The sequence below is a fragment of the Vipera ursinii genome (genome assembly GCF_947247035.1).
Source record: "Vipera ursinii genome assembly, chromosome: 7".
Taxonomy (NCBI): domain Eukaryota; kingdom Metazoa; phylum Chordata; class Lepidosauria; order Squamata; family Viperidae; genus Vipera; species Vipera ursinii.
Window position 1 is genome coordinate 41,182,319 of NC_139521.1, and position 288,358 is coordinate 41,470,676.

The 288,358-nt window shown below is 37.2% G+C and overlaps 1 protein-coding gene across 1 annotated transcript; it reads left to right on the plus strand.

Annotated features, from left to right (window-relative positions):
• Positions 1 to 12,519: 12,519 nt before the first annotated feature.
• On the plus strand, positions 12,520 to 143,684 carry FAT4 (FAT atypical cadherin 4; the record flags this gene model as incomplete). Its single annotated transcript, XM_083368009.1, has 17 exons — positions 12,520 to 17,814; positions 70,651 to 70,782; positions 72,423 to 72,684; positions 73,774 to 74,124; positions 78,406 to 79,328; positions 80,828 to 81,002; positions 96,302 to 96,482; positions 102,053 to 102,303; positions 103,454 to 107,803; positions 110,380 to 110,484; positions 117,026 to 117,333; positions 124,953 to 125,038; positions 127,799 to 127,978; positions 129,908 to 130,032; positions 130,471 to 130,688; positions 132,290 to 132,551; positions 141,823 to 143,684. The coding sequence occupies 17 exons, from the start codon at positions 12,520 to 12,522 to the stop codon at positions 143,682 to 143,684; spliced, it is 15,066 nt and encodes a 5,021-aa protein (XP_083224135.1).
• Positions 143,685 to 288,358: the final 144,674 nt, after the last annotated feature.

Genomic DNA, 288,358 nt, shown 5'->3' on the forward strand with positions numbered 1-288,358 from the left:
CCTCTCTTTCTCTTTTCCCTATCTTTGGGTTTATTCCTACTGATGTAAATTCAAATCAATAGATCTTTTCATCAGCATCTGATAATCAACCAACCACAAGGGGGAAGTAGACAAGAGTTAGAAGGCTTATACTTCCTGCATCTATCTAATACTCTGCCTGCTCTTTGTTTACAATGTTGCTAAATGTAGGTCACTTTCTTCTGCCATTCTTCCCAGACACTTTTGCGTGCAACACATGATCACTGACTGTCCTCTTGAGATGCTTTCTTTGCCCATCCTTATATTTCATGAAAATAAATCTTTTTTTCTGTTATAGTAATAAAATTTGCTTCATTAATTCTTAGCTATCACAGATTTCCTTTCCCAGGAACACTCATACACAGAGCGCATAAATGTCTAACAGAGTTGTAGGTTTTGAAGTAAAGGTGCAAAGAGGTTCCTTAAAGAAGAGAGAAAGGGCAAGTTTCACAAACAGCTAAAGGAAATATTCAAAAAGAAAGTGGGAAGCATTCAACACGAAGTCTAAAATTTCACCCAGTAGAAAGAGTAGAAAGACCAGAATTCTCTCTCTAGTGAGTCATGATAAAAACAAAGAAGAAAGTATCATTTTTATGCTCCACAAGGGGAGTCCAGTAGAAACATAGAAAGAAAGGATAACTTGGGATATTGCAAGGAACAGAACAGCTGGGATTATCTGCCTTGTGACAGTGAGTCTGTTAGTGTGTTTCCATTATTCTCAAATTAAATTCCCATACTTGAGAATGTCCACATGCACACAAGGAACACTTCACCAACACCTATTTGGATGAGTCTTCGCTCTCTGGTCTCCTGTCTGCCATTAGCCCTTCCTCAGTCTTAACGAGCCAACAAGTCTTGGTGAGCATACACAAGTCTAACACAGTGATTTCAGCCTAATTGGCTCCATATGTCTTTGGCAGTATTCCTTCTGTTCTACCTGTTGTCTGAACTTTCAAAATATTTCATTTGTCAACTAAAGGCTAAATTTTCTCTCTCTGCAATATACATCCCTGCAGCCAAGTTTCAGAAGGCCAAGGCTGCAAATTCTTTCAGCGTCTCAGGGAAGATGAGCTATCTTTGTTGGCTCAGTGTTTGGCCTTTTTGTCCACCCCAAGTATTACATCTTTGAAGAACTAAGTGCTAGACATACAGCTGTGATTAAAAAAGTATAAGTTGTTCAAAATCATAAAGCACTTCATACACTATCTTCTCATTTCACTAGACTATTTTATTTTTATAAGACTGAATAATTTCTTTGATCTGCTTGCTTCCCAAGCTCTTCTTCCTTATATAAGCTATTTTTTCCTAATCTATCCTATTTAGTTGACACCCACCAATTTATGATAGATAATGAAATTCAGAAGCATTGAATGTGGTAGTTTGGACATATCAGTCACGTGGCACAATGCCAATTTCCTTATTGATAGTTCTGGAAATCACATCCTGTGGACTCGAAAGTGTAGTAGTCAGCTCCACTTGGCTGAAGAATGTGAAAAAATAACTAGTTAAAGTGACTCAACTATATATAAGGAAAACAACAGATCTGCAACAATGGAAAAACATGCCATGGATCGTCAGAATACCTATTGTGCCTACAACTGCATATGAGTTTTGCTGTGGGTAATTACCAGATGTGAGTTAAGAAATTCAGGTTCAAGTTATGTGCTACAGCCCAACCTACTGTCAATGCTACTAACATCAGATGTTCTTTCTTTGACAAGAAAATGCAGCCATTTTCTCTATGCTTTTAGAATCAGTTGGTGCTGGTAGGGGGGATTGGGATGAGAGTTCAGTTAGCCATAATAATAACAACTCTGCTGTGGGAATCCAAGGACAAACTGGGTCCAGAGCTGATAATGTTTGGCAGGCTGGAGAGCTGGGGAGAAAGCCTGTGCTTCAAGCTAATTGGGGAATGTGATTTATGACTGTTTATTGGGGGTGGGAATTGTAACTTTGTTACTTTGTATCCAGGGGAGGGGAATTTAGTTTTTGGGTTCAACTATGTAGTACTAATACATTGTTTCCCAAATAAAAGATTCTTAAAGGAAAACAGTGCCACAAAGTTCTTTTGAAGGGTTTCATCTGTCGGAACCATGACACCTACATCACAGAGCTGTTTTTTTTAAAAAAAATCTATTTTTATTTTATTAAAAAAAAGTTAAAATACAAAACACCAAAAAATAAACAAAAAACCACAGAGCAATCATGACGTTAAAAATGTGCATTGAAAAGAAAAGAAAACCAACACATATACACATATTATCCCACCTAGTTGAATACTGATTAATACATTGCAACAATATTGTTTCCCACCCCTTGCAAAATAGCCCCCCCCAAAAAAAATTAAACTAGTAAATGTATTTGCAAATTATTGACCTTTTCTTCTATATACTATATCAATGTCAAATAGTCAGCAAGAAAAACAAAAATAATAAAAAAGACAAGGTTAAATTTTCAAACCCCTCTGTTAACAAACTCTTATTATAATCAACTCATAAAAAATTTAGCAGAGCATCTTATCTATCCCAAATTGTCCCAAGAATTAAGAGTAATTCATCCTGGATGAAATATCCACATTTGTTTTTTAATGCTATCTCTTATTAATTGTTGTCTAATTAAATATAATAAATTCAGTCTGTCTACCACACTTGGTCTATCTTTCCAACAAAGTCCCAGTAGAAGTGGTTTCCAATTAATCATAATAAAGCCATTGTCCAATCTCCCTCAGTTCTCTTAGGAAAAAACTATTTGTTATTTCTCCATTCAGGCAGGCTTCTAGAATGCAGGCTTGAACTTCAAAGTGACATATGTGATCAGCTCAGTTAGTTCTCCATCTGTAGAGTCCATATCTTTTTGGTCTGCAACTTTAAAATCAGATTCCTTTTGTGAATGTGACTTGTCAGAAGTTATATATCTCTGAATATTTTCCATAGCCATTATCATGTCATCAAACTTTGTTTTAAAAAAATTCACCTAAAGATTGCATGTTACCAAAATGTCTTTTCTCAGATTTCAGTCACCATTGCTTGTCTGTAATCTGATACATCATTAATGTCAACACCCAGCTCGAGAATCCAAATGAAACTTGGATTTTCTGAAAATCTTACAGTTTATTGAATACACTGCTTGATTATGTCAAAATAAAACTAACTATGAGGTTTCCGCACCAATTCAAACTTAAACAATAGTTTCCCCATAGTTTTCCTAAGTAATCCACATCAACAAGTCCACTTTGTTATGGGAACCACTTGCTTCAAATCCACACCTGTTCTGGTCTCCTTGACAAGGCTTCAGGCTTCCACAGTCTGTAGCTGAATTGAAGAAGTTTCATGTCTCCATTTACCCACTTGAGAGTAACACCGCCCCGCTTTATCTAAAGGCAAGTTGAAACTCAGAGGTACGTAGTTGCCAATGTTTCATGCTTGACAGTTCTGTGTAACTTAATTAGAAAACAAAGAATGCTGAAGCAAAAGAAAGAGGAAAGATATTTTCTGGATATTTCAATCCAAGATTAAAATAAAAATAAAATAAAAATAAACTCTAAATATTTTGCAAATGCAAAAAATGCAAAAATCCTGCGGGGAGAGTCCAATATTAATGTAAATCAGATGAAAGTACTTTACCATCCAAAACCACACTGTGTTTCCTTATGGAGAAAATTAAAGTTATTCAAAACAACAATATAAACCAAGGGAAAAAGAAAAAAAAAGAAAAACAGCTAGAGTCCAGCAGGGAGTTAAAATAAATCAGCATTCAACCAGACAGTCAACTTTTAAAGATAAAAAGCTAAGTGGAACAGAAAAATTAAAAAGTGAAGTTAAAACCAAGGTATGTTTAGAAAATGGCCTGCTAATAGGAAGATGGACTTGCCCAGTGACTTTCCAACTTCTCCCAAAGGGAACTGGAATCTACAAAACTCCCCTTCCCAGATGGGTTTACAGCTATCCAAAAGTGATCTTGGATCTTTTTGAAGTGCTCCCATTCAAATCCAGGGAGAAGCACTGCCAGACAACTATCTTTGGCAGCAAGATCAGCAGATCATTGGCAAGAGAAAAAAGAGCAGCCATCTTGGGAGGAGTCACTAACAGAGGTGTTGTTGTGGGGAAAATAGGACTAGGAGTATTAGGTATGTTTACCACTTTCAGTTATATTTTTTTAAAAGGCAGGAATATAAAACAGCTTACATCTTACAATGATACCTTTAATATTATTAAACAACATCTGCCTATACCAAGGCTTTTGTTAAAAATTGATAGGTGGACCAAAATGCCAAATCCAATCTAAACATCTGGCTGATTCTGTGACCAATCATAATAACAAGGTAATCTACAAAAACATAGAACAGGGCTTTTCAACTTTTTCACCTATTGTACCATTTTTAGGATATGGCAACATCCGAGTACCACTAGTCGCCTAGCAAGGTGTCAAAAACTTGATGACCAAAAAAAAAAGGAAAAAAAAATGATGAAGTACAGGTAGTCCTCGACTTACAACAGTTTGCTTAGTGACTGTTCGAATGGCACTGAAAAAAGTGCCCGCCAAGCCACAGCCAAGCACCTGCCTGCCCGCCCGGCGGCGCTCTTCCTCCTGTCCGAGGTTTTCATTGTTGTGAGCATTTCTGTTGAGGATTGGCAGTGAGGGTGAGGTGGGGGGTGTTTGGTTTTTATTCCTCCTGTCTGCTGGGTGGTTGCAGCAGGTTTGATCACTTCACATGACCCTGGTACACTGTGACCATGATAAATATGAATCAGTTGCCAAGCATCTGAATGTAAATCACAAGACCCTGGAGATGCTGCAACATTCCAACTGATCGGCGCTTCTTCTGGGCTCAGCAGAAGTGCCAGGATCAGTGCCGAGCTCCAGCTGGGGCCTGGCGCTGATCCTGGCGCTTCCGCTGAGCCCTGACAGCCCTGCAACTCCAGCCATCTCTCGCTCAGGCTTGTGCGGTGTTACCACCAGTTAAGCTCATTCCCCTCCCCCACTACCACTTTTCTAGGATGGCCGCGTACCACCTGCTAGGTGCCAATGTACCACAGGTGGTACCCATACCACTGATTGAAAAGCCCTGGCATAGAATATTTTGACTATTTAGATACATTTCTATTGATTAACAGTCATTTCTGTTCTCCACTCGCCCTTTTCTCAGGATGGCTTCCATCGTCTGTCCATCTTATCTTTGCCCTCTTCTCCAATGTGTAAACAGATATCAATCCAAAGCTCTGGGTTTCACCTACCCAATATTTTTACTGTTTGAGAATGCCAGTAGGTCTATGTATGGATATATTCAGATATAATGCTAGATACATTTTGGGGCCTGAGACAAAGCTACTCATGGTACATTACATGTCAAGTCAAGGTGAATAGGGTTCAAAGGCAATCAAGTTATTCTGCCATATAAAGTAAAATATACCACCTCTTTGTATCTCTGCCAATGAATATACCAGATAAATATACCAAATATTCAGTATAGTTAATATTCTGCCATGTTTTTTAATTGCTGTTATCTAAGATAACCACTTATAACCACTTTTTCTCCTGGTAGGTTTTCAGAAACATTCCTAGAAATAAGTATGAAAGTAGCATCTGGTGCCTTGGTGATTAAAATCCACGTATCTGGTCTGCAGCACTTGAATATTTTCTTGAAGAACAGTTAGATATCACTCAGTCTGTCCTGAAAATACTGCCATCTGATATATAAAAGTAAGTCTCTTTGGATTCAATAGAACTGAGTTTGCAGGGGATAACAATCTAAAACACCCTTTTTGCATGACCATCATCTTTCAATATATTCTTTTCTTTTTTTTATTGTACTGAAGAAATACTGTTTTCCTTATGAAAAGACAAGGATGGTAAAAGTGTGAATTATTTCTATGAAGGAAGGAGAGCTAAAGAAATAATAATAGCCGGGTTCTATGAGATGAGGTGGCAACATAATAAAATTGACTTTTTTCACTTTTACAGTAAATATTTCTTTCTTTCTGATTCTGAAAGTCTAATCTTTAAAGTTCTGCTGCTGCCTTATATTTATGCCAGATGCCAAATAAAAGAAAAGAGGCTTGCAAGGATTAATGACCTGTGATATCTCTTTGTTTTCCAGAAAAAACTCATCCAAAACATTTTCAGTCAAGACTCCTAGTAATGTTTATATTTGATCTCCTGCTTTCATTGCAGCCTTGGGAAAACACCACAAGTAAGAAATTGGGGGAGGGGGGAGATTAGACATTTTGTACTCATATGGCAGAACCAGTCAGTGGGTTTTTTTGGATTTGCTTTTATATTTTTTCTCTTGCCATTATTTAGAAATGTTCCTTTATGTTTTGCCTACACATTATAAAATGTTGGAGCCAAAGAAGAAGCAACATGAATTTATTAGTGGTTAATTCTGTTGTTCTTAGGGGTGAAAGGGCCTGTTGAATAGCTTTAATTCACAAAATTATATTCTGTTTTTCTGTAGTTATAAAACTGGATGTAGTATGAAGGCAATTTAAGACATCATTTTTTTATTTATTTTTTATTTCCAAAATTAAAATACAAAACAAAGGGGAAAAAAGAAGGACTTCCAACAACTGCTGGAAAGGCAATAACATTCCTGGTATATGTTAGTAAGTATGCTAAATCATATTATATAAATATAATAATGACAATGCAGAAAATATTTAAAATACAATATTAATAAAATCTTCTAGATATTATAGACAAATTGATTGAAAAACACTTTGGGATATTATTTTCTCTACATGGTAACTCTAAATTGTGAGGATTGTTTAGGGTTAGGGTTATGGCTCTAGATTTACTTATTCAGTGGCAGTTTCCTTTATTCACGTCTCTGTGGATAGAAAATCTTATTTCAAGGGCCTTTTCAACTGCCGCTTTTGGGAGATCCACCACTTGTAACCTTTTGCTTTCATGAACAAAGTTTGGTCTTAACTAGTTCAGAGCCCTCCTATCTTAGAACAGTACTATCTTTTTTTTTTGCTTATAGAGGCTGATCACCTCTTAAGGAACACCAAATACGCTTATAAAAGTACTATACTACAATGAAATAAACTTAATTTTGATGTACAATCTATATAAGAAATAATAATAAATCGTATCAAACTTGGTGATTCATATTTGTTCAACAATTTTACAAGAAACAAAACAGGAGATATGAATTAGAAGTCAATTAGAAGTCAACCTCCCCACTATTTTGACAACAAAATAGTGATATTGACTTGGGTGGCCATTCTCCCATAAATACAGACAGTGCTTATCAGGTGTGCCATTTTAATTTAGTTCCAGAATTTATTTTTTTATAAATGTCCATGTTCTTTTGACATATATCAATAACTGGAAAACTAGCAGGAAGATAACAGCAAAGAGCAAAATTCCCTTTTGTACTTTTTAATAAAATAAAAAAATAAAACCAAACAGTGTCCTAAATATGGAGAGAGTTATACTTAATGATTAAATATTTAGCCAATTCTGTCTCATAGAATTTCAGAATACCAAACCATTTTTAAAATGTTTAAATATTTAATCACTGCATACACTCCCCCATCCAAATAAATCCTACTACTATGGAAATATCACTTTATATTTAGGATTTTCTGAGATCAAATTCTGTACATGAGTCTAAAGAAGAATGTTATGCTCCAAACTGGAATGTTTTTAAATTCCTTTGGACAATGAAAGGCAGGAAACGCTTATCACATTTGTAGATAACAAAATCCTGAACAGGATAGCTAAGATTAGAGGACAGAAACAGAAAATGTAGGGGAGAGATTTAACAAAATTTCAAAATGACAAAACAACAAATACATTGGATTGACACAAATAAGAGGATCAGGTTCTCATCTCTGTTATCCAGTTTTCAGAGGTGGAATCATCAATACCCAAACAGAAGCCATATATAAGTCTAAGTGCTATTATTATTGCTATTATAAAAAGAGGAATTTGACAAATATAACTAACTACTTATGTGGTGGTAGAGTTATTGGATACATTTAAGTAGACATAGCCATTTACTTAAATGGCTAATATAAGATTTAATTTCATGTGCATTCCTGTTTGTATGGCTCCTTTCAAATATATGATGAGAAGGTGAATGAAGAATTATACTGAAGTTAATGCTATTTATTTTTATTGATATGGATTTGATAAAGTTAAAGATAAAAACTGGAGTTAATTTGGCTGACGTTTTTTTCCTTCGGTTCCTAAATAATCTATCTAGACTTTACGATCCCACATCTTTATTATTATACATGTGAAAAAGCCAAATGCTGCACAAATATTTCTTTTACTAGTATTTGCATTTAATTAGATATCTAATTTGCTGCTGTTTCCTGATTTTATTTATTTATTTAGCTTGCACTTTCAGAGTCAGAAGTTGAAAGTTTCTTCGGGAACCAGGGGCCACAGGTGTCAACTACAGAGAAGAAAACAATGAATCTGGTATCACACTATTATAATAGATGTCTTGGCTTTTCATACTTTTGCCATGATATCAGTCCAAATATGTAAGTCACAAGATTTGGGTCATGATGTTACTATAATTTGGTCAATTATTCCATGGATGCCTATGCCACTGACTGTATACAGTTTGAAATTTTTCTAGAAGATATACCTTCTCTAAATTATCTATCACTCCAACTAATTTTGTCCCAAGGCAACTACAAATAAATTTCATTATTAATACACAGAGAGAAAGAGAAAGAGAAAGAGAAAGAGAAAGAGAAAGAGAAAGAGAAAGAGAAAGAGAGAGAGAAATGGGACAGTTGAAAACAAACAAAAAAGAAATTCTAGGTTTTAATGGTATAAGAACACCAGAGGGCGCTCTTTGCCTGCTGTTGAGTTGCATAGAAATCTGCAAAGATTGAAAACCAATGAAATCAATGAAACTTTATTTCCAGTTTACAATTGCTGAATTGAGTAAAGGAAAAGGCCCATTCCATACAAAAGCAACCAGAGAATTTTGCAAAAGTAGAATAATTGTTCTCATTCTATTGTTGTCCCACTTGTTCCAGAAAAAGTCCCAATAAACTGGAAGGAAGAAGAAGGAAACTGCAGGGAGGGGAAAAAACAACAATTTTCAAGTGGGGAATTACTAAGGTGAATCATTTATCAGAAGATACTGGGCCAGTTCTGTCTGTCATCATCTCCTGTGATGTATGTTGTGGCTGCTGATTATACTCCTAACATTTAGTTTTTAGACTATGATGCCAATTCTCTCTCTTCTTCAATTCAAGTTAGGCTTCCTTTGAAAATTTACTCTACTGCATTTCTGTTTAATAAGGTTAGTATTCTTATTCTTGTAAATATAAACTACAGTACATTTTCTTTTTTGTTTTTTATATATAATATGTCCTTTACACACACACACAGAGAGAGAGAGAGAGCTTATTTTAATTATAATTGTAAATATACTTGTAGCTGTGAAAATGGTGGGGATGTATGTACACTCACACAATAATATTAGCCACTGACTTCAATAAACAATAATCAACACATCTGGAAATTTTTACATGATTTCTTAATTCTCTTCCATATCTACGTTTGGTTAAAATTGAGTCTTTGAGCTCATTTGCAGTATCTGCTTTCAGTTGGGCTTAACTTCATAAATCACACAATAATAAGAAAGAGAAAATATATGAACCAGCCAAAGGAGAATTTTCAGTCAGATTAGTTGGTTGGGAGAGTTCAACAAGATATGCTTAAATCTTTCTCCTTGAAATAAAGGGATGTAAATGTGCCGATTTGAAGCAATAGTAGTCACATGGGGGTTGGGGGAACAACAATACTGACCCCATGCTTTCCCTTCCCTACTAAAGGAGCAATCAAGGCTGCTCTTTACCTGCTATCTTCCTATAGAACTTGGTGGAAACTCCCCGCCAGCCGTTCGTTAAAGCTAGCCCTGTCCATAGGGCTCAAATGACAATCAAAAGAGCAGGTGCATTTTTAAACATTTATTTATTCCACTCTCCCACTGAGTGGCACTGTGGGAAAGAGGGAGTGCTCAAATGCCACCAGCAGCTGTTGGGCCACCCACTTGAAGGCACAGCAGCCAAGGCATCATCCATCCTCTCTCTTCACTTGCTGCAGATCCTAATCCTTGCTTTGGCCTCCCGACTCTCATTTCACCTTTGGAAGAGAATGGTGTGGAAGAATAAACTATGAAGAATCTCAGTGACTGAACAAGCCTTTGAAGATTGCCCGATGTCTTTCTCTCCTCCCCTTATTTGGAGAAACCAAACTGCAGCCCCTCTTAAGAAAAAGAGTCTTCACTAGTGACAAATCCTTGCCCAGGCTTTAGAAGTATGTATGTATGTATGTATGTATGTATGTATGTATGTATGTATGTATGTATTTATTTACTGGACCGGTTGGGAGCTGTGAAAAAGACCACTGGAGACTCCTCCATCAAAGGCAGGATTCACCCCCTTTCCTCCCTTAAGCACTGATCTTTGTCTGGAGGAAAAATGGACAAATGTAAGCCTGTACAGTTTGCGCGGGATGGATAACGGGAACGTGAACTTCCTATAACATCTGAAAGTTAAGAGTTTAGGTAAAACTTGTACTGCCGCGCAGGAACGCAACTGCGGCCGAACTTTTTTCATGATTATTTTCGCGCGGGTCCCGTGAGATAATTTGAAACAATCCACCGTCCCTTCCAACGGAGATGAAATAGTTAAAATTAAATCCGCGTCGCGCCTTCCCAGACATGCTTGCTTAATAATCCCTTTCGGACTTATTGTTGATTGTGGCCATTCAATGTGGATTTAGCCCACACCTCCTCCTTCCTTTCCTTTCTCTCTCTCTCTCTCTCTCTCTCTGCGCAAAGCTGACATCTAAGCAGGGGCGCGGACAGACTCCCCAGCTTCCCGACCCCGCTTCTGCCAAAAGAAGAAGAAGGAGAAAAAAAAAAAGCCTAGTTACTAGTAGAACAGATCTCCTCGTCTCCGCCTCGTGCCTTCTTCCCCCCCCCCGCTGCCAATTTATTTGATTGACACCCTGTAGAGCCACTGGGGCTCAGGTCAAAAGAGGGGAGAGCTTCTCGAAGGCAGGCGATGAAGAGGCGGAGACTCGATTTACTCCGACTCAATGGAAAGAAAGGTGGGCGGGGTGAGAGATGACAGACCAATTGGAGGAGGAGATGAAGATAGCGCGGACCCGCAGCGGGAGGGGAGGGGAGGGGGGGGCAGTCGCCTCGGAAAGTAAAGAGGGAAGAGCTCAATGAGTACCACCGTACAAAGTTTCTGCCTGGCTCGCTGCTGTGCGGGGTGTGCGGGCAGGCGGCGTCCCTGCCTTCCTTTTTCCTTCCGCGGAATCAAGCAGCTCCTCTGAGGGTCCACGGGGGGCTCGCGACGCCGAGGCGAGAAGGTCTTCCACGGCAACCTTTGGGAATTACAAAAGTGGGCAACTGAGTTCCACAGAGTTAAAGGACCGCTGCTTTCCTTCACCGCTTCATGCTTCTTTTCTGTCTGGCTCTCGCGCATCCACGGCGGGATTCCTTCCTTCCTTCCTTCCTTCCTTCCTTCCTTCCTTCCTTCCTTCCTTCCTTCCTTCCTTCCTTCCTTCCTTCCTTCCTTCCTTCCTTCCTTCCTTCCTTCCTTCCTCTTCTTTCTTTCTTTCTTTCTTTCTTTCTTTCTTTCTTTCTTTCTTTCTTTCTTTCTTTCTTTCTTTCTTTCTTTCTTTTCTTATGCTCTTCTCTTCTTCCCCCCCCCCCCCGAGAGAAAACGCTGAGCTAAGCGAATTTGCAAAAGCGGCTCGCTGTCAGAGCCCAGCCTGGAACGGAGCTGGTGCGCCGAAGGAAGTACGGAGGAGCGGCTCGCTTTAGCCGATGGGGGAACTTTTGTTAACAATGCCCGGCAGCAGCCTGGACTGCGCGTCCCTCCCAAAAGGGTTCGACCGGCGGCGGCAGCTCAAGCTTCGGCCAGACTGGGAAGAGACAAAAGTCTAAGCTACGGAGCAGCAGCAGCAGCCGCAGCCCGTAAGTGAAGGAGGGACTGCTGGCACTTTTTTTCCCACTTTGGAAGGCGTTTTCGGTTGCCTGCCAGCAAAGCCGGGAGTCTGGAGGGAACTCGGCTCTAATACACTCCCACACACCGGGCATTTTGCGGAAGGGACCGGCTGCCCGTCCTTTTGCGCCGCACTCGGGGCTGTGGAGTGTGCTTGGGCATCCAAACGCTCCCCGCCCGCACAAGTAGCTTGAGGAGGGGGTCAGCCTGCCTCTCGTGGGCAGGCAGCGGCAGCAGCAGCTCCTAGACCCTTCGCCGCCTCTTCCCACTGTCCGGGCCTTCGTTTGCGGCGGCGAAAGGGCGAGAGATGCCCGCGGTGGCGGAGGCGTTGACAGCCCTTCTCTTCCACCTGAGCGCTCCTGGTAATGTGGATTGACGTTGCTTGCCTGTCGCTCGCTGGACTTTCCGCCTTGCTGGCTTGGTTTGTCTTGGTTTGCGAGCTGACCTGGATTGTGGCTGTTAGGTGGGTTTGCTTCAGTTTTCCACCTTGTTCCTCCTCTGCATCATGGGCTGCTGGGGGTTGGGCAGCACCTCTTCCATTTTGCTTCCCTGCCTTGTGGTCTTCCTGCTGCTGCCGCTTCCTGCCTCCACTGAGCCCAGACAGCTTTTCAAGGTGTTGGAAGAGCAGCCACCGGGCACCTGGATAGGTACCATTGCTACCCGCCCAGGCTTCACCTACCGTTTAAGTGAGCATCATGCTCTTTTCTCCATAAATGCTACATCCGGAGCTCTGCACACACTTGCCACTATTGACCGTGAGAGCCTGACCAGTGATGTGATGGACCTTGTTGTGCTTTCCAGCCAGCCGACGTACCCGAGCGAAGTGCGCATCGTGGTGCTTGACCTCAACGACAATGCACCTATCTTTCCAGATCCTTCGATTGTGGTGACTTTCAAGGAGGACACAGGTAGCGGCCGACAACTTATTTTGGACACAGCTACTGATGCAGACAGTGGGACCAATGGTGTGGACCACAGCTCTTACCGCATTGTGGGAGGCAATGAAGAGGGCCGATTCCGACTTAACATCACTCTTAATCCTAGTGGAGAAGGGGCCTTCCTGCACTTGGTCTCTCGTGGTGGGCTGGATAGGGAAGCTACCTCTGCGTATCAGCTGCTGGTGCAGGTAGACGACAAAGGAGAACCTCAGAGACATGGATTCCTACAAGTCAATGTCACTGTTCAGGATATCAATGACAACCCACCTGTTTTTAGCCAGACTCTCTACCAAGTTCGAGTGCCTGAGGATGCACCAGTTGGGGCCAGTGTACTTCAGGTGACGGCTGCAGATGCTGATGAGGGCACCAATGCTGACATCCAGTATCGTCTGGAGAGGGCAGAGAGTACTGGAGGAGATGGAAGCGGGATACTTCCTTTTGAGGTGGACCCTGAAAGTGGGGTCATCCGTATCCGGGAGGTTCTGGACTATGAATCTCAACGGCAGTACTCACTAACAGTTCAGGCTATTGACCGTGGAGTACCAGCTTTGAGTGGCCGTGCTGAGGCTCTAATCCACCTGCTTGATGTGAACGATAATGAGCCAAGGGTCAAATTTCGCTATTTCCCAGCCACCTCCCGTTTTGCCTCTGTAGATGAGAATGCAGCACCTGGCACAGTTGTGGCATTGCTGACTGTGAGTGATGCTGATTCACCAGCAGCCAATGGGAATATTTCAGTATCCATCTTGGGTGGGAATGAACAGCGCCATTTTGAGGTCCAGAGCAGCAAAGTACCCAACCTCAGTCTTATCAAAGTGGCAGCTGCTCTTGACCGTGAACGCATTCCCACCTATAATCTCACCGTGGCTGTGACTGACAACTTTGGAAGTTCTCCTCCATCACCTGATTCAGTCCCTTCTTCTCTGAGTCCAGATGGAGCCTCTCCTGCTCCAGTGAGCCGCTCTTCTGTGGCCAGCCTTGTCATCTTTGTAAATGATATCAATGATCATCCACCTGTTTTTGGGCAGTCAGTATATCAAGTCAGTATTAGCGAGGAAGTACCACCAGGCAGCTACGTACAGGGCTTAAGTGCTACAGATCATGATTCTGGTCTTAATGCCAACCTAAAGTACAGCATAGTTTCTGGAAATGAGTTGGGTTGGTTTTGTATTAGTGAACACAGTGGCCTAGTTACTACTAAGAGTGCTGATACTGTCATGGCTACATCTCTCCTAGGTATTTCTGGTCAAGGCATGGCGGCATCTGGTGGGCTGGACCGGGAAATAGTTTCACAAGTGGTGCTGAACATCAGTGCCCGTGATCAGGGTGTGCAACCTAAAATTTCCTTTGCAAAACTGGTAGTGAATATCCTGGATGTTAATGATGAAAAGCCCCAATTTAGTAAGCCAGATGGGTATCATGTGTCAATAGCAGAGAATGCTCCTCCAGGAACTGATTTGCTCGTCCTCACTGCTGTGGATGGTGACTTGGGTGATAATGGGACTGTGAGATTCATCTTGCAAGAAAGTGGGGAAATTGGGGGAAATTCAGGTGGTTTTCCATTAGTTAGTTGGGGAGCTTTTCGCTTGGATCCTGTTTCAGGTAGACTTAGCACAGCCTCACAGTTAGACAGGGAAGAACAGGAACACTATTCACTGCATGTCATGGCCACCGATCAGGGCAATCCTGCCCTCTTTTCGGTGGCTCTGGTCAATGTGAGCTTGCTTGATGTGAATGATAACAGCCCCTTATTCTACCCGGTCCAGTATTTTGCTCACATCCAAGAAAATGAACCTGCAGATAGCTACATTGTCACTGTGTCTGCTAGTGATCCAGATCTTGGACTCAATGGCAGAGTTAGATATAGTATCTCGGCAGGAGACACTTCCAGGTTTCAAATTCATAGTCAGACAGGGGTCATCACAACGAAAACCACCCTAGACAGAGAAGAAAAGACTGCTTACCAGTTACAAGTAATAGCCAGTGATGGTGGCAATTTGCAGTCTCAAAACCAGGCCATAGTTACAGTCACTGTTTTGGACACTCAGGATAACCCCCCAGTATTCACCCAGGAAATCTACAGCTTTGTGGTGTTTGAAAATGTTGCCCTAGGTTATCATGTAGGCAGTATTTCTGCCCACACTATGGATCTTAACATCAACATCACATATCTTATCACTTCAGGTGACCAAAAGGGCATGTTTGAAATTAACAAAATAACTGGCTTGATTGCCACTGCTAGTATTATTGATAGGGAAGAGCAAGCATTTTACCAGCTGAAAGTAGTGGCCAGTGGTGGAACAATAACTGGAGATGCTCTGGTCAATATAACAATTAGAGATTTAAATGACAATTCACCCCATTTTCTTCATGCAGTGGAAAGTGTGAATGTGGTTGAAAATTGGAATACAGGACATACCATTTTCCAAGCCAAAGCTGTTGATCCTGATGAAGGTGCAAATGGCATGGTTGCTTACAGCCTAAAGCAAAATCCTAAAAATCTATTTAGTATTGATGAACAAAATGGTGCTATCAGTTTGACAGGGCTTCTTGATGTAAACGATGGGTCTTATCAAGTGGAGATTATGGCCTCTGATTTGGGAGTTCCAGAACGTTCCTCTAGTTTCATTTTAACTGTCTCTGTTCATGATGTAAATGATAACCCACCAGTATTTGACCAGCTTTCTTATGAAGTCATTATTTCTGAACTGGAGCCTGTGAATTCCCGATTTTTTAGCGTACATGCTTCTGACAAGGATTCAGGTGCAAATGGTGAAATAGCTTATAACATAATTGAAGGAAATACAGGAGATGCCTTTGGCATATTTCCAGATGGCCAGCTGTACATAAAAAGTGAACTAGACCGTGAAGTTCAGGACAGATATACGCTACTGGTTGAGGCTTCTGACAGAGCAGTAGAACCACTCAGTGCCATAGTAAATGTTACTGTTATTCTGCAAGATGTAAATGACAATAGACCACTGTTTAACAGCACCAATTATGTTTTTTATTATGAAGAGGAACAGAAAGGTGGATCCTTCGTAGGTAAAATAAGTGCTGTTGACAAAGATTGTGGATCTAATGGGGAAGTCAGATATTTGTTTGCACACATGCAGCCTGATTTTGAATTGAATGCTCTAGGTGGGGAAATAACAAGCACTCATCAGTTGGACAGAGAATCCCTGATGAGACAAAGGGGAGCTGCTGTATTTACACTTACAGTTATCGCAGTAGATCAAGGATTGCCAAAGCCTTTAAGAGATCAGGCAACAGTGCAAGTGTACTTGAAGGATATAAATGATAATGCGCCAAAATTTTTAAAAGAACTCTACCAAGCAACAATATCAGAATTAGCCCCAAACCTAACACAGGTTTTAAGAGTTTCTGCTTCCGATGTTGATGAAGGTAATAATGGACTAATCCACTATTCTATAATTGAAGGAAATGAAGAAAACCAGTTTGCAATAGACAGTGGCACTGGTCAGGTGACTTTAATTGGGAAACTGGACCATGAAGCTAATGCATTTTATTCACTTACTATCCAAGCAGTGGATTCTGGGACAGATCCCCTAAGTTCCCTTTCTATGCTGAATATCAATGTGTTGGATGAAAATGACAATAGTCCTTCATTCCCTAAAACTATTCTATTTGTTGATATCTTGGAGAACATGAGAATTGGTGAACTTGTAACGTCAGCCACTGCTTCAGACTCAGATTCAGGTGACAATGCAGACCTTCATTATAGTATTACAGGAACGAATAATCATGGAACATTTAGCATCAGTCCTAATACCGGCAGTATTTTCCTTTCAAAAAAGTTGGATTTTGAAACACAGTCATTGTATAAACTAAACATAACAGCAAAAGACAAAGGGAGGCCTCCTCGGTCTTCTACCATGTCAGTTGTAATATATGTCAGGGATTATAATGACAACCCACCCATGTTTCCAGCTGGAGACATTTTTAAGTCTATTGTTGAAAACATTCCTGTTGGGACTTCGGTCATTTCCGTAGTGGCTCATGATCCTGATGCAGATATTAATGGGAAGTTGGCATATACAATCATCCAGCAGATGCCAAGGGGAAACCATTTCCATATAGATGAAGTCAAAGGGACAATATATACAAGTGCTGAAATAGACCGTGAATTTGCTAATCTCTTTGAATTAACAGTGAAAGCCATGGATCAGGCTGTGCCTATCGAATCTAGAAGATTTGCTCTGAAGAATGTGACCGTCCTTATAACTGACCAAAATGACAATGTTCCAACTTTTGTATCCCCAAATGCTCTGGCTGTAGAACCTTCTGTTTTAATAGGTACAGTCCTAACTACAATTGTGGCTGCTGATCCTGATGAAGGAGCAAATGGGGAGGTTGAATATGAAATAATTAATGGGGTCACAGACATATTTATTCTGGATCGCTACAGTGGAGAACTGAGAGTATCATCAGCTTTAATGCCATCCCAGCTTATGTACAGCTTCATCATTTCAGCCACAGACCTTGGTCCTGAGAGAAGAAAATCAACCACTGAGATGACTGTAATTCTACAAGGACTTGATGGCCCTATTTTCACTCAACCAAAATATATTACCATTTTAAAAGAAGGCGAACCTATTGGGACAAATGTGATATCTATTGAAGCAGCTAGTCCTCGAGGGCCAGAAACTCTACTGGAGTATTTCATTGTATCAGTACGTTGTGAAGACAAAAAGTTTGGCCGTCTCTTTACTATTGGCCGGCACACTGGGGTGATTCAGACTGCTGCTGTTTTGGACAGGGAGCAAGGAGCAGGCCTGTACCTGGTGGATGTTTATGCCATTGAAAAATCTGCAGCTTCTCCTCGGACCCAGAAAGCTGAGGTAAAAAGCTTTTGCTTATTTCATTATCTTCCTTTCCTGTCCTTGTCCTCTCTCGCCATATAGCTTTCAATCTCCAAAATACAACACTGATATTTGTTTTTTTTCTTATCAACTTAAACTGTCATTGTGTGCAGTATTTATTAGTACCAATTCTCTCTGAATTCATTGTGACTTCTGAACAAACACTTTTAATCTTGCAAGTGTTACTTTCTTTAGAATTAACAAGATATTGTCACACTTTAGAAGTAATTTGTGTGATTGCATATGAACAAAGATTTTTCTGCATAATTAGTACTTGCCCCAAATATTTTGCTAGTTTTGAACTAAAGTATAGGGTTTGGATATTTTTACATTTGACTGTAATAAGCATAAGAGTTTTTTTTTTTTTAAAAAAATCAATCTCTATTGGCCTGCAATTTGCATTACCTGTTTTATACTTGACATTTTTAAATGTAGGCAAAGTGCAATTAGAGGAAAGAAATGTTGCTTTAGGTTTGATTCAGCTTAAACTGTTATATATGATTTTTTTCTATCTTGCTGTACCACACTCTGACTTTTTATTTCTAATCATTATACAATAATACAGTGTTGGATGAGACCCAGGAAAACTTAGCTGGTTCTTCCAAATGAGTTTCCCTTCACCATTCTTTCCAGTTTCTGTTTCTCTAGCCTTGCCAATATTCAGCTTATAAAAACATACAGAGAGGGTGAGAGTTATAGAAGCCAAATGCTGAATATCAGAATGATATTTTTTTTATTAGAGTAGTTCAGACTACATGGATACCAAAACATTACAAGGATGTTGTTGTTGTTGTTGTTGTTGTTGTTGTTTCTGAATGTTGTACTAAGTTCCTAATGGACAATTTGTATCATGGATGTTTTATTTCTTCATAGAACGTTCTTAAGTTAGAGCTTGCTTTGTCTGTTGGGGATATAAAGAAAATACAATGCCAGCTAAGGTGGGGGCTTTCTTTTTCCGTTTGGCATTGTTTGAGCCCTCATTTCTGCATGGTATTCTGACTTGTGTTTTTGCTCACAAAAACTTGGAACACTCAGTCAGCAGGGGATGCCGGAAGTGGAGAGTGATTCATAAGCTTCTGTTATGGTCTAAGAACTTGAGCTCTGAACTCAAACAGAATCGGACAGTATAAACATTGCAGCCGAGGAATAATACCTTAAGCCTATAGTCTCAATTAAGTGATCATGTGAAAGACATCTCATAAACATACTTAAGTTTTGATTGTAAAAATGCTGTTTTAAATTGAAGTAAACATGGTACATAGTTATTATATGCATTGATTTGATACCAGTTATGACATTATTCAGTGGTGGGATTCAAATATGTGAACAACTGATTCTCTGTGGGATGCCACTTCCAGAAGTCCATTCTGGGTGTGGGCAACAAAAAATTAACTACTGGTTCTCCCAAAGTGGTGTGAACCTCCTGAATCTCCCCACTGACATTATTCTTGATTAAGTATTTGAAGCTACAGAATTCTGAAATCTTGGTGTATGTTGCTTGATTAAACATATAACAGAATTATTATGGTAGTCCCTGAACTATATTTTTCTTTTGCCTAGTATGTGTTTGTTTTTTCTCCAGATGTGTCCATGAACTCACCAGAAATCAACTCTGATTCTAAGGAGAGTTGACATAGTTCATGTAGAAGTAGAGCAACTTAATTTGTCATTAAAGGAATATTTATTTATTTATTTACCGTATTTATTTATTTATGAGAGAAATTATGCAAGTCTAATCATACAATGTCTTACATCATTTTATAATTTCATTAAAAATCAATATATTTTTAACTAAAGAATCATTTAACTATTGTTATTGGAAGGAATCTTACTATGTTTTACATATTCAGTGAATACTACTGTATAGTATGACCAACTGATTTCTTTATCTACAAGTTCGATCCAGTTCAACCAAGCCAGCTAAAGGAAAATAAACTTTAAATTTTAGCATGGGCTGTGATTTTACAAGCATTCATATTAGCTTGGTCCCACTGAACTTAATGGGATTTAACATTTCATAGAACTGTATGTAATTAATTTGTTTTGCTGTTTGAATCCTAATGAAATTATATATAATTGTATAGCAAATAGTTCATTAAGTGAAGCATCAGAATTATTTGAGTAATGAAGTTTGTGGGAAAACAGCACAATATTGCGAAGAAGAAAGGTCTGAGCAAAATAATTACATTATTTGTACAGTATTTTATATTGTAACAGTAAAATACAGTTTTATATGAAAAATGAATTTATTGTACAGTACCCAAATCTAGTATTTGTTGTTAGTACTAGACTGTGATTTTATATTGGCAGTGATGCTTTTTTAGAACAAAGTCCTATTGAGTTGAGTAAGACTTGCATACTTGCATAAATTTGCTAGCATAGCATTCCAAACCCCAATAATATATTAAATGTATCCAGGTGCAACCTGATTCTCAAAAATAATTTCATTAATTTGAGCTCACTACTGACATATAACAGAAGGGAGCTCATATAGGTTTTTATTTCATTTTTTATGTTCTGTGACTTTTTCTAATATGCTGATTCTATAAAGAGTTTCACAAATTACAAAGGAATGGCATTTTCCTAAGGCTGTCTCCAAGACTGTCACCTAACTCCTCTGCCCCTTTGCAGGAGTTATATACTTAATAATTGCTTCATTGTCCTCAATTTCATACTCTTTATATCAACAAAAAAACTTTATAGCACTTGATATTTTGTCAATAAAAAGGCCAGCAGCTCTTAACTCCAAAAGGTAACAGCCTGATCTTTGTTTGATTTTTCATGTTTTGAAACCAGAGTACAGCTTAGAAAGCTATTTAACTTTCAAAAAGCTTCTCTAGGTATTATGATAGAAGAGCGTATTGAAATTGCCTTATACTAATTTTAGGAAAATGGCAGTATCAGCAGCTTTATTGAAAAGCTTTACAGTAAGGTGGTACACGACAAACAACAACACCCTCTCTTTGTCTTCCTGGATTACACATAAGCATTGACATTTTGTTGATGCACCTGTACAGGATGAAAAAAGAATGTTGATTGCTGCACTCTCTCTATTTTAACAAGAGACATTTTTGATCATGTCTTAAACACTTGGCCATAATATTAAGTTGCAGAAACATTTTGGTTAAACTTATCTGAAGAAAACTAATCTCATTTAGGAATTTCAAATGCTATCTTCAGCTGCTAACACAGTAGAAGTGTTAGGTTTGTTTAGCAGGGTGTATTGGAGCATCCTCCTTTTTCCACATAATTGAATGTTCTGTTAATCTTTGACATATTTTTCTTTCAATTATATATAGACAAAGATAAATATAAAACCATTATTTAAGTGATATGTGCTTTCATTGATTTTGAAGTATAAGTAACAGCATACCACTTCAACTGTATGCAGTAATTGAAAGAAGACAATTCCAAAGAAGATTCCTCTCTCTCCTACTCTCTCCCTCTCCCTCTCTTTCCCTCCCTGCCTCTCTTCTCCTCTGCCCAGATCTTCACTATATGGAATAGAAAATGTTACTCCATTGAGCAGAGGTCATGGAATCTATTCATGAGTAACTGAATAAAATTTAATTGTGTAAAACTGAGTATACTATGTAGTGTTACCATAGTTGGGTTGCAAAAATCTGAATGACCACTATTTATTGCGTGAAGTTCTGCACTCTGTCTTTAGTAATTTTGGTAACTTTAGTCTTCAGATATGCCCCTGTAAATGCACGTGTAATTTAGTTGTATACAACTTATTGGTGTAACTTTACCGTGTGTAAGATCAAAAAATTCTTATGATGATCTAAAATTAAAATGACTAAATTAAAAAAAGTCCTCTGCAGTGATTAACACATGTTTTTCTTGGAATTTTCATATAACAATTTACATCCCCGTTGATCTTTCTGTTTCTCCATTTTATTTCCTCCAATGGTGTTTCTGTAATCCATCATGAAGCCTCATGCTGTGTGAATGATAGAAGAAATATTTCCACCACAGGTGGTCAATATTGCCTTTACTTCTGAATTGTTTATTGGCTTTCTCCCTTCGGCTTATATCTGGATTGGTTTTTACTGGATGCTAGATTTAAGTCTTTCCTTGCAAGGTCAACAAAAACAGTTGATGTCTAGTAGCATTATTTCTAGTTGATACTTTAGAACTTTTTAAAATTAATTTCAGTAAAGGGAAGAAAAGTACGGTAATATATCAAAGACTGGCATTTTGGGGAATATTATTAGCAGTTCAGTCAGATACAAGCACGAGTCCTTTACTTACCTCAGTGGGATTTAATCTGACATAATATAGGCTCAGTTCACCTGTAAATTGCAACGTATGTGTTCATTTTTTCATGAAATTGTCAGATTCCCCTTAGCTGAATTAAGGTTTGAATATAGAAGACTAAACTTTTCTCTCAGATTATGGAGGCTTGTGTTTAGGGTATGTTCCCCAACCCATAGTTCAAAGTGAAAACTTATTCACATTCCTGATTAGTGAGAAGCAACAAATTAACTCATTTGCATACTTTCTGAGTGTTTCAGTTTCCCTCTGTTTTTCCTTTCATACTGCTGAGATGCCTGCAATCCTTTAATAGCAATATTCTAGAAGATATTACTTAGACATTGTTATTTGGGACTACCATATTTAATGAACTGGTTTACTTTCTCCAGTTATATGATAAAAATTAATCCATAAAATAAAAAATGGGTCAGGTAAAACTATTGCAGGTTTTTTTCATTAGACAGTTTTGATTGAAATTTTTGAAAGTTTTATACCATTCTTAAGAGTGTTTTGCCACACATGAGGTAAATGAGAATGACTGAGATTTTTCCTTCCTTTTTTTTGTTGGGGGGGGATGTTTCCATTATCTTATTTGGAGCTAGTTAGTGTCCACCTAAGGTTTTCTGATCTGTGCTGCAAAATCCAATATTCCAATAGATGGCAGCAAAGTGGTACAGAACCTCCAAAGTCTGCTGCCATCTAGTATTTGTTTTTTTTTGTTTTTTTAAAAGTATAGATATATTAGTTCTACTCCATCTTTCATCCCTAGATGGCAAAAAGGCTAAGGATGATAACATTAATAAAATGGGATCATTTTCAATTAAATAGAAATCCATATATACGTTCTTTTTCTTGCATTCCCCCCCATGTGTTTGCGTGTGTTTGTATTTGTATGGGTAATGTGATTGAAATCTTTATAAATATATTTGCGTGTATGTTTAAATAAATAATCAGAAAGAATGTCAGTTTATAGGAGAGAAGAAGCAAGATAATTAATGGATGATATTTATATCAAGGAAATAGGTTATATCAACTAATGTTCAACAGAAAAATGTTAAGTTTTCAATAACATGTTTTATGGGAGAAAAAAGAGCATTTTGAAATGTCAGAAGTCTTTTTTTAAAATTACAGACTGTTTTCATTTTTATAAAAAAGTTGGGAAAAATAACTATACAATTATGTGTAAAATGTAGTTTGGCACAAGTTCCTTTATCTGTCAAAAAAAAAGTTTCAGTTACCAGCTCATAATGCATAATTAAATATAATTAAACAAGAGTCAATAAAACCAAGCTATTTTAATTATATCCTTGACAGGGTTAATTATAGTAATAAATTGTCTAATGAATTTATAGTAAAGAATAAGATAAAAGCTACAGTTTGTGGGGAAGAGAGAGAGAGAGAAATATATCTGCCTCCCAAAATACTCAAACAAAATGAACAAGGGACAGTAACTGATAAATATGCATTACTATTACTGTTACTATTATTTTTCTTTGGTAAGTTCTCTGCATGTGACTCCTGTATATAGTATATATGCAGCAGAACAACTATAAAATAATAAAAAAGCAATTATAAACTATATAAGGATAAACACATTCCAGAACCCATTGTTCTGCTGTGACTTCATTTAACAAGGGGCACAACAACCCTGCTTTAACAAACAAAGCAGGGCAAACCTTTTTTTTAATTGAAAAGTTTTATAAAGGTTACAATATTATCCCATCCCCAAACCCCCCAAACCCCCCTCCCCCACTTCCCAAAGCTGGTTACAGGGTTACAAATATATAGTAATCATAATCTAACATTAATCAACTATATAAATAACCAAATACATAATACACTTTAACCCGCCTATAACATAATTACAAACACTCTAAAATATCCAACTTACAAAAAATAAATAAATTATAACAAACTAAAATTTACTCATAAGCTAAATGGAACTTATTAGTCCCATATTTTTTCTAAAGCAGGGCAAACTTTGTTTTCTTGAAATTAAGATTCCATGTTAATAACATGTATAAATAAGGTTGAATTTGTAGCAAAGTAATATTAATGTTTTTTGTATTACAATTAAATAAGAAACCATATGATACAAAACAGATCACTGCCTCCAATGCTAAGACTCAGGGGCTTTTTATAGAAATAAAAATAGTGAATTGCTGCAACCTAGCACTTTGCTTGGAAATAAGCTCAGTTCTTTAAAACGAAACAAAATGTAATTTGAATTTGTAGTATGGAAGCATATAGGAGGGCTAGAGAGAACATCTCATCCATTTGTTTACAATTGAATGGATGCATAATTATGGTCTTCTATGTTAATATTCTTAAGAAGTTTCCAAATGGGCTCATTTGTTTGGAAAGATCCATTTAGCTTCCCCTCCCCCCCATGTTCATTATATTTTGTAAATAATAAGCATCTCATGAAAACTCAATTCTTTGTTTTCAAACATCTGACTAATATGAGCCCATTGAGGCTCGGTATATTTTCCATAATAGGAATTTCCTCATCAGAAAGAGCTATTACCATCATAAATCAATGTTCAATGTGAGAAATAAATTATGTTTTTGCTATTAATTTTATTTAACAACAAAATGCCATTGTTGTGCAACCAGTGAATACATATTGTCTTTACCTTTCAAAGTTTAAGTTTTAAGATTAAAATCTTAACCTTGCAATATCTTCACAGTAATCTTGAAAGCAATCATGAGAAAAATAAATAAAATGGCGCTTCATGTGTCTTATTAAAATCTGATGAAAATACATATTTTGTCTTGATTGCTTATGAACACCCATACTTCAAATTTCATGTACCACATTTCTCTAAATTATTTGACTTTTAAAATTTTATTTTGTTTTACTGAATTGTAATATACACAAGAGCATTTTTCTAAATCATTTCATAAAGATACCAATATTTGGATAAGAAAAAACTAAGCTGTCACTTCCTGAACATGGCAAATGTTTTTTTACTACAATTCAATTTATATATGTTTGTAAAGCTGTTAGAAAACACACATTACCTATTTTGTCTTGAAATTATGCATTGATGAATTACTTCTAGCTGCTATAAAAGTATAAGGAATCTGAAAATTGTACTATTGCTATACACCATAAAAGGGTTTATTGGAGAAGAGTGTATTTGCCAGACTGTATTAAATGGAAGCCTTCATGTTGATTTTTGTTGATTTGGTTTATGTATGAAATATATCAAAATGCAAATATTTTTCCTTTCTATTTTCTAACATTTTCTTAATTTTTTTCAGAAATCATAGAGCCCTGGGTAAAAATCCTTCATTAAAATATGAGTTCCAGAACTATATATACATCTTGTAGTAAAAGCATGTTGCAATGGGCAATTGGTTTTTTCCATTGTAGAAACACCTCCTTCCCCTCATCCCCCCAAATTAATTTGCCTTCCTGAAAATACTTGGAAGCTTGTTTTGCCAGTTGAACCACTGGATTCTTCTTATTTTAGTTTAAAGATCACCATCCATTTCATCAAACTCAACAGATTAAATTATGGGGAAAACTTTACCTAAATATAGCATTTGAATTTATCATAAGATCATATGTATGTACAGGGCTTATTGATTTCTTATATTAAAAATAACCATGTTTTTGGGAATCTAAAACAATGTATAAAGTTCTATTTGCTGTGCTTGTTTATACATATAGCATTAGCATGTTTGTAATTCTAAGCATACAGCTTTCAAATATCCGTATATGTGTGTGTACGTGCTCATGCACATCCACGTGTGCATGCACACACACACACACACACACAATATAGTATATACTCAGAACAATCTTTACTGTGTATAATATGAACAACCCTTGAGAACCTGATCACTCTTAATAGAGCTATCATGTAATAATTTATTTTTTATGATCTTTGGCTTAAAATATTCATTACTGAGTCCACCGATTTTTCAGCCAAGTATAAAAGAACTTTGGCTGTTCAGTTCTTTCTTTCCTCTCAAAGAAAGAATTTGCAGAAGATTGACTGATGTTCTGTTTGGTTTGAATGTTGCCACATAGCCCAGGGAATAGTGATGGTTTTAATTTACATTTTTTTAGTTGGATCATACTTCAGAGTCATTGTGAGATGCCTTGTGTGTTACCTATCATTGGTTTTCAGTTCAAGGATCTGATGCTTTATTGAAAAAAATGATAACTTTTTCTTTTAAAAAAAAATAGCATCTAGTAATATAAGAAAGAACAATAACATAAAACCATACGTATTTGCTGGAGATAGAAAGCGGGGAGAATGTGCAAACTTGTGGAGTGCTACAGATGGTTTTAAACAATGATTAGCAAATTCCATAGTAATATGTCTTTAGCACCAGTCTTTAGTAAAGTAGTCTTTAGTCTTTTGGTGAATATCAAGACTCATAGGGATGAGATTGCATCAAATAAATGAATAATACCATTTTGGTGGGGTGATGTGGAAAGGAAGATAAAAGAAAAAGTACCGGTATTTGGTTTAAAAAAACTGAGCTAAATCAACTTTTAAAGTTTATAATGTTTGGGAGGGGTATTACCTACTTCACATTGACAGAGACCACAAGTAGCCCATTGGTTTTAATAAGTAATGTAATTTTACTTGTAATACTGTACAATACAATATGTAGTAAATATAAATGAAATGGGACTGAAATTGAATGTTAGCATAAATATGTTTTGTTCAGAACCATATGTAATGAGAAATCCGTAGAGCATCAAAATCTCTTGGACATTGCTACAGCTTCTAGGTTCTGAAGTCTATTCTTTCCAAGTCTAAGAGCATCACAGTCTCAAAGAGATGCACATGTTTTGCCTGCAATGTAATGGTTTGTATTGGCTGCTCTGAGTTACCTTAAATCCGTGGTGGCGAACCTATGGCATAGGTGCCAGAGGTGGCACGCAGAGCCCTCCCTGTGGGAATGTGCACCATCGCCCCAGTCCTAGGCCTTCAGCTGGGTTTTATAAAACCTTTTTGCTTTAGGCCTCTGCCACTGTGTGCAAAAAAAGGTTCAAACAATTTCAACTTTTCATGGGGAAAAAAGGATCTTGCAAAGTTGGAATTTATTGATTGAACTTTTTACTCCCACCCAGTCTGCCGTTACCACCACAGTCATGCCCACCCAATGGGCCATGCCCACCCAATGGGCCACACCCACCCAATGGGCCATGCCCACCTGGCATCCGATGATACATAAGTGGGTTTTGGGTTGCAGTTTGGGCACTCGGTCTCTAAAAGGTTTGCCATCACTGCCTTAAATCATATTGTCCAAGGATTTTGATGCAGACTCACAAGGTTAACGTAAAATAAGACTATCTGTAATCAATACTAGATCAGTGGTTCTTAATCTTTTTAAAATCTGTGGCACAGAGCTCAATATAGTAGTGGTTCAATCACTCACCATACAATTATTAATCATATGTACACATTTTAATCATATGTACACATTTTAAATGCATAATTCATAGTTCAAGGGAAAGTTACATAGTTTTAAGTTATCATTTAGGACATAGAAAAGAAGATAAAAATCTTGTGGCACATTAGAAATAAGTCGCTCGCACAAGTGTGCCAGAACATGCCTGTTGAGAACTATTGTATGAGATAGATGAGTTTCTGATAGTGGAGCCACCTTAAAAGGGCATAACCTGATGATCCAAGTAAATCAAGGATGTTTATAGCAGAAGAAAACATCCCGCAGATAATCAAGCCCAAATTTGAGATAGTCCATTTTATTAAGAAAATATGCATTCATACAGTTGAATACAGTTGAAGCTCACATTTTTAGTTTCAAACATTATTTAGCAAATTAATTTTTATTATATCAATTTTAAAAGGGAAAACTAAGCAGCAGCTTAGCTTTCCCCAATTAAAATCAGCGGAGCCAAAGAGCACTCCACTTTCATTGGATTGTTCTATTGTGTTCAGGTTTTATAGCACTGGAGATCATGAAATGGGTAATTTAGTTAATAGATTGGGTTGTTAAATCTTTATTCTCTCCACCCCCTCTTTCATTATCTCCTCCTTCCCTCTTGCGCACTATAGAATATTAGGAACAAAAAAGATTATAGTTTATTTGGATACATATGATCTAATAATTGTTAATATCTATAAACCGATGATGTGATGTTATAACATTAATCTTTAATTAACCTTCTGCAAAAAGTATGTATTGTATCTTAAAGAAATGTTCTTAAAAAGTCATTAGACTTTGGAGTACTATTCTCTTCTTTGGCGTTAACACTCAAACTCTAAATGCCGATTAGTAATGCTTTAATAAAGTCGTTTGAAGTTCTGTGGACTGCTCCTTCCATCATTTATAAAGTTTCTCTGGTCACAAAGAAGAAACCCTTATTCAAACCTCTTTACAAACTTTTTTAGTGCAAACTTTTGGAAAGTTAAAAGGCTGTTCAGTATAGATGGACTTCAATTGTCTGAATTTTCAAACTACTACAGCAGTTGATTTCTCTTTCTTTTTAATTGTTTTCTTTTTATCTTTTTTTATTTTAAATCAGAAAGCAGTTGACTAACATTGCTCTCTTGGGGTAACAAAAGTGTTGGAAAATCTTTAGACATTTTATTGCTGCACTTTTTCACAATAGAAAATGGCAAATAAAGGCCCTTTCCACTTGATTAGATAGTAAGACGAACATCGTCTGAGTGAAGAAATACCTTAACATTCCCTGATTTTCCTTTCTTTATATTATTGTCTCTCTCTATTTAATTTGACAAAATAAGAAAACTGTGCCTAATCAGCCACAATGCAGTCATTCAGAAAGAACTTAACTTTGCAGGAATTGATGCATTTTTATATTGCCTAATGACTGGAGTGAACGATTGCAACATGTGAAAGCTGGAGGTTGGGGGGGGGAGAAAAAGAAAAATTATAGCCATCTTTTGGTTCACAGGAGCAAGAGATGCAGGTCATTGACTTGATTTTCATGGGAAGACGGACCCTGGCTTGCTCGCAGACTTGTTGACTAAACAACCTGATACTGACAGTCCTGGTTTGGGTGGGTGACTTGCAGTATTATGCAGTGGTTCGTTGAAAGAAAGATTTAAAGAAAGATCTGAATGGAGAACAATAGTTCAAGTATCCAGAACTGGACTTTTGCTTTCTTAGTGAAAATGTTACTTAGCATACTGATGAAAGAAATATTAATAATTAAAATGAGATATTCTAATTAATTAATGAATTAAAAAGAAATATTAAATAAATTGAAATCTACCCGATTTTTAAAAAGTGGTGTTAACAGTTGCATTAATTTATTCATCAACAAATCTGATTTCCTTTACATACATTCTTCACTTTAATGTTTCTAAGTATAATTCATTTTCACATTCACACATATAAACTATATGAATTAATCATTAGTTTTATCTATGGCTATGAATTCTTACCCCTCAGCATTTGGTGTCAGTTTGGACATTCCTTATTTTTCATACAATAAATCTATCTCCCTACTATATATGAAAAATGACTGCATCAAAAGCATCTCAGTATTTCACTTTTCACACTTCATATCTCTATGTATAAAGAACTAAGCAAGTATTTTTATTTCCATCTATTGTGTTCACAAAGCTATGGAACTTCCCAGGATAAAAGTGACTTCTAAATCAATTTCTAGGAACAAAAATAAAATCTTATTTTATTTGTATTTTTTTTGCTGCCTGAATTAATGTCCTGTTCATACATCATTGATGATACCAGTTAGTATATGTTATATGACTACAGTAGTTTATATGAAGCCAGACATTGTTCTTCTATTAGTTCTAAAATACCTGTTGCAAAAAAATATTGAAAAATTAGAATTGGTTTGATCAATAATCTTGAGAAATTGTCTCTGTTTATTGATATACACAATGGCATATTAAAAACATGAGTTAAGTAATTATAAATATAAATAAATATAAAAGATAACAGATGGAGATTTTGATAATTTCTGAAAGGAATCAGTCAACCTTCAAGTGATCTTCTAATTAAAAAATAATATAGAGAAAATGTACACAATGCTGTAACCACAGAGTAAGAGATTAACTTATATTTATACTTATAAGTGCTATAAAAAATTGGAAGTAACTTCTTTACCATCCTTTTTCTTGTCTTTGATTTTAGCACTTCCGTCATTGGTATTCTCTTCTTTTTCATTCTAAATATTAGTTCGTGTTAATTTTTGTTCTGCATTCCAAACTCTAACAAAATTTTATTTATAAAGAGATCTTGCTAATTAAACACCGTGATAATGAAGATTATGTCACTATGTAAAAATTCATATTTCAGAGAAGACATTTACAGTATGTCACAATATTGTGGAGGAAGAATACACAGTTATTAGTTATTTTTGGTGCATTCAAAGAAATTTGTATGATTACAGTTCTTCATTTGGAGTGAAAGAGGTTTGTCTTTATAGAGAAAATATTTCCTGAAAACCTAAGAAATGTTATTTTTTTTTAATACTAGAGCACACTTTAGCTAAAGATAAATCTAGCAGGGCCTGACATTCTTAAGTAGTTATATGTACTACAGCTGTGTATCCTGATTGACACAGTAATTCCCTAAAAGAGTGGTCCTGCTGATTTAACTGTGTGTGTATGTGGGTGTCGGCAGTATATCTACAACACTTTCTTCCAGGAGACACAAAAATGTTGCTGATAAAGGCTGCTTTGTCACTGTAACTCTTTGAATTTTTCAAAGGCCAAGGTGACAGCTGCCTTATTGCTTACAGGGACATCAAGGGTGGTCTCATTTTTGCACAAGCATATAATTTGTCTTAAGTAAAGTGGTTTCTGCCATTATTTACTTCAACCACAGTGCCTTTTTTATCTGGTAATAGTTGCAGATAAAGAATTGTTGAATGTGTTAACAATTCTTTATAAACATTTTTATGATATTAAATTATTTAAAGGTGGCAAACTATTTATACTGTATACCACTCAGAAACCGTCTGTGATGGAAAGGAATAGGCTGTTAAGAAATAGGAAATATGAATGAATGCATGCATGAATGGATGAAAAACAAACAAATACATAAATATTTGGACTTCATGAGTTGAATCATATTTAAATGTCTTATGAACAATGATACCATTCAGTTCTATTTAGAGCAGTGGTAATCAGCCAGACACAATCACTGTTGAATTTCAGTTCTAATGTTAATCTTTTTACAAAATACACCATTTCATGATTCAAATTTCCTCAGGTATTGTAGAACCTTATAATTCACAAGCAATTATTAGTAATACCAGATAGAAGAATAAGATGCTATTCCATTCAGGTATCCCCTTCTCTATCTTCCTGATACTCCATTTTCCATTTCTGAAACCTTCCTTCGTCTTTGTTGATCTAAGAAAGAGTGACTGGCCCAAGGTCAGCCAGCTAAGTTTGCAATGGGATATAAGTCCTGCTAAGGCAGGACTTGAACTCACAGTCTCTTGCTTCCCTCCTTGTGCCTTAAACGCTAGACCACACTGGCTCTGATGGGACTATCCTTAAGTAATGAATTTAGCAATACTCTCAAAATACTTGAAAAACACAACAACAATTATTAATTTCATACAGTGATCAGCACTTTATACTAAAAAAATAATTAAAAAGGAAAACAGCTTTGCACCAGCTTGCTTCTTTACACTGTGAGAACACAAAATTTAACTACCATGTAGAAGTTATATAGATACTGTAATGGTTCCTTTTAGCTAAGAATAGTTAGAATATTCACAGAAAGAGAGCACAAATAAAACATTTCTTGAAAGATTACATAAAACTTTATTTTATTCCCCAGCATATCTCCTGCATTCAATCTTAAAACTGGCAACTTACAGGAACAAATTATAGGTATTCATTGTGGGTTTTTTAACTTATGAGTCACTTTAATTATACTATCAAATATAATCCTTAATCCATATGGAATTTAGTTACATTAAAATAATAAATTTTAATACATTTTTACAATTAGAATGACTATCTTGATATACAATATTGGTTGAATTATATTTCAAGGTAATAATGAAATTATTTCTTCATATGAATTTAAGAGCAAAATTAGAATAAAAAAAGTCATTGTTCTATTGATGTTACTTTTTGTCTGTGTTGAAGATAATATACTTCTGTGATTATCATTACAAACTATGGACTATCTATTGATGCTGTCTTTTCATTGGTCATAGAATCCTTCCTTTCTGCCTGCCTTCCTGTCTTTGCCCCTTCGTCCTTTCCTTCTCTAAAAGCCAAAACTAAACTTATTTTTCAATTGATTATATTTCTATGTTGAGCAACTTGACTTTTTTGTGTAATGGAGGTTTTGTTGTTGTTGTTGCTCCTGCTACTTGCCTCACACACTGATCATTTGTAAAATTATATTCTTAATTCATTTGAACTGAAGTATTTGCAAATAATGTGGGTGATGCCTCCAGTTGTCAAGTTACACATCCTCTTTTGTCAAATTGGAACAGCCTTGCATGAGTAATGACCTGAGCAAAGTTTGAAATATAGACCTGAAGGTGAAAAGCCTTATATCCCATTACAAACTTTACAACACTAACATCTTCCTACATTTTTTCTTCAGAAAAGAAAAATATGATTAACTTTGTAAAAATACGATATTGTAGTCCTGTACATGTCTTCTCCGAATTAAAAGAAACTTTGTGAAGCCTATTCCCAGTGTATTTATTCCAAATAAATTTAACACAGAGATGTAAATTAAGCTATAGAATCTAAAAAGTGTCAATATACTGAAGAAATTAATTTCTTAACAGTTAATAGGGTTAGGCATTTGGGGATGAAATTTCTATGCACAGTGGGATAATTGGTCTGGATCAGACATGTCAAACACAAGGCCTGGGGGCCAGATCCAGCCCGCAAAGTTGTTTCATGTTGCCCGTGAAGCCATCCTGGAAACAGTGAGGGAAAGGCCCCTGTTGCCTTGGCCCCGGCCCAGGCCGGCCAGGAGCCAATGTACAATTTCATGATGGCCATCTATGCTGAAACACATTCAGTCTTAGCTCTACAAGGCCGTCTGAAAACAGTGAGGGACTGGCCCCTGCCGCATCGGTCCCACTCCCTGGGTGAGCGCTGGAGAGGTATCACCCTTTGTGAGGAATGAAGAAATGCACCATCGCCTGGAAGTGGCCAGCACATGGCCCTGCCTACTTCGGGCAGGCTAGGGGCTGGGCAGCGTTGTGCAGGTAACATCGACTCATGCTGCTCATGGCATCCCCTCCCCCAGAGCCCACCAAGCCAGATATGTGAAGTAGACGAGGGCCATGTGCTGGCCACTTCCAGGCAATGGTGCATTTCTTCATTCTTCATGAAGGATGACACTTCCCCAGCTGTGTTTCTTGCCTCTTTTTCTCCCTCCTTCATCTCAAATATTTTCCCACCACTCGAAGGAAGGAAGGAAGGAAGGAAGGAAGGAAGGAAGGAAGGTCTGAGGGAAGTCCTTTCTTAGTCCTTCCCTGGTGCCCTTTCACCATCCCCTTTCCCCCTGCTCTTGGCCTATCCTGGGGGGGTCTCCCATCCTATTGCTAAGGAAGCTTTGGAAACAAAGCCAGGTTTCCTCACACGGAGAGGGAGTGGGCCTTCCTCTGACTTTGCCCTCATACCAATCATGGGCAACCTGGCTAAGGAGAGCAAGCACAGCAGCAGCCTTGATGAGGAGGTAAGTGCATCTGGGCACCCCCTTGGGGAAGTGGGGCTGGGCTTAGTGCCATGGGTGCTTGAGGGCCAGGTGAGGTGTTTGACTTCCATGTCACCATCCAGCTCCCCCCCCCCGCATGGACTGAGAGGAACAGTGAGGCTCCTACAGTGGACCATGCCTTAGCACTTACCATGGTCCCACCCCCTTCTGCCAGAGACCCTCATATCTGTCCCATTCCTGCACCCTTAATGTGAACATTAATGTAAAGGTGGCCATGCCCACCCAGTAGGCCACACCCACTCCAGCCACACCCACCCAGTAGGCTACACCCACCCTGGCCACATACACCCGCCCCCCCCCCGAGGGCAACCGCAATGCTGATGCAGCCCTCAATGAAATTGAGTTTGACACCACTGGTCTGGATTATCATTTAAAATAGGCTGGAGAAATCAGGAAAAGCAGTAGTTTTTTGTCCCACAGCAAAAAGCACACAAATAACTGACCACAAGCATAAAGGATACTTGGCAATTTCCTATTCCACTGGCATATGGATATTTGTTCAGTGCAGTCCTATGTTCTGACAACAACATTTTTCCAAATAGCTAATCAGTACACTGTTGAGATCTATGTCACCAGTGATCCCTTGAGATTTGTTTGGCCCCAACTCTGCTAGCCTTTTCGAAATCTCTTAGATACGGTTACGTTCCCAGGCATGGTGTTTGGAGTATTAGTGGAGCCTATAGTATACAATGTTGTTTAGATTTATTTGGTCTCTTCGTTGCTGCATGTGTTGCTGTTTTATAGCTTAACGCCTAAATTTTAATGACAGTGTAAAATCCATGATCATCCTGACACAAATCCCAGTGCAAAAGAATGTAAGCTAAAGTAAGTAAAAATGGACTATGTAAAAAAAAATCCTTCAAATCAGGCTCAACTTCTGGTAATTTAGTCAATAGTTCATATATTTTTCTTGGCAACAAGTGGCTTTTCATGCCTTATTCCCAGATTTTTTTTCTACTTTCCTGTCTATTTTACATCCTTAAGGCCTATCAGGGCATTCCATCCAAGTGCTAGTCATGTCCAAGCCTGTTTGAATTACAATGAACATAAGAGTGGCACCTTAGGTAACACAGATCACAGAGATAAAGCCATTTTTAAGTGGTTATATAGTGTATGGAGCTCTAAAAGCAAATATTTTTAGTAACAATTGATGTTGATAGAGAATGAGAAGATAAATTAAGTCATAACCTCAAAGCAAAGAAAATAATAATCCTGATAGTGCTGTAGTGTCTTCCAAAAACTAGACTAGAATTCTAACACCATTGTTTATATTGGTTGATGTTGATGGAAGACGTACAGAATGAAGTGCATCCGTTTGGAGAAAGCTGATGTTCTGTATGCTACAAATTGTACATTATGTTGAAAAAATAATCTAAACCCCATAACTAATCATTACTTATTCTGCAGTAAGTAGGTAGCATTTATGTCTTCATTCTTTGTTTTACACCGAACTGTTTTTATAAATGCTTTCACATTTGAATGTTTTAATCGTGTTTACTCCATAAGGGAAACTTAATGATTTTCCATAATAGTCTTCATGCCTTTGCTTATGATGCAGGTGTTCTATGGCTTGGATTAGAAGAATGACAAAGTAATTCAAGAAACAGAAGAAAAACATGAATGTGAACCTATTAGGAAATTGCATACATCCATGTGTGAAATTTCCTTGGGTTGACATGTGAAAAAAATATTTGTGACATCCTTGTTTTTAACAGATTTAGTTTTCATTTAGATTCCTTGTCTTTACAGTTAAATGCTTTTTATAAATAGCCAGTAAAATAAGGAAAAACTAAAGAAGCAAAGAAAACTATGAAAAAATGTTTAATTTCAATTATATAATGCTGAGCTGCATGGAAAACTACTTTTTGCTTCTTGCAGAAATGATTTCTGAATTGGAATCTCTTGAATAGCTTCTATGAAGAAATCCCACACCCAGGTTTTGTATATGTTGTTTACTATAACAAATGATAGACTTCCTTCCTTCCATTGAGTATTAGATGCTTTATGAATAAAACATATTACAAAGACAGGGTGTGCATATGCATGAAATTACTACAATATTTTTAAAGGTCAATTAAAATTGGACAGTAAGATTAGCCTTAGTCCTATTTTCTCCTTTGGGAAAAATTCTTTCGTTCAGTTGTGAAACAATATCTTGCCTTCCTTAAAATCCCCAGCTCTGACCAGAAGTGCTGTAATAAATATAGCTTGTAGCCATTAAGAGCAACCCAAATATGCTTCCTCATATTTCCCAATAATAATAAATTAATCTTTATCTTTTGGATACTTGCAGGTTGGTTTTTTTTAATCCTCCTGCCACAGTTGGAGGAATGTCATTATCAGTAATCTTGCAATAAATTATCATAAATTGGCAACAAAAGTATGACATGGAGGAATCAATACAAGAAACAAGCTATCTACAGAAGATTGTAGAACACAATGTTGAGGATGTATCTTTTACTGCTTTACGTATATATGTGTGTGAAGGTTTGTGTGTGTGTGTAGTTTTATTGTATTGTACGCAGGCATATAGATTTGATAGATAAATAAATAGTAGTTAATTAACTGCTGGCACTAATTATGTTATATACAAAAATCACTAACCAAAAATTAAGAGAGAGTTTACTTTTTTATTGTCTCTGTTGAATGGTTAGTAGACATCGTTTATCTCTACATGCCTGTTGATGGCTTATTTGTCTGATTGTCTACACTCTAGGAATCCCCTAGTATTTTGGATTTACAGTAGTTTGCTCAGTTTCCCAGTTGAAACTATAATTAAATATGTCCATGTGTTGTGCAATTAAGGAGTTTTGTGACTGAGCGTGTTTTCTGACTTCTACATGGTGTTCATAATGTCCTCTGCTAATCTTCTGCCTTTTTGGAAGATGCTGTATAAGCAGTCTGTTTCCTATTACTGCTGTTCTGGGTTGCTGCAGTGTGTTTGTGTTTGATGAATACATTTTTACATAGATATAAACCACACATGCCATTGTGCTCATCGGAATAATGGTTTTATAAAGCTCCTCTTGTTGGAGCTAGAGCTAGGGTTATTACTTGGATAATGGAATAATTGGTTGGTGTGTGTGGTTTTACCATAGAGTTGTGTTTCTATTTTGCTGTTATTGTGATAAGGATATACAGGACAGATAAAGTGTTGTTTTTTTCTTCCTGTCCTCGTGCAGATTGCTACTTGTGCTATGTGTCTTCTCTAGTAGTTCTTTTTTTATTACAATAAACGTGCCATCTACATACCAGATCTGTACTTTTGATTGTATGTGTGGGAGTACTATACAATCAAAGACTGCATTACAGCCTATATTGTGAATCCTGAGGGTGATGATCCTTTGGGTGTTGCTGTGATTTGTTGGTATATTTGTCTAATTGAGAGGTTGGGAGTGGCAGAGGTTGATAAGGTTCGTGATTCTGAGTATTTTGATCTCAGTGTATTTGGCTAGATTGAATATGTTGTATAGTATTGTGCCATGGATTATTTTATTAGTTCTGTATCTATGAATGTAATATCAAATGAAACTATAATCTCATCTTCTTCTCTTATTAGTTTTTATTTTTATTTTCTGGAAGTATAGTGGGGAGTACATACATGTTCACTCCCTTTTGCAGATGTACAAAGGGTGTTTTTTTTGTAAGTTCTTTAGTTACAGTATGTTGTGTTTTGGAGTCTCTGGTAACAACACATTTTAATGTCTCAAAGGTGCTTTTTTTCTTCAAAAGACAACTGTACTGTTTTTACTTTGAGGAAGAAGAAGAAAATGTTTTGCTTCCAATCCAAGAAGCTTGTTTGTGGAATCTTCCTGGAACTGCTGCAAGGGCTGTCTTGTAAACTGTAGATAGGTGGAGAACAAGCCTGGAGAACAAACCATAGCCAAAATCTAAAACCCAAACTACAAATATTGCCTATTATTTCAAAGTTATAAAGGCATAAACTTTTTGAGACCTGTTTTTTCCACCAGATCTTTTGAAGTGCCAATCAACAAGAGAACCAATCAGTTGCTCGAAATTAAAACACAGCTCCAAACAACTGACCACACTGGCACACAAGATGCTTATAAGCTAAAGAGAATAGGACAAGAAAATCCTGCTGCTGATCTTACCTAGTATGGTAACAAAACATTCAGGAATTAAAACAAGCCTGGAGAACAAAAGGAGACAGGTGATGTCTTATTCTTTACCTCTGTTGAGGAAGGTGTGTTCAATTCTAACACAGATGGATTATTTTATCCCTCTTTCAAACCAATGGTCCTCTCTATCCAAAATCCACAAACAATTGCACCCTGATTCAGGTGACCCTGAGGGCACAGATCAGCTCCCAAGTGGCCTCAACAGCTGTCAGAAAGGGCTACAATCAGATGACTGCAAAGAAATACCATCCTTCCATTCCCCTCCCCCTCCACCATACAGTGTCAGCTGCCAGTACTGATGAAGCTTGTTGGATGAGAAACAAAATGTTTTTTTCTTCTTCCTCAATGAAAAAACAAAAACAAAAACAGTTGAGTTGCCTTTTGAAGAAAAAAAAACACCTTTGAGACAACTATGATGTGAATGAGAATCTCCACAGACAAATACCTTTGATATGTCAGGTTGTATGTTTTTGATCCCATAGAAGTGTGAGATAATAGGTCCACTTTGTTCACTCAACATTGTTCTTCTTTTGTGATTTGCTCTTTTATGGTTAGGTCATTAAGGGTTCTCTTCATCAGGTAGTCTAGTTTCTATATTGAGTTGATGTTTACTGGAATGTAGGTTTCTTGGTCTTCCAGTAATCCTTTGGATTTTTATACATATTGTGTTCTGTACATGAAGGTTATGGCACAGTCTTTGTCTGCTGGAAGGATGATCACGGTTTGGTCCTTCTTTAGGATTTAAAGGCTTTTCTATCATCTGTTTTGAGTTGGTTCTGATTCTGGGTTCTTCTGGTACATGGTATAATTATCTACCTAGTGTTTTCTTGAATCTCTATGACAAAATCTTGTGGTTTTAGATGCTGATTCTAAGACTGCAAAGAATTCAAATGATTAGCAGTATTTATGTTACAGCTGAGGCCTTTTTGTAGGATTTTGTGTTCTGTAGTGGATAGTGGGTGCCTAGACATATGACAACCTATTCTGGTTCTTCTTTGCTTCTGGGCTCTAGCCTGAGCAAGTTTGGTTTGGAGTTTGGTTTTCCTTTTTCCAGGTTGTTTTAGGGATGTATTCTTGATGTTGGTTGTCAGCATTTTTTGTGTTTTGGTGACATGATTTGTTCTTGTTGTACATGTTTAATCTAAGGTGAGCGTCTATGAACATCCATGAATTGCCATATCAATTTTCCCCCAGTTATTATTTTATTGTAGATTTAATTCCAAAACTGCACTTTTATGTATTCTACCACTACTTTGAACTCCAGCAAATTACAATAAGATCTAACTAGAAGTTACTACATTGCCCAATTTAAGTGTTAGTTATAATTTTTTATGTTCTGTATAGCATAGCACTGAGATATATCAGACAATACCTTGCCAGAAACAAATTTACACATAGTGTGAGAATGGGCCTACTTACAGGTCTGCCATCTTCATAAGATGCAAGGGTTGTGAACCAGGCATGTGGCTTTCTTGCTAACATTTTATGGCATTTGCTGTTCTAGAGGCATACTGTAGATGGGACCAATCCTTATGATCTTTCTTGCCTGCCCTCAAGAAATGGTGGGACTCAAAGCAAAGCACACAATTTGGAGAGGAGGTTTTTCTTACATTAATTTAGTGACATCTATGCAGATTTTGTATTCCAGTAGAGACAGCCAGGAATGAGCTGGGCTATAAATACAGGAAAAGGTTAGCATTTTGCTGTTTGATTTGATGATCACAGAGTTTCAGAATTTTCACATTGTGCAAATTATATACTTTAAACAGTAGAAATCCAGAATTGTGAGTGCTGAAGAATTGTTTGCTTTATAGCAGACTGGTGTCTGAAAGAAAGAACTCTAGGTTGCATATCCAAACTCCAAAATATTTGGGATTTAAAATAAAAGAAATCTAAATCTCATATACTCAATCCACTTCTTGCCTGTTTGCTTCATCTTTAATTTTGATAGCTAGGTCGTAATGCTGTTTAATAGTATGCATTCTGTGATCAATTTCTTCAATTGTTGTTTTTTTTTTAGTTTGATCCAGAACTGTTATCAGTATTCAGACTATGTATAGATTCAGACATTCAGGAGTCTAGGAAATAGTGGTTTTATGAAAACAGAAACATTGTGTCTTAAATCATATGTGAATGATGAATGGAGAGAAAAAAAGTGTATTGACAAAAATAATTTGGTTTCCTAACTGTTTAATAAATGAGTAGTGATAGTTATTTATTCAGTGACTGACCTGAAAATAGAAAAATTGTAATATATCTCTGTTTTAAAACAAAATGCATTATTTTACATTAATTCAAAGAAATCAATTTGATTATTTTTCATTTGTTATTCATTTTTGGATTATCAGTATTATGGCACCTCTTTTTCAATGTTTTAATTATTTGCAATTATTACAACTGTATTTTCAAAAATATTAAGCCATTCAACCATACCTTAAACTTTTTTAAGGATGAAATAGAAAGTTATAATAGCAATTAACATTCATACTAGAAATGTAAAACAAATCTGTCTGGTTCTTTTTTTAAAGCCAAAAAATATGGATGCCAAAAGTAGAACATGTTACAGTATAAGTGGATGTGCAATTTAGAGTTTGCTAGAGATTCTAACAAAATGTCCAGGATCTTAATTAAATTCAAACAATGTTGCAGAGTGAATATGTATTTCATAAAGTTATATTAAAATGTATATTATGGGGAGTGTTATATTCACATTTTGTATACTAATTAAAAAATTACAGAATATATGGTAGGGAGAATGGAAAGCAACAATAATTATGGAAATATTTTTATTGGTTTCATTTGTCTATTTGCCTAATTTGCAGAAAAAATGATATAATTAATGTTACTGACTGATTTGCATATTCCTAACTTTGAGAGTCCAGATTTTTGTAAGAAAGGCTAGCATCCTCTTTACCAATGTATAATTATAATAGGATTTCTAATTAGGTATTTATAGAATTACATTGTGATTTTTTTTTAAAAAAATTGAAAATTAGTGTGGAATTCTTACAATAAAGCTTACTCTTTGCTTTTAGTTCTCTACTTCTTTGCCATCCTCATCCTAGAATGACATGCATTTATCATTAATGTAAATATGTAGTAAGGATAAAACTACAATAAAACAAATGCATAATTGTTATTTGGTTTGTTTGGCTGTTAATCTTGGGACATTGTTTATTTTCATAGTTTTTTTTCACAATGTTCTAGGATTAATTTATGGCCTCCATAGCATAGCCCAAATAGATTACAGATGTGTTTGCTGAAGGCCCATCGTATGCCAAAAGGAAAGCTGTAGGAATGTTGAGCAGGCACTATATGAATAAAAAGATATTGAACTTGCAAAGTTATATTTATGTAAACCAGATAGCCATATATAAAGAATTTTTTTAGCATTAAAATAGTACTGTGTATGTGGAACTGCTTTTCAAATAGAACATTAGCCTACTACTTAAGTTTATGGCTAAATTCCTTTCTATCTTTCTACCTTTCAATTTCTAGATAATAGTTTTTATATTGTCTTAGCCTGTTCAGAATATTTCTAATGTGATTACAGAAGATAGCTAAATTAGTATAAGGGATGTTTTTATAATTAAAATGATAATTACCGGTATGTCCTTTATTGTCAGTCTTCATTCTAGCCATAACTAAAACTTTCAGCTCTTCAGGTAACAACCTGCATTTGGTAGCTAACTAGAGAAGGTTTAATGGATTTGTCACTGCATAACTTCATGAAGTTATTCTATAGTCCAAAATAAAGAAGTCATATATATTGAAAAGATCTGCCACTCCAGGGTACAAATGTCACTGTATATAATTATAAATATTACCCCCAGTTTAAATCCTAAGCATCTTCCTCCTGTCCATTTGAATCAGGAGTCTTTTAAACATTATATTCCTAGCTTTGAAATTTGTGGGGACCTTTTCAGTGTTTAAACAATGCTTCTTTCTGGTCTGAGTGCCTTTACTTTCCATGTTAGCCACTTCAAGCCTTACATTTATTTACATTTTTAAATACATATAGCTGTAATAAGCAACCTGGTGTCCTTTGCTTATTTTGGATTCGATAGCTCTAGGAAGTACAGGACGTCCTTGATTTCCAGTAAAAATTGGGCCCAGAATTCTGTTGCTAAGCTATGCACTTTTAAGGCATAATATCAAATGATTGCACCAACTTATGAGGGCAGTTCCAGCAGTCCCAATTGTCATTGTTAGGCAGATCTTGAAGGTTGCAGCATCCCATGGGCACCTGATTGCCATTTCCAATGTCCTGTCCCCATTAATTTTGCTGGTTGGAAACCAGCAGCGAATGGTGCAAATGTTGATCATGTGGGATGTTGCAATGTTGTAAATGTGAGCTGGTTGTCAAGCATCCAAATATCAGTCATATAACTACAGGGATGCTATGTTGACCATAAATAAAAGGATCTATCAAAGGCACATCTGTTCAACAGCACTATAATTTCAAATATTTGCCAAAACAATAATATTAAGAAAGCACTACCTGCACTAATAATGGGAAATGATTCTGTGCATCATAGGCCAAAAGATGTAAATAGCACATATCTTTAAAACAGTTTAACTTCCATGAATAATTTAAAAAATGCAGGGCTTTTTTTCTCATAGACATTCTCAGAACATTCTATGCAAAAAAAAAAAAAGCTCCCTCTGAAAGCCTATTGCAGGGCTAGGCAATCTTTGCCCTTTTTATGACTCGTGGACTTCAACTACCAGAAATCCTGAGCAGCCATGCTGAAGGGAAAGGGAGAGGTTTCCAAGCTGAGCCATGCTGGCTCAGGAATTCTGGGAGTTGAAGTCCTTGAGTCATAAAAGAGCCTGCACTAGAGGACGACATTAACATTATTTACAGGGTTACCTCTTTAGGAACTAAATGTTTAGAATCTAAAACAGCTAATTAAAAAAAGCCAACAGGAAAGAACCTCACATTTTTCAGCTGCTCCTGTTTTTTGGAAGGTAAAATTAGATAACAAAATAATCTTATTTCCTATGTTAACATCTCTGCAATGAAATCAATAAAGGTAACAGGAAAGAAATGAGAAACATTATTCTCAATTTAATATGTCTAATTTAGCTGATGCTAGAAAAAATAGTATCTTTTGAAAACTATTTTGAATATAACCATCTATTACAACTAAACCACTTTAAATTAAACAATTTTTAAGAATGAAATATTCTTAATTTGGACTTTACTTTTACTGTTTGGACTGTTGTGTGTTTTGAAAAATAGATTATTTAGAATCTACTTATGTTGCACTTCAGTCTTTAAATAATTAACCTAGTTGTATACATAACAATATATGATGTTTTCCATGGTGAGCTTAACATCAATAACAACATTTATTAAAAAGGCTAAAATAATTTCTGGTGGTATTATCTGTACATTAAAATTTTGTTTAGTCACAATCTTTCAGTTTTCACATTCTGGAAAAGCAGTGGTCATGTATCCTAGCAAAAGATGTTACATATGTGCATAAGCGTAGTCAGTAGCATATGCCTTTTTAAAAATATCAAACATGCAAAGAAACAAAAATAAGACCAAAATATCTGTATTACATCCAGAAATGCCAACTTTGCAACCAATATTTCTCATCCATAACTATGGCACCCTAAGTATACCTGCATACATGCAAATGCTTCTCTGGGATCAGTAACGCAGCAGGGATTGCTTTTTCCTTCTAGTAACAGATTGCTGGGAAATACCAAACATGGCCTTAAGAATTCCAATGTTTGTTACAAATTTTTCTGGATGTGGTTGGAAACAGGCTTAGAAATGCCAGCACAAATACATCACATTTGCTGAACATGCACATGCAACTAATTACAATCTTCAATTATATATGATATATCCAGGGCTTTTTTCCACATAGAACGTTCAGAACAGCATTCCGGCACCTTTTTTTGCACAAAAAAAGCTGAAGGAAACTGTTCCAGAGAGCCAAATTCTCCTCAGGCAGCCAGGTTGCAGAGCAACAGAATGCATCGCAGCGACAGGGCTTCAGACGGCTCAAATCGAAGGAAATGAGATCCGTACAGGCTAATTTAAAATGGGAGGGTAAGGTGGGCTGAGTGTGAACAGGTTGCCTAGCAATCTGCTTAAACAGTCTCTGTAACTTTCAGCTCCCGGTGCCTTGCCTTTTTTAAGCTGGGAAGTTGAAAAAAAGGCTAAAAAGAAGGCAATAGAGTGCTATCAAGGAAAATGTATAGATATAGCCAGCAGACGTTTAGGGAACCTTTATTTTTCATACACTGTTCAAATTTTGTTTTAATGCCATGGATATACACAATCAAATATAGTCAGTCTTTTTTTTTTAATCCCAAACCATCTGTTCATTAAATACAGTATAACAAAGTTTTGGATGATGGAATTATTTTTTATCAAAGGATAACTAATGATAACAGCTCTTAAATCTGTTATTTTCTTTTATTTTTGCACAAAGAATTGTATAATTTGCATTTGCATTCATTTACAAATAGAATATGTTGTTAAAATGTATTGGTGTTGAAATAATTAGTGCACACATATACCTAAAACCAGTTTATTGCATTTGGCAATTGTACTAAAAAAAATCTCATTGTCAACCAATATAATTCATTTAATTTGAAATCAAGTGAAAAATTGATTTAAATTATTCTATTAAAACAAATTAAAGGCAATTCTTTTATAAGTAGTTGCCTCAAAGAAAATGAGTTTGACATGCCTGCTCTAGATAGTTGAATGCTCCAAAATAAATTCTAGACCAGGCCTGTACATGCAGCCTACCAAGCACCCTTGGACAGAGCACAGATTTTTTTTTAAAAGTAATAAAATCACCACCACTGCCCTGAAAGTCATGTTGCCTAGTGCCTCCATGGCTTACCATGACCACAAACTCCAACACTGTAGATGCTCCTCTAGTCACCAAATCATTGATTAGCCCACCAGCATTCCTTTGCAGACCACAAATATTTTTAATTTATCAGTGTGGGTCTTTCCCTTCTACAAGTTGCACAGATCTCTTCTAGATTTTCCTCTTGCCTTTCCGAGTTAACTCCTTGGTCTGTCATTGAGCAAGAATTGACTTTGTAGGGAAGCATATTATCATTTGATGTATATTTAACATATGTTCTGCTTTTATTTGCCCATTATATAATATTTGTATGCAATCCACATGGTGAGATTTGGGGCAACTTATAATATTTTTAAAATAAGATTAAAACATAAAAGCAGGGCTTTTTTCTCATAGAACGCTCAGAATGGCGTTCTGGCACCCTTTTTTGCACAAAAAAAAGCTTTTGCACAAGCTATGCTACTCCCTCTATTGGCTTTCGAAAGCCTATTGGCTTTTGAAAGCCAATAGGAATTGCTGCTGAGCATGCCAAAAGACCTGGCCGGCAAACATTGCACCAGCAAGTTGTCTGCAGCGAAGGTGAGTTGGCAGGATCTTTGCATCCCTCCCTGCTGCCCAACTACACCATCTCAACTAGGTAAGTAAGAGAGGACAAGGAGTGGGAGGTGGGTTCTGCAGAGTCCATGTGCACTCCTTCCTTGTGCTCACCCGTGTCAGCCAGGTTGGTGGCCTACTTGGTGCTGGACCTGTGCCACCGTCGCCTCGCCCTGCGTGCCTAAGTGGCTACCCTGCATCGCCTGGCCTGCACCACCTCCGCCACCCGCCCCACGCAGCCTCGCCATATAGAGCGGGCCCTGCTGCTCCCACAGCACCAGCCGCATCAGCTCCGGCCCTGGAGGGCAGCCCTCCACCAACACCCCTCACACCCATGACCACAGCAGTGTTGCCACCCCCCTGTCCCCCGCCTCCTGCGCCCACCAAGATGAGAGTTCCAGCACCTTTTTTTTTTTTTAGGAAAAAAGCACTGCAAAAATGTATGTATGTACTTATGTCATTTACTTATATAATGCCATTTCCCAATAATCATGTCTGTGTACAATGTAAAAAATATAATAATGAAGAAACAGACATATATCCAACAGCACTCCACTTACCAAGACAGCCACTGTCCATACCATTCTTCAAAGAACAGATCATCCCTGCTTTTGTATTTGGCCAAATAAATGTATGTTCGGGTATCCTGTTTGGATACTTCATTCAATCCCTAATGTAAACAATTTTTGTAAAAAAAGTGCACAGTGTCTTTTGGCTATCTCTTTGGGCATTGAAGACAAAGTATATTCTTATAATGAGGTTACAATAATAGTGAAGAAATAAAAATGTGCCTTCTGCACATGTGCAACATTTGAACTGATGTTTTTCTCTTTCTGAAATGTTGGCAGGTACATACAGAGGTATATGTACCATTTGTACAATAGTTTGTTCCCAGTTAGAACTTTTTCCTAGGTGCATATAATTAGTGAAATTTTATCTGTTCATTCATTCATCACATTTATATGTGGCCTATTATGAATTGTGGCATTGCTGGTTTCTAATGTGGCTTTAGAAACAAAAAGAAAGCATTCTGATTTCCCAATATTTATTTTCCTGTAAGATTTTATTCCAGCTGTTCTATCTAATGATTATGTACTTTGTTCATTGCAAATTTAATTGATAAATTATTTACAGATCAATCTTAGTGTTTGATTTCTGCTAACCAAGAATCTAACACTTTTCTTGGAAAATTATATGGATTAAGTTAAATTTTCAAAATATAATTCCAATAATTAAAAGAATTCAAAAGAGTGAAATGAGATTTTGTGGAAAAACAAAATCAAACAGTTGATATACCAAAGATATACCAAAGGAAAACATTTTTATCCATTTTAGTAAGTGAGGAAGATGGTATCACACCTACACTCTCTGAAGATTGATACTAATTAAAAATAGACCAATCTTTTAATTACAGAGATTCACTAAGGTTGAGAAGGGGGTCAGAAAATACCTGTGTACAGTTATATGTACAGATAGTCCTAGACTTACAGCAGTTTGTTTAGTCACCATTCGAAGTTACAGTGGCACTGGAAAAAAGTGACTTATGACCATTTTTCACACTAATGCCTGTTGCAGGATCACTATGATTATGTGATTTACAACTGGATGTTTGACAACTGGTTCCTATTTATGACAATTGCAGTATTCTGGGTTCATGTGATCAGCTTTGCAACCTTCTGACAAAAAGTGTCAAATGGGAAGCCAGATTCACTTAGCAACCATGTTACAAACTTCACAACTGCAATGATATTTAACTGAACTGAGACTTAACAAATGTGGCAAGAAAATTCATAAAATGGAACAAAACTCACTTAACAAATTTCTCTCTTAGCAACTTAAATTTTGGCTCAGTTGTGGTCATAGTTGGAGGACTACCTGTATTTATTTCAGCAAACTACCAGTAATAAGTGCAGTAAAAAATTAAAATAGGTCTAGTCTAAATAAACTAATGTAAACGATATTACTGGTTTATCTTCTGCTCCAAAGATAATACCCAGAGCTTTTTTGTTGTATACTGTAAATTAAATGTAAATGATTAAATAATACTTCCTTGAAATTGACTCACTGAATGGCTACACTCTTAGAAACCCTCTAGAAGTGGTGGTGCAGTGGTTAGGATGCAGTAGTACTTCAGGCTAACTCACTGCTCACTCCAGGAATTTGATTCTGAACAGCTCAAGGTTGACTCAGCCTTCCATCCTTCTGAGGTCAGTAAAATAAGGACCCAGATTGTTGGGGGAAATATGCTGACTCTGTAAAACAGCTTAGTGAAGGCTATAAAGCACTATGAAGCAGCATATAGTCTAAGTGCTATTGCTACTGCTATTGCTTTATTCTGAATATTATCTCTTGTGATGTACATCTGAAATGAGTTATAAACATTGTTGCTTTCATCTATCTGCAGTTTCTCTCCATGAATATTGCTAATCAATGTGGTGAAAAGTAACAAATATATGTTTTAACAGAAGACAATATATGTAACTCAGGGTTGGGAAGCCTTTGGTGCTCTCTAAATCCTGTTTGCTTGCAAAACCGATCTTCTGACCGTCACAAATAATGGCTTAGACTATATAAGGTAGATGACTCCTGTTTTTTCTTCTTGGACCACTGGATCTTTTGGTATACTTGATATTTTGGAGGGGTTTAGTTGGTTTGTGTGCTACAGGAACTCCATGGCATTGTAGATGTACGTCAGTATTACATTTTTAATGCCTGTCTTGATTGTGCTATAGTGGGTTAGTTGTCAGGCACATTTTGATAAATTGTGTGGGTATCTGTTTTGTTGGGAGATGTTACATACACAATTTTTTTCCTCTTTCTGATGTTCTGGGTTGCTGCAGTGTGTTTGTGTTCAACCATTGCAACATTTATACATAGAGATAAACCACATTTACATACTGTTCTTCAATGAAAAAGCTAAGAAGGAAACAAAAAGAACAGAAGATATTCTGTCCAGCAACCAAAACCCAGCTAAGTATGGATTAATATATCAAGCAGAAAACAGTAGCCTAATGAAGAAACCACCAAGGAGAAAACCACATTCCCACCAAGGGCAAGCTACTGTATATAAACAGGGAATAAACTCCAAACTCACTATCACTGATGATATTACTCAGTTGGGCAATGACATGGCAGCAGGCAACAAGCAAATGCAGAGAGAACCAAGTACTCCACTGAAAAATGTCTTACCCATTGTCCTGTCTCCACTATTGAAAATTAATTGAAAATTCTATTACATAGTATTAAGAATATATATTTTGGTTATTCTAAAACAAATATCAATACCATTTACAGCATTACATTTTAGTAGTTAAATCTAACTACTAAATCATGGTATTTCTAATCACATTTTTCTACAGAGCTGAACTCAGTATAAATTCTAAAACTGTTCTGATTAAAGCAAGATGCACAGTAGTGTAGAAAAGCAACCTAAGTCTTATACCTAATATAAAAGCCACTAAATACATATCAGGTACCAAGATAGCAAAGACTGCTAAAATATTCATGTAACACATAATGTACTCTACAGGGATGCAGGTATATCGTTTACAGATTTTGAGTAAATAAATAATATTGATAGCTTCTGGATGTATATTGAGAATCAGATCACTGAGGTTTAAGTATATCGGTCCATTTTTAGGCTTCAAGTACAACCTGTGATTCAACAATACTTAGTTAAACATGATACGTAAAGCTGCTTTTTCCATCTTAGTCTGAGCCCAGTCAGATGCATGTTGAATGTCAAATTTAGAACATCGTGACTGGAAATATGTCAAAATTTAATCATTTGTATAATTATTGATTAGATATTGAAATTATAAACCTAACATTTTATTTTATAATAATTACATGGGAATAATATAAAAATTGATTATGTACCATGAAGTTGGTGTCAAATCTTAGCATAATTTATAAGCATAAATATTGTGAATGTTGCTTTTAAAATGGTCTTAATTCAGACAAACAAACCTTTAACCAAAGTTGTTTGTACCAAATGTAGGTTATTCTTCGACTTACACCCAGAGTTGAGCCCAAATTTCTGTGCTAAGCAAAGACAGTTGCTAAGTGAGTTACACTTGATTTTATGACTTTTTTACCTCAGTTGTTAAGTGAATCACTGCAGTTGTTAAGTAAATCATATGCTGTACATCTGGCTTTTCCCATTGACATTATCATTTCCAGAATGATATAGGAAGATTACAAATGATGATTGCATGACTCCAGGACGGTGCAGTCCATGCCAGTTGCCCAGCACCTGAATTTTGATCACATGACCATGGCAATGCTGCAGTGGTCAAAAGTAGGAAAACCAGTCATAAGCAGTGGTGGGATTCAGCCAGTTCAACCACTTTGGCAGAACCGGTAGCTATTTTTTTTTTGTTTCCCAGGCCCAGAATGGACTTCCAAAAGTGGCATCCACACAAAGAACCGGTTATTCACATATTTGAATCCCATCACTGGTCATAAGTCACTTTTTTCAGTGATCTTGTAACTTTGAATAGTTAGTAAACAAATGGTTGTAAGTCAAGGATTACCTGTACAAAGTCCAGCCTTTATCATCTATGTTTTATAATTAGACAATCTTAGGTGAAAAGAAAATATAGATCTCAGACAGAAAAATGAGAATTCAGTGCAAAGCAATATGAATACATATTAAAGAAAAGAATATTTTAAAGAAAAATATCAATTTTTGTTTAATTGTTTTGATTCAAATTGTGAATAAGAAAACCATTGTTAGTCAGATTTAAATAAAAATAAAATTATGTACAAGGGACGCGGTGGCTCAGTGGGTTAGGACGCTGAGCTTGTCGATCAGAAGGTCGGCAGTTTGGCAGGTCGAATCCCAAGTGCCGCATAACAGAGTGAGCGCCTGTTACTCGTCCCAGCTTCTGCCAACCTAGCAGTTCGAAAGCACATAAAAATGCAAGTAGAAAAATAGGGACCACTATGGTGGGAAGGTAACAGTGTTCCGTGCGCCTTTGGTGTCTAGTCATGCCAGCCACATGACCACGGAGATGTCCTCGGACAAGCGCTGGCTCTTCGGCTTTGAAACAGAGATGAGCACCGGCCCCTAGAGTCGGAAACGACTAGCACGCATGTGCGGGGGAACCTTTACCTTTACCTAAAATTATGTATGATGCCTGTTAGTCTACAAAACATATTCTTCCATACAATAATGAAACTTGAACTCATAGTGACTGATCAGGACAGTAAATATTTTATACATCTAATGTATAATGGTGGGTTAAAAAAAGCAAATTCTGTAATTAGAAGAATCATAAACAAATTTTAAAATAAAACTACTAATAAAACAATGCATATAATAATCTAATTATCAATAACTTGTGGTAAGACCATATTTGAAGTGTTGTTTATAGCTTTGGTCATTACTTCTTAAAAACAATACTAGAACTAGACAAGGTGTAAAAAAGGCAGGGGTGGTGGTGTTTACTAACCCCTGTCCCCCCCCACTGCCACCACCATCACTCCACAAAGCTGGAAAGATTGTGGACCGCTGGCATGTGTGACATGGTCAGAAAAAAGTTTTCTTATCTCACTATATTCAGTTTCAAAGTTTCACTAGAACTAAGTTCAGGGAGAAAATAGTTCTTTATATACAGTACACAGCTAAAGGGTATTGATCTATTAATTTGTTCCAGTAATTGTAACAGCAGCCAGGTAGGGTGTTTTGAAAAGATTATACAGTTTCATGATCAGGTTATCTATGGTTCTCAATACTAATGGATATTTATTTCTTCCTTATTTGCATGCTTTTAATGTGTTTGCTGGGAAATGACCATATTGTCTTCCAATTCAAGCTTGTGGACTTCCCAAATACATCTAGTGGCTCCTGAATTAGATAAGCCTATGGATTGATCCAGCAGGCTCTTATATTGTTAACATAAGGAAACATAATCTCATTTATAGTGAACCTATAATTAAAATTGTAGTGATTTCAGTGTCTCATCTCCAGTTTAATAAGGTTTATTTTATTTGCTTTATTATTTATCAATTCCTTTGTAGTGGATGTTAGCCACCGAATGTAATGTATTGGGCTTTGTTTTACTGAGTGTATCACGTGGGTTTGATTGCTGGTAGGCTGCTTAAGCAGGGACCTGGCTAACGGCTCCCAGCTCCTCAGACAACCCATCTCCAGTGCTGCCATTGGCTGCTTCTAGGGCAGCAGTAGGTTGCTTTAAACCTATTGGCCACCACCTAAAGACCAGGGTATAAATAGCTGCATTCGCAGCCCTGTTCCCCAGTTCGGTTCCTGCAAGCAAATAAAGAATGTTCCTGACTGAACTCACTCGCCTCGTCTCTTCTCTCAGTACACAACACCTTTCAAGTCATATAAATGATCAAATAAACAACTGAAGAACTAAATAAATAGGAGCAGTGTTGGAACAGTGGTTACAATGCAGTATTGCAGGCTAAGTTTTTCTACAGCTAGGAGTTAGATCCTGACCAGCTCAAGGTTGGCTCAGCCTTCCATCTGTCCAAGGTTGGTAAAATGAGGACCCAGATTGTTGGAGGCAATATGCTCACATTATAAACCACCCAGAAGTGTTATAAAGCACTCTGGAGTGGCATATAAGTTGATGTAGTATTGCTATGTCAAGGACGTGGTGGCTCAGTGGGTTAGGATGCTGAGCTTGTCGATCAGAAGGTTGAATCCTGAGTGCTGCGTAACAGAGTGAGCGCCTGTTACTCGTCCCAGCTTCTGCCAACCTAGCAGTTCTAAAGCACATAAAAATGCAAGTAGAAAAATAGGGACCACTACGGTGGGAAGGTAACAGCATTCCGTGCGCCTTCGGCGTCTAGTCATGCCGGCCACATGACCACGGAGATGTCCTCAGACAAGCGCTGGCTCTTCGGCTTTGAAACGGAGATGAGCACCCGCCCCTAGAGTTGGAAACGACTAGCACACATGTGCGGGGGAACCTTTACCTTTACCTTAGTATTGCTATTGTGTCAAGGAATTGTGTAGCATCTGTCCAGATGAAGTCAGAGACACTAACGCAAACTTGTAGCCAAATTAAACAGTACACAGAACACACAGAAGAAAAAGGAGGGGAGAAAAAGGGAAACTCCCCCTTTATATTTGGGGCAATCAATCATAGAGTACTCTCTAACTAATCAACTACAACTGTGTGTTCTGGTCTATTGCACACTTTACTTTCCAGCTACCAAATTCAATATCCTAACAAATTGCTATAATTCCATTGTGTGGTTCACTTTTGAATGTCTCTTCCTGGAATGCTATGGTCCCTGGGTTATCAATCTGTTTATCACCATAATTCTGCCTTTAATGCAACAATATTAGGTACTTTAAATACTTAACAATTTGTATTTTGGAAGTAGAGTAAAAAATCACTTTTCTATAGGAAACAAAATACTATTGTTGAAAGAAAAATCTTCATCAGGGTCCAGTCCAAGCCAGGAACAAACAAAATGGAGACTGCTTTAGAAAGAAAGTTGTAGTTTATTGAAGAGGAGAGCCAGACAGAAAGATGGTTCTGGGAAAACTGACCACATATAGCTGGGAGTGGTGGGTTTTTATACTTTCTTGAGCTTTTGCTTGAAGTTCTTCCTGTTTGAGGCTTTGTATTTCCTGTGTCATGTATTTTAACTTGAATCTGAGTGTGACTTTCTGGTATTCTGATGGTGGTGGGTTAATCCTATTATGTCCCAAAGGTCATATTTTGCTTCCCTGGAGATGTGGCTGATGAGTGTTGGATTTTTTTTGGAGTGAGGGATTGTTGATTCTAGGGGTCTTTATCTTTCTAATTTCAGCTTCCTAGCTCCAGTCCTTCTGACAAGATTATCACATTTGCATTTCTGCATACCTGGTTTCTGTTTGGGGCAGAGAGATTTGGGGGGAGGGGGTTCTGCCTTTAAGATCCTTTGGAGAAGTATAATCTGCCTTTAATATTCCCCAAAATATTTCTTTCTTGGGAGGGCTGACTTCCCACACTATTAACAGAAAAATGCTTTTCCTCTTCTGCCTACCCATTTGAAAATGATATTAGATTGTTAAAGTTAATCTGCCACAATAGTGACTAATGTCCCCTTTCCCCTGGAGACAGGATTAAAATGGGTTTGCCCTAAAGGCAGAATTGTATTTTTCTGGGAAATGTTTGTTATTACTTGTAAGAAATTAGATATAGTAATTTGTGTTTTTCTCTATATATTTCTTTTTTTTTTCTGTATCTCTTTTGATATTACCTGGTTTATATAATTATATCAAGTGAATTATATAGCTATATAATTATTATATAATAGTTGAATTTTATAATTATTATATAATAGTTTTAACTAATGATTGTCTTACTTATCTTACTGGACTGCTGTATGCTGTGAGAGTCACTCTCTGTGAAATGGGTGGCTATATACATTTGATTAATAAATAAACAGTTCTACTGTAATTTCTGAGGCAATATACCAACAGATTATTGGTTAGTTACAAAAATCCTTGGTATTTGTTAAAAAAAAGGTGTTTGATATACTGATATATTGGGAAAAAAATGATAACCACAAATGTTTGATGTATTTATTATTTGCATTTGCACAGATTAGTATAATCTTTACAATTTTTGAAATCAAACTAAAAACATATTAGTTTAGGAATCCCATGTTAGCCCCAGTCAAATGCATTCTTTAATTATTTTAAGTATATTATTGTTGAATGCTCACATTTGTAATGATAACATTAAATAAAGGAAATTAATCTAAAAACAATTCCAGGAAATGCAGGCAATATTTAGTTCCAAATGGAATCTTCCTGAACAGAGCTCGGTACTCTTTGGCTGTTAACTTTTTTATAAGTGTCTTAAGTTTGGATATTATCTTGTCATAAGGATTATCAGTGAAGTGTAATATATAATAAAAGGATATGTGTCCAACTAAATTTGTAGGGATATGATTGTGATGGTGGTATATTCAACTGTAAAAAGAATAAATAAAATGCAGATGTTTCTTCATGAAGATTTGGTGCTAAAGGTGACTTTGCAATGTGAAAATGGAATAAAGAAACACGTATATTATAAGCTGTTTATATGTAGTCTCATTAGACATCTGGTAGCTGCTAAATATGGAGCTTTTGATTTACTAGTGGTTTTTACTAGTAGAAACTCATGCTTATGAATAATTTTTCATTGATCCAGTTTCATATATAATAAACATCTGGATAGAAAACTACTTAAGGTCATATTGATCTTTATAGTTAATATGGAACACATACCGGTAATAGTCAATATTATCAGATTGTTGTGTGGCTTTATACATTTATATTAAAAAAGCAACCTACACTCTTTCCCAAGAAGGGCTTTGGTTAACTTAGAACACAGATAAAAGAAATTAAGCCTACATTTAACTAGCATAGAGATTATGGAAATATAAAATGGAAAAAAATAGCACACTGAAGATGGCTCTGTGAAAAGCGAAGATGACAGCTGCAGCTAAGAAAAAGTAGAAAATGAGTAGATTGGCTGCTTCAACCCTCTCTGAAGAAAGAGAGAACATGAGATTGTCCATGTGGTATTCCATATGATTGTTCCTCATGAAGACACTGCAAGATAGCAGTCTCCAAAAGTGGGAGGATTGCAGGAAGAGGGAACAAGAATTACCATTCTTGTTTCATCTATAGTCAAGGGTTACGGCAAAGAGTTAAAATATGGAAATTTCTTATTAGTTAACTAAATAGTGTTATTATTTAGAGCTTTGTTTGGACAGAGGAAGTAAAAAGACAGTAAAACTGTCTGTACTTGTGATAAGTCTAGGAAGTTGCTTAGTTTGTATTACATTTTACTGTTGTAGTTAAAACTGGAATAAAAACATTATTTAAAAAAGAGAATATGGAAACATATTCATAGATAATAAGATATTCATAGATAAGCTGGTTCTTACAACTGTAAATAAAATTGGACCCGACAAATTAAATGAAGGGAAGTGATTATTCATGCCTGTAGTTGTGGACTGAGGGGAGCAACAACAAGGCATTAAGAAAAATAATCTGTATCATGTACCGTAAACTGGTACAAATTCAATGGTAAAAAAATTGAGAGGTTGACAAGATTGCCTCATTATTATTACTATCAAAAACAATTTTGACATTTTAGTTGAAATGAATCCAATAATTTACATGTTATACTTTTAACATAATTTATAAATATAATTTATGTATTAAATTAATCTTTCTTCATCAGAACATCAGTGGTTTCCCAAGAAGAGCCATTTATCAGAAATCACACATTGAAAAAAAAATCATTTTTGCAGCTAAATGAAATATAATGGCAATTACACAGTTATCCTTGGATAACTCATTAATAGTGAATACAAAATTATTATTGCTATTTTTTAATTGACAATTCATGGAAATAGACAAGTATAAGGACAAAAAGCAAAAGTTTCACTAATTCGGGTACATTGAATTTGTCATTAATTCAAGTATAATATCATAACATTACAAATGGTTTTCAGAACAACTATTACCAACAAAAGTTGTTTGTATGCTGGATTAGGACCTGCAAATTACAAGTTCATTTCCCCACAAGGCATAATGTTCACTGAGAGAATCTGCCTCAATTCACAATTCTTAAGGAGGAGAGAAAAACCCTATACTGTGTAGAAGAACAATGAACTATGAAACAAGATTCATTTCTGCAACATCTAATGACATAGTAGAAGAATTATAGACTCTTATTTTAAGGTGCTGCTGATTTTGAAAATGTCCCATCTTTATTTTTTTTTAAATTTTGGTAAACAATATTTTTTGCCTTTCCTGATTTATTTAGTTTGATCCTGATGTATGGAGTGGCCATGATGAATAACATGTAGTCTGTTGTTACAGGCATCTGTAACCAGGTAGGTCCTTAGAGGGTCACGATGAATCAGAAGATGTACAAAAGTGACTGTAACCTAATAGCTTTATTTCTTATAAAACTCAGGAGGAACATTTGGCAGAATTCCTGTGTAAACACAATTCCTGTCCTCTTGATGTTAAATAGCTATGGAGCTTTTTGTCTGACACTTTGTCTTTGAGAGTTCTCCAGCAAAGAACAATGTGGCTGTTGGGGGGAGGGGGAAAAGAACCCACTCCAGAATGCAGTGAAATCTAACATTCAAAAAGGAGGAAAGAATCAATCACAAGCAGGTTTGAAGGTGCAAATGTAAGCCAGATTGAGTGGTGATGTTATAATGATTACATTTCAGATGCACAAAGCTTTCCTTAGTTCGTTGCCCAACTGTTTTTCCATAAGGCTCAATCTCTATTTTGGATTAGTTTACCTATGGTTAGTTTGTTTATATATGGTCTTTTACATGTATAAACATCCTTTTTTCCCCTCCAAGTCCAATACCCATGCAGGTTTCCCATTGCTGCTAGGTGCTTGCAAACGAAGTAAATACTTTTGATGAAAGTTTTTATCTTCAGGGTTTAGTTTGTTAACGTGTTGCAGATGGGCTAAGTGTTTGTAATTTGAATACGAGCTGTGCTTAAGCTGACCTTGCGTTGTTTTCTTCTTTTTTCCCCCTCATAAAGATTTGTTAAACAAATCAGATTTCATTTCTTGCAGTTTATACAAAGTGTACATGAATTTATAAAACAAGCAAATTAAAATTTTTTGAAAGATATCTTAGTTAGATTTAAATTCTATCAATCAAATACGTATTACTGCTAGGTCCTACAATGGTAAAGGGGAATGATATTTCATGTTACTTTTTAAAAAAATTACACTAGTAATGTAATGTAATGTTGCATTCATAATGCATTAACACTGACTGAAAACTTGTTTGGAAAACAGTTGGGAACAGGGGGTGCAACTATCCTGATATTAGAGACAGTCTTCAAATTCTCCTTTAAACAGATTCAAGATATTCCAAGAAGAGGAAAGAACTGGCAATATATTTAATAAACATACCTTCTAATATGAGCAGTATGGTGGCCTAATAGTGAAGACTCTCACTCTTATTCGGAAGGTTGAGAATTCAATCCTAGACAGTGTCAGATGTTTCTCTCCCAGGCGCAAAGAAAAAATATCTGTTGTGAACTTTGCGTGGCATCTGGAAGGGCCAGTAAACTGTCAGTTGCATCCAACTGTCCTGATTATAGCTTGAATTAAGGGATTATATCGGGGCTTTTCAACTGGTGGTACATGTACCACTGGTGGTACTTTGGCACCTGGGAGATGATACGTGACCTCCTAGACAAGTGTAGCAGGGCAGGGGAATGAGCTGAAGCAGCAACAGAACCACACAAACCTGAGGGAGGGTCAGCTGGTGCTGCAAGGCTGTCAGGGCTCGGCAGAAGCCTCAGGATCGGTGCACACAACTACATGCTGATCGGCACTTCTGCAGGCTGCAAGGGTGAGACAGAGTTTCCAGGATCGTCTCATGTAGTTACATGCTGATCGTTGCACCCAGAAGAGAAAAGGAGGAGGGTGGAGAAAGGAGAGGATATAAAAGGAGGAGGTTTTGGTGGGAATGGGAGAAAAAAAAAGATGACAGGGAAAGAGAAGGGGATGCAGAAAAAGAGATGGAGGAGAGGCTTCTTTGAGACAAGCAGAGGGAGAGAAAGGGATAGAACAGAGCAAAGATTAATGTCACAGAAACAGGCACAAGTTTCCCAGTAAAAGGGTGGTAAGTAGGTGTACGGATAGTCCTCAACCTATGACCACACTTGAGCCCAAAATTTATGTTGCTAGGTGAGAAATTTGTTAAATGAGTTTTGTCCCATTTTAAAACCTTTTCTTGCCCCATTTATTAATTATTGCAGTTGTTAAATTAGTAACATGGTTGTTAAGTGAATCTGGTTTCTCCATTGACTTTGCTTGTCAGAAAGTTGCAAAAGGGGATCACATGTCCCTGAAACATCATAATTATGAATCAGTTGTCAAGCATCTGAATGTAAATCACATGACCCTGAGGATGCTGCAACAGTCATAAATGTGAAAAATGGTCATAAGTCACTTTTTTCAGTGGCATTTTCTTTTTTTTTTCTTTTTTTGGTCATCAAGTTTTTGACATCTTGCTAGGCAACTGGTGGTACTTGAATATTGCCATAATCCTAAAATTGGTACAATCTGTGAAAAGGTTGAAAAGCCCTGGATTATAGGGTCGTAAAAAGGGAGTTTTTTACTTCCTTATTAATATGATGTGGACAAAAATACATGGTCTTGAAAAGTAGTGGCTATATTAGAGCCATAGGAGCATAGAAAGTAAGAACAGCTTTGGGATTAAACTTGAGGAGGAGTTTCTGAGAGGAAACAAAGAGAAAACGATAAGAAATTAATATACAATATACAATTTGAAGGCATTAAAGTTTAAAATTTTCAATATGTTGCTGTTGCTGGTAGATCTTAATGATTTTTTTTTAATAATGATGAGACATGGTGGACGTGTGATAAAGCAAGCAAATATTGGAGTTGGATTCAGATGTTAATATAGACAATTTTTAAAGTGAATATAGAAAGAACACCAGAGACTTTTCTTTTGGGGCTAATGGACAAAGACCTGGAAAAAATTATGGAACTTTGATGTTATATACAGTATGTTGACAGCAGCAAGATTACTCTGTGCTCAGAAATGGAAGACTACATCGATTCCCACAACAGAGGAATGGTTACAAAACCTGATGGAGCTAGCAGAGATGGCTAAACTGACTGTACTGATTAAAGAAAAGAATACAAATATTTTGATTGCCACGTGGAAACCGTTTTTAGATTTTGTGCTTGAGGTGGAAAAAAATGAAATTTTGATTTTGGGTTTTACCGAGTAGATAGACTTGATGTTGTTGAAATGGTTAGTTTGTATTTATAAAAGTAAAAAAGTCAAGATTTGAAGTTGACACTCGAATTTACTGCACCAAAGGAAGCCGGAAGTCAATACCTTTTTTTCCTATTTTTCTCCCTTACCTCACTTCTCTACTCCCTTTCCCCTTCCCCATCTTTTCTGCCATTTACTTTAGTATTTTCGTTGTATCGTATATTATAAACTAATAAAACTTAAAAAAAACAAAATCCACTTAAAAACAAGCTTTGTAGGAATAGTTAAAAGAACATTTTATCAGTTCTAAATCATAAATTTGCAAACTCAAAGTAGTCATTGCTTTTTACAGTAATTTTCAAGCCAGTTTCAGCTGAAAAACTAAAAATAGTTTTTTCACTAGAAAAAAATATAATTTAGGTTTTAGTCAAACTACAGTTGTTTTGCTGAGACAAATAGTTTTCTGAAAAAAGGTTTCCTAAATAAAATAAATCAGAAAAGCAAGCATTTTGATTTCATATCAGTTGTAATTTATTAAAAAGTTTGAACATATTTAAATGTTAAATATGCACTTTAAAATGTTCCATATAGTTTCAGTATCATAACTAAGTATACAGTTGCAAGAAAAAGTATGTGAACCCTTTGGGATTATGTGGTTTTTTGCATGAATTGGCCATAAAATGCGCTCTAAACGTCATGTAAGTCACAACAATAGAAAAACACAGTCTGCTTAAAATAATACTACACAAACATTAGCTGTTGTCATGTTTTAATTGAAGATAAGATGGAAACATTCACAGTGCAGGATGGAAAAAGTATGTGAACCTTTGGACTTAATAACTGGTTGATCCTCCTTTGGCAGCAATAACCTCAACCAAACGTTTCCTGTAGTTGCAGATCAGACCTGCACAACGATCTGGAGTAATTTTGGACCACTCCTCTGCACAAAACTGTTTCAGTGTAGCAATATTCTTGGGATGTCTGGTGTGAATCGCTCTCTTAAGGTCATGCCACAGCATTTCAATCGGGTTGAGGTCAGGACTCTGACTGGGCCACTCCAGAACGTGTATTCTGTTCTGTTGAAGCCATTGTTTTGTTGAATTACTTGTATGCTTTGGGTCATTGTCCTGTTGCATCACCCATCCTCTGCGGAGCTCCAGTGGCGGACAGATGGTCGTACGTTTTCCTGCAAAATGTCCTGATAAACTCTGGAATACATTTTCCCATCAATGACAACAATTCGTCCAGGCCCTGAGGCAGCAAAGCAGCCCCAAACCATGATGCTCCCTCCGCCATGTTTTACTTTGGGGATGAGGTTTTGATGTTGCTGTGCTGTGCCATTTTTTCTCCACACATAGTGTTGTGTGTTTTTCCCAGACAACTCAATTTTGGTTTCATCTGTCCATGTTTGAAGTTTGCAAAAGAGCACCTGGATGTTCCACAGCATTACTGGCAAACTATACTGTGGACAGATGAAACCAAAATTGAGTTGTCTGGGAAAAACACACAACACTATGTGTGGAGAAAAAATGGCACAGCACAGCAACATCAAAACCTCATCCCCAAAGTAAAACATGGCGGAGGGAGCATCATGGTTTGGGGCTGCTTTGCTGCCTCAGGGCCTGGACGAATTATTGTCATTGATGGGAAAATGTATTCCAGAGTTTATCAGGACATTTTGCAGGAAAACGTACGACCATCTGTCCGCCACTGGAGCTCCGCAGAGGATGGGTGATGCAACAGGACAATGACCCAAAGCATACAAGTAATTCAACAAAACAATGGCTTCAACAGAACAGAATACACGTTCTGGAGTGGCCCAGTCAGAGTCCTGACCTCAACCCGATTGAAATGCTGTGGCATGACCTTAAGAGAGCGATTCACACCAGACATCCCAAGAATATTGCTACACTGAAACAGTTTTGTGCAGAGGAGTGGTCCAAAATTACTCCAGATCGTTGTGCAGGTCTGATCTGCAACTACAGGAAACGTTTGGTTGAGGTTATTGCTGCCAAAGGAGGGTCAACCAGTTATTAAGTCCAAAGGTTCACATACTTTTTCCATCCTGCACTGTGAATGTTTCCATTTTATCTTCAATTATTTTAAGCAGACTGTGTTTTTCTATTGTTGTGACTTACATGACGTTTAGAGCGCATTTTATGGCCAATTCATGCAAAAAACCACATAATCCCAAAGGGTTCACATACTTTTTCTTGCAACTGGTATTAAAACCATTTATCTGTGTACATTTATGTATGTGTGCTACATCTAGGTTTGTTCCTGAAAGCCAAAACGTCTGCAGAATGCATCCACAATATAAATTCAATAAAGACTTTCAAGTGCCTTTTTAATACATTCTTTGAAATGGTTGTAGAGCTGAGATATGGTTTGTAACTTGCAGTTTATTATTCCAAATACCAATTTACTCATAACTCTTCCTCTATTTAGAAAATGTATAGCTCAGCTGGATAGAAGTCTAATTAGTATTCAAACTTTCTCACCATTGCTATGTGTACTGACTTTTTATGCTATTTCAGTATTAATAATTTATCACTTTATAGAGTAACTTAAAAATAGAGTTATCTGAAAGGGCAGGAATTATGCCAAATGTGTCCTTCATTCACATAATTAATTTCACAGCCTTTTTATTCAACAATAATCTTGGTTTTCTTTCAGAGGTTAACACTGATAAAATCTGTTACTGATCAACTAAGATCTCTGGAAAAATCATTAGTACCTATTACATTTCACCGCTAGGATATCTTTTTTTACAAAATAAATTTGCTCTGGGAATGAATGGAGACTAAGCAGTTTGATTGTTATACTATGTCTCTAGGATGATTAAGAATGATTAAGATTGAAGAATTGGATGGGAATCTTTTAAAAAATATGTAAGTTATTATTTCTTTTTATAACATTAATTGTTCATTATTCCATATTTTCCACCTTAATTAAAAAATTAGTACTGCTTTGTATTGCTCTGCTTTATCTATTTTTATATGAACTGTCATCATATTTTTGCTAAAGCCTATGAATTATGGATATAGTAATATTGTTTTTTAAAAAAACATCCCTTTTGGAAACTTATGTTTTTTAAAAAAAATATCAAAGATGTTTTCAAAAGCCTATTGTGGAGAATTAAAATGGAAATATAGGCTTTAGGAGGTAAATGGACATATTTCGGAAATATAAATTACAAATTACAAATTAAATGAGTACACTCTTGAAACTAAATTTCTTGCGTGCCTTGTCCACATCATTATTTACTATTATGTGATATATTTGCTCAAATACAAGAAAAAATTGAAGCATGGGAGCTGAAAGTTATCTAAAACTAGAGTTTCTGCAGATAGGGAAACAAACTCTGCACATGCTCCTTAGAAATGTAGCATATTAAGAAAAGAGAAATTAGATTAGTAGGTATTTAAATAATACCACAGCTAAATGGCATTAACTTTTTCTATGCTGTTAGAAGTTACAGTGTTAATTTAATTCAGTACACTAAACATTAATTAGCCATTGATTCAGCAGTGTGAGAAATCCAGGTTTTAAACATCTGGCTTACAAGCATATCAGGTGTGTGGAAGTATGATAAAGATGATGTTAGGTGATTTTTGCTAAGTAACCTGACAGGAAAGTATGCTGCAGAAAAGGCAGCAGTTGTTTGGAAAGGTTGGCAAATTATTCAAATAACTATGAAGGTGTATTAATTTCAAGGGTAGCTAAGGGCAGTATGAGTGGTTGTCACTTTGGGGAGGAAAAAACTTACTCAGTTCCTGTTTATTCAGATTATATGTAGAAGTGAAAAATGGTATGAAGAGAAAAGGGGAAAATAAATTTCAGATAAATAAGATAGATTCAGTAGAATAAATTTTATTTGTTCTATTTATTTTGATAAAATGGATCATTTGGGGAGAAGAGGTTCAGCTAAAAACAAATGCCAATTAAATTAACATAGTAGTAAGAATTATTATGTCAGTTTGCCTCTTTGTTATAACAATGTAGTTTGTGCCACTTATGCGAACTTGGTTCATTTATGTAATGGTGTAATTGTTTTTTTTTTAAATGCATCAATTTATAGCAACTGCATAATTACACAAGAAATAGGTATTCACACAATTATGTAAAATGTCATTATGCAACTGGCCAAAATATCAATAATTAGCCATACTTTGAAACACAATATTTAAAGGTTAAGCCTAAATGTAATTGTGGCCCATTGAAACTTTTAAATGACAATTTATTAAATCAAGATTTCTTTGTATTCAAACAAATATATCCAGTTTGAAAATGTTTAAAATGAGCTGTTTCTGAAGACTTTTACCACGTCTATTACTAAAATGATTGGTAATAGACTCTTGAGGTAGTGCTTCACCTCATGAATAAATACAGATTTAATTGCCCAGAACAAAAATATTAGAGAATTCAAGATTTTAAGATTAAAATTTGTTTCTAAGAGGAATGAAAATCTTTATCAATTGCCATTGCCAAGAATGCTTCAAACCTGTGAAATGGTTTAATAGAATTATTATATAACAGTCTGCCATGTTCAGATATGAGTGCTATTTTTGAAAAAAATCTTCACCATTGACTTCTTAAAATAGAAAAGGAGGAAGGAAGGAAGGAAGGAAGGAAGGAAGGAAGGAAGGAAGGAAGGAAGGAAGGAAGGAAGGAAGGAAGGAAGGAAGGAAGGAAGGAAAACGTGTATTTATTATTGCATGCACTGACTGGATACAAACTATTCAGAGTTTTAGTTTTAGTTAATATTGTCCCAATCTAACCAGCATCTCTTCTCAAAATTGAACTGGGAAATTTTGGATTATGGCCAATTTATCTTTGTTGCTCATTCTACCATACAGTTTGAGACACACACACCCATTCTCCCAATGTTCACACACTCATAGTCCAATCTTTATAATACTATATATTTTTACTTTTCAAATGCCACATTCAGCAAGAGTTCCATTGGTTTCATCTGTGTTCTTAATTTAAAAAAATCCTTTGAGAATCCCTATGCTGCCGAAAAGGCAGCAGTTGTCTGGAAAGGTTGGCAAATAATTCAAATAGTTATGAAGGTGTATTAATTTCAAGGGGAGCTAAGGGCCGTATGAGGGGCTGTCACTTTGGGGAGAAAAAAGAACTTATTCAATTCCTGCTTTTCAAGCAACATGAGAAACACATAACTTTAGTCTTTGTTATATCACTACACACTCAGTGGCCTTTTCAAAGCATTTCACTGTCAAGAGTATTGCTAACTACTTATCCACACTTGTGGCTGTTCTTGGGTTCTTGGCTGATTGCCCAGTTTGCCTGTCATTCAGAGGGCTTCCCCACTCATCCCCCTCTGCACTTCATTCTTCTTGATAACAGATATGCTCAAGCTGCAGGAACACATGCCTCTGGCTGCTTGTGATGCATAGTGATTCATAGAAGGAATTGTCTTAGTTTGTGAAATAAAAGCGGTGCCTGGTCCATGCCTGAGACCTAGACAAGGGAAACCTGTCTTTATTGCTGCCTCATGTTAAATTGACATGGTGCTTAAGTTTACTATTTGCTTTGCTTTTTCCATCTCAGCTTGCCATGTAAACCCTTGCACAAACTGATTTGGCAGAATATTTACACTTACAAAAGAGTTTGCTTCAATCATGGAAATTCAACTCTGGGCATTCAAATCAGGAATTATACACTGGGTAGAAACATTTGGCTCACTCTATGGATCTAGTTTTTGTTTCACCAGATTCCCCACCCCTATCCCACCATTCACCCTAGCTGAGTAGTATGGTAGGAGATGCAAATAATATTATGATTTCATCTTTTTCCAAAAGAAAATATTGTTGATCTACAAATGCTTTCTCTGTATAGCATATTTTAATTCATGGATTATACAAAACTATATGGCTTTCTTAAAAATAACACTTACATTTTATCATCCCAAATAGTTTAATGTGTCTTTCAATAATATAATTATCAACTCTTTTCAATAATTTTAATTACTTTTTTTTACAAATATACTGAATCTAAAAACTTGGCATAGCCCTAAAATTAAGGTTGTATTGCCAACATTTGGCATTTTTGTGTCAGAATATTTTTATAACATTTTCTTATCCCATACATTAATCATTTATAAATCAGAATAGATTTTGTCCACAGATGTATGATGAAGTATTCTGGAAGCAATGAAAAAATTAATCAAATTCCAAGGTCGTTGAAATACAAACATTGTCTTTGGAAATAAGGCTACATTTTTTAAAATTTAAAAAAAAATAGATTTCTTAAAATTGACTGTTGGAAACAGAAGTGATTTCAAAGAATACATACTTTAAAGAATAGGTTTCAACAATGTATATCTTTAGTTTTTAGTCAATACAGGTAATCCTCAATTTATGACCACAATCTTCTGATGCTAAGTGAAGCAGTTAAGTGAGTCAAGCCCAAAATGTTACATTTTTTTGCTGTGATCAGTAAGCTAATTACTATGATCATTAAGTGGATCACATGGTTGCTAAGCAAATCTAGCTTCCCCCTATGACTCTCCTTGTCAAAGTAAGGATAGGGACAGCTGCAAATGATGATCACTTGACTGGGACATTGCAACAATCAGAAGTGTATGTCAGTTGCCAATCACACAAATTTGGATTATGTGACAATGGGGACACTGTGATGGTCATAAGTGTGAGTATCAGTTGTAAGTCACTTTTTTCAATGCCACTGTAACTTCAAACAGTCACTAAATAAATGGTTATAAATAGAGGACTACCTGCATTGGATTGAAAGATTAAAATTGAGGAATATATGGTGATAAAAAAACAGACAATAGATTCACAAGAATCTAACCAAATTCTAGCAGGATTAGTTCCCATATGTACAAAATATTATTCTGCAAGTCAACAAGAAACTTTCAGTATGGTTTTGAATGAAAACTGAAACTGTTTAAAATAAATAAACATGCCTAATGATCAAATTAGAAATCAACAATAATTGCAGATGTCCAAAGTGGAGTATAATATTTATAAATGTATAATTTATAAATATAAAGCATAGAGTCAGTGGTTAAAGCATCAGGGTAGATGAGTTCAAGTCCTGCCTTAGCCATGAAAGTCAGTTGGGTGATTTTGGGCCAGTTTCTCAATTCAACCCACCTCACAGAACTGTTGTGGGGAAAATAGGAGGAGGAAGATTTGTTGGATATGTTCACTGCCTTGAATGATGGGGGGATAGCAATAGCACTTAGACTTATATACCGCTTCACAGTGCTTTATAGCCCACTCGAAGTGGTTTACAGAGTCAGCATATTGCCCCCAACAATCTGGTCCTCATTTTATCGACCCCAGAAGGATGGAAGGCTACCTTGAGCCAGTGAGATTGAACTGCCAAACTGCTGGCAGAATTAGCTGTCATACTGCATTCTAATCACTGTGCCACCATGGATACATATAAACAAACAAACAAACAATTAACTAGCAATTAGCAGCTGGGAAAAAAGAGACAAAGAAAAACAAGGGACGACAAAAATACTTTTTTTCATAAAATTTTTAATCTTTTGGGTTTGTTTTGTCTTTTTTAAAAAAGTGTTTTGTAACCACGTTTTCATTTCAACTTTCACATTTGTGCAAACTCTGCCCAAAGTATGCACAATATGTAAAATGAAAATGTTCATTTCATTTATTTATCTTTCCTTTGTTTTTTGTTGTTGTTTTTTATTTAAAAATATTGGTTTGAAACTATAATGATAAAATAACAAAGAGAAACATGGGGGAGAGGAGGAAGATATTTTTCTTTCCAAACTTGTAGAAACAAGGAAAAAAGTATTGAAGAAAGAAAAGAGTCCAAATTATATTGGGGGGGGGGAAGGATTTTTGTCTGTGATAAACAGAATGAGAAGCATTAGGCAGACTGTTCAGGTAAACATGAAAGATTCTGCAGGTTCTTTGATCCCAAACCATTGGCTGAATGAGAATTTGGGTATTTTTCCCCGCATCTTAGCTCAGCATGTTCTACATTGGTATCTGAAATTGTCTTCTGTTCCTTTGTTGGCAGATTCTTAGTTTTCTGAAAGTCTCTTATCATTCTGTGCAAAGGACATTTACTCAAAACTGCCAGACTTCCATAGAGACTTAGGGTTTCAAGTGAAAGAGGAAATTTGCCCCTATTTAACTAGACAGCTGTCTTTTCTCCCCTAACAGAATACCAGTAGTATGAAAATAAACAAATAAACAAATAAATGTAAAACATCTGGTGACCTCTTTCAGCTTGAGTCACAACCCATCTGTAAGTCTCTGATGAGGCACATGCATAAGACCGCTGTGGTTAGAAGAATTATCAAATAGAGTTTTGCCTTGTGAGTGCAAACTATATTTACCACATTTAAGCTAGTTCAGCATATTTGTGGCTTTTTTCCTGGGTTTCACAAGACAGTTGAAAATATTGTAGAGAAGGAGTATTGTTTCTATTTCATAAGTGGAGGATGTCATTGTTTTGCTCAGCGCATAGCAAACTATGGAACTATTGACATTAATAGATAGAAAAGAAGAACCAAATTTGACTATATATATGTCTGTGTGTATGTGTAAATTTTTTGGATTGCTAACAAAGAATTAAAGGGAGACTGATATGGCCATTTCAAACATATTTGTTCTCATCAGTCAGCCATACCCTTCTGAGATTCGAACCTGGGCCGATTGCACATTAGGCAATTGTTCTAACCTTTAGGCCACTGGCTCTTTCTTGCTTTGTTAGCTGAGAAGCAAGGGAGATATGTGTTAAGTGTTTGTTAAGTATTTAGAATACCTTGCTAGGCCCCAAACACGGGACAAATCTTATTTCCTGTTTCAGCCTAACCCAAGGTTATTTTGTGCTTGTGCTTCATGCTTGTGCAAGCAAAGTGTGATCGGAGCTGCCATCTCTCTATAAATATTGGTGGGGTTGTGTGTGGTGCTGGCTTTGTTGCTGTAAGTGGGTTGGATGGCTGTGTTGTTACATCCTGATTGGATGATGGAGTTATTGTTTGCAGCTTAGTCAGCTGTTTTGTAACATCCTGTGTGGCTGAGGTGTTGGCTGTAAATAAAGGAAACAGAAAATAAGATATCCTACTATTAAATACAGTACATTGTGTACATACATACATACATACACATACATACATACATACATACATATGTAGTCTCACATTAGTTATTTGTGAAACAACAATTGGGATAAATCATCTTGGCAGATCAAGCCTGAACCTTTCTCAGGTTTTTCAACTTCTGAAAGTTTTGGGAGGTTTTGGCGGCTAGATAGGGGTTGTCAAAGAAAAACTAACATATAAATGGTTTGATTTTCTCTTAATCCAACCCCTTTGTGAGTATTGAATGAATTAATGAATGAATGAACCTTTATTGTCAAAGTACAACCATGTATAGTAATTTATTGCACTATCAGTGTCTTATTCTATTTCTGTAGAATACTAGAAAATTAATCTTGTACATTATGAAAAAACTGACTTTTTATGGCTATATAAATAAGAATATACCATATGTGCTTTCTGACTACCACTAAGACTAGACCTTTGTAGACTAGAACTTAGGTTGACTACTAAGCAGTGTCCGAGTACAGCTTTGGCTGGCCTAGTTATATTGTCACACATAAGATTCTTCAAGGATAAAGAACAATTTGGGGAGAACAAAGGGTCAACTCATTTGGATTAGATAATTAGTAAGTCTGTAAGGAGTAGATTTTCTTCCATTGGAATAAATTATTGGTTTGACAGTTTTAAAGTGCTGGTTTATAAGTGACAGATTAGATGATAAACGATGGGGCTTTTGGCTTTCTAGCTGAAGAAGCAGAGGTCAGAGCTGTAAAACCATCAAGTGGTACTTTAACTAGACAACTGATCTAATAATAAAATGCTGTAGAAAACGATTGACAAGAGCAAAGTTAAGCTAAAGCCCTAGTGCTTAAATTTCATGAAAAAGAATAAGAGGGCTGAAAGCAAAGAAAGGCTTGTGCAGCATCTGATCTTGGATATTAATTTATAGCGTTAAGTTCAGGAAAATCTGAAGAAAAAACATTCCTGGTATTACTCACTGGACAAGATCAAAGAAACTCCTTTAAGTTAATAGGAAAGTTGTCTAAGTACATATATGGTAGTGAAGCTTTGGTAAGGTTCTGTTTCAAAATGATACTTATTTCATAATTTCTCATAATAATGCCATCGTTACTTACCAAGATTTTTTTCAGTCTCCCAAGTTACAGTGTTGAGTAATGGTTAACATATTGACTGACAATGGTACACCTAGATTTACTAATTCATATTAACTGAATTAACTATTCAGATTTGATTTAATTTGAAATAATATATATATTTATGGGACAATTTACTGATCAATGGTCTTGTAGATCATATCCATACCTTCCATATCAGAAAGTATATAAATTAGTTTGAAGGCTAAATATACATAAGAGCTTAATTTCACAAGATAATGAGTGCTGGTGTATGCCTGTATGTGAGTAATTTTAATGCATGTCTTTTAAATCAAGTAGAGGGAAATCTCAAGTGAATAGAGGTAGAAGTGCTGAAATACAATTACTTTTCAGTCTGTCTACTTCTTCAACTATTGAGTTGTTCCTTACATGGTTTCTTTTTTCATTTACTAATGTATTTGCTTTCTGTCTTTACTGAAGGGAGTTCTATCTGTTCTAACTGTGACATTTTCTCCTTGGTGGTCTTCAGGTTTTGGTAAAGTTATTGCTTATGGCCCTCTTACTTTCACTATAGATATAAACCAGCTGTTGTCTGTCTCTTCTTTATTGGGAGACAATTAGTACGTGTCTACCTAAGAATGGAAATCTAAGCCTTTTAAATGCTGCATCAGCAACCCTGTGAGAACGAAGCAAACTTGCTTACATAAAAGAAAAAGTAAACAACTTCAGCAACTCTTTCAGATGCTACCACTAATGTCTCCAAAGAATATAAACAGAACTTGTGAAAAATAAAATATGTTTGGGTTAAATGTGAAGAAAGAGAGAGTAATTCCAAAAGAATGTTGAAATGATCTGCTTCTAATACTAATTTTTAAGATTTTAAGATTCCCTTTCATACAGAAGACTCTATCATGTCCCATTTTTATACTAAAAGTTGCATTCCTTGTTTTAGTTGTGATACTTGCCAATATATAAATAGTCAGGGAGAATTTTACACCACCTTGTCTTTATGTCAAGCAGCATTTCATGGCTGAGTGATCTTGTGCCCCAGGTCTTGGCAGCTGTCCTCCAGAGGCCAACTTTTGGGGATTACATTGACAGTCAATCAGTGGACCATGTCCAATGTAAACTAGACTAGAACCATTTAAATTCAGTTACTATCAACAAGTCAAATTAGCTAGAAACTTTTCTTGGAAGATTTAATAACAATGTGGAATTTTAATAGACACTGCCTTGTTTCTTGTTTTTGTTTGGAAAACTTCTTAAAGGGTTAAATAATGCACTATTTATCTGAAATAATTTATTAAATTAATTCTGCTTTTTTCTTACTTTCACCATAGGTGGAAATAACTCTGCAGGATGTCAATGACAATCCACCAGTGTTTCCTACAGATATGCTTGATCTGATTGTAGAAGAGAATATAGGGGATGGATCTAAAATAATGCAGCTAATAGCTACAGATGCTGATGAGGTAGGAAGTGACTACTTTTCTGAATATTGAAACCTTGTTGGTATTACAGTGATTTCAATGCCCAGATTAATTTTCTACACTATAACTGAAAAGTTAGAGTTGTTAAGGAAATAGGACATAAAATGTGATTACTTGCTGATTAAAAATGGAAATTGATATAATTTACCACAAATGTGTTAAGCTAAAGACTCCAAGACATTTGAGCTAGACAGGGAAACATAAAGATTTGTCACTTTGCTTATATTATTTGTTTTTTCTTATTCCAACCTTGTTGATCATGATTTCTGCCTAGCTTCTTTGTCCATTAACAAAAAAGCTGTGCAGTGCTGCAAAGAGGCAATTTCAAAGAAGTGTTATGAATTTCTGAAACAGAATTCTTTCTTGATATCTGTACTGACCTGCGCTTTCTGAAGTGTGATGTGATTAGCAAGACTAATTAAAGATATCACTAAGGATTGACATCAGGTTAATGGTACTCATTCAATCAATTAATAATTATTCAATCAAGGACCAAAGGTGATCAGGCCTTACCTCTAAGATAAGGAGTAGTAGAGAATTGTGGGTTTCATACTCCTGTATTAGAGTTGCTCATTTCAATGCAAAATAATTACTTAATTTCAGGACAGGTTTAGAAGTCAAAGCAATGAGGTTAAATTACTGTTAATATAGGTAGGAGGTTCACCCCCACATTGGCCATCATCTATTTTATTTGGCTTAATTCTTGTTTGCAGTAAAGTTTTTTTTATTTAACTAAGTCTGTGAAAGTCCTGCCAAGTCCTAGCATGAAATTCCAAGATCCATATAATATCAGGAGGTTATGGTTTATTATCATCTTGGGTAGCCTTACACTTGAATGTTTTGGTGAAACAAAGTTACCTGAAGGGTAAAAATATTATCTTTTATACTGGTCTTCTTGATATTACCGTATCTTATTGTATTTTATTGTTGTTAGCCGCCCTGAGTCCTTTCGGAGATAGGGCGGCATATAAGTCCCAATAATAAATAAAAAAATAAATATGAGTTTTTTCTTTATATTGTGAAATAAATTCCTGGAAAATCAGAAAAGCAGAGCAGCATCAAAGTTTTGTTCATAATGATATGGAGCAAAATATATTTTCAGATGCATACAAATCTCAAATGGCAAATCTTACATTTAAAAATTCTTGTTTTTTGCATGTAGTTGCAAGAGGTTTTCCAGTAATTGTACATACTTATTGACATACCATACTTTGCATATACTCAGGAGTTTTGCTGAGAAAATTCCAGGCATCCAAAAATCAAATAGACCATAGGTTGGATCTAGGCTTAGTGACACAAAATTCTTGCACTAATTTAGATCCCCGTTAGTGCTATATCAAGGATCTGTTTCCCTGTATAACATAGCACCTCTTCACAGTGCCTTCTATCCATTTTGTTATCAGATCAGGGATGAAATATCTACTAATATGATCCCAAAGTATCCTTGACATGTTTCAGGTTATGGTTCTTTATCAAGAAATACTTTGATGATTCACAGGCTAGAAAGCCTTGTTTTGCATTTTTAAATATGTCTGTTTTAATGTAAAATTTATAACTTAGTTGTTTACTGAAGATTTAGATGAAATGTATCTCATTTTAGTTTTTATTTATTTATTTTTCAGGGTGCAAATGCTTTGGTAACTTACACCATCATCAGTGGTGCAGAAGATAGTTTTCATATTGATCCAGAATCAGGTGAATTGATAGCTACCAAGCGGTTGGATCGAGAACGCCGTTCCAAATATTCCTTGCTTGTTCGTGCTGATGATGGTCTACAATCTTCAGATATGAGAATCAACATTACTGTTAGTGATGTTAATGATCATACACCGAAGTTCTCCAAACTATGGTATTCCTTTGATATAGCAGAAGATACCACTCCAGGTAAACTGAATACTTAATATGAAATATGAAATTAATGCAACTATTTTGATTAGTTGAAGTAGATGAATAATTTTTAATGTTAAAATGAGATAGATAGATATATGATAGATAGATAGATAGATAGATAGATAGATAGATAGATAGATAGATAGATAAACAGATGATGTAAATATGGATGATGTGATAGAGATGTACTTAATTGTATTCTTGAACATCTAAGCTAAGGTATCTCTATTACCTGGCTTTATGAGGGAGCAGGAAGTAAATTTAACCAAATTCATCCTATTATTTTTTACTACAATAATAACATATTAAAGAGACCTATATTTTGTCTCCAGTACAATTTAATCCTTAACTTCAAGAAAAGAAAGAAATTCTAAGGCAGGAAGCACAGTGACAGCCACTGATATTGTATAACCCCTCATTATATAAGAAGGCTGCAATGAAAAAACCAGTGTGTTCTATTTTAAAGAAAGTGTGTAAATTCCAAAAAAGAACTTTTTGCCAATAGGGTCACAGCCAATTTCAAAATATATTTTTCAAAAGACTATTATTCGACTTCAGGAAAAACTATTGTTTCCCAGAGTTGGGTTATCTCAAAAATAAATGTTCTTTTACATTAAATTTGTCTTCTTCTGCCCCTCAGTGACATTGCATATTAAGGCTCAAGTGATCTTGAAATAAACCTTGGAATGCTTTGGTCATCTGTGCCCATAAATCTGATGCAATGCATTATAATGATTGGTCATATATATATATGTTTTTGGTTTTGTATTAACAAAATCTTCCCATTTACAAAAAGCATTTTTTTGAGGAAGAGGCATCTGCGAGAAAAAAACCAAAGCATTTTTTGCTGATTCCTTTCTACTTCAAATAGTTCCTTTGCCACCAGATTTTCTTCCTGCTGATTTTAACCCATCACTTCAAACATCATGGGCTATAGCACAGGAAAGGAAGCTGTAGGACAATAGTAACTTTTTGTAGTTCCCATTTACTTGAGGTGTTGATCTAAAATGGTACAAGCTCTAATCCCATTTTTTTCTATTGTTTTCTTTTTTCCATCTTCCCCTCCTCCCATTTTTCATTTAGGTTCTTTAGTAGCAGCTATATTAGCTAGTGATGAAGATTCAGGCATAAATGGAGAAATCACATACATTGTGAGTGAAGATGATGGCGATGGGACATTTTTTTTGAATCCAGTTACTGGTGTTTTTAACTTAACCTGCATGTTGGACTATGAAGTACAGCAGTATTATGTCCTTACAGTTTGTGCACAAGATGGAGGTGGACAATCCACCATTAACAGAGTTTATTTTAACATACTAGATGTAAATGATAATTCACCAATATTCAGCATGGCTTCCTATAGCACCTCTTTGATGGAAAACTTACCTCCAGGCTCTACTATACTTGTTTTCAATGTTACAGATGCAGATGATGGTATGTATTCTTCCATATTTTGAAAGTCGGTATTGTGGAGCATATTTGCACATGTATGTTATAGCACAAATATAGTGTTCATATGCCATACCAAATATAATGATTATCTATCCTGTAATTATACTAATTGTTCTGTGCCCATAGTACACAAGGTCATTGCTAGTTTAATACTGTTTACTCTTTATGACAATAGATTTGCAGGATCACATAAAGAAGTCTCCATTCCAGGTTGTAGCATTTTTTTAAAAAAAAGTCTTGGTAGCTAGTATAGATGTATATTCTCTGTATGAAACTATAAAATTGTCATGCTGGTTCCATTAATCTCACTGCTAAAAAGTATAAGTACAATTTGAATGAATGTCTTATTTCCATGTGTGTGTGTGTGTATGTGTGTATGTATATATGTATGTATATGTATAGAAGCACACATCATACACACACACACACACACAGAGACATATATATAGATATATAGATGGCCCTCACTTACTGACTATGATTGGGACTGGAAAATTCTGTTGCTAAGCTTTACAGTTGTAATGCACAATGTCACTCGTCTGTCCCATCTTACGCCAACTATTCTGGTAGTCTCAATTGCTATCATTAGGCAAATTCCACACAAACTGCAGGGTCTTGCAGTCATATCAGTGGTGTCATTCAGCCAGTTCACACCACTTTGGCAGAACCGGTAGCTAATTTTTTGTTGCCCGGGCCCAGAATGGACTTCCGGAAGCAGCATCCACACAGACAACTGGTTGTTCACATATCTGAATCCCATCACTGAGTCATATAATCATTATATGCAACTACCTGCCGTCTTCCTTATTAACTTTGTTTGTTGGAAGATGATAGTGAAGGTTACAAATGGAAATCAAGTGACTATGGGGAGTGCTATATGATGTGTACAACTACAATGACCCATTGTAAATTGCCCTCATTTAGAACTTCATAACTTCAGTCTCTGAATGTTAAACAAGAACTATCTGTATTTATTTTATAATATTTATAATTTTTCTAGTGGTTTCGGAATGGGATACAAGAAAATCAAGTCCAAAATACAAAAAGCAAAGTTGAATTTTCAGTGTAGCACTTTAAAGTATTACAGTAAAGAGCCAGTGATGATGGTCATAAGTATCCTTTCAACTAACCTAATTTAAGGGTAAACATACTTGAAGGAAACTGCTTTGAACAAATGTTCAGTCTGATTTCGATGTCGTCAGTACCTTCAATCACTTCTATAATATATTGTGCAATTTTTATTTGCAGATAATTATGCCAAATAGGGGATATTGAACAAAGTATCATATAGATAGATAGATAGATAGATAGATAGATAGATAGATAGAAAGATAGATGATATAGATATAGATATAGATATAGATATAGATATAGATGATATAGATATATAGATATATAGATATACATATAGATATATATAGATATAAAATAAAAAGTATTCAGAACATTTTTATACATTTATATATATAAAAATGATAAAGCATCTGCAAAGTTTAAAATAATAAATAGCAGTGATTAATAATTGAGTACTAGAGTCTGAATTCATATTTCATATTCCTTCTTCTGGGAAACCGTGGATTCTTTTAATATATGATATTTATTATTATGTGAAAAAAGTAAAATGATTAAAAAAGACAAGATAGAAAATAAAAATCCATTAAAAATAAAGTTGAGCTTTTTTATATTAGATAGATAATATTTCCACATTATTTATTTAGTACTATGAATGCTTTGCTTTTAGCATAAGGATGTAATAGGTAATGGATATTGGTTTCAGTTCAATATACTACACATTGTAAAAATATAAGATAACATTTGAACTCAGAGTTATTGCTGTCTATATTATTCATTATAAGTTCAAATGTCATCTATGTTTTACAATGTGCAATACATTCACCAGCTTTTATTGCAGTGTTATGCAGAGGACACTATAATCTTACTGAAATTAGGATACACAGCTTTTTTTCCCTTTATTTTTAAATAACTTTTTAGAATTGTTCATTTAAATAATTTATATAGCTGCTCACATAAATAACTCTGGGTGGTTATAAGATATGAAATGCATCAACCCCAATATAACCCCCCTCTGCCTCTGTATGTCCAAGGACAAACTGTCAACCTCAGTCATCATCAGTAGTAACTTTTGACTATGGCACAGTCATGTAATCAAATATATATTTTCCACATTTAATTGCTAGTAATCAAACATTTGTGCATCATATTAGTTCTGCCCACCTCATAATAAAACTTGTTAAAATTAAACATTAATTTTCTTTTAAGTATCTATGAAAACTTTATTTTGTGTATTTGCTTCAAACAATAATCTGAAATACAATTATTCAGAATGCAGTAGTTCACTCATGAGTGATTGTTTTGCATCTAAACTAGCTAAGGTCATGTCCTGACTTACTTCTACCAGATAAAATTCGCTTTTGCCCAATAAAGTTTTGCCAGTGGAAAGATCAGCTATCAGAGTAGAGGATATTTTATTAGTGGAGTGAAACAATGGATTGGAAAATATGTGGGACAAGAAAGAAACTGAATTACCCATGCCCAAATTTTAGTCATACCAGCAAGATTTCTGCGTCACAAAATTAGGCTGAATCTGGTAGGAGTTCTAAAATGTTAATTTCCATGTGGTTTGGTGGAGCAGTGGGCTAATGCCTCCTTAAGTAACACCAGCTGCCTGCAGTTAGTGCAGGTTCGCATCCCACCAGGCTCAAGGTTGACTCAGCTTTCCATCCTTCCAAGGTAGGTAAAATGAGGACCCAGATTGTTGGGGGCAATAAGCTGACTTTGTAATAATGCCGCTTGGGGGGGTGTATGAAAGCCCTAATAAGCAGGCATATACATAGAATGAAGGCTATTGCTAAGCACATTGAAGAAGAGAAGGGCGGGATATAAATGGGATTAAAAAAACTTAGATTTAGGCAATTATTGTAAAATTCATCTATAACTTAATTGTTTTTGTTACACACAGCCTAAACATAACCAACTGTGTTGATTAATCACTTGGATATATTTTCTAAGCAGATTGTACCGGAGAGCTAATTAAAAGATCTCTCTGTCTCTAATGATCAATGATCCTACACAAAATCAGTGTCATGTCAATATATTTATGATTGTTAATCTGAACTATGCAGTAGACAACTCTTCTTATCTATAAAGTAAATACTAAATATTTGCTAACCTGTTCCATTAAAAAGTTTTCAACTATAGGCAGATAAAGAAACAATTAACAAGACAATATTAGCTATCTGTTCTGATAAATTTGTTACAACCTCCAACTCTTATTGTAAAACTGGATATTGGCTTGGAATACACTAATTCATATCATTTGCTTAATCGGAACCAAAATATTTTCAGCAGCATTCTGATTTTTTTTAAAAAACCCAATGATAGATTAATCTTTCATTTTTATTTATTTGTCAATTTTATATAGCCAATCTTCTTGCAGACAGGTCACTCTAGGCAGCAACAAAACTAAAACAATAAATACCAAGTTAATTATTAGTATTTAAAACATTTCCATAATTCACCAGTCCCTGGGTTCTCCAGGCATGACTGTTCACCCTGCTTCTGACTAACTGTTCACCTGAGTTCTGACTAACTACACCAGGGTTCACTTGGGTTCCCCAAGGCCTGACTTTTTACTATTCTCCAGGCCTGACTGTTCAATCTGGTTTTGAGGAACCTGTGGTAAAACTAGCCTCCCTTGGGGGCGGGGGAGATATTGCATAATGCCACAGTAGAAAAGGGGTGGTGTACCTAGGATTCAGGGACGCGGTGGCTCAGTGGGTTAGGACGCTGAGCTTGTCGATCAGAAGGTCGGCAGTTTGGCGGGTCGAATCCCGAGTGCCGCGTAACAGAGTGAGCGCCTGTTACTCGTCCCAGCTTCTGCCAACCTAGCAGTTCGAAAGCACGTAAAAATGCAAGTAGAAAAATAGGGACCACAACGGTGGGAAGGTAACAGCGTTCCGTGCGCCTTTGGCGTCTAGTCATGCCGGCCACATGACCACAGAGACGTCCTCGGACAAGCGCTGGCTCTTCGGCTTTGAAACGGAGATGAGCACCGGCCCCTAGAGTCGGAAACGACTAGCACGCATGTGCGGGGGAACCTTTACCTTTACCTTTACCTAGGATTCACCAAATGTAGCTATGTATAAATTATATAAATGCAGACATATATAAGTTGTGTATTGTTTTATGTTCATAATGATTGGAATTATGAAATCTTTCTTTTTAACTTCTGTGTTTTTTTAGGTTCTAACTCACAGTTGACCTACAGTGTTACTTCTGGAGATAGCCTAGGACAATTTAGTATTGACAAAAATGGTGTTCTAAGCATCAAGCAAACTTTGGATCGTGAAAGCCAATCTTTCTATAGCCTCATCGTTCAAGTTAATGATATGGCTTCTCCTCCAGCCTTCAGATATACAAGCACAACACAAGTATCTATTATACTGCTTGATGTCAATGACAATCCTCCCAGTTTTATCTCTCCAAGACTGACGTACATTCCAGAGAATACGCCCATTGACACCATTGTATTCAAAGCCCAAGCAACTGATCCAGATAGTGGTCCAAACAGCTATATTGAATATAATTTATTAAATCCTTCAGGAAACAAATTCAGTATTGGAACTATAGATGGAGAAGTAAGGCTGATTGGAGAACTTGACAGAGAAACAGTTTCTAATTACACCTTAACTATAATTGCTACAGATAAAGGACAACCATGTCTCTCTTCATCTACAGATATAGTTGCAATAATCCTTGACATCAATGATAATAACCCTCTCTTTGCTCAAAAATTATACAAAGTTGAGATTGCAGAAAATACTCTGACGGGGACAGATGTAGTCCAGGTTTTTGCTACAGATAACGATGATGGCTCCAATGGGCATGTTCGCTATACTATAATCAGTGGAAATACAAACAATGAGTTTCGGATTGACTCTGTCACAGGAGTAATAACAATAGCAAAGCCTTTGGATCGAGAAAAAATAGCATCCTATTCATTAACAATCCAATCAACTGATCGTGGAAGTAGTCCCCGGACTGATACCACTATTGTCAGCATTTTTTTATTGGATATTAATGATTACATTCCTACATTTGAGCTGTCTCCCTATACTGTAAATGTCCCAGAAAATTTAGAAACGTTACCAAAGATCATTCTTCAGGTTAGTATGTTTTAGCAAGGAATAATAATAAGATTTACTAAGATCAGCATTTATATGTTATCGGGCACACACATACACACACAAACATATAGCAGTGTCTATCTGTCTTTGATTTACCTTGTAAAAGTCAACTAAGGTTTGACCCAGTTAGCTAGACTATGCAACACTTTAACAAGATTTTTTGTACCATCTTCATCTATGCAAAGTTCAGAAAAGGAGTGATAAATACGGAACAAATAAAAGCAAAAGATAATATAAAAAGAAAAAAAATCCATTTACACAAGACCATTTTTATATCACCAGATGGGCCCATCAACATTGGTTTCTACTGCTAATCAAGACTTTAAGCCATAAGGCTTTCACATCCTACTTTTTAGTAAGAATAGGAACAGATTAACAGTCTTAGTTGCAACCCTAACCTATGGAACATTTTTTGCTATCAGAAAAGACACAATTATAGTCTTTTCCAAGAGCATCCAAAGCTCACAGTGCTTTTACCCAAGCAAAGCCAATATGGTCTATGCTATGAAAACCTGGCTCCATAAAGTCTACTTTGTATATGAACATGATGTTCCTTACGTGCATCTACTGGGATATCACGTATTTGACATAGTAAAGAATTCAGGGTGAAATTTTCCCAATCCCAATAAGAGAACTGAAATTGAAGTTGAAATCTTCTGTATGTAAGCCAAGTATTCTGCCATTTCTCCCCAGTTTATTGGAATCATTGGGAACATGATGTCTTGCAGGGCTTGTATGGCTGCTTGAGAAAGTCTTTTCTTCCTAGCTGTGCACCACAACTAATATCCTTCACAGAATCCATAGACAGATGGGAATTGCTTTTGAACCAGCCAGACAGGCCTTGCAAAAGATATGGATGTTTTAATGATTTGAAAAGAGGTACCTCATTAATCGTGCCATGCATTGTAAAGCAACTTATTTAAAAACTTTGCACAACTTTTCTGATTAGCATTTGGATGTCAGACCATCAAGAAGGCCAAGGGCTATAGGCTATGATAAAACAATCTCTCTGTGTTTGTGAGTATGAATCAGAATAGAGCAGTAGCAAGTTACCTTTGTATTCTTGCCAAGAAAGCTACATGAGCATGAAATCTCCAGGATCTAACCTTTATAACTTTAGCATTTGCTGATTATTATACATAGCCTATATGTGATTTTATCTCAATTGATGGATTAGAACTATGTTGATTAGAAACTCTTTGCGTTTTCATACAAATATATGTTTAATGTGTGTTTACACATTAAACATATTTGCAGGAAATTATAAATGCTATATTCAGTTTTAAGTGACTGAAAATAATATTTAAATAAGTGTAATTAATTGCACCTATAATAAGTTTTGTTTTAAATCAATGTAAATAAGTTTCTAATGGATGGATTTTTGTCGAATAAAAAAGCACAAACATGAAAAATGTTGAATGAAGAGAACATAAACAAAGACATTATATTCAAAGTAACATGATTCATTGTTCCTATAGGTTGTGGCAAGAGATGATGATCAAGGACTAAATAGCAAATTAACCTATTTTCTAATTTATGGAAATGAAGATGGTGCCTTTACTCTCTCAGCAAATGGAGAGCTCCACCTTGTACAGAGCTTAGACAGGGAAAAAAAGAAAGAATATATCATTTTGATCACAGCTATTGATTCAGGTAAGCAATATAAGGTTTTAACATTTTAATGGCATGAAAAAGTTCAGTGGGCAAAGAATTATTCTCTTGATTTTTTTTTGTCTACATTGCAGCATATATAAGAATGTATACATAATTTATTTTGTTTTATTTTCAAAGCTTAATTTCTTTACTCAAGAATAAATGCAATATGGGCCAAGCTTTGTCAAAAATAATTAAATATATAGTGTTATAGTCGTATTAACACTGTAAATATTGTTCCATACTTCTGTGCATCAGTAGAGATGATGTTCTGTATAATATATGCAACAGTGACATATGTAATACTTCATGCAAGCATGTACATTTGGTAGCTTTTTGTTATGTTGGTAAGATTCACAGAAAGTTTTACTGGTGTAAACTGTAGAAAACTTTTCTTACAAATTGGTTGTTTCACAGAGCTCCATTCATGTTGTGGTATGTGTTATATCTTCGGTTCTTTAGGCCAGGGCTTTTCAATTTTTTCATCCATTGTACCACTTTTAGGATATGGCAACATCCGAGTACCACCAGTCGCCTAGCACAGGGCTTTTCAACTTTTTCACCCATTGTACCACTTTTAGGATATGGCGACATCCGAGTACCTAGCAAGGTGTCAAAAACTTGATGGCCAAAAAAGAAAGGAAAAAAGTGATGAAGTACAGGTAGTCCTTGACAGTTCGCTTAGTGACTGTTCGAAGTTACAATGGCACTGAAAAAAGTGCCCCCTGAGCCACAGCTGAGCAAGACACCTGCCTGCCCACACAGTGGTTTTCATTGTTGTGAGCATTTCTGTTGAGGATTGGGAGCGGGGGTGGGGTGAGTGGTGTTGGTTTTTATTCCCCCCATCTGCTGGGTGGTTTCAGCAGGTTTTGTTCACTTCACATGACCCAGGGACACTGTGACTGTCATAAATATGAATCAGTTGCCAAGCATCTGAATGTAAATCACAAGACCCTGGAGATGCTACAACATTCCAGCTGATTGGCACTTCTTCTGGGCTCAGAAGTGCCAGGATCAGTGCTGAGCTCCAGCTGGAGCCTGGCTTTGATCCTGGTGCTTCCACTGAGCCCTGACAGGCCTGCAGCTCCAGCCATCTCTCGCTCAAGCTTGTGCGGTGCTGCCACCAGTTCAGTTCATTCCCCTCCCCCACTACCACTTTTCTAGGATGGTACCGCCAGGTGCCAATGTACCATAGGTGGTACCCATACCACTGGTTGAAAAGCCCTGCTTTAGGCATTGAATGAGACAGGAGCGTTGAAACAGCAACAAGTTTATTAACTCAGAACAGAAGCAGCCCTAATGATTGCTGCACAGCTATTTATACAGTTAGTCTCTAGGCGGCAACCAATCGGTTTATAGTAACAGTATCCCACCCATACCTAATTATCAGCTAGGAGACAGCCAGTCTGGCTTTCAGTAACAGCAACCGTTAAGCAATACATTAATCAGACATTAGGCAAGTGATTTAAACAGTTGTGGCCAATACATTACAGTATGAAAGTTATGCATTAATCATTGGCTGGTGATTCTTGTTTTCCTAAAAAAAATGAACTGAATAATTTTTTTAAATTTTCTACTAATTAGTTTTAAAGAGGGCTCTTTCAATTGTTTGTGAAATAAGCTATAGTATTTATTTCTATTTTTGTAAAGCCTATTGGAAGCTTTACACCAAAGTTGATTTTAGCTAAAATGCCAGGAAGGGATTTTGATAGGGCTCACAACTTGGGCATCCTCCTTGACTCCCGGCTCAATTTTGAAGACCACATAGGAGCCGTGACCAGGGGGGCTTTTGCCCAGGTTCGCCTGGTGCGCCAGTTGCGACCCTACCTGGACCGAGATGCCCTACGCACAGTCACTCATGCGCTCGTGACCTCCCGTTTAGACTACTGCAACGCTCTCTACATGGGGCTGCCCTTGAGGACCACTCGGAGGCTTCAGCTGGTGCAGAATGCAGCCGCACGAGTTGTGATGGGGGTTTCCTGATACTCCCATGTAATACCTCTACTCCGCGAGCTGCATTGGCTTCCAGTTGCCCTCCGGGTGAGATTCAAGGTGCTGGTAATGACCTATAAAGCCCTAAATGGCTTGGGTCCGGGATATCTGAGGGAACACCTGCTGCCAGCATCAAGTTCCCTTCGTCCAGTGCGCTCCCACAGGGAGGGTCTTCCCAGGGTGCCGCCGGTAAAAGATTGCCGGCGGGTAACGTCCAGGGGGAGGGCCTTCTCAGTGGGTGCGCCTGCCCTCTGAAACCAGCTGCCCGTGGAGCTGAGGACTGCCCCCGACCTCCGTTCATTCTGCCAGGACCTGAAGACCTGGCTCTTCAAGCTCTCTGGCCCAGGCTGAGAATTTTAATTTTAATTTTAATTTTAATTTTAATTTTAATAATTTTAATTTTTATTTTTATTTTTATTTTTATTTTTATTTTTATTTTTATTTTTATTTTAATTATTTTAATTATTTTAATTTTAATTTTAATTATTTTAATTATTTTAATTATTTTAATTATTTTAATTTTAATTTTAATTTGGGGTTTTTACTCTTTCAGGGACTGTTATAATCTTTTTAATTGTTTTTAATTTTTGTATTTCGTGTTTTAATTCCCTGTAAACCGCCCTGAGTCCTTCGGGAAAGGGCCGTATACAAATCCAAATAAATAAATAAATAAATAAATAAATAAATAAATAAATAAATAAATAAATAAATTTTGAGGTGAAAGAGAAAGGATAAGAATTTTAAAATGACAAGAAACTGAAGTTTGACTGGATAAGCAGGCGATAATAGAAGCCAGAAAAAGGAGAGTTATGGATCCATGTCTGTTATATAAGTTGATTGAGACCAATTTTATATTTACAATGAGAAGTTGATTCACTTTTATTTTTATCCTTTTATCTCATGTGTATTTAGCAAGATGCTGTTGAACTTCAGAACTCTTTTAAACTTTGAGCTTTGTTTTGGAGAAGTGTCTTTAGGGAATTATTGCAATTTTCTTGTATTCCAGAGATTTCATTAGTTAATGGCAAAACCCAGAAAGTAGACAATACATTGGCTTATATTGTTTGGAATAATCATACAATAAATGAAAATGTTCTCCATTGAATTTTACAATATATACTCTTCTCATTACCCCACTTATAAGACCCTTCCAATGTTGCTAAAATCTATAAGTAGCCATGTTTTTTAATCTGGTTCAGACCAGAGATAAAGCTAGCTAATTTTTTTTATAGTTCTCTGTAGGATAAGAAGAAAAATGTAATGTTTTCCTTTGACACGGTAGATAGATAGCAACTTCTTTAATTTGTTTTAACTGTGAAAGAGATTGAAATATAAAATTATATTTTATAAATATAATATGCTTTTTTTATGTCATCTTTGTATAATACAAATGTATGGAAACTATCATTGGAATAAACTAATTGACAATAATAAGAGAACAACAAAAAATAACAAATTAAAGGATTTATGGACTTCCTTTCCTTATCTTATTCTCAACTTTATTTTTCTATGTCTATTATCCAATAGTTTATTTCCTTTTTCAGATTGGTTAGAGGACATGCCAGTAACTGAACCTGGGAGTTTATTCATGAAAAGTCTATGAGATAGTAATTCAGTATCGTAGAAAATATTTACCTTTTAACAATTAAATGTAACTTCTTTTTAAAAAATATATTTTTCTCAGTATCACCTATGCAAGCAAAGCTGTGCAGATCCAAACTTTTTTTTTAAAAAAACAGCTTGTCAAAATTACACTCATTTATACAATCACTGAGCATAAATCAAGCCCTGGATATTACCTCAAAGAGTTTTATTACCTGTAAAAAATGTCATTTGGTTATTTTCAACACAGCAGTTAGTTTTTCTTATATAGAACCTGTTTTATATATTTTGGACTCTTTTGTTGCCTGCTTATTTTCTTTTTCTATTAACATCTGTGACTGATATAGTAGAGTTGACATATGTGAATATTAACATTCACCTCAACATGTCAATTGATAACTAATTCTTCCTGTGTATTGTTTTCTGTTTGCTGTGATGACAAACATGAAATCAAATAAGGCAGATAGGCAGATAAATAGAAAATGAAATGAAAAGGCCTTAAGGCATGTTAATTTTATTTCCTTTAAGTGCTTTTGTCCTGCTTTTCTACTTAAAAATGCTCAAATGGATCCCAGATAAAATGATCTGTAATTAATATGAGTTCAGGGTTTTTTTGTGTATGTATCTGTGTAGGGGGCAGTTACACAAACTCTGTATTGTGCTTTTAACAATTCTGCAAATCTGTAAATCCACAATTTGCATTAATGCAAAGAGTTTTGTAAGTTCTCAAACTGTTGCTCTTGCATTTGGCTCCCTAATTAGGAAGGTTATGTAGCCAATCCTGTTATGCAATTGGCAAATTGATTTTAACCTAACAATTATATAAGCATTTTCAACTTTTGCCATCATCTTGCTTCATGAAGCCATAAGCAAGGTAAGACTGAGATAAAGATCTCTTTTAAGTAGTTCAATATTGTTTTTCAAAACTGTCTTCAGGGAATTATTGCTTACTTCTTTACACTCAGAGACTGCTGTGGAAAACTTAGAAAGCAAACATGCAGGAATTTTTAAGCGAATGGAACTGTGGGATAATCCATTTTTTCAATAAAGAGAATTGCAATTTTTTTTAAAAAAACTACAGAGTTCTTGTCCTTATACTGGTCTTAATCATATTTTTTGCTCTGTATATATAAATGCATGGCCATGTGCACATGCCTTTATGGTGTGTATATATGTATCTGTACATTTTCTTTGTGATTTCAACTCATTTCAAGTTTGAAAAAGTTAACATGAATTGCTCCAGAGAATGGAGAGCTTAATCTGCAGTTATTTTTCACTAAACATTAATGTCATAATAAGCTGAATCTCAGATGTGAGTGGTTTCTTAGGTCTGCCTCTAAAATTTATGTGGCTGAAATCAGCATGAGATGAGTTTTCCCCCTGGCTGTTAGTGGCTATGATTCATATAAGCCAGGAATGGGAAATGGGCAAGTTTCCAAATGTTACTGAATTGCAGATGAGGCAGGGATGTTGGGCATTGTTGTTAATTTGGATATCCACAGATTCCTCATCATTAACATAAGACTTTAATCTGAAGTCTAGAAACTGAAATTAGCAAGGCCAAAAGCTTGGTATATGTCCATTTTGTTTATAATTCAAACACCACCCATACTCTTTTACCTAGTTTATGTAAGCTACAAAGTAGAAATGTGTTTTATAAAAAAACATCTGGCACAAGTTTTTTGAAGTACTGTTACAGCAATTAGAATTAAATTCCCAATTGCATTTAAAAAATTAATGAGTTCCGATACATATGACACTGTTTAGAGTAGTACTGTTCTGTTGGCGTGGAGTGGGGAATAAAAAAAGAGAAGCTTATCATAATCTATATGCTGAAATTTAATTAGTGAAAAAATACATAATGGTTGTTAAGAAAGCATCAACTTTTATCTTGACATAAAATGTTGACATTTGTTTTTTATTTAATTAACCTGTTGCTGCCCAACTCCCAGTGGTTCTGAACAGTTTATAATTTGTTTAAAACATTAACAACAAATAAAAAAAGACAAAAAGAAGGGCAGGATGACAAAACTAGATGGGAAGAAATGAAAACAAATTATTCAAAAAAGTGGCTTCATTCATCCTCACAAAAGGGCTGAATCAAATCTTCAAGGAGCTTTGAAACACCAGCAGGTTGGGGGCCTTCAGATCTTAGTGGGGGTGAATTCATTCCAGAGGACAGGCTCTGATACAGAGAAAGTGCACGTACAGTGTCCCAATGATTTAATTTTGCTTAATCGAACGAATCTTGGGTGCATCGAATCTGCCAGGTCAAATAAATCAGGCAGATGCTATGTGAATTAGGTGTTCCTTCAAGTAACCAGGCCCTATGTCTTGTAGGACTTTATAGATAATGACCAGCACCTTAAATCATGCCTAAAAGCAAACTGAAAACCAGTGTACATTAGAATGCACGGGTGTTACATGGATATACCAAGGTATGCCTATCCCTGCTTGAGCTATTGTATTCTGGACCAATGAAGACTTCTGGATGGTCTTCAAGGCAGAGAGTCAAGTGTGAGGTGACAAAGACATGAATGACTGTAAGAAGGAATCCCTGAGCTAGGAAAGGCAGAAGTGTCATATCAGATAAGACTGAAAAAGCCTTCCTGGGTACAGCTGCCACCTGCTCATCAAATATAGCTAGGATTCTAGGAAGAGCCACACACACACACACACCCCAAGTTCTATACCCCAGGTTCTTTCTTGAATGAGAAAGTGCCAACCCATCTAGGGTCAGAAATAAAATATAGGTTCTTTTTCTTATCCTATCACCATTTATGACTGAATTTTACCTGAAATATAGTTTCAGACAAAATGCTTAAGCTGAACTTTTCCTTGATTTTTGGCTGTTATTTTTTAAAAAAACTTCGTTGCTAACCAGAACATATGGTTTCTAGGGTTACCCCCGTAACTTTTTATGCTTATTGTTTGGTCTTTCTACTTACAATGCCTTTCACACAAAACCATATTGTTCTTCTTTTGTCCTTCTATGTATAAGGAAGAGTTACATTTATAGTCAGCATGCTTTCCTGGTATACTTTTGTAGGCTTAAAATAAACCCAAACCATACTGCTTCACAATCTTGATTTGTTACAGCTTACTTGGTTCCATTAAGTGGTTTGGCAAATTACACATTTCTAAAAAAACTTGTTCTAATTTCCCCCCTTGTGCATTCCATGCTGTGGTCTTCAAGTAACTATTCCTTTTAAAGAGTTCTGTTAAAATTAAAATGTTTGCGTATTTATACTCTGTGCTTTCCCTTGCATCATACAGGGCTTTCTATTTTGTATGTCTTACAATGAGTAATATTAATTGAATGCCCATAATCTTTAAACTATGTCAGATTCTAAGATATTATATTTGAGTTCTTTTTATATAAAGTGTACAGTAACATATGATATTCTTTTCATAGCTTTCTGTTGAAGTAGTCCCATTATCCAAAATTTGGAGCAATCCAAAAGATATTAAAATCCATTTAAATTAATTAGACTGTTAAATTGTGTTTTCCAATATTGCTTTGTGTATGTATGTATGTACACACACATGTGTACATACATGTGTGTACATGTATGTACACACACACACACACACACACACACACACATATATATATATATATATATATATATATATATATATATATATATATATATATATATATGTTTTCTGAGGTTTTCGCGGGTGTTTGTATGTGGATCTTTGATCATTCGGGTTTTTTCCCACGTAGAGTTGAAGGTGTAGGAGCAATATATATATACATACATACATACACACACATACATACACACATATCCTAACTAAATACAATTTACTAGCAAAAATAAGGAAAAATATGAGGTTTCCAGGAGTCATTGAGGTACTAAACTGAAACTATCAGGGTATCTGTTTCATTGTATTTTAAGGCATGTATTGCAGTATGAATTTAAAGCCTATATTACCTGACATGAAATTTTGAAGGAAATATGACATTCAAAATAAAACCATATGACTCCAGTCTAATAATAATAATAATAATAATAATAATAATAATAATAATAATAATAATAATAATAATAATAAATTTTATTTTGCGGTTACAGACCAAACTACAAGTGCAACAAAAGAAAAACATGGGGAAAGTAAAATCATAGACAATTGGACACCAGAAGCCTTGGTTGAAGGGAATTGCAACGTTCTCCTCTAATAGTTACAGCTCTTAAAAGAAGTTTAGAAACCTGAGAAGTGTTGTATGAGGAGCCATCCCCCAAACAATATAAGACCAAATTACTAGCATTGGGACCAGAAGGGTCTATTTCAAGGAAAGACAGTAATTTAGTTCTGCTTGCGTTATACATAGGGCAGTATAAAAAGACATGCTCCACAGTTTTAACCTCTGCCCAGGGGCATAGACGTTCACTAATTGGGAGCCTCTTAAATCGCCTGTCGAGTAGTGCTGAGGACAAGACATTGAAATGGGCTATATTTGGGGATGGTTAGAGTGTAGAAGTATGAAGCCATCCTCAGTCCATAATTATTAGATTGGCTGAAGATCAGAGGGGAGCAGGTTTTGTTAGCTCTGGCTCTTAGATATTGCAAATCTGTGTCCACAAGCCATTGGACTACCCTAGACTGGGCGTCCTTGAGGCCATAATCTCCCAAGACATCCCCCGTAAAACCTAGCAAGTGGAGTTTCTTCATTAGCTCCCTCTCCCAATGAGAGGTATGAGGGTCAGCAAACACCAGGGAGAGGTAGCTACCAGGGATTGCCGAAAAGAGCACCTGAAACCACCATTTAAAGGTGTTGATCCATACTATGCATTCGACTGATCGAGTGCCCAGTTCCAGGTACATCGGAGCAAAGCCAACACAGGGAAGGAGACCCAGAAGTTTCCTAAGAAAAACAGCCTGGGTTTTTTCAATACAATCCTTGAAGCCTCGTATCCATATGGGAATTCCATAAAGAGTTTGGGCCAAGGTTTTGGCTTTGTATATATGCAGAGCAGAAGGGATAAACTGGCCTCCTTGGGTAAAGAAAAATCTTAGGATCTGCTGATGGCTACAGAAGGCCGAATTCAGCACCTGGGTTCAATGTCTAGTCCAAGCGCCAGTGTTCTGAAATTGAATACCTAAATACTTAAAGTGGAAGACCTGCCTAACAGCATTACCATTGATAGCCCAGTTGTATAATTTCCGGGCTCTAGAGAACACCAATACTTTGGATTTGTTGTAATTAATGGACAAATGGTTGTCGGCACAGTAGGACCCAAATGCAGAAAGTAATCTTTTCAGACCGAGCCTTGATAGTGATAGAAGGCTCCGATTTTCAGCATAAAGGAGAAGCGGAATCTTTGTATTTGACAGCTTTGGGGCATGGGACTCAATACATCCAATGTAAGAGACCACGTCAGATAAGAATAAATTAAGCAAAAGAGGTGCCGGGACATAACCCTGCCTAACTCCACTCTTAATCGGGATATGATTTGAAAGTTCTCCCTGCAAGCCACACCTGACCTGGCTGGAGGTCTGATTAGGCACTGGTCTGGGGCTTATTTACTAAGAAGCCTTGGATGCCCTGGGCTGGTGTCGCTTCTTTTGGGGCTATTTCTTCCCAGCTGATTAAGTCAAGACAAGCTTCCTGATAAGATGTTGCTCACTGAGGGGGGTTGGTTTGACCGGCTGTAGGAGGATCAGTCAGGATACCATTTGAGAGGACGCTATCAGGAGATTTTACAGGAATAGGTGTATATTTAGTAGATGGTCTAATATCAGGGATGACATTCAAGATTGGCACATTAGCATGTGCTGCTGAACGTCTTTTGGGGGCAATAAATATCCTGGCACTCACAGGTTGTCAATTGCTTAGAAGAGGCTTAGTCAACATATCTTTGAAGATTCTTCTTGGCAAAATGCTGAAGGATCTTAGCAGAGATCTTCTCCTGAAGAATAGTTTTGGGGTGTTACGGTTGTCAAAACTAAGTAGCACTCTGGTGCAATATATAGGGGAGGGTAAAGATTCAACCTCCTTCAAATTATCTAGAATGGCTAGAAAGGCCCAACAGAGGCTTCACTTTCTTAGGGTCTTGCAGAAGAACAGGGTAGAACAACAGCTAATGACCCTCTTTTACCATTCTACTATAGAGAGCGTCCTCTTTTTTTATTTAAAAAGTTTTACAATACATTTTGACTTTAATCCCCCCTCCCCCACCCCTATCCAACCCTCCCTATACCTCTCCCCCACTCCCTCCTCCCCCCCCCACTTCCCAGAGCTAAATACAGGGCATAAAATCAAAAAACAAACATAAACACCCCTATGTTATCAACAATAAACTATAAATTCTATCGCTCTCTAGCTCATATAAAATGAATACAAACAATATTAATATTACAAATAAAGTAGAAAAAAAGAGGAAAACAGAAAAAGAGCTTTACTCAAAATAAAGTTCTTAATCCCAGTCCTTATTCATATTAATTTCAAAAAAAAGAAAAAAGAAAAGAAAAAAAACAAAAAAACTTTCACCTGCTATTTGCATTCTCCCACCTTTCTCTAATTTCCAAACAAATTCTCAGTTACACGCCAAAAGCGCCTATCTCTGTTAATCTTAATAATCTCCAACCAAACTAAACTATGATCAAAAATAGCTCTTGCATGTATCACGCCAAAAGTCTCGCAGTTCCAAATCATCCTTAAGTTCAAATAAAAGTTCAAATACAAAGAGTATATATATAAAAAGATTTAGGCAATCTCTAAGACAACTTGTTGTTAATTAGGAGCTTACATACCCATTCTTAGTTCAACACATACTTTAATTCCATAACCCTAATATACTTTTCTAGCAAGAAATCTTAAATTGTGTAAAATATTAACAAAAAGAAAAGAAAAAAAAACTTTCTTTCTCCTCTATAATAATTTTACTCCATTGACATTCTAATCTAAAAGTTAATCAGCAATCTTAACGCCCCAAAACTTTTGGAGCACCTCTGTCATGACCTCCAAAACTTCTTTAGACCGCTCTCCTCCCACATCTTCACTGTAAGCACACTTTGAAGATTCCATAACTTTCTGCTGGTCTTGCTCTTGCTCTCGTGTCACTCTTCTTAGGGCAGCACGCGTCATCTTCTGGCCTCCTGCAGCAACCGATGAAACTGTGACTTGATCCCCTCCAACACCATTGTCCTCTGTCTGTCTATCTGCAACGTCTTGAAGCTTTCCCCCACCGTATCCTTTTGCAGCTTCCAAAAATGATATGGGGGTTGCTTTTAACACATTACTATAAAAATCACGTGCCTGAGCCACAGTAACCAAACGATGTCTTTTACCTTCATACGTCGCCACCAATCCAACTGGAATCTCCCATCTAAACTTAATATCACGTTTCTTAAGTTCCTGTACCAGAAATGCAAAATCTTTCCTTCTCCTTAGGATCTTTGGAGGGATCTCTTTTAAAACCAAAACTTCTTGCTCAGCCACTACCAAATTAGTATCATAAGCAGCTTGAATGACTTCATCTCTCATTACTCTCTTTGTAAAATAGACCACCACATCTCTGGGTAACTTCCTCTGTCTTGCAATCCATGAATTTACACGAAAAACTTTGTCCATATTTCCCTCAATTTCAGATGCTGACTGGCCCAGTACCCCTTCCAGAGCCTCAGAGATCAACTGCTTTAAATCTTCTTTACCATTCTCCTTTAAACCCCTAATTCTAATAGCATACTGCATCTGATTATACTGAACAAGGCTCAATTCTTCGTCCATTTTATCCCTTATATTTTCATTTTCTAATACCTTTGCTTCTAATATAGAGTTCTTTTGACTGAGATCCTCCACTTTTATATCCAGCTGTAGCACACATTCAGCTACGGATTCAACCTTAGACAAGATGTCCACCCTCATTGCTCTCAGCTTCTCTTCCATCTTCTTTTCCAATTTCTCCATTTTCTCCTCCAGCTTTTTCAACTTTTCATCCATCATATCAGACATCAATTGTGCATGCTTTCCAAGAGCGTCTTGTAAATCCTTAAGCGTCAATGCCGGGGGAGATGCAGGAGGAAGCAAAGCTTGCAATGAGGTCTCTTGCACCAGGGAAGACCCCGCATTCTGGAGAGCTTTAGAAGTTTTAGCCGCCATCTTCCCCCACTTTCACTTATTACGCACTTTCACTTTGAAGCTATAAAATCCATTGAGCTAGAGAGTAAAAATAAAGAGTCCACTTCACCTTGACCTCCTGTACCGCTCTGCCTGCATCTTGATAATCAAAAGTATTTCCTTTTGGCAGGGGTGGTTGCTAACGCCTGGCTCTGCTCCAATAATCCCAGAGCAGAGGCGCTGCACAGCTCGGAGCAACCCAGGCTTCGGGGGGGCTCATCCTTCAGCCGCCCAAGCTCTCAGCTCAGGCGGCCCCGGAGAGCTCAACCCCTACCTGGGGCCTCACCCCCTCCTCTTCTCCCGAGGAGGGGGCTTCAAATCCATCTAAACAGCTGATCAGCGCTGTTTACGATGGAAAAACACAGCTGCGGAGCGGGCAGCCCGAAAACGGCTGTCTTCGGTGTCGCGTCGCCACCGGAAGTCTAGAGAGCATCCTCTTGTATGGTATTGTGGTCTGGTATGCTGGTCTGACAGCCGCGGATAGGAAAGTATTACAAAGGGTAGTGAGCACAGCACAAGACATTGTGGGCTGTTCCCTGACACCACTGGATGACATCGCCAGGGCTCGTTGCCTTGGAAGAGTGAGGAAGAGTGAGGAAGATTCTCAGGGATGACTCACACCCTCTTTACTCTCCTACCATCCGGTAGGAGATATAGGAATATAGCCAGCCGTACCAACAGGCTGAAAAATAGCTTTTATCCATGGGCTGTTAGGCTTTTAAATGGGACATCCCAGGGAACTAGATAGTTTTGGGTACTTATTATTTTATCAAGCTGGAGCTGTATGCTCGCTGTTGTATCTGCAACCAGGAAACATTGCTGGGCCAGAAGTTCTGTAAGGGTGGGCTCATTTAAGGATTGGTTGAGGACTGTAGTTTTTGGGGAGCCTTTGTTCTCAGCTCGAGGGGCGACACCCTCAGCCATCAGAGGGTCGCAACGACCGGCAACAGCCAGATAAAAGGGAGCTGGAGTTTTCAAACAGAGAGGCCGAGTTAAAACAAAATCTTCAATCTTGGATTGCTTCAGGGAAGGTTGAGGAACCAGGTCAGTGAGGGATCTGCTCCTTTTCTTTCACTTCATTATGTTAAGTAGCACAATAGAGGAGGAACTGTGTAATATAGCAAAGAGTCTAGTCACTGAGATGAGTCCTGGATCCAGAGGAAGAGGAATCAGGAGTTGAGAGGGAGCAAGTCCTGATGCAAACAATGGCAGAGCTCCTCGCAAGTAAGGCAAGGATCCTACCCTCCCAGCAAAGCAGGGAGCAGGGAGTAAGTAAAAATGATAAAATAATAAAAATAGTAGAAAAATAGTAAAAATAAAGTAAATAAATAAGTAGCTCAGATAAAAAGGTCACGTCCAAGCTAGACAGTACTAGGCTTCCTGACTAATCAGTAAAACCTATGTAACAACAACAAAGAAGCAGCAGCAAGGCATTCCCATAGCTGAGGCCCAGCTCGGGTTGTTAAAAATACAGCTAAACCGTAACTGAAATATAACTGAGCGTGGATTAGTGGCCACACTACATAAAATTTCAAAAGTGTAAAAGGTTTAAAAATTAGGAGATTAAAAGACTAGGATAAGGTAAAACAGTAGCCTTAAAATCAGTTAGTAAATAAAATAGGTTGATTTAATCTTAGTTAAAAGTAAAGAGCCTACTTGTCGGCTGCTGCTCTGACTCCAGTCAGATACTGTGCTTATGTATTATTATAACTAATATTTTGATGTCATCATCACTTCAGAGTTGGGAGTTTTTCAAAACATTACTCTTAAAGAACAGGTTGATGTTACCATTCCAGGCTTATTTGGGCACTAGTTTCACATTCTTGAAAAAGGGGTTCAAGGAACCAACAGAGAATCTTACCTTAATGAATTTACTGATTGATAAGGAAAGGAGCTTACTCCTTTTGTAAAATTGTATATCCCAGTCATCTATTTCCTGATATTAGTATGATTGTTGAAATGCTGTGTGAACTTTGCTTCAGTGATCATGTTCTACTGTCACGGGCTTGGCAAGACTGCCTTTGTGTCATTTATGGCCAGCTCCAGGGTCAAAGGCAAATGATGCAACTGTTGGATTCTGCGGATGTCTCTGCTTATGGCTTCCTAATAATGCTGAACCAAAATTCCAGAAGATCATTATGATTATGATGACTAGGACTTTTCTGAGAACTCTGGCAGACCACAGTTTCTCACACAAAACACATTAAAACTAAGAAAACAGAACCTGGCATCTGTTGCTAGAAGTCCAAATGACATTCCTGCCTAACTAGAACTGAAGTCTATCTAGAATTGGTGCTATTTATGTTGTGTTTAGAATCCAGAAACTCTCTAGTGAACATAGACCAGTTGTGGACTAACACACTTATGAAAAAGTTGTGGACCATTTACCATGATGTTACAAAAGACAGTTATAACAGTGTATTTGATTAAAGTGATAGCTAGTTTTCAGGAAGGAAATGCCTCCTGGATAATTTTATTAATAATTCTTCCAAATAGACAAATTATATCAAGGAAGGGCTCCACTATAAGGCAATTTTTCTGGGCCCTTCTTATATATAGAACTAGACTTGCTATATATATTTGTCGTTTCTATTAACAATTCTAAATTATTTAATGAAAACAAAAGAAATGCTGCCTGGATATTAAAAATCTATTATTTAAGAACTTTCCTTGGATTTTATTGCATGTTAGCCATTATCTAAAATAGTTTTAGCAAATATCACTTAACAACAATCTGCAAAACTTACTCAGCTTCAGAAGTGTGGAATGAAATATGTGCTTACTTTACTTATGCAAATAGTTCACGAAATCATGATTGACTATATATGTTCAAGAGTAAAGAGAGGCATAAAAAATGTAGCTTAGGACAAAACTTGAAAACAAACATGTCCAGTATATTTTGAATGTTAATGTTTGGGCAGCAGGTCATTCCTTTGGAATGTTGTGTTTTGTTTTATGTTTTGTTTTATAGCACAGCTAAAACACACTGCCTATATACTATATGTATAGATGTGTATGGGTATACAGATACACACACAAATAGTGTTGCCAGAGAGGACAAATTCAGCAAAGATTTTGGAAGGGAAAAACAGAGTTTTACCTCCTATATTCTTGCTTCCATCAAGCCACATACTAAATTTTCTAATCTGTTCCTGATGACTAAGAATAGAGAAATGACTTTACTAAGACATTTCTGCAATATCTGAGTTTAACTTTCTTTTCTCTGCCTTTCTCCACTGTGAAGTCATCAAATTCTAGCTTGGTTTTCACTAGCCAAATTGTACAAACTGTGCATGCAACATTATGATGTGAACAGTCTCAGCCACCCATTAATTTGGAATTCTACTGATACTACTAAATGATCCATCATTTTAAATTTCAGGTAGCAAACATTTCACTTCATAGTAAGGTATTCAAAACTTTTCCTGTGTCCTTTTGCTGTCAGAAAGGGATCTTATTTTTTTTGAATGATTTTAGCTTTCTAACATGGTAAATGTTAAATGTGACGTAATAAATACAAATTAACATTGTGCCCTACATAACTTCCAACATTTCAAATCCTTTTTTGTTTCTCCAGGAATTCCCAGCCTTACTGGTACAGGAACCATTTCTGTCAAAGTAGATGATGTCAACGACAATGTGCCCAAGTTTGCCTTTAATATGTATTCTAAAACCATTCCAGAGGATGCACCTACTGGGACAGATGTTTTGCTTGTAAACGCCTCAGATTCTGATGGCTCAGTGAATGCTGCCATCAGGTATAAATTCTTATTTCAATGGAAAAGTTCCAAATGCTTGAAATAATATAATTTCTTATGTACTAAAATTAGGTTCATGCTTTTTACAAAAATATTTTTTTCTTGATTTGCAAGATATCATCCTGTATTTAGTGATGACTTAATCAATATCATGCTACTACAGGTAGTCCTTAACTTACAACCACAACCACAACTGAGTCCAGCATTTATGTTGCTAAGTGAGAAATTTGTTAAATTGAGTTTTGTCCCATTTTACAACTTTTCTTGCCACATTTGTTAAGTGAATCACTGCAGTTGTTAAATTAGTAACATGGTTGTTAAGTGAATCTGGCCTCTCCATTAACTTTGCTTGTCAGAAGCTTGCAAAAGATGATCACATGACCCCAGAACACTGCAACTGTCATTAATATGAACCAGTTGTCAAGCATCTGAATGTAAATTACATGACCATGGAGATGCTGCAACAGTCATAAGTGTGAAAAATGGTCATAAGACATTTTTTCAGTGCCAGTGTAACTTTGAATGGCCACTAAATGACCTGTCGTAAGTTGAAAACTACCTGTATGTTAAAATTCTATTGACAATCATCTGTTGACATGGACCAAAAGAATAATTTTTCACTGAAATCTCCTGAGCTTTTAGTAGTTATTTCATTATTCTCACAAGACTTTTGTTAATGCCCAATGTAACATCATTAAAATTTATGAAAATAGAGGGACGTAGCGAGGGAGAGACTATAGGAATGCATGCCTGCATGCATGGCTGGGAGAAAGTTTGCTAACACCTCTATGAGAAGCTATAAATAGACTATATTTTTGGTCATAATCTGCATATACTAAAGGTTTCTGGGTTTGTTGACAACAATAGTTGTAGGCCAAAAAATTGTATTTTTCTTTCCATAGATAGATTGTACAAAAAGAATTTGTGTACAACACATTAGGAAATTAATAAGCCATTCAGAAAGCTTATTAATAGCCAGTATTGATGGGGTACTATTATGGCCCAATGCTTTATACTTTTTCCCCCCTGATAATTAGGAAATTTCTATAATCTATTATTACCAGGAAATGAGGGAGGGTTACATAAGATTTTAAGTGGCAGTAGCAGATTTAACATTTTACTCAGTTATGTGTTTTTAATAGAATGCAGAGAAGCTTCATGTTTGTTTCTAATAACTTTTGTCACTCAAGAAAACCAGCATAAGCTCTTTTCCATTTCAGTTAATGTGAACATCAGCTTGTTGTTTCCCAAAAAACATGCAAATGGAATTTAAGACGCTTGCCTCATTTTTTGAAAAAATGTTAGTCTTTTCTCAGAAGCAAATTCAATATAGTAATCAGTCTAAACCTTACTCTAGTTCATTCTTAAAATACAAAATGAATAAAGCATGCTTAATTTAACATATACCGGTAAATAAACTATTATTTGCTTGCCAACAAGCCTAAAACTGTAGTACCTCAGCTATTGCTATCATTTGTCTAAAATGTGCTGTAATGAAATGCTTAATTACACATCATTTTAGTCTGTAGGAAATCAATTTGCAAAAAGCTTTACATATGTAGAAATAGGGACACGGTGGCTCAGTGGGTTAGGATACTGAGCTTGTCAATCAGATGGTTGGCAGTTTGGTAGGTCGAATCCCAAGTGCCGTGCAACAGAGTGAGCGCCTGTTACTCGTCCCAGCTTCTGCCAACCTAGCAGTTCGACAGCACATAAAAATGCAAGTAGAAAAATAGGGACCACGACAGTGGGAAGGTAACAGTGTTCCGTGCGCCTTTGGCGTCTAGTCATGCCGGCCACATGACCACAGAGACATCCTCAGACAAATGCTGGCTCTTCGGCTTTGAAACGGAGATGATCACCGGCCCCTAGAGTTGGAAACGACTAGCACGCATGTGCAGGGGAACCTTTACCTTTATGTATAAATAATATTGGAAGATAGAGTTTTACCTTATTTTTTTGTATTTTTCTAGTAAATATTTTTTTTCACAAGCCTGTTTTATTTATTTTTGTCATGACCATCAAAAATTCATAAATGCAAAGGTAAAGGTTTTCCCTGTCCAGTTGTCTCTGACTCTAAGGGGCAATGCTCATCTGTTTCTTAATCAAGATAGCCAGCTTTATACAAAGACATTTCTTTAGTCATGTGGCCAGCATGACTACATGGCCAAGACACAGGGAATGCTGTTAACTTCCCACTGCAGTGGTACCTATTTATTCACTCGCATCTGCATGCTTTCAAACTGCTAGATGGGCAGGAGCTAGACCAGGTAATAGGAGCTTACCATGTTGCATGGTGCTTGGACTCAAACCCAGGCTGTCAGTTTTCCAACTGACAGGTTCAGCATCTTTGATCACTGAACCATCGAACCCCTTTTCAATAATTCATACCAAGCATTTATATCATAGGTTATATTTCAACTCTGACACCCATTATTACAGAATAATCATAATAATTTTTATTAACATAGTCGGATTCAACGTTCCCTAAATTTGTGTCTTTCAAATGTATTTCCCGAATTCCAATTCATTCCTAGCTATTCCAGTGTTTTGTGAATTGCACTTTCATAAATCTGGAGGGCATTGGCTTGTGAAAAGCTGCTTTATAGTTTATTGGATTAGTTCTTGAGACAGACATTTGTCAGATTCACAATTGCAAGCTATATGTGTGCAACTTATTTACAGTCGAGCAACCTGCAGAAGATACGAGTATTTGTCTGCTTGCTGTGGTAGTGAGGTGCTCAAGGAAGTCATGTTCCTTTAGCATTTGGTCTGATCTAACAGGGTTCTTCTATTTCTGTACATCTGAAAAACCCAACACAGTCTTGAACAATAACTTTTGCACTACAATATATTTTGTGTCTGGATCAAGCCTACCTAATCTGGCTTCTTTTTAGCCGTTGAGAATGCCAAAGAGAATAGATCAAGATAAGGAACGATATTGTGAAATATTTAGGGAGGGAAGTATTGCTACGGAGTATTCACCTAATCAAATATTTCTTCTCTACAGTCTACAGTCTGATGCTACAGTCTGGTAGCATCAGAAAATGGTATGCATGAGTACTTGTAGTTTTTATGGGAAATAGTTGTGTTGGATTGTGATTAAAATGAATTCAGTTCTGAGTTATGTAACAGTTCACTTTGTAGTTGGGTTGAAGCTCAACATTAAGAAAACCAAGATCATGGCATCCGGCCCTCTCAATTCCTGGCAAATAGATGGGGAAGAAATGGAGGTAGTGACAGATTTTGTTTTCCTGGGCTCCAAGATCACCACAGACAGGGACTGCAGCCAAGAAATTAAAAGACGCTTGCTCCTTGGGAGGAAAGCCATGGCAAATCTAGGCAGCACACTAAAAAGCAGAGACATCACCCTGTCAACAAAAGTGCGTATAGTCAAGGCTATGGTCTTCCCAGTTGCAATGTATGGCAGTGAAAGTTGGACCATAAGAAAGGCTGAGCGCCAAAGAATTGAGGCCTTTGAACTGTGGTGCTAGAGGAGATCAACCCTGACTGCTCTTTAGAAGGCCAGATCCTGAAGCTAAAACTCAAATACTTTGGCCACCTAATTTGAAGGAAGGACTCACTGGAGAAGAGCCTAATGCTGGGAAAGATTGAGGGCAAGAGAAGAAGGGGACGACAGAGAATGAGGTGGCTGGATGGAGTCACTGAAGCAGTAGGCGTGAGCTTAAATGGACTCCAGAAGATGGTAGAGGACAGGAAGGACTGGAGGAATGTTGTCCATAGGGTTGCGATGGGTCGGACACAACTTCGCAGCTAACAACAACAATTAACTAAAAAAATGACATCATGTCCAATTGTTAAGTTAAAAGAAATTCGCAAGATTAACAGTCTGGGCCACATGAAAACATAAGAGATTATATGCAGCATAGCCACTGCTGAAAGTTGTAACAATTTTGATTGCTGATGCAGGCTCAATGGATAATGCAATAGAACAATAGTGGCATTACCTTCATTGTTAAAATATTTGTATATTAAACAGAGGAACTTTGCTTTTCTTCACAATTTTAGATTAATAGTGTTTTGGTAAATAGCTCTACCTTATAAACTTATAAGTTCGTATGAATAATACATGATATATTTTTAGAAGCATGCTTGTTATCATTTGTATCTTCCATAGACTATTTTAGTTATTTTTTATTCTTTTCATATCTTATTTTGAACTAAAATTAATAGTAAATTTAATAATTGTTATTGATAACTTTTTTAGAATATTTTCTTTGATTCAGTTTTCCTAATTGTAAGAGCTACTCATCAGTAGAACAGATTGCTATGAATTGCAGTGGACACACTTTTACTGGAAAAGTTTAAGTGTGTGGCCATCTCCCAAGGATTGTATCATACTGGCTTTATACAATGAACAAGGGGACTTAGACTAGAAGATTTCAAAAAACACTATCATTCCTTACCTTCTATGATTCTTTGATTTATAACTGTGCAGAATTCTGTATATACATGTACATGTACATATACTTATATATACATACTATACGTATGTATATTTTGACTAATTTTTCTTATTTTATGAAATAAAAGAATACATTGTTATACCTGTATAAGCAATATACAGTATACAAGTAGGCTTCAACTTACAACAGTTCATTTAGTGACCATTCAAAGTTGCAATGCCATTTAAAAAGTGACTTACGATCATTTTTCACACTTATGACCATTGCAGCATCCCCATGGTCACATGGGGGCTTGGCAACTGACTCACATTTATGAGTCCTGGAGTCATGTGATCCATTTTTGCAACCTTCTGACAAGCAAAGTCAATTGGGAAACAAGATCCACTTAACCAACTGTGTTACTAATTTAACAACTACAGTGATTCACTTAACAAATCGGGCAAGAAAGGCCATAAAATGGGACAAAACTCACTTAACAAATTTCTCACTTAGCAACATAAATGTTGGGCTCCATTTTGGCCATAAGTTGAGGACTACCTGTGGATTGTATAGCATTATAATGTATTAATTAATTCAAAGACTTAAATCAAATCTTTACTATAGAAGAATATAAGGGTGGGCTACAAACAGTTAAAAAGCATAGGAGATACATCAGAATTTTTAAAAAATGGAAAGATAGAACATATAAACAAATATATGAATTAAAACAGAAAATACATATAACAAACAAGAATCTAAAAGGAGAATTAGATAAATGTAGGAGAACATAAAGGTCAATATGTAGAAGACTATATCTATAAAATTATAGAGCACTCTAGTATAGGAAACTAGATGCTCATTAAGTCTAGTTTATGGCCAGATTATCATCCAACAAACTTTAAACATTGCTGTATAGAATCTGGTAACACTGCATATTGTCATAGGATTAGTATGTGAAAGCAGCAGGGAGGGAGGTGTAGAATTTTTCTCTATTCCCTTGGGATTTATGCAATAATGGTGAGATAAGTCTGGTACAAATGTCTCTATTATTTAGGCAATGGAGAAGATTAGCATATAATACAATTTATTCAAATATGAATGATAAAGCCATATATTTCACAATCCAGTAAGTATGGAAAATGTTTCTTTCTTGAATTTATGCAGCTATAGTCTCAGTGGTGGAAATTCACAATTCACTATCAACCCTTCCACTGGACAGATCATTACAAGTGCTCTGTTGGACAGAGAAGATAAAGAAAATTACACTTTGATCATTGTAGCCAAGGATGGTGGCTTTCCAACTGCTCTTTCCAGTTCAACAAGTGTTCTTGTCACAATTGCAGATGTGAATGACAATCCCCCTAAATTTCAGCATCATCCTTACGTCACTCATATACCTTCACCAACTAGTACAGGTAAGAGAATAATACAGCATGATACCAAAATATCTAATCCTAAAAATAAAAAGGAAAAAGGTTAATGTGATTAAGCCAGTCCCTCAGTATTTTACATACAATAATTTAACATTTTAAAAAGATTGGTAAGCATGAAAGATTTATGTTGATATCTATGAACACATAAAGGAATGCCTCTATGTCCTAAGTTCACTGCAAACTTAATTTCTTAGTTCTACTAAATTCAAGAAGAGACTGTAAACAATTTAGTTTATTAAAAATACTTTTTAAAATTTATCATATGTTGTAAGTTACATGGTCCAAGACAATGAAGTTGTCCCCAAGAGATTCCTTAATTTTGAAATCAGTGATGAGAACTAAAGAAGTAGAATTGTATTTTCTTTTCTTCTTATATTTTTTCAGTTTTTGTTATTAATATTTACTATCACTCTTTTTACATATAATTAAGATGACATATCTGCTTTATGCATACTAAATTTTAAATAGCTCTTACTCAGTGTAATGATAATTACTTCTTATTTCACATGAACAGGATCAGAGTTCCCTTATAATAAATATGTCACAATGTGCTACAATATATATTTATTGGGGCAAAATTTTGCAGTGAAAAATTAAATTCATTTCCTCTCTCAGACTGTTTTATCATTCTGATTTTTAAAATACACTTTAGTGAATAAGTTTAATTTTCATATTTAATGTGCTGAAAAATCCTAATCAAAAAATGGTTAAAAGCAACGTTAAAGGCATTTCAAATTGCTACAGTTTGTTTTTAAGAGGGGAAAAGTTATATTCTTCATAAAGCAATCTGTGGTTGAAATAAAATAACTTAAGAGACAGTTAAGCCAGTACAAAAGTTTTTGAAATACCACAAAATATCTGCATCTGCTTATAGCTGGCAGCTGAACATAAAAGATTACTCAGAATTCAGTGCCATTGTGTTTGCTGAGCTGAATGTTGGGTTTTGTCGTTTTTTTTAACAAAACATTCACCAACTCCTGCCTATAACTTTTTTCACTCAAGTTCACTCAAGTTTATTGTTGGGGATAAGAAATGATTCAATGTTATTTAAAGCATAATATTTCTATACTGAATAAATTACTGAAATTCTTTGCTATAGCACTGATACAAACTTTTTAATTGTTCTTTATAGGTACTTTTGTATTTGCAGTGACAGTGACAGATGCTGATGCTGGCCCTAATGCTAAGCTTCACTATTCCCTTTCGGGAAAGAATTCTGAAAAATTTCACATTGATCCAGCAAGAGGAGCAATTATGGTAGCTGACAGACTTTCTGGGACATCCGAAATTACCTTTACTGTGAACGTCAATGATTGTGGCTTGCTTCCAAAGACTGATTCCACAACTGTGACTGTAAGATTTGTAAACAGAGCTGATTTCCCTCAAGTGCATACTAAACAGCACAAATTCACGTTTCCTGAAAACCAAGCAGTTGGCACTTTCATCACTTCTGTCTCTGGGGTGTCATCAAGAGGCGATTCTTTGTCCTACTATATTGCTAGTGGCAACCTTGGAGGTACTTTTCAGATCGATCAGTTAACAGGACAGTTATCAATCAGCCAGCCTTTAGATTATGAAGCTGTACAGAAATACATTGTTTGGGTTGAGGCTAGAGATATGGGCTTCCCACCATTTTCTTCTTATTTAAAACTGGAAATAACAGTGATGGATATAAATGATAACGCACCATTATTTGAACAAGATCCATTCTTTGTTGAAATATTGGAAAACCTTTCACCTTTTAAAATAATTACTATAACTGCAGCGGACAAGGATAGTGGGCCAAATGGACAGTTGAATTATGAAATAATTAATGGTAATATAGAGAACAGCTTCACTATTCAACATACAACTGGTGAAATTAGAAGTGTCAGACCTTTAGATAGGGAACGAGTAGCCCAATATACTCTAACTGTAAAAGCTTCAGATAGAGGTACCCCTACACAAAGTGCAGTTGTCCAAGTATTTATCAATGTATTAGATGAAAATGACAATGCACCCAAATTTTCTCAGATATTTAGTGCTCTCGTGCCTGAAAATGCACCCTTGGGTTACACTGTTACACGAGTCACAACATCAGATGAAGATATTGGAATAAATTCAGTCAGCAGATATTCAATAAAGAATACAAATATACCATTTGTTATAAATCCTAATACAGGAGATATAACAATTAGCAGGGTTCTAAACAGAGAAGATACAGATCGCTACAGGATTCGAGTTTCAGCACATGACTCTGGATGGACTGTTAGCACAGATGTGACCATATTTGTGACAGACATCAATGACAATTCTCCACGATTTACAAAACCATCTTACTACTTGGATTATCCTGAAAGTAATGAAGTTGGATCTCGAGTGACCCAAATATCTGCCACAGATCCAGATGAGGGAGCTAATGGACAAGTCTTCTATTTCATAAAATCACAGTCAGAGTTTTTCAGAATTAATGCATCCACAGGGGAGATTTTCAGTAAGCAGCCCTTAAAGTTCCAAAACTCCAGTGCTTCTAACCATGTCAATCTTAACAGACACAGCTTTATAGTTATCGCCTCAGATCGAGGCAGCCCCGCACTGGTGAGTGAGACTACAGTCACAATAAATATTGTGGACAGCAATGACAATGCGCCCAAGTTTCTGTTCAATCAATATTTTACACCTGTTGTTAAAAATGTGGCCATTGGGACCAAACTTATTAAAGTAACTGCAGTTGATTCTGAAGACTTTGGTCTGAATGCAGAAATTGAATACAGTATTTCAAATAGCAACCTTACAGATAAATTTATTTTAGATAGTAAGACCGGATGGATTTCAGTAGCATCTTCCTTGATAAATGAGATGAATAAAAGCTTTCTAATAAAAATAAAAGCTAAGGACAAAGGTAATCCACCTCTCTCATCAGAAGTACCTGTACAAGTAGTAGTAACAGAGGAAAATTACCATACACCAGAATTTTCTGAAAGACATTTAAGTATTACTGTTCCTGAAAGTCATGTTGTTGGAACAATTCTCAGGACCATGTCAGCAGGGGACAAAGATGCTGCTATGAATGGAGTAATCCAGTACAATATTTCTTCTGGGAATGAGGCTGGATGCTTTGCAATTAATTCATCTACTGGCACATTATATCTTGCCAAGTCACTTGATTATGAGCTATGCCAAAAGCATGATATTACTGTAAGTGCTGTAGATGGAGGGTGGATTGCAAGAACTGGGTACTGTAGTATCATTGTGAATGTTATTGATGTGAATGATAATTCTCCAACTTTTACCCCAGAAGAGTATTTTCCCAGTGTTTTAGAAAATGCTCCTAGTGGAACAACTGTTATTCATCTCAATGCAACTGATATTGATTCTGGACATAATGCTGTAATTGCCTATGCAGTTCAGTCTTCAGACAGTGACTTGTTTGTTATCGATCCTAACACTGGAATTATAACCACTCAAGGCTTCCTAGATTACGAGACCAAGCAGAACTATCATTTAACTATAAAAGCCTTTAATGTTCCTGATGAGGAGAAATGCAGCTTTGCTAACGTCAACATACATTTAAGAGGAACAAATGAATATGTTCCACGATTTGTATCTAAGCTTTACTATTTTGAGATTTCTGAAGCTGCTTCTAAAGGAACTGTTGTAGGAGAAATTTTTGCAAGTGATCGTGATTCAGGGATTGATGGAGATGTCCACTATTTAATATTTGGTAGTAGTAGAAAAAAAGGTTTTCAGATTGATGACAGTAGTGGGCAGATTTATGTCACAGGTCCTCTTGATAGAGAAAAGGAAGAACGAATATCTCTGAAAGTGCTTGCAAAAAATGCTGGGAGTATCCGTGGTGCAGATATAGATGAAGTGATTGTGAATATCACAATATTAGATGCCAATGATCCCCCTGTCTTCAACTTGGAGTCCTACAATGTCCGAATCAGTGAAGGTGTTCCTGTTGGGACCCATGTCACATTTCTAAGTGCCTTTGACTCTGATTCTCTCCCTAGCTGGAACAGGTTCTCCTATTTTATTGGTAATGGAAACAACAATGGTGCTTTTTCGATTAACCCACAGACAGGGCAAGTTACAGTGATTGCAGAGCTTGATCGAGAAGTCTTGCCAGTTTACAATCTCTCTATATTAGCAATCGATTCAGGAAGTCCATCGGCAACAGGCAGTGCTTCTTTATTAGTAACTTTGGAAGATATCAATGACAATGGCCCCATTCTTTCAACCACTGAAGGAGAAATAATGGAAAACAATCGGGCAGGGACATTTGTGATGACACTCCAGTCCTCTGACCCTGATCTTCCTCCAAATCAAGGTCCCTTTTCTTATTATTTGCTTAGCAGTGGTACAGCTACCAATTATTTTAGTCTCAGTTCTGCTGGAGTTTTAACCACAACCAGAGAAATTGATAGAGAACAAATCAGTGACTTCTATTTGTCAGTAATTACAAGGGATTCAGGCATTCCTCAGATGTCTTCCACAGGAACAGTGAATATAAAGGTAATTGACAAAAATGATAACCCATCACAACCTAGAACAGTAGAGATCTTTGTTCACTATTATGGAAATCTATTTCCTGGAGGAACATTAGGCAATGTAAAACCTCAGGATCCTGATATTTTAGACACCTTTCAATGTTCCCTTACATCAGGAGTTACAAGCCTCTTTAATATTCCACCAAGTACTTGTGACTTGAATTCCCTGGCAAGATCAACAGATGGAACATTTGATCTGACAGTTTTAAGCAATGATGGCTTGCACAACTCAGTTACCAATATCATTAGGGTTTCCTTTTCAGGATTCAATAATGCCACACTTGATAACAGCATTCTTCTTCGTCTTAGCATGCCATCCTTGAAAGAATTTTTGACTAATCATTATCTTCATTTTCTGAGGGTTACCAACTCCCAGTTAACTGGACTAGGAACTACAGTACAACTCTATGGGATATTTGAGGACAACAATCAAACTTTTTTGATGGTAGCAGTGAAGCGGAACAACTACCAGTATGTGAATCCTAGTAGTGTGACTACTTTCTTTGAAAGTATCAAGGAAATTATCTTTCGCCAGAGTGGTGTGCAAATAAAATCTGTGGATCATGATTCTTGCTTACCAAACCCTTGTCAAAATGGAGGCAGCTGCTTGAGGAAACTGGCTGTGAGTCCTAAATTAAGAAACTATGACAGTGTCCCAGTCATTATCATGGCAAATGAACCTCTTCAGCCTTTTACCTGCAGATGCATGCCAGGATATGATGGAATATTGTGTGAAACTGATGTCAATGAATGCTTCCCATCTCCTTGCCACAATGGCGGAACTTGCCATAATCTGGTAGGAGGATTTTCTTGCAGTTGTCCCAGTGGTTTTACTGGAATAGCCTGTGAGAGAGATGTAAATGAATGCCTGTCCAGCCCTTGCAAAAATGGTGCCCTCTGCCAGAACTTCCCAGGAAACTTCAACTGCATTTGCAAACCTGGTTATACAGGTAAGACATTGTTCTGCATGTGTAGTTCCTATTAATTGATAATAGAAATATGGTATTCATGGGTTTAATTTTTGTTGTAACTCTTTATTCTAAAAATACTGATTCTGTTGAAGATAGTTGGGTCAAAAGAGCCTTGGTGGAGCAGTGGGCTAATGCCTCCTTAAGTAACACCAGCTGCCTGCAATTAGTGCAGGTTCGCATCCCACCAGGCTCAAGGTTGACTCAGCCTTCCATCCTTCCGAGGTAGGTAAAATGAGGACCCAGATTGTTGGGGGCAATTAAGCTGACTTTGTAATAATGCTGCTTGGGTGTGTGTGTGTGTGAAAGCCCTAATAAGCAGGCATATACATAGAATGAAGGCTACTGCTAAGCTTGTAAGCCGCCCTGAGTCTTCGGAGAAGGGCGGGATATAAATGGAATTAAAATAAAAAAATAAATAAAAATACACCCAATATTATTATCACTCAAGAAATCAGCATTAAATACTGTCAACATTGATAATAGCAATTTTATTTTTCCAGTCTTTTTCCAGTCTTTCACTTGCATAGATAAAAAGAAGATAATAAATCTGTTTCTTGAGTGTTTCATAATAAGCAAACAAATATACAAATTAAAGGAAAATGCATAGGTCATGGAGAAGGATAGTGTTGTCTAACCCCTTGTCTTATATTTAGCTTTCCATATGGATGACATGTTATATATTATTATAATACTAAGAACAATTCCATCAAATGTGTTCCCACATGAAATTTAGATGTAGTTTTATAACATCATTTGCATATTTGAGAATTAAACTGTAGGCCTTGCAGACTTCTCTTAGAAATTGGGAGTTCTGAGATGTGCCAGAAAACAGCTTCAAACCTGACAAAGTTCCACTCTGTCCATCTGATAACTTTGTTGAAGAAGCAGGATATTGAGCCACTGTGTGAAATCTATTAATTCATTGACATGATTTCATGCAACATCTCAAAGGTGAAAGAGCAAGAGCCGCATTTCTGTTTAAAAACCATGCCACAATTGCCATTTGTTGCCTAAATCATTATTGGCATAAGAAGCACCTGTTGCATTTTTCTATGTAAATTCCAGCAGCATTGCCTACTGAGCCTGAAGCCGTACGTAATTATTCATAACTGATTGACTTATTTAATAAATCTAATTATATGAGATTGTGTTGCACATAGACTGAAAAAATCAGATTATTTGGCCAGCAGTATATAGCAGTTCACCACACAGCTATGTGACATTAACTCCAGAGGTTAAATAACCATGTTTGTGCATAGTAGTTAATACATGACTACTGTATCATACTTTTTTGGCACAATTATCTTTCTACATTTTCTTCATATGTAAAAACATAGATATTAGAAATTTATATCTACAATGTAAAAAAGATGTTGAGACTCTAGAAAGAGTATAGAGCAGACATGTCAAACACAAGGCCCGGGGGCCAGATCCGGCCCGCAAAGTGGTTTCATGCGGCCCGCGAAGCCATCCTGGAAACAGTGAGGGAATGGCCTCCACTGCCTTGGCCCTGGCCCAGAGACCCTCCTTCTGCCAGAGACCCTCAGATCTGTCCCACTCCTGCCCAGGCCCCCATAGGTACCCTTGATGCGAACGATGTAGAGCTGGCCACGCCCACCCAGTAGGCCATATGTACTCTAGCCACGCCCACCCAGTAGGCCATGCCCACCCAGTAGGCCATGCCCACCCGGCGCCCTGAGGGCAACCACAATGCTGATGCGGCCCTCAGTGAAATTGAGTTTGACACCCCTGGTATAGAGAAAAGCAACAAAGATGATTAGAGGACTGGAGGCTAAAACTTACAAGGAATGGTTGCTGGAATTGGGTATGTCTAGTTTAATGAAGAGAAGGACATGTTAGCAGTGTTCCAATATCTCAGGGGCTGCCACAAAGAAGAGGGAGTCAAGCTATTCTTCAAAGCACCTAAAGGCAGCACAAGAAGCAATGGATGGAAACTAATCAAGGAGAGAAGCAACCTAGAACTAAGGAGAAACTTCCTGACAGTTAGAACAATTAATCAGTGGAACAATATGCCTCCAGAAGCTGTGAATGCTCCAACACTGGAAGTCTTTAAGAGATTAGACAGCCATTTGTCTGAAATGGTATAGGACAGGGGTAGGCAACCTTGGCTCTTTTATGACTCGTGGACTTCAATAAAAGAGCCAAGGTTGCCTACCCCTGGTATAGGGTTTCCTGCCTGAGCAGGGGGATGGACTAGATGACCTCCAAGGTCCCTTCCAACATTGTTATTATTATTATTATTATTATTATTATTATTGTTGTTGTTGTTGTTGTTGTTGTTGTTGTTGTCATCATCATCATCATCATTCCTACTAACTACTGGGTATAATGCCATTCCTGCCAAATTTCTATGCATGCATGAAGAGATGACTTAGGCCATTGAGTTCAGAGCAACTTCTGTTTGAGTATTAACACTGGGATACCAGTCTGATTTGTTATTGAGAGAGAAAGAGAGAGAGAGATAGAGAGCTTTGAATGCAAATGTAATTATATATAGAATGGGTTTATAATAATAGATCTCTTGAATATTTCAGGAAAAATCTGTGACTCCAGCATCAACTATTGTGAATGCAATCCCTGTTTCAATAGAGGATCATGTCAAAATGGAGTGGAAGGATACTATTGTCACTGCCCATTTGGTGAGGAAGAATGTTTCTCTTTCTGCTTTATTCAGATTCACTCAGAGAACTCTACCATTCGTATTCTAGTCTTTAGCATTGCATACTCAAGCATTTTTTTTATTCTAAATGTAAGGCCAGGTGCTAATACCGTATATACTTGAGTATAAGCCGAATTTTTCAGCCCACTTTTTGGGCTGAAAAATTCCACTTCGGCTTATACTCCAGTCAACAAAAAAACTTACCGAGGACTTGTGCGCGGCCGAGGCTTTGGTGCTTCCGGGATCGCCCGCACCTCTCCCAAGCCACCGCCGTCCGAGACCTGCCGAAGTTTGGGGAGGTCTGGGGAGGTGCGCGCGCACCTCCCCAAACTCCGCGCCTTGCCTGCCTGCTTCTTTCCGCAGCGGAAAGAAGCAGGCAGGCAGGGCGCGGAGGAACGGAGACTTGCCGACGTTTGGGGAGGTTTGGGCGCCTCCCCAAACCTCGGCAGGTCTCCGTTCCTCCGCACAGACCTGCCGACGTTTGGGGAGGTTTGGGCGCCTCCCCAAACCTCCCCAAACCTCGGCAGGTCTCCGTTCCTCCTGCCGACCTTTGGGGAGGTTTGGGCGCCTCCCCAAACCTCGGCAGGTCTCCGTTCCTCCTGCCGACCTTTGGGGAGGTTTGGGCGCCTCCCCAAACCTCGGCAGGTCTCCGTTCCTCCGCACAGACCTGCCGACGTTTGGGGAGGTTTGGGCGCCTCCCCAAACCTCCCCAAACCTCGGCAGGTCTCCGTTCCTCCTGCCGACCTTTGGGGAGGTTTGGGCGCCTCCCCAAACCTCGGCAGGTCTCCGTTCCTCCTGCCGACCTTTGGGGAGGTTTGGGCGCCTCCCCAAACCTCGGCAGGTCTCCGTTCCTCCGCGCAGACCTGCCGACGTTTGGGAAGGTTTGGGCGCCTCCCCAAACCTCCCCAGGTCTCCGTTCCTGTTTGGGGAGGTTTGGGCGCCTCCCCAAACCTCCCCAAACCTCGGCAGGTCTCCGTTCCTGTTTGGGGAGGTTTGGGCGCCTGCCCAAACCTCGGCAGGTCTCCGTTCCTCCGCGCAGACCTGCCGACCTTTGGGGAGGTTTGGGCGCCTCCCCAAACGTCCCCAAACCTCGGCAGGTCTCCGTTCCTGTGTGGGGAGGTTTGGGCGCCTCCCCAAACCTCCCCAAACCTCGGCAGGTCTCCGTTCCTCCGCACAGACCTGCCGACGTTTGGGGAGCTTTGGGCGCCTCCCCAAACCTCCCCAAACCTCGGCAGGTCTCCGTTCCTCCGCGCAGACCTGCCGACCTTTGGGGAGGTTTGGGCGCCTCCCCAAACGTCCCCAAACCTCGGCAGGTCTCCGTTCCTGTTTGGGGAGCTTTGGGCGCCTCCCCAAACCTCCCCAAACCTCGGCAGGTCTCCGTTCCTCCGCGCAGACCTGCCGACCTTTGGGGAGGTTTGGGCGCCTCCCCAAACGTCCCCAAACCTCGGCAGGTCTCCGTTCCTGTTTGGGGAGGTTTGGGAGGCGCCCAAACCTCCCCAAAGGTCGGCAGGTCTGCGCGGAGGAACGGAGACCTGCCGAGGTTTGGGGAGGTTTGGGGAGGCGCCCAAACCTCCCCAAAGGTCGGCAGGTCTGCGCGGAGGAACGGAGACCTGCCGAGGTTTGGGGAGGTTTGGGGAGGCGCCCAAACCTCCCCAAACAGGAACGGAGACCTGCCGAGGTTTGGGGACGTTTGGGGAGGCGCCCAAACCTCCCCAAAGGTCGGCAGGTCTGCGCGGAGGAACGGAGACCTGCCGAGGTTTGGGGAGGTTTGGGGAGGCGCCCAAACCTCCCCAAAGGTCGGCAGGTCTGCGCGGAGGAACGGAGACTTGCCGAGGTTTGGGGAGGTTTGGGGAGGCGCCCAAACCTCCCCAAACAGGAACGGAGACCTGCCGAGGTTTGGGGAGGTTTGGGGAGGCGCCCAAACCTCCCCAAACAGGAACGGAGACCTGCCGAGGTTTGGGGACGTTTGGGGAGGCGCCCAAACCTCCCCAAAGGTCGGCAGGTCTGCGCGGAGGAACGGAGACCTGCCGAGGTTTGGGGAGGTTTGGGGAGGCGCCCAAACCTCCCCAAACAGGAACGGAGACCTGCCGAGGTTTGGGGACGTTTGGGGAGGCGCCCAAACCTCCCCAAAGGTCGGCAGGTCTGCGCGGAGGAACGGAGACCTGCCGAGGTTTGGGGAGGTTTGGGGAGGCGCCCAAACCTCCCCAAACAGGAACGGAGACCTGCCGAGGTTTGGGGACGTTTGGGGAGGCGCCCAAACCTCCCCAAAGGTCGGCAGGTCTGCGCGGAGGAACGGAGACCTGCCGAGGTTTGGGGACGTTTGGGGAGGCGCCCAAACCTCCCCAAAGGTCGGCAGGTCTGCGCGGAGGAACGGAGACCTGCCGAGGTTTGGGGAGGCGCCCAAACCTCCCCAAACAGGAACGGAGACCTGCCGAGGTTTGGGGACGTTTGGGGAGGCGCCCAAACCTCCCCAAAGGTCGGCAGGTCTGCGCGGAGGAACGGAGACCTGCCGAGGTTTGGGGAGGTTTGGGGAGGCGCCCAAACCTCCCCAAACAGGAACGGAGACCTGCCGAGGTTTGGGGACGTTTGGGGAGGCGCCCAAACCTCCCCAAAGGTCGGCAGGTCTGCGCGGAGGAACGGAGACCTGCCGAGGTTTGGGGACGTTTGGGGAGGCGCCCAAACCTCCCCAAAGGTCGGCAGGTCTGCGCGGAGGAACGGAGACCTGCCGAGGTTTGGGGAGGTTTGGGGAGGCGCCCAAACCTCCCCAAACAGGAACGGAGACCTGCCGAGGTTTGGGGACGTTTGGGGAGGCGCCCAAACCTCCCCAAAGGTCGGCAGGTCTGCGCGGAGGAACGGAGACCTGCCGAGGTTTGGGGACGTTTGGGGAGGCGCCCAAACCTCCCCAAAGGTCGGCAGGTCTGCGCAGAGGAACGGAGACCTGCCGAGGTTTGGGAAGGTTTGGGGAGGCGCCCAAACCTCCCCAAACAGGAACGGAGACCTGCCGAGGTTTGGGGACGTTTGGGGAGGCGCCCAAACCTCCCCAAAGGTCGGCAGGTCTGCGCGGAGGAACGGAGACCTGCCGAGGTTTGGGGAGGTTTGGGGAGGCGCCCAAACCTCCCCAAACAGGAACGGAGACCTGCCGAGGTTTGGGGACGTTTGGGGAGGCGCCCAAACCTCCCCAAAGGTCGGCAGGTCTGCGCGGAGGAACGGAGACCTGCCGAGGTTTGGGGAGGTTTGGGGAGGCGCCCAAACCTCCCCAAACAGGAACGGAGACCTGCCGAGGTTTGGGGAGGTTTGGGGAGGCGCCCAAACCTCCCCAAAGGTCGGCAGGTCTGCGCGGAGGAACGGAGACCTGCCGAGGTTTGGGGAGGTTTGGGGAGGCGCCCAAAGCTCCCCAAACAGGAACGGAGACCTGCCGAGGTTTGGGGACGTTTGGGGAGGCGCCCAAACCTCCCCAAAGGTCGGCAGGTCTGCGCGGAGGAACGGAGACCTGCCGAGGTTTGGGGACGTTTGGGGAGGCGCCCAAACCTCCCGAAACGTCGGCAGGTCTGCGCGGAGGAACGGAGACCTGCCGAGGTTTGGGGAGGTTTGGGGAGGCGCCCAAACCTCCCCAAAGGTCGGCAGGAGGAACGGAGACCTGCCGACGAGCCGCGGCCACACAGGGTATTCCTGTGTATTCAGGCTTGCAAAATGGCGGATCGAGCCTCTGCTGGCGGCAGAGGCTTGCAGAACGGCAGATCGGCTTATACTCGAGTCAATAACTTTTTCCAGTTTTTGGGGGTGAAATTGGGGGTCTCGGCTTATACTCGAGTCGGCTTATACTCAAGTATATACGGTAATCAATACATAACAGTATTTTCCTCTGTTGTAGTTCAAAAACTAAACAATATTCAGATTCATGCTGCATATGATTCTAAATCTGTAGATATCCTCATCGATTTGTCTAACTCCTTCTTTAAGATAATTCCTGGCATTGAATTAAATTATCCTGTGTTAAATTACTCTCAGTTTCTAGTATTAAAAGGAAAATGTCTTCCTTTTCCTGTCTGTAGTAAACTAAATTGTATACGTTGTCCTTATCATGTATAATAAGCTAACTTTTTCAAATTTTGTTGAATGTTTCAGTCTAATGGTAGTTTTTGGTTTCCCTTTTTCAAAACTGCATCTTTTTTTGTAGATGTGGCAATCAGTAGATTGCTAAAGCAGTATAGTAAAAGGAAAGAATTTATTTTAGGAAGAAATTTAACAAACTAGCAAATTTTATAGAAAAACATAAAAGCTTGATTCATCAAGTTTTGTCCTTTCAAGATAAGAGCAGAAATGACTAAGAAATGGTAAACCAAGTAAATAAAAGGCATAATATAAGAACATGAAAGGAAATATAACTGAATCTGTTTTATATCAAAGCAATCCTTATTCAGTTTTACTCCAGCAATACCATCTCCACTTGCAACTTTGACATTTCAACTTTCTCACAGCATGGACTAACATAAACAAATTAACATAAACAAACAGTTTATCTCTGGTCAAATAGTCCAACTTTATATTCCTTCTTTTTGCTATGCGCAATCTTGACCTTTAAATCATTCCAATGCATCATAGGATTGGTTTTTCATCATTCTTTGGGATTTAAAAAATGTAAATCTTGTAAATCCTGCTGCAAGATTTATGTTTAAAAAATATTTATAATTTGATAGTTATACAATTTTTTTCCAACAGGTTTAAGATATAGCACCATCAAACTATATAATCACTACAAGAATTGCATCCATTTATAGGAATTGCCAGACAATACCCTTTAAAAAATGTACGCATAAAGCCAGAAATATGTTTTGCAGGACAAATGCTGTACATGGTAGTAATTATAGAAGAAGTCAGAAATTACTGACTTAGAATGTGAGGCTACTATGTATAGAAAATGTAAAAGGAGATACAGCATCTGGATATAATAATAAGCAAGTCTTGCATGAACTTAAAATCCAATGTTAAATCACCACTGTTCGTATAAAATAGAATTGTTGGATTTAAATATGTTCCTAGGTTTCAGCTGGCTCAGTTTCCCTTCCATCCCAATATTGTTACAGAGTGAGGGAGGAGTTGGGCTCATTCAGATTGTTACAATATTGAGAGACAATGCTTTATAAAATGTCCTGTCTTTGCTAATCAGTGCAGAAATAATGAAGGGACTTAATTTTCTTCTTCTTAGTCTTCTAATCCAGGGGTCCCCAATCCCCAATCCATGGACTGGCACTGGTCTGCATCATGCCAGAATCTGAGCCACACAAACAAACCCCATCTACAGAGTACAGACAGCACACAAAAAGCATGCTGCCACTGGTCCGCGGAAAACTTCTCTCCACGGAACCAGTCCCTGATGTCTAAAAGGTTGCGGGTCACTACTCTAATCTTATCTGACTTTTTCTTTTAAGTTCTTATCCTTTCTGTTTTGTTCAAATCCATCAAATTCAGCATTCATCATCCCCCTTCGTTTTACTCTTATACCATTTTTTTCTTGCCCCAATATTTACTTCTACTCTTTTCTTATCTTATAAGTTGCTATCTTTAAGAATGCTATAAGGTATCATTCCTACTGGGTCCAGAAGTAAGCAAGATACTTCATTTAATACCAACTGAAGCTTTGAAAGTTACATGCATACCCAGGTACACTTTATTACAACAGTCTAATTGGAATGTTATCAAAGGATGAATAATTATAGCAATTTTACTTGTTTGGAGGTATATTTCCAGCAACCTAAGCTTCCATATTTTAACAGATCTTTCGCACAAGATAATTCCCCAGGACTGTAAACATAACTAGTTAAAATTTCCTTATCTATCCAAATCAGAAAATAGTTACCACGCACAAATAAAAAGTAACTCAAATAAAAAAAAACTAAATAACTGAAATGTATAAATCAAATAACTCAAAAGTAACTCAAAATTTACTAAGGTTTTTTTTTTCCAAGAAAGGTTTATTACACTCAAAAAGACCAAGGGCTTCACAAAAGTAATTTAGCTTTACTTGAAACTATTAATTTTATAATTAGCTTTGTACCTTTATTTCAGTTTTATTTTTGTTTAAATAGCACCCTTGCTCTGATGATCACTAAGTAAAGTTATAAAAAATTAAATATGATAGAACAATACTAACATCCTGAAAAAGAAACCTCATAAATTAAATATAAGTCTAAGTAATTCAACCAACAAAAATCTTACTTGAACTGCAGGCCATTTTTTAAAATAGATGTTCGCATATGTGTAACAAGCTAAATAAATTTTAGATTATTGCCCTGGATATGTTTTTTAAACTATATCAAGTTATTAACTGGATATGTTTCACATGCTGTAATTCTAATTAAACAAGCTTATTAAAATCCCAATAGGTAGATCTACATGAATTGTTTTAGGAAGAAATATGACTGGAACATTCCCAATATTTTAGTTTTTGTTAGGAACACCAGCCCATGGCATTTAATTAGTTTTGTAATACAATAATGATCCTGATTGTGTTATTTTTACAGGTGTTTTTGGAAAACATTGTGAAGTAAATAGCTATGGATTTGAGGAATTATCATACATGGAATTCCCCAGTATGGATCCAAACAACAATTATATTTACATAAAGTTTTCAACTATCAAAAGTAATGCTCTTATGTTATATAATTATGACAACCAGACTGGTGATCGGGCAGAATTCTTGGCTCTTGAGATAACAGAAGAAAGGTTGAGATTTTCATACAATCTTGGCAGTGGTACATATAAACTTACAACAGCAAAGAAGGTGTCTGATGGACAATTTCACACTGTTATTGCTCGGAGGGCAGGAATGGTAAGCATTGCTTTAATGGAAATTTAAGCTCCAATTTATTTCAGGGTATTAAGTATAAATAAAGGGTTGTTTGTTTTTTTTAAAAAAAAGAATTATAGTTGAAATTGGACAAGCCTCTTTGTTTTAAGAGAATGTTCTTAAGCATTTAAATGACTTAAGAAAAAAATTAAAATGAGAATAATTAATGAAGGGGATTAATGACTACCCTACTCTAATTAATTGGTGCACTTGGGTGGAATAATTACTGAAGTCTAATTAAGAGATAATTTTAATTCTTTGGATAACACAAGGACACAAACCATTGCATCTGAAGACTATATCATTAGCATTTATCTATTTTTTTAAAAAAAGAAATCAATAAAAATTGGAACAAACTGTACAATAAACTATTTTTTCATGGGTTATATCTCCAAGCACTTCAATATGACAAAATTTGTTTTGTTAGGGAAATTTTTAAACTTACAGTAACTTGCTTTAAGTTAACCATCAGCAACAAATCAAATATTTCTTTTTCATCACCAGTAAGAATAGGATAATTATGTTTTAAATAGAATATCATATAAAGTTGCTTTTTCACATATCAGGAAACAGCACATCTTATTATTTTAAAACATAGAATAATATCCCCACTAATCAATAATGATTAATATTACTAAAATAAATGTATACTATAGGAATCTGCATAATTTTAAAGCATAGTATATACAAGGCAAATTATAACAAGGCTAGTGCTACAAGTTCTGGGTTTTTCCATTAACTAAAACAAGTAGGAAATCCAGGATCTACACTAAAATGTAGTCTAATAAATCAGAATGTATTCAATAATGGGGGAAAAAAGAATATTAGCACAGTTGTGGACAAAATAGTGTATTAAAGAGAAAAATAATAGTTTGCCAATGTTTTATTATTCAGCATCATATCTTTCTATGCCAGAAGCAAGTTGGGCAGATATAAAAAAATAAAGTGCCAAAATTTAAGTGCTATATCAATTAAAAAAAAAAAATTAGGGGGGGGGGGAAATCACAATGACTTTTCATCTTTATGCTACTGAAAGAATAACTTTTAGAAAAGGTTGTATAACTGTTGAAAGGTTATAACCCTTTCATAAACTTTAGAAAAGTGGACCTATCATTAATTCTCATGTTGTTCCATGAACGTATCATTACGTCTTCCTAATGAGAATAGTAGTGCCAATCTTTTAGAACCCTTATGCACATGTATAGAGTCTAAGTTTGCCTTTGACTTTAAGAAAGACTTTGGACAAAGTAAGAAATCTCTGCAATAATCAACAACTTTTGAAACATTCACATATTATGCAAAAAGAACTATCTGACAGTATACAGATAGTCCTTAACTTACAACTGGTCCCTTAGCAATCATTCAATATTAAGATGGACTCCCAAAAGGGTACTTACAACTCTGAGTTGAAATTCTGACAGTTGTCTTCCCCACAATCAAATGTCTGCATTTTGGATAGTTGGCAACCAGCCTGTGTTTATGGCTGTTTGCAGCATCCCATGGTCACATAACCACAATTTATGATATTTTTTTGCAAGAAACTGGCCTTCTGGTTTCCAGAAATGCTCATTGCAGACTATGGTTCGCTTTACAGCCATAGCATTTATTTAACCTCTGTGGATTTGCTTAAAAAACCATGATGATGCTCTTAACTGCTGCAAAACAATAAGAAAATCAGCTTGGTCATGTGATGACCTGATTAAAGACTAGCAGGACTTACAGCTATAATTCCAGGCTCAATAAGCAAGGATGCACATTAGTTCTATTATTCAATTCTTTTACAAAATCACAATGATTCAGATAAATAATCCAGTAAATAATTAAATAACATATTCTTTTACCTTCCTGCCATGATAAAACAGAGCTATTTTTGTCTTACTATATGCAGATGGGACAGTCATTCTTTTTCAGCCATTCAGTGTTTGAAATAAAGAATGCTTCTGATTCATTTCAGTCAGGGAAATTTATTGGGAAACCTGGAGTATACCATAATGAGATTAGGCATTCTGTTTGACTGACTGTAATTAGCAAAGAAAAAATAATTTTTTGGCCTGTTCTTTTCCCCAGCAACCTTTTCTAATTTGCATCCACAGATGTGTATTTCCAGTATAATCTCCATATAACTTTGTATTCTTCATAAATCTGTAAGCTGGAAACATGGTTTAATTTAACAAAGAAATATTAAAAAGTAATAATAATAACTCACTATTTATTTGTCTTCTGGACTAACTTCATTTCTGTGCTGGATCTTTTTTCCCCTCCCTATGTTTTCAAGTGCAAAATACAAGGAAACTGTCATTTTAATCATTTTTATCATGGGCACAAAGTATTTTGCTCCACAAAAAGTACTTCCAGCATCCAGATGGCAAAAATTTGTGAAACAACTTTTCAATGCATCTAAAACTTGCCATTTCTCACAAAACCTTTAGAATTGTAGGACAAATTGATAAAATTATTAACTTGATAGATTTAATTATTTTAACATTTATTTGCTGCCCATCTCGTAGTTCAAGCTGACCATGAGTGGAAATATATTGAGGTTTGAGATACACAGTACAAACTCATAACTGAAGAGGTAACACCACCAAATTAACTACAAAAGTAATAAGGAAGAACAGTTAACTATCATTAGACATTTGAATTTTATGAAATCAGATTCAAGTAAACTATGGTTTCAAATAACTCTACCTTCAGATACATTTTATACATTTTACAGAATATTTAGCAATATAAAAATTCATAGATAACACTAATGTGTGTGATGAAAGTCTTTCCAGACATTTATCACTCTTCTAAAGTAGATCAGGCAGGAAATATGGCTAGGTGAGCTAATTCTACTTTTTTGTAAAGTTACATTAGTAGAGTCTTACATTCTACACCCTTTTTAACCAAAGAAACAAGGTGTTTTGGGCCTCTTGCCCAATCCAGATTTCTGTTCAAGGCTAAGTTGCCTTTTATCTGACCATTCCCTTGACTGTCTCGTTGCCCTTTCTCCCATGGTCATTTCCATGTACCATTATAGTTGGTAATCCAATTGAAATGCAAAATGTTCCTATTTGGGAAAAAAATGTTCTTGTTAATTTGCATAGTGAGTTGGGTGACATATAAATTTAATAATAAACAAATAAATAAATACTAATTATTTAATTGTAGTGATAGTACCATTTTGTATGACTCACACCCTGGACGGTATCTCTTTACTCTCCTACCATCCGGTAGGAGATATAGGAATATAGCCAGCCATACTAACAGGCTGAAAAATAGCTTTTATCCGTGGGCTGTTAGGCTTTTAAATGGGACATAATCTTATGCAGAATTGACTTGGGAGGCCAGTGTGTGGTGTAGTTGGTTCACATGGTGTGGTAGGATGGAGGGTTTGTTGTCACTGTGTGTTGGGGGGAGAGAGCACGGGGGGAGGCTCAGCTAATCTCAATGTACACATGTTGTACTTTGACAATAAAGGTTTATTTATTATTATTATTATCTAATATTCTGTTTGATTTTCTTATCTATATATTTACTTGCATTCAGTTCAGTTCTTTGTAGCAGTCATTGAACATTATACAGATAACTTGCATTATATACCAAAGAATCATCTTGTGTATGCTTTCAAAGATTATGAAGGTAAAATAAGGGACTGCAGTTTTCCATTAAGCAGATCAAGGTGTAAACAGATTTAAGGCTATTCATCAGGATTCCTAATTGAACTTCAGTAGTGTATTGTATTGTATAGAATCAGAATCTTTTTTATCAATTCTGACTCAGGATGCTTGTAACCCAAGGTCAACAGCAAGTTGGGAGAACATCCATATTGTAGCAATTTCCTCTTATTCTTTTCATCCAAAAGGACTGATAAAAAACAGATTTAATATAATTAAAGATGTTGGTCCATCTGAATCAGGTTTGCCAATCCTATTTCAGTGTGGAACGAAACATTTAAGTGATAGCTTGCCATCTGAAATAGTTTCCTGTATGATTTAGACTGAATAACTTAAAACTTCATAGAAGTGGAAGACATATGGCCATTATATTTTACTGGGACTTTTTAAAAAATCAGCATAGATATTTACATTTCTAGCTTGATTATGTGCCCACTGTTGCTCCAGATTAGGTATCTTGGCTTCTGTGCACCTTTCCTTAAAATGAATCTTTGGCAAACTGTTCTACCAAAAAGATAATCAGGATCCTATTCAGTCTCTGAATCTTAATTGGGTCCATGATTTTAAAAAAAACCTATCATCTTTGAATAACAAGATTGCATAATTTTTATTTGTAGCTTAGGAGGATGTTTCACTTTATCTAAACAGTTTCATATAGATTGATATGAACATTAAATAGCCGTGGAGAATTAAATTAACATCATTTTTTTTTCTTTGTCATGTAAGTGTTACAGACTGGTATAATATGAGGACCTTGCTTGTTTCTAGGGAAAAAAAGCAGAAAGTTTGCTCACTTCATTTTATGTTTTTATCCTTTCATTGATGCAAAATCCTTTGGCATGCCTGACCTGTTCAATTTGTGTTTAAATCATCATATGTGATATAAGAACTCCTTGATACAAACTATGTACCTCAAGTGCTCTGTTTCACAGAGAGAAAACCACATAAACATACTTTTTTGATGAACAGGAACATAGACTTCTGCTTATATAATCATTAGGATTAATAAGTATCTATATATGCATTAGGCATGCTGTATTAACTGCTATGTATTTTCTCTCTTTCCATTTCTGCCTGTAACTTCAAAATACACATTTTGTTGTTGTTAGTTATGAAGTCATGTCTAACCCATCGCGACCCTATGGACAATGTTCCTCCAGGCCTTCCTGTCCTCTACCATCTTCTGGAGTCCATTTAAGCTCATGCCTACTGCTTCAGTGACTCCATCCAGCCACCTCATTCTCTGTCGTCCCCTTCTTCTCTTGCCCTCAACCTTTCCCAGCATTAGGTTCTTCTCCAGTGACTCCTTCCTTCTCATTAGGTGGCCAAATTATTTGAGTTTCAACTTCAGGATCTGGCCTTCTAAAGAACAGTCAGGGTTGATCTCCTCTAGGACTGACCAGTTTTATCGCCTTGCAGTCCAAGGGACTCACAGGAGTCTTCTCCAGCACCATAGTTCAAAGGCCTCAATTCTTTGGTGCTCAGCCTTTCTTATGGTCCAACTTTCACAGACATACATTGCAACTGGGAAGAACTTGTGTTTAAGTTCCTGCACAAGAAATGCAAAGTCCTTTCTTCTCCTTAAAATCTTTTAATTTCTTGGCTACAGTCCCCATCTGCGGTGATCTTGGAGCCTAGGAAAATAAAATCTTTCACTACCTCCATTTCTTCCCCATCTATTTGCCAGAAATTGAGAGGGTTGGATGCCATGATCTTGATTTTCTTAATGTTAAGTTTCAAGCCAGCTTTTGCACTCTCCTTCTTCACCTGCATCAAGAGGCTCTTTAGTTCCTCTTCACTTTCTGCCATTAGAGTGGGATCATCTGCATATCTTAGGTTGTTGCTATTTCTCCCGGCAATCTTAATTCCAACTTTTGATTCATCTAGCCCTGCCTTTCTCATGATGTGCTCTGCATATAGGCAGGGCGACAGTATACAGCCTTGCCGGACTCCTTTCCCATTTTTGAACCAATCAGTGGTTCCGTGTCCAGTTCTCACTGTTGCTTCTTGACCCGCATATAGGTTTCTCAAGAGACAAATAAGATGGTCTGGTACTCCCATCTCTTTAAGAACTTGCCACAGTTTGTTGTGATCCACACAATCAAAGGCTTTAGCATAGTCAATGAAGCAGAAGTAGATGTTTTTCTGGAAATCCCTAGCTTTCTCCATGATCCAGCGTATGTTGGCAATTTGATCTCTAGTTCCTCTGCCTCTTTGAAATCCTGCCTGTACTTCTGGTAGTTCTCAATCCACATACTGCTGGAGTCTAGCTTGTAGGATTTTAAGCATAGCTTTACTAGCATGTGAAATGAGTGCAATGGTGCGATAGATTGAACATTCTTTGGCACTGCCTTTCTTTGGAATTGGAATGTAAACTGATCTTTTCCAATCCTGTGGCCACTGTTGAGTTTTCCAAATTTGCTGGCAAATTGAGTGTAGCACTTTTACTGCATTGTCTTTTAAGATTTTGAATAGCTCAGCTGGAATATTGTCACCTCCACTAGCTTTGTTGTTGCTCAGCTTTCCTAAAGCCCATTTCACTTCACATTCTAGGATGTCTGGCTCAAGGTCAGTGACCACCTCATCATGGTTATCAGGAATGTTAAGCTCGTTCTTGTATAGTTCTTCTGTGTAATTTTGCCACTTCTTCTTGATCTGCCTCTGTTAGGTCCCTTCCATTTTGGTCCTTTATCATGCCCATTTTTACATTAAACGTTCCCTTCATCTCTCCAATTTTCTTGAAGAGATCTCCGGTCCTCCCTATTCTATTGTTTTTTTCTATTTCTTTGCACTGTTCATTTAAGAAAGCATTCTTATCTCTTCTAGCTATTCTCTGGAATTCTGCATTCAGTTGGGTTTATCTTTCTTTCACTCCCTTGCCTTTTGCTTCCCTCCTTTCCTCAACTATTTGCAAAGCTTCCTCAGACAGCCATTTTGCTTTCTTGCATTTCTTTTTCTTTGGGATGGTTTTACTTGCTACTTCTTGTACAATGTTGCGAACCTCCGTCCATAGTTCTTCAGGCACTCTGTCTATCAGATCTAATTCATTAAATCTATTTGTCACCACTACTGTATATTTGTCAGGGATATGATACCGGAGTGGCCTAGTGCTTTTCCCTACTTTCTTCAGTTTAAGCCTAAATTTTGCAATGAGAAACTCATGGTCTGAGCCAAGGTCAGCTCCTGGTCTTGTTTTTACTGACTGTATAGAGTTTCTCCATCTTTGGCTGCAGAGCACATAGTCAATCTGATTTCTGTGTTGACCATCTGGTGATGTCATTTACCTAATATTTATCATTATTTACCTAATAATTTAGGTAAATTTAATAATTTAGGTAAATAATTATTTACGTAATATTTATCATTATTTATTTATCATTTACCTAATATTAATAATATCAGCAGAACTTAATGGGATTTACTTTGAATGGATATGCATAGAAGTAGTCAGAGGACTTATAATTTTTCCTGCAAGGAAAACAATAATTTAAAATGTGTGAAGTTATTTTTTTCTTCTTTTGAGGTAATGCCTCAGTTTTTAAATATGTTCAGCAGATTGCAGGATTTCTACTACGTTTTTTTTTCTTTCTAAAAATGGTTCCATCAATTTTTAGCAATAAAATTCAGAGAGAGCTGTAAGCCTGAGGACATCCTACAATTGTGGAATACATCTTATCCAGTATTAACATATAGGATTATAGAATAAACTTTTTAGGAATAAAGGAATACACAAGTTTTGTCAGGTGAAAATTACATTTATTGTTGACAGCTAATAATATGTATACATTACTATATAGTCTTTCTTTTATAAAGAAAAGCATTTTGGAAACAGACCATACAAACCCCAATTGTATTTATTAAAAAGTAGAATATTTAATATTAAAATAATTGAAATTTGATTGATTTCTATGTATAAATCAAAATACTATTCTTGTTTTGTAGGCAGCATCCTTGACTGTGGACTCTTGCTCTGATGAACAGGAACCAGGTTATTGCACTGTTAGCAATGTGGCTGTGTCTAGTGATTGGTAAAGATAATTTCCTTTCATTTTTCACTAATAGGAAATTTGACATTATACACTCTGAACCAAAAGAGATAAAAGACTGTTTTTAATAAGGATAAGATACAAATCTGAACTCATATGAATTATTAATTCAGTTAGTGCAGAAACCAAAATGCCATATTGTCTCCATTCCTTTCTTTTTAGAAATGACTAGAGTTAATATCTGTCATGAAAATGTCAGAGGTACAGGTAGTCCTCATTGTATGACCTTTTGTTTAGCTAAGTTTCTGAAGTTAAGATCATGACTGCAATTCAGGCACTTGGCAACGAATGTTATGAATGTTATGAATGTTGCAGTGTCTGAGGGTCATGTGATCTCTGTGATCTTCCCAGGTGGCCTCTGACAAAGTCAATGCAGAAAACTATATTTACTTAATGACTAAGTGATTCACTTAATAGTTGCAGCAAAAAAAGTTTGAAAAATCAGGTGCAGTCACATGATGCCTCAATGACTGCATTATTTAGCAAATAAAGTTCAATTAGAGGACTATACATACTGTCAAGCTCTGTGACCAGTACAAAATTGCTTTATACCAAGTACTTTATACCAACTACTAAATAGATTAAATGTAATATATAATTAACCAAATTCTGCATTATTAGTTTGAGCTGGCAACCTTACTGTTATGAATAATCTATATCAGGAGTATTTAATAATAGACTATTACTACAAATCAGTTAAGTGTTGGATATATATTAATCAAATATAATTAAAATTATGAACAAATATCCATAATTTTACTCATCAGAAAAGTGAATTTGTAAAGAAACAGATAAGGATTTTTTTTAACTCTGTTTGAAGACAAAACACAAATTGGTCAATAGCCATTTAGAGTCAGAAGTTTACATTAGAGTGAATAAAAGTCAACAGAAGCTACATTTTTAACAGAAGTGTCCTAAGACATCAAAAATGACAAGGTGACAAAAATGACAAGGTGACAGAACAAATCTCCACCCTTATTTACTGTATGTTAAAAAGAAGTGGGGTTTTGATTGCTTCATTTGAGCTCCCCTCTTAAGTGTTTTGACACACCTCTTAATATGGTGTCTGGTGAAGGAGAGAGTATCAAGATCACAATGAGAGCTGCCTTATGCGGCAGAGCCTGAGTTGGTGCGGCCAAATGCGGGAGACCAGGGGGCAGGCTGGCCGATTGCACGTTCTATAAGGACATTGACAGCTGATGAGCCTAAGTGGCAGACCAATGCCACGATCGAATGAGACAACATGAGTGATGGTCCGGCGATGATGCCGAGTGGCCGCACGCAACAGGATGGATGCGCTGAACAGCTGGGGAGATGTCAAGATCTAAACGGAAGCTGGCTTGTACTGCTGAGCCAGAGCTAGTGCACATGAATGTGGGAGAGCGGGGGGCGGGTGGGCCGATTACACATTCTATGACCTGACAGTTAAACTGTCACACAGGTATATATGTAAGTTCTTCCCACCTTTAACCCTTATTCTGATGATGTCAACAGGAAATTGATCAAAGCTCAGTGATTAAAATGCTCTTTTGTATCCAGTTCAGTAGCTTTATTGGTTTTCTAAATGTTCTAAATGTTTTCACCTGGGATTCAAATATTTAAAATTATATATATATATATATATATTATATATATATATATATATATATATATATATATATATATATATATATATATATATATATATATGTGTGTGTGTGTGTGTGTGTGTGTGTGTGTGTGTGTGTGTGTGTGTGTGTGTGTAGCATAATGACAACCAATAATATGGTTGATATCTGCTACCTACAGTACATGATCTACTGTAAGAACAAGCTTACTGTCATGTTTATTAAAATGTTCTTTCATACTCCTATCTGCACTCTTCAGTAAGAAACTAAGCTTGTTTGATCTCAGTAAATGCTTTCTGTTGAAAAAGTCCCCAATAAATTATGACTGCATTAAACAATAGTCTCAAAAGAAGTCTGCATTGCAGCAACATAATATTGTGTGAATCTTTTGAAATCAGTGTTTTTCTTCTAGGCAACACACTGATACTTGACTTTAGAAGCAGTATATATGGATTAAATGCATAAGAAAAGATATGTATGACTATGTACACAAAAATGACTTGAAATCATTGTCATTAATGGCTTGAATTAAATTTAATATTTTAGAAGCAGTATATATGGGTTAAATTCATAAGAAAAAATATTTATAACAATGTACACAAAAATGGCTTGAGTTAAATTTAATATTTTAGAAGCAATATATATGAATTAAATTCATAAGAAAAGATATTTATGACAATGTACACAAAGATGGCTTGCAGTCATCCTTGTGTACATTAAATTTGTGTGAATTGAATTTAATATAGATATACCAATTAAAATTTAACCTGTTAAAATATGATTTACTTGCATTCCTCTTTCAAAATTAATTTCATCATTGACTTGCAGTATCACCAAGAATCAAGATTTGGAAAGGAGAAATATATTTCTTAGTAAAAGATTTGTTATAGTTACTATTCAATGTCCAAATTCAATCAAAAGTAAAAATGAAATAGGCATATATGCAACATAATATTTATGTTGACTTAAAAATGGTCTAGTACAGCTTTCTATGTAAATACATGGAGGAAATGTTGTATTTGATTTAAATAGATTTTTGTAAGTGCTGTTTTTGTCACAAAAGTTACAAATTTGCTTATGTATAATGGTTAGTTACTCTGTTTTCATTGATTATTTCATTTTTCCCATTCTATAGGACTTTAGATGTACAGCCAAACAGATTAACCATTGGAGGTATCAAATCACTAGACCAAGTCCTTCAAAGAAAAGGACAAGTGGAAAGCCATGATTTTGTGGGTTGCATAATGGAATTTGCAGTCAATGGACGTCCCTTAGAACCAAGCCAAGCATTGTCAGCTGAAGGAATCTTAGATCAGTATGTCATTCTTTGATCAGTATAAAAAAACAGATGTTTAGTTATCATGCTTTTTTATAGTTGTAGGTTGTAACTTTATTGTGCTATAAATCATATGGGACTTCATACTGTACGTAGTTTCCTAGATTTGTTTGCATCTGCTTCTCTAACTTCACTGTCAGGTATCAGACTGGATGCTCTATCTATTGTTCTTTAGTTTTTTTTTTTTTTGCTTTTTGTATTTAATTTTAGTGCCATTTTTCACCACATTCCTTGATTTTCATTTCAGTAGCTACAAAAACATTTACACTTCAGCTGTAAGAGTAGCTATTAGAGTTAGTAATGTTTTTTTCTCCAATTTTTAAACCACACTCATTTTCTTTCTACCCAGCATCCCTTCAAGGTGCAGGAGGAATGAATAAGGATGGAATATAAATCATTGTCACTCCTTTGCTAATCTGGATTCAGTCTGTTATGCCATGGACTATAACTTTTTAACAAGCGATTTTCACTTTAACTTGACTTTCTATGGACTCTTTTCCACAGTCATCCTCTAGTCACAACTTTGTGGTATAGTTAAGCTCTTCCAGTTTCTTATATCAATAATATAATCAGTTTAATGACCTAACATTTGACAAAGTATAATATGACCTAAAGAAACAAATTGATTAGGCTTTCATGATCTTTTTGTATGTATAAACATAAGCTTATAAACGGATCTTTATTGCTTTATCAATTTATATGCTGTCCAAATCACGGTAAATCTAGGTATCTATTTCTTCTTAATGAACATTTAAAAGGATTAGACAAAGAAGATAATAGGAAAAATATCTTATGTCAAATTTAAGGCTAGGAGTATGACATAACTCTAATTTAACCATGCTTTTTTTTTAAAAAAAAAGTAGTTTTGAGATTTTGATATTCTACTTGTTTTCTTCAATAACTCAATTCAATCCCTACTTAAACATAGAAAGAACTAATATATTTTGGATTTTTACTCAATCATCACAATCATCACTGTGACATAATCTTGTACTAAGGCGGTTCAATCCTTAACAGCATTTTAGATTAAAATTACTGCACAATTCATTATGTAAGAAATTATCCTTTAAAAAATCTGAGCATTATGGCTTGGATAAATATTTTTTTCTTTTAGGGACTACAGGAAATATTATGATACGAGAGAAAGCAGAGAGTAGTTATCATGAGCTGTTGTGAAATAGCCAGTATCAGGAATTCTACAAATTAGTTATTTATAAGACTAGGCATACTTTTTCAGTATTCTCTGCATTGAAGACAAAGATATTATAGCTATATATGAAGTCAATGAAAGTAGGCAATGTTTTAACCAGGAAAACTTGCAATAGAACTATACAGATGATTTTTTGTTATTAAGAGATATTAAATCTGAGCAATAATTTCAGTTCCTCCAATCGGAGAAGGTAGCTATATGTTCCTTTCATCAAAGTGATCATCTTAATAAAGCTTCAATATATATTTTTTTCTTATCCACTTTCCAGAAAAGAAAAAAAATATAAATTATATTCTACAGTAAGAAAATAATAAACTTACTTAGGCTTCTATTTGAGCATTGGCATTAATAATTAATACCGTATGTGATGACCCAAAGGTGGCTTCTTTTTATTTTATCCTCTTTTTTCATTAGATATTATCATCTCCCTTTGGCACAGTTTCCTCTAAGGGCAAATAGTTTATTATAAAGGCTATGCTCCCTGATAAATAATCAAATAGTGTTTGATTTTCCTGTTAATTAAATAATGTGTCTGGGGAAATCTAAGTTCAAATTCCTATAACACCTACAAATGTCAAATGCTTTGTTAGAAAAAGAAAAGAGACCATATATATTTTCCCCATCTGCATAAAGAAATGGAGTAGGTGGATGCATATATATGTGGCTCAAATGGCAATTAAATTATTTTGTTTATTTAGGTGCCCTAGACTGGAAGGAAGTTGTGCTATTAACCCTTGTCAACATGGTGGCACATGTGTGGATCACTGGTCATGGCAGCAATGTATTTGTAAAGAAGGACTGACAGGAAAACACTGTGAAAAATGTAAATATAGTGTTTATTTCCTTTTTTCTGATAATACACACGGAAGGAATACATAACACTTGGATTCATTGTTACAACATATAGAAAGTAAAATATTATACAAGTAATTCTACAAGAAATAAACAATTTTTAAAAAAGATTTAATATATAGTTGCAGATATTTTACCACTTTTTTAGTTTTTATCCTAGTATTTAACCAGTTTATACTACATAAAATAAGATAAACTGTTATGCAATAAAAGAGAATGATAGATCCATTTTTCTTTATTATTAAAAAGTAAAAAAACAGATTTTGGGGTTTTTGTAGCTACATACAATCATTTTCTGCAATAGCTGAATTGTTTTAAAAATAATATCTATAATTTTTCATCAGGAAAAGGACAAAAGGCAAACTGTAATGACAAGAATTTATTAATGAAGTGTCCTTATTTATTTTAGATCTTACAGCTGACACTGCCTTGTCCTTAGAGGGCAAAGGCCGTCTTGACTATCATATGAGGCAAAATAGAAAATGGGAGTATTTGATGAGGTATTACACTGGAAATGCCATTATGGACTCTCGAAGTATGGATAATCTGGAAGTGAAATTCAGGACAAGAAGTAAAACTGGAGTATTAGTCCATATTCAGGAAAGCAGCAACTATACTACTGTGAAGGTAAATAGATTTGATTAAGCAGTTAATTATGAAATATTCTTTGTGTGTTCTGAATTCATCCTAATAATTTTAGCTCAGAAATACCAGAATGTTGACTAGTGCTGGGCAGAGCTCCAGCTACTAAAACAGCCGAATGATTTGGATTTTAATCAGTTTTGTCTTGACTCTGTGTGCTAGGTATTTGAATGGTAGTTGGAACAATGTTAACTGCATATATTTAATTTGATTTTGATTTTATTAAATTTATATGCCGCCCTTCTCCCTGAGGACTCAGGGCGGCTCACAACCATAAAAATTAAAAAACGTAAAGTAAAAAATTTAAAAAAGAATTAAACAATAGATGCAATAAATACAAGACAATTTAACCCAGTAAAAAGCCTAATTAATATTCTTAATGAAACATTACACAGTACAGTTTCTTTTTAACATTTCCTTTTATTTTCTTTCTTATTCAGTTCCTATAAAAACATCATGTTCAAATTTAGAATCTTTTAAGCATATTAACACCTAAGTCAATTTTCATACCAAACTTTGTCTTCAGAAAAAGCAGTTATATTGAATTCTAGTTAGACATCTTTATCAATACACAGTAAAATGGATTGATGATTGATTAAGAAGAGAAAGTAATGGCTTCAGTCCTTACTAATGGCTTCAGTCATATTTGCACCATGTCTTTAAATTGGTCCTGGTTTGTGTTCAGGTCACCTCTAAACTAGCAGGGGGGATAAAGAGCGGGAGACATTTGGCAATACCTTGCAAGAGATCAACCATGTCTTCTTATGGAAATCTTATTTCTATATAAAACTGAAATAAGCTGCCCATTCTGAGTTATTGATATATTAGCTATATCTGGAATACAAAATTAATTTATATGCAGCTTTAAAATGCTTTTTTGATTCCCCTTTATAATGAATAATAGAATGGAACAATGGTAATAACATCTCCCTTGTAAACAGAAGGTTACAGGTTTAAAAAACAACAGATTTTTAAAAATTATTTGATTTGCCCGACGTTTTCTTGTCCATGTGTTTCTCTATGTGTGCCTGTTTTAGTGTTCAGTACATTTCATTGTTTTTGTTTAATTTTCCAGACACTCTACAAAGAAACGTTTCACCTCAAGTATCTTAAAAAATGATGAAATATTGCTCTAGTCAATTTATTTTAAAAAATAGAAAAGCACAGCGAGTAAGCAGTAGATATATCAGTAATGTAGACAACTAAACATTTGATAATGAGTATGCTTAAAGGCCTTGTAGAACACAAGCCAATGTTTTTAGGGATCAGATGTTCATGATTGATGAGTGCTAATGTTAGTTTTAAAAGCTTACATAATATTCTACATATGGGTTCACATTTCTGTGGAATAAATCTGAAATCAACACAATTTTGAGTAATACATATAACCGTTCATAATTGTAGAACACATAATTACTTGAACTGCAAAATGTTTGTGGAAAAATTGAAATAATTTTGTCCTGCAGTGACTTGTGTGATTGCACTAAAAATTGCTGTAGCACTTAAAGCATTGTACACACTATAGATATTTAAGTCTATATTATAAACTTCTACTTTTTAAACATTTCTCCTTTTCTTAATTGCAGATAAAAAATGGCAAAGTGCAGTATGTTTCTGATGCTGGAGTAGGTGGAAAGGTGGAAAGAAGTATTCCTGAAGCCTATGTTTCTGATGGTCACTGGCATCTTCTGTTAATTGCAAAGAATGGGACTTCCACAATGATAACAGTTGACAAGGTCCATAGTCGAGACATTCTACACGTCACACAAGATTTTGGAGGACTAAATGTCTTGACAATTTCTCTTGGTGGGATTCCAGTTAACCAGTTTTCTAGAAGCATTGAACCAGGTAAGAAGAAAAATAATAACATATAAATGGTCAATCACAGATAAGGGATATACTATAATAATACAAATGCAGAAGCAGTTAATACAAGGCTATCTTAATTTAAAATAGCAGAGGGACTAAATAAACATCCAAAGTTTCAGAGTTCATTTATGAATTATATAAGATTCCTGGTCTTCCCAGAATCTCTGTGGAAATTGAAATCCTGAAATGCACTGGTCCTGAATTGCATCATAATAGTGTAACAAATATATTTTTTTAAACTTATTCTGTATCTGAAAATGGGGCAGAATTTATTCATTACTTTTTTTAATTTTATGATGTTTTGGAATATTAAGTAGTGCACTTAGTCTTTTCAGCAACCATCTTCTAATAACTCATTTAACCAGAAGCATATGTTGTAATTTTTAATCAGCATATACTATTAGTAAATTTGTTAATCTTCTATACCAGGGGTGTCAAACTCAATTTCATTGAGGGCCACATCAGCATTGTGTTTGCCCTCAGGGGGGCGGGTGGGTATGGCCAGGGTGGGTGTGGCCTACTGGGTGGGTGCAGCTGGAGTGCGTATGGCCTACTGGGTGGGCATGGCCAGCTCTACAACATTGGCATCAAGGGTGCATATGGGGGCCTGGGCAGGAGTGGGACAGATCTGGTGGTTTCTGGCAGAAGGAAGGTCTCTGGGCCAGGTCCAAGGCAGTGGGGACCGTTCCCTCACTGTTTCCAGGATGGCTTCGGGGGCCACATGAAACCACTTCGTGGGCCGGATCTTGCCCCCTGGCCTTGTGTTTGACATGTCTGTTTTATACTGTGCTAAATCAGCTTGTTATTCTATTTTTTCCTGGTTTATTTTTAAATATATCAAATTCACTCATATTCAGATAAAGGTAAAGGTTCCCCCGCACATGCGTGCTAGTCGTTTCCGACTCTAGAGGCCGGTGCTCATCTCCGTTTCAAAGCCGAAGAGCCAGCGCTTGTCCGAGGACATCTCCGTGGTCATGTGGCCAGCATGACTGGACACCAAAGGCACACGGAACGCTGTTACCTTCCCACCGTAGTGGTCCCTATTTTTCTACTTGCATTTTTACATGCTTTTGAACTGCTAGGTTAGCAGAAGCTGGGACAAGTAACAGGCGCTCACTCTGTTATGCAGCACTCGGGATTCGACTAATAAAAGCAGCATAAATGATATTTTAGATTTATTTATATTAAAATTGTCCATTTTAAGGAATTTTCACCAAATATAGGAACTTGTCTGTTGTAATTTTAGTCTTCTTTTCCACTGGGTACAATGTTAAATCAACAATAACCTCAATTCTTATGAGATATCATGTGAATAAAACCAACATTCCCTCCAACACTGGAAATTTTTAAGAACAGATTGGACAAGCATTTGTCTGAAATATAAAGTTTCCTGCTTGAGGAGGGTGTTGGACTAGAAGTCCTCCAAGTTCACTTCCAACTCTGTTATTCTGTTAACTTATATTGATTACTCAAATTGTAGCTACTACTTTAACAGGCAATAAGCCTGTGGACTAATTTTTTTCTCAATGTAATGGATGCTCCATGTTAAAAAGCTACAGGAATCTGGGCTTCTGATTTTGCTCAGTAGTGCAGCAGCTAAGGGATTGCAGGGCTCCACACCCTACAGCCGATTTTCTTCTGTAGGGGACCCTAAATGGGCCTAAAGTCGCCCTGGAGAGGTGACATTGAAGGAGGGGAGCCCCATCGATTGCGGAGAGACAGCAGTCGATCTGGTCATTGAGGGAAAGCCCTCCAGAAATCAGAAGAAGAAAGGCTAGCTTCACTCCAGAGTCTAGCCCAAGCTACAAGCAGCTGAAGCAAAAAAAAGCATAATTTAAGCTTGATCATAAACAACATATTTGGAACTGGGTAAGAATATCGATTCTCTTTTTTCTACTTCATAACTGATTTCCAGGAAAAAAAACCAAGCAGCAAAAATCCTCTGAAAGTGAGGAGGGGGGACTCTTGCCCCACCCTCCCACAGAAGAAAGTCGCAAATTAAACTTTTATGGGGAACAGAAATATATTGAAATGAAATAAATATAAGACTTAAATCTGGATAAGTTTGAAATTGGTGGAATTTGTTAAGTTTTTCTTTTTGAAAGATTATTGATGAAAACAGAAGAAAGTAATTGTTTTAAAAACTGAAAAAATGAACTGGTGCTGACATCTACTGGCAGATGAAAATGTACAACTGTAGTTACTCTAATAAGGAATTGACAGAAAACCCCAGAAAAAGATAACTTGTTTTTGTTACCTTCAGTGTCTTAACTAAACAGAGAACAGTTGTAACAAAGAAAAGAAAACATTTTGGGCTACCTACAAGGTGAGAACTAAAAACCTTTAAAAAAAATCAACCTTCGTGGATTATAAATACTTTTTGAACTGTGACTGTAAAGATATTTGCATAGAAAGGAAAACTTTGACTTTTGGCTATCATAGAACATTAGATACCTGCAGAAAGAACATATTAAGAAAAAACAAATACTTTCCATGAGGAAATGTATGCTATGTTGCAACCGATTCAAATGACAATGATTTCAAACCACAACGAAATTAAAAACAACTTTGAAAATATAAATGAAAACATCTTCAATTTAACCTTACAACAAAAAACTCTCATAAAATAAAAATAATGAACAATCAGATAAAGCATACAACAGAACATAAACCAGAGGAAAGAGATTTAAAGATGGAACCAACAATGGAAGGAATTATGACTTAACCCAGGCAGAGAAAAACTTGCAGGAAATATTGGACATGGAAAAGATAATCTATACTTCAAGATTGCAAAATAAGTCTGAGGACAAGAAAAAATATTTGACAAAATGGATTATAGATCTGTGAAGATAAGTACGAGAAATTGAGAGACAAAAAATGATAAGACAAATTAAGACAGAAAGAAAGAAAAAGATTTTCAGTGAATACAAAGAGGCGAAACTCTCCCACAAAAACATCTTACTGGATTTGTCTCCTGTACCTACAACAACATCTACAAGACTAAGGGAAGACTTTTTTGGTTCAGTGGAGCATACTGATTAGGAAAGATGTTTGGCAAAAAACAAGGCTAAAGTTAGAATTAAGAAATTAGATGATGGGATTTATCAGATGGAATATCTAAAGATTAAACACTTGTTTGAATATGGTTGGATGTAAATGTATTTTAGTTTAAGAGGGATGGACCCCTCAAGTAACACAGTTTTTTTTCTTTTTTTATGATATGAGAAATATAAAGATGTTTATATGAGGGAAATGTTTTAGATACTTAAGCGTAATTGATCTTGATAAAATCTCAATTGATAAAATGTTCTGAATAGATTCAGAAGATTAGATGATTGGATTTATTAGATGGAATATTTAAAGATTAAACATTCGTTTGAACACAGTTAAAAAGAATAGAAAAATTCTGGATATAAATGTATCTTAGCTTAAGAAGGACATGTTTCTCAAGTAGTATATTATTTCTTCCCTTTTTTTCTTTTCTTTTTTTTTAAGATATGAGAAATGTATAATTGTTGGGATGGCTTGTATGAGGAAACAGACTTAAATATTTAAGTGTAATTAACTGAGAAAATCTTAACTGGTAAGAATGTTTTGAACATTGCGGGGAAAACAAATCTAAATAAGAACTTTGAAAACAGGATCTATGATGAGGTAATTAAGATGATTAATTAGAAAAGCAGCTTTATTTTAATGTGGTTGTTAAATATTAGAAAAAAATGTTCATATTCAATTGTTACCTATCAAAATACTAAGAAATGTACCAATTTAAGGTTGATAAAAGAGAATATTATTGGAAGAAGTGAAAATCAAAGAAAGTACTATGTGGATTATGGAATTATAGAAATTAACTGTTATTGATTGTTTTTAAATATTAACTCAGACAACACGCTGTTTACCAAATATTAAGGTGACTATGTTAAAAAATTAATAAAATATATTGTATTGCACTTCATATGGCATGCCAAGATTTATAGAAAGTTATAACTGCATGAACTTGTATGTTTTAAATATCAGCATAATAAGCAAAAATTAGTATATAACAATTCAAGATATATACAAAAGTATTATCGAAAAATACATCTGAAGAAAAATGTTGTGGGCAATTTCCTCACTGCATTGTAAAAATTTCTTAGTAATCATCTCTTTAAATCATATTGCAAATCCCTAAAGCTACTTGAAATATTTATGAAATGTAGAGATATTATTCTTCATTTCAATCACAATTCAATAGGTAGCATTGTCTTTTTTTAATTAACAAGGCATTGAATGCCTAAAATAAATAGAATTTGTTGTTAGTGTTATGCAGACTTAATGATACATCGATGGTTTGGTTTAGTCCATGACATGCATAGTAGCTCATCTATGTTCAGAAAGATTTAAAGATCATATAATACAATATTGTTTAATCTTGATGCCATGTGTATGTATATATATATATATATATATATATATATATATATATATATATATATATATATATATATATATATATATATATATATATATATAATATATATATATATATTATTATATATATATATATATTATATATATATATATATATATATATATATATATATATATATATATATATATATATGCAGATATCAGCTCAAATGTTATGTAGTTTCTATTTGTTGGTATATTGAATGCTGATTTGTATATAGCTATCATTGTGGACACTCCTAGATAGGACCAGAGTAAAACACCTTTCTGCTAAAGTATATTTATTCCCTGTACAGCTCAGATTCCTTTGCTTAACCTGTATTAGTGTTTGAGGTAAAGACTACTCCATTTGGGCTGGCTAGTTGTGAGCTAATTAATGATATTTATCTCTGAGAGCAATCACAAGAGGCAACAGCAGCAGAATAGCTTTATTATGTAATCCTAATATAATATGTACTCCTTCATCAAATACAAGAGTCCCCAACCCCCAGGCTGCAACCTGCCTCCAGGCTTTGAGCTGCTGGGAAATGGGCTGCGGACATGGTGGGTGAGTGCATATATGCATGCATCCCCACTTGCACAAACAGTGGGCAAGCATGTGCATGCATGCTCCATTTGCGTGGGGGCAAGCACACTTGCCTGTCACTTGTGCAAATGGAGCTGCATTTATGCATGCTTGCCAGCTACTTGCGTGGAACCATCCTGTCTACCCCCCCAGCCAGTCCGCAAAGACGAAAAAGTTGGGGAACTCTGATCTAATATGTACTCCTTTAATACAATTTTAGTACAAACCATAAGAGATATTCATGGCCAATCAGAACGAGGCAGTTCAAAGTCATGTGGTTTGGTAAAGGGATCTCTAATGGCAAGCCACAAGAAGGTAACTTGGACCATTCCTCTCCCCAGACATTGTCAGACTTATATTAAGTAGATGTTAAATGAGTAGCTGTTTTCCATGATGGCCCATGGGATTTCAACATTTGACGGACTGTACAGTATCCTGGTGAATAGAGAGGGCCTTGGTGTTGAGCATCCTTCACCATAGCTGGATGAGAGCTTGTTGTCTTCTAATGTGGGTGGTATGAGATTGTTAAGTACTGGTAACCAGTACACAGGAGTGAAACACAATGTGCCTGAGATGATATGCACTGTCTGGCAGAGATGGACATTGACCATTTGAGTGTGGCCACTGTTAAGTCACATACTGGCACAATATTCAGCTGTGGAATAAACCAAAGCCAAAGCTGTTGTTTGTAGGGTATTAGCATCAGCACCCCAGGATGTTCCAGCCATGATCCATGGTGCTTTCTTACTAAAACAAGCAGAACTATCTGTCTTAACTGAAGCCACCAGCAATGTGTTCTAAGAAAATTGTGCTAGTTTTGTCATTCCTACCAACACTGACAGGGCAAGCCAGTAGTGTATTAAATGAGAGCAAATCCCTTTCTCCACAAGCGCAGATGAGGTTACCTACAGGTGAAACTCTAAAAATTAGAATATTGTGCAAAAGTTCATTTATTTCAGTAATGCAACTTAAAAGGGGAAACTAATATATGAGATAGACTCATTACATGCAAAGCAAGATAGTTCAAGCCGTGATTTGTCATAATTGTGATGATTATGGCATACAGCTCATGAAAACCCCAAATCCACAATCTCAGAAAATTAGAATATTACATGCAATCAATAAAACAAGAAGTGTACATAGAACAATATCGGACCTCTGAAAAGTATAAGCATGCATATGTACTCAGTACTTGGTTTGGGCCCCTTTTGCAGCAATTACTGCCTCAATGCGGCGTGGCATGGAAGCTATCAGCCTGCCGCACTGCTGAGGTGTTATGGAAGACCAGGATGCTTCAATAGCGGCCTTCAGCTCTTCTGCATTGTTCGGTCTCATGTCTCTTATCTTTCTCTTGGCAATGCCCCATAGATTCTCTATGGGGTTCAGGTCAGGCGAGTTTGCTGGCCAATCAAGCACAGTAATCCTACGGTCATTGAACCAGGTTTTGGTGCTTTTGGCAGTGTGGACAGGTGCCAAGTCCTGCTGGAAAATGAAGTCAGCATCCCCATAAAGCTTGTTTGCGGAAGGAAGCATGAAGTGCTCCAAAATCTCCTGGTAGACGGCTGCATTGACCCTGTACTTAATGAAGCACAGTGGACCAACACCAGCAGATGACATGGCTCCCCAAATCAACACAGACTGTGGAAACTTCACACTGGACTTCAAGCATCTTGCAGTGTGTGCCTCTCCATTCTTCCTCCAGACTCTGGGTCCTTGGTTTCCAAATGAGATGCAAAAGTTGCTCTCATCAGAAAAGAGGACTTTGGATCACTGAGCAACAGACCAGGTCTATTTTTCTTTACCCCAGGTAAGACGCTTCTGATGTTGTTGTTCAGGAGCGGCTTGACAAGAGGAATACGACATTTGAAGCCCATGTCCAGGATCCGTCTGTGTGTGGTGGCTCTTGATGCACTGACTCCAGCCTCAGTCCACTCCTTGTGAAAGTCCCCAACACTTTTGAACGGCCTTTTCCTGACAATCCTCTGCTGCTTGTGCACCTTTTTCTTCCACACTTTTCCCTTCCACATAACTTTCTATTAATGTGCTTAGATACAGCACTTTGGGAACATCCAACTTCTTTTGCAATTACCTTTTGAGGCTTTCCCTCCTTATGGAGGGTGTCAATGATGGTTTTCTGCACAACTGTCAGGTCAGCAGTCTTCCCCATGATTGTGATTCCTACTGAACCAGACTGAGAGACCATTTAAAGGCTCAGGAACCCTTTGCAGGTGTTATGGCTTGATTAGCTGATTAGAGTGGGACACTTTGAGCCTAGAATATTGCACCTTTTCAAAATATTCTAATTTACTGAGATTGTGGATTTGGGGTTTTCATGAGCTGTGCGCCATAATCATCACAATTATGACAAATCACAGCTTGAACTATCTTGCTTTGCATGTAATGAGTCTATCTCATATATTAGTTTCCCCTTTTAAGTTGCATTACTGAAATAAATGAACTTTTGCACGATATTCTAATTTTTTGAGTTTCACCTGTAGTTTGGTAGTGAAACTATAACAAGAAAACAACCAAGTTCAAGGAACACCAAGGACTCCATAGTTTAAAAACCAACTGTCAAGAAAAATGCCACAGACTAGCACTGGGCAGAGAAGCAAAAAAGAGCTTGGAAAAGAAATTCAGATACCATGATTATATCTGCAAAGATCAGTTCATGCAGACTAGTGTTTTCCCTGAGACACTATATAAAAGTGAATCTAGAGGTCTGACTGCAAGAATAAAAACCAGGCTCACATGAACATGCTTTGGACAGACTTAGCTTTGTAGAAATGACTGTAACACTGGGAAACAAGAAAGGAAAGGAAAAAATGACAGTCAGCGGTAAGGTGGATGGATTCAGCTGTAGCAATGCTGGGGGCCCTGCTGGAAGACATGAAGGGCCAGGCTTGGAACACATCATCCTGAGAAAATCTAATTTTGTGGTCACATATGATGACCACAAAAATGACTTGAAGACCCATAATTATCATTACAGGAAAGGGTAAGCACTGAAAGTCATTTTAGAATAACAAATCTACCAAAATTATGTAACTTTACTATCTTCATCAGTTCACACTATCACTCCAAATAGTGTTTATTTTCCCATGGTCCTTGGCCCCATATAATTTACAACTTGTGGGATAGGCAGAAAACCATTCCTGCATCATTACACAGTAAAGCCAGGGTGAATGAACTGTCACTATCTTAGATGAACTACAACAACTACAACAGATCCTAAAGCATTAAATCTTTGTTTACACCACAGCTAGTTATGTTTAACTGATGCTGGAATCCTGTAGGAATATGATTCTATATGCTTCTTAAGTTCTCACCCACAGAGACATTTATCAACCACACCAGGAAGACACAATTACTCATATTCTTCTTCTTGGTTTAATATGCCCACATTTTTTTAAAAAAATTCTTTTTATAATTTCAAATTTCCTGATTTTTTTCTAAATTTAATTTCGATTAAAGTTGTTCCTATCCCTACCTAATTGACATAAATAGAGAGCCAGTTTGGTATAGTGGTTAGGCACCAGGCAAAAAGTGGGACATCGTGAGTTCAAGTCCCACCTTAGCCATGAAAACCAGCTGAGTAACTTTGGTCCAATGTCTCTCTCAGCCCAACTCATCTCACAGGATTGTTATTGTGGAGAAAATAGGACAACAAAGGTATCTTGGATATGTTTGCCACATTGAGTTATGTGAAAAAATAATAAAGGTAGGAAATAAAGTTTACATGATAGGTATATAAAGTTTATATGACAGGTATTTGATGAGCCTTGGTGGAGCAGTGGGCTAATGCCTCCTTAAGTAACACCAGCTGCCTGCAATTAGTGCAGGTTCGAGTCCCACCAGGCTCAAGGTTGACTCAGCCTTCCATCCTTCCGAGGTAGGTAAAATGAGGACCCAGATTGTTGGGGGCAATTAAGCTGACTTTGTAATAATGCCGCATGGGGGGGTATGAAAGCCCTAATAAGCAGGCATATACATAGAATGAAGGCTACTGCTAAGCTTGTAAGCCGCCCTGAGTCTTCGGAGAAGGGCGGGATATAAATGGGATTAAAATAAAATAAAAATAAATATTTAGTAGGTTTATTTTGTTTTAGGATGTGACATAAATCTCATTTGATGATTATTGCTTTATAAGGCTATTTTTATCCTTTAGATTGTCATTTAAAATTGTTAAATTAGTTAAGCTGTAACTTTAAAATCCATTTTTTTCTATTGTCTTAGATTTTGATGGATGCATTTCTTACCTGAAATATGGCGAAGAAAGTCTTCCCTTCACAGGACAACATAGTCTTGCTACCATTTCCAGATCAGATCCCTCTGTGAAGATTGGCTGTCGAGGTCCCAACATCTGTGCCAGCAATCCTTGTACAGGAAAGCTAATGTGCATTAACCAGTGGTATACATATGAATGTGTTCATCCTGGAGCCTGTGCATCTGATCCCTGTCAGAATGGAGGTACCTGTGAACCTGATGAAAGAGCTGGATTTATTTGCAGTTGTCCAGAATCACACACTGGAACAACATGTGAAATACTAGTAGTGTGCTTTGGTGTCATATGTGCCCAGGGACATGTATGCAAGGCAGGAATAAATGGTGCCTATATTTGTATCCCTCAGCTCTATCCAGCTGAACTTTCTTTACCACTGTGGGCTGTTCCAGCCATTGTGTGCAGTTGTGCTACTCTGTTGGCATTGCTTGTGCTTAGCTTGATCCTGTGCAATCAGTGCAAAGGAAAGAAGGCAAAAGTTCCAAAAGAAGAGAAGAAAACAAAGGAAAAGAAAAAGAAGGGCAGTGAAAATGATGCGTTTGATGATCCTGATAATATACCACCCTATGGTGATGATATGACCATCCGGAAGCAACCTGAAGGAAACCCAAAACCTGACATAATCGAAAGAGAAAATCCTTATCTCATATTTGATGAAACAGATATATCACACAATGCAGAGACTATACCCAGTGCTCCTCTAGCTTCCCCAGAAACAGAGATAGAACATTATGACATTGATAATGCAAGCAGTATAGCTCCTTCAGATGCAGACATCATTCAGCATTATAAGCAGTTCCGAAGTCATACTCCTAAATTTTCCATTCAGAGGCACAGTCCATTAGGGTTTGCAAGACAGTCACCTATGCCCTTGGGAGCAAGTAGCTTAACCTACCAGCCTTCATATAGTCAAGGTCTAAGGACAACTTCACTAAATCATTCTGCTTGCCCTACACCAAACCATCTTTCTCGTCATAGTCCTGCTCCATTCTCCAAAGCATCCACATTCTATAGAAATAGTCCAGCAAGGGAAATGCATCTTTCTATAAGAGAAGGGAGCCCTTTAGAAATGCACAATGAAGTCTGCCAAACTGCTATCTTTAATTATCCTAGTAGACTAGGAAGAAGAAGCAAGAGTCCTCAAATGATGACAGGTCATACTTCCAGGCCTGGAAGTCGCTTAAAGCAACCAATAGCTCTTGAAAGTGGGCCTCCTGTAGGACTTTCTATTGAAGAGGTGGAAAGACTTAACACTCCACGCCCTAGAAATCCAAGCATCTGTAGTGCTGATCATGGAAGATCTTCTTCTGAGGAAGACTGCAGAAGGCCTCTGTCAAGAACAAGAAATCCAGCTGATGGTATTCCAGCTCCAGAATCATCATCTGACAGTGATTCCCATGACTCTTTTACATGTTCTGAGATGGAGTATGATCGTGAAAAACCCATGGTGTATACTTCAAGAATGCCCAAACTATCTCAAGTTAATGAATCAGATGCTGATGATGAAGACAATTATGGCGCTAGACTTAAGCCTAGGAGATATCCAGGCCGCCGAGGAGAGGGTGGTGGTCCCGTGGGTGCACAAGCGCCTGCACCTGCATCCAGCATTAATGATAGTTCCCCTTTAAAACTTGGACCACAAGGGGGGAACTTCAACTGGGACAATCTTTTGAACTGGGGCCCTGGATTTGGGCATTATGTGGATGTTTTTAAAGATTTAGCATCTCTTCCAGAAAAGACAGCAGCAAATGGAAGTGAAGAGTGCAGAAATGGTACAACGCAACCAAAAGATGGAGAAGCTGAACAGTATGTATAGAACTTCATATTGACATTGTCAAAATACAAATGCATAAAATACTCAAGCCATTTTATCGGTGTAGATAAAAAAGGACACATTTTGTTTTAGCCAGGGCCAGTGGTTAGACACATTTAAAATAATCACAAGTATGCTGCTGAAAAGAACATTTTTTTATTATTATTATTTAATTACAACTGGTTAAATTTGTTTCTACTGCATGCATTATATTTTCAAACAAGATATCTTATATGTGATATTTGGATTTTTATCCGTTATATGTTGTTTGATTTGTGATTTTTAAATTAAGAATGATTAGCTCTAAAAATGGCTGCAAAATGTTTTGTTGTGAGGGGTGTGTTTGTACACAAGTTGAATAAGTTGTTTTGAAATGTAAAAATATCAACTATGTTGATTTGTTGCGGTAACCAATTTTGCAGATGCTGAATGAAGGAATGAAATTGTTGTATTCTTCCTGAAACTATATCTCCTATCCCTCAGTTGCTCAAATCTGAATTTTTCAAAGAATGATAAGCTTAAGCTTATTATTGTTTTATGTTCAAGGGGTGCTGTTAACTAGTTCATGAGCACTTTAGGATTACATTGTTTTTTACAAGGATGTGTGAGAACTTCTGAATAATTTTTTCCTTGTTTCCCAAAATTGCAGTATTTTAGCTTGTATGGAAACTGATACACATTGTCAAATTGAACAAACAACAGAATTTGTACAACAGATAATGTGGTTGAAGGCAAAGTGAGAATAGAAAACTGAACTCTTTTAGTTCCAAATTAATACCAACTTGAATAATAACTTTGGCTTGACAAGCCACCCTACTGAAATTTCAGTTCTGTCATCTGGAGAAATGAGAAGATGCTATAAATAATAAAAATGATTACTCTAACTCACAGGGGGCATAGTGGAGAATTGTTTGCCTAAGTGTTAAAAAGCCATATAGCACTATACTAAGTATTATTATGGTTATTATTCTAAGCACTGCCTTCCTGTAGGATCTTTGAGTGATCTTTTTGTTACACTACAGAATATTCTGTGATAGAAGAATTTGAAATAAACATATTTATTAAAAATATAAGTTGCTGCACTCTTGGAACAGGATACCAGTTTTAAAAATGTACTTATAGTGCGATCCTAGAAGTGTCTACTCAAGATCAAGTTCCATCAAATTCAGCATGTATAAAGTTGAAGCTTGGATTGTAATTTCACTTCCTAGCCCAGGGAGTAAAATCATCTAAACTTAACGAGAATTGCTTTTGAGTAGATGTGTATGATTGCTCTATTAGTATTGCAATACAGATACTCTAGTACAGCGGTGTCAAACTGCCGGCTCGCGGGCCGGATGTGTCACATGAAAGCTGCACCCACCCCATTGCCAGCAATGGCAAAACTGTCCTGATACATTGTGTGATGTCACGTGATGTCGCGAGTTTGACACGTCTGCTCTAGTATGAATGATGCACCTATGGAATCAGTTATGAACAGCAGAAATAACTTTTATCTTTAAAATGCATTGTGAAAATATGGGGGCACAATCTCTAACTGATGCTACTTTCATGTATTTTAAAGACAAAAGCAGAAAGTTATGAGTATTTGCATGCAACATTCTTTATTTGTATGATACTTATGTATTATGCTCAGGTATTCATATCTGAGTATAAAGTTTATCCTAAAAAGTTTATCCTAAGAATTGATCCTGTAATAAGGGGAATCCTAAATGTCACTTATAAAAGATAATATTTTTAAACACCTTTGTTTTAAATTTGGGGGATTTATACAATGCCCTTATGTTTCCATGAAGCTTCTATTATACTGTGTGAAAAATGTAGGAGTTTGGGGGAGTGGGTTTTTTTTCTTCTTAATATTTTGTCTTCCTTTATTTCTACTTGTTTCTTAACCTAAATTCTGCTTTTGGTATCAGAATAGTTTTCCGATACAGAATAGTTTTCTTACTTTCAGGAAAAGTAAGAAAAATCTCTTTTTTACATTTGTTACTTCTGTAACATTCATTTTTTCACATTTTGATAAAATTGTAACAGACCATATGCTTTCTGAGTGTACATGCCAATAATAGAATTAAAATATTTATTTAAAATATATTGTGTGCAGTAATGGAAACAAATGCTAATGCAATTTTACAATACAAATATGGTACCTCTAGCATATTTAAAGATCACTAAGTTGTGGAAGAGTCATTTTGGCTAGAAATGACTAGTCCTAGTCCCAAGAGCTTCGGCCAGTCACTCTCAATCCTAGGAAGAAGACAATGGCAAACTTTTGGGAAACCATGCCAAGAAAAGTAGAGGGACTGGTCCAGGCAGTCATCAGGGGTCAACACTGACTCAAAGGAACTTAAAAAAAAAAAGGACTACGGCAAAATTCCAGATGGTAAGTGGTTATCCACTCATTTGTGCAACATCCACATGCAAAGAATATTGGTGGATAGAAAGGAAGTTTATACATACCACATTCTGAACCAATCAGAAACTGTGATGAGTCATCTGGAGTTACAAGAAATATGTAAACTTTGAGATGGGCAGGAGCGTATCGTTTATGTGAGCATTTACAGTGGAAAGCAGAGAAGCAACCTTTCGTTGTATTCAGTCTAAATTATTTGAACAACTATCTAGTTGTTGAAATAAACTATTTTGATTCCTGCTTCCAGGCATCAATTAAGTCAATAGCAAACTAGTATAGTTATTTCTTAGCTGTGTCATCTAATATATAGTCATGTGAAAAAGAAAGTACAACCTCTTTGAGTTCTATGGTTTTACATATCAGGATATAATAAAAATCATAAAAAGCATTGGGAGTTCTTAAAAGTAGATAAATAAAATCTCAGATGAACAATACCACATGACATGTTGCATCATGTCATCATTTATTTTACAAAAGGAAAGCCTGCTAAGGACCAGATGATTTTTATTATGCCCTAATACATAAAACCATAGAACTCAAACAGAGTGTACTTTCTTTTTCACATGACTGTATATTGTATACTATATTGTAGTATAAATTTATCATCATGAACAATAGCTTTTAAGTCCTGTTCAAATGCCTGGCAAAGAATGTGGTATCAGATAATTAATCTAAAACCTGTACTGTGATGGGTCATCTAATGCAGGGCTTTTCAACCAGTGGTACGAGTACCACCTGTGGAACATTGGCACCTGGCAGGTGGTACGCGACCATTCTAGAAAAAGAGGGGAATGAGCTGAACCGGTGGCAGTACCACACAAGCCTGAGCGAGAGATGGCTGGAGCTGCAGGGCTGTCAGGGCTCAGTGGAAGCACCAGGATCAGTGCCAGGCTCCAGCTGGACTCGGTGCTGATCCTGGCACTTCTGCTGAGCCCAGAAGAAGCGCTGATCAGCTGGAATGTTGCAGCATCTCCAGGGTCTTGTGATTTACATTCAGATACTTGGCAACTGATTCATATTTATGACAGTCACAGTGTCCCAGGGTCATGTGAAGTGAACAAAATCTGCTGAAACCACCCAGCAGATGGGGGGAATAAAAACCAACACCACTCACCCCACCCCCACTGCTAATCCTCAACAGAAATGCTCACAACAATGAAAACCACTGGGTGGGCAGGCAGGTGTCTTGCTCGGCTGTGGTTCAGGGGGCACTTTTTTCAGTGCCACTGTAACTTCGAACAGTCACTAAGTGAGCTGTTGTAAGTTGAGGACTATCTGTACTTCCTCACTTTTTTCCTTTTTTGTGGGGGGTCATCATGTTTTTGACACCTTGCTAGGCAACTGGTGGTACTCGGATGTTACCATATCCTAAAAGTGGTACAATGGGTGAAAAGTTTGAAAAGCCCTGATCTAATGTGCCTCCTGTTTTCATGGTTGACCAAATGCTAGGTACTGGTAGAATTGCTGCTATGATACACATATTTTTATTGTTTGATTCCTATTCAACTTTAGTGGACCTAAAATATGCAATACAGTGTGCTGGAGAAAATGCCTCAATTTACTTTGTTATAGGAAAATTTTTCATGTTAGTGCTGACCATATATAATGTGTTTCTGTTCTGCATTCATGATACATCTCTGTCTCTCTTCTTGGCTTTTGTGAATCAAACATAATTTTGCCATTGAACTGCCCAGTGAAAGTAACTTCTTATAATTCTTGAAAAATGCATTTTTTTAAAAAAGCCAAACTCAGAATTTCCTTTTGAAAAATTTCCAAATCTGTTAACTGTCTGTAATAGCACTAATTTCAAAGACAAAGAGCAGACATATATGTGACTGCTAGTGCCATCTGTTGTGACAGTTTACATTTGTTGCATTCAGTGCTCTCCAATCTCAAATGTGAATCCCAACAATATTTTACACTACACCTGGAGAAAAGAATGCATGTTTTATTTAATCTTCCTAACTCAAACTAGTAGTTTTATAGGTTCAATTCCAATGCTACAACTGATCAATATAAAGGATTATACAATGCCCTCTTCTTTTATAATCTTTGCTTATTTTCATAATTTTGCTTTTTTTAGGCTATAAAGACAACTGAAAATACAAAATGATCAAGGTCATTCCAAAAATCTCTAAAAGTACAGCTTCCTAAAATATCATACATTATATGGTTAATTATGGTAAATATTAAGTATCATGACAATAGGTTCATAATACATCGTATGCATTAATAGTGTTTTACAATTTGTGAAAACAAGGTTAAAAACATTACAACTGAACATGCTGTATAGAACAAACATTAGAAGACTGCCAAAAAAGAATTGACTTAAGTTAAAAAAAGTAGTTTTAAAAGATGAAGGGAATATGTGAAACTCATTTTCTGATTTGCAACCTACATTTTGGTTTCACCATAGTTTAAAAAAAAATTGAGAAAACCCCACCATTACATTGAATGGCCTTGACAAATCTGTTTTTTACATCCAAAACATATGATGGTCATTTAAGAATAAAGGAATCAGTAAGTTCCACAATGGAAAAAAGTAGCCATAGTACATTGTATCTATTCTCATTTACCATAACTCCAACATAAGCTCCCAAGTATCAGAATAGTAACAATATGTTCAGGAATGTGTATTAATATCTGATTTTTTAAAAAACAAAAAATGGACATTTTTCTCAATATTGCATTAGACAGGCAGCAGATGGCAGCATTTGGCCAGCGTTGCTTGAACTTAAAAGCTAAGCTGGGTGAAGCAGGTTAGTATTTGGATGGGAGACAAATTGAAAATATTAAGCTGTAAACTGGAGTGTGAAGAAAAAGAAAGAAAAAATCCCTGAATACATATAGGACTACATTGTAGAAAGTGGCAAATCACTTTCATACTATTGCCTGGAAAACTACAGTACAAGTTCATTAAATCAGAATAGTTGAGCTTTATTGAAAGGAAACTAACTTTACTTTTCTAATATGTCTTTTTCAAGATGTCTCCCTATAAGAAAGTCATTTCAGAAAATCAGGGAAAACGTGGGTTTCAACAGATAAGTTAATTTTTGATTGTTTATATTTTCAGGTAGCGATAGTTTTCACTTCCCAGTCATCCTTTGTTATTATGGCTTCTTATACTAGACATCAAGATTTCTAAGAGAAAACTAGAACCATGCCAAACAATGCCATATATTAGTAAAAGACAGTTTATTTAATTAACAATCCTGTACAAGGTGAATGAGCGTAGCCATGAAGAGGCATTTTATCATCGAAGAGATATATTTTCATCACTGAGGTAAGATGGCAAAATGATTCTCAGGTTCATTGCATTGCTTTCTGTCTGGAAGCTGACTAGAAAAATTGAAATAGACTTTTGAGTATGTAGAAGTCTCTTCTGATCATTTTTACCAAATGCAATCCCCTCTTTGAAGATTAGCACAATGCTATTATACTGTGGTTCTTTTATCCATTTTTGTACTATATTTTTACACCCAGATCAATATTAAGCCTCTGATACACCTTTTCCTCTATTCTTTTATGCAGCTTGGTATTTAATATTCACTTTTCTAAATACAGATTTGGCAGGATTGGGCAGTATTTCTGTAACCCCAAGAGCAACCATAGCAGGGAAGCGTGTTTTAATTGTAACACTAAATCTTCCTTTTTACTGCTCCAAATATTTTTATATTTTATGTTATCTTCTATCCTTTTCATGTATATTTCTTAAACACAAGTACAAAGGATTACAAAGATGTATGTGCATGCATGTTTATCTGTATCTTTTATATAGCTTTTGAAAAGATTTTTTTCTGCCCTGTTTTGCCAAAACTCACTTCCCCTCCTTACTTTCTCCTATGCAATAAAAAAAAGTCTAGCGGAGCACAATTTTCTGAGGCCCTAAATAATTGAGTCTGACAAGAGTTTTTTTTCCCAGTGCAACTGAAGTTTCCTTTGCCTCATGATTTTAGCTGCTTCTGTTTTGACTTTATGATTTCCCATGATAGCTGTAATTGGATACACACTAGGCAATTTGTTGTGTTTCAAATGACATTTAATACTAAAAAGAAGCCAGCAACAAAGGACAGCAAGTGCATCAGAAAACATGATCCTTTTCATTCCAATTATGACATAACTGAATGTGCAGTTATCTAAGTGATATAAGGCAATATATTCTATGTCTTCCTCCATTTTCAAAGGTCAGTGGCTATCATTAGCTAAAGCAATTTAGTATGATCTTTTTATTAAATAATAATTTTATTAGTTCACAGAAGGTATTTGATACCTTGTGATTGATATCATGCAATTACTGCTTCAAGTAAAAAATCATGTAACTAATCCAGAAATTAAAGGTCAAACCACTGCAGTAATGTTCTCTAGTTTTTCTGCCTTCATACTAGCAGTAGGAAAGGAAGGCAAGGATATTTTGGGAATTCATTAAACATTTAGCTCTTCAGACATTTCATAAATTTAAGCAACTGTTTCAAATGGTTTCAGAACAATTGTTTGAAAGATAAATACACAACAGCTATAATTAGTGCCATCAAATTAGGCCTAATCTTCTGATAACTGCATGGACAAATATTTTCTCAACTTTCCTTTGGTTATAAAATTGTAGCTCTTCCAATGTCAGTCTAATAAATACTTATATCCCTTTTATATACTTTACCTATTATGCCATTTTTCCCATATACATTTGCAACAGTGCTCTCTCACTTCAAAGGAGATATGAGTGTGATTAGGCAAAGATCCATTCCTTTTTAGCAGTAATTGCATGCACATTGACAGGACTGGTGGTTCAATTACTCAGTTATGTGAAAGTGGACTCTTAGCAAGAGGACAAGAAACACATGCTTTTGAATAATGGACATGGAGATAGACAATACCATGGACTATAAGAAAAAACAACAACAACTAATCAATCAATCATGGATCAAGTAAAGACTGACTACTCTATTGAGATTATGATTAGCAAACAGAAATATACAATCTTTGAACAAAAAATATGAGCAGACAAATTTGACAACTTGAGGGAAGTAGGAGAGTTCTATTGTTGTCAGAATGGTAGACATAAGTTATGCACTGAACTATATTTTTCAAAGATCCTGGAGAACTACCAGAGGACTGGAAAAGAGCTGATGTAGTTCCCATCTTCAAAAATGGGGAAAAAATAGATCCAGGAAACTACAGATCTATCGGCCTGACCTTAATACCTGGGAAGATTCTGCAAAAGATAATCAAACAAACAATCAGTGAACACCTAGAGGCAAATAAAATCACTACTAAAAGCCAACATGGGTTTGTGAAAAACAGATTATGCCAGACAAATCTTATTGCATTCTTTGACTAAGTGACAGAATTAGTGGACCAGAGGAATGCTATGGATATAATTTACTTGGACTTCAGTAAGGCATTTGATAAAGTAGATCACAATCTACTACTTGATAAGACAGAAAAATGTGGGTTAGACAGCATCACCACCAGTTGGATTTGTAGCTGGCTGACCGGCTGTACTCAGTGTATGGTCCTCAATGGAACTGCATCTACATGGAGGGAAGTGTGTAGTGGGGTGCCCCAAGGCTCTGTTCTGGGCCCAGTGCTCTTCAACATTTTCTTCAACGATTTGGATGAGGGAATAGATGGGGAACTCATCAAATTTGCAGACAACACCAAGCTGGCAGGAATAGCCAACACTACAGAAGATAGCTTAAGATACAGGAGGATCTGGACAGACTTGAACACTGGGCACTATCTAACAAAATGAAATTCAATGGTGAAAAAAGTAAGGTTCTACATTTAGGCAAGAAAAACCAAATGCACAGGTATAGTATAGGGGGTACCTTGCTCAATAGTAGTAACTGTGAGAGGGATCTTGAAGTCCTAGTAGACAATCACTTAAATATGAGTCAGCAGTGTGCTGCAGCTGCCAAAAAAGCCAACACAGTGCTAGGCTGCATTAACAGAAGGACAGAATCAAGATCACGTGAAGTATTAATGCCGCTTTACAATACCTTGATAAGGCCACATTTGGAATATTGCATCCAGTTTTGGTCACCATGATGTAAAAAAGATGTTGAGGGTCTAGAAAGAGTACAGAGAAGAGCAGCAAAGATGATTGGGGGACTGGAGGCTAAACCATATAAGGAATGGTCTAGCTTAATGAAGAGAAGGATGAGGGGGGACATGATAGCAGTGTTCCAATATCTCAGGGGCTGCCACAAAAAAAAAGGAGTCAAGCCATTCTCCAAAGCACCTGAAGGCAGGACAAGAAGCAATGGATGGAAACTAGTCAAGGAGATACATTTGGATCTCCCACATTAAAAATATTAAAATTTAATAGAAATTCGGCTAGAAAGAATGGTGTTATATTGCCAATTTACAAGTCACCGTTTTTCAATAATTTGTGTTAAATATTGAGTAAATAATCAAGTAAGCATTCAAGAAAAATTTTAATGAAGGTCTGAATAAAATGCATCAGAATAAAAAAGATCTTTTGTAGAATTATTGTAAACAAATCAGCATTATCTAATTATTTGGAATATATGTGTTGGGTTATTCTTTACAGAATTTAGATTTAGATTTAGATTTTCCAAACCTTTTGGAAAAAATACTATTGTTTAAAGATTCCTGATAAGAGAAAATTGTACAAAGTTTAAATAAATTTATAATATTCTAATGTTTCTTGGGAAATTTCCATAGAATAAGGTGCAAAATCTATGATGTTGTATATGAATCTCACAGAAGTAAGGACTGTTTGCAAAGACAAAACTTTTATAGAGATAAAGTAAAAGGTTTAGTGTAAATTAAATATAGGTATATTAGCTTTTATTTTTCTTATTTATTAATGATTATAATTCTTATTTTTTTCTAAACTTTGCTTAAAATTTCTTATTATGAACAGTGATCAGCTTATAAATACTATCTCAGTTCTGTACAAAAAATTAAAATGTATATATTTTATGATTGTGTTAAAATTCTGTATGGACAAAATAGACAGGCATGTTTTACATTTAAAATGTATGTGTCAAGAAAAACAATCTAAATTGAAAAGGTATGAATAAATGGATAATGATTTCTTTTTTAAAAAAAATTAAAAACCCTACAAATCTAAATCCAGAAATAAAATAATTCCTCAATAATATGGACACCAAATTTGAATAGATTTATTCTGATTCATGTACTCTTTTCCTTGACCAAATGAGTAGACTATAGACCTTGGTTAGTTAAAACATATTCCTTCCTTTGCTTGGAACAGGATCTCAAAATGTATTTTAACTACACTAGGATCTCTCTCATTACAATTGTTTGTTCAAACAATTTTGGTTCCCTAATCAAGTTTTCTGCTAAATCTGGGCAGTTTCAAGGCAATTAATCTAAATAATGCTGTGATAATAAGATCACTTAAAGGGAGTGTGTTTGGGGGTTTGCAGTGGCACTTAGCTCTTGAAAGTATGAAAGACTCTGTGTTTCTACAGCTGCAGCCTGCTATAAAAGATGCTGTGCCATTCTTTTATTCCTCTTGCTGGAAAAAATAAATTGCATCCAAGTGACCTAGATTTCTGCTAGGGACCCTGTTTCTTGATTATCATGATCTCATGACTAGACAGAAGCAAGATGCAAATTGCCTACTGAGCACATTTACTTTTATTGGGGGGGAATGTTCTCAAAGTTTGCCAAGATTGCAAACTGATACAGCAAACTAAAGTCAGCAAGAAAAAGAAAACCACACACACAGATTCCAGAGTGAAGCCGCTGTAAATCAAACTATTAAACTACATGTGGTCAAATGCTTGTTTCATGACTACTTTGTCTCATCTTACAAACTCCGCTCCATCCCTCCCACTATCCACTGTATGAGCACCAAAGAAGACAAGTATTTTGAAATCTGTTGGGATATTCAAGGAGGGAAAGAATGAAGAAATAATGGAATACAATATAACCCAGAAGTATTTCTTTGAGCATATTTTGATGTATTTGTCTTTGCTATCATGTAGGTTGTTAAGAATCATTGCATAGAAGTTGTGTCTAAAGTGGTTCCATATATTTATAAAATAATTTATAGCAAAATTTGGGCCACTGATTTGAATTCCTTGTTCAGGCCAGGAAACCACATTAAATAATTCCTTATAAAGGATTATGCTTGTTTTCATAAGTACATATCCATTGTTTTCATAAGTACATATCCACCATCTGTTTGAGTTACATGATGGAACTGGTCTTATGCATTGGAAGTTATTTTTTCTTTCTCCTAATGTTCAATGTGAATCTATCTTCCTGTTATCTTACTACCTTATTTACTTATTTATTAAGTTTGAATACTACCCAATTATAACTGACTCTGGCAGCTCACAGCAATAAATAACATAAAATATCAGCATACAAAAATTAAACAAACCAATTCCAAAAAAACTTTTAAAATAATCACAAGATGGCAATTCAACAACAAAGAAAATATGAAATATCGCAAACAGGGTGATATGCAGCTCAAGGCCTGAGTAAATAGCCAGGTTTTCCGGACTATATCCGAAAGGGAGCCATGTGGATCTCAGGTGATACCTCATTCCAGGTGGCTTGCATTGCTACAAAGATTCCAAAAGACAATACTTGTTAATTGAGAGTATCCAAAGCCTGCTTACCTTGCCAAAACAAGCAGAAACCAAAGAAACAGGAGATCCTGTAAATAATTTTGTCATGTAGTGCTTTAAAGATGACACCTTGCATCATATGTTGAATAACGCATTGGCCCATTCTGTTTTATAGACAATTAGGTTTGAAATTCCTTCTGTGACATACTTGTACATACCTCAAGATGCTACCATATTACCTTCAATCTTCCTCTCTGCTCTTACAGTTTAATATTCCCATTTCTTCAAGTCTTGTTACTTACGTGTTAATTTCCAGTCTCTTCCCTGGGCCTGCTCCAATTTCTTTGATAAATTGTTCAAGATGGGATCTTGTCAACTGGAATAAAACAGAGCTATTATTTCCCATGATTTCAGTTGATGCAGCCTAAAACTGTATTTTCCTCTTTTTTAAGCTACATTACATATGCTAATTCACATTCCAAGATAGTTTTCAGAAGTACTGTTAAGAAGCTAAGTATTACAAGAGGATTTCATTCAAACTGGGTTCAATTACAGAAATGTACATGGGTTCAGAAATGCAAAAAGTATAACTTCATAAATTCTGTTCAGAACATCCTTGCTTTGTGACCACAGTTGGGATTGACAATTCCATTGCTTAGTGTTACAAGTTGTTATGCAGAAAATCACAATCAACAAGGGCTTATGACATTATTTTCCATTTGGACAGTAAGTGAGACATCATGTGAATGTGATTTTACTTCCAAGTTCTCCATTAACTCCACTTGTTAGAAGTTGTGTGTGAAGCAGTCAAACAGTGATCATGTGATAAATGTGAGAATTGATAGCAAAGCTACTTTTCAACACTGTCGTAACTGTAAATGATTGCTAAACAAGGCAAACAGTAAGCAAGGAGACCTATTTAGCACTTAAATGTTAAAAGGTTTTGAAAAATAAAGACACAAAGTTTTTCTGCTGACACTGTGTACTTCTTTAGTCTTTCACATCTCCAATGTCATATTATTCAGACAGGTAGTTTGAAGAAGAACTGTCTTCATCATCAAATAAATAAGACTATAGTTCCCCTTAAATCTTATTGCCTTGAATAACAAGGTTGAAATGGGATACAATTACAGGAAGTTGTATGGTCATCTTCCTGCCCATTTTGTTTTCATAAAAGCTGCATCATCTTTGAAGATGGCTTATGTGTCTTTACAAAATAAGGAACACATTAAGAATGTAAACAATAGAAGCAGAGGAAATCTATGTATTATACAAATGTATGTAATATGTTATTAATCCTCAAGTTTTGACCACTTGTTTAGAGAATGTCCAAAGCTATGACAACACTGAAAAAATCATTGAAAAAGTAACTTACAATCAGTTCTCAAATTTACAACCATCACAGTGTTTCTGTGGTCACCTAACTTGCATTCGGCAATTGGTTTACACTTAGGACAATAGCAGCATGCTGTGGTTATGTAATTGGCACTATTTGCCAACCAGCACACTCAGTGGAAAAGCCAGCAGCAAAGCTCATAAGTTGTGATCATGTTATGCACCCCTTAAATATTATGGTGATTTCCTTAACAACCATAACCAAAAAGGTTGTAAAATCAGATGCAGTCATGTGATACCTCACTTAATGATTGCACCACTTAATAATACATTTTCTAGCCCCAATGTGGTCCTATTTTGAGGCCTACCTGTACATTTTTAGTACATTGCTCTATTCATGGAGAAGAACTAGAATGTGTATCTTCTCTGGTCCTGCTCTTGCAATGCAGAATCCCCACTGTGAAGGTTAAAGTCTGCGGTTATTTTGTAATCTTACTTGACAGATGCAGTTCAAAAACTTTGCATGATTGGGAAATGTAGGGTAATCAAGATGCTTGATCTCATGAATGACTGTAACTACACTCAGCTTAAGAAGATTACACATTAGTTTCTGAATTTCCCATCCCTAAGGGAAGGGAACTACAATGCAGCTGGATGGGCTTGCTGCATTGTGTGTATATCTTCACCCCTCCATAGTTTTGGAGTCCAAATTTCTGAAAAGACAAAGCAGCAAAGTATAATTAAATGGTAAGTCTAATCAGAATCCCCATTTTCAATTAGTAAAGGAAAAGATTATGTATGATTAGGCAGTCAAATTTAACACTATATTGCCCAGAAATATGATTTTCTGACATAATTCTCAAACACACCAAGAATGTGTATGTAGTTCTTAAAAGTAATTTCTGCATGTATAAAGGCAATTTCTAGAACATATTGACACATGTAAATCTGTTCAATAATAGAGTAACCAGTTAAGAATCTAGTGCAGACTGATTCAGAATGCATTCTGCTGTTTTATTGGCAAAGAACTATAGTATGTGTGTTTTCTTTTGCCTTAACAATAGGCTTCTAGCCTAACTGTAAAGATCCAATTTGTATTAAAAGGAAGAATCAACAGGCCAGACTGTAAGCTCTGAAAAACCTCAAATTCAAAATGTGAATACTAAATTATTACATTTTTAAGACTGTGAGACAATTTTGAACAATGTACCACTTTAATCTGGGTCCAAGTCATATGATATAGTTAATTGGAAGATTAATATATAGGTGCTAATAAACTGATTTTTTTAACTATATGGAAGATCAAGCAGCCTGCAAGTCAAATATGTTCATTGTATATGTTCATTGTGATGCAATAATTGGCTGCTTCAGAATCACTATAGAATTTTATTTTTTCTTTAAAAAATTCTGCCATAATTGCTCTTTTAGAAGCTGGTATTTGCTTTTTACCATCCTTATAAATAGAAATGTTTAGGAAAAGGGTTTATATAGGAACTATTATTTCTCTTAAGAAAAGGAGAATTAAGTTTACCTCCACGGCCTTTGAAATACTCATTATTGTCACAATAAAACTATGTATATTTGTCATTCTTAAGCAATTTTTCAATAGTCTGTTACTATGTTGAAGCAACAGCTGATGTTTTATACATGGTTATGTATGAATTTGCTTGAGATATCTAGGTAATAGAGGCAGAGGGGAAGGCTATTTTAGTCATCCACAGGAAATTGATCATGACAACCAAGAGTAAAAAAAAAACAAGAGTTAATCTGAGGTTATCTTTAAAATAATAAACTGTATATGGACCAGTTTTAGGCCTAGCAATCTAGTCATCAAATTTTAGTGGGTCCCAAAATTGAGAAGGTTTCTGAAATATACAACATGAGTATAGAATCTGTTTTTAAAAAACATCCACAAAGTTGATTGAATGATAGTGAGGAGTTCACAAACTTGTTATTGCAAATACATACACACACACATTATTTTAGCTATGGACCTCAGGAAGCTGATACTATTACTAAAGCAAGATAAAAGTCTTATAGGAAGATATTAAACAAGAAAGTCATATGAATATCAGCTTATCAAAGTAATATCCAGAAAAATGGTAATAGCACACTGTGTACCTATGCACTTGTTTGAGCATTAAATTTAATTTTGCTGAATTGTTGCCATTTGACAACAATGGGTACTGGTGTCAAAGAGGCTTACTGATATTTGAAAAAGAAGGATTTAAGATAAAAACAAGCAAACAATTAGTAAGGAAAGGATTTGCTTGTGATTATTTATTTATTTAGCGTATGGCTGGTCACACACAGAATTAAAAGCACTTCATATTTACAAGTTAGAACAGTTAAAACATTTTTTTTTAAAAAAGAAGCAATTATAAAACCTAAGAGGAAAACAGAAATAACATTTCAGAGTTTAATGTCGAGTTTGGAGATCCAGTCAGTAGCTGCCGTTGTTATGCAGAGGAAGTCCTTATAATCTCCTGGGTATCTTCTATTAGTGCATTCCCTCACTATATGTTGGATAGTCTGTCGGGGAGCCCTGTAATCACATTGTGCTGAAGGTGTCTTTCCCCATTTATACAGAGAATCGGCACACACCCCATGAGTCGTTCTAATTCTATTGTATGTCACCCATATGTGTTGGGGTAGATTAAATCCTGGAGGTACACTATTAGGATTAATATGCTCAGAAATATCTTGGGAGGTATAGCTACTCCATGCTTCCATCCACTTTTGTATAGGGCTCTGATGTTCGGCCAGCATCTTAAGTGCTGTGAGGAGTGGTGGATTTCTTGACTTTAATCGACATCTTAAGAGATCAGAGGTATAGGTATGAATAGGTAGAGAGGAGTTTAGCAGGATCTTACTATACTCCCGAATGAGAGCTTCTTGTCGTCGTAAGTGTGGGGGAAGTATGTGGCTAAGAACTGGTAGCCAGTGAATAGGTGTAGATTTTATGCACCCAGTAATTAATCTCATCATATGGTTGAGTTGAACATCAACAAGTCTTGTATGTGAGCTGTTTATCCATACAGGTGTGCAGTATTCCGCTACAGAGTAACAAAGCCCAAGGGCTGCACATTGAAGAGTTGGAGCTGAAGCTCCCCAAGTTGTTCCGCATAGTTTTTGCAAAATGTTGTTTCTGCTGTTAACCTTGGCAGCCATGTTCTGAATATGTTTTTTAAAAGAAGGGTCCTGTCTAAGGTGACCCCCAGATATTTTGGAGTTGCCTCATATGGGAGAAATTTGTTATTTAGGTATACATTGCGTATACATTGCTTGTGATTGATTTAATTATTACAGAATTTTTGAAAAAGTCAAATTTTATTTAAAAAAAAGTTTTGTTTTCACAGGAACTAAATCTGAACTGGAGGTTAATTTATGTTCTGGAGACAACTACTTTATTTCTAAAGTATATAAAATGTTACTCAAGATGAACCTAGAAGATGAATATATTAATGAGTGTATGGTAAAATGGGCAATTTTTTAGTATAATATAATGCTAGATAAATGGGAGTATGTATGGATGAATGGACTAAAATTAACATTAAATTAAAACCATTTATTGTGATTCACAAGAGGGTGGAAATGTCCAAGAAAAGGCTCCAGTTTATGACTTTACCTAGGAGCAGTGGTGGGATTCAGCCAGTTCGCACCACTTCAGCAAAACCGATAGCTAATTTTTTTTGCTGCCCAAACCCAGAATGAACTTCCAGAAGGGTATCCACACAGAGACCCAGTTGTTCACATATTTGAATCCCACCACTGCCTAGTGGCCCAAAATGTGTCAAGCTGGGCCTACCAGCATGTATGTATTAGGCGTGGCATTGCAACACTAATGTAAAAGAGACAGAGTTTGCATCACAATCTTGCAATGCACATTTATTATTTTCTTCTCGTCTCCATGTGGATTCCCAGGCTATAAGAATGTACTTTATTTATTATGTATAAAATATCTGTCTTTCATTTCTGTTCATAAGGCAATCAGAAAACAAATCTTCTAAAACTTGTAAAACTCTTAAGATTACTATTATCACCATTTAAAGTAACTGAAATTGAGTAGGCCTTGACTTCTTTCCTGAAAGTAGAAAACATGCAGGGAATGTGTTTCATAGCTTGGGGGCAATACAGTTGTGCCCAATGAATAAATACCAAAAAGCAAGAGGATTTTTAAACAAAAGTGTTTTAATGATCTTAATGTCCAGAGTGGTTCATATCAAGATTGAAACTGACACCTTAATTTGGAATGAATTAGCAACTTTTCTGCAAATATTCCAACACAAGAATAATATATACTTTCTTGAAGAATATGACATTTAAGGAGCAGGACCAGTTACATTAGCAGTCATCTTTGTAATTTGGGATTAAATTATTATTGTGCAGGAAAAAATATCAATTTAATGAAAGAAAAATATTCTTTCAAAGAAGAAAATAATATCACTAAAATTCTCATGAAAAGTAACATTCAAAGTGCAAATTTTTGTAGCCTTTCTACCAATTTAATCTTAACTTTCTGTCTTCCAGGAATGATGCAAGAGGACTGTCATATTTTGTTTTGCTTTGTATTTTGCTTTGTTTTTATAATGAGCAGTGTAGACAGTGAGCGAGGTTTCTGAAATTAATTCTGTAGCACCGTAGTTACATACTGTATCAGCATTATAGATATTGTTATAGACAGAACAAGATGTGCATGTTGGAGAGAACTTGAATACTTGACTGTTTGCTGGTCCATGGAATTATCATCTCAACCAAACCCAAAGAAAGTTATACAATGTAAATATCCATGGATGTTGTTTATGGGTGAAAATACTTCCAGGAAGTTCTGTGCAAAACAATGAATATGTATTGACATTTTGCCAGCCATATTCCTCATTTAATATCTACTATAAATATATACTAGCAAAACTTAAGCACCAGCACATATTTGTAATCTTAAATGGTGCTATTCACTAAGTGAAGTTATCTTCAACTTCTTTGTCCCAAACCCATTTTCTCAATCAGAACTTTTTGCAATTTTCTGTTTCCTTCCAGCTCCTCTGAAGTAAAAACAACATCAAAAATGCCAGCATTTAACCCGCTAGAATTTTCTCCTGGGAGGCTTCTTTGCTTAGCATTTAATTGCTGTTTATTATACCCTTCTTCTTTTAAGCCCTCATTTTCTGGTAAAGCTACGATTTATCTCCATTGCTTCCCTAGGGGAACTTTATGAGACTATTCCTCTGTCCAGAGTAAACAATGTACAAATTACCCCCACTTAAATCCAATGTATTTGACTTCTGTGCCAGTTGAACTAAATTCTGCTAAACTGATAATCCAATTTTTGATAAAATAAAGTCAGTATTACAATAGGAAGATTGTTCACCTACTACAAGGGGGGTACTAACTGCACTCCAGAATTGTATATAACCCTGAAATCTTTCAGTATGTCAGAGATATTCAACATAAGGAATGATGATTATTATAATAAATGATGTAATGATTACTACATCATACCCTGGATGGTTAGGGTTACTAGCAAGATAATAACTAATACATATGTAGTGTCGTATCTCATTTCACTATGGCAGCAATGCCAATCTTCATTGTAACAGCAAGTTTGGAATTTCACATCTACAATGTAGGCTTTTTTTATATCCAACAACAGGGCAACTTTCAGTGTTAACTAACCTTTCCTCCCTCCCTCCCTCCCTCCCTCCCTCCCTCCCTTCCTTCCTTCCTTCCTTCCTTCCTTCCTTCCTTCCTTCCTTCCTTCCTTCCTTCCTTCCTATGATTTTGGAGAAATTTTGATCTGATTAAACTCAAGCAAATATTTTTGGTCGTATGTAATAGGTAATGTAAAGTACATATGCAATACTTTAACTGAACGTTTAAACTTCACACAGAAAAAGAATGTCATCTGGATTCAGAGTTTCAGTGAAGCACAGTTTTACTAATACTACTGGTTCTTTTCCGTGCTCCTTGCTCTTCTTGCTTTTCATGTGAAAGAGACATTTTTTCCAACATTTTTAAAATCAAAATAAAGAAAAGATAGAACGATACTTTAGAAAGATAACCTGTAGACTTGTTTCTTTGAAAGCAAGTATGTTAATCTAACCTCATTTTAGAAACGTTTGGTGATAGCAAAGTCATATGTAAAACAAACAAAAGCACTTCAACTGAAAGCAGATCTATTGGCAATATATCTATATAAAAGTCACATATATTTTTATTTGTTATTTTATCACATAATAAATTTTTATTTTCCTAAAGACATGGCCCAAATATTTCAATTTGCTCATTTATCTCCAAAGCTTCATTGGGTTTCTGTGTAGGTAATACTTGGCAACTGGAGAGAAATAAAAATTATTTTCAGCCTCAAGGGTTGATTATGCATCATTCCAGGATAAAAGTAATATGTAAAATATATATAAACTAATTTTCTATCATTTAGATTTAATTTGAATTTTTATAATGCTCAAAACATGAAGTCTTTCATACAAGAAATCAAATGTGATCATGAAGTAACATTGATTATAATTGTGCAAAAAAGTAACCTTCAGTATACTAAATATTAAATATTGTAAGTTTTTTTTAAAAAAAAAATACACTTTCAGTGCAGGACATTGGGCTCTAACAAGATGAAGGATATTAATTTTTTTAATGTCCTTTTAGTTCCTGATGTGGATTTGGGAGAAAGCTACACTTTATTGCCAAAGGAACCATTTATAGCATTTTCTACAATTTACACTTTTTCTAAAGATGATTTTATCATAGGAATTTCTATTTGCATTCCTGGATACAACATATCACTTTACAACTTTTCATCTTTGAATCACACCCATATTTTCCATATCCAGACTCAGAACTTTGCAGGTGTTTCCATTTTTGTCAATAAAAGATCAGAGCTAACCATATGATTCAGCACATTTTAGCAAACTCTGACTCAATTTGCCCTTGATTCACAGTGGTTCACAGGCTGTAGGTGTAATGTATTGGCCATTTCTGTTTAAAATCACTTGCTTAATGTCTGACCTACTTTTTTCTGTGTTATGTAACGTTTGCTGTTACTGAGCTAGACTTCCGGTCTCCAGGCTGATAATTAGGTTTGGGGTTGGAAACTGTTATTTTAAACCTATTGGTCACCGCCTAGAGGCCAACCGTATAAATAGCTGCGCAGCAGCCATTAGCTTGCTTATGTTCTGAGTTAATAAACTTGTTTGCTGTTTCAACACCTTGTCTCGCTTAATGCCTACAGAACTGAAAATATAACACTGGCAATGAGGACGGGATGTTCTGCTTCATCACAAGAGTCTGAAGTCACTAAGGGTGAGGCCAGCACAAAGCCTGGCAAGGACTGTGTCCCCCCCTTGGTCTGCCAGCAAGACACACTGGAGACCACCGTGTCCTAAGAATCCGTCCTAGGGCCTACGCAAAAGCCAGCAGCACAAGGCAATGTGAGCAACAAGAAACACAAGCGACTCACCATGGTGAAAGTGGGGAAACTCAAAGAGTACGACATCACACACCTGGAGAGATGGGCATCCTACATTTTCTGCATCAAGAATTACCTCCGCACAAACCAGGTCGACGAAGACGGGCTGAAGGCCACAACCCCCCTTTCTATGTGTGGCCCAGCCACCTTCAACATTGCTGAGAACCTGGTCACGCCGATACCTCTTGAGTCCATCACCTATGCGGACTTGAAGAAAAAGCTCCGAGACCAGTTCGAGCCCAAATTATCCAACTCTCTCACTACAAGAGGTCTTGAAAGAGGTCATGGTGGATGAAGCCACTGGAGGGGCCATTAAAGTGCTGTGGCTCTCCAAAAACACTTCAAACAGCAAAGCTGTCCACCACAAGGACGCTGAACGGAGGGAAGACACCAACTCTGACTACGAGGTCAACAAGCTACAGAAGCACCAGGAGAAGGGACCGGGGCCAGTTGACAAGGCAGTTCTGTTCCTTAGATGCATGGGCTGTGGAGGCCGCCATCAATGCACAGAATGCCAATTCTGAACAGCAATGTGCCGGCAAACCAGGCCACATTGCTGCCATCTGCTGAGGTCGCCAGAGGGACCGTCAGCAGGAAGACTCCTTCAGGGGAGGTACCAGGGCCCCGGGGCAACACCGAGTAGGGTTCTGTTCCAGCCAGAGGAGCGTGTTCTGCACTAGTGCCCACCACCCACTTAAACAAAAGCTTCGACTTCAGGTCAAGCTTCAGGGAGTTCCATGCAAAATGGAACTGGACACAGGCTCAGCCATGTCCATCATCTCCATAGGAACCTTCTGGCACATATGTAACCACAGCAACAGATAGGTCAAACTTTGGCCATCTAACATTCTGCTCACAGACTTCCAAAACTACCGAGTGGCTGTCAAGGGTGAAGCCACACTTCTGGTGAATTTCAAGGGGTTTGCAGGCCCCCTAGATGTTGTAGTGGTGGAAGGCCAATGCACAAGACTCATAGGGCTCGATTGGTTTGATGCATTCAGCATCCAAGTAACCAGCATTCACTGAACACAGGCGGCAAACTTGTTTTCAGTCTGACATTATTCATGGATGTTTCCAGTTCAAGCCTAGGAGAGTACAAGGGTCCTCTGATAGCCTTCAACCTTGATCCCCTGGTAATGTCAATATGGGTCAAGCCTCGTTGAGTGCCTTTCACTTTAAAACGCAAAATCGATGCAGAGCTGGACAAGCTGGTCAGTCAGGGGGTTTTGCAGCCTGTAGACAGTGGGGTGTGGGAAACCCCCATAGTAATGCCACTTAAGGCCAATGGAGAAGTACGCATATGTGCTGATTATAAGTGCACCATTAACCAGACACTTCAACAGCATGCGTACCCAGTGCCAGTTGTCAGCTATATTTTGGCAACATTGTAAGGTGGCCGTGTGTTCGCCAAATTAGATTTGACACAGGCCTACCAACAGCTGCTGGTGGATGAAGCCACGACAGCCACCCAAACCATTGTCACCCATCGGGGGGCCTTCAAGGTCAAGCGCCTACAGTTTGGGATGGGTGTAGCCTGCAGGATTTTCCATGGAGTAATGGAGCACACACTCAAGGGCATTCCAGGGGTCTGCCCCTACTTTGATGATGTACTCATTGCCAGGGAATCTACAGAGGTTCTGGTTGAATGGCTTAGAGCCGTCCTTCAGCGGTTCCGCACAGCGGTACTTAAATTGAAAAAAGAAAAGTGCAAGATTGGGCTAGAGTCAACTGAGTTCCTTGGGTTCCACATCAATGCTGATGGCATTCATCCAGCAGATTCAAAGCTGGAAGCGATTCAACAGGCCCCAAGCCCTAGGTCCAAGCTTCAAGCTTTCTTAGGCCTTCTTAATTTTTATCATGCATTTCTCCCACATAGGTCCGCAGTGGAAGATCCATTTCACCGGCTCTTAGACAAAAACACTCAGTGGCAGTGGACCAACGTCCACAAAAGAAATTTCCAGGTAGTCAAATCACTGCTTTCCTTGAACTTGGTGCTTACTCATTTTAACGAAAAGCTGCCAGTCTGCATCACGTGTGATGCATCCCCATATGGGGGTTGGGAATGTGTTGAGCCATTTGTTGGCTGATGGGAAACAGTCTCCCATCGCTTATTATTTGAGAACCCTATCATCTGCAGAGCACAATTATATGCAGATTGACAAGGAGGCCTTGGCCATTGTGGCCAGGGTTAAAAAGTTACATGACTATTTGTATGGCTGCCATTTCATGGTCTTTACTGACCACAAGCCACTTCTAGGGTTGTTCACTATGAACAGGCAGACACTTCAGATTCTGTCTCCTCAAATGCTGAGGTGGTCTATATTCCTTTCAGCCTACAGCTACAGGCTGATTCACAAACCGGGGAAAGAAATGGGTCATGCAGATGGCCTTAGCAGATTGCCCTTGCCACACATGGAGCCAGATCTGGCTCCGGCTGCACGCATCCTAGCCATACAGATTTGCCAGAGTCTCCTCTCCTTGCTGGAGACATAGCTGCTGAGACAGCAGCTGACAAAACGCGTAGCCATGTGTTACCTTGGGTACACACAGGATGGTTGGAGAAATGTCCAGGGCCAGAATTTCAGAGTTTCTTCATGAGGAAAGATGAACTTTCAGCTCATAAAGGGTGCATTCTTTGGGGAAGTAGAGTTATAGTCCCCGTCTTGTTAAGGCCCAGAGCTCTTGAGTCTCTGCATGAAGGCCATCCGGGGATAGTCCGGATGAAGGCACTGGCAAGAAGCTACCTTTCATGGCCAGGGCTAGATAAAGCTACTGATGCCCAAGTACATGGTTGTTATACATGCCAACAATCCAGACCAGAGATACTGCAGGCCCCTGTCCACCAATGGGAGGACACTCATACACCGTGGTCAAGAATCCACGTTGACTTTGCCAGGCCCTTTCAGGGACAGCTGTTTTTAATAGTGGTCAACAGCCAGTCTAAATGGTTAGAGGTTGTACTGATTTCCACTATGACTACTGCTAGGACCATCCAGGTACTGTGCAGAATATTTGCAACACATGGGCTTCCATACGTCTTAGTCTCAGACAATGGGGCTCAGGTCACCGCTTCAGAATTCCAGGCCTTTCTCAGGGCAAATCTCATAAGGCACTCCACATCGGCCCCCTTTCACCCGTCATCGAATGGTCAAGTGGAATGCATGGTCTGCACAACCAAGGAATCCCTGAAATGAATTGTCACAGAAGATTGACACGACAGACTGGCCGATTTTCTACTCTGCCAGCACACAACACCCTGCACCGCCAAGGGAAAGTGCCCAGCCAAGCTTCATTGGGGCAGACGTTTGATCACCAAACTGGACAGGCTGCACCCCGACAGAGTCGCTTCAGACACTGCACAGCCAAAGACACCAAGAAGTTTACAAGTGGGTGACCGGGTTTGGACCCGGGATTATGGGCAAGGGGCTTTGTTAAGGTGTCAGGACCACTCTCTTTATGAGGTGGTCCTGGAAGATGGACAAGTCATTTGCCGGCACATTGATCAGCTGCATGAGCAGCTACCAGATCAGTCACTGGCTCAGGATTTCCAAGAGGGCCAAACACAGGGCCCGCATGACAATGGTCCAACAGAGCAGCTTGCATGCTCTGAAAGAACTCTTGCTCATGGTGACAGTGGGATGGCCGTAGAAGAGTGTACTCCAGACACACAGACTGTATCCGCTGATCAGGACAGGCAAACTGCACTGAGAGACAGCCCTGCAGACTTCACTGCACAATTAGACTTTGGTTTGGGCCGACCAGGACTGGCCAGCCAAAGAGACTCGAGTCACTCTGACTCCACTGAACCTCAGAGCCCTGGTCTACCCAGCCTGGCAGGCAAGCAGGTAGACCGTGAGATCCCTGTAACCCCTAGATATTCTGAATGGTCAATAAGGCTGCCTAATTATTTGAAAGGTTATGTCAAACAAGAGAGTTTGAGCTATCAAGAGGGAAGAGGTGTAATGCAGGGCTTTTCAACCAGTGGTACACATACCACCAGTGGTACACGAGCCCCTGGCTGGTGGTACGTGTGCCCAGCCTAGCTAATTATTGTGGGGAAGGGAATGAGTCAAAACAGAGTCGCACAGACCTGGAGATCAGCTGGAGCTCCAGAGCTTGCCAGAATCCCCAGGATCTGTGGCAACATGCTAATTGGAGCTTCCAGTGCACCCAGAAGAGAAAAGGAGGAGGGTAGAGAGAAGAAAAGGTATAAAAGGGGAAGACCGACCTGTTTTCAGTGGAACAGCAAGCAGAGCAGTGAGCGAGGAAGGGTGAGTGAGCAAGTGGTGTGTTTGGGGGGGAAGGGCTAGCAAGCGAGCGGCTCCTGCCCAGCTCACTTGCAGAAAACTTACTGCTTGCTAAGTAAAGCCCCAGGATTAGTGCTGGGTAGCCCACTGATCCTGGGGCTGCACTTAGCAAGCAGCCTATTTTCCACAAGCAAGTGAGCCGGGCAGGAGCCCAGAATCAGCTGAGCTGTGCTCAGAAACACTGATCCTGGGCTTCTGCCCATCTCACTTGCTTGCAGAAAATAGGCTGCTTACTAATAAGCTGGGCAGGAGCCTGGGATCAGCTGAGCCATGCTCAGAAGTCGCACTCAGAAACGCTGATCCTGGGCTCCTGCCCAGCTCACTTGCTTGCAGAAAATAGGCTGCTTGCTAAGTAAGCTGGGCAGGAGCCCGGGATCAGCATTTCTGCATGACTTCTGAGCATGGTTCAGCTGATTCCAGGCTCCTGCACAGCTCACTTAGCAAGGAGCCTATTTTCTGCAAGCGAGCTGGGCAGGAGCCCTGGTGACAATGGTGTTTGCGGCTTTTCTGCAACGCAGATCCAAGGGCTGCTTTGTTCCCACTTTGCCTCTCACAGGACCCAGGCTGCCTGCACTGGCGGGAAACACGGCACTTCTATTTCCACAGCGGTGGAGTGCAGGCATCACTTGGCAACAGACTCTGTGAGATGCACCTTTGCAGTGAGTTTCCCCTTCTGTTAGATATTAGAGGTTTGAAAGGGAAGCTGCTCCCAGGGCATAAAAGTAGAGGGTCCAAATGTCAAAAGTGATGCAGCTCTCTGAGTCTCTGCTTCAGGCTGAAACAGTCTCAAAGTTGGGTCCGGAGATTACTTCACCCGAAGGAAGGGTGACTTGGTGGCAATGTAGGTTTGTCTCCCTTCCTTTGGAGGAGGGAGAAAAGCATCGCTCTCTGCTATGTTTGCTGTTACTTGCTGATTATTGTGGTTTGTGGGTTTGCTATTGTTTGCTAAACCTGAAGAACTGTGTTTTGACTTACAGACTGGTAAGAATACCCTGTATTGGATAATCCTTGGACTATTGTTGTTTGCTATCATCTCTTTACTCATGTATGACCTGGACTGATTTTTTCTTGGACTGTGCTATTGTATTATTCCACAAGTAAAACTTTTTTACACACCTCAGTGTATCTGTGTGGTTGCTGCATAAACTTGACTACTCTCAGTATCCTCTTTTTCTGTGCAAGCTCTTGTTAGCTCAAGAGGTACTCTGCACATCCTTATCATATCCTATCCTAATTGGACATATATAGAGAAATAAATGTGCAAGCATTTCCCCCTTGCTGTTCTCTACTATGGGAAATCTCCAGGGAAAACAAAATCCATTTGTTTAGAAACAGTGAGAGCTAGATCCAAAATTCAAGATATTTGGAAATCAAAATTTTGAATCTGGCAAATGATTAATTGAATTAAACATTTAATGATGCATGTTGCTTACTCACTATTACTCTCAGATTTATCTACTTGAAAGTCATTTTGCTTTTCATCTTTAATAAAAGCATGTTTTGTTATTTGGTGGGGATGTTAAAAATATATTGGTTTTCTGTTTAGAAATAGTTCACTTCCATAACTGGTGGAAAAGAACCACCAAGTGTGGTGATTCCCTTCCTTCATCATCCCCATCTACCTGTTATTTTATGAGGGGAGAAAAGACAGGAGCCTCAAAGAATTTTAAGTACTCAGTGAGTATTTAAAATAGGATTTATTATTGTCTGCATACAAAAGCACAAGAACACATATTACACCCCATTGCTTATAATGATATAAAGATAAAAATGATTTGATGGCAAATGCAAAAAATGTATCTATATCACTTTATTAGGAATAGATTTTTTTTAATATTCCTCCTTTTAACTTTAAGGTGCTGGCCTAGAAACCAGGAAACTGTGAGTTCTAGTCTTGCCTTAGGCATGAAGGCCAGGTTGGTTATTGGGGCCTGTTATTCTTTCAGCCCAATTCACTTCACAGGGTTTTTATTGTGGGGAAAATAGTAGTATTATGTATCTTTAGTGTCTTACATATAAATAAACATAGAAAAAAATCTAATAAATAAAATAAGTAAAAATAATTTTAAAGTAACCAAATATCAAATAAATAATACTTGCTGCATATTAAGCCTGAAACCAGGCTTAATATGCAGTGGAAATATTTCTCTGAAATGATTTAAACACCAGTGTTTATGTTTGTTCTGCAGACCAATTAAACCAAATACCAGGCATCACCAATTAACCAGGCATGATGATTGATGTACAACTTCTGCCTTCTATTTTCTAATATCCATTTTGTGGGTAAAGAATAAATAAAATATTAGCCTGCCTACTTAAGCTTATTTTTTCTCTTTTGTTTTCCAGGAACTCAAGGCTGAACTGAATAGCTCACATATTCTCACTTGATTTAGATGTAAGGAGTGGAAATTTGCATATCAAGGATATGTGTATTTTCTTCGCCGCTACAAGGTTAAAAGTCCAGACCCCGTAGCCTCTGCTGGCCGGCCTTCTGACTCTCAGCCACTCACCCTGTGTGAACACCAAGTGAGAGCTGTATTGAAGGCTGTGAATCCCAGCAAAGCTGCTGTTATGACTCAGGGCCAGCCTGTGGGCCCGACAGCCGGCTCCGATGTATCGGATGACTCAGATGAGGGGGAGGAGGAGGGTGTGGAAGACGAACCGGCTGATGATGGCTTGGAGGCTTTGCAGAGCCCTCAGCCGGGGACCTCTTCTCAGCTGCGTGAGCCCGATAGTGCGGAGGATGATGACCCACAGCTGGCCCTGTTCAAGGACGCCCGACGCAGGAGGCAGTCGAGCAGGAACAAACAAAGAAAGGCTGTGGGACTCCTCGGGAGGAGGCACAGGGAGACCATGCCCTGAACTCTAAATAAAAGGAGTTTGGGGAGGGGCTGGTTGCTGAAAGCAACCCTTCCGCTTGAGGATTCAAGTTCCTGTGTTTTTGTTTCTTGTTCTGTTAATTGACTAATAAATCTTGGCAGACGCTTTTCAGCCTTGGACGCTCTCCAGTCTCTTCTGTTAGAATAGGGGTTTGCCTTACTACAAGGCCGGAAGAGGGCTGGTTCAGAACAGCTGCAGGCCCATATGGGGTGCTGGGGATAGTGGTCAGGAATTGTGCCGATCAATTAGCAGGGGTCCTGACAAGGATTTTTAACATTTCCTTGCAAACGGCATGTGTACCATCATGCTTGAAGGTAGCTACCATTGTCCCAGTCCCCAACAAAACTGCAGTTGAGTGCCTAAATGACTACAGACCTATTGCATTAACGTCTGTAGTCATGAAATGCTTCGAAAGATTGGTTCTCCAACATTTTAGGACATGCCTCCCACTGGACTTTGATAAACATCAATTTGCCTACAGGGGAAATAGGTCGACAGACGATGCCATAGCTACTGCTTTACACTCTGTAGCAAGTCATCTCGAGAAACCTGGAAGTTACGTCAGGATGCTTTTTGTTGACTACAGCTCGGCTTTCAACACCATTTTGCCGAGCATTCTCATCGAGAAGCTGACTGACTTGAAATTCTCCCCCGCTATCTGCGATTGGATTCAAGACTTTCTTAGGGATCGGGTACAAACAGTGAGGGTCGGGTCTGCTTTGTCCACCCCCCTGAAGCTTTGCACCGGCACGCCACAGGGCTGTGTGCTTAGCCCCTACCTGTACTCTTTATACACTTATGATTGTGTATCATCTGACCCATCCACTGCGATAATCAAGTTCGCAGATGATACAACTGTGGTGGGTCTTATTACAGGTGGGGATGAGACAGCATATAGGGCGGAGGTACAAAAACTATCCATATGGTGTAGTAACAACAACTTGCACCTAAACATCGTTAAGACGAAAGAGATGGTGTTAGACTTCCGGAGAAAAAAGGAGGAACCTGCCCCACTTTACATCGGGGAGGACTGTGTAGAGAGAGTTTCCTCCTTTAAATTTCTGGGAGTCTACCTCTGTGAAGATCTGACCTGGAAAGTTAACACAACCCAGGTGGCTATAAAGGCCCAACAGAGGCTTCACTTTCTTAGGATCTTGCGGAAGAACAGGGTAGAACAACAGCTAATGACCCTCTTTTACCAGTCTACCATAGAGAGCGTCCTCTCGTACGGTATTGTGGTTTGGTATGCTGGTCTGACAGCCACGGACAGGAAAGTATTACAGAGGGTAGTGAGCACAGCACAAGACATTGTGGGCTGTTCCCTGACACCACTGGATGACATCGCCAGGGCTCGTTGCCTTGAAAGAGTGAGGAAGATTCTCAGGGATGACTCACACCCTGGACAGTATCTCTTTACTCTACTACCATCCGGTAGGAGATACAGGAATATAGCCAGCCGTACCAACAGGCTGAAAAATAGCTTTTATCCGTGGGCTGATAGGCTTTTAAATGGGACATAATCTTATGCAGAATTGACTTGGGAGACCGGTGTGTGGTGTAGTTGGTTCACATGGTGTGGTAGGATGGAGGGTTTGTTGTCACTGTGTGTTGGGGGGAGAGAGCACGGGGGGAGGCTCAGTTAATCTCAATGTACACATGTTGTACTTTGACAATAAAGGTTTATTTATTTATTTATTTATTTATCCAAAGGTAAAACAAAAATAGCAGATGGAAACAAAAAGAAATATAAAAGACTAAAATCATTATTTCAAGAAGAGATATTAACATCAGTATACATTCTTGCAAAATGTTCTCTAAGTCTACAATATAATATCCTATACAAAAATTGGTTACTTCTGGCATTAGATTTCTTACAATGATTTTCACAGATCAGTTGTTCAATTGTGTGTGCCTGTGTGTATGTATGTATGTATAAGCATGTGTCATTTTGTTAACTTTAAATTTGCCATTGTCTGGACTTTTACTTCAATTAAACATGTAATTATTATGCTGTCCTTAAAGGTAGATCAACTTGCCAGGCAAATTCTTTGAAAAGAAGGGATTCTTTTGTTTTCTCTTAGGGACAAGTCTGTTTTATTGCCTCAGTGCTCAATTTCCAAAACCATATATTCATAGGACAAATGTCAATAGTTAGAATGTTATACAAATAAGAACTTCATAAATTAAGAATAAGGTATTTACATAAAAACTTCAGCTAAGCTATACATAATAATTCATTAGTAAGTATTTTACTGTATAGCCAAGACAGGGTCATCTAGCTTAAGTCTCTCCTTCAATTATATCCATGAAAGTCTGAAGACATCAATGTTTTATATGATGGTCAGTAACATGTTGTTGGACTGAGGACAATAACTTTTGAAACTATGACAGATATAGTCATTTAGTTGTGGGTGTTATTATGACTGTCAAGAAGATATAATGCTGACTGCCCTGTGCTACATCATTTTCTCAATGTCTAGATTGTTCTCACTTCAAATACTTTTAGGCTGAATTATTTTACCCAGCTATAATCTGCTCACGGAAAAGATAGCTTCAACTAATAACTACTTCCTCACTACATTGGTTTTCAGGAAAGTGGATTTTAAGAGAAAGATCTCATAGAAAGAGAACAGGAAAGTGGGCTTCAGTTTGAATTTCTATAGAAATTAAAAGCTAAAACATCAACCCAAAGAATTTCAAGAGGAAAAATGTAGGCAAAACTGAAGACAAAATTATTGTGACTTCACAAAAGGCTTAGTGCAAAATTGGAAATTAAAAGTGACATATTGAAGATGAAAAATATCACAGGTCACCAAGGACGTATTCATATACATATACATAGCCCAATTTATAAAGCTGTTGAGAAAACTAAAGTACAAAATGAGCAGGCATTAGTAATAATGTTAAGAACAAAAATGACTCCTTTATATAATTTCAAAGTGAAAAAAATAGATACAGTGCACAAGTGCTCAGTGAAGAAGACATAAAAATACAACAGATAGCAAAGGAAACAGAATTATATATTCAATTTTTATTTTGGCTCAGTCTTCAGTGATTAAAAATATGTGTTCTGCTAGACAGTAATGAAAAATCATATAAAGAAACAAGATTGAAACTATGTCTGTGGAAATCCATTTATTTAGTGTGCTTATATTTACAGGATGAAAATATGTCAGTGGAAATCCATTTAATTTAATGTACTTATATTTACAGGATCAAATGAATGACAGACTAAAATATGGGAAGAAGTTAATAAAGGGGGCTAAGCTATCTTTCAAAGAATCTCTAGAATGCATGATATACCATGAAAACAACTGTCCTTGTTTTCAAAATATAAAAATGGATATAGAAAACTACAAATTAGCCAGTTTTACCTCAATACAATAAATATTTTAAATAATCATAATGTGATTCATTTTTGAATCATATATTCACTATATATAGGATTGGAGCAATCAATAGAAATAAGCATTAATTTGTTAACTTTAATTCTATAAAATTAATTATTTTTTATTTCTTTGTTCAGTATATATGCTGTGTTTTCTCTAACAGTCAAGGAAGATTTGTTCATTATTATTTTAGAAGTCAGGATACAGAATGTGGAACTTACATTCACAATATGACAGATTTCAATTCAAACTTGGAGTGAGCTGGTGACACCGAGCTGGCCATGCCAAGTTGTCCCATTCTACTTTCAGGGAACTAAATAAAAACTCTGAATTGAAAATATTTAAAAGTATGAAGCATTAATTTTTATTTAAACCAAGTCAATAAACTGAAATTTTAATTGGATCTTGACTAATAAGCACACAATATCAATTACCAACACATTTTCACTGGTTGTTCAAGCAGTCTAAAATGAAAAGCTACTACAAAATTGTTGTGTACTGGGTTCTTTGCTTGAATGAAGAGACGAGGCAAGTGAGTTCAGGCAGGAACATGCTTTATTGTAGAGCAGGAACTGAACTGGGAAACAGGGCTGCAAATGCAGCTATTTATACCCTGGCCTCTAGGTGGCAGCCAATAGGTTTAAAGCAACCTATTGCCGACCTAGAGGCAGCCAATGGCAGCTCTGGAGACGGGTTGTCTGAGGAGCTGGGACCCATTAGCCAGCTCCTTACTTAAGCAACCTTCCAGCATTCAAACCCATGGTACGCTCAGTAAAACAAGGCCCAATACGTTACCAAAATTTCTTAAATTTTAATTTCTATTTGAAGTTTAGAATTCAATTCAAAGTGGCCTTCCAAATGTATGATTCTATGACTAGTGTAATGTGGTTTATGTAGTTGTCCTTATGTACGTATAATCTAAAGTTGTGGCTAGTGCAAAATGCAGCAGCAAATGCAGTGCTCTTATTGAGATAAGTTTAAGCTTGAAATGATCACTTAGTAAAATCAAGTTTTTCAGACCCATATATATTTATTTCTCTTTTTACCATATACAGTACTTAATTTATCAATTCAGCATATTTTCCATTTGAATAACAATTTTGACATGATATGAGAAATCTATGAGCAGAGCTGCTATTTTTGGCTTGAAATTGCCTAAGAACATTTGTTTTCATCTAAATTGTGAAGACATCTGCCTCTGATAAATGTTACCATGGAAATAATAGCAAGCCATAATATATAAAATGACTTCATATAATTTAATATTTGTGTTTTATAATTGTTAAAAATGGCCTTCTTTAAAAAGGAGACATTATAAAAATGTGTGTTACATTATTTGACTTTATCTTCCATGAAAATATTTCTCTCTGAAATAGAAAACCAATCAGGCAAATAAGTGATATTACATGTCTAATCTGAAAAAGTAATTTGGAGAAGATTTGAATAATTTATGAGATGATCTACCAAATATAAGTTACCAAGCAAATTTGCTGCCTATATGATCATCAAAATATTTGATGGGCAGTAATATATGCTGGTAAGCCTACTTTAATTTTCAGCTCAAAGGTAAGTATGCTTCACAGTTACAGGCTTGGCGTGCATCAACATGTATGATGTGTTGTAATACGTATAATAATTTTTGGTTTTTTGACATGCTAGGAGATATTCTCCCCAAAGTAGGTTGAATAAATAGAAAATAGTTGATAGGGTTATGGCAAAAAACTAAATATAATGAAGCTGAGTTTGATAAAAACATATTAATAAAAACATAAACAAATTAAAGACAGATAATGTGATTACCCTTGTGTTTAATGACTTTCACCTTATCACACATTAAAAATTGCAGTGTGCTACCCTGAGGCTTCAGGCTGTGACTATTTGGTAGGCTAACGTGAGGAAATGTATTATGAGTTGTTCTTCACACACTGATTTTTTTTCACCTAACAAGGAGGGCAAGATAGCAGTCTCCCATTTGAACTCAAAAGTAAAACTTACATTTAGCTTATTTATTTTATTACTTTATTAAACATACTCGTATGATGTCAGAACAAAAAGAATCACCCTCAAAAGTTGACATATTAGGGGTTATAGAATATAATTCTCTACCTCAAGAAATGTAACAGGCAAATATAATAAATGCTGGGGAGGTTGTATAAAAGAAACCACTTCGGCCTCCAATAAGATGGATTATTTGCTTATAACCCACCTTGAAGGCCAGAAGGCTCTCTGGCACTCCCTTCATAACACCCACAATAACCCATTTACTGTACAGCGATTGCTAACTCTTGTCTAAGGAAAGTCTGGCCTAGACAGGAAGGGATGATGGAAAACTTACGTTACTGTAACTCGTGATTTTTGTAGACTGTGTTCAATAAAATGCAAACAAACACTGAGTTTTATTTATTTTTGACACATTTTACTTGTAATAAATGTCCCTTAACACAAAGATATATTTTTCTTAAGGAAACTTATTTTTTTCTGAGAACAGAGTATTACAGTTTGCAGATCCTTCATTTCAGACAACACATTTTCCCTTTTTTGTCATTGTCATCTTTGTTCCATTCTTTTATCATGGTATTAAAAACCACAGACAAAGCAAAACTACCATCCCTCACACATTCAGGAACCTGCCTGCAGAAACATAATTATATTTCTGTTTAATTTCTAATTAAAGAAAATGTGCTCCTCTCCATTCATTCCTAGCTTGTCAAATCTTTATTCAGCAATGAAACAATTGACTAAGACATAATGTTAAATCTTTAACAACATAATTCTTTAAAATTCCTCAGTTTTTATTTTGTTTGTCTATTTCATTTACTGCTGTGATTTCTTATAAATCCTCAATGAATGATAGTTACAGAATATATGATATGTTGATGTTATGTTGCGATGCTTATGTTATATGAAATATAAGATGGAGAGCCTCTGATTGTTCTGTACATCCTGGACCGCTACTAAAGTTGTATTATTTATTTATTTTTGTAAAATGCACATCTTACCTTAGTACAAAAAGCCTTCTCCCCTCTAAAAAATTAGTATACCAAAGATAGTTGACCTAAGGATTAAACTCCCATTGGAAAAGTGTATATGTATACACATACAGTACATACATACACAGAAAGAAAGAAAATGTCAGGATACTATATATGGATATATTATATGCAACTTATTTATTACAAGAATCTAAAGAAATGTTTGTTTGACTACTTGAAAAGAGCAGATGGACCAGAAGGTAACTGAATTAGAATGATAAAGTAGCTGGTCCTGACAATTGTAACCACTGCTAGCCACATGATCAAAGAACAGCATTCTTTGGAGTATCTGGGAAGGACCAGAACCTAAGGATATTGAATGGTCCTATAGAGATGTCAAATCAGAAATGAGAAGGGACCTGACAACCTGGACTCAAAGGAAATAAGAGGCCTGGACTTTGTTCCTGAAGACTTTGAGAATCCTTTTCATCATTGCTACTGACACGAGTGCTCTTCTTTGTTCTCTGCAAAGTTTTGCTACTGAATACCTAATTGGTCTGGCTGCCCAATTAAATTTACAATTATAAATAGAGGCTTACTTGCTTCAGTTGGAACAGCAGTGCATTTGACATAGTTCTTTATACTAAATATCTTGCTTGATTATGTAAATAAGTTAAAGCATTCTCAGAGCTTTACTATCAATAAAGCTATAGGGTCAAATGCATACTGGGAAAGTGAGTCCACAATTTATTTTAGAGCTAGAACTGGAAAACTATATATTACATTCTGAATTTTGCTGACAAGATATCCCCCAAACTGCTCCTCTAGAATATACTGTAGAAAGGTGGACTTTCAGGTCACTTGCTCTATCTGATTTCAGTTATTTGTGGTTCATCCACAACAGAAGGTTTTGTTTTGTAAAAGATTTTGTTAATAGTGAAATACAAAACAAAACAAAAATCCTACAGTACCAGCAGGAAAAGAAAATTATGAGTGGTAATTATACAGGAAAAAGGGGGAAAAAAGCCAAGATATACTATGATGATTAAAATAAATGCAACACAAAAGAAACAGAAAACAACAGAAATATATCCATATAATAACTGATAGACACAAAAACTAATTAAATTCTTAATTCTCAATACATTTCATTAAATGGAGACAATATAGAAACATACAAAGACATTCAAAGGCAGATAATAAACTCAACTTCTTGATCAAAATGAGAGGGTAAATACATGTATTTTGCTATGCAAAAAATTGTCTGACTGGTTTATTTAAAAATATGATTCTTATTCATTCCTTTGCATAAAATGTGTTTATAGATGCAAGATGTTTCCAGGTCAGCATGACATCGTAGACCTAAAGAGAATAGAATCAGACTGAAAGAACTTTGCAATATTTTTAGCCTTCTAGGGAGAACCTTCCTAGCACTCCTTGCAGGATTGGAGGAATGGGATTTACATTCTTTAAAAATTGACAGTGAGTCACTGTCTGCATATGGTGTCAAACTTCTTTGGTGGGAAGATCAATTCAATTGATTAAGTTGGATGGATCACTGCATATTCTGCATACTAGTGGATATTCCAAGATTTCAGTAAAAAGTGTAACAGGCAAGGAGGGGGATGGCTGATTCCCACTTTGTAGATAATGCACAAGCAGGCTTATTACTAAGGTTGGTGACTGGAATAGTCTCTCTCTCTTTTTTTTTACAATGCTGGTTTACGGTGGAGTTAGGGTGACTGAATGGAGCTGGATACCCTTCCTGATACCTAGATGGAGTTGGCAGCAGATATTTTCTCTTTGTGTCCTGATAGAGAAACATCTATCGCTAATTAGGTTTGAACTTTCAACCTTCCAAGTGGGAGACAAGTGTCTTCACCTCTAGGCCACTGCTCTTAACTGAAATAATCTCTTTCTCGTGATAAAAGAGATACTGAATTAAGGTAAACCAAACAGATTCCAGGTTTCATCTCTGAAAATAAAGTTTTGTACTGTTCTAAAGGAAATAATTTATTTCGGTCTTATCAATGTAGTATCCATTATGCATTATTGTTGTTGTTGTTAGCTGTGAAGTCGTGTCCGACCCATCGCGACCCTATGGACAATGTTCCTCCAGGCCTTCCTGTCCTCTACCATCTGCTGGAGTCCATTTAAGCTCACGCCTACTGCTTCAGTGACTCCATCCAGCCACCTCATTCTCTGTCGTCCCATTCTTCTATTGCCCTCAATCTTTCCCAGCATTAGGTTCTTCTCCAGTGACTCCTTCCTTCTCATTAGGTGGCCAAATTATTTGAGTTTTAGCTTCAGGATCTGGCCTTCTAAAGAGCAGTTGATCTCCTCTAGGACTGACCAGTTTGATCGCCTTGCAGTTCAAGGAACTCGCCGGAGTCTTCTCCAGCACCACAGTTCAAAGGCCTCAATTCTTTGGCGCTCAGCCTTTTTTATGGTCCAACTTTCACTGCCATACATTGCAACTGGAAAGACCATAGCCTTGACTATACACACTTTTGTTGACAGGGTGATATCTCTGCTTTTTAGTGTGCTGTCTAGATTTGCCATGGCTTTCCTCCCAAGGAGCAAGCGTCTTTTAATTTCTTGGCTACAGTCCCCATCCACAGTGATCTTGGAGCCCAGGAAAATAAAATCTGTCACTACCTCCATTTCTTCCCCATCTATTTGCCAGGAATTGAGAGGGCCAGATGCCATGATCTTGGTTTTCTTAAAGTTAAGTTTCAACCCAAATTTTGCACTCTCCTTCTTCACCCACAACAAGAGGCTCTTTAGTTTTTCTTCACTTTCTGCCATTAGAGTGGTATTATCTGCATATCTTAGGTTGGTGATATTTCTTCCGGCAATCTTAATTCCAATTTTTTATTCATCTAGCCCTCCCTTTCTCATGATGTGCTCTGCATATAAGTTAAATAGGCAGGGCGACAGTATACAGCCTTGCCAGACTCCTTTCCCAATTTTGAACCAATCAGTGGTTCCGTGTCCAGTTCTCACTGTTGCTTCTTGGCCCACATATAGGTTTCTCAAGAGACAAATAAGATGTTCTGGTATGCCCATCTCTTTAAGAACTTGCCACAGTTTGTTATGATCCACACAATCAAAGGCTTTAGCATAGTCAATGAAGCAGAAGTAGATGTTTATCTGGAACTCCCTAGCTTTCTCCATGATCCAGCGTATGTTGGCAATTTGATCTCTAGTTCCTCTGCCTCTTCAAAATCCTGCCTGTACTTCTGGTAGTTCTCGATCCACATACTGCTGGAGTCTAGCTTGTAGGATTTTAAGCATAACTTTACTAGCATGAGAAATGAGTGCAATGGTGCGATAGTTTGAACATTCTTTGGCACTGCCTTTGTTTGGAATTGGAATGTAAACTGATCTTTTCCAATCCTGTGGCCACTGTTGAGTTTTCCAAATTTGCAGGCAAATTGAGTGTAGCACTTTTACTGCATCGTCTTTTAAGATTTTGAATAGCTCAGCTGGAATACTGTCACCTCCACTAGCTTTGTTGTTGCTCAGCTTTTCTAAGGCCCACTTCACTTCACATTCTAGGATGTCTGGTTCGAGGTCAGTGACCACCTCATTGTGATTACCAGGGATGTTAAGCTCATTCTTGTATAGTTCTTCTGTGTAATTTTGCCACCTCTTCTTAATCTCTTCTGCCTCTGTTAGGTCCCTGCCATTTTGGTCCTTTATCATGCCGATTTTTGCATTAAACCTTCCCTTCATCAATTTTCTTGAAAAGATCTCTGGTCCTCCCTATTCTATTGTTTTCTTCTATTTCTTTGCACTGTTTATTTAAGAAGGCATTCTTATCTCTTCTAGATATTCTCTGGAATTCTGCATTCAATTGGGCAGTATCTTTCTTTTTCTCCCTTACCTTTCACTTCCCTCCTTTCCTCAGCTATTTGCAAAGCTTCCTTAGACAGCCATTTTGCTTTCTTGCATTTCTTTTTCTTTGGGATGGTTTTGGTTGCTACCTGTTGTACAATGTTGCAAACGTCTGTCCATAGTTCTTCAGGCACTCTGTCTATCAGATCTAATTCCTTAAATCTATTTGTCACCTCTACTGTATATTCAACAGGGATATGATTTAATTCATACCTCACTGGCCTAGTGCTTTTCCCTACTTTCTTCAGTTTAAGCCTAAACTTTGCAATGAGAAGCTCATGGTCTGAGCCACAGTAAGCTCCTGGTCTTGTTTTTACTGACTGTATAGAGCTTCTCCATCTTTGGCTGCAGAGCACATAGTCAATCTGATTTCTGTGTTGACCATTTGGTGATGTCCATGTGTAGAGCCTTCTCTTGGGTTGTTCGAAAAGAGTGTTTGCTATGACCGTCGTATTCTCTTGACAAAATTCTATCAGCCTGTGCCCTGCTTCATTTTGTACTCCAAGGCCAAACTTGCCTGTTATTCCAGTTATCTTTTGGCTTCCTACTTTAGCATTCCAATCCCCCATGATGATAAGGATATCATTTTTTGGTGTTAGTTCTATTAGGTGCTGTAGGGCTTCATAGAACCAGTCAATTTCATCCTCTTCCGCACCGGTGGTTAGGGCATAGACTTGGACTACTGTAATATTGAATGGTTTGCCTTGGATTCAAACTGAGATCATTCTGTCATTTTGAGGATTGTATCCCAGTATTGCTTTTCCTACTTTTTTATTGACTATGAAGGCTGCTCCATTTCTTCTGAGGGATTCTTGCCTGCAGTAGTATACCTGATGGTCATCTGAGTTAAATTCACCCATTCCTGTCCACTTTAGTTCGCTGATACCTAAGATGTCGATGTTCAGTCTTGTCATCTCTTGTTTGACCACGTCCAGCTTTCCTTGATTCATGGATCCTACATTCCAGGTTCCTATGGAGAAAAAATCTTTACAGCATCAGACTTTCCTTTCACCAGCAGACACATCCACAGCTGAGCATCCTTTCAGCTTTGGCCCAGTCACTTCATTCTTTCTGACACTACTAGTACTAGCCTTCTGCTCTTCCCCAGTAGCATATTGGATGCCTTCCGACCTGAGGGGCTCATCTTCCAGCATCATATCTTTTTGCCTTTTGGTATTGTCCATAAGGTTTTCATGGCAAAGATACTGGAGTGGGTTGCCATGTCCTTCTCCAGTGGATCACGTTTTGTCAGAACTCTCTGCTATGACCTTTCCATCTTGGGTGGCCCTGCACGGCATAGCTCATAGCTTCATTGAATTACGCAAGCCCCTTCGCCACAACAAGGCAGTAATCCATGAAGGGGTACACACACACATTAATATTGTAGAATTATTGCATATGTATATGTTTTTGAGAGGGAAATGGATGTATAACATTCTATAGCTGCATATACAGTACTGGAAACAAGATATTGGAGAGGTGGAATGATTCATGTTACCCAGCTTTAAACAGCATTAGCATATAGTACATTCAAACATCAAGGATAGAGGAATGGTCTGTAAAGTTCTATTGCTATTACAGGAGATCTTTGTAAAGATGAACAGACTACATCTATAAATAAGTTATAGATATAATCTACAGATACTGCTAATCAGAGGGTGCAAAATATTTTGAAAACTCAAATTTTCAGGTATGGAATATTCTATGCCAATCACAGAATGACATTGATCTTAAAATAAATTTTCTGACACTTTTTCTGAATTTTCTGAATTTACTGAAATTCCACATCAGAACGGGCTACTCCTCTCTACATCTTGTGATCAGAAGACTTGCTACAGAATAACATGTTATAGCCCTAAGGAACCTGTGTCATGACAAATTCATTTTTCTTATATCTACTCTGTGCACACCATCTTCCTAAACATAATGCATGTGTTAACATAGAGTTAGACACATGCTGAAAACATTTTTAAGCACTCTGGATTTTTTCCAGTCAATGTTATTTCATGCTATAAACTTCAAACTACCGGTATATTCATTGAAAGCTCTTCATTTTGCACACCATTTCAAGATGTTTTGTATAAAAGGTAGAATCTAAATAATGTTAAGTTGACAACATTTAACACTACATTTCAAAAGAGAAATCACATAATATTCTCTTGAGTACAAAGGAAAATTTCTGATTTACAGAAATCACAATTCTTTTCCCTCATATTCAATAGGATGTTCCAAATAACTGTTGATTTACATCAGCTGAATATTTATTCCACTTCTTATCACAAAGGGGGAATTTGTAATACCATCCCTCTTAGAGTTTCATTCTACTGGGCTTGTGATGGCAAGTGTTTGGATTTGTCAGAGGATCAAAGATTGGCATTCATTGGATACCAAGCACAATTGCTCTGTTCATCTTCTGGACACAATCTGAAGAACAATACTAAACCTATTTAATTTCACAGTGCTGCAGTAACTATCTTTCAGTTTTCCCACTGAAACAACATGACCTGTATTTATATAGTACTGAGAAAACTAAAGTAACAGATTTGTCTCTAACAAAGCCACAAAGAAATATGTCTTTCTGAAAAAGCCAGATACCTTATATTTTGTGCCAGTTATATAAATACAGCATGTTTATATGAAGGTATACATTCATTAATGACTAACACAACAAAGTAGCTTTTCTACCCATTACCTCACTGGCTATAATGTCAAATTAGTACAGTGTAGTTATTGTCAAAACCTATGCATATGGGTTTTGACAATAATAGAAACTGCAATTTGACATCATCCTCTGGCATCCATCTTTTCTAGCAGAGTATTCAGGCAATTTGAATAGACTTTTTCACTTAGAAAAATGAATTTACTTCAGGGGCTTTTGACCTATTGTATCATTTCATTTTCCTTTTTCTGCATGAATGAGTCCAGTGAGCAAGGCATTTAAAACTGGAAATTCATTTGTCCACAGACCCTGTCAGAGCCCAAATTGCTCCCAGTTCCCTCTATTCCAATCATGTCCTCTTTTATTTAATCATTCTGGATTCATTTCTGTAAGTTCTTTCTCTTTTTTCAGCCAACCTCTATGTTCACTCAATATGTGAAGTAGTATTTAAGTACAATGTGCTGTTTAAGTATTATCATAACCACTGCAAGATGAACTGTTCAAATGGTCAGGCATTTAAGCTTCCATCATGGCTGGTAAGTCATTCCTTCTGGTTCTCATCACTTCATGCCAGATGTTCCGGGACTGATTTTGGTTATTCAGTGGTAAGAGGAATGTATATAACATAGCTTATAGACCCAAGGTATTTATTATTATTCAATATATACCAAGGAGTGAGTTTCCTTTAAAAAGAACTCTAGTACTTATTAGCTTAAATCAGATCCTAGACCCTGTTATAAATAGTTATGGTAACCCTATATTTTTTAGAATGCTAATGGCATAAATAAGAGAACTTTTTATTCCAAATTTACCATCATTTAATTAAAATGGGCATGATCCAAGCATAACTAATTTTAATCTGACAGTACATTTTTATCATTTACAGAAATTAGGCTTAAACATGCTTTTTTTGCTTTGGCAAAGAATATAGTTTACCAATGACATAGCCCCACGTATTTTCACTTTTTAAGCCATTCTTAAACAAGTTTGATTATTGGTTTTGGTATTATTCTTTCTATATTTCAATAATTTCTATAGAACTTTCTATAGAACTTTCTATAGTTTCTCATAGCCTCTTTGACTCCTATAGCCAAGATCAGGCAAACTCCTGGTAGTACCTGTCAATCCTGTCTGGACTCAAAGAGTTACATGGAATTGATAAAAAAAGCATTTGTAAATATCAGGGCTGCAGAATAGGATAGCTTAAGAAATCATCACCATCACATCATCATTATCATCATCATCATCATCTAAAAAATGCTCTATTTCCCTTTTCTGCAATTGTATTTATAACTTTATGTTGAATTAATTTATTAGGTTTTACTTTTTTATATCAAATTACCATGTATAGGTGTAATTACTTTATCAGAAATTGCTTCTGTATTTAACAGTACACTGTGTAACTGTTTGTCTTTAACAGAAGAGCAACATCTATGGTCAAATCTTCCAGGAGCTGTTTTACTTGAGAGCCAGCAATAACTGAAAAATACACTGATGCTTGTCCAACAAGTCTTCACAACCTAAGCCAATTTTCCCCCAGTATTTTCTTTCTGACTGTTAGTACAGAAAGAAGAAAGCCACACACTTGCAAAATGTGGCATCTGCCAGCAACTTGCCAGGCATGCTGTGAAAGATCCATAGCTGGGAATAAGGGAAAAAAATCTGGGAGTTGTTGTCTTCTTTTCCTGTACTTGATTTAAAGTCTAGTGGTGAGCCAGGCTTCTCACTTGGAAACAAATAATAAGAAGAACATCCATTCTACATCTTAAAGAATGGTGGTCCGAAACTTTTACAAGTAAGTAGGATTTTATATTTGCACTAAGCACTAATCTAGCACTGCATTACACTGTCTAACAAGAAAACACATTTCTCACAAAACATCGAAAGAGCACTCCTTTTAATAATTTCTCAGGCATCCTTGCCATGCTGTGCATCCGTCATCCGCAGAAAGAGTTGCCTATTATTTCTCATTTAAGAAATAAGAAACATCCATTGATCCATATATCCCATGAAGATGAAATACCTAGCGATTCAGTGATCTCACTGTTGGCAATTGAGCAGAAGATGAAACAAATAACTCCTAAACCTGTGCTTCTGTCAGGACCCACCCCAATCCACGTCTTAGGAAAGAAGAACTCTTGGAGACAGGATTGTCCAAGAAGGAGCTTTTACTAAAACATGATTGTCAGTGGAAAAACTAGACAGGATCTGAAAACTGTGTTACAGGTTGATACTTTTAAAGTGTCCCCGAGTGCAACCCCCTCCCCTCAGTCCATTTGGTCAGTCCCCTATCAATTAAGGTTCAGGTGTCAAAACCTTCCAAGGGAAGAGGGATCTTCTATGCCTTTACAACATTTCCTTCCTTCCTTTCAGATTCCTATCGGAGATACAAACCAGATCTCTCCCCCCCCTTTCTTTGTTCTTCTCAATTCAAAGGTTCTTCCCCTGGTCTGATGACACCTCTAGGCAGGCTGAATAAACACCCTTGCAACAAATGGATAGGAATGGCCAATTAACATCTTCTCTTCTCCTCCTTGGGAATGGCAGAATCCAGTGAGGGGTGTAAGCTTTTAGAACATACAGATAGGGATTTATGAATGGGATATAAATGGATTCTGACAGCTTCATTTGCATAAACCCTTCTGAAATGCTACAGGCTTTCTTTCCCTTCAGGATACCTCTGCAAAATATGAATGTAAATGATCTATAAAATCTTTGGCAAGGATACTGAATCCTTTCTTAGTTGTTCTAGATCCCTCTCCCATCAATTTGATAGACACTTAGTTGCTTGAAACTGTCTTTCTGATATTTTGCAGGTTTCCTTCCTAATGAGAATTTTGTGATATACTGTATGTTAAAGAGATACATATTGCTCCTCCAAAAGCCCAGGGAGGGGATTGGAAAGAATAGCTTGTTTCTAAATATAGCGATTGCGACTAAGAATCCTCACCAGGTCTTATCTCACAGCGATAAGGGTGGCGAAATCCAACTACTTCTCCACCCTCATCGCGTCCGCAGATAATCGCCCGGCGGCCTTGTTCAGAGTGACTCGCTCCCTACTGAACCAAGAGGTGAGGGAGGAACCCTTACAGGGTCGAGCCGAGGAATTCGGTCAATATCTGTTGGATAAAATCTCTCGGATTCGAACCGGCCTGGACTCCAACTGGGCAGAGCCGGAGGAACAGGACATGGGCAGTCTTGTCGATGTCATCTGGGAGGAATTTGATCCTGTGACTCCAAAGGAAGTGGACAGGATTATGAGGAGGTTGAGCTCCTCCACATGCTTACTGGACCCGTGCCCTTCCTGGCTGGCTTATGCAGCTCGAGAGGGGACACGAGGCTGGTTTCAGGCGGTCATCTCTGCTTCTCTGAGTGAGGGTCACTTCCCCACCTCCTTGAAGGAGGCGGTGGTGAGACCTCTCCTCAAGAAGCCCATCTTGGACCCAACCTCATTGAATAGCTTTCGTCCAGTCTCCAACCTTCGCTTCCTTGCGAAGGTTGTTGAGAGTGTGGTGGCGAATCAACTTCCTCAGGTCCTGGATGAAGCGGTTTATCTTGACCCGTGCCAATCGGGCTTCAGGCTGGGCTATAGCACGGAGACGGCATTGGTCGCTCTGATGAATGATCTCTGGAGGGCCCGGGACAGGGGCCATTCCTCTGTCCTAGTCCTATTAGACCTTTCGGCAGCTTTCGATACCATCGACCATGGTATCTTGCTGCGGCGCCTCAGGGGACTGGGAGTGGGAGGCACGGTTCTGTGGTGGTTCTCCTCCTTTCTCCTGGGTCGCTCACAGTCGGTGCTGGCAGGGGGACAGAGATTGACTCCGAGGCCTCTCGTTTGCGGAGTCCCTCAGGGGTCGGTTCTCTCGCCTCTCCTGTTCAACATCTACATGAAACCGCTGGGTGAGATCATTCGTGGTTTTGGAGTAGGGTACCATCAGTATGCTGATGACACCTAGCTTTTCATCTCAACTCCAAACAGCATCAGTGATGCCCTCGACGTGATGTCCCGTTGCCTGAAAGCGGTCCGGGAATGGATGGGGAGGAACAGGCTTCAACTCAATCCAGACAAGACTGAATGGCTGTACATACCGGCAAGCCAGGATACTCAGAACATTCCATCCCTTAACATCGGGGATGAGTTATTACCCCCTGTTGATAGGGCCCGCAACCTGGGTGTCCTCCTAGACTCACAGCTATCCTTGGAAGATCACATAGGAGCTGTGACCAAGGGGGCCTTCTCCGGGGTTTGACTGGTGCGCCAACTACGACCTTATCTGGACCTGGATGCCTTACGTACAGTCACCCATGCACTTGTGACCTCTCGCCTTGACTACTGTAACGCTCTCTACATGGGGCTGCCCTTGAGAGCCACTCGGAAGCTTCAACTGGTGCAGAGTGCAGCTGCACGGACACTTTTGGGGGCCTCCCGATACTCCCATATCACACCTCTCCTCCGTGAACTGCACTGGCTTCCGGTTGCCTTCCGAGTGAAATTCAAGGTGCTAACAATGACATACAAAGCCCTTCATGGCATGGGTCCGGACTACCTATGGGAGCACCTTCTGCCAACGTCAACACCCCTCCGTCCTGTGCGCTCCCACAGAGAGGGCTTCCTCAGGGTGCCACCGCTCAAAGAATGTCGGCTGGTGGCCCCCAGGGGGAGGGCATTCTCAGTGGGTGCGCCAACCCTCTGGAACTGCTTGCCTACCGAAATCCGGATGGCCCCCGACCTCCGCACCTTCCGGCACGACTTAAAAACTTACCTGTTCCAGCAGTCCGGCCTGGCCTGATAGCTCTTGAGGTCTCAGTTGTTTTTACTATTGTTTTTTACTATTGTTCAACTGTATACCTACCTTACTCTGTACACCGCCCCGAGTCCCTCGGGAGAAGGGCGGTATATAAAAGCAAACAAACAAACAAACAAACAAACAAACAAATAAATAAATAAATAAATAAATAAATAATAAATAAAAAGGAAACTTCATCTAACTTAAATTACATTTTTAATCCATTAGTTTAATAACATGCTGCAAAACACCATTCTGGAATTAAGAATTAAACTTTTCCCCAAATATTAATTATTTTTTCACTTTTATTATCATTGCTACCCATACCAGCCAAATGTTAGATCTAACATTTCACAAAGAAGCAGCTCTATTCACTCATTAGATTTTTCACATTTTTCTTTTGTATGTTTGTTTGCAATTGCTTCTTTAGTGTCTTATTCTGTAGAATTTGTTATCCTTACTGGATAATTTTCTCTTTCAGTATAGTGCAGGGGTAGGCAACCTCGACTCTTTTATGCTGACTCAGGAATTCTGGGAGTTGAAGTCCACGAGTCATAAAAGAGCCGAGGTTGCCTACCCCTGGTATAGTGTATCATGCCTGTATCATCTATCATTGACAGAATTTGTCAATATCTTTCCTTATGGAGGTCTGATTCTTCCCAAGTCCTTATTTAGATGTCACACATTCAAGATGTGACATCTAAGGATACCAGTCATCTTCATTTTTGCAACCAATTTCTCTCTATTGGTGAAGATTATTTTCAAAACAGCAGACTCATCTCTTGTCTGTGAAAAATAAAAAGAATTTGCTGAATTTCTGATTCTTGGCTGAGGTAGATTACCAGCTGATGTCAACATGATTGAAATAACCCTTTTTCAGTATTGGGCACTTCTCAAAAGACTGATCATCTGACAAAAAAAACAAAACTCCTCATACATACATTTTTTTGCCAGGCCAGGTGATCTATAATAAACTCACACAACAGTCCCATTTTTGGGTTCTCTCCTTCCTTTTTTTTAGCCAAATACTTCAATATGATTTCCCTTGTATGGTGGCCAGGGTATTTTTTTCTTTACAACAGTGAACCACCTTTTCTGTTGGGTCTGTTTCTTTTGTATATGCTATAGCTTTGCAGCCATATGTATCAATAAGAATTATCATCTGACTAACTTCAGTGTTGCCTATCACATTATACTTGATTTCCTAATATTTCTTGTTTGCTTATTCTAGTGATGACCTCTCGGAAGTTGCTTCCCTATTTGCATACTGCAAAATCTGCTAAGACCTCTTGGAAGTTTATGATACTAATTAAAAATTAAAACATTCAGAGTAGATAAATATGAACAAATCCAATTAAAACACCCGCAATGAACTTAATGACCAATAAAAATAATAACGATCCTCATAGAATTATCACTATTTAAACCTTACAAATTAAAGATTGTAAAGAAGGAAATAGCATATTAATGACTGAATGTTCTCTGAAAACCTTCATTATAATTAACTTCCAATATGTAATTAGAATCTAAGGGGGAAACTGTTCCATAAGGCTCAGTTTGTACAGAAAAAATATGGCTTCCTTCATTTCCTGAAAATATGATGCAACTAGAAGCTATTTCCAGGATAAATGCAGTAAATGGGCCAATTATAATTGGAGAAATCAGTCTTTCAGATATATAGGTACTGGACCATATATGGCTTTATAGAATATATAGAATCAACTCTTTTAACTGAACTTGGAAACTGATTGATTTTGTTTGGTTCATATCACTGAAGATATGTGCACCTGGCAATGAGGGTGGCAAAGCACGCCTACTTCACCACCCTCATTGCGTCCGCAGATAACTGCCCAGCCGCCCTATTTAGAGTGGTCCGCTCCCTTTTAAATCAAGAGACGGGAGAGGACCCCCTACATGGACGGGCTGAGGAATTTAGTAAGTATCTGGTGGACAAAATTGCTCAGATTCGGGCTGGTCTGGACTCTGACTGGGCAGTATCTGACGAGAGGAAAACGATGAATTTGGCCGAGAACATTTGGGAAGAGTTCGATCCTGTGACTCCGGATGAAGTGGACAAGATCATGGGGAAACTAAGTGCCGCCACATGTTTGTTGGACCCGTGTCCCTCCTGGCTAGTTATGCATCTCGGGAGGTTACACGAGGCTGGCTCCTAGCAGTTATCAATGCCTCACTGAGTGAGGGGTACTTCCCTGCCGCCTTGAAAGAGGGGGTGGTAAGGCCGCTCCTCAAGAAACTGGCATTGGATCCAGCTATTTTAAACAACTTCCGTCCTGTCTCCAACCTTCACTTTCTTGCAAAGGTCGTTGAGAGCATGGTGGCACGACAGCTCCTTCTGAACCTGGAGGAAGCTGAATATCTGGATCCGTACCAATCGGGTTTCAGGCCCGGGTACAGCACGGAGACGGCATTGGTCGCACTGGTGGATGATCTCTGGCGGACCCGAGACAGGGGTTATTCCTCTGTCCTGGTCCTATTAGAACTCTCAGCGGCTTTTGATACCATCGACCACGGTATCTTACTGCGTCGTCTTGAGGGGTTGGGAGTGGGAGGCACCGTTCTGCGGTGGTTCTCCTCCTACCTCTCGGACTGTTCGCAGACGGTGTTAGCAGGGGGACAGAGGTCAAGCCCTAGGCCTCTTAGTTGTGGAGTGCCTCAGGGATCGGTGCTCTCGCCCCTCCTGTTCAACATCTATATGAAGCCGCTGGGAGAGATCATCCGTGGGTTCGGGGTGAAATATCATCAATATGCTGATGATACCCAGCTATTCATCTCCACCCCAAACCAACCCAGTGATGCCCTCGATGTGATGTCCCGTTGCCTGGAAGCGGTACAGATTTGGATGGGAAAAAACAGGCTTCGACTCAACCCGGCCAAGACTGAGTGGCTCTACATACCATCATCTCATTTAGTCCAAGAGGTTCCATCTTTGACTATAGGAAGAGAGATGTTACCTCCCATTGATAGAGCACGCAATCTGGGCGTCCTCCTAGATTCACGACTCAATTTTGAAGATCATATTGGAGTCGTGGCTAGGGGGGCATTTGCCCAGATTCGCCTAATATACTAATTGCACCCCTTTCTGGACTGAGATGCCCTACGTACAGTTACCCACGCACTCGTTACCTCCCGTATAGACTACTGTAATGCTCTCTACATGGGGCTGCCCTTGAAGACCACCCGGAGGCTTCAGCTGGTGCAGAATGTAGCTGCACGGGTTGTGATGGGAGCACCCCGATACTCCCATATTACACCCCTCCTGCGTGAACTGCACTGGCTACCGGTTGCCCTCTGGGTGAGATTTAAGGTGCTGGTACTTACCTTTAAAGCCCTACATGGCTTAGGCCCGGGATACTTGCAGGACCATCTGCTGCTGGGAACAAATTCCCATCGCCCAGTATGCTCACACAGGGAAGGCCTCCTCAGGGTACGTCAGCTAGGCAATGTCGGCTGGCGACCCCCAGGGGGAGGGCCTTCTCTGTGGGAGCGCCAGCCCTATGGAATCAGCTCCCCCCTGAGCTTCGGATGGCCCAAAATCTCCAATCCTTTCACCGCGGCCTCAAAACACTCCTTTTTCCACCAGGCTGACCTGGACTGACAGGCATTTTAATTAATTATATTTACAATTTTTAATTTATTTTTAGTTTTTAATTTTAATTTATTGCACAGATGATTTTAATTTTATTTTTATCTTAATTTGCTGTACTTATTATATGTTTTGTTGTTAGCCGCCCTGAGTCCTTCGGGAGATAGGGCGGGATATAAATCCCATCAATAAATAAATAAATAAATAACACCTGTTAGCAGATGGGCTAGCACATTTTTATCAATTTGACTTTTGAGACCCAATATAGTGCATTATGGTAATCAGGTCTGAAATAATGAAGATGTAATGGGTCCGATAGATGAGACCAGTTAAAACAGTTAAAATGGCCAGGTCCATTGCAAGGTTGACAGAAGGAATTAAAAATTGCAAGATCTTTGTGCCTCAGGTGTGCCCCAATTGGTGTTTCAGTTAAAACTAAAGGAAAACATTTAAGCCATAGCCTTCAGGTGCCCATCTATCAGTCAGGAATCCAGGAAGATTTCTGTGTGCTGCAGAGGTAGTACTACACCCCTCCAACAAACAATACTGCTAAATAGTGGGTTCTTTGGCGCAGGAATGAAGACAAGGTAACTGAGTACAGGGAAACTCATGTTTTATTTCGTGCAGAATCTGTACTTCTAATGGCTGCAAATAGCCACAATATATAGTCTAGCCCCTAGGCGGCAGCCAATAGGCTTGAAGCAACCATTGTCACCTAGGGATAGCCAATTATAGCACTGGAGACTTGTAGTCTGGGTTGCCGGAGAGCCGTTAACTGCTCCAGCAACCCACGTGGTATTATTAATGAGCCCAGTACATAACAAATACTATTTCTACTAAGAATCTTACTGAACAGTGACTCTATTTCCTTTGGGTTCATTTTCAGCCTGTTTTGTCACTTCTAGACTAGCTTCCTGACACCAGACAAGACAGAAAAATTACTGAGGAAAGTCTTATTACAGATAGGCCTGAAAAAACCAAGGTCTCTGGGAATCCTTGGTTTAGTCCACCAGGTCAGAAGTCAAAATCAAATAGATTGGTTTCCTTGGACAGAAGGTCCTTTTTGAATGAACTTCCACCATTCCTTCAGATCTTTGAAGACTTTCTACCAACATCATGTTTCCAGCTCTACAGATGCTTTAGCTATCACCATTTTTCTTAACTATTTACTCCTATATCTCTTCATCCAAATATTATCTTAATCTCCATCATGTAATACAGTACATTTCAATCTCTCACAAATGCAATAACTCTACCAGTCTCTCTCTCTGTCCTATCCATTTGACTAATCAAAGCTGAGAGACTGGAAATGGTGTCTAATCCATGCAACAATACATAAATGATTTTTCACTACTATCTTTCAGGTTTTGCTTTGTTTTAATCTGAAATTCCCAATCTGATTTATAACTCTAGAGTATACTAGTGGTCTTCCATCCAAGTATTAATCAGGTCTGACCTGCTTGGATTTAGAATTGTTCAAGATCTGCCATAGTTGGCTGAGTGCAACAAATTAGCTGTTAACTGAGAACGTTCACACAGTTTACAACAAATTGACCTATTAAGTACAATTAAATATAGCACATCTTCACAAAGATCTCATGGTATCTTTCAAGAGTGATGCAAATACAATATTTTAATTACTTAAGAACTGGTTCTTCACTGAATTCTGGCCCTGGATATTGGGGGTGTGTGATAGAATGTAGTAGGATGGATTTCCAAGAGGAAGAGAATGCATTCCAGAAGAATAAGATATAATTCAGTCCAGATATTTTCTGTCAAAGAAAAAGGGTGAAGAGACAGCACCTAATAGTTCTCAGAATTTATGCTTGATGTAAACAGTAAAGTACTTCAGTTTGGCAAGATTCTGTATATAGTATATTTATTTGAAGCTTTATTCTCTTAATTTGTTTTTAATGGATACAATGATTATTTTATTATTAGCCAGCCAGAGTTGTATGTCCATTGGATAGCCATGAAAATCTATATAATAAATACTTAATAGCTGTTTTTATTTCATTGGAGACAAATATCTGCTTGCACTATTTCCTTGGCAATAGTGATTAAACCTTCACATATATAGAACATATTCAAAACCACTCCTTCCTGATAAATACTTTTTGAAAACATGGATTCCATTTATTTTGGAATTTATGTCTCTGTCTATTGCTGGAATATCCCTCATATTATTAGGACATTCAAGTTGATCTATATCTAGTTCATATCATTTTCAGATGTATTTAATTATGACTCCATTCAATCCAATTTTCACATCAGTATGTCATTTTTTAAATATACAGCATGAAAATTTGCATTTAGTTTCTTCTTAATGTATACTTTTTTCCTATATAACCTTAAGGTTATTTTTTATATAGACAGGTTTTTTTGCCAAATGTTGCAAAAACAGGTAACATGAAAAAAATTTAGGTACCTATAAGTACTGGAAAGGCAAATTAGGCTTCTTTACTTATAAACATTAACAGAAAGAAAACTGCTCATTATCTTCTGCTGTTAATCCCAGTAGCTAGTGAAGTTTCTCCTGTGCTGCCAAGAGAAAGAATAACATTTTCAAATATTACAGTTCTACATCAGTATTTTGTTAAAAGATCATGAATGGACCTTATCTTCTCCCTGACTTCCCAAAACTCAGATATAGACCAGCAAAACCAGCATTAGCCAAAGTTCAGTAGAAGAGTTTCCAATTATATTTTGAATCTTTTAAAAAATTTCAGATACAGCTCATTATTATTTTATAATTTGTTTGGAAATTTTAAATACAGTAGTAAAGGTTAATGCAAACTAAATTTAGAAGGAAAAAATAGATAGTAGAAAGTTTAAAGAAAAAAAAGAAAGATGAAAGGAACAAAAGAAATATTTAAAGAAGTGACTTCCAATCTTCATTATAAGTGTGAACAAATTTAGTAATTCTTTATCTCCTATAAAGTTACGTGTATGTTTCTTTTCTTCCAATAACCCATCCCTTATTCATATATAAGCCCATAAATCATTAACATTTCAGTCCTGATATCAGAAAAAAAAATCATAAAGGGTTCCCAGGGAAATGTCTTCTTGGTCAAACCAACCAACTTTATATTCCTTTTGCTTCTAACAGTCTTGGTCTTTAATTCATTCAGATATTGTTGTAAATTTAGAAAGGAGTCATTATCCAACTTGTTCTCTTAACTTACCATTTATATTTCTACTTTAACTCTCATTTCACTTTTTAAAAATATTCCAGTATTTAAATAATTTCTTTATATTTTAAAATTTCTGCAGCAGATGAGTTTGTTTCAGCACTTTCAGACTTTTCAAGGTATTCTCTCCCATATCTGTTATTTCTTCTTTAACAAATTTTGGAAATGTTGTATATATAGAAGCAGGCATCATTGCTGACATTGTAGCTGCTATTTTCTGATCCCATTCTTCAAACATCTCCTGAATTATTTCACACACCATTTTCTGTCCTTTTGTTCCAGTCCTGACCAAAAAACAAAAACAAAAGGAAGACTTTCGTTCTCTTTTTCTCTCTGTTTTTCCTTTTCTGCCTGGAATCTTTAGTCTCCTCTAATGTCCAATTTCTGAAATAATAAGTCTAAAATTTCTGTTATGATTTAAGATAGACTATTAAACAATTTAGTTCCCATGAACTGTTTATTTATATAATTAAATAAAATTAAAATCTTATTTAGACTTTTTGCCATTTATTTCAAAATCTTTAAATTCTGAAGCTTAGAGCTAATTTTTCTTTTATTCCAGAGTGATGTTAAATTCATCAGGTATCTTTGCAAACTAGTCATTTTCAAGTTCTTTATTAGCCTTAACATAATTAAATAGTTAATTTACAAAAGTGATTAGAAAGTGAGGTTAAGGAACCTCACTAGTGTCCTGTTGCTCCCTTGTGGTTACAAGCTTGATGTTTTTTCTTAGTCTCCTAGCTCTCAAACCAACACGAAACCACTCTCCTGAGGTCTCTTTGTAAGAAGCCTTTGTCCAGAGCACAAGTGTACAATCTCTCTTCTTTTCCTTTACCAGAGAGGTACAATGGGACTAAGTTACTTACTGGTCCTTCAATTGTGGCTACAAATTCATATCTAGCTGCAAATTCAGAGAAGTGTTAGCCTGCCATTATCCCTGAACTTATCAAATTTTTCATGGACTTACAATATCCCAACCCTATGCCATGAGGGATTTTGTAGACCTTATGGACCAGTTACGGTTTCAGTTCTTCGTGTTGCATGCAGTTCCATTCAGAAGATGTTCAGGTACTATCAGACTGCATTCCTATAATCTCTAGCTATTAGCTACACTGGTTGTGGCTTTTCAAATTGGAGATCAAATAATCTGAAGAAAAACTATTTCTCCATCTCTTGGAACTCTCCTGGGGAAAACTAAAGGCTCCTCTTCTAGCTGGTAATTATATTTTGTACCCACTATCTGAAAATAAAGCTAATATTACATTCAGAAGAGTATGTAAAATATGCCCTGAGCAAGATTTCAGAGTTTGAATAACATTCTTTCCAAGGTCTGTTTTCTTGAGTGATTGAAACAGTTTCTAATTACTATGCAATCAGTATGAACCTATTAGATGATCCAACTACCAATTAAGATGATGAGTAGAAGATATGTAACAGCTGAAGAAACACTTGTGAAGTGCAATCTTATACATGCTTAGTTGGACTAAGTACACTATGTTTTAGTCTTATTTCTAGGTAACTGAACCCAGAATTATGGTATTAGAACTTGAATAATCAAATAGAGTCTCTGCTCCATTATGTCTTTGCCTCTGAACTTAGATTTAATAGAAGAATGTTCTTGAGGGAACCACATCTGCCAGTGACTCATTATATAATGATTCAAGAGAAAAAAGTCTGGATATAGAAATGAAAGTTATGAATAGTTGTTGTTCCTTTATGGTTAAAATTGATTATTTTAGGAATCCAGCAACAGTTTAAGATGTAATTGTTCATCAGGCTTTCTTTTAACTGGTGCTACTGCACATTTCTAACAGATTGATTTAATCCTATATGATGTTCATAATTTATGATTTTAATTGCACTTGTAATATAAATTTCATAAATAGATACATTTGATACAGGTTTCTGAAGTGGATATATTTAAAAATATGTGCAATGGGTCTGTGTGTGTGTGTGTGTGTGAGAGAGAGAGAGAGAGAGAGAGAGAGAGAGAGAGAGAGAGAGAGAGAGAGAGAGAGAGAGAGAGAGAGAGAGAGAGAGAGAGAGAGAGACTGAGTGTACATGTATATGTATATTTTGGTCAACTGGATATTTGTTTTAATGACCAAGCTTTCAAAAGCTAGCCATCAAAATTTCCTAATTGCAAATATAAATATAAAAATATAATAACAGAATTTTGCACATGACAAATTCTATGGAGCTGAATGCTTTTTAGTGATTTTTCAATTGTATTTTTTCTTTATCTAATTCCAAGCTGTACCCCCCATTTACTCTAGTTCTCTCCTCTCCTCTCCTCTCCTCTCCTCTCCTCTCCTCTCCTCTCCTCTCCTCTCCTCTCCTCTCCTAGCACTGATGATGTTACCTAGTTAGGGTAATGAAACATTTGCAAAAAAGCAAGCAAGCTCAGAGAGCACCAAGGTCTCCTCATTTCAGCCCTGAGCTACAAATATTCTCCTTCATTGCTACTCTACTATACATATTCTACTTCATAGAATATGTTCCATGTGCAAATGCCTTCACTGATCAGTACTTTACTTTTTATTGTCAATTGCACTTTCTAAAAATGCTTTTTTCTAGTGAGATGAACAAACAGAGCCTTGGTGGAGCAGTGGGCTAACGCCTCCTTAAGTAACACCAGCTGTCTGCAATTAGTGCAGTCCCACCAGGCTCAAGGTTGACTCATCCTTCCATCCTTCCGAGGTAGGTAAAATGGGGACCCAGATTGTTGGGGGCAATAAGCTGACTTTGTAAAAATGCTGCTGGGGGGGGGGCAAAAGCCCTAATAAGCAGGCGTACACATAGAATGAAGGCTATTGCTAAGCACATTGATTTGTGCTTCTTAGATTGTAAGCCGCCCTGAGTCTTCGGAGAAGGGTGGGATATAAATGGGATTTTTTAAAAAAAAAAAAATAGGCTATTTCATGTAAAATATCCTCAATTTAGATCTGTAGTTTGAATTATGGCTTTTTTCATGGCTGATCCATTATGAAAATGTTTGTCTGGGTTTTGTTTTTTTATTTGGAATGTGATGTCATTTAACTCTTAATGTTGTTTTAGGGGAAAGAGAAGTCTTGAATATAATTAAACATTATATCCAAAATGATGCTTGCTTTATTCTTCTCAATTTTTATGATTGCAAATTTTAAGAAGTATGTTGTGCTTTCAGCTTAGAAATGTTAGTCCTCGGTGCAATCTCTTACCATCTTTTACTAATATTAACCAGTCTTCCAAGATTAGTGATACATTACTACATTTAGGTTTTTTGTTTGCTGAATATTGCAATGAATTGGTTTGTTTCTGGTGGAGGATTTAGAATAAAACCAAATGAAATTGTAATATGTCATATAAGCTAAAATATTTTCATTTAGTTTATTTTCTTCGTAGTAAACTCCAGCCAGGCAAATACACTCTAAGGAAAAACATTCATTTTACATTTATCCATTATATAAATATAACTTACAAAATCTTCCTAAAATTAATTTCACCTGCTTTGAATCTGCAATTCAAAACTCACATAACTCTGCAAGATAAAATCAGGAGGAACTGTGAGAAAAAATATAAACACAATATAAACACAGTGGCGCCAAAATGTAAACTTTGTATGTCACATTATAAAGAGTTAGATTGAAACATAAAAGTAAACAGTGGAGACTGATCATATACTGCTGTCAGAAGTGAATTAGAAAATGTTTCAAATAACATTAACCATAGCTTTTAATCCTTATCTTTCATCTAGTTTCAATTCTATCCCCAAGCTTTCACATTGGGCTAGCATAAAGTCAATAGATAAATTTATCCAGATCAACAGTGTCTTAGTATCAGCTGAAACATGAAACATTGGTTTGTAATAAAACTGAGTTAGATTATTTTCAGATTTTGAAAACTGCTTTCAAGTTGACAAAAATCCTTTAAAAAATGGATAGGGAATACCATTAAGCAGGGTCTTACCAGGTATAAAATTGTTCTATTTTTTTCTCTCATGAAACAAAGGTGGTTGCTACTTGAAATGATGGTAAAGTGGCAGTAATACTGTATACAATATAAAGATAAGAAGTTTTATACTTTCTATACTTACTTACTTCACTGTATTCCCTTCCCTCAATTGAAAATTATTATATTCTATAGTATAGTAATTGTATAGTACACCAAAAAGATAAGCTACCACCTCATACTCTTTCCACAGGATATTCCCATGCTTCTTTTTTCTTTCTTTCTTTCTTTCTTTCTTTCTTTCTTTCTTTCTTTCTTTCTTTCTTTCTTTCTTTCTTCCTTTCTTCCTTTCTTCCTTTCTTCCTTTCTTCCCTTCTCTCTCTCTCTCTCTCTCTCTCTCTCTCTAAGATGGGCAGAAACTAAGTATAGATGCCCATTATATTTATCTTATGAGAAAGTTTATGAGAAAATTCAATTCCAAAGAAAGGAGTTTCTCATTACTGGTTGATTGGCTGTTGGTTTTTCTAATTCCTTTATTTGTGAATATCTTGACTTGAACTTGAAAATTTGCACACAAACTATCACTAAGTTATTGTTTTATGAAGGAAAAGTGGGAAAACTGGTAGAATTTCCAGATAGAACAATTCTAAGGCACAGAATGTAAGGAGATAGAAAGTGACAAATGCTAAGTTTTATTAGGTCTAACAAGAAAAGTGCAGAAGACATCAGGCAGATGCATTAGCTTCATTGAGTTTTTCAGCCCAGTAGATCTTTGCTGTCACTTTCTTTTCCTGACAGATATTGAAGTTATTAGCAAATGGTTGGTTTTCACTGAAAGTAGAAATCACTATCATTGAAATGGAATAAGTTCTGGCTGTGTATTCTTCTGAAAATCTATTTTTAAAACTAGCTCAGCATTTTGTCTTCATCTGGAAGTTATCTAAACAGTACAGTTCAAGAATTTGGATACTATTATAAAAGGCATATATGCAAAAGTCAAATATTGCTCAAATTGTACTGAAATGGCCACAAAGAACTGTGTTTCTTTTTTTTATTGAAAAAGTTTTATAAAAGTTACAATATTATCCCAGACCCAACCCACCCCTAAACCCCCCTCCCCCTCCCCCACTTCCCAAAGCTGATTACAGGGTTACAAATATATAATAATCATAATCTAACTAACATTAACCAACTATATAAATAACCAAAAACATAATGCACTTTAACTCGCCTATAACATAATTACAAACAATCTAAAAGTATCCAAATTATACTAATACAATAATAATACCGTAAAATTAAAAAAGAAAAATTTCCATTATAATAAATTATTATTAAATTTATATACCGCCCTTTCCCGAAGGACTCAGGGCAGTTTACAGGGCATTTAAAACAACCAGTACAAAAGTTAAAAACAAATTAAAAAAGATTAAATCATCCCTAAAATTAAAAACCCCAGTTAAAAATTGGTATTTTATAATTCAACTTATAGTAATACTTTTTCCAAACACGCAATAAAGCACTTCTTAAAATATGAGATGTAAATACCTTGTCAACTTTTTTGTTATATATTAAGTATGCATGCCACCCATATAATAAGTCCCATCCCTCAAGATAGAGTATTCTTTTATTTGTTAAATTAAGCCAATCACTGTGGCTGCATTGGCTCTTGAAGGCGAATAGTTTTGGGAGGGATAGTAAGGGCTATAGGCCACATGATCAGGAAGATTTTAATGTGTTTGAGCAACATGGTGGAACTAAGGTAACATACGACATACGACCGACAATCTTTGCTGGCCTGGCGAGTTTCCAGTTGTTTTGGAACTGTTGGTGAGACCGTTAAAAGTCGTTGGCACTATTTGAATTTGTTCTGCCAGCAGCAAGATCTGACTGCTGGCCCAGTGATGGATTCTATTACAAATCAGGGCTGTTTCCAGAGGAGGGAGAGGAGGAGAGGACCTGGAGCTTATGGAGCGAAGGAACTGGATGAGACTGTCGGCAGACCCAGAGGAAGAGAGAGAGGCTTTTGGAGGAGTTGGTGGTGGTGGCAGCAGCGTGCTCCAGGGGCGAAAAGAAGCAAGGCCCCTTTAAGGAAAGGGTGGAAGAGTCAGCATCAGAAAAAGGAAAGAAGGCGAGGTTGTCAGAATACAAGCTAACTTGAGGGCTAATCCACATGGAGCCCCATTTCCATCTGTCCTGTTTGCCATCATTCACTCACTAGAGACTAAAATGGACAATTTGAAATTTGAGCGGGCCCCGAACAAGGAGTATACAGTATATCGGAGGTGGTGACTCTTTGAGAGCTGTATGCAACGAAATTTCATTTTGATGTATGCCGATTGGTGTACATTCAAAGTGACAATAAAGTTATCATCATCATCTTCTAGATACTATTCCTGAGTTTTCTCAAAGAAAAATAGAAAATACTAAAGGTAAGCAGGTAAAGATAATTGTTATTCCAAATGTTTATACCTCTTCTTTTGATATTTGGTAGTTACCCACAATGACTCAATTTGGTTCTTTCAGTTCAAATATTATCAAATTTCTGGCCCATCATTAGCATGGATGAAACCCATTCTAGAACATTGAATAATAGAATTGGAAGGGACTTCGGACATAATCATAACAGCAAAGTTGGAAGGGACCTTGGAGTTCATCTAGTCCAAACCCCTGCTCAGGCAGGAAACCCTAAACCATTTGAGAGAAATGGCTGTCCATCCTCTTCTTAAAAACTTCCATTGTTGGAGCATTCGCAGCTTCTGGAGGCAGGTTGTTCCACTGGTTAATTGTTCTAACTGCCAGGAAATTTCTCCTTAGTTCTAGGTTGCTTCTCTCCTTGATTAGTTTCCATCTGTTGCTTCTTGTCCTGCCTTCGGGCACTTTGGAGAATAGCTTGACTCCCTCTTCTTTGTGGCAGCCCCTGAGATATTTGAACACTGCTATCATGTCACTTCTAGTCCTTCTCTTCATTAAACTAGACATACCCAATTCCAGCAGCCGTTCCTTATATGTTTTAGCCTCTAGACCTCTAATCATCTTGCTCTTCTCTGTACTCTTTGCAGAGTCTGAACATCTTTTTTTACATCGTGGTGACCAAAACTGGATGCAGTATTCCAAGTGTGGCCTTACCAAGGCATTGTAAAGTGGTATTGATACTTCATGTGATCTTGATTCTATCCCTCTGTTAATGCAGCCTAGCACTGTGTTGGCTTTTTTGGCAGCTGCTGGCTCATATTTAAGTGATTCTCCACTAGGACTCCGAGATCCCTCTCACAGTTACTACTATTGAGCAAGGTACCCCCTATATTATACCTGTACATTTGGTTTTTCTTGCCTAAATGTAGAACCTTACTTTTTTCACCATCGGATTTCATTTGTCCAGATCCTCCTGTATCTTAAGCCAGTCTTCTGGAGTGCTGGCTATTCCTGCCAGCTTGGTGTCATCTGCAAATTTGATGAGTTCCCCATCTACCCCTTCTAGTCCAACCCCCTGCTTGAACAGGAAACCCTATATCATTTCTAAGCAATCATCAATGCTTTTTTTGTATAGGCATCATTTGCTTTCTTTTGTGAACTAACGTCAGTGTATAATACACTGACTTAACTAGAAAGAGAATTCTCCTCCTCCTCCTCCTCCTGATATTTTTAATATGTGAATAGAACTGGGAGGCCTCTCAGTGAAGAAATTTTATTTTTTCCTTTTGCCAAAAAGATCCAAATCAGTATAAAAAACTGTGGCAAAGAAATGGGTAAATTCTTTCAGTGTTTTATTATGGAAACATTTTTTAAAGTCTCGGGAAGGTTAAGGATGGAAATTGAAGCTGCTTGACTTCCAGAGGTCATCATTCTTATTCCTAGCTTGGGGAGGGAGATTGAGAACTATGTCAACACAATTTTTGCTACTAATTTTTAATGATACAATTTCCCAATGCTTTGGGAAATAAATGCATATAGGCAGTAGCCCCCCACACCTGATTTAAGAAGGTGGCCAATCCCTGAAGTAAGCCAATTTTGAAGTTATGAATACTTGGAATGAACTTTTCACTTCCTTGATTGGAGAATTGCAGAAAGATATACAATAAATTCTACAGTAAATTCTAAAACTTACAAAAGTGCTAGATTATGTTAATAAAAGATTCGTTCAGAAGTAGCTCATGGATTTTGTGTGTGTGTGTGTTTTGCTTAAGACAAGGGAAGCTCACTAAGCAGTATCATTTAAGTTAGTATTTCTTGCAGCTGTTTTGAATTTCTGCCAGCACCACCATCCAGGCCTTTGTAATTGGAGAGTATTTCCCCGATAGCTACAGGCCATATTGAAAGCAGCCTCATACTCCATAGGATTAAGGCAGGATTGTTTCTGGCAAAATTGCTGTGTCAACATAAAATGATGTAAATGGAATGACTTTTGAATTTCTAATTTGTTAAATTAGAAAAAAAGATACAAGGTGCACATGAAACCAAGGAGCCAATGACATATAATAAAAACTGATTAATTCTCATACAATCAAATAATGGTTATTTATTTGAATTGCTGGAGATGGAATTCCTTAATACATGTAACAGTTCAAAGACTACTTTTAAATTCCACTAGCATAAACATAAAATTATTTCACACACACGCATGAGTGTGTGTGTGTCTGTGTGTGTGTGTGTGTCTGTGTGTGTGCTGAAATGCTGAATGGATATTTTATCAAGAATCAATTTTCTTTACCAAATATCTATTGAAAACAAGATACTGATTAGCATAAACAAGTGATGAACTATGTATGGTCCACTATAAGACCAAGGATTACATTTAAGATTCTATAGCCTTCCTGAAAGTGAAGTGGTTTGGAGGCTCTGAACTTTAAATTATATTACCATACTAGTTGCTTAACATGGATTTCAGAAAAGATTGCATCACTTTATGGCTTGCCTACACCTATAAAGAGTGTAGATTTTCAGACATTGGCCTACATTTCTCTGAGTTAACAAAACATAAACAGTCTGTAAGAGATCGTGTAATAATAAATAATATGTTGAATATCTAGGATAAATATCAGAAAAGGATCAATCGAGATTTTCCTCATATCAGTATTAAATGTTCATTTTTATGAAGAAAAAATACCAAGAAGGACCTCCAGTTTGTCACGCAGCCGCTACGGATGGCTGGGAGACTTGCTCTCTCTCCCTCATCCAGTTTCACATCACTGGGGGCCCCTGAAACGGGCTGAAATTCACCCTGAAGAGGCAACCAGGAAGAAGGGGTGATCGCTGGATTGCGAAAGAGCCGCAACTCTCCCATTAGACCTGGCAATCCCTCCAAACCAGTGGATGAAAGAACCGGCCATTATGGCTCGTCCCTAGGCTGTGAACAGCCAGAGTCACATTTTCCACCAGGCAATTCTTAAAGCAGTGCAGAGGAGACTGGGTGAGATTTACCTCTTTTACACCCAAATTACTTTCTGTACCTCCTTAAGCTGCTAAGCATTTCCCCCCCTGCAGTGAGGGAAGGGGAACTTTTACCCTCCCTCCAGAAAGAGTGGCAACTAAATACCAGGGGCGTTTTAAACATTGAAAAAGTAACTGAATCCCAATTGGAACTTTATTTCTCAAAGCATGTGGATTGAAATATGTTTTATTTCCTATTTTTCGTTGTCTACTTCTGTTGGAAATCTGGATTCTTTCTTATGAGAAAAATAAAAATAAAAACTGAAAAGATTAAGATAACTTTGGTACTCAAAGGGAAACTTTAAAAGGAGCCTGGCTGACTGCCCAGGGAAATAGACAAGATACATAACCTTGAGAACTTTGAAACAATAGTTGTGAAAGGCTTTGTGTTCCCTACCTAGAAAAAAAATCTTTCTTTTGGATTTTCTAAATGTAAAGCCTTTAGCTTAAAATACCAATATGGAAGAAGACCAGGAACAAAATTTATTTATGGATGAAGATCAACAAACACTCACTATGTTAAAAACACTAATCCAAATTCTTACCACAACCAATGAAATACTAAGAGGCTATGTGAAGGAACAAGAAGACAGCCCAGATATGAAAGCCCAAACTTTGACTACAACTAAAGAATCATCTATACAAATACAGTAGAAAAATGAAACATTCAAGTACAATGACAGAAAAATCTACTATTAAACAAATATTGACATTTGAAAATCCAGAAAAGACATTGGTAACTTGGAAAAAGGAAAAGGTTTCTTATACAACTCAGAAGGAACTAGAGTATCTAGAAAAAGAACAGTTGGATGAGAAGATAAACAATTCAGAACAACTACGTCGATATGGAAGAATAAAGAGACAACCCACTAGACCTACAAGTCCCCTAAAAAAATAGTGATTGGATGGTTTCACCAATATCAATTTACATGATATTACAAGGAGATTGGTTCGATGACCCAAAAACAAGGACATGGAAGATGATTTGGCAAAGGAAAAAAGCCAGAAGAAGACTCACGAAGAATGGAGTTTTGACCATCTTATTGAAATCTGAAACAGAATGTACTTAAATAGATAAGATGTGTATGTTGAACACAAGACATTGTTATGAACTGAGATAAAGAAAACTTTTTGGTCATTAAAATTTAGCAGTACAAATATTAATAGCTAATTTGAATATTGATTTGTGCATGAAGGTCATGTAAAGGTGAATAATGTAAACAAGCTAAAAACCTATTGTTGAAAGTAATAAATAGGAATGTTAAAAACAAAAATTATCAGTTTAAGCAAGAGATAGAAGATACAAAGAGGAAGAGAGGAAATATTAAATATTGAAATAAAAAGAAATTTTGATTACTACTTAAAAAAACAGCAAAAAGGAAGGATATCATATTGTATCCTTAATTTGTTGACATAGAGGGTGAGAAGTTAAGTAAACGGGATGTGTATTTTGAATATTAGATTTTGTGAGGAATGGTGATAGATGTATTGGGAGTATATTAAAAATCTAAATGTTAGTGGAAATTAAAATTGAAAAATCGATTACGTCATTGATTGTGTAAAAGATTGTATGTTAAAACAATTAGTATATGTGTAAACTAAAAACTATGGATATATGTAAAAAATTATTTTCTATGTGATTGATAGGATGAAAATTGTCTTTAAATCTACAAATAGACAGTATATATGAAGGGAAAAAGAGAGGAAATGTTTATGTTAGCAATTTGAAATCTGTAACTAATGATGTCTGTATGTAATTGAGTTACTACTACCTAGCCACCACGTTGCTTTTCAAATATGTAAATGTAATATCAAAAAATCAATAAAATTTGTAAAAAAAAATACCAAGAAATATATTCAGTGGAGAGCTAATGCTTTCTTCAGATAGCAAGGTTTAATTATTAATACAACTAAGATAAAATCCTTTGAAACTCTTACTTTGCAATCGTCCAATTTACCTAATAGGTTTTAGTATCTATAAGTACATAGTGTAGTAGCAAAAAAAAAAAGCAGAAATAATGGAGAATATTTAACTGAATTTCAAAATCTTGTAAGCTGTAACACATAATTCAGAACTTTTCTTTCTTATAAATTTTATTGATTTTTTGAAATTACAATCTTTAGAGCTTAGTAAACATGTGCCTGAGTTTACATATTTAACATTAACTTCTTCAATATATATCTATTCAGTACTGTGTACTCCAATATTTTTTTCCTTGATCTTCCTTTCTTCCTCATATTTTTTCCCTTTTCCCCTCGTTAGACAATTACAATTCTTAATAGTATTGATATATACAAAATTAAATATGGATATCTTCATATTTTACTAATGTTATAGAGATGATGATAATATCAATTCATAAATCAATATCCTGTTTTTGTGCTCTTATTAAAGTTTAATTTCCCATAAATATTTACAGTATCTTTTTCAGTTATGATTTTCTCAATATTAATTATGTTTACATAGGTAAAAAAAGTTTTTTCATACCAATTCTCTTTTTTTCAAATTTCCCATATCAAAAGAAGGAAAACAAAATGCTATTTTAATTCTAAATCATATTTTCCATTATAAAAATCTAGTTATACCTAAGGGTCATCCATTCTTTTAATCATATTCAAACAGGTATATTAAACAGATAGTGCCCCCTCTGATAAATCAAATCTTCTATTTTTTTTAAGTCTAACTCTTTCCTTCCTTCCTTCCTTCCTTCCTTCTTTCTTTCTTTCTTTCTTTCTTTCTTTCTTTCTTTCTTTCTTTCTTTCTTTCTTTTTTTGCCAGGTACCTTTCCCGGCCAAGACAATTAAATCGCCAAAAAAATTCTTTCTAGTTTTGTGCACGATGCTTGGCATAAGAAAATGACAGAATCATATGACAAATTTATATGGAAATAGTAACATTTTATAGCTTTATATCTAGTGAATGTGGAGGGGGGGAACTCCACCCATCCACATTTCCTAGACATTTCCTCTGCCTGCTCTATGTTCCATTTTCTTGAATCTTCTTTTTTGTCCTCAGGTAAGAAGGAAGTAAGGGATCTTTTGTATTTTCATTGTTATAGGTAGGTCTTGCAGTATTTTATTTGCATATGGCAGTCCATATTTCCCTTCTCCTATCTCCTCCATCTCTAGATCCATTTCTTCTGCTTCATCCTGTTTTCTGGTTTATTTGTTCATATTTTGTAGTCGTTGTCTGGGAGCTTTCCAGTTGTAGCTTCAATTTGGAGATTTATCCTTTATAATCATCTAGGTTATTTTTAGTCTTATTATGGTTTCTTTTTATGTCCTCTTTTTGTGCAACAAGTGTTTAATGAATTTGCTGTAGTCATTGTCTGGGAAATTTCTAGTTGTAGATTTAGTTTGGAGATTTGCTTATTTATATTATCTAAATTATTTATAGTCTCATTATGGTTTCTTTTTATGTCCTCTTTGTGTGCAACAATTGTTTGGTGAATTAGTTGTAGCGCAGAGTATATTTCCTTCTCAAAGGTGTTTGTTTTTTCTTGAGGCATCATTCCTGGATATCCTCTGGTATCACCAGTCTCAGTAAGAGTAGAACAAGATTTCCTCTAGTTTTCTGGTCTTGATATATAGCTTATATAATCCAGTCCTAATATCAATATTTTATAGTAATCTTTTGTCTAAAGTATCCTGAAAATTATCAGTCAGGCAAGGTTGTAGTCCACAATGTTCTAAGTATTCAAAATGTTCAATCTCCCTGCAGCCAGATGTATTCAAGTCTTTTTTTTTCTCTCTCCCACTAGCTCTTGAGATTAAAAGTCCAAGCTCAGTAGGTATTTATAGTCCAAGAAGATCAGGATGATAAATATGCCAAAATATTTTCTTTATTGCCAACTGTACCAAGCAGCCAAGGAGCTAGTTATGGTGCTGTACTTAAATCCACCACTAGATGTCATTCAAAGTTCATTTTCCACTCATAAAACAAAGTGGTGAATTCTTATATTTCTTATATTTCACCTCAGTAGGTTTTTCCCCCAAGAGAAAATCTTAACAATTATCTCAATTCTCAGATTTATTTAAACTGTAGTTTTGTATTACTTTCACTTCAGTATTATGTGTTTCTGTCCCCCATAAAAAATTAAAATGCCACTTCTGTTGACTTCCAGAAGTTTTAGGCTTCTTGGGAGCCTTTCCCAGGAAATTCAGTTGTAAAATAGTGAAGAAAGGATCAATATTCTCACCCAGTCCAAACATGCTGTTTACGAGGTGCTAATTAAAGCTTTTGTTCTTTGGTTGTCAGCAGCTAATGGCTGGTCATAGAGGTGTGGCTGGTCTTTCCCCTGCCAGTTTAGAGGGTTTTCCTTACATCTAATGGAGAGACCACCATATTGCCACGATCAACAAGGCATCCTTCCTTCTTCATTGCCTCTTCAGGGTGACTTTAGGCCCTTTTCAGGATCCCCAGCCGGGCAAAATTGGGCACGGAAGGCAGAGCCTTGCCTTCCTGCTTCTGTCTCACCGCAACACAAGTCTCATAATTCAGAATGTTCTTGGGGCATATTTCTACTGTTGGTGAATTGTGACTCAGAATCCAAACAATTAAAGATTGTAAAATTAAATAGATGCAGCATTGGAATGCAGTATTAAATATGCAACAATGGGAATTTCAATGGAAGATTTTACTCCAAATATTATTCACTGGTGAAACTGATATGTTTTATTCTAGCTATATAAGTTTAGTGTTGATTGTCAAAGTGAGAAATTCATTTTCAAAAAATTTGTTGGAAACATAATTAGCATGTCAGATAACTTGTTTTATATTTGCTGGCATGCTATGAAGCTCAGCAGTTCTGTAATATGTTTCATATTAATATGAATTGGGGAATCCATATACAGGTAGTCCTTGACTTACAACAGTTCATTTAGTGACCATTCAAAATTACAACAGCATTGAAAAAAGTGACTTATGATGGTTTTTCAGTTACGACCTTTGCAGCATAAGGAAATATTTGTGTCCTTGGATTGTTTCTGATTCCTAGATAGCTGGGTTAAGATATTAGTAGTACGTATTATGCACAAGGACACAAATATTATCCTTATATACCGATAATCCTCAATTTATCACCACAATGGAGCCCAAAATTTGTGTTGTTAAGTGAGACATTTGTTAAGTGAATTTTGTCCAAATTTTATGACCTTTCTTGCCACAGTTGTTAAGTGAACTGCAGTTGATAAGTTAGTAAACCGATTGTTTAGTGAATCTGGTTTAGACAACCTTTGCTTGTCTAAAGGTCACAAAAGGTGATCACATGACCTTGGGACACAGCAAGGCTCATAGATATAAACCAGTTGCCAAGCATCTGAATTTTGATCACATGATCTTGGAGATGCTGCAAAAGTTGTAATTATGAAAAACTGTCATAAGTCACTTTTTCAGTGCTGTTGTAACTTTGAACGGTTACTAAATGAACTGTTGTAAGTCAAGGACTACCTATATATGGATTCCCCAATTCATATTAATATGAATCATTTTCCAGAACTGCTGAGCTTCATAGCATGCCAGCAAATATAAGACAAGTTATATTTATCAAGTCTCTTCATTTTGTGCAGAATTATATTATGGTGGGACTGGGCAATATTTTATTAGAGTCATATTTTCCCATGGTAAACTCTAAGATGCTTAGTAGCAGCCAGGGCTGAAGCAATAGGGGTAGAATCAAAAGTGAGTTGGAACATCAGTTCTTTGACATATTTCCTATATTTAACACTTTTTTCCCAGTCTTTCCAAAAAGGTAGCCCTTACAAGATGACAATGCTTAAAGCCACTAGTTGTCCAGGTTCCTAAGATCAAAAATACTTCTTATATTTGACTTTACTGTAGGCTTCTATTCATGGGTATGTGGTTGTGCAAGATGCATTCAATTATTTAAATTACTGTATGTTCCACATCCAGCCTTCACTCATATTGTTTCACTTTCCATGACTTCAGTGCCAGCTGAGCCACAAATAAACACACATGTCAACAAATATCTTAAAACTGCTTTTCACTCACCATAACCCTATAACTCTCTGTTGTACCCTCATGCTTTGCTTGATTGGGAACATTCCACATTTATATATTTAAAAATAAAACTACATAGGGAATAGAGATGGGAAATGAATTACACTCCCTCATACATACACAACAAAGCTTTTATAGCCATTTGTTCATTTCCACATGATGTACATAGATTTGGATTTCTTCCCTAAGATTGGATTTTGTTCTTTAATCAAATTGAAGGTCCTCTTGAATTGATCTTTGGTAAATGAAGTGATTTTGAAATAACAGCAATGGTGTCCAAATAAATTTTGTAGTTGGTATATACCCTAGCATGTTTATAATCTCATCCTAAATACTGATTTTAAATAGATGTATACAAAATTTCTGACATAAAGAAAATTAATAAAAAGAAATACTAAACATATTCAAAGTATATTCCTATTACTGCTAGTTAAACACAGCTAGGGGCTGTGAGACATTGTTATTATGGAATCTAGTAAATTTTCATTTTTGGCACCTTTCTTTTTAGAAATTATGTCTACCAATGAAATAATAATTTGAAACAGCATGCATAAAAGTGCTCAACTCTAAAGAAGTATCTGTACCATTTCAACACACACAGTCATTCATATTCTTGACAGGCAACTATACTAAATTGTGATTGCATGCTTACGGCATGGTTTTTTCTATTTTCATTATCATTTTCCCCAAAAAGGCATTCCTTAATTAGCTCCCCAGGGAACTGACTTCAAATATAGAATATTTTAGGTATATATAATTTCATTAAGTTAGTCCAACCAGGTTTCTGGCAAGAATGATTATGATAAGACAGGGTTACCATTCTCCTATAAGTTCTAACTCACAAGCCTTATCAAAATAAGTTATGTGCATACCCTTGATCTCTTCAACAGGTATCAGAGACATTTTCATTTACATTCATTTATTTTGTCCAGCCCTTTTCTAAGCAACTGGAATATGTAACAGAAATATTTTTCTAATATACGCACACACCCACACATACAAATGCACACAAATGTAGAACAGATGCTTTGGCATAGCAAGATTGAAATATTGTAAGAATGCATCATACTTGCTTTTTGCAAGTATGACTCATAAGTGGTTGAAACCCATCCTGAATAGGCCTCAGAATGTTGAGTTCAAGCTTTACAATTGATGAATGCAACTTCTAGAGCAGGGGTCCTTAAACATGGCCCTTTTATGACTTGTGGACTTCAATTCCCAGAATTCCTCAGCCAGCATGCTTTTGAGGGGAGAGAGGTATTCCAGAAACAAATTATTTCAATAGTGCATTAACTTCCATAATTGGGTTTAAGATATTTTATTGTTCAGAAGGAGCTGCAAATGTTCAGGAGTTACTTCTTTCAACATGCAGTCAACAATTTCTGACTTTAGTTGGTCTATGTTTTGTCATTAATTTCAACTGAAATAACAACTGGCTTTTTTTACTCATTTAATTTACTTTGTTAAATATGCTTTGCAATGTTAAATGTTCATGGTCATTACTGTTAGAAAGGAATTGAAGCATAAATATTAAAAGAAACCCAATAAAAAGTGAAAATAATGTTTATAGTTGAAATAAATAAATAAACAAACAATACCAGGAAAGAATAAAATGTTACTATTTCCATATAAATTTGTCGTATGATTCTGTCGTTTCCAGGATTTAAAGTATATAGATAATGATTTTATTTACAGTTATATAATGTATGTATATGATAAGCTCTTCTCAAAAAGATCTTGTAAGCTAGAAGGTGAAATACTTACAAAATTATTCATAGTTTGAAAAAGGACCAAAATTTGAAATATTTTCCCAAATACAAGAATTTGACTCACTCAATTAAAGTTGCTTTAGGGCAACATAAGAAAAAAATATAGTTGTATTCTTTAAAACTAAGAACAATAGGCACTTGTAGCAAAATTTGAAATATAAAACAAGCAAGCAAACAAAAAGACTTAGACTGAATCTGATCAGATGCAGATGAACACTAATTTATCAAACCTACTCTTATGTCAGTGAGAAGGACAAACGGAAATGTCTACATCTCCATCACTAATTCATAATATCATCCACCAAATAATATTTCAAGTAATGAAGAAGATTTTATATTCTAAACATGACTAAATAACATCTTCAACAGTCTGCGATGATAAATTTATCATTTGTAAACCAAATTTAAAAGTAAAGTTACCTGCATTTGGTTTCATCCTGATTTTAATTCTGAAGATTGATTGCTATATTGAATTTATGTTCTGCCACAATCAAGCAGAGATTCTTGGCAGGTTACATTTAAAATATTTTGTCAGCATCCATTCACAGGGCAGGTCAGTCAAGTTTCTATTACCGTATTTTCCGGCATATAAGACGACTGGGCGTATAAGACGACCCCCCAACTTTTGAGATGATTTTCAAGATTTTTCGTCTTATACGCCGGAAAATCAGCAAGCCCGGGAAGGCACGCCCTCCCCTCTCACTGTGGAGAAAGCAAGGCAGGCTGGCGTCTGGCAGGAGCTGGCAGGGCAGTCCTACGCACGCGCGCACGCGCAGGACTGCCCTGCCGGCTCCCGCCCGATGCTCTTCCGTCTTAAGGCAGCATCGCTTCCCGGCTCCTAAGGAGTCCTCGGGGATGCTGCCTCAAGAGGGAAGGACTGCCTTGCCGGACCCCGCCCGACGCCGGCCGGCTCCGCCGATGCTGCTTCAAGAGGGAAGAGCGTGAGGCGCCTGCCATGGCTCTTGAGGCAGCATCCCCGAGGACTCCTTAGGAGCCAGGGAGCGATGCTGCCTCAAGAGGGAAGAGCGTCGGGCAGGAGCCGGCAGGGCAGTCCTGCACACGCGCGCGTGCGCAGGACTGCCCTGCCGGCTCCTGCCAGATGCCAGCCTGCCCTGCTTCTTCCACAGTGAGAGGGGAGGGCGTGCCTTCCCGGGCTCACTGATTTTCCGGCGTATAAGACAACTGGACATATAAGATGACCCCCCAACTTTTGAGGTGATTTTCATGGGTTAAAAAGTCATCTTATACGCCGGAAAATACGGTATATAGAAGAGGTGATCCTGCAGAATTAGTGCTGCTATATTAGTAGGAGCAATTTTCTTGTTTGATATCAATGCAGCTTAGAAACAAAGGCAGCCTTAAGCCTCTATGAGAAAATCTTTGATATACTTGAGAAAGGTTGTGAAATACAATTTTGTAGATCATTTAAAATCCTTTGATGATATCATTCATGTATAAAATTGATTATCTGAACTGAGATTTGTAAAAATTGTTTTTGCATATTTCAAAAGATTGATGCTAGAAAATTATAGCTCAAGTGCTCTTTGAGTTCCAGTAGCAACTGAAACCTGAATTCTATTTGCCCTGCTATTTAAAATATACACCAAAATACTCAAAACATTGATAATCTATAAAGGAAAGTTGAGAAGGCATCAATATATCAATAACATAAGTGTTCCCTATCATTTCCATCTAACAGAAGAAGACATGGATATCCTTACCTGACAATAAAAGATGGAAATCAGAACAAAAACATATTTGTTTGACCAATCACTTCCAGTGCTTCAATGGACATAATTTCACCAAAACAGTATGTCAATTAACATGTGTTTGTAATACACACACAAAAAAATAAGCTATAGAAAGTAAAAAAAGGAGAAAAAGGAAAAAAGAAAACAAATTATGCCTTTTATCCTTCTTTTATACATTTATATAAAAGCATAATTGTTATAACACTTTCTTTTCATGTAGGAAACTGGGATTTGTTGCATAGAATAGTTGTATAGATTATGCTAAAACAACAAACAAACACAGCTTGGGTAGGGCTAGCAGATCTGGTTGCAAATACCTAAAAAACCTGAACTACCAGAAAAGGAATGCAAAAAAATCACCAACTCATGCTTCCATGAAAAAGTTATTTGGATTTTTTTGGCTAGAGTATTTATGTGTAACAGATTAGAATTTCTTATTGTTCATGTTATATTGCTAGGAGCTAAAATCTATAAAATATATTGCATATTTTGTAAGCAAATAATAACAGTAAAGAGAATGGCAAAAAAGTATCACTCATATGAATTTGTTTGCTTGGTGTTTTTTTAATACAGCTACATGTATAATTGATTGCTATATGGAGATATCCTGCTTAAATTCTCCATATTAAAAAGAAAAAAGTTATGCACATTGAAAAGGTACTATATAATATCTTTCCAAACACTAGATAGCATCATGCAATTTGGCTTAATTGATTAGATTTGTAATGTTCAATATATATTTTTTAATATTATTATTAAATTTATATGCCATCAATCTCACTGTTGTGTAACTCTCAATATTTCTCTTTTGCCGATGATGTAGTCTCTTCTTTTATTTTTGCTGCTTCTAGAGCATCACTACAAAGTGACTATGACAGGAAACTACTTACATGTTAAATCAGTTTGAATTGTAATCAATGAATGTTTGATATTGCCTACTTATATTCACACCATGGTCTTAAGAATCTAGTTATGTCATCCAGTTCAAGCATATTGCCTATCTTTTTTCTAGCACTACAAACAAATTTAACTGAAGGAGAAGGGTGGTTAAGAAATGTAAAATAGAAGCAAACAAACACATATATACTGTAAATATTGATTTTTATTTACCAGGAAAGGCAAATTAAAAGATACAATCTTCTTAATTTCAAAGAATGAGCTCATAACCTAGAGCTTATGGCCTAGACAGGATTTCTACTACCACAAACTCATCTTGTTCAGAAGTACATTTTATAACAGGCTATTCATGTCATATGCAGCTTCCAAAGCCAAATATATACAGCTTTGAAAATGGGAATCAAAAATTGGCTGGCTGTTGTTAGGTTTGCAGTGTTTATCAACACATAAAAAAAGCACTTAAGTACTTCCAAGGGTTAAGGAAAACAGAGAAAAACCCTGGTTTACTATTTTTTTAAAAAAGTAAAAATAATAGGAATATTTAATATGAAGTCACATAAATACTCCACTTTTATGAGGAGATATATTGGTAAACAAGAAAGAACAAATTTGTAATGGAACAAAATACTGTATGGAGGCATTTTGTAATGCAGTTTTCATCATTCTAATTGTCAAAAATATAAATCAGGCTGAATTCTGCCAATGAATATACCTTTCTTCCACTTATTTATTTTTTTAAAGACATGCTTTCAGACATTTGAGTACCCTCTAAAAGTAACCAATATTTTTAGTGTGGAGTGAAGCAAAGCAGATTAAGTGGATACATATTTGTAATATAATACTGAAGCATAGCATTTCTTGACTAACAAGATGTATCTCAGTCTTTTTTAAACCTAATTGTTTTGCCTCCCTACCTTTTGAAGTAAAGCAATTCAAGTATTATCTACTAAGTGGTAAAGAAAACCTTGGAAGAATCTGCATTGAATATTTTAAGATTAATCAATTTTGTATCTTCTATTCACCAAAACATTTAGCTGTGTACAGACTGTATGATTAGGGCTAAGGGCTATGAGATACAAGCTGCAAAAATCTGGATGTCTAGTAGCAGCAAAGGGTGCAGTAAAAATCAGATCTTGCAGGTTTCAGGCTATCTACATATATAAAATTATGATATTAGTCTATAGAATTATACAGAAATCTGTAATATCACTGGTTAACATAGCCTGCATCGTATTTCCAATGGTAAGTAAGAACATTTTTCTAGAGTGATCACAAACTGACTACAATACCCGTGGCAACTAATGATCCTATGTAACCATCATGTATTCATAAAAAATAGTAATGATAGGTAGACCAGATGCTCCATTGTTTTACCATGACATCCTCAACATGTTTACATCTTCAATAGAACTTATTGTGTTCACTGAAAACTTATTTTAAGCTGTACAGTATATAGTAAAAAATGATAAATATTGTGTTCACAAGAAACGGTACAAGATTGGAGTCTAGTACATGTATTGTAGTATGATAGAAAAGTAATTTGTTGTAAGGTCTTCTAATTCTCGGTCAACAATTTACATTATTTCTGCTCTGGTATTCATCTGTAGCTTAACTATACAATACATTGGGAGACCCCTTTCTTACGATTTTACTGTATAATTTACAATGCTAAGGCAGAGGCCAGATCTATGTTCAAAAACTTTCCCCATAATTGGTCTTTTCCAAAGTTCTTTGCCTTTTAATTTAAGCTTAGTTGTTATGATGCTTCTATTCTGGTGTGTGTGTGTGTGTGTGTGTGTGTGTGTGTGTGTGTGTGAATCAATTCCCCCTCCCCATTTTTTTTAGGAAACCCAATTGTAAAACATCTTGGTTATGAATAGTGAACAGTTTTAGTACTACAACAATCATCATCAATTATATAGGGCTAAACAGCATTTCATTGGCGCAAAAATCACTTGAAACAACACTATTAAACTCAATGGGGGTGAATCCCCTTTTGTCTTTATAAAAAAAGGCTCATGCTGAGGACTAAAAGTTAGCTTCTCTCTTTCATGCACATTTCATCCATATTCATACATTCTGGGTGGCTCAATTCCCAGAATTGCTTTTAAAATTCTCCGCTGCAGTTTGGGCAATCCTAAAGGTGATATTCATATAGTAGGCACAATACATTTTAACCCAGTTATTTATCTCTCTCCACTGAATTTCATCCATAATGCTGTTCTACATCTTTCCTCAGGCTCTGCACTAATAAGATACTGTATTAACTATGAACCTTAAATTGGCAGGTCCAGTTCTTACCTCCTCCAGTCCCTAGCTAGGTACTCAAAGTAGAAGAACAATGTCATTATTTTTTTAATTAGCCCACTTTTTACTATCTAACCTCTCACTCTCACAGTACTTCCTTTTGATGTGGAGAGTTAAATTTCTTCTGGGTAGAGCAACAACTTAATTTCTGCTTTCTATGTTTTTTCTTACAAATTGACTCTTTCTTTTCTGCCGCAAAGAGAGAAAAAACTCCCAATTCTGCTTTTTCCAAACTCTGCTTCTTACTTTTCAGCTTTTTTCCTTGCCATGGACCATTTACATCCTGGGACTTTTGCTCCATACGGTTCCCTCATGTTTTCCTCCACACCCTTCAACTCAATGTTATACTCTATTTTGCTAGTTGTTAAATCTCTCTTCCATTCAGAGATTCCTAACCCAAATCGCTTTCTCTTGTTTTTTGTCTGTAGCAGCTGCAGCTTATTTCTTAAACTTGTCCTCATCTTTGCCTTCTACTTACTTTTCCTGTTGGAGTTCCTATTCATCCCAACAACAAACCTTTTGAACCTCCAGTTACACAGACCCTTTGCAGCCAAACCTTATCTCTAGAATTACTCCCAAACTGTATAAAATCTTCTAGCAAGTTCTATTTTGTATAACATATTGAACATTATCTCTCAACTCTAATAGCAACTATTTGTTTGAATTCTGCAAGCTGCTGCAACTAACATGCAAAGTGCAGCCTTACCCATTAGTGTAAGACCTCTTTTTGTGTGTCCTTAATGTTTCCTAATTTATTATGTTTGCCTTCAACTCTTATCAATTTGGGCAAAGGTTACTTTTTACAAAGCACTGCAGATCACATTGTTTCCCAGACCCTGTTTTTTTCCTGAAGGTCTTTGCTTGATTTATTGCTGCTTAAGAACATCATTGCATTTGCCATCTATCAATAGAATTAAGGTGGTAGAATTATTTTTTATAGCACTGCTTACCTTTGGGTATCCTTTCTAAACTATATTATCTTTTGACTGTAACTTTGCAATCAGATTTAAATGCTTGTGAATTTTAACTTTGAATCTCTCAGCAACAGGGCCAAACTAGAGATTCAGTAAAACCTATTTAGGATAAACAATCTGAAATTGCCGAGATATTTTATCAGCTGTTATCCTATTTGATCCTCTTTTATAGCATCTAAATCAGAGGTCCACAAACCTTTGGGCACCAGGGACCAGTTATATGGAGAGAGATTCTTCTGCGGACTGGAGAGGGCATGATTTTGTGTGTTGCCTGCATCCTGTGGATGGGGCTTTCCTTGTTTGTGTGGACCAGTTGTGGCATGCTGCAGCCTTGTACTGGTCCATGGACCGGGGGTTGGGGACCCCTGATTTAATATAGTTCTTCATCTATTCTTTATAGGACAGACAGCTGATAGGCCATACAATGTTTTGGTCTTTAATACATTAATTTTCACTTTCATAGCCATTGTTTCAGATAATATAATATTTCTTCCTCCAGATAATTTGGATTCTCAGTATCAATAGCAGGAAGTTGGAATAGAAGGTCCCTTCACCTCTGTTATTCTGTTATCCATATGCAAAAGTACAAGTACATTGAGGTTTTCAATCACCATATCTCTAATATTATCACAGATATTCTTTCTCCATTTATACTTAAATGCACTCAGATCTTACATGTTATCATACATATGTAACTTATTCCTTGCTCAATGTTTATTAATTATTATATTTATACTCCACTGCTATCCCACAGAATATTTTATAGAACAAAAGTTACAAACATTAAAACATCCATAGTCCAGTAAAATCTAATATATTAGCTAAGCATTCAGTTTATTACGTATTGTCTCTTAATTGTCATATATGTAATAGAAGACTAGAAAACTGGTTAATCAGTATAAATATACTGTCAATGGTGTCTATCAGGGATCCCCAATGTTTTTAGCTCATCAAACCCTTCATGAAATTTGAGATTGTTCACTAAATCCCAAACATTTATTATATGAAAATAATAAACATGAAAGTACTATGAATAATAGTAATACCCCAGAGAGGCATTACTTTGATATGATTGAAAGACTCATGTGCTCTAAGGAAAATGAGAGCCATGCCAGAGATTCAACCATATTGGGCAAATCTCAACAGAGCAGTCAGATGAACAGTGTCTGTCCCATAAACAATATGGTGAGATGTCATTTACAGAACTGCATAATGGATCAGTCATCACCTGGATCAGCAAGCTAGGTTTTGTAGAATCTAATTAGTTGGTGATAAATTGGCTACAGGACTCAGGACTGTTGTCTGAGCAACCAGAGCCAATAGCTGCAGGACTACTTGCAGAAAAGGCATTTACAGGTTACAGATATACCAAGATTGAAATAATGATCTATTATTATAAATGAAGTCAAACAAGAAGAGGATATCTGAAAAGAATGCACCAGTTCTGGAAAGAACAATATCCAGAGTCAGAAATAACAGAACAGACACTAAGTAGAATGACCGTGGCAAAAGAAAGCAAGTATGGTATCAATAGTAATGAGTGCCTTGGGTGTCATCCTGAAACAATTGAAGCACCACTTGAACACTATCGGCATTGACAAAAGCACCATCAATCAATTACAAAACTCAGATTTATTTGGTACTTCCCATGACAATACCTTTAACACCATCAAACAAGAACATCTGCTTACCCAGTTCTGCCTACCCAGATGTGAACATCTGCCTACCCAGATGCTGTATGATAAATAAGTAGGCATGCAATTAGCTCACAAGATGGCGGGTTTGTTGTCACTGTGAGTTGTGGGGGGGCATGAAGGGAGGCTCAGCCAATCTCAATGTATACATGCTGTACTTGGACAATAAAAGTTCATTCATTCATTCATTCATTCATTCATTCATTCAGTCAGTCAGTCAGTCAGTCATTCAGTTATTCATTCACAAGCAGACCAGCTGTATGTAAGTATGGTTGTATGATTAATAATAATAACAATAACAATAACAATAACAATAACAACAACAACAACAACAACAATAATAATAATAATAATAATAATAATAATAATCCCGTGGCTGGGCCTGGACAGCTATTGGGTACGGTCCCTATGGTTATGGGATTACCAGTCTTCCGATTGGTAGTGACTTAGCCACCATGAACCAACCCAGGGACCTCCCATCACCAATGATGAGAAGAAATAAAAAATAAAACCATACCGGATCAGTTGTTGCCCGGGTCAACAAGGACCACATCAGATGTTATGGCTCCTGGACATCTATTGAAAAATGGGCCACAGGGCTCAGTTGTTACTGCTGGGGAACCAGAGTGTACAACTGTAAAGCGACTGGAACAAAAGTGCAAAACCTGGACAACCAAAGAAAATGGAGAAATCATCCAATGCTACTATCAGGCAGAACCAACAGCCAGGGGATTTCAAAAAAAGAATGATGCAACTGTGGAAGGAAAAGCATCTGGAATGTGATGTAACCAAACAACGATTAATGGATCAAAGACGTTTCATCATCCGTAATAAAGTTTTTACAGATGTGGAAATTCAACATCTAGGAACATTGGCTAAAAAGAAAACAACAAGCAATGATGATGAACAGGATGAAGAGATTGTTCCAATACCTGAACAAACTGACCAACAAACTGACCAATCAGTGGAAGAAGCCACCACACAGGATGAAGATTCCCCTGTGCAACAACTTGAAAGTGTAGAGCTAAGTAATCTAGCAAAAATGCTGAAAGAAAAGATTGAAAACCACATCAGAGAAAACAGAGAGAAAAAGACTGCCTGCCATCCATGAAGTACATAGCAAATGAGTGAAAGTTCTACTAAATGCTGTCAACAACATTTTAACTTCCATCCCATCCAGCACACTGTATGAAACAAATCAGCTAATGTACAGTACAGCCGCTGTTATAACTACATAATTCGGTTATAAAATGCCAAAAAAGAAACCCACTGGAACACCAAAGTGGAAAATTCGACTTGAAAATAAAACAAAAAAAACTACGAGATGTCAGCAAATTGAAATATTTGAAAGAAGAAAAACTAAAGAATGAAAAGCTGAAAAATAGTTTATACAAAAAATATAACCTGGAGGAAAAAACAATAATGGAAATCATGGAAAAACTAAAACAGCGTGTAATAGCAACAGCAAAGAAAATTGAAAGCTAAGAAGGATGAATAAAACAATATCGTGAAAATGTCCAGTTCAGAAGAAATCAGCACCTCTATCGGTCACTTGACAAAAATCAAGTCCAAACTACTGTTCTCCCATGTAAAGAAAAAACCTTAAACTTTTGGAAAGAACTGTGGGAAAACCCAGTGGAACATAATAAAACTGCCTCCTAGATCAAAGATATCCAAAAACAAGCAACACAAAACAAAATGGAGAATATTGTAATAACCACCGATATGGTTGCAAAACAAGTAAAGAAGGTTAAGAACTGGAGTGCACCTGACAAGCTGCATGGATACTGGTTGAAACACCTCACCAGCCTCCATCATTGCATGGCCACTCAGTTTAATGAAATGCTTCAAAATGCCACAAGTGAAAAATGGTTAACAGCTGGTCGAACATACTTGATAATGAAAGACCCTGAAAAAAGCACAGAACCAAGCAACTACCACCCAATTACTTGTCTGCCAACAACATTCAAACTTTTTACAAGAATACTGGCGAATTCAGTATTCAATCATCTGATGGAAAACAATTTGTATCCCGCAGAACAAAAAGGAAATTATAAAAAATCAAGAGGAACAAAAGATCAGCTGCTCATTGATAAAACAGTACTTAAAAATGCAAAATGACAAAAAACAAATTTAAATATGGCATGGATTGATTACAAGAAAGCATTTGACTCATTACCCCACAGTTGGATTAATGTGTGTTTGGAAAACTTTGGAATCAGCAAAAATATCTGTACATTTTTGAAAGCAAATATGCAAAAATGGAAAACAGTTCTAACAGTAAATGGGGAGAACATTGGTGAAATCAACATCAGACGAGGAATCTTCCAAGGGGACTCACTTTCACCACTACTGTTCAACATCACATTAATTCCATTGACAATAATATTATGAAAGGAATAGAACTGGGAAATGGAAGTATTATGAAAGCACTAGCAAAGGATGATGGTTACAAATACCTAGGTATATTGGAAGCAGATAACATCTTGAATGGAAAAGTCAAAGAGTCAATGCAAAAGAAATACATCAGCAAAATACTAAAATCAAAGCTGAATGCTGGAAATATAATTAAAGCCATTAATACATGGGCAGTCCCAGTGATAAGCTACCTAGCTGGAATTATCAACTGGACTTTGGCTGAATTGGAACACCTAGACTGGAAAACACTTAAACTTTTGAACACGCACCACGAAGTGACATCGACAGGTTGTACCTGCCAAGAAGAATAGGGGGCAGAGGGCTACTGCAAGTCCACCAAACTGTAGAAGAAGAAAAATGAAGTTTGAATGACTATGTGAATCAAAGTACAGAAAAATTGCTCCAGGCTGTGAAAAAAAGAGAGCATTATAAAAATAACAGAACCAAAGGCAGAATATAAGGAAAAACAGCTGGATGACAGATTAAACAGATGGAAAAGCAAAGCTTTGCATGGAAAGCATTTGAAAAACATTGAAGGAAAATGTGATAACAACTTGACATGGGCATGACTTAAGATGCGAACCAACAAGAAAGAAACGGAAGGTTTAATACTGGCTGCTCAAGAACAAGCACTACAAACTAATGCCATGAAAGCTAAGATACAAAAATCTACTGACAATCCAAATTGCCGACTTTGCAACAATAAAGTTGAAACTGTTTCACATTTAATATTTGAGTGCAGCAAAATCGCACAAACTGATTACAAAGCCAGACATGACCGAGTTGCTAAACTAATCCACTGGGCATTTTATTAAAAAAACGACTTACCTGTGTCTGAAAAGTCATGGGAACATAGGGTGGAAAAAGCTGAGAATGAGAGGGTGAAGATCTTGAGGGACTTCTGGGTACAGACAGATTGCCATTTGGAACACAACACACCAGATATCGCAGTCGAAGAGAACTGAAGCATACAGTTGATTGATATCACTACCAGGTGATGCCAGAGTTGAAGAAAAAGCACTGGAAAAAATTATGAAATGCCACAACCTGGCCATCGAAACTGCGTGATTATGGATGAAACATGTAGCAGTGGTACCTGTTAGAGATTAAACTTGATTTGGGTGACAATATTATATAATGGAGTAAAAGCACCTTTAAGGAGTTAAACGGCCTAAGGGTGTGGCTGTAATTATTCCACATAAAAGAGAGTTAGATGTTACACATAGTTGCTCTTGTATATGTGTTTGATGTTAGTGTTTGGATACCTCTTGTTCTCTTGTTTGCTAACTTGATATTTATTCTCTCAAGAATCAACTGCTTGCTACAGTGTATATTGTTTTTGATATTGGTAAGCAGCTTTTGTATTTTGATACTATGTTTTTATGGACTGACTTTTATGTGCATGATACTGGATTGATACTTGGACTATTTCTTACTGTGTTTCTTTTTGTTGTCTGAGTAAAAATAAGTTATAAAACTCGTGTTAGTGCATTACTGTTTGCCTAAAAGTCCCAGTACAACTTCCACTGTGTATTAATAATACTCTGTTAAACAAACCATTTTTTCAACAACATATTCTAACAATGGTTATGGGCCCAGATCCAGTGTGGTGCTGAGGACAGGCACAGTATTGTATTTATATTTCCTAACTGAGTTTTCAAATTCAGACAATGGCACAAGGACTATTCAATCCATTCTGCATTACCCGGCTTAATGGGTCAAACTACGTATCCTGGTCTACACAATGTAGTTTGCTATTACAAAATCAAGGTCTTTGGAAAATAGTCCATAATCCTCCTGATGTAACTGCCTGGGATCCAACTAATGAAGAAGATAACAAGAAGATTGTAGACTTCAATAAAGACAATGATAAGGCTTTATCTATCATTGGGCTAACATTAGGAGACCAACAGCTAGTCCATGTGCGTGGAGAAGAATCTGCTGCTAAATGTTGGGCTAAGTTGAAAAAGATTTTTGTTCGGGACAGTGTTGGTGCTCATATAAATCTTACCAGAAAGCTATTTAGAGCTAGACTGGAAAAGAATGGCGATATGTTAGCTCACCTTAACTTTATAAAAGCAACTTTGTTGGAACTGCAAGAAAAAGAACTTATTTTCTCAGAGCTTCACCAGGTTTACATCATTTTATCATCATTGGATGAGAGCTACGATGCCTTTGTATCGTCCTTGGAGGTTTTGTCCAAAGAAGACCTAACTGTTTCTTCAATAACTGGAAGGTTGTTGGAAGAATCAAGATGTCGTATGGAGAGAAAACAGTTGAGAGAGCCATTGCAACAAGAAATAAAGAAGACTGAATCTGCTTATATTTTAAGGAAATGCTTTAATTGTGGGTTAAAGGGACATATTGCTAAGTTTTGTCAGAATAGTAATTGTCAGAAAAAGGAAAGCCATAGAAAGAATAAAAAGCTGATTAATGTAGCTGTAGCTAATAGAACTACTAATAACCACAATTGGTGGGTGGTAGATAGTGGAGCTACACACTGTATTTCAAAAATAAAAAGGGATTTTGAGAATATAAGGTCTAGTAAAAAATATATTTCTATGGCTAATGGCTGGAGAGTCAAGGTCTCTGGAGAGGGTAAGGTTTACTGTTCATTTTTAAAACAAAATTTGGAAATGCTATATGTTCCCAGATGTGATTATAATCTATTATCAGTTAAGGCATTATTGGAAGCAGGTTTTAAAGTTACTTTCCAAGGGGAGGAATGTCTTATTCAAAAGAATGAAGTGAACTTAATAGCTAATATGAAAGACGGTTTGTTTGTAATTAGCAATGATCCTATAATAATGGCTACTACTTGTTCAAATCAAAAACCACATGATGAATGTATTCATTTATTACATAGAAGATTGGGTCATGTGAATTTTAATACACTAAAAAGAACTGTAGCTTTGTCTAATGGGTTTAAGTTAAAGGCTTGTAAGAAATATCTACAGTGTAACGTATGTGGTAGAGAAAAGAGCAGGGCAGCACCAGCTAATAGGTTAGATGGATTTAAAACCACAACTCCATTAGAACTGGTATTTATGGATTTGATAGGTCCTATGAAACCCAGTTTAGGGGGTGCTTGCTACATATTAAATATTCTAGACCATTATAGCAGATATGAGTTCTGTTATCTCCTTACGTCAAAAACTGAAACTATACAAACAATATCTAATTGGCTCAAGTTTGTACAAAGGAAAACTCAGTTAAATGTAAAAACCATAATAACAGACAATGGAACTGAGTTTGTTAATAAACAGTTTAATGAGCTGTTAGTTTCAGAGGGAATAGAGCATAGACGTACAGCTCCTTATAGACCTCAGCATAATGCATTTGTTGAACGGAGGGGCCAAACATTGCAAGCTATGATTAGATCTATGATTGAAGATTCTGGTTTACCTGATAGCTTATGGGGAGAAGCAGCAAAATGTGCTAATCATATTTTAAACAATGTGGTTAGTTCAGCTACAGGTAAAATTCCTTATACCTTATGGTATAAGAGAAAACCAAATCTTAGTTATATTCACACATTTGGGACACCTGCTTGGGTACATATTCCAAGTTCAATAAGAAATAAAGGAGAACATAGAGCTAAACAATTATTTTTTGTTGGCTATGAGTTAAACCATAAGTCTTATCGGTTCTGGGAGAAAGGTACTAAAAACATTTATTGTAGTTCTAGCGCTGTTTTTCAAGAACAGTCAGGCTGGGAAAGGGTAGAAGATATTGTATATATTCCTCAACAAGATTTAACTAACTCCTCAAATGAAAGTGATAAAGAAGAGGAGGAACCTGCTAGAGAGATCAAACAAGAACCACTGATAGTGGAGACAGGAGAGGAAGAAGATAATAATGTAAATGTACCTATAAGTCCAATAATTCTCAGAAGGTCTAACAGGGAAAGACGACAGCCTGATCGTTTCGAGGCAGGTTTAATTTGTCAAATAGACATTGAACCTTCTAATGTTGAAGAAATAAAAATGTATCCTGAGAATGAAAGAAAGAATTGGAAAGTAGCTATGGATAAAGAAATAAAGTCTTTGCAAGATCTTAATGTTTATCAAGAGGTTAAAATACCTAAAACAGAAAAGTTAATTGGATGTAAATGGGTTTTTAAACTGAAAGAAAGTGTTACAGGAGAGGTAATACATAAAGCAAGATTAGTTGCTCAAGGATTTGCACAGAATAATAGTGATTATGATGTAGTATTTTCCCCAACGTTAAGAGCTTCCACTCTTAGGGCTGCTTTAGTTTGGGCAGCAAATAAGAATTATAGTATAAAACATGTAGATATTGAAACTGCTTATTTGCATGCAACATTAAACCATGATATATATATGAAAGTTCCTTCAGGAATAGAAAGTAAGGTAGGGTACTGTTGGAAACTGAATAAGAGTTTGTATGGTTTAAAACAGTCAGGTTATGAGTGGAATAGATGTTTAGTAAAAGAGTTAAATAGTTTGGGATTTAAAGCTAGTATTGCAGATCCTTGTTTATTTATAAAACAGCAAAATAGTGAATTATCATTGTTATTATTATTCACTGATGATATTGCTATTATAGCAAAAGATGAAACAGAAACTGAAAGAATAATTTCAGGGTTAAAAAGAAAATTTAGAGTAAAAGATCTAGGAGCTATTAGTCATTATCTAGGGCTGGATATTGTCAGGACTAGTAAAGGATTTAAACTGTCTCAAGCTAAGAAAATTAATGGTTTGCTGAAACGTTATAATATGGAAAACTGTAAACCAGTAAAAACACCTATGGTTCAAGGTTTTGAGAGTTCAGCAGATAACAGCAATGTCTTTGATAAAAAGATATATCAATCATTAATAGGCAGCTTGATGTATTTATGTAATTGGTCAAGACCTGACATAGCATTTACAGTTAATCATTTAGCTAGATATTGTGAGAATCCTACAACCAGATGTTGGCAAGGTGCGAAAAGAGTTTTAAGATATTTGAAACACACCATACATTATTCTCTATATCTAGAGCCAACAAAGGAATTGGAACTAAAAGCATTTGCAGATGCTAGTTTTGCATCTGATACTGTAACCAGGAAATCCACTTCAGGATTGGTTGTATTATTGGGAAACGCTTTAGTAGGATGGAGGTCTAATAGACAGAAGCATATAAGCTTATCAACAACTGAATCCGAATTTTCTTGTCTATCTTTATTATGTACTGAGCTATTGGTATGGAAACAATTATTGTTTGATATGGGTTTAAATTGTAATGAACCAATAAAAGTGTATGAAGACAATCAAGCAGCTATAAAATTAGCAACTAATGCTGCAGTGAAAACTAGATCAAAACATACGGATCTACGGTATCTAAATGTCAGACAATGTGTTAAAGATAATTTGATTAAACTGGAATATTGTGCAACTGAAGATAATATTGCTGACCAGTTTACTAAAGCTCAGGGTGCTATAAAGCATAAATCTGTTTGTGATATGTGTAATTTGAGATTGTAAAAATATATGTATAATATGCCACCCAAAAGGGGAGATTGTTAGAGATTAAACTTGATTTGGGTGACAATATTATATAATGGAGTAAAAGCACCTTTAAGGAGTTAAACGGCCTAAGGGTGTGGCTGTAATTATTCCACATAAAAGAGAGTTAGATGTTACACATAGTTGCTCTTGTATATGTGTTTGATGTTAGTGTTTGGATACCTCTTGTTCTCTTGTTTGCTAACTTGATATTTATTCTCTCAAGAATCAACTGCTTGCTACAGTGTATATTGTTTTTGATATTGGTAAGCAGCTTTTGTATTTTGATACTATGTTTTTATGGACTGACTTTTATGTGCATGATACTGGATTGATACTTGGACTATTTCTTACTGTGTTTCTTTTTGTTGTCTGAGTAAAAATAAGTTATAAAACTCGTGTTAGTGCATTACTGTTTGCCTAAAAGTCCCAGTACAACTTCCACTGTGTATTAATAATACTCTGTTAAACAAACCATTTTTTCAACAACATATTCTAACAGTACCCATTGTCATCAGGGCACTGGGAACTATGTCCAAAAACTTTGCAAAATACATCAAGAAATTGCAGCTTCCTGCAATAACTCCAGCAAAGCTACAAAAAACTGCACTACTTGGAACATCTTACACTTTAAGGATCTACCTGGTTGATATCTAGGATGCCGGCAGCAACCTGTGTCAACCATTAGTGCCAGTCAATTTGAGTGTTCAGTTGGCTGAGGTTCATGTTTAATGAATAAAATACTACTACTACTACTACTACTACTACTACTACTACTACTACTACTACTACTAATAATAATAATAATAATAATAATAATAATAATAATAATAATAATGGTGAAGATGATGATGCCCTTATAATCCAACAAATCTTGAAGGTCAGCATTGAGCACTTTGGGGGATGCTGTGTTGGATTAACACAAGTACCCATTTATTCTTATTATTCTATGTTTAATTGTAATTGAATTCCTATTGCAATTAAATGTATGGAATGGTATCAGTACTTTCCTCATCACCTACAGTATAAGTGGAAGGTTGAGGACAAAAGACTTTTTTTAGAAAAAAAATGTTCTGTATTTATATGGCTTTGTATTTATCATATTTATATTGTTTTATATTTATATTTACATTGCTTTGTATTTATCATATTTGTATATTTTATAGGCAACTCATAAGCAGACATAGACTGACTTGGTTGATTTTTATCTGTGATATCTTTTTCTTGTTTTCCCTTCTCTTTCCTGTTTTCTTCATTTTCCTTCTGCTTCCTGCTTTCTTTATTCCCAATAAACTTTTTATATACGTGACATTTGAAGCTAGTAACTGGACTTTCTATTCTCAAAGACGCAATTGTTCACCTACACATGTTTAAATAATTAAGATAAAGTGAAATGTTTCAGGCTGCATTCCTTAAACCAGGGAGTAAGTTTCTTTGAATTCAGTAGCATATATTTTGAGTATATGTTTATAGTGAAGAAAGAAAGACTAGACTATGCATCATGAATTTAAAAATCCAACAAATTTTAAAAATCTTGAACTAAAGAGAAGAAACAATGCTATAAATATATCATCAGATCATCACTTAAGAATGCAGTCCTTCACTTAGATTTCTATCCAGTAAGCTTTAGATTTTGCTGGGTGGTATGTTTGTAGCACTTAACTGAGCTGAACATCTGTTCAATACATCTGAATATCTTCTCAGCAGTATTTTGAGCTATATTCACCAAATAGATTTACCAGTCATACTTAGCTTTTTTGGGGGAGCAGTAGGAAACTGCCATATATGGAATGACTTGATAATTTAGGTCACCTTTAAGTTACATACTTAATATTTATTTATAAGAAATTATTTATTTTTATGTTTAAGATGCCATATTGGAGATCAGTGTTTGTCAACTCTGGCAACATTAAGCATACTAGCTGGAGAGTTTGGGGACTTGAAGTCCAGTCATCTTAAAGTTATTAAGGTTGACAAACACTGTTTCAGAATATGTTGGATGACTTATTTTAGGATTTAAGTGTAACATTAAATGCAACCCCTCTCTTCAAACTTTGAATTTTCTACTACAGTAATTGGTCTGACCCACCCTCCAAAATAAATATACCCTCCCACGGACTTGTTCTATCATAATAAAATAGTTTTGCAGATGTGGATGTTGTCTTTATGACAATAGATGACAAATTACATATAGCTTCTGTATTTTAAATCTTCCTCTTCTTATAAATAACTAAAAAGGAAACCATAGAGCTCTATCTGTTTTTATATAATTTTAATATTGTTTCCAGAGGCAAAAAAGTTTAAAAAGTTAGAATTTTCCCTCTAGAGTTTAAAAATATTGCTATTTTTTCCCACCAGAAACAAATTTATATAATGGAGAGACCTTCAATATATATTTACTTTCCTAGACAAAAATCCAGTGTTGTTTGAAGCAAGATAGACATTTGATCTACTGCAAGATACATACAATCTGTAAAGCTTGAATTAGCATATGTGTTAAATGTTGCAATAATGAAAAGCATTTTGTTTTGGTGCTATGTTACTCAGTTTATTCTTTTCAGCCTCATAAATTAACCATGAAATCACCGACTATATTACCAAAGAAGACTATTACAAACAAAAATTTCATTCCAGACTTATTTTAGTGGCATTAGAACCAGCTTTAGCTAAACCAATTATATAACCCAAAACATTGTATCTCTCTAGTAAGTCATTATTTCAGACATTTAAAAATTGAAATTACGTTTACAAAAAAGAACATTTTATTTATTGCTAATTATAATTGTATCTCTTTAAAAATTATTTTGAAGATTTATATCATATCATTTGGACAACTGTTAAAAGTGATAAATTATTTTAGTAGTGATTCAGAAGCCTTGACTGTTACAAAAATCATGTGAAGCAGAAACAGGATATAATATGCGAATATAAAGCAGTAAAAAGGTGACCAAGTAATTTGTTGGTTCTTTTAATTATCAGCTAAAACATGAATGTCAACAGTGGCTATGTTATTACTACTACATAATACTATGATAATAACCAAATGAATAGTTAACAGTCAAGGAACACTTCTACAAAAAAATCATGTGGCTGGATTTTAACACACACTATAATAGATTTAGCTAAATTTCAGTAAATAATTTGCACTGTAAAAGCACATGCTGTAACTTTTTAAAACTCTGAGATTTGCATAAACTAAGCCTCTGCTTGACAGGGACACTGTTAAATATGCCCATTAAATCTGGTGGAGAAGATAAAATGTATTCAGGAAAATCTCTAATGATGTTTACATTAGATAAGGACTTTAGGAAACTTGTAGCTTAGACTTTGTTAGTAGATTGCTACGATCTGGTGCTTTAGCAGAATTTTTGTTGAGATTTTCTTTTCCTAGTCAGCTGCTGAGTTGCTTCTTTGACTGTCCCTTTAGGTCTTAGCTATAAATTGGATCTTTACAACGACTTGAAACACAGTCCAAAAATGTGGAATATGCTTATAATATTGCCACACTGCTTAAATTATTTCTGTACAGACAATAGAGCCAATCCAGCTCTGTAATCACTAGATGAAACATTAGGCAGATGAAAAATAGTATTTGTGAGATATTGACTTCTATTCTGGCCAGTTGTTAATCCCAACACTAAAAATAGCAATAGCAATAGCAATAACAATAACAACAACAACAACAACAACAACAACAACAACAACAACAACAACAATAATAATAATAATAATAATAATAATAATAATAATAATAATAATAATAATAATAATAATAAAGTTGGAAGGGACCTTGGAGGTCCCTTACATCTAGTCCAACCCCCTGCTCAGGCAGGAAAACCTATACCATTTCGGATAAATGGCTGTCCAGTCTCTTCTTGAAAGCTTCCAGTGTTGGAGCATTCACTATGTTGAGAAGACATTGGGTGGCTGAAAGAGAGTTGTTAAAAAGCTGTCTGAAATTTTCATAAGCAGCAAGAGTGACAAGGAGCCAGAGTGATCAATTCAGGAAATTTCTTCCTAAAAATTAAAAATTATCTTAAATATTTGAAACATCTCACTGTGTTCAACTACAAAAAAGAAGAATCAGGCAAAGTTGCATTTTGATCCCCTTTGAATATTTACATAAATGCCTTAGAAAACTATTTGCAAGGTTCAGAATTGCACCAATGTTAGAGATAATGGCTTTCCATTTTTATTTATACAAAATAAATTATTTATTTATATTGACAGGGCTTGGTCAATATACAGTTACCAAAGTCTCTAACGCATTGCTGTAAAAAAGAGGAGCTGACAAATATACAGCATTTTTAAATAGCAATAAAATCCACAATTGGCATATAGATAATCATAACATTGAAACAAGTTAAATGTTTTAAATATTTAATATAAAATTTCAAAGCTCTAGAAGCAGCAATGCCCATGTAACATGGGTTGCCAATATGACCTAAAGCACACATTTTAATATTTCACTGGAGACAAAGGAATTGCTTTCTTCCAGTGGCTATTAAACTGTTATTTTTTGCTGGGATGGTTGAACTATTGTAATCTTCATAATAATAGGTTTTTTGTTCCATTTCAAATAATATTTTTGAAAGATATTTTGCTTTGCAGCAGTCCCTAACATATAGAACTTTTATATTATCTTCCCCCTAATGTGTGCTATAAATTCTAGACAATATGTTTTATGCAGAATTTCCTGTTTTTTGTTATATAAATGTCTCTTTTTATAAATTAAACTTTGCCTTATGTAGTTTTAAAATCTATGTTATATAGCTAAACCTTTTCTTATTTATTCATTATATTTCTAATTAGTCTCCAAATTAAAGGTATCTGAGTGGATTATAAAAATCACTGAAAATGTTATAAATTTCCAAAACCATAAAAAGCAAAAAGAAAGTAAAGTTATAAAATAAAAATCAGAAACTACAGTAAGTAAAAAGAGGTACGTGAAATATTGGAATCTTCCCATTCCATATAAAATCAATGTTAATTTAAAACATTGTTTCTCAAATGTAATTTTCACAACTGGATTTTTGTGAGGTTTTTCAACTGGCCAGAAATGGATGTCAGTGTTTTTATTGGGTGCTGATTTCTATATAATGGTTGGCTCAACCATTATATAGAAATGGACCTTGCAAATCTACTACTTTAGAAGCTTAAGGTTGGGCTTTTCTTTTTCTTTTAACACTGCTACCTATGTGTGTGTTTCATATAAAGCTGGTGACATTATCCTCAACACCTTACCATAGACAGGATAAAGTCTTCATGTCTTGGTTTATGAGCTTCAGAAGCACCAACATGATGTCAGTGTTGATGTTTCAATATCCAGTTCAGATGGTGGTAATGTGATGTGGGATACACTCTTCTCTTTTTAAGTAAACAAAATGGGGTTCAAACTGTATTTGTTTTGCCATTTCATTTGGATCCTGCTGTCATTTTAGAAAAAAATATTTAAACACAATATAAAATAGTAAACTCAGTTTTTCCAAGGTTATGGCTTGTTGACTCTGAAGCACAGGCAGTTTTACACTGTTCAGGCTGACATGGCACTTCTAAATCAACAATACCAGCTGCTCTTTTAATTCCTCAGGGAGCCAACATTTAAGTGCAGTTAAATATTAGGTCTAGGCCTAAATCAATTGTGTAAATATTGTCATGAACATAGAGAAGATTCTTTTTAACATTTCTTTCTTTGTAACAACTGGCTTTCCTTATAGATAAATCAAAGTATTCCCATAAGAAATATTTTTATTCCCACTATTGTGGTTTTACCAGTTTAATAATATGACATTTCTTACTAGCAGTTGTTCACTCAAAAGAAAAAAAAAGGGGTGGAAATGGAGAACCAAGAATGTCATGATGACCTAATTCAGGTCACTTTGCAGAAAAAAGTAGAGAAAGCCATTAATAAGGTCACATTTTAAATGTACAATTTCATCAAAGTGGAACTCATTATATACTGTAGAAATGTGCCTTTATGGATTTATAAGCATAAAAATAAGGTCAACTAATGCAGTTCATCTGAATCTTTTAGAAACCTGATGCAATTTTCCTTTTCATAAAATCCATAATTTAAAGCTTCACAAGAACAGGATTTGCTCTGAAAACTGAACAAAACAATTATTTATATCTTTGCTTTGCAGAATAAGGTATATCATATTTTTGTAGTTGTTTCAAATATTAAGCTAAGGTTAACTGGCACATATTTTGCATTTCTTTCCCCCACATTTTGTAGCTTTGTACCTGACGTGGAGACTGAAGTAGCTTATATGAAGTGTTATCATTCAGGGCTGATTTAGGCCCTTGAAAACAATGTGTATATCCTACTCTACAAGCAGATTTTGATTATATGCCTTCCTGTCTTTGTATCTCAGGAAGTATTGGTCTCTTTGGCAGTTACCATATTCCTATTCTTTGCAGTTTCCCTGCTTCATTTCTGGAACATGTTATTTTTAAACTGGCAAAGCTAACAGGAAAGAAAATTATTCATACAAGGAACAATTGCAGCATTATATATGGTTATACAACATAACTAGTAGTTTATATCAAATTTAGTGATGCTAAAGCTTCAGCCCTAGATTAATAGTTGACCTTATTGTCTTTCTGTAAAAGAAGCAAATTCAGAATGGAGATATGGATTTTCATGTTATAAAAAATCAGCTGTTTAAGTTTCATACATGTACCTTTTGTACAGGCAACCCTAAAATATAAGTCAGTTTCTGCTTCCTTTGTCCTAGACAGTACAAACAATGTTCAGAAAAATGCAGCCCTTGCTCACAAAGGTTGTCTATCCTTTCCAGATGTCAGATGACTTTTTTTTAATCCACATACCACCCAATCCTTGTTCAGATAACAGCTTATCATACCACCCAAGATCTATTTTATAGATCTTGGGTGGTATGATAAGCAAGCAATTGACCCAAAGAGAGGTCTCCAAGCTTCCATCTTCCTAACTGACAGCTGTTCCCAAGTAGTAACATAAAGCATACATACTTACACAACTTGTAACTTCCCAAGGACAGACTGGGCAGGATTTACCCAGGACAAGGATTGAAGGTATTGATTAGATTTACACCATATTCTCCATCAATGTTTTTTAGCTGAACTTATTTTTCAAACCTAAGTGGTTCTCTTTTTGTCTTCTTGTTTAATCTTAACTTGCATGCTATACTAGGTCTGTTGGTTAAGTGCATTTATTGTAGGTTGTCTAAATTATTGTACCCCCTTTTTAATCCAATAATTGAACTGAAAATTTGGAAGATATGAGGTTATAGTTTGCATACTAGTATAGAAGATGCAGTTTCGATTCACTAAATTATACTTGCATAACAAAAAATATCTTCATTCAGCGTTCTCATTCTAACTGGGAAATAAAATCCATGGCCATTCCTTATCTTGAACATTCCATGAATAGAACAACTTATTTTCCCATTCCTTGGTAAATTATTTTGAAGCTATGTTGAATTTCAAATATTTTAATGTACAGTACACAAGAAATCTCATATATTAAATTCAATAAACTTTTGACTAAAATACAGGCATGTACATGATCACATGATTTTTTAAAATAAAGAAAAGGCTAAGATTTAGGCTGCATTTTACCTTTCTTATCTTTTGCCTACACATGCGTAGGCTGCTAAACATCTGGCTTGCAAGTCAATCCAGGATTACCAGCGATTTTCAGCAGTCCCACAACATACCGAACTGCATAGCGAGGCTTCCAGGATCTCCATGGATAGTCTTCCCCTAAATACAAACTGTTTTTGGGTTTAGGAATAAATATTTCTTCTTTATTCACAGCTGTTTGGATTTCATTTTTATTAATTTTTGTGCAGCCCCAGCCCAAGTTGGAATCCCAAATTATTTTTTTGATAGTCAACAGCTGCTCTATTTCCATTCCTTATGAATCTGTTTAATGAAGCCCTATTTTCATATAGGCTTAGGTTTTAATGCTAGATTATATTAAAATAGGTTCTATGCTTATTGACAGATATGGAATTGCTGTGACTTTAAAACTGATACCACTGCATCAATTTAAATAATTTCTTCTGAGATAGTCATTGTTATCCTTATGTGAGATAAACTCACAAATAGGGAAATGCGTTCCTTGTGGGCAGCAAATCTCACAATTCCTGTCATTGAAAAATGCCTGAAGTGTTTGAGAACGGGTATCTAACATGATCTTCCCATTCTGTCAGCAAAGTGGATTGGGCATAAGAGTGTAAGTGTCCTGAAGTATAAGAATGGCATTGACAATTTGACTCATTTTAGAAATAGAATATTAGAATTATTCTCATATGGCATATGAGAAACCAAGGAGATATGTAGAAGTATTCTTCTTTCTTTACTTTAAATTCATGAACATGGTATAATAAAATATTGAGAAAAGATATTTGCTGTCCACTCCCATATCTAAATGCAAGCACCTCAAGTTCATAAGCATATATAAATGTCTATGCCAAAAACCATCTGAGTTATTTAGCTACTACACCTGAAACCCCATAAGCATTTCTCCCCATTACTGCCAATAAAAATACACCAATAATAACTCAACTAACATTTTCCTGCCTTTCCTACATAAGGCAAATCAACTATTAAAAGTAGAATAATTTCTGAATGGTTCAACTTTTAATATCAGTCTGATTTGAAGCATGATTGTTTAGCTTACAGGCAAATGCTATAGGCCTCCCAATGTTGTTAAACTATACCAGAACAGTATGGTTAAAGGTGAGTGATCTTGGACACTGTATTTTAGCAATAGTTAGAAAACTATTGGTTTTCTGTCCAACATTAGCTCAATATTTACAAGAAACTTCAGATGCTGATCAGTAAGCTTTTGTATACAAAGGGAAAGAAAAAGGCCTAGGTCTGTATTTACCTTTTTTAATGGTAATATTAATGAATGCTGCTGTTGACTTTCATGAAATTGTATATGCATTCAACTCAAAAAAATGTTCCATTAAATAATTTAAACATTTTTTTATGTTTTACTGCAATATACATAGTATCACATGGGCATAAGGAGTGCCAATTTTGTCAAAATTGACTACATTCCAACATTAACAAGCACTCTATTGTTCTGTTGCCCAGAGAGAGATGAAACAGAGATAACCCCATACCTTTTCCTTTGGTTAATTCTGCCCCATCCTTGAAAAACACATCCCCACACATTCTTTTACAATAATAACAACTATTCAAGTTCAAAATATTATGCTTTGGCTATAATGAGGGCTATGATCACAAATTCATAAAGCAGCTAGCTGAAGCTGAATGGATATTGGATGCATAGATAAGACAGGAAGGAATAGTGGGATCAGAGCTTCAAAAGAAAGTTTGAGATATTTAGGATCAGATAGACCACTTGAATCCTTAAAGTTATCAGTTCAAGCTTCCGATGGATATTTACTTTTCTGGAGATTTTTAGCTATGTGAAATTTCTTTTGTGCAAGTATTCTAATGTGGCCACAAAAGTCAACTTCCCTCCCCCCCCCAAAAAAAACCCCCAAATATTTTATTGTTCCTAATATAGACATGCATATATTTATTGCAACTCTTTGGATTTCTTCTATCCTCCATTCATGTCTATTATAGTCTATGAAAGTCATAAGAACTTTTGCCATTTGAAGTGAAAGAAAATCTTCTCCTAGTTTTCAAAACAGATTTATCATCAGTCTTATCAGATTAGATTGTGTTTAGTGTTCCACTCCTTCTCTTTCCCTTCCATAGCTTACAACTCTTCTGAATTCTGGGGCTTCCTTCTCTCTGCCTTCCTTCCTTCCTTTTCTACCAAACTGCCTTTATTTTGATGTGGTCTTCATTTGTCTCCTGCATTTTGAATTCAATTCCCTAGGTTACAACTGGCACATTTAACTCTTTTCATTATTCACTTTCTTACTCCCTGAAATTCCCGAATAATCTTATCTGATATTTTCTGTCTTTTATTTATTCTGACAGGTTACTTGTCTTGCCTTTGGCCACATCTCTAAAAAAGGAGGCCTTTCCTTGAAAATTCAGTGTATAAATATTAAAAGAGAGTGACAATTATTCATAAAAATAAATAAATAAAATGGACTTGTTTATTTTGTTATCCACAATTGTCCATTTTTGTAATAAAACCAACTAACAATGCAGTTTGCAACATACCCAAAAAGGAAAACAAAAAGCTATGACTGAAGAATTCATATGCATATTGTTTCTGTTGGAAAGTATTTGAGGTATACAGCAGTCAATTGTTTGGTTCTGATAGACGAGGACTCAGAGTGGTTTTACAATGAACGAGTTTATTGAATACACATAAGTCAACTGTCAACTGTCAAATGTTGCAAGCTTTTATAGTGGAACTGTTTGAACTGTAACCAATCATCAGAGTCTCTTTTCCCGCTTCTTGCTTATTGTAACCAATGATTGCACCTGAATCTCCCGCTCTAAACCCTGCTTTATTGCAATCTACTATTTTCCTTGTTTGCAACTATTTACAGACACAACACCCCTTACCCCCCAGTTGTTGTTATTTATGTACAAAATCCTTTAAATATTTTGGTGGCCTATGGACTCTTGAAGGGTATCTATTGCTCTGGCTGCTAGGGACACTTCTTTCTGGTTGTCTGCTTGGCTGATTGCCTCTGTTGGGCCTGGACTCTTGGCTACCTGACTCTGGCGCTTCCCTGTTGCTGTTTTGTGGAATTGGTTGTGTTTGAATGTTAGCTGTCGCTGGCCTACTCCGAAGGGGTATTTCCCAATCAATTTGACTAAATTGTTGTTGTTGATTACCAGGGGATGAGTTATTTTGTGTTTCTGCTACCCCGCTATCTGGCGTGTTGTTATCACTGGATCTAGATGTACTGTTCCCCCCAAATATACTTTGATCCCCATCTACAGGCAAACAACCAATAGTTCTCTTTCTCAGCTGATCAATGTGTCTTTTGCTGATCCTATTCCCTTCCCCCTCAATAGTGTACGACAAGGGACCCAAAATTTCAGTAACCACCCCTGGGATCCATTTGTCCCCTTGTGCATAGTTCCTGGCCCAGATTAAGTCCCCCACTTTGAATGTTCTATATGGAATGTCCAGTTCAGCGCTTGGTAGAAGTCTGTCTGGGTGTAATCTGTCCAATTTGGTGGTTAGTCTCTTTCCCCACCTCATTTCAGCTGGACTTTTGCCGGTAGCTGTACATGGGGTCGTATGTTGGGTCAGCAAAAATTCGGCCAGTCTTTGATGCCAGTCGCCCCGAATGATTCTTTTTAAGGCGTCTTTAGTGGTCCTCACATTTCGTTCAGCCAAGCCGTTGGTGGATGGGTGGAAGGGTGCTGATGTCTTGTGTTTAATCGAGTTGGCCTTGAGGAAATCCTGGAATTCAACAGAGGTGAATTGGGGCCCATTATCAGACACAATTACATCAGGTAACCCATGAGTGGCAAAGAGGCCCCTTAATACCTGTATTGTTTTACCTGAGGTTAATGAACTGACTGGTACTACTTCTAGCCATCTAGAGAAGCTGTCCACTACTACCAGGAATGTTAACCCTTGGAAAGGTCCAGCAAAGTCAATATGAATCCTGGACCAAGGATTCCTAGCTAACTCCCACTTATGCGTACGAGTGTGTTGTTGCTCTGGCCTAGAGCGTTGGCACAAATAGCAATTGGCAACGCATTCCTCAATGTCATTGTCTAGTCCTGGCCACCACAAGTGGCTCCTAGCCAACGCCTTCATACGTACTATTCCTGGGTGCCCCTCATGTAACTCTAATAAAATAGCTGATCTGTGGATTTCGGGAATGACCACACGGTTTCCCCACAGTAAGCATCCCAAATGAACTGACAGTTCATCTTTCCTTCTAAAGTAAGGAATGTACTTGGCATCAGGGTTGGCATTTGGCCACCCACTCAGGACCCAGGCCATTATTCTTTTTAGAGTATGGTCATTGTTTGTTGCCACAGCTATATCTTTAGCGGTTAAAGGCCATTCCTGAATGTCCAGGATGGACATTATTTGTCCCACAGGGGCAGGGTCTTCCTCGGTTATATTTAATGGCAGTCTGCTAAGGGCGTCTGCATGTCCCATGTCCTTGCCCGGTCTGTATTGGAGAGAAAATGAATATGCCGAGAGGAAAATGGACCACCTTAGCATTCTGGGTGACATGATTTGGGGAGTCTGTTTGTCCGTGGTAAACAGTCCCAATAGGGGTTTGTGGTCAGTCAGTATGGTAAAGTTCCTACCATAAAGGTAGTCATGGAACTTTTTTACTCCTGCCACTATTGCTAATGCTTCCCTGTCTATCTGAGCATAATTCCGCTCTGCTTTGGTTAGCGTCCGGGAATAATATGCGATTGGTCTTTGTATACCTTGGTTGTCTAAGTGGCTGATAACAGCCCCCACACCATAAGGTGAAGCATCACATGCTAGATAAATTGGTTTATTTTCGATAAAATGGGTTACTGTTGATTGGCTGGACAGAATGTCCTTTAAAGTTTGGAAACTAACTCTATGTTTATTCAGCCACTGCCAAGGAGTCTTTTTGTCTAATAGTCTATGGAGGGGTTCTGCAATGGCAGCCTTGTGTGGCACAAATGTATGGTAGAAGTTTACTAAGCCAAGGAAGGCTTGTAGTTCAGCCTTGTTCCTTGGTTCAGGAGCTAATTTGATTGCATTAATTTTATCAGGGGTAGGATGGATTCCATTTTTGTCTATCCTGAACCCCAAGAAATCAGTGGACTTAACCCCAATGCAACATTTCTCCCTTTTTAGTTTTAATCCAGCCCTCCTGAATCTTCCCAGTACCTGTTCAAGCCGCTCCACTAACATTTCCTCATTTTTTCCAGCAATCAAGACATCATCAAAGTAAGGGCATACACCAGGTATGCCCTTTAAGGTCCTCTCCATCACTTCTTGAAAGATGCCTGGAGCTGCTGCAATACCAAATTGCAGTCTGTGGACTCGGAACGCCCCCTTGTGGGTAACAATCGTCTGTGCTTCAGCAGCCTCTTCAGAAACAGTCAATTGTAAGTACGCATGCACCAAGTCTAGCTTGGCGAACATGGCGCCGTCCTGGATCGTGGCGAGGACCTGCTTCACCGTCGGGACCGGGTAAGCATGTTTTTTCATTCCAATGTTCAGGGTGGCCTTGTAGTCAGCGCAGATTCTCACATCCCCGTTGGGTTTGAGGGGTGTGACAATCGGCGTTTCCCACAAACCACCCTCAACGGGTTCTAAGACGCCTTGGCCTACAAGCTTGTCGAGCTCGGCCTCGATTTTTTCCTTCAGGGCGAAAGGCACCCTTCGGGCCTTAAGCCTGATAGGTTTAACTGAGGGGTCTAGATTAAATTTAATTGGGGGCCCTTTGTATTTACCTAGAGACCCATCGAATACGTCTGCAAATTCATTGCAGACTGATTCGAGGGTCTTATTTTTAATCACTGAGTTTATTCCCCCGATCCAAATGCCCAGGGCTGGGAACCAGTTAAGGCCAATTAAGCTAGTTCTTTGTCCCTCAGTGACTATTAAATCTAAAACCCCCTTAAACCCCTTAAATTTAACACTGAGGCTAATCTTTCCCTTTATTTTTATTGGGGTTTTTTGAAAATCGGTTAATTGAATTTTTGTTGAACTAAGTGGAATTTTTCTTCCACTTATTTGTTCAATCCTACCAAGGGTTTCACTGGATATTATTGACACTGAAGCCCCTGAGTCTATTTCCATTCTGCAAGGAACCCCTTGCAGATGGACTATGATTTTTAATTTTCCTTCTGGAAAATTGTTATTTTTTTCCTTTCTACTGCGATTGATGCGCGCCACCTCCCCTTGGGTTGGAATTTTAACCTTGGGTCTAGGGGTCTCTTTGCCACTAAAGTAAGGGGTTACCTTACCTTCGGGCCACACATCAACTTCGTGAAGGCGGTTGTCGCGAGCACGGCTCCTGCAGATGGCCTGGATGTGGCCAGTCTTCCCGCACGCTCTGCACTTTGCGGTACGGAATCGGCAAGAGGCGCGGGGATGGTTGCCGCCGCAGCTGCCACACCGGTTTTGATTATCGTTGTCGCACGGTCTGGTTGTGGTGTCCCTCCATGGTCGTTGGGCCCCTATCGCTTGTCTTTGCGGTGTTGCAGATTGGTGACGGCGGTTAGGTTCAGGCCCCTCACTTCGGGAAGTTTTTGGCGCCAATTTTCCAAATCGTCTGGAGACTTCAGCGATGTCTTCTTCCCACTGCTGGTCCACCTCCCCACAGTCCACATAGCCTTCTTGGTTGATCTCGGCCGACATTGCCATGCTACTGCGGGGGGGGTCGCAATACCCGGTGGATTCGTACGTTAAAAGTTCATCCAGCACTTCCTGTAGATCACCGGTGGGGTGGGTTTGGCGATTATTCTGTTTTGCAGCTGCTCGTCTCGCAAGCCCAGTACTACTCGGTCCCGAATTCTTATTTCTAAATTGTCGTATTTACATCGTACTGCGGCTTCCCTGACGGCAGCGACGAACTTTTGTATGGATTCGCCCGGTCTCTGGTTTCTTTTCTCAAAAATGCGCCGCCAGAAAAGTTCCGATCTTCTAGGTGTGAAGTGAACCTTTAGTTTGGCTAGGAGGTCAGCATATGGCACACTCGAGACCGGCTGCGGTTGACACAGTCCAACAGCGATTCGATAAACCGGTGTGCCGCAGATTGTCAATAATGCTGCCGCCTTTTTCCGGTCGTCTGTGATTCCATTCACTAGCAGGAACCCTTCGACTTGTCCGATGTATTCTTCCCAATCCTCTGGAAAGTTTGGGTCGAATTCTTTCAGTGACCCTATTTGCGCCATTCGGAGAATTTTTCTTTATTCCGCCGCGGCCGCTCGGTTGACTGTGACACGCTTTCGAAATTGCCGCCTTTGCACAACAATTCGCCAATTCTCTGGTCCTCTGTCTATCCCACCTTCATCGCCAATTGTTTGGTTCTGATAGACGAGGACTCAGAGTGGTTTTACAATGAACGAGTTTATTGAATACACATCAGTCAACTGTCAACTGTCAAATGTTGCAAGCTTTTATAGTGGAACTGTTTGAACTGTAACCAATCATCAGAGTCTCTTTTCCCGCTTCTTGCTTATTGTAACCAATGATTGCACCTGAATCTCCCGCTCTAAACCCTGCTTTATTGCAATCTACTATTTTCCTTGTTTGCAACTATTTACAGACACAACATCAATAGTCTGTATATTTAAAATAATACATTAATATTAATCAAATCTAATGTATACATTTGTACATTAGCTTGGTTTGTTAGTTAGAATAACACTATTGATGACAATGTATAAATATATTTTGTCTTCCCTTTTGCGAATTGAAGTTGTGGATTGCAATGTTGAGGAATGGTTATAAGATAAATAAGTGCAATTTCTAACATCTTATCCAGCCAAGCATCTATGGCAGTTTTTGGCACGAGTCTAGTACATTCCGATATAATGATATTTTTGCACGATGTGGAAAGGAAATGGTGAAATAAGTTTGGGAAAAATATATATAATGCTAAACTTAAACAACAGAGCTTAACTCCTTCTGATAAGGTACATAAAATACATACAGTAAGCTTCTGCTGTACCTTACAAACATTATGGTTTTCAAAGTTTTAAGCAAAGTTAAGGTTGCTGTGTAGGAATCCATTTATATCTGTTTAATTCCACAGCATATTGGACCTTTTAATTCTGAAAGAAAAGAAGGAGAAAACAACTTTTCAAGTTGGCTTTGAGATAGGTTAAATTGGGAAATGTTTTACATAGCCCTATGCATTAAGTTTTAGGCAGTGAATTTAAATGTTAATACAGTTATGATTTATAGAATGTCTTGCTTAATACAGGCAAAGACCAGCAAAAAAAAGAAGTGAAAAATTACATTTTTCCATACACATTTCCTTTGGGGAATGACATTCCATCATTTTCCTTTCTTTTAGTACTAGATACACACACACACACACACAAGAATTTTGTTACAGTAAAGAAAAAAAATCCTTACCAGCCAGGACATGTTTGGAAATTAAAATTGGCATTTTGGTCATAATTTATCAAAGTCCCATTGCTATATATAAAATCTAGGGTGAAATCTTAAGTTTCTTATTTAGCAATAAATACATTGTTAGCCTTATACAAATGTTAAAGTATTTTCTAAGCATGAGTTCTACACAAAGTTTTAATCACATTTTAGTAATAAACTGCCATATATCATTACCTTAGATGGGTAATAAAAGCAGGGCTTTTTTTGTCATAGAACGGCCAGAACAGAGTTCCGGCACCTTTTTTGGATGGAACCTTGTAGGGTAGGCAAGGCAGATTGTATGATGTGTGTGAGTTTCAGCACCTTTTTTTTTTACAAAAAAAGCACTGAATAAAAGTAAAGATTAAAACTACAGTAACTTTCTAACTGACAGTGCTTATAATTAACCAATTCAGTCCTTTAGGGTGAAAGTTTGATAATTTCAGCTGTCAGTTAAAAGCAGCTCAGTCTCAGAGTCTTGGTTAGTTGTTTGCAGACATTTCATTATCCAACTAGGTAACATCATCAGTCCCAGGGAATGTGAGATTTGCTTCCTGCTTATACAGTATACAGTTGGTAGGGATAAGGTTTTCTCCTTGGTATTGGTTGATTAAGGTATCAGTTTTTGCTTGATGGTTTGTTGGATATTAATCCTTGATCTTAATAGATAAGAACACATCCTTTCTAGCAGCCAATACTCAGATAAACATGGAAAGAGTCAACATTACCCATAATGGAGAAATAGTTGATAAAGATGATAGAACTTGCTGAGATGGTTAAATTGACTTCATTAATCAAAGAAAAGACAGTATCTACATCTATTTCTGACTTAGTCTTTTTGCGTGAAGCAAAAAATAAATAAATAATGAACTTATGATTGTGGTTTGATGATTAGACAGGATAGATTATAGGAAAAATGGGTTATGTTAACCATAGAGCACGGGTGTCAAACTTGTGACGTCACATGATGTGTCGAGACGTATCGTGACTCTTTTTGTATTGCCGACAATGGGGTGAACACGATTTCAGTATAATGAAACCGGCCCATGGGCCAGAAGTTTGACACCCCTGCAGAGAGTAAAAGGTAAATTATAATTGTACTTATAATTGCTTTAAAGAAGATCAGAAGCTACATCTTTGTATCTTTTTTTCTTTCCTTTATTCTACCTTTTTGCCTATTATTAGGAAAAAGCACTATTGGCTTTTTCTTTGATTTATTTCTTTTCCTTTTCTTACTTTATATTAAAAACCTTTAATGAACAATATATAATATATTGAATATTGTCAGGCTTCATCCTTCAAATGAAGAGTAAAGTATAAGTTTCTCTTCCAAGTATGCCAGAAACAGATGTTCATTTGCAAAGTGGTGAGCTCACTGCCTTATCTATAACTACTGCAGAAGTGTTTACATTAACATAAAGTAAATTACTTTTTTTAGAAGTCTTTCTTTCAGCAAGCCATTGCAATGGTGCTTTATAGCCCTTTATAAATATAAAGCATATAATTTCTTTAATGATAAATAAATAATAGTGTGCCTGTTCAGTTATTCCTGATAAGGATTGTTGAGACGCCTTTGAGGCTGCAATTTATCATTTTGCTACTCAGTAATTAGAGCAGTTCTGTTTTCCTGTACTATAGAAGAAGCAGATATGGAACCTCTTCTATGCCTATGAAATCATTAGCAAAACTGGATGTATTGGACTGTCTGAAATAATTAAACTTGAACAACTAAGAACAAATGAATAATTTTGTTTTCTATGTTTCTGGTAAAGAACTATGCAAATGCTTAGAAGGGGTGATAAAGGAGAATATTTGTAGCTCAGGGCTGAAATGTGCTCTCTGAGCTTGGTTGCTTTCTGACAGATGTTCCATTACCAACACTAGATAATATCATCAATGCTAGTAAGGAGGTAGTATAAATGCTTTCAATTTATATTCTAGTGGCTTGCCCTATCAGTGTTGGTGGGAGTGGTCTTTGGTTGGGCTGTTTGCTGTTAGTTTGATCCTATTTTATAAGACATTTGAGTTGAGAAATTGAGAAGTTGAGAAGATGGTAAACCATTGTATAAAAAGGTAAAGGTAAAGGTTCCCCAGCACATGCTTGCTAGTCATTTCCAACTCTAAGGGCCGGTGCTCATCTCCATTTCAAAGTCGAAGAGCCAGCGCTTGTCCGAGGATGTCTCTGTGGTCATGTGGCCGGCATGACTAGACGCCAAAGGTGCACGGAACGCTGTTACCTTCCCACCGTAGTGGTACCTATTTTTCTACTTGCATTTTTACATGCTTTCGAACTGCTAGGTTGGCAGAAGTTGGGACGAGTAACAGGCGCTCACTCTGTTACACGGCACTCAGGATTCAACCCGCCAAACTGCCGATCTTCTGATCGACAAGCTCAGCATCCTAACCCACTGAGCCACCATTCTATATAGGACATAAAATGTCACACTGATAGCTTTTGGTGAAAAAAGAGTTCTAGAAGTTGTAATAGGAATGGAAAGGGAACACATCTAAGAATACAAACTACAAATGATTTGTTTCTCAGGGAATAATAGCAAAAGTTATCCAGAAGCACAGCTAGTTCACTGTTTCTTAATCTGGTTTTATTTCTGAACAAAAATCTAATATCTTCTATGGTTATTGGTTTTTGCTCCTTGAGGAGTCTGGTCTGACATGTTGATTAGTTAGAGGACCCATTTTGTTAACAGTTCTAGCAGTTTAACTGCTATAGTTTGTTTAGAATGCTTCACTATGAAATTAATGAAGCTTCTTGAGCATTTTGCCTTGCAGAATTGGAATTGGAACTTTTTAATGAAATTGTTCCTGCTAATGAGGACCTAAAATGCATTTAAGTATTTGTTGCAAGAGCATATCGAAATGTTTGAAAACCTATTGATAGAATTTTGGTCATAGGAAAGCTTTTGTAAATGAACATCTTATAAATGAAAATGTTGATATTTAGCAATTCTTTTTCTGAACTCAGGATAACTTTTATTAATATCCATAAAACAAGGACATCTGATCCTGATGACTAATGAGACATAACTGATTGCTTATAAACAGAATCCAAAGTGTATCCCTATTGTAGTAAGCCTTGCATAATATGCCACTTTAAAGAATTAATGAGATAAATATGAACAAATATGATATAAAATTATGATAGTGAAATGCATGTATTGATTGATTTATGAATATCTTTCAGTTTGTTTTTAGTTCAAAAAAAGAAGATATTGCTCATAATGTAGCTTTTATGGATGACATCCCCAAAGGGCTTTCTCAGGAATAATCAGACAAAGTCAGAATGACTCCTTTGCCCATGTGATTGAAGTCCCATTCCCCTTTTAAATATGTTACATTATGCACAGACATGGAAAAGGGCTTTAATTGTGCAGGTCCTTCTGATCTTTTTCATTTCCCCTTCAGACAGCCCAGGCCATGATACTTTCAGGCACTATGCTCTCTTCCAAATAACTTTGCTAAATTCAGAGGACTCTCATGAGGGAGACAGCAAGGGAGACAGGGAGATGGAGGGACAGGGAAGGAAGGAGGAAGGGAGAGTAAGAAAGCAAGAAAGGAGAAGAAAGGAAGAAAGGAGAAGCCAGCCATCAAAAGGAAGGAGGGAAGGAAGGAAGGGAAAAAGGAAGGAAAGAGAAAGAAAGAAATCTATCCTCTTAAAAAAACTAAGAGTAAAATCATGTCTTTAGTTCACTGACCTTTAAGTATTAACTGCTGCGATGTTTCCTTGGGATAGTAGTTTGCTATAAGATGCAATAGATGCCTTAGTTCAGGAACTTAGAGTTCAGGGGTGTCAAACTCGCAATGTCACATGACTCGTCACGACGTATCGCGACTTATTTTCCATTACTGGCAATGGGGTGGGTGTGGTTTCGGCATAACGCATCCTGCCCATGGGCTGGCAGTTTGACACCCATTAGAGTTGTTCTCGTACCATGCTTCTGATCTGAACAAAAGAGGAATCCTAATGATCTAAGTACTTTTCTTTTTAAAAATACAAGCATCCTCTGATGGTCATATAGTGTTTTGATTCTCTTTTTCCTCCATGCATCCTTCAATAATTTGCCTCCCAGAATTAACAGTGTAGCCTTGTTTATAGCATTTAGATAGGCCGTATGTACCATAGAACATTGTTATCTGGCATACAAGGATGATATCACAGAAAGCTTATTAGTTGACCAAACTAAGGGATACAAGGAAAATTGTTTTAATGTAGAAAATGGAATTGATTCTCTAGACATGGTTTACATAAGTATAAGCTTCAAAGATTCTTTTTATCTTTTTAAAGTGGTCAGAAATTATCTAAAAGAAGAATAATTTAATATGTTTGCTATGAAGAGCACTACATCTTGGAATTTTTATTATTATTATTATTATTATTATTATTATTATTATTATTATTATTATTATTATTGTTGTTGTTGTTGTTGTTGTTGTTGTTGTTGTTGTTGTTGTTGTTGTTGTTAAAAAATCCCTCTTAAAGTTACTGAAAAAAATCTTCTGATGAAAAATAAAACTAAAATAATCCTATTTGAGATTAATTGATGTGATGTGACACAAGGTCCTCTTCCTCCTCCGGAGCTGCCTTGCAAACATGCACCACAACTGGGAAGGGGCAGAGGGCAGGAATCTGATTACCTGCACGAAGCACCACTTCATCTCCCCACCATAGTGATACCTGTTTTATTTACTCACATAGAACTTGCTTTTGAACTATTAGGTGGCCAGGAGCTGAAACAAGTGACAGGAGCTCACCCCAACACCCTGTGCTAGGACTCAACCAGCTGGAGCAGAAACCATCTCCAGTGTCATTAAACCACTGAGCTGCCACACCTCTCGCGTATATATGTATACATGTTTTACAAGACGGGAGTTCACAAGATATGTAAAAATTGAGGATAAAACCCAACACATTAAATTATACATAGAGATCAACTAGCATCCAATGCAGCTACCACAGCGTTAATGTTGTTTTTATGCTACATTAGCTGAGGTTACAGATGGTCTTCAAGAGCAGTGCCATGAACAGTTTATTTCAATAGTACAATTCTCCCTCAAAAATATATAAACAGAAATAGGGCTGCTTAAATAGTAGAATAAACTCCCTCTTTAAAAGCCCAGTCCCAGCAAGGGACAGCATCTCATCTGGTAAATTATCATGACTAAATTGGAAAGTTGGAACAACATCCTATAAAAAGGCAGTAGCAAACTACTTCTGTTTTGCTCTGAAGAAAACATAGACATATCTGTATGGTTGCCATAAATCTAGTTTGACTCAAGGGAGAATTTACCTTTAAAAAGAAAATACATTTGTCAGGTATAATGCATACCAACCTTTTGTGAAACTCTATACTTGGCAGTTACCTAATATTACAGAGCAATTATCTTTCAAATCATGTCATATTCCAATTATGAATTGAATGCAAATATGAAAAGGGGAAATATTTCTTTTTCTCTTTGATGTTTCTTATTTAAAAATTTAATGTATAATGATTTCTATTTACCTGGGAAACAGCATCTGTTACTGCTGTTGCTATCCCCAAAAATGCATTAGGATTTTCATCTGACTTTGAAAATATTTAGTACTTTTGATTTTACAGCTACAGTACTATGGACTCCAGTGGATTTTTCAAAGAACAGATGTATGCATGTTTAGGTGGGTGGATGTATGTGTACACACACAAACACACGGTCAAATATGTATATCCCATCTGATTATCTATGATGGCTCAACCAAAGAAGGATCAGTGTAATTATAAATTGGATTTTTAAATCTGGATTGTATTAAGAGGCAAGGAGAAATGACTGAGGGAATTGGGACAAAGAATTATTTAGTTGATTATTTCTCCTGAAAATCAAAGTTGCTTTTCATTTGCAAATGAATTAAAAGTATATTAAAATTATAGAAATACATTTTGGCTGATAGACTGGCAAGGGAAAACAATCTGTAATTTTCTCTTGATACCAAACATGCCAAAAATGAACAGTTAGAGCAGGGCTTTTTAACCAGTGGTACAGGTACATTGGCACCTGACAGGTGGTATGCGACCATCCTAGAAAAGTGGTAGCAGGGGAGGGGAATGGCAGCACCGCACAAGCCTGAGCGAGAGATGGCTGGAGCTGCACAGCTGTCAGGGCTCAGCAAAAGTGCAAGGATCAGCCCTTCTTTGGGGCTGTCAGGGCTCAGTGGAAGTGCCAGGATCAGTGCCAGGCTCCAGCTGGAACTCGGCGCTGATCCTGGCACTTCTGCTGAGCCCAGAATAAGTGCCGATCAGCTGGAATGTTGCAGCATCTCCAGGGCCTTGTGATTTACATTCAGATGCTTGGCAACTGATTCATATTTATGATGGTAACACTGTCCCAGGGTCATATGAAATGACTAAAACCTGCTGCAACCACCCAGCAGATGGGGGGAATAAAAACCAAACACCCTCCCACCCCACCCCTGCTGCCAGTCCTCAACAGAAATTCTCACAACAATGAAAATCTTGGACAGGAGGAAGAGTGCTGCTGGGTGGGAAGGCAGGTGTCTTGCTTGGCTGTGGCTTGGGGGGCACTTTTTTCAGTGTCATTGTAACTTTGAACAGTCACTAAGTGAACTGTTGTAAGTTAAGGACTACCTGTACTTCATCACTTTTTTCCTTTTTTTTTTGGTCATCAGGTTTTTGATACCTTGCTAGGCAACTGGTGGTACTCGGATGTTGCAATAGTACAATGGGTGGTACAATGGGTGAAAAGGTTGAAAAGCCCTGAGTTAGAGCACCTTATAAAAAGGACTTCCTCTGAAAACAGATTGAAAGCTTCATTACTGCAAAATGATACCTCAGATTATACAACAGTTTTGTTGTTGTTGTTGTTAGTTGCGAAGTCGTGTCCGACCCATCGCGACCCTATGGACAATGTTCCTCCAGGCCTTCCTGTCCTCTACCATCTTCTGGAGTCCATCTAAGCTCACGCCTACTGCTTCAGTGACTCCATCCAGCCACCTCCTTCTCTGTCGTCCCCTTCTTCTCTTGCCCTCAACCTTTCCCAGCATTAGGCTCTTCTCCAGTGAGTCCTTCCTTCTCATTAGGTGGCCAAAGTATTTGAGTTTTAGCTTCAGGATCTGGCCTTCTAAAGAGCAGTCAGGGTTGATATCCTCTAGGACTGACCGGTTTGATTGCCGTGCAGTCCAAGGAACTCGCAGGAGTCTTCTCCAGCACCATAGTTCAAAGGCTTCAATTCTTTGGCGCTCAGCCTTTCTTATGGTCCAGCTTTCACTGCCATACATTGTAACTGGGAAGACCATAGCCTTGACTATACGCACTTTGGTTGACAGGGTGATGTCTCTGCTTTTTAGTGTGCTGTCTAGATTTGCCATTGCTTTCCTTCCCAGGAGCAAGCGTCTTTTAATTTCTTGGCTACAGTCCCCATCTGCAGTGATCTTGGAGCCCAGGAAAATAAAATCTGTCACTACCTCCATTTCTTCCCCATCTATTTGCCAGGAATTGAGAGGGCCAGATGCCATGATCTTGGTTTTCTTAATGTTTAGTTTCAACCCAAGTTTTGCACTCTCCTTCTTCACCCGCAACAAGAGGCTCTTTAGTTCTTCTTCACTTTCTGCCATTAGAGTGGTATCATCTGCATATCTTAGGTTGTTGATGTTTCTTCCGGCAATCTTAATTCCAACTTTTGATTCATCTAGCCCTGCCTTTCTCATGATGTGCTCTGCATATACGTTAAATAGGCAGGGTGACAGTATACAGCCTTTCCGGACTCCTTTCCCAATTTTGAACCAATCAGTGGTTCCGTGTCCAGTTCTCACTGTTGCTTCTTGGCCCACATATAGATTTCTCAAGAGAGAAATAAGATGGTCTGGTATGCCCATCTCTTTAAGGACTTGCCAGAGTTTGTTATGATCCACACAATCAAAGGCTTTAGCATAGTCAATGAAGCAGAAATAGATGTTTTTCTGGAACTCTCTAGCTTTCTCCATGATCCACCGTATGTTAGCAATTTGATCTCTAGTTCCTCTGCCTCTTCGAAATCCTGCCTGTACTTCTGGTAGTTCTCGATCCACATACTGCTGGAGTCTAGCTTGTAGAATTTTAAGCATAACTTTACTAGCATGAGAAATGAGTGCAATGGTGCGATAGTTTGAACATTCTTTGGCACTGCCTTTCTTTGGAATTGGAATGTAAACTGATCTTTTCCAATCCTGTGGCCACTGTTGAGTTTTCCAAATTTGCTGGCAAATTGAGTGCAGCACTTTTACTGCATTGTCTTTTAAGATTTTGAATAGCTCAGCTGGAATATTGTCACCTCCACTAGCTTTGTTGTTGCTCAGCTTTCCTAAGGCCCACTTCACTTCACATTCTAGGATGTCTGGCTCAAGGTCAGTGACCACCTCATTGTGATTATCAGGGATGTTAAACTCAGTCTTGTATAGTTCTTCTGTGTAATTTTGCCACCTCTTCTTAATCTCTTCTGCCTCTGTTAGGTCCCTGCCATTTTGGTCCTTTATCATGCCCATTTTTGCATGAAACGTTCCTTTCATCTCTCCAATTTTCTTGAAAAGATCTCTGGTCCTCCCTATTCTATTGTTTTCTTCTATTTCTTTGCATTGTTCATTTAAGAAGGCATTCTTATCTCTTCTAGCTATTCTTTGGAATTCTGCATTTAATTGGGCATATCTTTCTTTTTCTCCCTTGCCTTTCGCTTCCCTCCTTTCCTCAGCTATTTGCAAAGCTTCCTCAGACAGCCATTTTGCTTTCTTGCATTTCTTTTTCTTTGGGATGGTTTTGGTTGCTACCTGTTGTACAATGTTGCGAACCTCTGTCCTTAGTTCTTCAGGCACTCTGTCTATCAGATCTAATTCCTTAAATCTATTTGTCACCTCTACTGTATATTCAACAGGGATATGATTTAATTCATACCTGAGTGGCCTAGTGCTTTTCCCTACTTTCTTCAGTTTAAGCCTAAACTTTGCAAGGAGAAGCTCATGGTCTGAGCCACAGTCAGCTCCTGGTCTTGTTTTTACTGACTGTATAGAGCTTCTCCATCTTTGGCTGCAGAGCACATAGTCAATCTGATTTCTGTGTTGACCGTCTGGTGATGTCCATGTGTAGAGCCGTCTCTTGGGTTGTTGGAAAAGAGTGTTTGCTATGACCATCGTATTCTCTTGACAAAATTCTATCAGCCTGTGCCCTGCTTCATTTTGTACTCCAAGGCCAAACTTGCCTGTTATTCCAGTTATCTTTTGGCTTCCTACTTTAGCATTCCAATCCCCCATGACGATAAGGACATCATTTTTTGGTGTTACTTCTATAAGGTGCTGTAGGGCTTCATAGAACCGGTCAATTTCATCCTCTTCAGCACCGGTGGTTGGGGCATAGTCTTGGACTACTGTGATATTGAATGGTTTGCCTTGGATTCGAACTGAGATCATTCTGTCATTTTGAGGATTGTATCCCAGTATTGCTTTTCCTATTTTTTTATTGACTATGAAGGCTACTCCATTTCTTCTGAGGGATTCTTGCCCGCAGTAGTATACCTGATGGTCATCTGAATTAAATTCACCCATTCCTGTCCATTTTAGTTCGCTGATACCTAAGATGTAAATGTTTAGTCTTGTCATCTCTTGTTTGACCACGTCCAGCTTTCCTTGATTCATGGATCTTACATTCCAGGTTCCTATGGAGAAAAAATCTTTACAGCATCGGACTTTCCTTTCACCACCAGGCATATCCACAGCTGAGCGTCCTTTCGGCTTTGGCCCAGTCGCTTCATTCTTTCTGGCGCTACTAGTACTAGCCCTCTGCTCTTCCCCAGTAGCATATTGGACGCCTTCTGACCTGAGGGGCTCATCTTCCAGCATCATATCGTTTTGCCTTTTGGTACTGTCCATAGGGTTTTCATGGCAAAGATACTGGAGTGGGTTGCCATTTCCTTCTCCAGTGGATCACGTTTTGTCAGAACTCTCTGCTATGACTTGTCTGTCTTGGGTGGCCCTGCACGGCATAGCTCATAGCTTCATTGAATTACGCAAGCCCCTTCGCCACAACAAGGCAGTAATCCATGAAGGGGTATACAACAGTACATATACACAATTAATGCTAGTTTTAAAAGAACTTCACAGGCTTCATATATACTTTTTGGATCTACTTAAAGTTTTCATGCCTCTCTTTTCATACCAATCTGTGTGTTCACTAAATTTTTTGACTGAAATTCTTTTTCAAACATTAACTCAACCAGAAAGGAAATTTGTTATAAGGAAGATTATTTTCCCCAGCATAGTATATCCAATTATGATACAAAACTGGATTTCATTCACACTTAACTACTAAATGCTTCTTGTTTTGTATGTACTTTGTAAGTTTTTCTGCTTAACTTTAATTTTCAATTTTTGATCGTTTCCAAATTATTGAACAGTCTATTAGGCACACAACAAACAAAATGATTTAGAATGGTTGAATTCACCTGAGCTTTTATGAAAGTGTTATTCTCAATTAATCTGATCTTTTAGGACTTCAAAAACCATTTATTGATTAATTTGATTTGATTTGAAAATGGGATGCTCCACCACCTAATCATAGGAGCATAGGTCCTTCAGAACTGGAATTATGTGTTTTTATTGTCCTAAGTCCTACTGAGGAATATACATCTTGCACTGTAGTTTCTAGATTCTCTTAAGGAAAGCTCATATTAAGAATATTGTCATCAAACTGCTATGAAATCTATCACCATGCCTTTCTCATTGTTTAAACATGCTTTTTCTTGTGACTTATGACACCAGGGTTCACACTTGGAATTGTAAAACATATGTTATACATAGTAAAAGGAATCAGTTTCTTGTTCTATGGAAGGCCATTAGAGGCATCTTATACTGTATAATGGGACACGGTGGCTCAGTGGGTTAGGATGCTGAGCTTGTCGATCAGATGGTCGGCAGTTTGGCGGGTCGAATCCTGAATGCCGCGTAACAGAGTGAGTGCCTGTTACTCGTCCCCGCTTCTGCCAACCTAGCAGTTAAAAAAACACGCAAAAGTGCAAGTAGAAAAATAGGGACCACTACAGTGGGAAGGTAACAGCGTTCCCTGCACCTTTGGCGTCTACTCATGCCAGCCACATGACCACGGAGACGTCCTCGGACAAGCGCTGGCTCTTCAGCTTTGAAACGGAGATGAGCACCAGCTCCTAGAGTTGGAAACGACTAGCACACATGTGCGGGGGAACCTTTATCTTTACCTTTATACTGTATAATCATGTTATGTAATTATTAATTGCTTCTATCTTTGTTTTCAGATTTTTTAAACTTGGAGTTTAATAAATCTTTTTACTGTTTTTTTTTACTTAAAATGGTAACATAAAGTTTCCTCAATATAAAGACACATCTGCTACTTGTTGATTCTGTGCTTACCAATACAGAACTAGACAAAATAGGCTATTGCACTGACAACAATGGTATATATTGTCAATGTCATGGATTCACACAGTTCATCATGTAGCTCTGAAATCTGGACCATCCAAAGGGTGCAATAAAGTCAGATGCTTTTGATTTGTGGCTCTTGACAAAAGAATAGAGAGTATCTTAGACCACAAAAAGGGTAATTAATTTGGTATTAGATTAAGTAAGACCAAACTGGTTATTGGATACCATAATAATGAAATTAAAGTTTAATTATTGTGATTGTATAATGGAAAGGCAAGTGAGCTGATATTTGGAAAAATAAAAAATTGTGGGGGGAAAAAGCAGCCACCAGAATGCAAGCTGTCTAGATACTATTCCTGATGACACAAATCTGAGGCTACAAGAACTCACATATGTGCCTGGTAAAATTATATCCATGTTGTTGTTGTTAGCTGCGAAGTCGTGTCCGACTCATCGCGACCCTATGGACAACGTTCCTCCAGGCCTTCCTGTCTTCCACCATCTTCTGGAGTCCATTTAAGCTCACGCCTACTGCTTCAGTGACTCCATCCAGCCACCTCATTCTCTGTCGTCCCCTTCTTCTATTGCCCTCGATCTTTCCCAGCATTAGGCTCTTCTCCAGTGAGTCCTTCTTTCTCATTAGGTGGCCAAAGTATTTGAGTTTTAGCTTCAAGATCTGGCCTTCTAAAGAGCAGTCAGGATTGATCTCCTCTAGGACTGACCGGTTTGATCGCCTTGCAGTCCAAGGGACTCGCAGGAGTCTTCTCCAGCACCAGAGTTCAAAGGCCTCAATTCTTTGGCGCTCAGCCTTTCTTATGGTCCAACTTTCACTGCCATACATTGCAACTGGGAAGACCATAGCCTTGACTATACGCACTTTTGTCGACAGGGTGATGTCTCTGCTTTTTAGTGTGCTGTCTAGATTTGCCATGGCTTTCCTTCCCAGGAGCAAGCGTCTTTTAATTTCTTGGCTACAGTCCCCATCTGCAGTGATCTTGGAGCCCAGGAAAACAAAATCTGTCACTACCTCCATTTCTTCCCCATCTATTCGCCAGGAATTGAGAGGGCCAGATGCCATGATCTTGGTTTTCTTAATGTTAAGTTTCAACCCAACTTTTGCACTCTCCTTTTTCACCCGCAACAAGAGGCTCTTTAGTTCTTCTTCACTTTCTGCCATTAGAGTGGTATCATCTGCGTATCTTAGGTTGTTGATATTTCTTCCAGCAATCTTAATTCCAACTATTGATTCATCTAGCCCTGCCTTTCTCATGATGTGCTCTGCATATAAGTTAAATAGGCAGGGCGACAGTATACAGCCTTGCCGGACTCCTTTCCCAATTTTGAACCAATCAGTGGTTCCGTGTCCAGTTCTCACTGTTGCTTCTTGACCCGCATATAGGTTTCTCAAGAGACAAATAAGATGGTCTGGTACTCCCATCTCTTTAAGAACTTGCCACAGTTTGTTATGATCCACACAATCAAAGGCTTTAGCATAGTCAATGAAGCAGAAGTAGATGTTTTTCTGGAACTCCCTAGCTTTCTCCATGATCCAGCGTATGTTGGCAATTTGATCTCTAGTTCCTCTGCCTCTTCGAAATCCTGCCTGTACTTCTGGTAGTTCTCGATCCACATACTGCTGAAGTCTAGCTTGTAGGATTTTAAGCATGACTTTACTAGCATGAGAAATGAGTGCAATGGTGCGATAGTTTGAACATTCTTTGGCACTGCCTTTCTTTGGAATTGGAATGTAAACTGATCTTTTCCAATCCTGTGGCCACTGCTTAGTTTTCCAAATTTGCTGGCAAATTGAGTGTAGCACTTTTACTGCACTGTCTTTTAAGATTTTGAATAGCTCAGCTGGAATACTGTCACCTCCACTAGCTTTGTTGTTGCTCAGCTTTTCTAAGGCCCACTTCACTTCACATTCTAGGATGTCTGGCTCGAGGTCAGTGACCACCTCATTGTGATTATCAGGGACGTTAAGCTCATTCTTGTATAGTTCTTCTGTGTAATTTTGCCACCTCTTCTTAATCTCTTCTGCCTCTGTTAGGTCCCTGCCATTTTGGTCCTTTATCATGCCCATTTTTGCATGGAATGTTCCCTTCATCTCTCCAATTTTCTTGAAAAGATCTCTGGTCCTCCCTATTCTATTGTTTTCTTCTATTTCTTTGCACTGTTCATTTAAGAAGGCATTCTTATCTCTTCTAGCTATTCTCTGGAATTCTGCATTCAATTGGGCATATCTATGTTTTTCTCCCTTGCCTTTCGCTTTCCTCCTTTCCTCAGCTATTTGCAAAGCTTCCTCAGACAGCCATTTTGCTTTCTTGCATTTCTTTTTCTTTGGGATGGTTTTGGTTGCTACCTGTTGTACAATGTCGCGAACCTCTGTCCATAGTTCTTCAGGCACTCTGTCTATCAGATCTAATTCCTTAAATCTATTTGTCACCTCTACTGTATATTCAATAGGGATATGATTTAATTCATACCTGAGTGGCCTAGTGCTTTTCCCTACTTTCTTCAGTTTAAGCCTAAACTTTGCAAGGAGAAGCTCATGGTCTGAGCCACAGTCAGCTCCTGGTCTTGTTTTTACCGACTGTATAGAGCTTCTCCATCTTTGGCTGCAGAGCATATAGTCAATCTGATTTCTGTGTTGACCGTCTGGTGATGTCCATGTGTAGAGCCGTCTCTTGGGTTGTTGGAAAAGAGTGTTTGCTATGACCATCGTATTCTCTTGACAAAATTCTATCAGCCTGTGCCCTGCTTCATTTTGTACTCCAAGGCCAAACTTGCCTGTTATTCCAGTTATCTTTTGGCTTCCTACTTTAGCATTCCAATCCCCCATGATGATAAGGACATCATTTTTTGGTGTTAGTTCTATAAGGTGCTGTAGGGCTTCATAGAACTGGTCAATTTCATCCTCTTCAGCACTGGTGGTTGGGACATAGACTTGGACTACTGTGATATTGAATGGTTTGCCTTGGATTCGAACTGAGATCATTCTGTCATTTTGAGGATTGTATCCCAGTATTGCTTTTCCTACTCTTTTATTGACTATGAAGGCTACTCCATTTCTTCTGAGGGATTCTTGTCCACAGTAGTATACCTGATGGTCATCTGAATTAAATTCACCCATTCCTGTCCATTTTAGTTCGCTGATACCTAAGATGTCGATGTTCAGTCTTGTCATCTCTTGTTTGACCACGTCCAGCTTGCCTTGATTCATGGATCTTACATTCCAGGTTCCTATGGAGAAAAAATCTTTACAGCATCGGACTTTCCTTTCACCACCAGACATATCCACAGCTGAGCGTCCTTTCGGCTTTGGCCCAGTCGCTTCATTCTTTCTGGCGCTACTAGTACTAGCCCTCTGCTCTTCCCCAGTAGCATATTGGACGCCTTCCGACCTGAGGGGCTCATCTTCCAGCATCATATCGTTTTGCCTTTTGGTACTGTCCATAGGGTTTTCATGGCAAAGATACTGGAGTGGGTTGCCATTTCCTTCTCCAGTGGATCACGTTTTGTCAGAACTCTCAGCTATGACCTGTCCGTCTTGGGTGGCCCTGCACGGCATAGCTCATAGCTTCATTGAATTACGCAAGCCCCTTCGCCACGACAAGGCAGTAATCCATGAAGGGGAAAATTATATCCATAAAACATATAATTTATTATTTGGATTTCTTATATGGTTCTCTGTTGACTCCTTAGCAGAATATGACATTTTTTTCCTCTTTATGTGTTTGTGGGTGGGTGTGCATCTGTGTATGTGTTTCTGTGTGTTATTTGCAGAAAATTCATTTGTTGATTCTTTTGCATGAAATATGGATGAGTTTTTTGTCAATAAGTGTTTATTTATGTATGGTTTCCCTTTCCCTAGCTTTGCATTTACTTAGAACCAAACTCATATTTTCCAAAAGAAAAAACTAAATCTAGGCTTTTTGGATTCAATCAAAAGATTTAAAAAGATTAGTCCTTGTCATTCCTCCAACTCCTTATCAATAATATCTCTAAATATTTTCTTTTTTTATTTCTTTATTTTTTTGTTCACAATTTCAGTAACTTAAAAGGTTGCAGTGGTTTAGCATATGACCTCACAGGAAGCTGGGAATTCCAAGTTGTATTTGGGATCTTGAAGAAACTCAGCTCTTATTTCAAGAAGGTTTTAATCATTCTTTGAAATTCAACACAGAGACAGGTACTTATACCTCGTGTTCAATGTAACTTTGAGATCAATGTCCAGTAAATCCTTTTCCACTTCATAATAGAAGTTTCAATATGTAAAAGCTCTAAAACTGGAAGTTTTTAAGTAACAATTCACATTTTAAAATTCCAGGAATTGTAAGGTATATCTTTATGTTTTCAGTTACTTTTTTTTTCTAGTGAAGACTACCACATTCCCCTCTATAAATTCTTCACCTGAAGGACTGAGATATGGAATGAGTTTTAACTCAGCTTGTTCATACCATTCATAGAGTACAACCATGTGCCCAAAGGTTTTGGTTAATCTCAAAAGACCCTTCCAGAGTAAAATCTTTGGAAGATGCATTTCATTTCAATCCTTGTTGAATTATTATTTCTGAAGAAATTGAAATCCAATCCACATTGGGTTAAGATGTAATTTATTCAATGGATTAAAAAAAAGTAAGCTGCCCCTGAGGTATACACTCTACATTTGCTTCAGAATAAATCAAAGGCTTTAGCGTTATTTGCTCGTTCCCCATTTGAAACGATTGCAGACAGCCTAAAAACTAGAGAGCTCTTAAGGGCCATGGGTAAAATCTATTTCATTTCACCCTGTCACTCTGCTCTTTCTCACTAAACAAGCCCCATGTGAAGTTTGCTCTCTTGTTCTTGTTTAAGCATGAAGATGTTTGTTTATTTAATGTAGCTTTGATCCTAGTTACAAATGATATTATCTTCTCCATTGGATACAAATGTCCAATTTGCCATTTAATGGGGGCAGTTATAACGAAGCCTATTTCCCATGCTGAAAAAGAATGTTTTAAAATGTGTTTTATTGATTTACATATTTTCAAAAACCAAGCTGATGGCAAGTAAAGGATGAATCTCTTGCCTTTGTATTTATTTTCTTTTTTCATCTCTCCCTCTCTGTCTGTTTGTCTATATGTTTCTATGTCTCGATAAAATATGGACATACAAAGATATTCTAAATTCTGAAGGGAACTTAAAATACAGGCAAGAGGTGGAAAATCAGGGCATCGATTTAACATGGGGGGGTCACATTTGCAAATGCAAGTGGGATACGGTATTAAACAGGATGGATTTTATAAAGAGCAGACTATGTTTGACCGGACTTTACTAACTTTCAGAGGGACATTTTGGTGGGGCAACCTGGCCATTGTAAAAGCAGAAGCATAAGTCCTCGACTTATGAGCGCAATCGAGCCCAGGATTCCGGTTGCTAAACGAGGATTTTCCCCCGCTTTACAGCTTTCCTTGAGGCAGTTAAGCCAATCACTGCAGTTGTTAAGTTCGTAAGAACGGTGGTTAATTGAATCTGGATTTTCCCCTCCCCCCTTGATTTTGCTCATCGGAAGGCTGCCAAAGGGGATCACGTGACCCCGGGACACTGCGACCATTGTAAATGTGAGTCGGTGGCCAAGTGTCTGAATTTTGATCACGAGACCAAGGGGAACGCTGCAACGGTTCTAAGTGTGAACACTGCTTTGTTCAGTGTTGTAACTTCGGTCACTAAATGAACTGTTTTAAGTTGAGGACTCTGTGCGCAAGAAAGCCATCAGCCTCCCGACAGATGGCTTTCATAGTCTGTCACAAGAGCCATCGATTCAACGAATCCGTCCAACTTTTTGTTGAAGCCGACCAAGCCGGTAGCCGTGTCTCCTGGTAGCCAATCCCAAGGTGGCTGGGGAATTCTGGGAGTTGAAGTCCGCCCATTTGGAAAGTTCCCAACACTATTCTCAAGGTTTTCCTGTCTTAGAGCAGGGATAAAGCAGGATAGAGCAGGGTGCCACCGATCAGAGAATGTCGTTTGGTGGCCCCCAGGGGGAGGTCCTTCTCTGTGGGCGCCCCGGAATTATGGAATCGGTTGCCAGTTGAGCTCCGGATGGCGCACGACCTCCGCTCCTTCCGACGCGATCTGAAAACGCATTTATTTGAACAAGCTGGCTTGGCCTGATGGGGGATGGGTTGGGTTTTTTATCGTTCTTAATATTTGTATTTATTGTTTTTTCCTTGGGCATTATGTTTAATTCCTTTTAACTTTTGTATTTTTGTATTTTATACATTTGCCCTGTTCACCGCCCTGAGTCCTTCGGGAAAAGGGCGGTATATTAATATTATTATTATTATTATTATTATTATTATTATTATTATTATTATTATTATTATTATTATTATTATTATTATTATGTGTGTAACCTTAAATAGATTATTTCACATTGTTAACCATACTTAAGGAAACTTACAGAACATGTAACCTTTTGCTAATATAGTCACATTTGATGAGTACTTAGTATTCTTTGATTTTCTACTTTTCTATTTCTATTTTCTATTGCTATTATTTTTTCTAGCTTCATAATGAAACAATCATCAATTTAATGGAAAAAAGGAATTTCAGAGATGAAAAACAAAGAACCTAAGAAAATATAGCCCAGAGGGTAGAACTGGCACAAAACAAATTGCACAAACTGAGGGTTTATTTCATTGGAGAAAATGGAAATTTGAGCCCTTCATTCTTGCTGAATCTCACTGTCAACCGTCCCATTGGCATATGCAGCAAAAGAAACTCATAGGACATTATTTTACCAAGAGTTTAACTTTACTGATAGATCACATGAATCAAGATCACATGAAGTGTTAATTCCACTTTACAATGCCTTGGTAAGGCCACACTTGGAATACTGCATCCAGTTTTGGTCACCATGATGTAAAAAAGATGTTGAGACTCTAGAAAGAGTACAGAGAAGAGCAACAAAGATGATTAGGGGGCTGGAGGCCAAAACATATAAGGAACGGTTGCTGGAATTGAGTATGTCTAGTTTAATGAAGAGAAGGACGAGGGGTGACATGATAGCAGTGTTCCAATATCTCAGGGTTGCCACAAAGAAGAGGGAATCAAGCTATTCTCCAAAGCATCTGAAGGCAGGATAAGAAGCAACGGATGGAAACTAGTCAAGGAGAGAAGCAACCTAGAACTAAGGAGAAACTTCCTGACAGTTAGAACAATTAATCAGTGGAACAACCTGCCTCCAGAAGCTGTGAATGCTCCAACACTGGAAGTTTTAAAGAACAGATTGTACAGCCATTTGTCTGAAATGGTATAGGGTTTGCTGTCTGAGCAGTGGTTGGACTAGATGACCTCCAAAGCCCCTTCCAATTTTATATTATTATTGTTGTTGTTGTTGTTGTTGTTGTCCATACAGGCACAGAAGAAGCGAAGCTAGTTCTGAGGTTTTTGGGTGAAAAACACCTTAGTTAATTTCCCCTTTTCCCCATTTGGGCCACCCATTGTCTATTGTCCACCAATCCAACATGTTCTTTTTATTTTGGAAAAACAGTTGGCACCTTTGGAAGGTTTCCATCACATGAACTTGAAGTGTCAGGATTTTCTCAGGCTACAAACAGCTCTCATAAATTCTTCACCTCCCTCTCTGCTCCAATACATTCCAAGCCCTCCCCTCCCTCTCCCTTAGTTTCTGTTGTGAAGTTGCAAGTAGAGGTGCGTTATGAGTCAGCCATGACAAGAACCAAATAACTATTTTATACAATTAATTGAAAAAAAAAATAGAAATATGAATATTTTGCCTGCAAGTAAATGTGAAGTAAAATGCAAATCATTCTGGATCCTTCAAGACTAGACTTCTGATAAGAAGGAAACAGATTTGAAATATTGCAATATTTTGTTACTTCATTTATATTTCAGTACTCTTACAAGTTACAGTAACTTTTTATTGTAATACTCTTTCATTTATTCATAAACACACATATATAGGCATACAATAAATCTTTCTGCAAAGACTTAAGGATATATAGAGTAAACAGTAAAAGATAATTTATTTTTTAATAATCCTGTAAGACTGGTAAAACTTTGTAATCTTACCAAGCATTTGATTCTAATTCTAAGTATATTTCAGATTAGATCTTTCTCGCTCTTGCTCTTTATAGTATGTGGCTAATTACCTTCAAGTTCAATATAGTTAGACAATTGGCTTAGTTTAATGGAAGAGGGGAAGCGGAGAACAATGAAAGAGATAGGTAAAGGGCTGGACACAGGTCGAAGAGCTTTTAGGACAAGGGCGGACTTTTTAAAACTTATATGAAATCCTAGTGTATGCATCAGTGAATAGTGAACAATAGAGTTTTATTCCCCTTTTCATTACATCTGTATTCCTTATGATGCTTTTCTGCTCTGTGCAGCATAGTAACCACCCAGCTCTAGGCAGATAAGGTAATATGCGGGGAGGAAGAAAGGGAATTGCTGGAGGTGGAAACAGTGTCGTGCTCAGTGTTTTGAGCAGTGAAGGCAGTGTTTCAGCCTGCAGTGCCACAGTGATGGAGCAGCCATTGCAGCTGGGAAGATTCCCTCCGTTACTGACCATCTTCAGAAGAAAAGGAGGAGGTGTGACAAAAAGAGGAAACATGGCAAACATGGAGGCATAACAATCTAAGCTAAAAGCCAGACCTTACAGAGTGTCTCTTCCATCTATTTTGTTTGCAAATGCTCGCTCCTTAGAACCAAAAATGGATTACTTGAGGCTGAATTTAACAACAAACAGGGAGGTGAGAAATTGCTATGTCATCATTGCAACAGAAACTTAGTTAAAGCCCTCTGTCCCAGATAGTGCTGTTAGCCTGATGGGATTTTCAACATTTCAGCTGGACCGGAATTTTGCTCTATTACACAGATGGTGTAATAATGCCAAGGTGGTTTCAAGCCTGTGCTCCCCAGATGTGGAGCTTCTGACCATCAAATGCAGACTCTTCTATCTGCCTAGCCCTAGAGAATTCTGTTACCATTATTACAGCTGTGTATATCCCCCCTGATGCAAATACAGAAGAGGCCCTGAAGATTCTGTCATACCATCAGTGACTTACAAACTACTCACCCAAAGGGGCATATATTGCAGTGGGAGACTTTATCCAAGTGGATTTGAAAGCTACCCTGCCACATTTCCATCAACATGTGGACTTTGCAGTCAGAGGGGACAATACACTGGATCTTGCCTATTCCAACATCAAGAAGGCTTCCAAAGCTATCCCCTGCCCTCACCTGGGCCCCTCTGACCATCTCTCAGTGCTGCTCATTCCAACATAAACCAGAGTGAAACCTACAGTAAAGCAGGTGAGAGTTTGGACAGAGGGACCTATAGAAGCATTACAAGACTGCTTTGAGTGAACAGATTGGAGCATGTTTAAGGAAGCAGCTACTGATAACCAACATACAAATGTAGAGGAGTATGCCACCATGATGTCTGCATATATCCAAAAGTGCATAGAAGATGTCTGTGTCCTGAAAAGCATTGTTGTGAGGGCAAATGAAAAACTGTGGCTGACTTATGAGGTCCACAAGATGCTGAAAGCACAGAATGTGGCTTTTAAATCTGGTGACATGCTGGCACTTAGAACAGCCAGAGCAAATCTGAAAAGTGCCATAAAAGGTGCAAAGCAAACCCATTACCAGAAAATTCAGAACTTTTTTCAGGATCCAACAAACACCAGGCCTTGGTGGAGCAGTGGGCTAATGCCTCCTTAAGTAACACCAGCTGCCTGCAATTAGTGCAGGTTCGCATCCCACCAGGCTCAAGGTTGACTCAGCCTTCCATCCTTCCGAGGTAGGTAAAATGAGGACCCAGATTGTTGGGGGCAATTAAGCTGACTTTGTAATAATGCTGCTTGGGGGGCGAAAGCCCTAATAAGCAGGCATATACATAGAATGAAGGCTACTGCTAAGTTTGTAAGCCGCCCTGAGTCTTCGGAGAAGGGCGGGATATAAATGGAATTAAAATAAAAATAAAAAATAAAAAATGTGGCAAGGGATCCAGGCTATTACGGATTACAAGGTGACTCCATCGAGATGCAAGGACGACACAGACTTCCTAAACAAACTGAATACATTTTTGGTTGATTTGAGGCATCAGATAGCACTCCTGCAAAGAAAGCTGTGCCTCATCCTGATGAGCAAGTGCTAAGCTTTAATGTCACCTCTGTCTGGAAAACACTGCAGATAGTTAACATTCAAAAAGCAGCAAGCCCAGATAACATCCCTGGACGTGTCCTTAGGGAATGTGCAGGTGAGCTGGCTTGTGTTCTCACAGATATTTTCAATATCTCATTGCAGCAGGCATCATGTTTTAAGATGGCCATCATCTTATCATTGCCAAAAAAGTCCACAATTACAGGCGAGTTGGAACAAATACTTCTAATAGCATTTTCTTGAGCACAGGTTCTCATCAGGGCTGCGTTCTAAGTCTGCTGCTGTTCCCCCTGTTGACCCATGACTGTTGTTGAAGTGGCTGAAGGACCACTCGGGACGACAGGTTACTTAACTAGGATTTATTTCAGAACAAGGCAAAGAACAGTATAACTTGTCCGGCTTTTATAGCCGGCGGCTGCCAGTGTAGTCCAATCAGGTTCGTTTCTTTTGGCGCCACGTCTTGCTGAACCAATCACCGCCGTCGCGTCTTGACAGCTCTTCTTTCCGCGTGGTGAGTCGGCTTCTGTGTTTTGACAGCTGCGAGCTGTCAAATGGCTGCGCCTGCGCCCTGGCAGGGAACTTTGACAGATGTCAAAGTTCCCGCGTGTTTCCCTGTCAGTGGTGTTTACCTCATAGAATAAACGGTTATAACTTGCTAATAACGTTTGTACATGTGTGTTTGTATACATTACACCCCTTACCCCTCCCCTGGATTGTTTCTCCCCCCTTGTTGGTTGTTGGAGCCGGCCCATTCATAGTCCTTTAAATATGCTGGTGCTCTTCTGTTTCTGATAGAACGTCTTGGGGGTGGTGTGTTTTCGTGTTCCGGTGGTGGTATGTTTTCTTGCTCCCCTTCCTCTTGCTCTGGTGCAGGTATGATGTCCAGGGGGGGTGGGGTTTGGCTGTCTGGTGGGGGAAGGTCTGGGTGGTGTTGTGGTTGTCTTGGCCTGAGCTAATCTATGTGCTGTCGCAAGTTGCCTTCAGTAGGCGTATGTACTAAATAGGAAATGGGTCCTGTTTGTTGTAACACAGTCCCTTGGACCCATTTGTTTTTGGTTGTGTATGATCGTCCCCAGATAATTTGCCCAGGTTTAAATGTACGGGGTGGGGGTGTGATCCGGTTCCGTTATATAAGTGTCGGGATGCAGTCTGTCGAGCCGCGTTATCAGTCTCCTTCCTCATCTTAGCTCCGCTGGTGTCTTGCCGGTTGCCGTACAGGGAGTTGTGTGTTGTGCCATCAGGAACTGGCTGAGTCGTCGCTGCCAGTTCCCCTTTACGAACTTTTTTAATGCTTCTTTAGTTGAGCGCACCATAATTTCAGCCATCCCATTCGTCGATGGGTGGAACGGTGCAGAAGTGACCAGCCTAATACAGTTCTTCATAGCGAACATCTGAAATTCACGAGAGGTGAATTGTGGTCCATTGTCTGAAACCATGGTGTCTGGGAGGCCGTGGGTGGCGAAGACTTTTCTAAGGGCTTGTATGGTGTCTCCTGAAGTGGTTTTCCTAAGAGGGATTACTTAAAGCCATTTTGAGTACCTGTCAACTATTATTAGGAAACTCTGCCCTTGGATTGGTCCTGCAAAATCTAGATGTATGCGTGACCATGGGTTTTTTGTTGTTTCCCATCTATGTACTGGGGCTTGGGGAGGTTCGCTTCTCGTTGCTTGGCAGGGGTAGCACCCTCCCACATGTTTTTCTATATCCTTATCTATGCCTGGCCACCACACATAACTCCTTGCTAGAGCTTTCATTTTAACTATGCCTGGATGTCCTTCGTGTAGGGTGTCTAGGGTTTGTGCTATGTTTTTGTCTGGTATTACTACTCTGTTCCCCCACAGAAGGCATACCAAGTGTGATGACATTTCATTTTGTCTGTTATAGTATGGCTGGAATTGTGGGTGTGGATTTTTGGCTGGCCATCCTGTGGTTGTCCACCTAAGAATCCTGCTCAGGACTTTGTCCTTGGCTGAATTTTTTGCTATGATTTTGGCGGAAAGGGGGCAGTCTGGAAGTTGTGATATTGCCAGTATGAGCCCTGCAGGAGCTGGGTCAGTGTCGTTGCTTTGAATGGGCAGTCTGCTGAGGCAGTCTGCGTGTCCCAATTCTTTCCCTGGCTTGTGTATTAATTTGTACGAATATGCTGACAAGAAGGTGGACCAGCGCAGTATTCTTGGTGATAGAATCTGTGGGGTTGTTTTGTCCCAGGTGAATATTCCTAGCAGGGGTTTGTGATCCATGAATATAGTAAAGGGTCTCCCATAGAGATAGTCGTGGAACTTTTTTACCCCAGCGACTATTGCTAGCGCTTCTCTGTCGATCTGCGCGTAGTTTCTTTCAGCTTTTGAAAGTGTGCGGGAATAAAAGGCTATGGGTCTTTGGGTGCCATCCTTGTATAGGTGGCTTAGCACCGCCCCAATTCCATAGGGAGATGCATCGCAAGCGATGCATACTGGTGTGTCTTCTCTAAAGAGTGTGACAGTTGAACTGTTACAAATAATATTTTTCAATGACTGGAAGCTATTTTCATGCGTTTTGGTCCAGGACCAGGCAGTGCCCTTGTCCAGGAGCCTGTGGAGAGGTTCAGCTATAGTGGCTTTGTGGGGAAGGAAGGCATGATAGAAGTTTAACAATCCCAAAAAGGCTTGGAGTTCTTGTTTATTTTTCGGACTGGGAGCTGTTTGAATAGCTTTTAATTTTTCTGTTGTGGGGTGGATGCCCTGGGCATCTATTTTGTACCCTAGGAACTCTGTGGTAGTGACTCCGATGGAGCACTTTTCTCGTTTTAGTTTGAGACCGGCTTCTCTGAGCTGGCTCAGCACAGCTGACAGTCTGTCAGCTAAGTTTGCTTCGTTTTCTCTGGCGATGAGGACATCGTCGAAATAGGGGCAGACCCCGGGTATTCCTTTTTAGGTTTTCTCCATGATACCTTGGAAGATACCCGGGGCTGCCAAAATGCCGAATTGAAGTCTTTTCACTTTAAAAGCTCCGCGGTGCGTGACAATTGTTTGAGCTTCCGCGGTGTCATTTGTGACAGGCAGTTGCAAGTACGCCTGCATCAGATCAAGTTTTGCGAAAATGGCGCCGGAGCGGATGGAAGCGAGGACGTCCCTCACCGCTGGCACCGGGTAAGCATGGGGGCTTAGAGCTAGGTTAAGGGTCGCTTTATAGTCTGCACATAATCTAATTTCCCCGTTAGGTTTCACTGGGGTGACTATTGGTGTCTCCCAGCTTCCCCCTTCAGTAGGTTCCAGTACCCCTAGTCTTACGAGGCGTTCTAGTTCGTTCTCTAGTTTTTCTTTGAGGGCAAATGGAACCCTCCTAGCCCTTATTTTTATGGGTTGGATGGTTGGATTTAATTTTAAGGAGATGGGAGGGCCGGTGTATTTCCCTAGTGTGCCATCAAAGACGTCTGCATACTTGTTGCAGACGGCTTCGAGGCTTGAGGCTTGCACTGTGTTTACCCCAGTAATGGCGATGCCCAGGGGGCTGAACCAGTTCAGCCCAATTAGATTGGTGTGGTTCCCTGGAGTCACTAAGACTTCTAGGGGTCCCTTGAATTTTTTGTATTCAACTGCGACCTTAGCCTTCCCTTCTAGTGGAATGGGTTTTTTTTGGAAGTCTGCTAGGTGGACCTGGGTTTTTTTAAGAGGAATTTCCCTGTTACTCCGTTGGCAGATCTCGTGATACGTTTTAAACGATATTAAGGAGACTGCTGACCCGGAGTCCACCTCCATGTTGCAGGTGACTCCTTGGATTTTTACCCTGATCTTTACTTTCGGGCTTAGACTGTGCACCTTGTCTATCGTTTCCACTAGGTCCCCCGGTGTTCCTCCCCTGTTGTCATGGGTGGTTGGCCTCCCTGGGGGGTTGGCCTCCAGATCATGCACGTTGTCGCGGGGCCGGCTTCGGCACACTGGCTTGATGTGGCCGGTTTTACCGCAATTGTGGTATTTTGCGTTTCGGAACCGGCAGCTTCCCCTGGCATGGTTGCCCCCGCAGCTGGCGCAGGTAGCCCGTTGATCGTGTCGTGGTGGCAGGGGGTTTCTGGTTCTTTGACGGTCTGATGTGTCGTTTCTTCGCTGTTGTCGTCACTCCATCCTGCGTTGTAGGGCCTCTCCGTCGGTGAAGTCTACTGACTCGTCGTTATCGCTGAAGGTTGCATTTTCATGGTATATGGTTGCTGGACTTTCCGGTGTTGATGTGGTCGGTTTTTTCTTGTGGTTGTATTCATAGGCCATTATTTCTCGGGTGAGTTCGGCTAGGCTCATGTCGGGCTTTGATGTAAGTTTTTTCTGGAGACGTTCGTCCCTTAAGCCTATTACCACTTGGTCCCGGATGCAGTCTTCCAGGTCAGGAAAGCTGCAGTTACGAGCGGCATGCCTGACCCCGGCGATGAAGTCATTTGCGGGCTCGTCCGGTCGCTGCTTCTTCTGGGCGAATTGCACTCGCCAGTACAGCTCTGAGTAAGCTGGCATGTAATGTTTGTTGAGCTGGTCGACCAGGTCCGCGTAGGAGACTTCAGTGATGGGCACCGGGCTGAACAGCCCGACGGCGTCGTCGTATACCGGGGGCCCGCTGATGTACAGGAGGGCGGCGGCCTTTGCTCTGTCGTCGGTGATTTTACTGACGAGGAGGAAACCCTCGACCTACCCCAGGTGTGACTGTCATCTCTCTGGATGGCGGGTATCAAATTCCCTCACACGCCCGAAGTTGGCCATGTCGTCCGGTCCTGGTCTTGCTCCGTTCGGAAGTTAAAACTTCCAGTGACTGCTCTTGGCCGGGAATTCCCTTCCTCGGCCGTGACTTCAGCTCCGGAGCGATCCCACCTTCGTCGCCAGTGAAGTGGCTGAAGGACCACTCGGGACGACAGGTTACTTAACTAGGATTTATTTCAGAACAAGGCAAAGAACAGTATAACTTGTCCGGCTTTTATAGCCGGCGGCTGTCAGTGTAGTCCAATCAAGTTTGTTTCTTTTGGCACCGCGTCTTGCTGAACCAATCACCACCGTCGCGTCTTGACAGCTCTTCTTTCCGCGTGGTGAGTCGGCTTCTGTGTTTTGACAGCCGCAAGCTGTCAAATGGCTGCGCCTGCGCCCTGGCGGGGAACTTTGACAGCTGTCAAAGTTCCCACGTGTTTCCCTGTCAGTGGTGTTTACCTCATAGAATAAACAGTTATAACTTGCTAATAACGTTTGTACATGTGTGTTTGTATACATTACAGTTGTGCTAGGTTTGCCATCAACCATATTGTGACATTTGCAGATGATACATCAGTAGTGGGCCTTATTCATGATGTCAATGTGGATGCTTACTGCAAGGAGGTTGAGGGGATGGTGAACTGGTAAAAGAAAAACAGCCTACTTTTAAATACCGGAAAAAACAAAGAGATCATTGTCGATTTCAGAAAAGGCAGGCACAGCCACACTTCTCTGTGCATTAATGATTCACCTGTGGAGATGGTTACCAGTATCAAATTCCTGGATATGCAGCTAACAAGTAGGCTGGCTTGGTCACTCAACAGCGAGACACTAGTGAACCAGGCACAGCAGCACTTGCACTTTCTGTGTCGCATGAGAAAAGCACATCTTTCTTCTCCTATCCTTACCACTTTCTACAAGGGGATGATTGAGAGCATCCTGTCATACAGCATCACAGTCTGATTTGGAAGCATCACTGCTTCAGACAGGAAGGCAGTGCACAGAGTGGTGAGGATGGATCAAAAGTTCATTGGCAGTTCCCTCCCTCCCATCCAGGACATAGCACAAAAGCGTTGCTTGAGCAGGGTCTGTAAGATTATCTGGGACACTACACATCCTCTTCACGACCTGTTTTCCCTATTACCTTCTGGGAGGAGGCTTCATGGTATCCAAAGCAGAACATCCAGACTCAGCCATAGTTTCATTAACCTTGTGAACATTAACCTTGTGAACTCTCAAGCTTTCTCCTTCTGTTATATATTCAAGATGGACAGTATTTAATATTTATTTGTTATGTATATGTAGGGGTGGATGTCTGTACATATATTGTATATAGTATGTTTAGGTGTGTGTCATGTGTTTTATTTTGAGAGTGGGCAACTATACTGCTCAAAAAAATAAAGGGAACACTTAAACAACACAATGTACTGTATTTAATAGTAGGATGTCTTATCTTGTGTTCCCTTTATTTTTTTGAGCAGTATATATTTCATTTTTGATGTGTGCCGTTGTGCCCACAGTAAAAAAAATGACAATAAAGGTTATCTTATCTTATCTTAACAGCACATTGTGACCAAATTTTATTTTTTTTTGCCATCAAAACTGATTGCTTTTCCCTTAACTTACAAAAGTCATATGGAAATAACTTGGGCATTCTTTATATATAAGTCATTTTAGTCTGTAGCTTTTATGAAAGGTTCCAGCCAGGTTGCATCATTAGTGATGGGCCAATTACCATCCCCAAATCTCGGTGCTATAGTGGATTGATTCCCAAGAAAGAACTAAATCCCCAGTGCAGCAGAAAGACAATGAGCATGTTGAGTCTTAGCTATGCTTTGCAAGACAAATATGAATTTTCTCTCCCATATACTTCACATGAGTACCACAAACAGGAGCTCTTTATATGTTGAACTTGTGGAGTCAGCATATATTTTTAAATACACTGCATATTTTTTACACTGTATCCTTAGAAACAATTTAAAAACTACTTCAAACTATAAATGTACTCTTAGTTACTGAAACATGATATGTAGGGAATATCAGCACTGGAAATAGAGGGGGCAGGGAACTGTGCTTCAGTTTTCATTTATGGGCCAGTATGTCTTGGCACGAGATTTTAAGAGACAACCTGATCTAGCATGGCTTCCTATATGAAGGCTGAAATAAATGTAGAAACTCCTGAGCATGGGATTATTTATTTGAATTATATATAAAGCTTCTAAATCTTCATTGACTTGCCCTTTTTTGTTGTTGTTTAAATTACAACCATTTGAGGAAACTCTGTAAGGTGGCATAAGTAGAGGTTCCTTTCATTTCAGCAGTCTGCATTTCCCTTGTTACATGATCTTTTGACAACATTCTGAAAACAATTTTATAGCTTACTTGGGTCTGGTAAACAGCTGGAGACTACATCAATGGCACTGGAGAAATCTAATGTACAGGACTGAGGGCTGCTCTACATTGATTTAATCCTTTTTGTTCTATGTATGTGTAGGAAATTGTGTGAGAATACTAGAAACATGACTTATATATTTATAAGAAGGGTAGGTCTTGTCAGAAGACAGAAGAGGAAATCTCAAATATCTCTTAGAGGCAAATGATATAATCCAGATCTTTTATAGTGTGAATTTTATGGGTTTACATAAAAATAGCAAATTTCTTCCTGCTTCTTATAATGAAATAGTACATGTGCTTCAAATCTTTGGTCCAATCCAAATAAAGAGGTTCCACATGAAATAGTTGTACATATAGATATGCATCCATGTCACAATGGATGCATATCTGCATGAACAGGATCTTTTGAAATCCACAGGTTTTTTTTAATTCTAGTGGATGCACACATTCTCATATAGGGGAATTGCCAGAAATGTTATGTCCATATGTATAGCTGTAAGTGAAAGTGATGCCAGGTGAAACTAAAGCTTGAAGTTGGTAGAGCTGTTTTAATCAGTTTTGTAAGTTGCAGATTGTTCCTACCCGCTTTTATCCCCTTGGCAGGGGACTGATTATTTCTCTCCATCTTTGAGAAATTGTTGTAGCATTCCCCAAAGGCACAGTTAAGTCAGTTTTTCCTTTGTTCTTTTTAAAAAATTAGCCACAGTGGGAACTGATTTCATTATAACTCAAGTGGAACATCAAAGAGTATAGAATAAGAAAAACATACTGTATCTGTGATGGCACAGCAGCCATTAAAAAGAAGAAAAAAAGAGACAGACTGGGTTGCCATTCATAGCAATTAAATTCATGTTAATTCATGTACACAACATATTTTGACTTGATTTGGCAGCAATGCTAATACAAAAATGACTACATATACAGATATGGAAATGAATAGTAGTATCCATTTGCTGGTTCAAGCCTACACTGCTAAATCTCAAAATCATGTATTATATTGGCACATAGCTTCAAATGGATGTTTGACTTCGATAGTGCTCCCTGCATTCCCATTATCTGAAAGAGACAGCCAAAGCAATTCAAAGCAAATATGTCATCATTATATCTATTAGTTATTTATTTAATTTATATATCCACTCATCTCATAAGCAAGGTGGCATGGAACAAAACTAAAACAAAATCCAAAATCATTATCATTAACAAATATTAAAACATTTAAAAAATATGAAAAAATCTGAAACAGGAATAATACACAAAAGGATGTTAATAGTAAGGGAGTTATCTCACTAGTACTCCCATATCCTGGGATATCCACACTGGCTAGCATAACCAGGTCTTGAGAAATCATTGGAAATTTAGAAGTGATAGAGCATCTTCACCTCAGGCATGCAGGAGAGTCTACAGTGCAAAAGCCACAGCAGAAAAGGCCCACCACCTTGGACCCACCAAATGTAGCTCCCTATGTGATGGAAACCTGTCTGTTGGTTCTAGTGGGATGGGAGATGAAATCTAGGAGAGGCGGTCTCTCAAATAATCTTGCCCCAAGCCATGTGGGACTTTAAAGATCAACACAATTTGAAGTAGACTCAGAAACAAGCTTGTAACCAATACATCTCACATAACATTTCTTTACCAGAGAGGCATATAACTGCTTGCACAGCTACATTTTGCACCAGCTGAAATTTTCAGATAATCTTCAAGGGAGGCCTATGTAGAGTGCATTGCAATAATCCAACCAGGAGATGACCAGACCATGAATAATGACCATGAGCATGACCCCTTGATCCAGGAAATGTATGATTTTGTATGAATATTATCATAGCTTTCTAAATAATAGACAGTGGCATTTATCATCTCCTTTTACTTTCCTTCTCTCTTTCTCTTCATCTGTTTAACCAGATGGAAAGAAAGAGACTGTGAAGCATCTTTTTGAAGAAACTCCATTCTTTCTTAAGTTTTAGAACTATGTTTCATGTTCCTAAAGTTGTCTTCCTTGATAGTATTTCTTCAGAATGGTTTTGCTGGATTCACTTGCTAACGTCTTCAACCACTTCTAACATAAGTGATTTTTCTAGGGAGTTTGAATGCATATTCAAAGTAAGCATTATACATTTTCTGTTTCATTAAAATATGGTAATCCAGATGATTATATTTTATAGCAGAAGTCCATTAAGGTAAAGGTAAAGGTTCCCCCGCACATGCGTGCTAGTCGTTTCCGACTCTAGGGGCCGGTGCTCATCTCCGTTTCAAAGCCGAAGAGCCAGCGCTTGTCCGAGGACGTCTCCGTGGTCATGTGGCCGGCATGACTAGACGCCAAAGGCGCACGGAACGCTGTTACCTTCCCACCGGAGTGGTCCCTATTTTTCTACTTGCATTTTTACGTGCTTTCGAACTGCTAGGTTGGCAGAAGCTGGGACGAGTAACAGGCGCTCACTCTGTTACGCGGCACTCGGGATTCGACCCGCCAAACTGCCGACCTTCTGATCGACAAGCTCAGCGTCCTAACCCACTGAGCCACCGCGTCCCTAGAAGTCCATTACAGCCACCTAATTAACATAGATCAAGATGGTCTTAAATCAGAGAATTATTTTTTGTATGATATATCTCACAGCCTTATCTAAGAAGTCACCCAGAATGAAAATGAAAATATATCTCTTGGCATCTCCATATTTTGGAATACAAATCCCATAAACATTTATCATTAGTGATAAAATACAATCTATCTAGTTTTATTTTTTTTAAAGTAATGGAATCTATGGTGTTATTTCACTTTGCTCCAGTACATTAGGTAATTCTGAAAATTATTGGTTATTTAATCTTAACAGTAAAATTTAGAATTAAATACCTCAGAGATTTAGTATAAATATATTTAATATTCAGAAATATTCCAGTAAGTGAACAATTGTAATGAGTGTTTTATCACTGCATCCTTAAAATATGGCACATTTGAATGCTATGCTTGGCATTGCCATGCAGAAATAAATCCTAGCTCAATCAAGTGCAATAAGTTTTAATATTGTAGAGTGATCAGAATTGTTCTTAACAATTATTTGTTTTTATTGAACAATATATCTCTGTTTTTCCTCCATTTTGTATTATCTGTACCCTCTTGGCTCAGTTACTTAGCCCACCATAGAGTAGAAACATGTCTTGAAATACAAAATAAATTAGTCATAACTTAAAACATATTTGCTGAACCTAGCTGGAACCCGTTCAAGGTCTAACCAGACTTTTTGTCACATCAACACATTTAAGCCATGGTTACTAATTCATGCAGGTACATGAATGTATATGACAAGTTATTATGGACTTTACTGAGTCATGTCTCAGAAAAATAAACTGTTAGAACCTTGCTTTCATTTTGATATGTTTCTCCTTTTTTCCCACTTTAGCTACTTTGAAAGAGAGCATGATTTATAGCAGAGTTCCCAACTGTGTCTGCCAGCAATAGTTAGCTGGAAGAGGAAAATGACCAAATGAAAACATAACATTATCCCTGTTCATTTTACATATGAGCTGCTGAACAGCAGAATACAAAGCAGCTTACTCTGGCTCAAAGATGCCAGCCATAGTTGCAAGAAAATTGTAAGGCAACCAAAAAACTAGACCACATTCAGTCAGTCATTAGCATCATTGTTAAACATCATCCATGTATATCCTGATAACTCTAATTTCTTTGTCTCTACAAAACTGAAGTAGCAAAAGCAACTTAAAGAAAAACATGTTTGTGTATATACAGTATGTATATGAGTATGTTTGTGTGCATGTGTGTTGTTCTGTGTTATCATTACTAGTCCTTTGTTTAGGTATAGGATCTCCTGCTTGAGCAAGGGCCTGGACGACCTTCAAAGTTCCTTCCAACCTTATTATTCTATGTTCTGTGTAAATACTTATCAGTGATTTCAGCTTTAGCAAGTAGAATTCTCCTTACAAATGAATTGTTATATTTATTATATTAGTAACGTGTTTCCCCAAAAGTAAGGCCTACCTCTAAAATAAGCCCTAGCTTGATTTTTTGGGGTGGGCCTAATATATGCATTACCCCCAAAATAAGCCCTAGTTTTGCATCAAGCCAAGGTGGGGAGTGGTTCTGCCCCACACAACCTGCCCTTACATCTTGCAGCCAGGCCTTTCCTTGCTGGCCCATTTCTTCTGAGGCATCTTCTGCAGCCAGGCCTGCATTTCTCAGTCACAGGTCTTTCTGGAAGGGCTGTGTAGCCAAGAACTGAGCTATGGATTGAATCTGTAGCTTGGTACTTCACTGCATAGGCCTTCCGGAAAGGCCTGACTGCAAAATGCAGGCCAGAATACAGCTGCAGAATGAAGCTGCTCCTTCAGCCCCAGAAGAAGTGGACCTACTGGCTGGGACTGTCAGTGCCGGAGGTGAGTAAGACATCCCCAGAATATAAGACCTGGTGCCATTTTGGAGGCAAAAAATAAATAAATAAGACCCAGTCTTATTTTTGGGGAAACATGGGTAGATCACTGGAAATACATAATACAACAAGTGTATTCAAAACTAAAATCCAAAGATATGTTCTTCCAGGTCAGCAAGTTTAGAGTCTCAATTTGCAAGTTTATATCAATGTGCTTCTAACCATTAAAAGTACTTGCAATTGCCTTTAGAATATTTACAAATAACCTATTGCTTCTGAGAGCCCTCTCAATAATAACCTGGGCCAGAAAGCCACTCCTATATTTCTGTGCTCTACTCTAACTAAATTAAAATACATCAAATATAAACACACCATCTACAAAGGTTTCCACTGCTTCTTCATCATCCATACAATTGCTTTGTCATACTTTCTTCCTGAACCAAATTTTTTGGGATTCTGTTGCTGACAAGAAATTGTTCTTAAATTGGAATCTACAGCTCTGCCTACTTAAGTTACATCAAACAGGATTTTATGTTTGCAAAACATTTCTTAGATTCTGCCTTGTATAGCCAAAAATATTAACATTATAGTTATATTATGTTCTTTGTAACACATAGTATTTGGACTATTATTTTGGTTTTTCATCAAGAGAAACAATAGTGTGGGGTCCTTGGTGCTTTCTGAGCTTGGTGGTTTTCTTGCAAAGGTTTTATTACCAAAACAGGAAACATCACTTGTGCATATTGTCTTCTATCAGAAACAATAGTAATAACATTTTCTTGTGGCATAAATGGATGTGGCCAATTTCTGTAATTTGGATGCATTAAAGGGAGACCAACCAGAAACTAACACGCAAACTAGAGAGAGAGATTGCAAATACAAGAGCAATAAATAATATAATCTTCTAAATATTTTTGCACAACCTGGTCCTTTCACATTCTCATTGCTGATTAATGATTACCTCTGCTTATAGAGGTGACAAGATTAATGTACTTAGGAGAATGTACCCATCCCTTGTCCATTCACTATTTATAGTACTACAAAATTTATTCTTGATATGTGTTTTTATTCTTCTCTGAGTCTGATAAACTGAAGTGACTGGGCATCTGCAACTGGTACTTGTTCTATTGACAAATTATTTCAACAAAATTACTACATTTTAATTGTTAAAGGTGGCAAAATTCCAAGTCTCTGGTTAATTGAAGAAATCATCAACAACACCACCTTTGGTACACTACAGAAATATTGGAAAATAATAATCAGTGTTTATGCTTCCAATATTTTTGTAACCCATCAACAGAATTAGCACTAACTAAAAGGCTAAAGACTAGAGAGTATCATAAGAGCCTAACAAACTATCCTGGGGTCAAAAGAAAATCATATATTATTAAACCATAATAACAAGTATACAGTGATATTTCCCTCTGGACTTCTCTGCACCAAGCACTACATTTGTTAACACAGTCTGTTTATGCTGGCTGCTTGACATAGCCTATAAGGAATAATAGAATACTTGTAGGAGTTAAAAATTACATCTTAACCCTTTAGATGCAATCACGTAAAATATAATTTATAACGTAAAATGTAATTTAACGCTGCTTCTATATATCAGGAAAATCTTTTTCATAAAACTTTTATATGTGAAAATATGTTGATTAGATTAGATAGGATCGAAATTGCTTTAGGCTGGAATGCAATTTGCTTGTATTTCTAACACATACAAAGTCCTGATATTTCCAGTTGTAACAAAAACTAATTAGCTATAAATAAGTAAGATAAAAATATTAGAAGTATGATTTTTAATACCTTGAACTATGTATATGGATATATACATTTATATCCTTGTCATTTATTGAAAACTTGCAATGGGAAAAACAAATGTAATTAAATAATATTTTTATTAAAATGGGAGTTAAAATATTGCTCATTTGAGCATATTTCGAATCAGAATCTCCAGAACAAACCTGTGATTTCTACAAAAGAAAAATGCATCAACAGTTCTAAAAACTGTAGTTTAAATAATGACTACTGTATTTGCATATATATACACCTTTAGTTCTACGCGGGGAAAAACCCGAAAAACCAAGGATCCATATATATATATATATATATATATATATATATATATATATATATATATATATATATATATATATATATATATATATATATATATATATATATATATGTTGTATATGTGTCACAAGGAGGAAATGATCTTGTGATCAACACTTGAAGTTAATTACCAAGTAAAATTTCTTAGAATCATCAGTATGATTTTGTGCTAAATAATGTGAGATATTTCTCATATTATTATGGTTTTCTGAGAACTTGAAACATCTCTGTGATTATGGGATAGAATGCTTATACAAAACCATGCAGTTAGTGCTCAGTATATTGTGAATGAAAAATTAACTATAAAATACATTAAATAATTTTGAAAAGATGAGAAAGAATTTTAACATCAAGCTGACTACCAGGATCTCCACTATTTTATTTAGAATATAAAAGAAATTATGAGGGACCAAGATGAGGGGGAGGGGCAGTGAGGTGGATGAAGAGGGGGAGGAAAAATATTAAAGATAAATATTAGTTTCTAACTTTCTCCTTGTACTTCAACTGATACACAATATTTATAGACATTTAACTTGTTTTAAATCTTTAGTCAGTTTTTTCTACTTAAAAACTATGCTCTACATCAGGGGTGTCAAACTGCCAGCCTGTGGGCCAGATGCATCACGTGGAAGCCGCACCCACCCCAGTGCTGTTTTTCTTTCCAATATTTGTCTTTCACAATTTTTTTATATGTCAACCACATACGGTAAAATGTTCCTTCTGTTTCATGATATTTCCAATACTTATTACTATTTGATTTGTCTATCTTGGCAAGTATTGCACAATTGTACACAATTTATAAAACATTTTATACCAGTTTTCTCTGAAATTATACCTTGGGTAAAATGTATAGATTCTTCCCATTGTTGTATTGTGTCTTAAAGTTTTGCATCTATTTTATCATGATTTTTTTTATTTCTTGTATCTCCATGTCATTTCTGATTAACAGTTTGTCTTTGTATGAATGTGTGTGAGTGTGTTTATGTATACATGCCCTAATAGGTGGTCTTAATTCTGTATGAGCATTTCAAATTACATCTTTTTTCTTAGAATCATAAGAAAATGCCTAATTTTAAGGTTAGTTTTTATTTTTCCATCAATCATAGTATGTTCTGGCCTTTGCCAAGTAGTTCTTGATGTATCTAGTTTATTCACAGAGTTATTGCATTTTCCTTAAAGATTCATCACAGTGTCAGGTCTAGTGTTAATCTCCCATTAGAATTATTCTTTTTTAAAATAATTTCATGAATAATGCACAGTAGTGAGGATTGTAATGCCATGGAAAAAGTTAAAGTATCTGAATATATACAAATTCATATGGAAGGTTGTGGGAAATTTTATATCAATAAAATATATTTTATTCCTTATACTGTCTCCATCTTTTTTATTATTATTATTTTAATTCCATTTATATCCCACCCTTCTCCGAAGACTCAGGGCGGCTTACAAGCTTAGCTTTAAACATTAACAAAAACTACAATGGACTGAAATTCAGGGTCTCCACTGGATAATTGACAGTCAAGCTGAAAATCAGTTAATCAAGTAAAAATAGCAAATGAGGAAAATCTTTTTACTCAAACTTCCTTAAAACCCCAAATAAGTTGCCCAGACCTAATAAAACCCTGTAAAACAATCCTTCTGTACCCCATTTTCTCTGCAGCTGCTCCCATAGGCAAACATTTTTGCTTTCGGGAATAAGTAATTCACTTTTCCTCCCACTGTCTGGACTTCATTTTTATTTATTTTTGTGCAACCCTGGCATGAAATGGAACCCCAAATTGTTTTTCTGACAATGTCTTTAAAGAAAATAATGGACTGCAATCACTTGGTGAACAATATTTATTTGTGGGGCCCATAGTACATTTGTGCATGAATACAACTTCCATATTAGAAGAATAAAATACTGTACAATGGGTCAGCATCCTTACCTGGATTGTAGATATTCAGACAATCATTAGATGGAAGTAAAGAGTCATATACAGTATATCTCTTTGCCTAATATGAGTTCTGTTATTTTATAAAGAAAATAAATATACCCAAAGGTTGTCTGTCTTTTGGCAGTGCAGAAAAAACTTAAGTGGTTTATGTGGTTTGCAGCCCCACTAAAAATTATGAAGACAAGCAATATATGTTATCTGAAGCTTAAACGTAAGAAAGCAAATAATGAGAATGGTTTTTATCATACCAATAAGACCACCAAAAGAGATTTTATACCGAAGACAAGAAATATATATCATAAAAATATTTTTGCCTGTAAGCAATATATTTATCTTCTACAGTACATTATAAGAGGAATAAACTTATGTCTCAGCACTTTAAAAAGTTTTGAATGTTTCCTGAAGTTACTTAGAAGTGCTGTTGTTACATATGGCCTAGTGGAGTTAAGCAACATTTCCTTTTTTTCTGAATTGTGAAATTCTAAAGAATTGCATTCTGTCACTCTTTGTAGAATAGGGAGAAAACAAAACAATACAAAAACTGTATTGAATGAAGCTATTAAAACTAATTGCCAATTTTAGAAGATGTGCATATTGTAACAAATGGGGATTGCCTGTCTATTTGAATTTGGAACTCCCACAGAATCCTAGCCCTGTTATTCTCTATGATCCTCTATGGAATCTATCATCTGAATTTGGGAGAGTCAAGCCCATACACTGTGCATATGTTCCGGTACACAACACCAGTTACTTGAGTGTGCCATCCAGTGTATGTTGTTCCTGCCTTCATCTTTCATTCTGCTAGTATGTATTCAACTGTCTCTGAGTCTGACTGTGGGATACCCATATAGCTGAGCTATATGTCTGCTACATGGCCCACTGGTTGTTCCACTTGATCAATCTAAGCTACCTTCCCTCTCTTAATTACCAACAGCCCCACTTCTTCAGTCTGAATGATATTCCAACATCCTCACTGTAGTTATGTTGCTTAGATCAGCAAGTCGATATATTGTTCACTCTTAGCATAAAATACCATGCATACATCAAAAATGAAATTTAGTTGCCTGCTCTCAAAATGAAACACATACATGACACACACCTAAAACATACTACATACAACATATGTATAGACCCACACCCTACATATACTTCACAATAAAATATTAAATACTGTCCATCTTGAATATATAATGGAATGAGGAAGCCTGAGAGGTCACAAGATTAATGAAACTGTGGTTGAATCTGGATGTTCTGCTATGGATACCATGAAGCCTCCTCCCAGAAGGTAACAAGGAAAAGAGGTTGTGAAGAGGATGAGTAGTGTCCCAGATAATTGTACGGACCCTGTTCAAACAATGCTTCTGTGCTATGTTCTGGATGGGAGGGAGGGAACTGCCAATGATCTTTTCGTCCATCCTCACCACTCTCTGCACCATCTTCCTGTCTGATGCAGTAATGCTTCCAAACCAGATTGTGATGCTGTATGACAGGATGCTCTCAATTGTCCCTTTGTAGAAAGTGGTCAGAACAGGGGAAGGTAGATGAGCTTTTCTCATGCGACACAGAAAGTGCAGGCACTGCTGTGGCCACTTCACCAGTTTCTCACTGTTGAGTGACCAAGCCAGCCTGCTCATTAGCTGCACACCCAGGAATTTGATGCTGGTAACCATTTCCACAGGTGAATAATTATTGCACAGAGAAGTGTGGCTGTGCCTGCCTTTTCTGAAATCAACAATGATCTCTTTGGTTTTTCCGGTATTTAAAACTAGGCTGTTTTCCTTACACCAGTTCACCAACCCCTCAACCTCCTTGCAGTAAGCTTCCACATTGTCATCATGAATAAGGCCCACTACTGTTGTATCATCTGTGAATTTTACAATATGGTTGGTGGCAAACCTAGCACAATAGTCATGAGTCAACAGGGTGAACAGCAGCAGACTTAGGACACAGCCCTGAGGAGAATCTGTACTCAAGAAAATGGTATTAGAGGTATTTGTTCCAGTTCGCCATATTGGGGCCTGTTGGTAAGAAAATCAAGAAACCAGTTGCACAAAGGGGTGTTTAAGCCTAAAAGGCCCAGTTTGTCTACTAGATGCTGGGGAATGATTGTGTTAAATGCCAAACTGAAGTCAACAAACAACAAAAGCACATGTGTATTTCTTTCCTCTAAGTGCTTCAAGTTCAGATGGAGAATAGAAAATATAGCATCCTCCGTAAAGTGATTTGGTCGGTAGGCAAACTGAAGCGGGTCAAATGCTGGCAGGAGGCTAGATACAATAAAGTCCCTTATCAGCTTCTCAAAGCATTTCATAATGGTGGATGTCAGTGCAACCAGACGGTAATCATTGAGGAAAGTATTCCATCATTCTTTTTTCTACCAATGACCAACTAGTCATCTAAATCTGTAAAATCCTTTAAAGGGACATGGGATTGACAGTCTGATGTTGCATTCTATTCTATTTAGAGAATACCAAGAACAGTGGAATCTGTAATTGAATAAATGTGGATAGTTTCAAATTGTAAAAGACTGCACCTCCTTCTGAAGCATTGTTTTGGCATGGAAAGTCTATGATATGTTTTATTGATAACAACAAAATAAACACTTATTACTATTTATTTATGTAGGTATCAGTCACTTTGGTTAACACCTTGACTAAATCATACCTACTATAAATATGTGAAAGCAAGCCATGTATATTTTTATATTGTATAGTTGACTTGGAAATAAGAAAAATCAATCATTCAAAAGCAGGCATTTATGATGCCAAATTATACTAAATTTTGAAGATTATCTTGACATCAGCAGGAGAAGTAAATGGTGGGGAAAATATCTGCTTCATTAGGAACAGTTATGAAGAGATGACGAGAAAAAAGTATTATTCAGGAAATGATATTCTATTAAAATTTCTGAGCACTTGATTTTTATATGTCTTTATAGAGCAAATAACACCATAAAGAACTTTGTCTTTCCATTACAATGTTATTTCTGTATTGCAAATATGAAGTCTACATTTAATCCTATCAGAAAATGCTATTGTCTATCAGCTATAAATATAAGAATAGTTCCGTATTTAGATTCACCCAATTTGTATCAATTATAATCAGAATTACAGATTTGTCCACATTAAGGTCTTTGGGGTTGTGGTTGATTGATTGTTTCTAGTTTTAAATTTATATTGGGTTGTCTTACTTTTCTTTTTAACAAACATTTTTACAGTATATGTTACTTTTAGCACGGAAATTTGGCTCCTAGACCCTAGGACAAAATCCACTCTATGGATCTGGACAAAATACAGTCTATGCTTTCTCTATATTATTCTTAATATGTGTCAGAAATTAATATCGGGACTCTGTTGCGATCATCACAGGATACAACCCAACTGAGCAGAAGGAAGAAGGTAGAAATGAGATGAAAAGAATAAATAAAAGGGATTTGGTGATACTGAAACCCAGTACTTAGGCAGAATGTTGATTATTTGGTGAATACCTTTGTAGAAATAGGTATGTTTCATTAAAATAATTGGTTTAAGCATAACTTAGTTCACTCACATATGGCAAAGGAATTCAAAAGAAGAAAACTGGGATGAAAATAATTTTTTTTCTTTCTATGAATCAGTCAGAGATAACACTGTCTAAAAAAGAGAGCCCAGAATGCCATTTTCTGACAATGAGAGAAGCACATCCACATTCTGACTAGATAACTGGCATACCAAGATTAAAGAGGGCACACAAAGCCTTTGGACAAATGACTATAATGACTGGAAAAATAAACAAAAGTGGTAGCTTGTAAATCAGTGTTGTACAAGGCAATTTGATCAAGCAATTGGCTGATTATAAAGGATCCAAACAAAAGATCCCAGCAGAGTCTTTCTATCCAACCAACCCACCTCCAACAATTAGAGTGGATATAAAGCCAGTTTTGGATTGCTTAGGTAAATGAATGGGTGATGGTGCAAGAGTTGAAATGTGAGCAATAAAGCAATAAAAAAAATAAAACCTAGCTGTTCTTGTAACTATGCATGTTCATAGTTTGCTAATAGTTCTTAGCTGCTTTTTAAATATTGTCTGCAAAGTATAAAAGAAAAATTAGGAAAAGAAGTCTGAGTGTTGTATGCATCTTCTTTTTTTAAGAACAACCAGGCCTTCCCTTTACCAGTTGTGCAAGATTAGTGAAACAATGGTGAAGCGGGAACAGCAGCAACTGCATTTTCTGCATCATATGAGAAGAGCACATCTTCCTTCCCCTGTCCTTAACACATTCTGTTGAGGGACAATTGAAAGCATCCTGTCACTACTTTATTTGGAAGTATTACTACTTTGAACAGGAAGGCTGTGCAGAGATGGCATATAAGCGCTGCTTGACTAGAGTCCATAATATTGTCAGGGACTTTACATATTCTCCCCATGAGAGGTTTTCATAGTTATCTTCTGGAAGAAGCTCTGTGGTATCTAAAGCAGAACAACTAGGTTCTGTAACAGATTTGTTCCATATAGTGTCCACTTAGTTAACTCTCAAGACTCTTTTTTCAAAGCGGACTGTGATTAATATGTGTTTTGGCGTCATTTTTACAGAGAGGGAGAGAAAAAGAAAGAGAGAGGAAGGGAGGGAGGAACCCTTGTTTCCAAGTCTTCAGCATCCTAGCACATACTTTGACAATTTTATGATTTGAAAAATGATTTCAAATTTTATCAGAAATACTATCAAAGTGTTATTCATAAATGTTCCTAATTATATGGACAACTGCACAGGAAAATTATATTCTCACACTAGTCAAGTATTGACCTAAAAACGAACTCCTCAGTCTAATGTGTTTAGTTCTAAAACTGAAAAAATAAGTTCAACTTCACACTTGTAAGTTAAAATGTATTCTAATAATGCTACACTTTGGACTTGACTAGTTAACTCTGAATATTTTTATCATATACAAACAATAAAATTGCATGGCATTATAATTTTCCTTATTAAAAATCAATTAGAGATTTTTAAGAGCACTTTAAAAAAATATAATTGGGCAAAATAATGATGTCCAAATATCTTAAAACTACATCAGAATTTAGCTTAGAACATTAGTCTGAGTTAAAGGTTTTCTTATGTACCTCCTTATTAATGACCTTTTACATCTTCTACTCTACAAATATGTCTGTGTTCAAAACAGTACAGTCTCAAGCAATGATTTTGATGGGAAAATGCTATTAAATACCATTTACTTCAAATTATAATGTCTTAGCTAAAAGAGCTGTCATCACTTTGTATATTTGTTAGGTTATCAAGAGACCACAGTCCTAATTTGTAGGTCACTAATTACAAGGCAAACTTTGATCTATTTGTTGAATGGTTTACTGTCTGCTTTGAAAGCACAGCCAAGTGAGTATTTGAAAGCTCTATAGTGTTTTGCAGGATAAATTCAAGGAAGAGAAATGTATGAACTATAACTGAAGTACATAAAAATCCTTTCATGGTCATATTCCTGAATGCAGTCACTCAGATTTTAAGATACCATTTTAAACTGACAGCAAATGGCATATTAAGAGAGAAATCTTTTGTGCTTGTGGTTAGCTGGGAGAAGTTACTTTTACTTTATTTATTATGAATGTTTTATGCTGCTCCTTACAAGCCAAAAAGTAAGAAAATACAAGCAAAAATAATATAATAATCAAAGCAATTGTCAAATATTGAGCTGTTAACTATAACCAGCAAATATGTACGATCATAAAACCCTGAGATGGCTTATCATCAAAATGCAACCAATGAATAACTTCTCTTCCTACTCTTACCTCAGTCTCTAAAGGCATGTTAAAAGACCATATTTTAAAAACATTTCTGGAATATTAAAAGTGAGGGTACAGTTCCTACACTTGATGGAAAAACATTCCAGAGGAAGGAAGCAACTGTGGAGAATTCTTCTATATGAGCCTCCTCTTGTCTCACCGCAAGAAAAGTGGAGACTTTTGGCAAACACTGTATATAATCATAATCATAATAGTAAAGTTGGAAGGGACCTTGGAGGTCATCTAGTCCAATCCCCTGCTCAGGAAGGAAACTCTATACCATTTCAGACAAATGGTTGTCCAGTCTCTTCTTAAAAACTTCCAGTGTTGGAGCATTCACAGCTTCTGGAGGCAGGTTGTTCCACTGGTTAGTTGTTCTAACTGTCAGGAAGTTTCTCCTTAGTTCTAGGTTGCTTTGCTCCTTGATTAGTTTCCATCCATTGCTTCTTGTCCTGCCTTCAGATGCTTTGGAGAATAGCTTGACTCCCTCTTCTTTGTGGTTTGCCTTGGATTTGAACTGAGATCATTCTGTCATTTTGAGGGTTGTATCCCAGTATTGCTTTTCCTACTTTTTTATTGACTATGAAGGATACTCCATTTCTTCTGAGGGATTCTTGCCCGCAGTAGTATACCTGATGGTCATCTGAATTAAATTCACCCATTCCTGTCCATTTTAGTTCGCTGATACCTAAGATGTCAATGTTTAGTCTTGTCATCTCTTGTTTGACCACGTCCAGCTTTCCTTGATTCATGGATCTTACATTCCAGGTTCCTATGGAGAAAGAATCTTTACAGCATCGGACTTTCCTTTCACCACCAGACATATCCACAGCTGAGCGTTCTTTCGGCTTTGGCCCAGTCGCTTCATTCTTTCTGGCGCTACTAGTACTAGCCCTCTGCTCTTCCCCAGTAGCATATTGGACGCCTTCCGACCTGACGCCTTCCAGCGTCATATCATTTTGCCTTTTAGTACTGTCCATAGGGTTTTCATGGCAAAGATACTGGAGTGGTTTGCCATTTCCTTCTCCAGTGGATCACGTTTTGTCAGAGCTCTCTGCTATGACCTTTCCGTCTTGGGTGGCCCTGCACGGCATAGCTCATAGCTTCATTGAATTACGCAAGCCCCTTCGCCACGACAAGGCAGTAATCCATGAAGGGGTGGCACTCGCTATTAGAAGCTTAATTTTGCTTGACAGCAAAGTTGATATTCTTGTTCACACACACATCTATGTTACATGCACTGATAGCCCTATAGTTTTTAGATTGCCGGGGACAAGGATGTTCTGTATCAATTACCTCACTGTCCCCGCTGTTTAGTTTAAAAATTCCTCCAGAAAGTCTGTGAATTTATAGCCGAGCAACTCCGTCCCTTTCTTTGATGGATGCAAACCATCTTTTTTGTACATTGTTTCATTGGACCAGCTACAGAAATTGTAACATATCTAAAGCCTTCCCCTTTACACCACTCCTTTAGCCACATATTAAATTGTGCTATACCTGGTCTTTTCCATTTTGCTCCTTATACACTGGTAAAACCTCTGAAAAATTAAGCCTACAGCCTATTCTGCTAAGTTCCTGCCCCAAGCTCTGGAAATCATTCTTCACAGAGAG